The sequence below is a fragment of the Martes martes genome (genome assembly GCF_963455335.1).
Source record: "Martes martes genome assembly, chromosome: 1".
NCBI classification, from domain to species: domain Eukaryota; kingdom Metazoa; phylum Chordata; class Mammalia; order Carnivora; family Mustelidae; genus Martes; species Martes martes.
In genome coordinates this window covers 152,364,101-152,652,458 of record NC_137888.1, presented here as the reverse complement: position 1 = coordinate 152,652,458, position 288,358 = coordinate 152,364,101, and the positions used below count along the sequence as shown (strand labels likewise).

Below are 288,358 nucleotides of genomic sequence, written 5' to 3'. Positions count from 1 at the left end.
CACTTGATTTCCAAAAGCTAGCCTCCTTATTTTTGTTCAGAAAACTGCCATTAGGCTCCTACAACCTTTTTGCCTAAATATGTAGAGTCAGAGGTGCCTGGGGATTTCATCCTCCTGGTGGCCCTCAGCCGATAACTGTTGGTGCAGAACTATGGAAACCTATTTCCCTTGCCTTGGATGAAGATACCTCTGAGTCATAACTTACACCCCTGAATTGACCTATGAAATCAGCCTGCAGCCACTCCCTATGGAATTCTACCTGAGATCACACCCTTGACTGCCTCCCTGTGTTTTCTTGTCCTGCTCCCTTACTCTCTTACATTTTTCTCCAGTAGTATTTAATATATCATGTACATACAAGTCTCAAGAACTGGTTCTCAAGAACTTGACCTGAGAAGTAAACCATTCATTCATTTCATGCTTTACTTTTACATGATAGAGTATACATTAGTTTTAAAATAAAATTGCACACTGCATCAACCTTCTCTGTACCTCAGAGTACTTCTAATGTATGAGTACATGATGCCTAATGAGTTTTAAGGGAAGTTCCTACTGCAAAACTCTAACCTTAAGAAAGGCAACAAAAATACATTGTCAGATATACAAGTGTTCAGAAAATTTGGCACCTGTGTACTATTCTTAGAGAACTTTCCTGAAGTCATAAACTATTATTCTATGAAATCAATAAAAACAAGAATTAAAAACTCTAAAATGAGGATCTTGTAGTAGATATATTTTAAGAATTGATCTTTTGTGCTGACTGAAAGAAACAACAATGACAGATAAAATGTTCTGATGACCAACACATTATAAATGCTACTTCATACCAGGTAGGCACTGCTACATCAGGAATGCAATAGTGAGCAAACCAATGAAAGTCTGTTTTCTGAAGCTTAGACTTTAGTGAAGAGATAAATATTAATCATAACAGTAAATGTCAAGTTGTATGTGTCCCAGTGATGTGGTTTGGAGTGGTGGTGTTCACAACTGATGGTCAAGAAAGAATTCTTGAGATGTCTTTGGGGACAGACCCATGAGCAGAAAAAGTGCATTGTAAGTGTGAGGGGTGACTGATTATATAAGATTTTCTATCCTCTGGAGGTGAGGGTGATATTAGGGTCCTAAGAGACTGAGTCTTTAGGGTTGTGGAACTTTGGCTATTGGTTAAGACTGCTTTCTTCATGTAAATCATCAAGACTTTTGCAAACTGATGGACAGGCATGTCCTACATGACTGTGGTCTCTGTCACTTAACCACTTGTTTTTCCCCTTCCTTTGTCCTTGGGCAGCCAGAAGTGCCAGAGGAATGTCACACATATCCCAGCTGCAGGGGGAGGTAGGGTTGCAGGGTGTAAGCTTGTGTTTTGCCCTCAGCTTGCTTTTTGCTTCTGCATCACTAGATACTATAAGATTTGACCTAAAGAATTCAAGGATGAATATGAATTCCTCACAAATTCCTACAACTTTCAAGTGTCACTCACTTACAGTTGATATTCATAATTCTGTTGAAGAATTCTTCTGATCATCAAAGAGATTGGACTGGTATACTATATAATGTGGTATGAACTGTACATCTGTCCCTAGTAATCCACAGAGACTGATCTTCAGATCACCATAAGCACCAATCACCACATCTAATGATGGCTGTGCATATGTCTTCACTACTTCACACCACACCCTCTACTTAGGAGTCCCTTCTCTCTTACATCTCTTGTGCTGTGCTCTTCCCAGTCATCTGTGGGTTCCCTGTCTAAACCTTCTTCTTCCTCTCTGACTATACCCTAAGAGCTTCCACTCTCCTAAGCTACATTCTTGCTTGCAAGGTTATGACCCCAAGTGGCACCTGCAGGCAAGTAGACTCCCAAGCTGCATCCAGTTCCTATATCTTTCTGGTATCCCACCCAAAACCCTGTCTGTATGGATATTTAACGAAGAGCTCCAAAACTCACATCTTTGAAATTCACTGTTGCTGAAAATCATATTACTCTTCCTGTAGTAACATCTTCTTAAAATTTTTTATCACAATCCTGGATTCTCTTTTTTGTATTTTCATCTTATGTTACCTTATTGTAACTATCTGTTTACATCTTTTATCTTTATCATATATATATGTGGTACATCATATAGTTGTATCACATACATATGATTGTATCATATATACACACATATATATATTTATATATATTACATTATTGTATATATACTTTTTATTACATATTTACTCAACAAAGTATCTAGCACATATCAAGGATGTATATATGTTTGATGAATGGGCAAAAGAATTAAATGTACAGATTGACCAAGCCATTTGCTTATTGTACATCAACATGGTTCCATATTTAAAAAGAACTCACAAGCAATACATTCAAAGTGATTTATAATGCACATACTGTATGTCAGGGATAAAACTCTTTGAGGACACAGACATGAATAAGTCATAGGTCTTGCCCTTGAGGAGCGAACAGTCTAAGAAAAGAGAATAAACCTATAACATACATCTATAGTGGATTTGCTTCAAGAAGAAAATTATTTTCTATTACAAGAGTCACTTGCACTAGCAGTAAAGTCTTGCCTTAATTTAAATCCTCAGCAGAATACCCATCACATAAATGACAACTTGGGGAAGTACTTCACTTTGGAGTATATGCCTGGATTTTGAATTTCAGCTTTCCCTAAGCCCAGTTCAGTGGATGATAGTGGATTGATTCTCACATCAAAAAGAACGCAAAGCTATACATACTTAACCTTTGTAACCAGCTACTGCTGGAAAAATAATAAGCAAGTCTTAGGAAAGGAAAGGAGTTGCTTGAAATTCTGCAGTTCTTTTAATCTTGTGAGAGATGGTTTATAAATCAATAAATAACAATAACATCAAGAGGTGCAATTACATTTTCTATCCACTTAAAAACACTGGGAGGAAGTGGTTGGTTCCAACAACTTTGTTCCTTTAAAAGTAATAACAGACTAAATCTTTACTTCTGGAGCTAGGGCATGTGTCTGGGTCTGGGTCAGTGTCCCTTCACTGTGCTAGAAACATTCTAACAAAAATAAATTGAAAAATAAGTCTATGTCAAGGGATTTTCTCCCCAAAGTTCCTCAAATTAGAAACACATACATCTGTAAAGCTATATGTTAAATAGCTCCATAAAATAGCTATTTATTCAAAAAATTATAAAGATAATTGGAATCTTAGAGATCAGGTGACTTATTCAAGTGAGAAAAACGTGACTTACCTGAAGCAATACAGTTACTTTTTTGATATTATCATATTATAATCCTAACCTAAATACAAAAACTCTGCTAAGAATTTAACTGAACTTGGTGTAATATTCCTCAATGTTTTTTCTTCTTTTGTAGTTAAGCAGTTGCTTCTATGCCAAAGCTATTTCATTTTCTTAATTTAGAATCGTTGAATCCTTTCCCCTGATTGGCTTGATTAAAAAGACAGTGAATTTCACTTTCTAGAAACAGGTAGCTTTATACCTGTTCAATTGTAGGTGTAAAACCATTTGCCTACATATTCAAATAGAAAGTAATTGATAGATTTGTGCTCAATACATGTTTCCTTCTTCATAAAATAAATTGTTCTCTCACTTAGTACTTGGATTTTTCAACTGGGAGTTTTGACGTAGGGTTTTAGAGCAGTACAAATCCTGATAGGAACACAGGCAGAAGGGAGGATTCATCAGCAGATGAAGTGGAATGAGTTGGAATAATAAATAAATACAGGTAAAATTACATCAGTGACTCATAAAAACTTCATTGGAGGGGCGCCTGAGTGGCTCAGTGGGTTAAAGCCTCTGCCTTCAGCTCGGGTCATGATCCCGGGGTCCTGGAATCGAGCCCTGCATCGGGCTCTCCACTCAGCAGGGAGCCTGCTTCCTCCTCTCCCTCTCTGCCGGCCTCTATGCCTACTTGTGATCTCTCTTTATCAAATAAATAAATAAAATCTTTAAAAAAAAAACTTCATTGGAATTTATGGAAGATTAGGTCAGGGCAGATATACTGGAAACATACTATAGTAGCTTGCTTTTACAAAGATATGATATGCAGGTGCCCCTGACCCTCTCTAACTCAAATCATTTTATCTCATGAACTTTTCTCAGCCATGGTGAGCAACCTGACCTAGAATCTCCAAGCTCATTCATCAAGTAGAGAGAATTTTACACAGATATTTACTGGGAAAATAATCCTTTTAAAGAGATATAAACAGATGGTGGCAGTAGCTTCACCCCAGCAGAAAGGTAAATTGAGGATTTGTGTACCTGGGCTTACCTCCTCTTCCATGTTCCATGGATCTGAGGTTTGGGCTGCAATCAAGTATATGACCCAGAAACTTATCTGTCTGTCTGTCTGTCTCTCTCTCTTCTACCTTTTGATTGTAAATACAACTCAGATACAGACTACCAGACAACACAAATGAATAGCTTGGTGAATTCTCATTAAGCAAATTCTGGTATCAAACAATACAGATTAAACAATAGAACATTGCAACCTAACACAGAAAGTCCTGCCATCCCATCAAACATAACCCATCTCTTGATGCTCACTGCAGGCTTGCCTCTGATAGCTTACAATTAAACACATTAAATAATCATGCTAGAAAGGGAAATAATAAAGTAAGGTATAGACATTCAGTGACATGCTATGCAGCAGTTATAAGATTGAAACTAAAGTAGTCAGTAAATCCTTTATTGGTGAATGTGCAGACACAGTCCTAGCTTCTGAACAAAATAAACAGTATTCACATTCTTTTAGAGGTGACATTTGAGTAGGGGAGACAGGCAACAAACAGGCAAACAAATTAATAAGTAGTGCAATTGTAGTAAGTGGAAATACTTGGAAAAGAGACAGGATGAAAGGTGCTGCTCAAGGAAAGGCCTTTGGATCCATGAACATGTGAGCAGGGAGCAAAATAAGCTAGGGAAAAGGATTCCAGCCAATATGACTAGCAAGGAAGACACAATCTTTGAATAAGAGCAAAGTGTTAGGAGATAAATTCCAAGTGAGGAGACTGTAGATCCTGGAGGGGCTCAGAAGTTAAGATAAGGAGTTTAGATTTTACTTTCATTGCATTGGGAAACCATTGGAGAGCTTTGAACAAAGAAACATCATAGTTGTGTTTTTAAAGACCATGTCGTTTGTTGGGAGATTTTTGATTACTGCTTCAATCTCCTTACTGGTTATGGGTCTGTTTACCCTATGATACAAATGTAGTGATCTGAAGGGGCATGTGCACCCGAATGTTTATAGCAGCAATGTCCACAAAAACTAAACCATGGAAGGAGTCTAGATGTCCATCAACAGATGAATGGATAAAGAAGATGCAGTATACACACACACACACACACACACACACACACACACACACACACACACAGTGGAATACTATGCAGCCATTAAAAAACCTGAAATCTTGCCATTTGCAAGATGTGGATGGAACTAGAGAGTATAATGCTAAGTGAAATAAGTCAATCAGAGAAAGACAATTATCGTATGATCTCACTTAGATAAGGAATTTGAGAAATAAGACAGAGGATCATAGGGGAAGGGAGAGAAAAATGAAACAAGATGAGACTAGAGATGGGACAAACCATAAGAGATTCTTAATCTCAGGAAACAAACTGAGGGTTGCTGGAGGGGAGGAGGTGGAAGGGATGGGGTGGCTGGGGGATGGACATTGGGGAGGGTATGTGCTATGGTGAGTGCTGTGAATCATGTAAGACTGATGATTCACAGACCTGTATCCCTGAAACAAATAATACATTATAGGTCAATATAAATAAATAAATAAATAAATAAAATAAAGACCACGTTGGCAGTGAGGAGGGAGGAGTAATATATGTAGGGGTTCTCTTGCTATATTCTAGAGGAAGATGATGGAGAAGGAAGCTCTGCCCAGGATAATATGGAAAGGCCTCCAAGGCATGTTGTTGATTTAGAAAAGAAAAAGCAAAATGTGTCTAATGTGTAATCCTCATTATGTAAAAATAACAAAATTAGTACTTTCAAACCACACAATATCAACTGTATGTATGTGAATATGCGTAAATGCTTATTTAAAAGGCCCTCAGGAGAGACATGGAAGGCAACACCAGACAAGTAAAATAACTCTGGGAACAGAGTGGGTTTGGCTGTGGGTGGGGATGAATGCTTTTGCATGATTTATTTTTATTTTTGCAGCAATTATGTATTCATTTATTGATTGCATATCTAAAATACAAATTATAAGTATTATGAAGCTGAATGAAACTGGTAGGTATTGTCAAAATATGAATTATAAAGATTTTTTAACTGCTACCTTTAAAAAGATAAATATTTTAGAGAATGGGTGATTCTGGAAGTATGAACTAAGTCCGATAATTTTACATTTAGAAATTTACTGTTGAGGGGCACCTGAGTGACTCAGAAGGTTAAGCCTCTGCCTTCACCTCAGGTCATGATCCCAGGGTCCCTGGGATCGAGCCCCACACCAGGCTCTCTGCTCAGCAGGGAGCCTGCTTCCCCGTCTTTCTCTGCCTGCCTCTCTGCCTACTTGTGGTCTTTCTCTCTCTCTGTCAAATAAATAAATAAAATTAAAAAAAAAAAAAAGAAATTTACTGTTGCAAGGAAACTAAATATGATACCCCCAAATATGCCACTTTGGCATGTGGATTACAGAGAGCTGAAGTCAATCAAGACCCAGCAGGCTCAAAAGCAAACAAACAAAAAATATTTACATCTTTCTTAACCAGCTAAAAGAATTTGTATTGGGGGGGGGGGCTGGCCCAGAAAGAGAGCTATTGCCAGAGATAATTTTTATCTGAAAGATCTATCCATAAGGCATGGCAAACATCTAATCACAAAACATCTGCTCCTCTTTTCATCCTGTGAATTACCCTCCTCCCTTTTGAAGTCCCAGGCCCTATCCTATCCCTTAACTCAGGATGGCATATAAACCTCAACTGCCTGATTGCCCTGGAGCCTCATACCTTTGGGACTCCTGTGTGAAATTAATTTTGTTTTTCTCCTGTTAATCTATTTTATAGCAATGTAATTATTAGACCAGCCAAGGAACCTAGAGTGAAGAAGGGAAAAATTTCCCGCCCCTACACTGTCAAATTATTTTACTACAAAGTTAATTTTTAAAAAGATTGGATATACATTTACATAGAAGATGAGTAGGATGTTGTGAAGGTGTGAGAACATGTACAGATTTATGACAGTTCATCCAGAGATTTGGATCAAGAACTGCTGATAGAGAATAAGCAGAGAGGAAAAGCTAGTTTTAAGAGCACAGGATTTGGAAGAAGAAGAATCTTGACAGGAAATGCCGTCTATCTCCATTTTCTAAGGGGACAATGAAGGACAGCTCTCACATAACCGCTCTAAACCCTCATCTCCTCTCTATTAAAATGTGGCTAACCATTTCTACCTGATAGGATTACTAGAAAGATAGCAGAAGGAAAAGAGAGAAAGAGAGAAGGAACGAAGGAAGGAAAGAAAGAAGGAAAGAAAAAGAGAGAGTTGTTATTTAGAACCATAACTGTTACTCATTCTACTCCCTAAGGGAGTGGTTATCTTTCTCCTTGGGGCAAGTGACCTTTTGTTTAGCAAAACAAAATGATGGGACATTTAGCTGTGACAATATTGGCCTCAAGGCATGATAAGAAAGAAATCTTGTGAAAAAAAGGTTAAATTGCCCTCCAGGATAAATAAGAATTTGTGTTTTCAGAACTGAGATAGGCCCTCTAGGATGAGGACAGTGTGGATTTCAACCAAGGAGGGTAGCTCAAGGCCTTCTTAAGAAAGTAGCCTTCGGGGCACCTGGGTGGCTCAGTGGGTTAATCCTCTGCCTTTGGCTCAGATCATGATCTCAGGGTCCTGGGATGGAGCCCCACATTGGGCTCTCTACTCAGCAGGGAGCCTGCTTCCCCCCTCTCTCTCTGCCTGTCTCTCTGCCTACTTGTGATCTGTCAGATAAATAAATAAAATCTTTAAAAAAAAAAAGAAAGAAAGAAAGTAGCCCTCTCTGAGCCTACTTCCCCCTCTCTCTCTGCCTGCCCACTTGGAATCTCTCTCTGTGTCAAGTAAATAAATAAAATCTTAAAAGAAGAAGAAGGAGGAGGAGGAGGAGGAGGAGGAGGAGGAGGAGGAGGAGAAGGAGAAGGAGAAGGAAGGAAGCAGCCCTCTAATAACAACCAATTCTAATCTGTTTCCTGGTTGTATGCAATGTGGCACACTCACACCCATTATCCACAGATCTCAGTAAAAGACTGCTCCAGGAATTTTTGTTGTTGTTGTTTTAATTCTTGGGATTCTAGTGAATTAATATTGGGAAAGTGTCTATTTAAGTATATAGTGTGTAAGATTCCAGAAAAATCATGGTCTTACAGGATATTTTTCCTCACTGGTGCCCATGGTTCTTGGTCACAGTGCTTCAAAGAACGAAGAGGTCAACCAGAGAGAGTGGTGGGCAGCAAAGCAAAGTTTATTGAGCAATAACAAAGTGAATGTGGTACAAAGCTCCTCAGGGAGGGGACACAAGAGGCTTGCCACTGGAATTTCTCTTGCAGTTATTATGGGTTATTTTAATCTGATTAACCCTCCCTGTGCCTGTCATCCAATCAGGTTTTTGTCACCTATCTATCACATGGGAAAGGGAGGAGGGCTCCTGCCAGTGTGCTGTAAAATCCTTTTAAGGGTGGTTTCCTCTTAGGGCAGAGCCCCCCTGTCCCTGCCTACCTGACTTCCAACTATCCTTCATCAGTGGGTTTCTATAAGTGCAATAGAATTTATCACCACTGACAGTGTGCTTCCAGGTATATTTGAGTTGCATAGAAGTAGTTGAAACAATGTGTGTGATAAAGAGTTCACAATACCAGAAACAGAGCAAGTGGTCAATGAATATTACCTTTGACTGACCTACAGACAGTACTTGCTTGAGATAGGTGCTTCATCGAATACGGTCATTATTCTAGTTTAGCCAGCAATGCCAACATTGTATATTGCCTGCCACTAGGCAAAGTACTACTCTGTTGACCTCAGTTTCCTTATTTATAAACTCCACATACAATTTTAACTTATGTATTTCTGTGTTTGCAAGAATTAAGTAAGTTAGCATTCATATGCCCTGAATGTTGAAGTAAATATTGCATATTATTATTATTAGATATGTATTTCTTGTACCTATTATACTGTAAAGTAATCTCATAGCATTTAATTGCAATGGAGGCAGCAAGACATTTTGGAAAGAGCAGTAACCCCAGGAGATGAGGAGCCCAGACTCACAGTGCCATTTACTCACTGAGGGACTCTGAGCCTAATAGTCCCTGAGGTGAAATTGCTTATTTATAAAGCATGGACTTAGAAGCAGATAATGCCAAAGGTGTATTTCTATTTTTACCATCACATTTTGAATCTCTAATTCTAGGTAAATGTGTCTATTACTAAAGTTCACATACATGTTATTTAAGTATCTTATGTACAGACATTTAAACTTGTTTCCCATCCCCTTGGCAGAATTTTTTAAATGTTCATAAAGTTTAAAAAAAAAAAGTGGCTTTTTATCTAAGCCACATATTTTTATGGAAATACGGTTGTCTCCGTGAGGCTTGGGTTGTCCATGTATAAAAATAAAAGGTTGTTTCAGCAGAGTGGGACAGTGTTTTGACACAACATTTAGGTTGTCAGAATGGATGGAGGAAGGAGGCAAGAAGAGGCCAGGGATATGACATATTTTCTGGCTCCGAGGATTTGCCACAGTGAGGAGACGTGGTCATTGGGGAGGATGGAACCTATAGTCTTCTGGGAATCTAAGCGGGTTAAAGGTATTGATGAGAAGAAAGTAGCAACAGAAAGGGAGGGGCCAGAATTTACTTAGGGCAGGAGACAACTTCTGAGTTTTGCCCCAAACCAAATAGTATGAAAGTGACTTGCAGGTGAGGAAAAAAAAATCCTTTTTATACTCAATGTATCAGGCCAGAGATGAGAATATCTCCAACCAAAGTGCTGGCAGTAGAAATAGAGAGAAATTGGTATGTTTGAGGTATCTTTGCAGTAACATCAATGAATTTACTGATTGATATTGTAGGTTGAGGGTTTGGGAAAAAGAAGAATCCGGGATGATGCTAAATTTCTGATTTAAGCAACTGACTGTTGGTTGATGTCATTTAATTAGGTGGGGAAGACTAGAAAAGGAAAAGCATGGGGAAGAAAATTGGAAAATTAGGGTTTCCATTCTGAATGGTTGTGTAATTTCAAAAGGAGAAATCAAATAGCACCATCAAAATAACTCTGGCATACAGAGGACAGGTTTTGGGGATTTTTGTTTTGTTTTGTTTTAAGACTTTATTTATTTACTTGAGAGAGAGAGAATGAGTGCACAAGTTGGGGAGAGGGGTGGAGGGAGAGGGAGAAGCAAACCCCCTACTGAGCAGGATCCTGGAATCATGACCTTAGCCAAAAGCAGACGCTTAACTGACTGAGCCACCCAGATGCCCTGGAGGACTGGTTTGAGGGAGAAATAGTCTCTTTGTTGTAACCCATGAATCAGTGGCATTTTAAAGCATCCAGAATAGATGAAATCACCAACACTAAGGGCCTAGCATCAAACCCAGGGAAACAGCATATAGATTGGAAAAGTAGAAGGAACTGATAGAGGGGAAAGGGAAAGAGGAGATAAGAGGGAGGTGACCTTTAAGGAGGCTGGAGTGTTCAGCTCTGTCAATTGCAGCTAGGAAGGAGGTTGAGCATAGAGAGGAGTCTTTCAGATTTTGAACATGACAGCTACTGTTGACCTTATAAGAGCAGGTTTGGTGGTGTCTTGGGATCAAAAACCCAATTAAAGTTTTTCAGAAGTGAGTTGGAGGTCTGGCTGAAAGGAAGCAAATCTTGAAGTAAATTATTTTGCAAAAATTAGTTTTCAAGAAAAGCTGAAATTGGGAGGGGAGCTTGATCAAGTTGAATTTATTAAAAATTTCTTAAGTGTTTTCAAGTATTTTCCATTCATTGCTTGATATAGCATCTTAATACTACCACAGGCTCTGACTAAAATGAACTAGTAGTGGTGGCCTCTGGTCCTACCATTCCTGCCTTTGCATGAACTCAATTTACTTGGAACTGATGGAGACATTTAGTTCATTATGGGTTTACAAAAGCCCTAAGGCTTGGGGTCCTCCTTGATTTGAAGCCAGAGGCTAAGGATGGTACTAGAGCAATCCAAGTAGAAGCATCCTGTTGGGTATGGAACTGGTCAGGAATGTCGTAGGGACTGGGTTAAGGGACACAGGAAATTGCTCATTCTACTTGGGGCACTGTAGCGGATGAGGAGGAGTCAAGACTGCAGCTAAGAGAAATGCCTTCTGTTAACCTTGAAGAGAGGCTGTGAAGGTAGCAATCATGCAGTGATTAGCTCAAACTATAACTGGTTCTTCCAAGAGCTGACTTACAGATTAAACTTTTTTCTAAATTTATTTTCTTCCTCAATATTCTGGCTTTGGCCAGCTCAGCAGACCCCAGGGACAGTTTACCCATTTAGTAGGCTCAGACACAAGTGCTCTTGTCCTAAGAAGAGACCCATGGCTGGTACTGAGTGAGATGGGATCTGAGAGGTAGAGATAATAAACTTGAGGCCCTTTGAGAGTACACTGCTGGTCCAGTTGACGGGAGCCTACCCAGATCTTTCTAGCACAATTCAGAAACTAGAGGGTCCAAAGTAAGATTACATTCAAGTTAATTGACTTCAAATAGCATCTAATATTCATTATATTATTTCAGACTTCAAGCTATACTATGTTATATCTTTTGGCTACATTTTATTGTTTTGTCATTATAACAATCCTATGATATAGAATATAGAGTATGATGAGAAAAGTCTGAAACTGAGATTATGACAACTCTGAAAAAAAAAAAAAGAAAGAAAGAAAAGCAGTGAGCTGGGCAGACAATGGTGGACAGCAGGCTTGGGAGTAGGTGGGCAGGGCAGGTTGCTGGCAATAAGCCAAGCCATGAAGATGTGCTACACAGTTATTCTCTATAACTCAGCCATCATCAATTTCTCTTTCCAAACAACACCCTGACTCTGTTTTGAAGAAGGAGTTCCTCTGCAGTAGAATAAGTTTGGAAGTCAATGATTTAGGTGCTTGTCCTAGCCAAAAGTTGAGCATACGCCACTTGGGGGTTTCTTCTCTGGGATTTGAAACTTAGAAGAATAAAAAGACTAAAATGCCTGCTATCTACTCTGTCCCCATGAATGTGTGCTGAACATTTGGGACTGTGATTCTGCTTCTTACTTCTGCAACCACCTTGTTTCCTGCCTTGCTCCTCTAGCCTAATCAATTCATATTCTTCTAGGGGATCTCATTTTGTTTAAATGCACTAGGGCTGAATTTTTGTTGCTTGCAGTCAAGGAGCCCTGACTGGTTCTGTGTACAAAATCCTGCAAAAGTTAGATAAAACAGAAGGGGGTATCAACATACACCAGAAACCACAAGGATGGTGAAGGTAAAACATGGAGGAGCCACAAACAAGGTTTCATTTATCCAAATCTCAAGTGCAAGAAATATCTCTGTTTTGGGGTGCCTGGGTGGCTCAGTCAGTTAAGCGTCTGCCTTTGGCTCATGTCATGATGCCAGGGTCCTAGGATCAAGTCCCGCATTGGGGACCTTGCTCGGCGGGAAGCCTGCTTCTTCTTCTCAGTGCTATTCTCCCTGCTTGTACTCTCTCTCTCTCTCTGTGTCAAATAAAATCTTAGGGGGGAAAAAAAAAAAGAAATATCTCTGTTTTAATATCTTCTAATTATACCTAATCTGTTCAAAGAGCCCCCCTTTCCTCTGAATGACAGATTATTTAATCTTAGCTATTGCAGAGTCTTCCTCTTCCTATAGGGAGGTGTACAAGAAACCAGAACTTACCTGCCATCAAAAGAGGGAGGGAGAGCCCTGCTCCTGGTCTGGTGTGGTCTCTACCGTGGGTCCTTTTGTCATCTTTCCTTGGTCCACAGCGCTAACTACAGATGCTACATCACAGCTATCCTTCTGTCACTCCATCATCCAGAGTGGTAGATGGCAGAAGCACACCAGTCTTCAATTTCCTCCTCAGTGTCCAATTCTTGCTCCATGAGAAGCTTGATTTCATTTCCAGCCACCTCAACTTCTCTAACTCAGAAATTCTCGTCCATTGCCTCCCTCTCCCCTGGACAATGAAAATCCAATATAATCCCCTTCAGTTGGCCTTTAGAAACTCAACAATGGCTGCTTTCTAGGAGGAGAGGTGCAGAAAAGAAATGCTAACACCAGTTAGTCTTTTTTTTTCTTAATAGCATTTTCTCTTAAATAACTGATACCACACATACCTCATCATGTCATAATCACTTTGTTTTTAACTTGAAAATCTATGACAACATGAAAAATTTGATCTATCTTTACATGCTTACCCCCTGGTTCCTGGACCTATTGAATACTCAATAAATGCTTGTTAAATAGAACACCACAAAAATGTACTATTTTTTTAAAGACTCATCTTAATGTCTTTGCTCCATTTCTGAGAATAGCTTTTGTGTGAAGTCATAAAAATGCATTGATGAGTAGAGAACATCCCCAAACCAAGATTTTCAAGTGCTTTTCAATAATTAAATTCTGAGGAACAATTTAAAGCTTGCATAGTTTTCTCTCAAATACTCTCTAGAGACAGCTGGTGCTCGCTGGGGTTCATGGGCTTCATTACGAGTTCATTTTCCTCTCTTCAGTGTTGGATGTACCGGCTGAAATGAAGAGGAGGGAACAGGAACACAAATTAAACAGGTGGGATCTGGAAGGCTGCAAAGCCCTCGCATAGACAGTTAAACAGCAGTCTGCGCTCAATCCTGGCAACGCCAGGCTGTTGTGTTCTAAATGAAATCAAGCGAGTGGTTGCATGGACATAAGATGGCACTTGGGGACTTCAGTTCTAAGATCTGTTCAATCAATGAGGTGCCCTCAACAAGTCTGTTACATATTTTTCAGGCTCATTTCTCTCTCTCTCTCTCTCTCTCTCTCTCTCTCTCTGGATAACAGGATTTATACACTGCTGCCCCAATGGAAAAGGGTAAAAATCATCTTCAGACTTTCCACATGCTCAGAAGCTCATAGACCACGCTAGAACTTTAATGTAAAGGGGCACTTGGTTTCCCTAAATTAGAATTTAATAAAAGTACACCTGGAGACCTTTCTATTTCTATCCACTCAGATCCCTGAGGCCTCGCCATCATGTTAGGGCTGCCCAGAACGAACTCTCCCATCTTATCTACAACCCGTTATAGTAACTCCTGTCCATCTCATACTTTCCAGTCGCATCATCTTCTTCTTTCTCCAGGAAATACTTTCTTTCTTAGATTAGTTACCCAGGTTCCATGTTAGGCACCCATTGGCATTACCTATCACTGTGGATTACAGCAGTGATTATTGCTGACTATGTAAGAAAATAGTTTGTTCTCAGATGACAACTTCTGAGCCCTAAAGAGTGATTCCTGGTAAAAGTTTAAGACTGCATATCATGGGCAATGGAGAAAGCATTGACCTATGACCTAACCCTAACCCTAACCCTAACCCTAACCCTAACCTTATCTCCATTGTCCATGTCATGGGCAATGGAGAAAGCATGTGGTGGGAGGTAGTAGCAAGAAGGGTTCAGGTCTATCTAATGAAGCATAGACAGAAGAAAGGCAGGCAGGGACAAGGGGACAACCCCCCACACCCTAAGAGGAAACTACCCTTAAAAGGATTTTACACCATATTGGAAAGAGCCCTCCATGTTTTCCCACAGTAAACAACTACCTGATAGGTAGGAGAGTGTGTGGACAAAAACCTGATAGGGTGATGGGTGCATGGAGGGTTGGTCAGGTTGAAACAGCCCTCCAACAATCTCATAAAAGCCCCTAGACTTAGAACTTTGCTCTGCTGCCCACCACTCTGGTCTATGTCTTCATTCTTTGAAGCTGTGTGACCAAGAACCATGGGAACTAAAGAAAACGAAATCCTGCAACATATCTCTAGAGAGCATTTCTGGGTCTTGCACAGTGACTAGGAAATGCTGAGAATCATACTTTGATTTGAATAAAAGCCACTTCATACTTGTGGAATGGCATAGGATTGAAAGTCTCACAGTTCACTTTTCAGAGGACATTCTATCAATTGTCTAATTTTATCCTCACTAACAAAGCACCTTATAATTAGACAGGATTAATCATTAAGCATAATTTCACAAGGTGAGGAAAATAAGAGGCACTATTTTCAGCTCTGTCTTTATCATATTATGGACTGGCACTGGGTGGGATTAAGGCCTACAAAATGCATGGGAGGATTGCAAGATTAGCATGATCACCATCCCTACTGGGAAGGGATGGGAAGTGAGGCCTGTGGGAAAATTGTGCTATATCTAAACTTAAACATTTTGATATTTAGGGTGTGTCTCTTATAAATGCTTTGTAAATGCCTAGCTTTATGTTACAACATGAGATTCTCACCTTTGTTCAATTCTTTAAGCCGGATTAATTCAGGTAGTAGGTCAGAAATAGAAACTGATAAATAATTCAGAGCCTTGGTTGGTCTTCCCATCTCTGATTTAGAGTGATCAGTTTTCTGTTTTTTTGTTTTGTTTTATTTTGTTTGACAGAGAGAGAGAAAGTGCACACAAGGTGGGAAGGGACAGAGGGAGAGAGAGAGAGAATCTTAAGCAGGCTCCATGCCCAGGGTGGATTCTGGTGGTTTGGGGCTGAATCTTAGGACCTTGTGATCATGTTCTGCGCCAAAATCAAGAGTTGTATGCTTAACCCACTGAGCCACTGAGGTGCCCCTAGAATAATCAGCTTGTAAACCAGTTTTTTATTCAACAAATACTTATTGAGCTGCTTATGTTTCCAGGCATAATTTTAGGTGTTGGTGATTCAGCAATAAAAAAATAGGCAAAATTGAACCCTCTTGACATTTATGTTGTAGGGGAGATTGTTGGGTAATTGAAGATATAAGACATTAATTAGATCCAGATGATCTCAAAAGAAGAAAGAGTGCACAGGAAATCATTGGTCCAGGGATGAAGTTAGTATTCTGTGGTGACATTTAATCCAAATATATGAGCATCAGCTTTGCCCAATTAGGGATGCTTTGACCATGACAGGTGACAGTGGGATAAGTACATTCAAGGACAGGTGTGTGCAAAATGGGAAAGATATGGTTGACTTAATAGCTTGCTTTCAGAAAGGATGTGAGTTTTTATTTGGTGTTATGTTTCAGTTTGGAATCTCAAGTCATTGACTCATGTCATCTTTCAACAGACCCCTTATTTAAACTCTCCTATTTAAGACATCAACAACCAAGCTCAGACTTGCCCATGGAAATTATTTATAACATACTTTGAACAGTGCTTAGCACATATCACGTGCTTAACAAAAATGCATTTCAATTTTTTTTTCAAGAAATGATGGAATCTTACAGGATTATGTTAGTTAAGGGACTGGCACATTATATTTACATTGTGATGACAGGTATGTTGTCCATTTATTAATGAGAACTACTTCCTCATGCTACCATTTTTCTCTGGGAAAGGCGAAGAGAGATCTAGATTCTTGTCTTGCTGTAGAACCTGAACAAATCGTGAAATTCTTAAACACATTGTTCTTATAATTTAAAAGATAATATCTATCCTACCTCCTTTATGTTGACTCAGTGAGGTTGGTGAAGTCATGGATGTAAAAGTTCTTTAAATAAAACATTGTAAAATACTGGACTGATACTAAACTATCTTGCCACTCTACAGATGTAATAAAGAATTGACGGGCACCTGGGTGGCTCAGTGGGTTAAGCCGCTGCCTTCAGCTCAGATCATGATCCCAGGGTCCTGGGATCGAGTCCCGCATCGGGCTCCTTGCTCGGCAGGGAGCCTGCTTCTCTCTCTGCCTCTGCCTGCCTCTCTGTCTACTTGTGTGCACGCGCTCTCTCTATCTCTCTAAAAAAAAAAAAAAAAAAAAAAAAAAGAATTGACGGTTTGTGTTTGGGTCAAACTTCTCCAATACCTTTTTCAGTTACATCCCCTTTGCCTTAGAACATTGTGGTTTTGAGAGGAAAAAGGACAAAACATTAAAATATATGTGGGGAATCCAAGACAGTTGTTGGATTTGACAGCAATTTTGAATGACTTGATTATGACTTTTTTTTTTCAGCAATGCATTGTGAAAGCTATAACACAATATGGTATAAAGATAGAGGGGTCATTCAATATTTCCCTGAAACCTATATATACAGTTTCACATTAATTATTAGGTTGTTGGGTGGGGTTGTTTCCTCCTGGGAATACCAGTTAGATATTGTTTCACAAGATTTTCATTTTCACAAAAGTGGTAATGACATAGTTCAGTCGTCAAGGAAACAAATGTTTCATTGGGTACCTGGGAACTTCTTCTATTTTATCGTTTATTAGGGGTCGCATAAGCCTGCACAGTGTCACTGAACATTCCAGAGACATGTCCAGATCTCTGAAGTCTTGTGCCATTGCTACTCATGTGACAGGAAACTGAAAACTATTTAGACTTTTTTTTTAACCAGCTACATTTGTAAAAACAATTGTTTCACAGGATACCAACCAGTAGTGTTTTTTTTCTCTCGCACTGGATTCCTTAGAGAAAAACAAAAAAGGACAAACAACAACAAAACAAAACAAAACACTATTCTTAGCAGTCATCTTTTTTTTTTAGTATTTATTTTTTAAATTTAAATTCGATTAATTAAATATAATATATTGTTAGTTTCAGAGGTAAAGTTCAGTGATTCATCAGACCTATATAATATCCAGTGCTCATAACATCACACGACCTCCCCAGTGTCCATCACCCAGTTATCCCATCCCCACCCCCAGCAACCCTCAGGTTGTTTTCTATGATTAAAAGACTCATAAAGGGTTTGTCTCCCTCTCTGATTTTGTCTTGTTTTATTTTCTCTCTCTTCGCCTATGATCCAGTTTTGTTTCTTAATTTCACATATGAGAGAGATCATATGATAATTGTCTTTCTCTGATTGACTTATTTCACTTAGCATAATACCCTCTAGTTTCATCAATGTTGTTGTAAATGGCAAGATTTCATTTTTTGATGGCTGAGTAGTAGTCCATTGGAGATATATAATATATAAGATATACAATACAATATAATATAATATATAATATATATTATATAACATATATAATATAATAAAAACCCAAAAGAAAGAAACCAATCTAATGTAATCAGAGAAGTTTGGATGATTCTGGGGGTCAGTTTTTCTATAACTTCTATTGTGAGTTAAAGACCTTTCTTTTATTACCCCATTGCAACACTACTCTGTATGTGGGTCAGCCTCCCTAGTTTGTATCTGCATGATGAGGGCAAGGCCTTATCTTCAGGCTACCTGAGCCCCCACAGAGGGAGAGTTTTCACCAGGTAATGGAAAACAAAATCTATTTGGTTCAATTGAAATATTTATTCTACCCAATTGCTGCAGAAGTGATGATCACTTTATGAACACATATTCCCAGTAGTTGGGGTGAAGGAAAGGAAGACATGACTCAAGGGCAGACTCTGAGCCAAAGGCTCTGGAATTACGAGATGTCAGATTAGACGCCAAGAAACAGCCCTGGGGGGAGCAAAAGCAATTGGGTATTAAAATTCCCTGTTTATATTTCCAAGTTGCACTCAAGTGCAGCTCTGCTTTGTTAAGAACCTACAGTTTAGTTTTTGACCTGATAGGAGTGCTGAGAAAATCTCTGACCTTGGCAGAACTCAACAGACAGGCTTAACATCGGGTCATACGTTCATATCAAACTTTCCAGAGTATAGGGCTTATACTTATAAATAGTAGTCATGTATTCCTTAGTAAGAAATGGTTTATAAATATCAGAAATCTTTTAGGTAACACTAATCATGCTGCACAAGAAGGCTCTAATAATAATGTCTAGAATACTTTAAACAAGAATTTCCAGTTATATAGGATAAATGAGTCTACAGACCTAATATACAGCATGACGACTATACTTAATACTTCTTCATTGAATACTGGAAATTTGCTAAAAGAGTAGATTTCAAATGCTCTACACACACACACACAAATGGTAACTATGTGAGGAGATGAAATGTTAATTAGCTTGACTGTAGTAATCATTTAACTACGTATATGTATATCAAATAATCATGCTGCACACCTTCAATACATATAATTTATATTTAAATAGAATAAAATAAATAATTTAGAGAACAAGAATTTGCTGTTCATGTTGACAGAACAACATTATAGAAAAATTACTGTTCCCATAGTCAACTGCAGTTTTAAATATTTTAATGAAAAAAAGAAATGCATATTTATGAAACATATGAAAATGTGAATAATTCACAAAACACAAATGGCTTAAGCCCTAGTGTCTAATAGAGTCAAGTTTTCCATTTTTCGGGAAAAAGAAGACCCATACTGTTGATAGTAGTAGGGGGTAATTTTTATTTTCCTCTCCATACTCCTTATATTTTCAAAGTTATTAAAAATGTGTATTAATATCTAATATAATTAGGAAAAAATCAATTAAAAACTCCTTTGGCTAGATTTCCAAAAAACTACCTCTCCTTTTGTGTGTGTGTATGTGTGTGTGTGTGTGTGTGTGTGTGTGTGATTCTGCTAATTATTCCAGGAGACCACGTCTTTATATTCATGAAATAACAACAACAAAAATTATTTTTAACATTCAGTTGTACACTCCTGACTGTTATAGTTAATAATTTGATGGGACTGGCTCTCTAGAATCTCCTTTCTGAAGCCTTAGGTAGACTTTTTTATGGACTGAAATGGTATAAATTGATTGCCATGAATCTGAAAATCCCTCTTCATAGCATGATTCATTCTACCTCTGATTAAATTAAAACTAAACCGTATTCCCAGACATGACTTTTTGAAAACTTTTCTAGTTTACCTTTAATTTTGTTGTTGTTTTATTAATACTGTTCATTCCATCACAAGTGACATCTCTGATTATCACATTCATTAGAAAATTTTGTGTCTTCAAAGCACTGCTGTAAGACCAATGCCAGGCAGGGTCAGAGAAAGTTGTTAGTCTGTCAGCCACTTCAGCCATCATTAGAGTTCGTATTACTGCCCTGCTCAAGGCGAAGTCATAAAGTAATGAAATTGGTTATTAGTGGTCCTTTGCTCTTTCATTCAATAATGTCATTGTGCTTCCAGAATCTCAGGACTCCCTTAATCAAGTCACTACCCCTCAGTTTTATTCTTTGAGCAAGGTCTCAAAAACTGTATCTTACCTCCTTCAACTCCTGTCAAACATTATCTGTTCTAGAGTCTCTAGGGAAACCTGTCCCCTGCATTCCCTGCTAACATCATAATCTGGTCTTCTAAAATTTATAGCAGACAATTTGATCATCAGCAAATAGATAGAGACCATCTACATTATATGCCTTTACACATGCTTTTTCTTAATCAGGAAAGTATCACCACTTCACTCCCAAATGCCTGAGAAAGTCTATGTAAACACAGATTGACAAACCGGCTGAAAGGGAACTTAAAATGAAAAAACTAGCTGGAAATGGTCACATGACCTAGTCATTAGTCAGTGGCAGAGCTGCGGTGAACACCCTTGGTTAACTGTTTTTCCCTCCTCTGTTCCATTTTTAAAACCAAGATTTGGTAGAAAGCAATGGGAATATTGGGCTCTATGAGGGAAAGACCGACGTGCTAGAAGAAGCAAGGGTTCTTTGGCCCTGTTCACAGAGCTGACTGAAACAGATCAGGCTTCTTTCTAATTCACTTTCTTTTTAACCACACGTCAGCTTGGAAAATATCTTGTAAGCTGATTCTTATAAGATACCTCGTAAAACAGAGAGAAACAGGGACAGAGACAGCGAGAGACAGAGATAAGAGAGAGACAGATGGGAGAGACAGAGATGCAACGACCATACGTTTGCCTAAACCCAGTCCCTCCCTGTGGTTACTCCGGCATTCTAAATCTCATGAGAATACTAAAAACAGATCCCATGAACTTCAGAGCCTTTCGATTCTGGTCTCTATTCCAAACCAGATGGCCCTTTCATTTTTCAGAGCAGTAACTGAGATAACTAATAAGCAAAAAATAAATACTGGCTCTGCTGGAGGAGCAGAGGTTCCCCAGTTCACCTTTAGTAAAATGTGTTCACACCTGTTAAACAGCATCGTGACATTCCTACAGGCTGATTTCTTAAGGTTTAAGTGATTCTTGAATATTTCATATGATATTTCTTCAAAGACTCCTATAACCTCAGGACACCCGTCAGCAACTTTCAATAATACCAAAAGGAAGCAAAAGGGAAGGTAGCATAGAGAAAGATGCACATATTTTCTGATGTTTGTACCGCTTCCTACCATGTTCCTACCTTTAAAATGCCCTGTGTCTTTTGGTCATCATAGTTCTCTCACACTGAGAACACCGTTCTGATTGGCCTGAGGAATCTGAAAACTTCACAACCTGGTCTTTGTCAACCTTTATAGATCCCCTTCTTGCTACAGTTGCTACCCATGGTGAGCTTCTGCCTCATCAAACTGTCCAGCACCCGCCGGCTTTTTTTTTTTTTTTAATTTTTTTAAAAAGATTTTATTTATTTATTTGACAGACAGAGATCACAAGCAGGCAGAGAGGCAGGCAGAGAGAAAAGGGGAAGCAGGCTCCCTGCTGAGCAGAGAGCCTGATGCGGGGCTCCATCCCAGGACCCTGGGATCATGACCTGAGCCGAAGGCAGAGGCTTTAACCCACTGAGCCACCCAGGCGCCCCCTGCTGGCTTTTATGTTGGTGCTTTGCACACACCATGTCTCTTTGCTTGATAGCATTTATTTATTTTTTTTAAAAGATTTTATTTATTTATTTGACGGAGAGAGAGAGATCGCAAGTAGGCAGAGCAGCAGGCAGAGAGACAGGAGGAAGCAGGCTCCCCGCTGAGCAGAGAGCTCCATGTGGGGCTCCATCCCAGGACCCTGAGATCATGACCTGAGCCGAAGGCAGAGGCTTAACCCACTGAGCCACCCAGTCTCCCCATTTACTTGATAGCATTTAATCACCAACCCCTAACCTCCTTCACTGTTCCCTTTTGGAAGATGCAGAATGGTTGAGGATTAATGACTTAGTTGCACTGCTACAGCTATGAATTTGGAGAACTGTTTTAAAGTTTGTATGAAGAGTAGTTACATCCCTGGCTCTGCTCCAAACCCCACATAACAAGATTTAACCCAGAAGGGCAAGAGGCTAATTTTATAAAGAAACAAAACAACAGGAAATGCAGGGAGGAGATATAGGGTGCTGAGCTATGAATGCTGGTTCCTGAAATTAGGCAGGTGGCTTATATCTCTTCAGTTGGGGACATAACAAATATGTTTCATCCCTACTTTACCGCTACCTGAGGAAGCCCAGAATCAATCCTCCCCTCCTCCACGACAGACACAGAGCTTCCAATAGCCAGGATAGTGCCTCAGTCTTTAACATAAACGGGAAACCAATAACCAAAGATATTTGGCAGATGTCTCAAATATGAGAACTAGAGAATGAAGAAAAGTATAACATAAGATCACAAAGGAAATGAAAGCAGAAGGAGAGAAAATCCAGGAAGCAGAATAAAACATCCAAAATGAGACTTTAATGTTAATATTTCCAGAAAGGTAAGAGAAGGGACTGTATCCATGCAAGTAGAACAGGAAATAAAAACACCAAAGTAAAGAAAACAATTGGAGTACAAAAAGAATTCATAGGAAATGAAAAACATACACAGTAGCAAAATTACAAATAATCAACACAAAAGTTAGAAGAAGACGTTGAAGAAATTTAAAATATTATATAAAAACACAAAGCCAGAAAATAAGAGAGAACCGGAAAGAAAATTCGAGGATCTATGCGTGAGATTTAATATCCACTATATTAGTCCAGCAAAAGAAAACAGAGGACAGAGGAACAAAAGGATAGACAAGTGCTTTAAAATTTTCCAAAATGAATCATCACAGAGGATTAAGAAAGAAAAATGAAGATTCTTTAGTGATACTGATACTATATCTAAGCTAAATGAAGGGAACTAACATTAACTGGGTAAACTCGAGTATGCTAGATGTTTACAAACATAAGTTAACTTTGTTTTCTTAACAACTCCATGGGACAGGCACTATTTCTCTACTCAATGTGCATATGAGTAGATTGAAGTTCGGTAGGTTCAAGCAATTTCATAATTGTTAATAAATGACGAAGCATGAATTAAAACATTTTTTTAAAGTCCTGTCTAAAAATACTACCTTCCCCAGAAGGTACCTTCATATCATTGCATTCAAACTTCTAATACTCTTCCAAATTTTTTTCTCAAAAAGTGTTGCAGTAAAATAACAATAATAATAATAATAATAATAAATATCATTCCTTGTGCTTTTGCAAACCTGATGCTGCTGGAGAAAACTTCAAAAAGGCCTGGCAGAAAAATAATAGTGAGCAAAAGAGATCCTTCCCTGAGTTTTTTCTTTTTTTAATTAATGTGCACCTTATAGGCCTTACACTCTTATAAAAGAAACTAGTAGGTAACTATTTATCCCCCTTTCCTAGATTCTTCTAAAAAGGATCTGTGCACTCTTAGAAGAATTGCTGAAGCAGAGATTTGAAGGTAAATCCGAAAATGGGGAATGTCCAAGAATATCCAGTGGTGGAGAGCCTGTGCTTACGACCTCACCTATTTTGCACTTTTTTTTTTTTTCTGGTCTGCCTTAGGGCTATGTTTATTTTCACTGAGCAAGTCTCATTGTTTATTAGTTCTAATTAGGTATGGACATTTCAGCCATCAAATGAGGACATTTGAGACTATGACCACATAACTTCTTCCCAAAGTCTCCGTGGGGCAACGGGGCTAAGAGTAAGCCATTACACCAACAGCACTTTGGATTTCTCCTTCTCCTTTTTGGACCCAGTGAAAAAATTAGTAAACATGTTTGGAAATGCTCTTGATTATGAAGTACAACAGCAGGAGGAAGGGAATGAGAAAGAGAGAATTAGTCCTGTGATCTCTTGGCAAAGCTTGGTTCAGACGAGACAATGACCATAGCGTAATTCTGATTTGTTGTATTCTCCATTGCTTATAACCTGGTGTGATATTTATGAGTTCAGATTGTTCGATAAATGTAAATACATCTTAAAAATTTTATGTATTTTTTTGAAAGAGAGAGAGCATGTGCACAAGCAGGAGGGAGGGTCACAGGGTGATGGGGAAGCAGACTCCCTGCTGAGCAGGGAGCCCTGAGGACACTGACATGGGGGGCTTGATCCCAGGACCCGGGAATTAGGACCTGAGCAAAAGACAGACACTTAATCCACAGAGACACCCAGGGGCCCCTAAGTACGTATTTGTATACTTTTTGAAAGGAATTGTTGGAACTTACCAAACAATACTTAACACGTGTAAAATTCTTCAGAACAGCTCATTAATCTAAATTAAGGAGAAAATATGAATTAGTATGCCTTTTTATCCCATGTAATAATAATAGCATTAAATAATAGCACTTGTGTGGTACTTATTAGAAGTCAGGCCTTCGTTTAAATGCTTCATATATAGGAACTCACTGAACCTACATAGTAACCTGTGTGGTTTCTAGTATTGCTACCATTTTAACAGAAGAGCAGAGAGAAGTTAAGTGATTTGCCCAGCATCACATATCTAGGAAGTGGAAGGTGAGTGGTATGAAATTCTAGAAATCTGACTTGAATGTCCAGGCTTAGCCACTTAGGTGCACTGCCTTTTATAGACGAATACAGTTTATTGCTTTTAAATCATGCATCAAATTCTATAATCTACAGGAAATGTCCAGTGCATAGTATGCATTGAATGGACATGACTCCACTGGCTTAATCTCAAATGAATCCATTGTTACTTATGTTAATTTAGAAAACTGTTTTGGGACCATTAAAAAATATAGGAAATGATTAAGAATTTTTCTAACAGAAAACTACAGAAAGGTAGAAAAAAGAAAAATTAACCTGCTCAAAAATGGTATGTTAATATCAACTCATCTAATTTTTTTTTCTCTATAGCATTTTCTATAGCTATTTTAACACAATCAGAATTATTTTGGACCCTTTCATAGATTTTTTTCTTACAATACTTCATATATGTACAATACTTCATATATGCATATATATGGGTGTGTCTTTATATATAGTTTGATCTACTTTCTATATCAATAATATTTTAGGCTACTTAACTCCATCTTGCCATATTCCTGCTAGTGGATATATAGGTAGTTACTCATTTTTTTCAGTATTGTTAAAATCAAGACAATGAAAATTCAGCATATAATGACTATTTTTTATTTTTTTAATGTTTTCTGAGGATAGATTACCGAATTCTAAAATTATAATTTTAGACTGAGAAGAGAAGTTTGATTTCCAAAAGCTATATCCCAATTAATGCTGATCTCAGTGTGAAGCTCTTTGTTATTTGCAGTAGAAACCACACCATCCGTTTAAAGTATGATAACTAACCTCCAGTTTTTTTTTTTTTTTAAAGATTTTATTTAATTTGACAGACAGAGATCACAGGTAGGCAGAGACGCAGGCAGAGAGAGAGGAAGGGAAGCAGGCTCGTTGCTGAGCAGAAAGCCCGATGCGGGACTCGATCCCAGGACCCCGGGATCATGACCTGAGCTGAAGGCAGAGGCTTTAACCCACTGAGCCACCCAGGCGCCCCTAACCTCCAGTTTTTAACAGAAGAATAAATATCTGTTGAAGTATTTGAGCTAAACATGCTTGCTTCCTACTGTGGTGACTTCCTACTGGGTCAGTTTAGCTAATTCAGATGATGTCTTCCAGAACTCCTCTGTCTGTGTGGTTATGGATAAGAACTGACCACAAGAGTAATTCAAGATTTGGAAGGTAGAAGTGGAACAGAAGCCATGTTTACACCTGGCATGTCAGTGTGGTGTCTGGCACTGTTGCGATCTGTGCACGTACTGTACACCTGCTGGCTCACATTTACTGGCCAAGTGAGGCTCAACAGTGGGGTCCCCCTGTCTTCCAGTAATCATTATTTTTCCTCCTTTGGCATCTCCACTCCTGTGTCAGGTGTGTGCTTCATTCCATAGTGCAGGCCACCTGCATCATCAGAGTTGGATGTTTCAAGGCAAGGACTGACCTGGGCTCCAGCTTGTGCTCATGGACATCAGCACATCCTCACTCCTTCCAGTGTGTTCTTGCTCTCACCCACTTCATGTCCATATTCCCAGGGGAGTGGTGGCACCAGCTAAGAGTGGTTTAACAAAATTCCTAAATATTTAATAATTTTTATTTGCCTGCCTTGCTCACTTCAGGCCTAGCACCAGGGCAGAAGCCAATTGTGTAAGGTCAAAGCCCTATAACAAATCCCCTATTTGGGACATAAGACACATTAATATAGACATTGATAGAAATACAGATGGAGATGTTATTGGTTCTACTTCTCTGGTTAAGCCTTGATGGGTACACTGCTTAGGAAAGAGATTACATTGAGAACTCCAGTCTTTAGCAGCTGAGGTTGAGTTTCAAAAGGAAATTTGGCAAATTAAGATATCTGTAATTTGATTAAAAGTTCTGAGATAAAATTCACTTGAGTCCATCTCAAAGATGGCCATTATAAGAAATTTGTTAGCAAAGGCCAACAGTTATAAGCATATAACGTCAGAGAAATTTCGATTTAAATAATTCATTAGAAACTTTGTAATGAATGGTGTTAATAGATTCAGGGTGGTAAGTGTTCTAGATTCTCTAAAACTCAGGTCAGTCCCTGACCCACAGAAGAGATATCGTCCACTGGATCGTTAAGAGATTTTTGTGCTTCTACAGGCTCTCTTAGCTGAGCATGGTTAATCTGTCTATATGATTCACCCTGGACAGTAAGTATAAGGACCACCTGGGAAACACACGATGCCTTTATTTTTCTTAGACTCTGGAGAATTTGTTCTAAAGGAACAAGCAAACAGCACGCTTGGCTCCCAAGCATAGTTCAGTGAAGACTCACTTACGCCACATCCTGGATGAACCACTGTTTCGTGGCTCTGTCTTTTGGCTATGTGTGTCTATCTACTCTAGGGATCACACAAAGATTAGCAGGATGAAATTGCATGATGTAGCCATGCTCAGCTGGAATGAGTTTTTGCTTTGTGAACCAGACTTAGGTATTCTGGTTTGGAAAGAGCCAACCAAATATAATTTGGGCCTCTTGACCTTGGACTGAATTCTATTGAGATCACACCTTTCTATGTGAAGGTTTTTTCCCTCCACTCCTTTTCCTGTGTAGTACTTAGCATGCTTAGCTGAGGACTTTGTCATAACTAAGTGGTATTTATGCTGACAAACTATTACTGGGATTATAAATATTTCAGAAAACATTTGTATGCCATGATAGTGATACCTTGAGTTTTAGACCCAGCTAATGTAATGGCTGGTCGAACTGCATAGTTTGGTTTATTTGTTTCAACTAATTTAGCCTGGGCCTAGACAGATGCTGTCTTAATTACTCCAAAACAGTTTTCTGCTGTTTGAATATTTAGTGGAAATTTCTATGAGTACTTAAGATGTTTCTCTGGTGAAATAAATTCTTATAATGGAAAAACAGTTTTGTTTTGTTTTATGTTACACATTTATTTATTTTTGATAACCCCAAGTCAGTATCTCTTGGCTTCTGTGGATATGGGTAGAGTGTGCTATGTGATTTGTGGCTTCAAGCATTGATACATCACCACTTCATCTTTGGCATGAATTTAATATGTAAGAATGCTGGACAGGAGCTGCACGGAAGTGTTCTAATGAGGCTGGCCAACACATACTCAGCTACTGCTGAGGAAGATGGATTGTCAAATAAGCCACCCAGTGCTCTGACAAGCTACCTTGGTGTGATAATCTAGTTTAAGATCTTGTTACATTATTCATTACTTTTCTCTGCCACTAATCTTTGCAGCATGCTTCTGTTATGTCACTGTTTGCATTCTCAGTGCTGTGGAGACTGTTGTTTTATGATAAACATAAAGCCTTTCATTAATTTGCCCATGCTTTGCAGGGAGAGCAAGAGAAAGCAATGATAGTTTGCTGGTAGTGTGCTGTTCACAGACTGCTTCCTGCAACTGGTAATTTCCACTGGCTGTAGAAGAATTAATTGTACGTGAGTAGAGATGATAGCAGGTATCAACTAGGTCTCTGTCAAATATTCATGGAAAGGGGGACTAATTAAAAGACTTCTGAGTGCATACCTCCTTATTACAGCACCAACCTGGTCCTACCATGTTAGCATGTTTGCTTATGAGCACTTGGATACATGGGCATACACATGTATAGTGAGGCCTTTGCAAGCACCCATATTCCATTGTCTTTCAGCATCAGCTCCATTGTTAAGAATAAGAAGAGTTAGCACAAAGATACAGTTAAGGAATCACAGAAAAGAAGTTAAAATTTTTCTCAAGTAGTTACCAGGATAAGTCCTAGAAAAAAAAATTTTAAGTAACTCCAAATAATACTAAAAGAAATTGTTCAAGGAATTGAATGTTACATTAGAATTAATTGCTTAATTGCAAAAGAAAACAATAAAAGAGGAATAGAGAAACAAAAAAGATAGGAAACATGAAACAAAATTTAAAAAGGCAAACATAAATATAATTATATCAATAATAACATTAAGTGTGACTAAATTAAACAGCCAAAATGCAGAGATTGCAAAAATGGATTATAAAAGAAGATCCAACTATTTGAGGACTATAGGACACACACCTTACATTCAAAGATACTAATAGGTTGAACGTAAATAAATGGAAAAAGTTACATAATGCAAATAAAAGCCATAGAAAAGCTGGAGTAACTATGGTAATATCAGACAAAATAGACTTTAAAATAAAATAAAAATGTTGCAAGCAATAAAAAGGAGTATTTTACAATGATAAAAATGTCAATGCCCAGGGAGATATGACAATTATAAACATATATGCACCTAATAACAAAGACCCCCAAATACCTGAAACAAAAACTGATAGAATTGAAGTTAAACAGGAAATTCAAAAATAATAGTTGGATACTTCAATACCTCACTCTCAATAATGAACAGAACAACTTGACAGAAAATCAACAAGGAAATAGAAGACTTGAACAACACTAGAAGTCAGCTTGACCTTTAGAACACATTACCCACCAAAACCAGAACACACATTCTTCTCAAGCAAACATTGAATGTTCTCCAGAATATATCATATTTTACAAAACAAACTTCAATAATTTTAAAAAGTTTGAAAACATGCAATGTATCTCCTTCAACCATAATGAAATAAAATGAGAAATCAATAGCAAAAACCAAGTTAGATTGGAAATAAAATAATAGACTCTGTATAACCATAGATTCAAGAATCAGAGGGGAATTAGAAAATATGTGGAGATTAATGACAACAAAGACAAAATATAACAAAACTTATGGGATGCAGCAATTGATTAGAGGAAAATTTATAGCTTGAAACTTCCATATTTTAAAAAAAGATCACAAGACAATAATCTAACCTTTTACTCTAATCCACTGGAAAAATAGATCAAAATACACCTAATAAAAGCAGAAGAAAGGAAAGTAATGAAATAGAGAATAACAAAATGAAAAACCAGGGTGCCTGGGTGGCTCAGTGGGTTAAAGCCTCTGCCTTCGGCTCAGGTCATGATCCCGGGGTCCTGGGGTTGAGCCCCACGTTGGGCTCTCTGCTCAGCAGGGAGCCTGCTTCCTCCTCTCTCTCTGCCTACTTGTGATCTCTGTCTGTCAAATAAATAAATAAAATCTTTAAAAAAAAAATGAAAAACCAAACCTTGATCGTTTGAAAAAGTCAACAAAATTGACAAAACTTTAGCTATATCCAAGAAAAAAAAGAGGAGATTCAAATTGCTGAAATCAAGAATTAAAGAGGGGATATTAATACTGTCGATATAGAAATGAAAAGGATCCTAAAGAGAAAATTATGAACAATCAGGTGTCAACAAATTAGATAGCGTGGATATAGTGTATAAAATTCTTGAAAGACAAACTATAAAGTGAATCAGTAAAAAATAGAAATATGAATAAACCTATAGCAAGAGATTAAATTAGCAATCAAAAAGATACCCATAGGGGGAAATACAAGAGGTGGTTTCAATCATGTATTCCGTAAAACATTAAAGTATACATATATTTTCATATATAAAATATACATTCTTAAAGTATAAAATATAAAACAAAGTTTAAAATAAAATATGTATTATAAATAAAAGATAAAATATGAAAGAATATATATTATATATCAAAGAACACATATTCTATGTAGTCTGTATATTAAATGTACATTTTTAGTTTAAGATATAATTGACAATTATAGTATATTTAAAGTGTACAACATGATGATATATGTATACATGGAAATGTATTCCCACAATCAAGTTAATTAACACATCTATCACTTCACATATTCACCTTTCCTTTGTTGTTGTTGATGTTGTTTTTGTTTTGGTGAGATCACGTAAGATCTACTTTTTCAGCAAATATCAATTATACAATGTAGTAATATCAACTATAGTCACCATGTAATCCATTACGTTCCCAGACTTTATTCAGCTTATAACTGAAAGTCTGTACCTTTTACCAACTTCTCCTTATTGGTCCCATCTCCCAACCCCTGGCAAGGCAACTATTCTACTCTATGATCTAGACTTTGTGTGTTTTGTTTTGTTTTGTGTTGTGTTGTGTTGTGTTTTTTAGATTCCACATATAAGTGATACCATGTAGGATTTCTCTTTCTCTATCTGGTTTATTTCACTAAGCAAAATACCCTTTAGGTTTATCCAAGTGTTTGCAAATAGCAGGATTTGCCTCTTTTTAAAAACTTTTTAAAAACCCATATATATGTGTGTGTGTGTGTGTGTGTACAGCAATTGATTAGAGGAAAATTTATAGCTTGAAACATCCATATTTTAAAAAAAGATCACAAGACAATAATCTAACCTTTTACTCTAATCCACTGGAAAAAGAGATCAAGATACACCTAATAAAAGCAGAAGAAAGGCATTGGTAAAATTTGAATGGAAATTATATATATATGTATATACATATACATATATATATGTCACATTTTCTTTAACCATTCATCCATTGATGGGTACTTAGGTTGCTTCTATTTCTTGGCTACTGGGAATAATGATCTGGCAAATTGTGAATTATTTTGTCAGTTCTAGGTAAGATTCAGTTATTTTTATTTTATTTAGCAATCTCGCATAACTGGGCAAAGATTCAATGACAAGTTAATTCACTGAGCTTTACCCTCTGTTAAATTAAATGAAAGGTTTTTTCACATAACATTTGATTTTATGCACAATATAAGTGAAAACTTCCTTTGAAGATCATCATCATGAAAGCGACATTAAATACTGTAAATCTGGTGACCTGATCATAAGGCTTATTATTATGTTTTTAATGAGGTATTAAACTTTAAGATATTTATAAAAGAGCTAAAAGACTTCAAGACCTCTATGTCTTTTTTTTTCATCAAGAGAAGTCTTCAGCTTAAAATCTCATAATTTTTAAGACCTCAGAGTTCTCTACTGCATTTTAATATAGGAGTTGTCATTGGATTGTGTATCTCTCTGAAACACTAAGAAAAATCAGAACTGGTTTATGCTAGTATGATATCTAAGTAGCCAAAATAAAAGCTAGGCAATATTCTAGAAAGCTAGGAATCATGTAATTATATTTTAACTACAGAATTAATGTTATTACAAATGGGACTTTGAAACATCAGTCATTGCTTTGGGTAAGCTAATAATAATAAAAAAAAAAAAAAACTTTATTTCAGAAGACTATGTGGGAAAATGGGAGTGGTTGGTCCATGACATGGCCTCTATATTTCCCTAGTTAACAAGAGTGAGTTTATTACAGCAGCAAATTCAACATATTGTAAATTCTCAAGGGTCAGACCTCAAATGTTAGAGAAAGTTAACTTTGCTTGGATATTTGAGCTCTAATAAATATAGGAGAAAGAAAGCAGTGTGGAAAGGCCTTGGGAATTGTGGCTTCTTGAGAGGGGAAAAAGCTTTGATAAACTGGGCCCCAGACTATGTGTAACGAGAGCAGTAACCCAAGCAATGTCTAGTAACCATTTGGGGGAACTTACTTCATGTGTGGCACTGTGCTAAGAACTTTATACACAGAAACTCAAAGGAGATATATTATTCCATTCTACAGATGGGAAAACAGATTAGGTAGCATGCGTAACTTACAAAGATCACAGAGAGCAAGGATTCTATGGCATGTATTCTGACTCCAAAGTTTAGGCCCATTAATGTTACCCTTCACACAGAAATGGGGGATTCAACTGCTCAGTGAGGCCTGGACTGGATGCAAGTGAAGGGATACAAGGTGAGTGTAAGACACCTGGAGTGATGGTGCCTGTGGAGGAGAGACAACCTATGTGTATTCCTTAAAACCGCTTTATTTTAAATCACTCTGCTTTGTTCTTTTAAATTTTAAGCCAAAGAGAGATTCAGCACAGATTGTCCATTGAAAGCCTCCTAAAGAAGGGATCAAATTCAAGGATTTTGAGAAAAGTCAGACCCAGAAAACCAGTCTTTTAATTTTTTTTTTTATTCTGAGAAATAAGTGGGTCATTTCCAATTAACACCTGCATCAACTAAGAAAAAAGAAATGGGTGATAATGCCCACAGAGCTTGGGCCTTCTCTCAGTGTTCTGCTCACACTTTTCCATTTCCAGATGCATTTTACAAAAAAAATTCAAGAATCCACTTTAATTGGTGAGTTGACGGCTCCTTAAGCCTGAGACAGTAAAACTCAAAAACATAGAGATGAACGTTTCATTTCCCCTTTTTACTTACCACAAGCCTCTGAAATAGCTAGTCCTTAATCAAGCTTCACTGCATGGAATGGAACGGGCAGAAGAGAGGAGCTCAGAGGATTGCTTTTTCCTTATAAGTACAAAATCATAAGCTGAAATGTTGTTTCCTTGAACTATGCCTTGTATTTGCTGTCCTGTGCAACTCCGTGCTCACCCTTCTGCCTCGTCGACATGTCACCTCAGAAGGCATCGCAAAGAGGACTGTCTACAAACCAAAGCTCTACAGCCAGACACACCTGGATTTGATTCCTGACTCTCCTTTTAAAGGCTGTTTATGTGCAAGTAATCCATTTCTGAGAACTTTGGCTTCCCTAACTACAAGATGAGGAGAGTTGGATCTATTCAAGATTCTTGTAAAGGTGAAGTGAACTAATGCCTGGTACCTTGCAATTGTTCAGTAAAGGTCTCCTGTTAAAATTATTGTTACTTCCAACTTCCCAACCCTGAACACCCAACTCTACTAGTATTTGTCCACGAAACTTTAAATTATCTTAATAGAAGTTTCCCTTCCTCCTCCCATTTGTGTATAAGTCCCATAATTGTCCTTTTTATGACAACTATTTCAATAGGTGTCATAGAAATAGTTATATGATTTATTTTTTTCTATTTAAGTTATAAGGTAAAGGTTGAAGCCCGATCTTATTCACCATTTATACCCACTGATGTCCTGTGTAGTATCTCGCTGATAGTAATCACTCCAGTTTATTTATTGAATAAACTCAACACTCAAGCATTTTACTTATAAACATTAAATTGCACAAATTGTAATTATACAGGATGATGAAATGATTCAAAGTGGACATATCCATGTAAACCACCGCTAAGGTTAAATACTATGTTAACAGTGTATCACCAGTACCCGGGAAGCCACTTCTCACAGCCTGCAAATCACATCTACCACCGCTCATACTAATGATCACTATCCTGATATTTAACACCCTATAGTATTTTAGTTATGCCTGCGTTTTAACTATATATATCTTTCCATGTATTAATACATACTCATAGGTAAGAGTCTTTTTTTGTTTGTTTTCTGATGTTACAGATATTATTACTGCATGTCTGTCACCTTATATAACAGAAGTTCCTTCAATGTACTTACCAGTAGCATTTCACCCTCTGAATATTCTACAATCTATCCATTCTAGCATTGATGGAAATATGGCTTATTTCTTGTATTTGGGGATTTTAAATACACTTCTAAATAACCCATAGGAAAAAGAAGATATCCTAATGGAAATGAGATGCCATTAAGGTCATGTTTAGATTGGAATTTATAGCCTAAGATGCATATATTAGGAAAGAGGAACACTCAAACATAAATCAATATTCTTAGCATGTATACTATGAATTTAGAAAAAGAATAAGTTTAATTCCAGGAAAGAAAAGAAAGAAAATAATGAGGATAAGTTCAGAATACAATGAAATAGAAAAAACACACAATAAAGGTCAATGACAAAGTCAAAGGTCAGTTCTTTGAAAAGACTATTAAAATTGACAAGTTTTGGGGCGCCTACATGGTGCAGTTGGTTAAGAGCTGGACTCTTGGTTTCAGCTCAGATAGTGATTTCAGAGTTCTGAGATCGAGCCCCAGGTCAGGCTCTGCACTCTGCATCAAATCTGCTTAAGATTCTGTCTTCCTCTGCCCCTTCTGTTTATGCTCTTTCTCTCTTCCTCTCAAATAAACAAGTATATCTTTAAAAAACAAAAACATAAAAAATAAAATTACAAGCTTTGGCAGAAATAATCAGAGAGGAATAAAAGACAAAACTCAATAACAAATCAAAACAAACAAAAAAAGCACACCACTACAGATCCTACATCTATAAGCAAATAATAGTAGGATATTCTGAAGAACTTTATGTCAATAATACATGAAAGTTGAATGGAATGGTCAAATTATAGAAAAAGTAAGAATTGACACAATTTTCAATCCCCTTTTCTAGTGTCTATGAAATAGAGAAGTCAGGAAAGGATACAAAAGTGATTAAAATTTGTCTATGGTTTGAAGGAGCTTGCAATCTAGTATGCTAATTGACAGACCCAAATCTATAATAAGAGATAGATTTCCCAAGAAGTTTTTCTCAGACCAAATGATGATAAACATAAAACGATAAATAAAAATATTCTAAAATTTGAAAGCATCCCAAAACTAATAAAATAATAACATATTGCCATCAGAAAACTTGAAGGGACAATGGGAACACAGAGGTAAAAATTTAGCTTTTCTTTGAGGGCATTTACTGATCCTGAACATTTGAACTTTATTTTGACACCTTACCCTGAGTAACAAAAAAGAAATTAATGATCAGAACTCACACAATGTGGGAAACATAAACCCACAAATATCTTGCCTCTTAAAGCATTACAACCTTGGGATAAGATAGAATCAATTTATCATGGGCATTTCTATAGCCTGATTCATATGGACCATGTAGTTCAAATCACTTCATGATTTGCATTTGGTTTAAGGTGGTCTAAGACAAACAGTGCCTTCAGCTACTTGCAGAAAGCAAGTACATATCCTCTATAGAACAGCACACCTTCATCCACGACTTGATATTCCTAAGAACAGTTTTACAAATATAACAAGCATCCCACTGTGAAGGCAACCAAGCAAACAAAGTAAAAAGATACCACGAGCAAGAACTAAGGCAAGGGAAACAGACCAGCAAAGACCTTATATACTAGAATTACCACCCACATTTTAATACATAGAAAATAACCTAAAAATATTTGCAAATAACAGAGAACTACAAAAAGTGATAGACATTATGTTATGATGGATTATTCAGAAGAGAAAGAAAATTCAGCTCAGGGAATGGCATAGACTTTCTGAATGTGGCAGCATTTAAATTGACCTAGGAGGATTTTTACAGCAAAGATAGGATTGGAAGTGGCTTTCAGATGGGAAAAATCTCCTGAGTAATGACAGGGGGACTGAAATCATTTGCTATCTGTTATAAGTGAAAACGAGTCTGATCTGGTGAATTGGATATATGAGGGGGAGGGTTGGGGATAAGATAGGTGATGTATTTCAGATGTTAAGCTCTGCAATGATTGAATGGACATTATTACTCTTATCACCACTTTTCCTACCCCTAGCCTTAACTACTTCTCCAATTTAAAATTAAATACAACTTGTAACCCAGCCAACTCTTAACTACTTAGTCATCTGGAAGATTATTAACCCAATTACACAGGTGACTAGAGGAAGACCTTGGGGGATAATCTTCTAGAAGCCAGGAAAAAAAAAAGCAAAACTCAATTTACTGTGTAAAAAAAACAACTGAGAATAACAATGGATCATGAATCCTCTTAAAGTATATCTACAAAACCATGGTAGGAGATGACAAAAGATACTCGTGGTAGGAATTTTAAATTCTTTAGCATGCTCATGTAGTCATGCAGTGGACAAGAGAGCAAATCATAACTCAAGGTTTGAAAAGATACCACGGCTATATATTTGTTACTCTGGATGTAACTGCCTGGTTAGGATATTAAAATGTGCTATAATCAGGTAGTCTTTTTGATACACTTATGCAATGTCAATGTTAGGGATGTGATAAATAACAATGATTATATATTTGTAGTCAAAGACTATGTCTTCTTAGGATGAAAGAGTGAAAACAACACTGAGAAGAGAGAAAGGCCGTGTCCTTGTCAGCTCTGAAAATTTAGACAAATTCCTGGATGATAACAAGTAAATGGAAATGGATTGATGGACAAACTTTACAAGAGAGAAACAGCCATGAGTGCCCTTTGGAAGGGGCTGAAGAAGATGAGAAATGCTCTTCTCTGAATGGAGAAATTCAGACTTGGAGAAGTGAGGTTCAGACAGTGGGAATGAGGGACAAAAACAAAAATTGTCGATTTGAAAACAAATTATGGAATAAACGTGTCAGTCACATCTTTTCTTTTTCCTGTCCTTTATAAAGAGTCACTGATACAGCTCCTTCAGCTTCCAGAATGAAACAAAGTGATCCTCTGTGAAGAAATAAAATAATCTTCCTAGAAGAAATGAAGGTTCCTGGTGTAAGTGTCAACAACTGGCCTCGGAGCAAATATACCTAAATTATAGTGACTTAAAATGGTGACTTATGTTTCATTATTTCCATTGAGATGCTCTACTACATGGTAACTGACTTCCCAGAGAGAATATTCCTCAAGGATAAACCCCAGTTGCAAGCCCTGAACAAAGTAAAGTACGAAGGCAAAATAAAGACTTACTCAGAAATGGACTCACAAATCTCATTTCTATTAACTTTCATGGGAAAAAAGTGAACTCTGGCAAAATAAAACAAAACCAAGTAAAACAAAGAAGAGAGAGGAGGGAATATGACAGATTCAACTCAGGGATCCAATAGACCAACTCAAAAGGCATTGGAAAGAGCTCCCATATTGAATTAAGGTGTTGATCATCTGAAATGGTCACGTTCATTCCCAGGGAGTTAACTGGGTCTGGAGGCAATGGGGGCAAAATTTTAATTTTAATTTTTATATAACTGCATTAGCACAGATCAAATTAGTACTTAATGCCTATATTACTTTTACAATGATTTTCAAAGCAAAGTTCAAAAAAATTTACAGTTTTTTTTAATACCAAGTACAAAATTTATTTTAGCATTATTGAACTTTCTACAGTCCTCAGATTCTTCTCATTTATAATTTGGGATTATCTTTGATATCATATGAGTTTGACATCCTTTGGGATTTTCACTGTTTCAGAAAGTGGGTTTGATTTTTTTTTTATATATTTTCCTCTAATTCTTTTGGTCTTTCAAGTTTTTTTGTTTGTTTTGTTTTGTTTTGTTTTTTTCTTTGACCTTCCTCTTACTCAATGTTTCTTTGATTACAAGTAGAATTGCTGATGGGAAGATAGTGTCCATGACTTTAATGTTCTACTTTTCTGTTTATGCACTAATTAAGAGAATTAAGTATCACCGGAAGTGATATTTATTCAAAACAAAGTAGCATGGGTGATCAACAAAGCTGTTCATTTACAACCACCCTGGACGATCTACATCAAAGAGGACTATTTAAAAAAAAAGGGGGGGGGCTCCTGGGTGACTCAGTGGGTTAAAGCCTCTGCCTTCAGCTCAGGTCATGATCCCTGGGTCCTAGGATAGAGCCCCGCACCACATCGGGCTCTCTGCTCAGCAGGGAGCCTGCTTCCCCTTCTCTCTCTGCCTACTTGTGATCTGTCAAATAAATAAATAGAATTCAAAAAAAAAAAAAAAAAAGGGAGGAAAGAAAGGAGGGAGGAAAAAGGGAAGGAAAGAAGGGAGATAATGGGTATGGGGGAACATGAATGTAACCCTCCTTGTGTAAAACGTCTTCTAAAAAGAGAGCCTTTCTCTAGGGAATAAACTATGTTTTGTGGACATTATCTGATTAAACTTGATAGCATTCAATAAGCTGAGAACAATGAACAAGTTTGGGATAGGGTAGAATTGTAATTCACAGAATAACAGGAAGACTTAAGTCATATTTTCCTTACTCTCTAGCTGTTGTTCAACTATCACATATCATAATTAAAAAGTCTCACTTTGCAGCCTTCCAGATCTAGCAACGCAGGTCTCTAGGTCTTTATGGAAAAGTCAAACATGAAGGTGTATTTGTATGCTTGAGGTTGCATTTTTAAGTTGGAGTAAAGTTTGAGTTATGTAGGTATTCAAGCCAAATCTATCTGATTCCTTTTGGCTTTTTCCTACTCATAGGAAAAGTATGACTATCTTACAGTTGGGGGAAATCTAGCTCAATATACATATGATGGTGTCAAACAACATGCCATTAGTTACATTTATGTGGTATAGAAACCCTTATTAAATACCAGACTGGCATATCTCAAAGCCCATGCCCTGTGTATTAGTTAATTATACCCTGTCCCTGTGTATTAGTTAACTATTGCTACATAATAAAGCACTCTTGAACCCAGTGGCTTAAACCAGCAACCATTTATCCAGCTCACCAGTCTGTGTGTTGGCAATTTAGCCTGGACTTAGCAATGTGATCCTTTTGGTCTCAACTGGGCTCGCCCTTGAGTATGTTGTTAGCCTGAGTTCTGCAGAAGAACTGTGTGTCTGAGAGTTGCTGCTATTGGCAGGGTGATACAGAGGCAACAGTGTCATGTGTCTCTGCTCATCCTCTAGCAGTATTGCCATGATACTTCTCATGGTGACGAGGCAGGCTTCTGAAACAGCAAACATCGGCATTAAAACTTTAAGACCAAGGCTTGAAACTGACACTTACTCATATTTGGTGCAGTCCACAGTCTAAAGTACATCACAAGCCCAGTCCAGATTCAAGAACTCCACCACCAGATGGGAGGAAGACCAAAATTATATTACAAAACTTTTCTGATGCCTGAAGCTGAATTATTGAAGTCATTTTTACAAACAATCCATTTTATCATCTTTATTGTTTTCTGATACTTCCTTTAGGGTTCTTCACCACTACATGTCAAATCCAAGACAAATCACAATTTAATTTTGAAAATCAGGATCTACCCCAGAAATGATAAGATGTTTTAACATTAAAACCCCTTATTTATAATTCAGTATAGTAATAATAAAGGATAATTTTTAATATCTAATTAAAAATTTTCTATACTTAGAACGTTTCCTTCATCATCCCTGATACAATGTTGAATACAATGTTTATATCCATTGACTCATTTAAATTGTAACAAAAATACAAAGAGATCAATGCTAGTATCGCATAATTCGCAGATAAGAAACTAAGTCTTAGATGTTAGAAGGAACTTGTCCAGAGTCCCACAGGAATTAGCAAAACAGGGACTAAAATGCTACTTACAAGGTAATATCATCTTAACTCAAAAGCATAGAACCCTCAGTGATGATGGGCCCAATAAAAGGTTTCTCTAAACTTCCCCAGTCTCCCTGTCCCCAATCACAGTTTTGCAATCTTCAAGAGGCAAATCATGTTTTCTAGTGAATATGATGGAGGCTTACTTTGTGAGGTGCTCTATACAGCTAGGGTCCAAAGTCCACATCATCATAGAATTGACAGTCTATGAAGGCCCAAATTCCTTGGGAACATAATAGTTGGAACATTTAGAAAAGGACAGTGTGAAACTGAAGCTTTGTGCTTTAGGTTTTAGAGGACAGAGGATCCTACAGTAGTTCCAGGAAGCAAGAAAGCTCAACTCCAAAATACTGCATCTACACTTAACACTAGTTGGAGATTAGGGAAGCTAATGTGTCTCTCTTGGAGTAAATAAAGATCTGATGAGTTAGTCCAATGGTCAGCCATACCTCAGGGCTTTTTCTTTTCATTAGATCACAGTCTAGCTGAGTCACCGAATCAGGACCAGCAGCCTTGATTTGGAGCCAAGAGAGTTTAAGAGGATTGGGAGAATGAGAATATAGAAGGTATAAAGAAAGCATTCATTCGTTCATTCATTCATCAACCAAAAAGACAGGTAGCCTCAGTCTGATGGTGGAGAAAGACTGATTAAAGTGAAATGACTATTATTATTTGTGTAAAACATAGGCAATTCTTGAGATAAGAAAGAAAGCTTAGTTAAGAAAAGAAATTATATTCATTATTGTTATTTTTATTTACTATCCACATTAGATGCTGAGAAAACTCGGGTTTGGGAATGACTAATTCTTCCCTGAGTGGAGATGTGCAGGATGAGAAGTGGTTTCACTGATGGGATAGCATATGAGCAAGATCTTGAAGAATGAGTAGGAATGTGCAAAATAAGCCGAGCTACCTTCTCTGAACACCGAAGACGTACTATGAGAGGTTATTATGTAGCAACTGTGGTTAGTGCTCTGCCTTGTCGAACAACAGAGGCATAACATGACAAGTAAAGGGTCACAATTATTGAGTTCTAATCATGATTACCAGGCTTGTTTCCTTACTTAGGGAGTTAGTTTCTAATAGCTGTAGAAATCAATGAGAGACCATGCTTTGCTGTAAGTCTTTCAGACAAAGATGCTACTAATTGCTCCATAACTGTGGGTCTGACTGTTTTCAACCTTATTTCTCAAGTGATCCTGTTTTGGTGTAATTCTTTTAATGGCTATTTGTGCAGAACGACAGAACCAGAATGGCCCTTGGAGACATCTTGTCCAGACTTTTATCATTGGAGCCCTCTCTCTAGACACAATCCCATTTAACATTGTAAACAAATCAAAGAGGAGTACTCAGTTTAAGGATCTCTTGTACGGCCTGATCTATTCAACTACTGCTCAGACTCACAGCTGCAGGGACCCTGAAAGAAGCTCCCTGTCACCTGATCAAAGACAGTGATTGCTGTCTTACCTAAAACCTTGTTTTTGATAGGGGAGGATATTGATAGCCAGAAAAGTTAAGTGATTATTTGAGGTCACACAACCAAGACTTGTAATAACGACCGCACACACATGTCACCGTCTACTTTACCACGGTTAATCTCCCAGGTTTTCTAGGTAACAAATATGAGGGGTTGGGCACAAAGACAAGGAAAACAGTTTTGCCACTTAGAATAAAACTCATGCCATTCTTTTATCTCCTCACATGAAACAATTCGACAGACAATGAATCCCGAAACCTTGTTAAGAACACTGAATTGTTGGCCAGATTCTGGAATGAATAAATTAAAATTTCCTGGGTCAGAACACAAGATCAAATATTTTGTAAGGCCATCTGGATGATTCTGATGTCGCTGGCCAGGCAATAGTTTTAGGATTTGCCATTGGACTTTATTGTTCTACGGAACTTGTGCCTTATAAAACTTTGGAGTTTAGAAGTTCAAGTACAGAAGAATATGTGACTGATGTTTAACTTAGGACAGGATAACCTTAGCAATGGAAGAATCATATACAGAATTCATCCACAACTGTAATTTGGGTGAGTATTGGTCATTCCCACCTATCTCATTATGTAGATGTCTACATAAAACAAATGCAGAAAACTAATGCGGCCTGTACATAATCACATGACCACAAAGTCCAATGGGGAAGCCTAGAGCTGCATTAATACTTTTCATCAGTTATCTCTCTATCTGTAACTATGTGACAATAAGAATATGCCTCCAAGATAAAGAGTTTCCCAGACAAACAAAAACTAAAGGAGTTCATGACCACTAAAACAGCCATGCAAAAAGTATTAAAAAGAACTGTTTGAGTGGAGAGGAGAGACCATAAGTAAAATAGAGATGTAAGAAACACAAAAACAGTAAAAGTGAATCATGCTGTAAAAAATCAGTCAAGGAATTCACACAAAAAAAGGATATAAAATAACAAGTGCCTAGAATGTGGAGAGGAGAGCTAGAAAACAATGGCTCAAACTTAAACAACCATCAACTTAATATAGATTATCATATGCAGAATTTATATACAAACCTAATGGTAACCATACGTCAAAACCACCAATAAACATGCAAAGAATAGAGAAGATATCCAAGAATATTATTAATGAAAATCAGCAAAACATGAGAGAAAGAGAAGGAAGGACCAGAGAAAACCTTCAGAAACAACAGCAAAACAAGTAATAAACTGACAGTAAATATGTATCTATCAATAATTACTTTGAACATAAATGGACTAAATGCTCCAATCAAAAGACATAGGGTAACAGAATGGACACAAGAGACCCATTTTAGACCTAAAGACACCTATGGATTGAAAGTGAGAGGACAGAAAGATTTATCATGCAAAAGAAACTCAGAGTAGCAATACCTATACTGGACCAAACAGACTTTAAAACAAAGACTTTAAAACAAAACTTCTTTTCTCTGTAACAAGAGATAAGATGGACACTATATAATAATAAAAGGGACAATCTGACAAGAAGATATAACAATTATAAATATTTGTGCACCCATCATAGGAACAACCAAGTACATTAAAAAGTTAATAATGAACATAGAGGAACTGATTGATAATACAGGGATAGCAGGGGATCTTAACATCCCACTTACAACAATACACACAACATTTAAACAGAAAATAAACAAGAAAGCAATGGCTCTGAATGACACATTGGAACAGATAGACTTGACAGATATATTCAGAACATTCCATCCTGAAACAGCAGACGACACCTTCTTTTCAAGTGCACACAGAATATTCTTCAGAATATATCCTGTATAGCACACAAAACTCACAAATTCAAGAAGATTGAAATCATTCCATGCATCTTTTCTGACCACAAGACTATGAATCTAGAAGTCAACCATGGGAAAAAATATGGAAAGACCACAAATATGTGGAGATAAAATAACATGCAATTAAATAATGGAAATCAACAAGGAAATTTAAAAAAAAAAGAAAAAGAAAAAAGTACATGGAAAGAAATGAAAATGAAAATACACTGGTCCAAAACCTCTGGAATGTAGCAAAAGTGATTCTAAAAGGGAAGTTTATAGCAACCAGGCCTATCTCAAGAAGAAAAATCTGAAATAACCTAACTTTCCACATAAAGGTGCTAGAAAAAGAACAATAAACAAAACCTAAAACCAACAGAAGAAAGGAAATAATAACAAATAAAAATAGAATTTATGTTTAAATTAAAAATTTTAAAAATAGGGGCACCTGTGTGGTTCAGTGGGTTAAGCCTCTGCCTTCGGCTCAGGTCATGGTCTCAGGGTCCTGGGATAGAGCCCTGCATAGGGCTCTCTGCTCAGCAGGGAGCCTGCTCCCTCCTCTCTGCCTGTCTCTGCCTACTTGTGATCTCTGCCTGTCAAATAAATAAATAAAAATCTTTAAAAAATAATAAAAATTAAAAAGAATTAAAAATAATAAATAAATAATGAAGAAATTAAAAACAAAACAAAACAAATGAACAAAAATCCCCAGAACATCAATGAAACCAGGGGCTGGTTCTTCGAAAACATCAATAAAATTGATAAACCTCTAGCCAGACTTATCAAGAAAAAAAGAGGAAGGACTCAAATAAATAAAATCACAAATGAGAGAAGAAAAATAACAACCAACACCAGAGAAATACAATCATAGCAGAATGTTTTGTAAAATTATATGCCAACAAATTGGACAAACTGCAAAGAATGAATACGTTTCTAGAAACATGTAAACTACCAAAACTGAAACAAGAAGAAATAGAAAATTTTAAGTCTGATAACCAGCAAAGAAATTGAGTCCATTAAAAAGAGAGAGAGAGAGAGAAAGAGAGAGACAAAAATCCAAACAAACAAAAATCCAGGACCAGACAGCTTCACAAACAAATTCTACCGAATATTTAAATAAAAGTCTGTACCCACTCTTCTCAAACTATTTCAAAATACACAAATGGAAAGAAAACTTCCAAATTCACTCTGTGAAGCCAACCTTACCAATACCAAAACCAGATAAAGATACCACTAAAAAAAGAGAACTATAGGCCAATATCCCTGATGAACATGGATGCAAAAATTCTCAATAAAATACTAGCAAACTGAATTCAATAGTACATTTTAAAAAACTCATCCACCACGATCCAGTGGGATTTATCCCTGTGTTGCAAGACAACAAAAAGAAATCAAAGGCATCCAAATCAGTAAGGAAGAAGTAAAACATTCACTATTTACAGATGACATAATACTATATATAGAAAACCTGAAAAGCTCCACCAAAAAAAAAAAAAAAAAAACTGCTAAAACTGATGAATGAGTTCAGTAAAGCCACAGGATATGAAATCAATGTATCACAGGATATGAAATCAATACACAGACACTGTTGCATTTCTATACACCAATAAGGAAGCAAGAGAAAGAGAAATTAAGAAATCAATCCCATTTATAATTGCATTCAAAGTAATAAGATACCTAGGAATAAAGCTAACCAAAGAAGTAAAAGATTTGTACTCTGAAAACTATAAAACACTGATGAAAGAAATTTAAGAAGACACAAAACAATGGAAAGACATTCCATCTCATGGATTGAAAGAACAAATAGTGTTAAAATGTCCATACTATCCAAAGCAATCTACACATTTAATGCAATGTCTATCAGAATCAAACAATATTGTTCACAGAACCAGAACAAACAATTCTAAAATATGTATGGAAGCACAAAAGACTGCAGATAACCAAAGCCACCTTGAAAAAGAAAAGCAGCTGGAGGCATCACAACTGCAGACTTCAAGTTATATTAAAAAGCTGTAGTGTTCAGAACAGCATGGTACTGGCACACAAATAAACTATAGAGCAATGGAACAGAATAGAAAATCCATAAATAAACCCACAATTATATGGTTAATCTTCAGCAAAGCTTGAATGAATATTCAATGGGAAAAAGTCTTTTCAACAGAGAGTTTTGGGGAAGCTGGACAGCAACATGAAAAAGAATGAAACTGAATCACTCTCTTACACCATACACAAAAATAAATTCAAGATGGATTAAAAACCTAAATATGAGAGCTGAAACCATTAAAAATCCTAGAAGAGAACATAAGCAGTATCTTCTTGGACATCAGCCATAGCAACATTTTTCTAGATATGTTCTCCAGAGGCAAGGGAAATAAAAGCAAAAATAAACTATTGGGGCTATATCAAAATAAAGAGCTTCTGCACACCAAAGGAAAGAATCAACAAAACTAAAAGGCAATCCACAGAATGGAAGAAGATCTTTGCAAATGACCTATCTGATAAAGGGCTAGTATCTAAGATATATAAAGAACTTATAAAACTCAACACCCCAAAAAAATGAATAATCCAATTTAAAAAATGGGCAGAAGATATAAATAGACATTTTTCTCCAAAGAACACATACAGATGGCCAACAGACACAGGAAAAGATGCTCATCATCACTTATTATCAAACTACAATAAGGTATCACCTCACACCCATCTGAATGATTGAAATCAACAATACCAGAAACAACAGATGTTGGTGAGGATGTGGAGAAAATGAGGACCCTCGTGCACTCTTGGCAGGAATGCAAACTGGTGCAGCCACTCTGGAAAACAGTATGGGGGTTCCTCAAAAAGTTGAAAATAGAGCTATTTTGTGTTCCAGCAATCACACTGCTTGGTATTTACCCTAAGAATACAAACACATTAATTCAAAGGGATATATGCATCTTTGTTTATAGCAGTATTATTTATAATAGTCAAAATATGGAAGCAGCCCAAGTGTTTATCAATAGAAGAATAGGTCAAGAAGTGGTATATATACACAATGGAATAGTACCCAGCCATAAAAAAAGGAATGAAATCTTGCCATTTGCAACAACATGGTTGGAGCTAGAGAGTATAATGTTAAACTAAGTAAGTCAGAGAAAGTCAAATACCATATGATTTTACTCATATGTGGAATTTAATAAACAAAACATATATGCAAAGGGAAGAAAATAAGAGAGAAAATAAGAGAAAGAAAGCAAGAAACAGACTCTTAATTACAGAGAACAAACTGGTGGTTACCAGAGGGAAGTGGGGGAGGGGGGATGGGTCGAAATAGATGATGAGGATTAAGGAGTACACGTGTCCTGATGAGCACAGGGTGATGTATGAAAGTGTTGAATGATTATATTGTATACCTAAAATTAATAAACACTGTATCTTAACTCACTGGAATGAAAATTAAAAATTAAAGGGGCACTGGGTGGCTCAGTTGTTTAAATGTTTGCCTTTGGCTCAGATCTCAGAGTTCCGGGATTGAGCCCTGAGTTGGGCTCCCTGCTACTTGGGGAGTCTCTCCTTCTGTCCCTCCCTCACCTCGCTTTCTCTCTCAAATGAACAAATAATTTTTTTTAATTAAAAAAAAACAAAACTTTAGCCTCCAAAATTAAAACCACTAAATCTCTTAAAGAAACTCAATTTACAAATATATTCCACATTAATGTTTGTAGCATACTTCTAAAATAAGTGAAGTATAGATGTCTTTTTTTTTAACAAATAATGAGTTTTATAGACTTCAGAGGGATCTCAGAAGTCAGTTTGTATTTTTACAGAGATTGATTAGGGCTAAGGGCAGGGGGGCCTATTCATAGGTGGGATCAGGGCTAAGCCTTGAGTAAAATACCAGAAAAGTGAGTAGTTTTTTGTCTTTTTTAGGTGAGTGAATATTTTTGAATAAATTATTAAATAGTGTACAAGATACCATTCCCTCAGAATTATAGATACATGAAATTTGAAATATGTAAGAATAAATTAAAACAAAATGGATAAGGAAGAAATTAATTTCAAATTAGGATATAGATTACTTGGGAACATTGTGAATAAGCTATTATTTTTTTCAACTTGTATTTCCTTTAAATCAAATGTAGACACACAATAGTTTAAAAATAAGGGATTCAATCTTTTTTAGTTTCTCAGCAAGGGTCTCAGTGAGACCGACTTGATTTCTTAAGACACTGTGATTTTAGATGGAAAATTTTCTACAAAGAAGGAGCAAATGACCAGCATACTAATAACAGTGATTCTGGGGGCTATCCTAAAACGTGCTCAGTCATTCACTCTCTAATCATAACTCATACCTCTGAGTAAATGCGTTTTATTCCCTGAAATTCAGCATTTGATAAAATGTACAGCTCTGCCTCGATGCGTCAACGACTGTGGTTTAAGTACTCTCCCTAACTCTTCTCAAGTCCATCAGTTTATGAAAGAGATGAGAAGGGGCCAAGTAGGCCTCCTCATGAGGATGAGGACAGCATCAGGAGGCTGTGTCCACTACCATCACCACCAGCCCCTCCGCCTTCATGACCCCGGCTACCTCTCCTTGCCAGCCTTGGCTGGAGCAGTAGGGAAAGGAAAAGCACAGGAACACAGGAAATGCTGCTTCCTAAGGTGAGGTGGTCTGGATCTGTGTACCAGGAAGTGTGGTGCTTAGACATATATCGTCTTTGGAGCCAAAGAGTCCTATGTTTCAACCTTTCTTTCTCATCTGAGAGCTCAAGCAAATTATTTCCTCAGCCTGATGGTGTACCACCTTTGGGCCTTAGTTTTGGGAGGTCCTTCCTTGTGAGGAAGATAAGAACATCAGATCCTTCTCAGGTCCGCTGAGTTCATTTTTTTTTTTTTTCCCTGTACTTATTGCAAAACAAGTAGTCTTCTCTTCAATCTTCATCATAGATCTGATGGCCAGATGCCTCTCCTTTAACAAGTATACCAGTAAGCTTCCATTGTGTAATGAACCACTCCAAAACATTTGAAACAGCAATAATTTCCTGAGGTCAGAGTTCTGCAGATTGGCGGTTTAGGCTGGACTTAGCTGGATGCTGTGTTATGAATTTGGCTTTTCTTGGCTGGTCTTGTTCAAGCATCTGCATTTAGCTTGCAAGTCGACTGGAGCTGTCTGGAACAATGGGCCTTTATTTGGAGAGCCTGGGTTTGTTCCCATGGAAATAGTGGAAGGACCAAGAAAGCAGAGTGGAATCTCTAAGACCTCTTGAGACCCAGGCTAGCAACAAATACAATGTTGCTTCTGCCACATTCTTTCAGCAAAATCAAATCACAAGCCCAGTCTAGATTTAAAAGGCATAAAAGAAATTCCTTTCCTTGATGAAGGAGCTGAAACAATTGGTGCAATGTTTGCAATCTCCCACAGCAGGTGTTCTGGAGACTATTTTAATTGATGGAAGGAGCGCTATACTGCATGACAATGCTTAGTTCCTAGTGATTTCACTGAGTCTTCTACCATCATCTACAAAGCAGAACATTTGTACCAAAGCTTTGTTATTTTATTTTAACCTTGTGATTGATCCAGAACTAAGACAAGCATGGATGCCATGCATTTATTTATTTGGGGGTTGGGGTCTCCTCCTCTTTTTTTTTTTTTTTTTTTTCCTTTTTGACAGGTGTCCTGGGAAATCCTTCTGGAGTAGCAATCTGGCCCTTCTTCTCATTTTGCCAATCTGATCACCCTAGGGTAGGGTGATTTAACAAGAGTAATTAATCATTGTGTTTTCTGAAATTGGAAGCCAAGGCACATTAGCCTCATACCAGAGAGCATGTATGCAAGTGAGGGGGTTATGAAGGAGTGTGTGTAATGAGAGAGGTGAGAGTCTTATAATTAAGGAGGAGCATAAATAATAATGAAAGTCATTAGTGCCACTCGGTTGAAAGAATGTCATAAATGTAATTGGGGCATTAAAGTGAAATCCATTATGACAAACATTAACACATACAAAGGAGGGAAAAATGTGGTTATCTTGAGTTTGACAGATAGTGTCAGCTTCCAGTAGGGCCCAGATGGCATTCAGGAAAATGTTATGAGCAGTTTTATTTTAATATTTTTGGTTATGTGATATTTGGGAATCGAATGACACAAACACATGAGGAATTTTCACATGCCTGGCCTTGAAGCGGCTGGCAGAGAAGAGAGGTCACCCGAGGCAGCAGCGGCTGGACGACTTCTGTTTTGGATGCATGACTGTTCTCCTAGGTGCTGCGGTAAGTTGAGGCATATGATGCAGCCTGGCATTTGTCCTCTGTGAAATTCCCTGTTGAATCAGACGTGCAGTTCGGATGCTTTCTTTAAAAAATAGCAAAGTGTGGGGAGAGCGACAGGGATGAGAATGAGGACATTTAAACAATTATGCAGGAAATTATATGATGCTAAAATTGAACACGGACAGACTGTTCAATGGCAGGATTCCCACTCGTGCTGAGCTTTGCAAAGGGGAGGATTCTTTTCTTTCTCTCCGAGACTGTAATTTTTGAGCATGAAATAATTCAGAATATAAAACAAAAGAAAAAAATTTAAATATGTCTAGAGACAGAGAGAAGCAGGAAGAAGGCAGTTAAAAAAACATTAAAATGAAGTGTGTGTGTGTGTTCAAAAGGAGGGAATGATGAACGACGGTGGTGGTGGTTTCGGAAGATGAATGTTCTTCTCTGGGGTTTCTTTTCGGGGTTTCTTTTCTTACAGACTCAAGGGGATCAAATCCCTGTCAGAGAAAGGCATGAAGCCTTAACGAGTCTATGTGAAAGGCTTAGCACACTGACTGGAAAATAGTAAACTCTCCATAAAATGCAGGTATAGTAACCATCATTATAAATGTTATCGTATGTCAAGGCTGGTAAAGCAATCCATATATGGGGGCTCTAGATCATTCATGCATTATGGGGCAGAGGGAGGAATAAACTGACATCTGTGATAAGCCCATTCGATGCAGAAATTTAGATAATATGTTAGCTCATTTAATTCCCATTGTAGAGCTGTTCAGCAGACATCACTGCCTATAATCAAGAATACAAAGGATCACACAGATTAATACATGTAACACAGTCACTGGTATATAATAACGATCCAACAAATGTTCACTCTTATGATTGCTATGCTCTAAGTCACACAGCTAACCACCGAAGAGTCGAGATTTAAACCTTTCTCTCTAATTTCACTTGCACCAAGCTGCCTCTAACCTGACTCACTTGGAACAGTCCTCACCGCCACAGAAGAACGTGCTGTAGTGAGAAGACCATAGAGAAAGCTGGGATATAATAGAAAGTCTTCCAATCCTGGAAGCAGAAACTTGGGTCACAATGTCTGCTATCGTCTCTTGGATGTATACAGTAGGGCCTATAGAGTGCACATGTAGACATGGTGCACAGAGTTGCCTTCAAAAGTGGATAACTGCCCCCGTTGCTGGTAGGACTATTAGCAGACAGTCTTATAGCTCTTCAGGGATTGCTTCGGTTGCCAGGATTCACCTTGTACAAAGTCATGGCCCTTCCCGAGCCAGTCCATGCTTGATGACTAAGGGCTGTGGGAGTGTAAGAGTGTAGGCATTCCACTCAGCAGGAGCAGTTTGGAGGGGCTGTTGTAGTTAGGGCTCCTCATGGGTATGTGTCCACGAAGTTTGGCTGAGGCTGTCAGCAGCACTGCATGGCCACTGGATTTCTCTCTCCAATCCCCTGTCCTTTCCATCTCCTTCACAGAAGTGGATCCCAATTATTCTACAGAGGAAATTCTAGCTTAGAATCTGCTTTCTGGGGAACGCAAGTGGAGACAGTTTGAGGTTTGTAAAAGGAGGCAGTATAGAGGTTAAATGAAAGATTTCTGTGAAGATCAGCCTATTCAGCCAGGAGCACAGTTCTGAGCACATAAAGGAGTTTCAGAAACCGTCACTGAATCTAAAGCTGAGTGGATTGAAGAAAGATGACGTGCATACATCTTAACAGCAGCACTGAGCAGTGTCATTCAGAGAGTAGAATTTCAGGTAACATCTCCACCCCACCCCACCTCAAGAAGAGGTCATCCTTCATCCAAGTTCATCCCTAGAGTGTTCGGCAGGCAAAGGACACTGTGCCAGCAACAATGTCTTGCTGAACTTCTTCCACAGATGTGCTCCGATGTAGAAGAAATCTATTTAAAATGGGCATCAATGGCATCAGACAAGGGATGCCTGGCTGGCTCAGTTGGTTAAACATCTGACTCTTGATTTTGGCTGAGGTGATGATGTCAGTGTGGTGAGATCAAGCTCCAAGTGGGACTTTTCACTCAGCAGGGAGTCAGCTAGGGATTCTCTCTCTCCCTCTGTCCCTCCCCCTTCTCGTACACTCTCTATCTAAACAAATAAACAAACAAACAAAATCTTCAAAAAAAAAATAATTCTAAGGCAGCAGAGAAGAAGAGAAAAAGAGTCATAGAGAAGAGATGTAGAGAATAGGCTTGTGTTTGATTTAAGGAGTCTGACTTCTGAGTCTAAATGAAAAAGAGCTGGACATGGGCAGTATGAGAATGAAACTGAGAAGGAGTAGGCAAAAGCTAGAGAATGGCTTCATTTTGCTTATTTGCTTAATTGTTCTCATATTTTTAAAATTTTTAATTCCAGTTGGTTAATATTACTGTACTATTCCAGTGTAATATTCATATTAGATGTACAAGGGTTCATCGCTGCAAGTGTATTCCTTAATCTCCAAGACCTTTGTCAACCATCTCCCAACCATCTCCCCTCTGGTAACCATCAGTTTGTTCTCTATAGTTAGGAGTTTTTTCCTTACTTATGTTTAAATTGCATTTTTATCCACTTTAAATTAAATGAGTAATATATAGATATAATGTAATAATAAAAAACTTGTTAGCCTTTAAAAGTTCTAATGCTAAATGTCCTACTCATGCTATGGGTTTCCTTTTAGGAATAGAGATTTTGGGGCTAGACTTCTTTTCTATTAGTGAACAATTTACTTGCTTTTGAGGTGGAGGGGAATTTTCAGTTACTTTCTGTATTTTTTTCCTTATACTTTAAGATATTCATTTCTTTAAATTTCTAAAAATTATTCGTTGTTTGTAGCTTACTTTAAAATTAAACAAAAGGAACCTTGTATTTATAACACTATTACCTTTTTACTTCCTAAGAGTGTTTATTTATATATTCTTTCTTTTCTTCAAGAATTATCTGATTTTCAAAGAATAAACTAGTCTGAAAAAATTTGTTTTGGTTATAATACAATTACACTAAGTCAATCTTATCCTTTTATATTATTTTAAATTTTGGTTGTACTTGTTTTTCATTTTCAGTTGGATATTTAGATAATCGCTATTCAATTATTCTACCTATCCATCTCTATTACATGTAGGGCTATGAAATACCCTCTGAGAACAGCTTTAGATACTTCCCACTGGCTTGAAGAAAAGTCATCCATTTTAAGTAGTTTCTATATTCTGTTATCACATTTTTAACCAGTTTATCATTCAAAAGTGTGAAATTTAAATTCCCAACATCTGTTGGAGGGCATTAGCCATGAATCTATTATTGCTTTCTAATTTCATTTCATCAGGGTTAGAAAATATGTTGTCTGTTTTGTTTTGTTTTGTTTTGTTTTTATTTTGTTTTGATTTGGAGTTTTGTGTGTATGTGTGTGTGTGTGTGTGTGTGTGTGTTTGTTTTGTTTTGTTTTGTTTAATGAGAGGCCATTCCTTCTTGCCTAGAACATAATCTGTATTTATAATGTTTCATATGTTTGTGAAGAATGTGTATTTTTTCTTTGAAAGTATGAGCTACTCTAGAGAGCTATTTTATCATATTTATTGTGTCATTTAACTCAGATACCTTTGCTATCCTTCTCTTCTTTTATATTTGTCATTTTGTCCTTTGAATTCTCCCATTTTAGCTCTATATATTTTTTGAAGATATTACAAAACCTCTCTTTGCATTTTCAGAATTCTATCATTAGAAATGAATTCCTCTGTATCCAAATAGATTTTTATTTTCAAAAATGTTCTAATAAAATGCCATCAGCCTTGGAAAAGGTGATACTTCCAGCTGGCCTGGCAATCACAAGGTATTTATGCCATCTTTCTTCACTCCTGGGCCTTGCCCAGACTTGGCTAATTGATCAAGGTCTTCCTTCCTGCAGAGTCCAGATGCTACCTTGGAGTATACTGCTGGAGTCAGTTGCTACCAACTGACTAGAGTTTGCCCTTCAGTTAAAACCTATTTGCCCTCCCTGCTTAAAACATTATCAGTCAAGATAAGAAAGAAAGTTGACCAGTGTCTACTAGGTTTGGAGGGGAACATTGAATTAATACTCTATCTGTCAAGATATTATTCAAGGCAATTAACCAACACTGTTAAACTTGGGAAATCTCAAGGTGAAAAGCATCTATGAGAATTTCTTGAAATAAATATTTGACAAAATTCAGACAATCAAGAGATGAATTAAAATAAACCATCCTTATTAAAGACACTGTGATGAATGGAATAAGATTAACTAATTATACTTTTAGGGCAGAATGCACATAATTTATATGTTGACCATGGAAATGAGAAGAATGTATTGAGAAGCAGTAAGTTAGAATAGCCGACCCATGATTATTGGGAAGATGTTGTTGGAGAAGGAAAAAAGCTGTTAATCCTATCTAATGTTCTTTTAAACATATTGGTAACTAAACCTCTTGGTAAGTAAACTAATGGTATTTGTTAGAAGAAAGAGTTCTTATCTATGAAATACTCTTGCCAGAATATTCCTGCTTCAGTTTTCTTATGACGGACAAGACTAGTATAAGTGGATTTATGAAGCATGGTTCCTGAAGAATATCATATGAGCTATATGACTGGAATATCAATTGGAAATATTTTACAACTAAGACATTTTCCATTGTGTAAAGTTCTGGCAAATTTCAATAAGAGGCCTTAAATATTACTCTGGTCCAAAGACATTTTGTCCCATAAAGGAAGAAAGAAGCTGAGGAACCATGGCCTCTGGGGCTTCTCTTTGCATTGCTTGGACATTTTAATTCTTGCATATTTAAATTTTAGCAAAGCTTAAAGACCACTGATTTGTGTGATTCATTTGGATAGCCAATTCTTTTCTTTTGCTGAATAACAAAAATTGGGAGAGGTACAGATAAGCAGAAATACAAAAATGCCTATTTCTTCTTCTTTCTTAGCATAGAGTTTAACAATACTGCTCAAAATTGAAACATGAGGCTAATAAAGTATTTTAATCTCAACCATTTAATGTTTTTCATAGTATTTTTATATACTTATGAGGATGTTTATAGAAAATTCCATCTCTTAAAGGGTGAAAAGTTTTACCAAAGATTTAATAGATCATTTTGTTTTGCTCCTTTTGCTTCTCATTCTATATATCCAGTAATTTATCATCATCATCATCATCATCATCATTATCAAAATTAGCCTTACCATAATCCCATAAATTCCTCTTAAAAATCATAATACCAGGGGTGCCTGGGTGGCTCAGTCAGTTAAGAATCTGCCTTCAGCTCAGGTCATGATCCCAGGGTCCTGGGATTGAGCCCAGCATTGGGCTCCCTGCTCGACAGGAAGCCTGCTTCTCCTTCTCCCACTCCCCCTGCTTGTATTCCCTCTCTCTCTCTCTCTCTCTCTCTGTGTCAAATAAGTAAATACAATCTTTAAAAAGTCATAATATCAATAAATTCCTCTAAAAAACTTCTGTCTACCTGCCTACCTACCTATATATATATTTTAAGGGGAACACACACATTAGAAAGATTAATCTTGAATTCTTTATAATAGGTAAAATGATAAGTGGCTTATTAGTTAACTAAAAATTACTAGCCAGATCCTTAGTAGGAATCAATGTAATGTTAGATCCTTTAGGGAAAAAAATCCTTTGGAAACACGAGAGGATGGGAGAGAAGAGAATTAAAATGTGGTACCCAGAATTCCCAGTTCTAATATTTTATCTCCCATCTGTTGCTTCATACACATTTTTAGACTGTTTAATGCTACCTCTACTTTTTCTATATGTGTATGTCCTTACTATGTCCCAAGCACTATTTCAAGGGCTGATAAAAAGTAAGAAGATAGAGGATTGTCCCTCGAGGAGCTTATAGTCCAATGTAAAATAAGTGTGATGCTTTGTTAATGGGAACAAGCCCTGTGTGGAGTGCTCTGGGAGGTTGGATGGTGGTGGCAGTAACTGCCCGGGGCAGCTGAGAAAAGCTCCCATGAAGAGAAGCCAGTGGACCAATGAAGGTATCCACTTCATCATATATATGGAAGTTTGAAGACTCTGCTATTCCATTATTCAAAATAACTCCTTGACTGGAGAACAAATACAGTATCACACCTGACTAACGCAATCAGGAGGGAGAACCACAGTTTCTAAGGCAGCCCCATAATAAAATTGAAAGAACACTAGCCAACATATGGAGAGATATGAGTTCTAATTCTGACCTTTACACTTAATATCATAAATGATGTGAATTTGTGAAGTGACATAAAATCTCTGGGTTTTTATTTTCTTCATCAGCTAGGAGGTAGAGTTAAATCACATTACCGAATACTTCTTGGATACAGGAATCTAAAGCATAAAGTGGTGTTGCCATACTAATAATAAATTTATACCAGAAGAGAGAAATGACTATAACCAAAACCTAGCTGAGGAGGCTATGGCTTGACAATTAGACATCAGATGGTGAGTAGAAATGAAAGAAAGCAGAGGTTCTAATGTTGAAAAAGCAGACTGCTTTTAGAGTCGAGTTAAGAGGTTTTGAATGGAAAAATACCCAGTAAAGCTGTCCACTCAGTTAAAATGATATAAACAAAAATCAAAACAAAAGTGCAGCCTATAGACCCATTGTTAAAATTTCTCAGTAGTTTGACATGCTTCAAGACAAAGGTTAGACAAAGGATGTAACCATCAAACCTATGATTGTAGATAACCTGTTGCAAGCAGGAGAGAGGAGCAGAAGGGGTCAGAAGAGAAGGAGTAGGAGAAGAAGAAGAAGAAAGAGAAGAAGAAGATGATGATGACAAGGAAGAGGATGATAAGGAGGAAGAGAATAGACAGTATAGTTGTTAGCATGTGGAATTTACTGAAATCAAAATATAAGAAACCTACTAAGTTTTCAAATATAGTTACTACCAAAGAAACCACCAAGAGCTTGAGACTTAAAATGACCCTCTTACCCTCAAATTTTTGCTGGCAGGAGTCACAACAAGAAAGCTGCATGACCTCCCAGAAGGGTCGAAGAAGAAGGAGGAGGAGGAGGAGGAGGAGGAGGAGGAGGAGGAGGAGGAGGAGGAGGAACATCCCAGAGGGCATCACCTAGAGACTTAAGGAGGAAAGACAAGGTTGCTTCTCCCCAAGAGCAGAATCAAGACAAAGAATTCTGTGTACCCAGAGAGTAAAAGGTCTCTAAGAATGTTTACTCAGAAGGATTTCAAAATTGTTACAAACCTGTGACTGGTGTCTCTCTTTTTTATACCTTCCAAATGGGGATGTTTATTGTGGTTATCCGCTCCTTGTCCAACCTCTGCATATTGGGGTGGGATGGAGGAAAGGGCAGCAGGTAACTTCTTTAAGTTCATGAATTTCTGGAACATTGAATGGGGCTCCTTTGGACCTGATATAATAATTACTACATATCACTGAGAGATCTTAGATTCGGAAATAAATGTGTTTGTTTACTTGGTATTTGTGATTGTCTCCCATGACAAATGAGTGTTTTTTTAATATGTGGGAAGCAGGTAACAAAGGGATATATGATGACCACTCATATGGAAAGTTATGGTCTTTATACACTTATATGACTGAAAATTAAAAAATATCAAAGACAGCTGAATTTAATAATTACTGTTCACGTCTAGGTGTTCTACAGATGGCTCAACAGTGTTTGAATGACTAATAATATGAAGATATATATATATACTATATAAATCAATGTATATTTATTCTATAAAATTTGCTTTTTTTGCCTTCTTATGTTGTTACACAAAATTTGTCCCCTAATTTATGTCCAAGTGACAATAGTGATAGGTACAAAAGATTAAAATATAAAGTAGATATATATTCAAAGCACAGACAATTTGAATGTGAAACAAATGTAAATAATCAAAAAACAGTATATGTTTTCAGGAATGTTATTTTTCTTCTAAAGTATTCATCATTTCCTATTAAAAATTTAAAAATCACAAATTTGGACAAAAATGTAATGAAATTTATTTGCATTTATATTTTGAAATTTTTGTAAATCATACTCAGTATGTTTTTAGACAAAACACTATTCACAATTCTAGCCTTAAATATCCATCTAGTTTTCAATGTAAACAATCAATATTGTCCTTCAGGCATATTGCCAATTTTATCAAATAAAAATATAAGACACTCCATTAAATTTGAATTTCAGATGAACAGCCATAGTTTTTAGTACACGTGTGTCCCCAATACTATATAAGATGTACTTATTCTAAAAAAGTTACCCACTTTTTAAATTTAAAATTCAAATGTAACTGGCTGTCCTATATTTTATCTGGCAATCCTGATGTATATATACATTTAAGAATAACAGAAGTTGCTTAATATTGCAACATGTTGTAGAGCCATTAGGTATAATTATTGCAAATAGACAAACAGTGCTACGATTCATAAGTAGAAACCTTAGGAGGAGTTAGTTGAAAACCTCAAGTAGCAACAAAGCAGACACTTGGCAATACTGGGAACGTGTTACTACTATAATATATATATTAGATACATATATATTAGTATATATACACAGCATTAAATTCACACCCAGAGGAAAGATTTGACATGTTAATTAATTTGTCTTTTTTCTTACCTAAGTGCTTCCACTGCTCAAATTCCATCTGCAGTCTGAAGCAGTACCCATCTTCATACTCAGCAATGCAAAACATTTTCATGGTAGTTGGACACAGTTGCCTCTTGTCTCTAGTCCAAGGGCAGAAGTCCTGGAGTAGAGTTCCACTCCTGCCCCTCCCGACCTGAAACCTGAAATTGTGTTAAGTCATGAGCTTGGAGGTTAAGAGTTATGAGTCGTGCTCTAAAGCACAAAGCCCTTCATTTCCAATGACATTGGGGTCCATTATATTCTTCAGTGTGTGGGTGTGTGTGTTCTCATGAAATCCTGGGCTCCTGAAGGTACAGGACCCAGAATAGACATCCTTCATACCCAGGTGTGAACATGAATAAATTAGACTTCAGATGTAGTTCTTTCCCAAGTATCTATGTTCCAACAATTTCTAAGTCCCCTTTGTAGTCCCCCTTTAGGCCACATGTCTAGTTCTGGACAAGGACTGTGAGCAGAACTGTGTGTCCTATTTGTGCCATTTCAGAGCTGGTGTTGCATCCTTCGACTGCCCTCAATTACAGTGACTGTGCTGAGAGAGCAGCACAGCAAGACTACAGAGCTTCCACTTTTGACCAAATGAAAAAAAGCCTTCCCCCAACCACATTAGACATGTAGCAAAAGCATAAATAAATAAATGAATAAATAAACAGCCATATTACATATTAGTTGCTTTCTTGACATCTGGTAAAATAGGAGAGCCTCAAGTGACCTAACCAAACCATAAGATCCCTTCCCCACGGTGCTCCCTGAGTTCCCATGCCCAACAACCCTACTTATCAACCCTACCTTATCAAGGGTGACAGGCAGAGTTCCCACTTACACCTGAGTAATAATGTGTTTCATGAAACAGCAGTGGAATTATTCAAACAGATCAATCATGTCTTCCTGTATAAACTAAGGAGTACTGCACCCACTGAATACTATACCATCTACCTCCTATAGCTTTTGGCTGTTCACTCTTTTTTGAGTGCAACCCCCATGTGGCCCTGTATCGTGCAGCGTTTTTCCCTTCTGAAGACCTATGTGAGCATATGTAACCCATCAATGACATATTTGTCCGGTGCTAAGTATCCTGTGTTCAACTACCCCACAACCTCCATCACCAAAGGAGTGAATAGAAGATGATTAAAACATATTATCTCTGGACTTCTTAGTTTTTTCCATTGTTTTCTTGTCTCAGTGCAATGATGATATAAAGATTTAAAATTGAAAGGATATATTATTTTATAGTCATGAAAATTTATTTTATTAACATATTCCATTTATTAAATTGCTGTGGTAAATCTTTTTTTAAAAAGATTTTATTTATTTATTTGACAGATAGAGATCACAAGTAGGCAGAGAGGCAGGCGGGGGGGGGGGGTGGGGAACAGGCTCCCTGCTGAGCAGAGAGCCCCATGCGGGGCTCAATCTCAGGACCCTGGGATTCTGACCTGAGCTGAAGGCAGAGGCTTTAACCCACTGAGCCACTTAGGCACCCCTGCTGTGGTAAATCTTAAACATTTTTCTTTAGATAAAAATTTAGAATCTTCTTTTTTTTCAATCAAAGGAATCCAGCTGAGATATTAACTAGAATTTCACATACATATAGACTGACTTAGAGAATACTGTTAATCAAAATCTTTTTAGTTTTCCTAAAATTTTTTAATAATTTTAATCATATAAATCTTCAGTATGTATTGTTTGATCTTAAAGTATTATTTTATTGATTTATTTTTAGTTCTGTTGTCATTATATCTTTATGTTTCTTTTTTTATTATATTTGTTTAATGACTAATCACTTCTGTGAGTAGAACCTATTTAATTTTGTCTTTTTATTTGTATGTGAACTGTCTTAGTGAACTGTTTTATTAATTGCATTGGGAGGATATCTATATAAAGATCATTTGCAAATAATTTTCATTTCTGTCTTCTTGTTTCCAGCACTTACACCTATTTTCTAGAGTGTTAGTTTCCTATGGCGACTGTAACAAATTACCACAAACGTGGTGACATAAAAAAACTGAAATTTATTCTCTCACAGTTCTGGAGGCCAGAGGTCTAGAATGAGTATCAATGGGCTGAAATCAAGGTATTAGCCTGGCCTTGCTCCCTTCACAGGCACTAGGGGGAGAATCTGTTCCTTACTTCCTAAAGGTTTTGGTGGCTGCTTTGGGTCTCCATCACACCAATCTGTGACTTTCTTCACACTGCCTTCTCCTCCTCTGCCTGTGTAATCTCCTTGTGCCTTTCTCTTACAAGGACACTCTCATTAGATTTAGAACTCAATCAGATAATCCAGAATGATCTCTTCATTTTAAGATTCTTAATCACATCTAAAAACCTGCTTTTCCAAATAAGGTAGCGTTTACAGGTTTTGCTTTACAGGTTTTACATTTACAGAATTTATAGGACATGGGTATTTTTTCCTTTGTAGGGGAGGCATTTTAGCCATATCCAGTTTGTTCATTTTATTGAAATGAATGAAACTCCAGAATAACGTCAAATAGTAATGGGATAGCAGTTGTTCTTAGTGAGAGAGTTGGTCTACACCTAGTTTGCTATTAAAAGAAGAAAAAAAGTACTTTATTCTTTATGCCTTCTTTTTAATCATTTTCTACACTTTTCCGTAGCCATTATTTTGTCTTTCTTTTAATTAAGATGTTGCATCATATTTTAGTCTTTTATAATTTATCTGCCTACAGATTTATGCACTTGTTTCACACATGAAATTCATGTGGCTCTAATCATATGTTTGAGTGTGTCTCTAATTTTTTTTACAAAACTGCAAAAAAGAATCATATGTGCACATTAATGTTTAATATACTTTTATCTGTTCACATTTTGTGTCTGTTAATCTTCACATGTCAATTTATATTGTTGTATCGCATGATTAGCTCTGTACACTGTTACACACTGCTAAAGCGTTAGAAATGAAATTGTCTTACTTTCACTCTTAAATACTGCTACAATGAACATCTATGTATTTTATCTATCAAGCTAGATTCTACTTACCTACATATTTAAATAATTGATAAAAGTGTAAAGTTAAAAGTGGAAATCAAAAAAAGAAAGTATAATGTTATAAATTTCTTAGCCTATACATAAAGGGATATGATATCATTTGCAGGTAGACTATGATAATTTAAATATGTGTACTATACACACTAAAGCAAGTTCTTAAATTTTTAAAAAGGAGTTTTAGAACATACATCTATAAAAGATAAAATTTTATGTCATGAAAATATTTGATTACTACAGAAATTAAGCAGAAAATGCAGAGAAGAAAGAAAAGATAAACAGAAAAAAATAGAAAGATGACAGTCTTAAACACAGCCATGTCAATAGCCACACTGAATATAAATGGTCTAAGTACTCCATTCAATAGCTAGAGGTTTTAAGATTGAATGAAAAAGCAAGAAGTAATAACACGGATTATAAGAAACATATGCATTTTAAATATAAAGACACAAATAGGTTAAAAATGAAAGAAGAAAAAAGGTATGCCCATCTACCACTAGATTTAGAAACCTGGAATGGCTATATTAAGTTCATACCAAATAGATTCAAACTCAAAAAAAAAAAAAAAAGGACGAAGACAAGGGAAAAATAATGTTACTTCATAATAAAAAGGAATCAATTCAAGAGGACGTAAAAATTCCAAACACATCTGTGTCTAAAAAACAGCTTTTTCCTACATGAATTTAAAACTGATGGAACTATATAAGAAATAAATCCCCAATTACAACAAAATTTCAATTCTCCACTCTTAATAATTGATAGAACAAGTGGAGAAATACCAGTAAGGATATGGAAAACTTGCACAACAAAATCAAGGCACTTGACCTTATTGGCAGTTAGAAAACATTGCACCCAACAATGGCAAAATACACATTCGTTCCAAGCACACATGGAAAATTGACTGAGACAGACAATATTCTGGGTCATAAAACATGTCTCAATAAATAGGAAAAGACTTCCTTCCTTTATATTCTAGGACAGCACTGACCAAACCCTACAAGTGTCTTTTTACCTAAGGATATAGAGATAGAATGCCGAAAATAAAGTAATAAAGACAAAAATAAAAATGGGTTGGGTAAGAAAAGAAATTTGGGGGAAGATCTGAGAGGGACCAAGTAATGAGTAGCTGTTCAGGAATGATAGAAGTGGGTTTGAGGAGAAAAGATTTTAAGTAGTGTTATAATGGATTATCTATTTTGTCAATAAAGATAAACAAGGAATTTGAATTATTTTGACATCAGTTCATTCTTACTGGACTAGATCACATACTTCACTGAAGTTGAACATCTAAGACTTACAAATACTAGAACAAGATACAAAATTAATATGCAATTGAAGGATCATGCAACATATTATTTACCTCTGACTCTTGGAATCAATTTTTGTACATTTCTTCAAAATTAATGAAAGTTTTCATGTGTTTGATAATTTTTCTCTCTTCACTATTTCTTTTCTATGTTGGCCAGAAAGGCCTGACAGAAGGTAGAAGAGTTTGCTATGATTAACTTCATTAAGTTTGTCTTATCACCTGGAGCCTGGCCAGCCTGAACAAAATCAGATTTCTTGTCTGTTTGTTTTAATCCATGAGTATACAGAACAATTAATGCTACAAATTATTTAAATAAAATATTTTTAAAATGTTTAATATAATGTCTGGATTTGGGGTCCAAATATTTAAGTAAGTACATTGATTCATAATCATGGAGTTACATGTAGTATTAATTAAAATATATTTATGTTTTGGGCTACATAGTAGACTTTACTCTTCAAAAGTTACACATGAACATATTCTGTGATCTGACCAATAAACTCTGCACAGTTAGAAATCCTGCACAGTTAGTACACTGAAATATGCACAAATATGCTCAAAACATCATTGCCTAAGTACTTGAAAACCAGAAACAATGCAAATGTTTGTCATAGAAAAATGGTTAATCATGCAATGGAACATTTTATAGGAGTGTGAAGGAATGAACCACTGCTATATCTAAAACATAACCAAACTTAGAAAAATAGTATTGAGTTCAAAAGAGCATGTTCAAGAAAGTGTAGACAATATATGGATATTTTAAATTTTTCTTCATAAAAATCCCAAAAGAAGAAAATATGAACAATATATTGATTTGAAATACATATATATATGGTGTCAAGCCATTTAAAAAGAGACATGACAAAACAAAAACCAAAGTAGTAATGATATTTAGCAGAGAAGCTATGGGATAGTACTTTGGAGGAGCTCATGGACAGGTTTCCACAATACTGAAAATATTCTAGATAACATTCTAGATATAGATGTCCAGTTCATGGATTTAGAGCTGTTTGGTTATCATGCTTTAAAATTTCATCCTTATTTCAAGGTTCTTTAGCATGTATCAAATTTTTTATTTTTTAGAAATTAAAATATAATGAATTATCCTTTGATAAAAATCATACTTCATTATTTTACTGACAGATAATTGTGCCTGACCTCCATGTAAACAAAGAAACAAACAAACAAAAAACTAAACAACAACAACAACAACAAAACCCCAAGAACTTACAAATACTAAGGAGAGAAAGAAAAAGAACTCCATAAAAAGATAATTTAATTTTGCCAGTGCCATATTGGGCCTGATTCAGTGGAAACACAACTGTGTCTCTGCACTAATGTCATGGGAAACATTAAACAATCATCACACACAAAACATCATGGAAGTGCTAAGGCCACAAGGAGGGATATGCAAAGTGACCTTACATAGAAAATTTGAAGGTGTCCATTTTTCTAATGCAAGTTTTTCAGTTAGGAAACTAAACAAGATCCTCTTATTGCCCGCATCAGGAGAGTAGAGCCTGGAAGAAAAGCCACAGTTTCAGAGCCCTCAGTTCAAACATGGAGAGCAGCCTTTTCCTGGTACATAGAAAATATTGGAATACATTTTGCCGTATATTTGAGGGAGCAAACTTGCAGAGCAATCAATTTCTAGAGACTGGGTATCTGAAAGGAACCCTGAGCACCCTGCAAGGCAATGACAATGAGAGCAAAATCATCACTGATGAATATTATTCTAGTGCCACCTTATGACCAACCCCAGAGAATGTTGGGTCCAGGCCACACCAAGCTGAGTACCCTGCAAACAGTATATCCCACACAGCAGCAGTGACAGGCTTTCAATACACTGCCTAAAAACAAACAAACAAAACAAAAACAAACAAACAAAAACCCTCTGTGCTTGCTGCCATTGTCCATGAGCCTCAGGTCCTGTTCTGTTTCATTTCTAACTCATGGTCTTTTAGAATTTGACCCTATTAGAGAGCTGCCTGTGTGGCCACATTAATCTGTACCAAATTTTATTTATCAGTGGAATAACTGAGTGTTTTTTCCTATGGATGAGCCCATACTTCTTTAACAATATTTCTTTAAGACACTCAGGCACAGAGATTGTACCCTCTATATTTCTGAAATTTTACAGGTCTTTCTCTTTGAAGTCCAGGTGATACTTCCGACTCTGCCCCATACACTGTATCCCAAGATAACCGTAACTTCCTTTGGGTCTATTCATTCCCCTCTAGTGCATAGATCTGGACCTAAAATAGTTTTTTTCTGCTACCTAAGGGATGAAGTTGGGAGAAGGCACATCAAGAATTATCAGCGGCACTGCTTTTAGGAAAATGAGAATTTCAAGCAATTGAAAAGGTGTTTGAGGTCCCTCACCACTGCAGTATCTTCCCCTTGTGTCAGTTTTATGATCAACACCCCAGAACCCAGCCTCCATCTACCTGAGTAGTCCTCCCCTCAGTGATCTCACTGTGCTGCCCTCTCTCTTTATTTTAACCTAAATGTTCTCTAGCCTGGTTCAAAAAGCCACTCAGCAGGTGTATATATCTTTCCTACCCATACTATTTTCCCCTCACAATAGACCTGTAGATTCTGGACAAGTTACATACTTACATTTTTTTTTTTTCTTGTCATGACCTTTTTTTTTTTCTGGCATAGCTAAGTGCCATGGGACATCATATTTACTTATGCAGTGTTCTTGTTCGTTATTAGTGTTCATCCATTTTTGTCCTCATTGACATTGGTGCCAATATCTTCCATCCACTCAGAACCTCTTGTTCTGAGTTCCATTTTATTTAACAACTTCTCCATTTAGGATAGGAACTTCTTGTGTTCTCTAATAACCAAGACAGGTCGTTCTGAAAGATTTTTTTTTCTTTCCTGTGACAGGTCAGAAATTTTTCATACGGGTGAGACATCCCCAAGTAAAATTTTAAAATATTAAGATTTCCCTCTTTACTTTCTGTTTAAGAAAGCCCATTAGAATGCAAGAAGTTTGAATGACACTGCTAGAGAAATAACACTGAATTTAATGTAGTTCTAAAGTAACTGGTAAAACTTGATATTTAAGCATTATTAGCAGCAAATCGAGATACGCTTCACAACTTATTGCAATATTCCACTGTGTTACACTAAAGTTAATAACCAATAACCACAAAAAAAGAAGAGCAAAAAGAAACTTTCTTAAACATTTTACCTTAACCAGAGAGACCTTCTTAGATTTTATCCACACTATAGTGGTGAATATATCCAGCAGGAAGATGTGCAAAACACATCTGAGAAATAGTTCCCCTGTTTATAGTGAGAGGATTTAAGTGTCTACTGTCATCAAAGACTGAGAGCTGATGAAATAAGATGCTTCTTTCCTATTCTTGGTGAACTCTATTCCATAAACTCTATCCAAACTAGATTGGTTGAAACAAGTATGCTTGTGTTTGAGAGAGGAAGAGCCAGCCTTCAAACTTTATAAGGAAGATGATGCATGTGATAAGTTTAGAAACCAAAGTGGACACAGTGGCTGGTAATGTACTTCAGGCTACTTAACAGTAATGTCAGCTTCCTTTTCCTGGTCTTCCTCCACTACAGAGGATGACAAGGGAGCCATGGGAATATGTAGGTTCCCTTGCATCTAGACGTGATAATGAGACATAGCTTTTGACAATGGGACACAAACAAGAGAACCTGGGTATGATATCTTTTCCCCATGCTTGGAAGCAAAGTTTTGTGAATTGTATTTTCCTTGTCTTCCAATTTCCCTCTTTCTTTCTTAAGCCATGAAGAATCTCACCACTTAATTAGTTTTCTTACTAAGTTTTTTCTTTCAAGTTTATTTTACTAGAATGACCTATATAAATTTTAATTCCTCTTGCTGTCTTCCAGATGACTGTATTTAAAAAAAAAAAAAAAAAAAAAAAAAAAAAAAAAAAAGCAGCTCATAGAACTCAGGGGAATATTCAGGTCTGCTTTCTGGATGGCTGAAAAAACTCCTAACAGACCAAATGTCCCTGAGATGACAATAATAAACTCTGGGGAATAAAAGAAAGCAAATTTTGGAAGGGAATTGATCCTTAAATTAAAGGATTAGTATGGTTAAGTTAAACATTTTTTATGGCTTGCAGACTGAAGGAACCAAAACTCAGCACTGTATACTGACCAAAATTATGATTTGAAAAAACCTATAGGTACTATAATCTGAAGGACTATTGGAATGTTAAAGGGAGATTTCTGGAAAGGACAAATTCAGAGAAGGAGCTCCAAATTCTGTCTGTAAACTCTTCTAAAATCTCTAGCTGATCCCTGAGCTACACTTGCACTAAGTAAGCAGCTTATTAGAAGTCCAATTAAAAAAAAAAAAACTGAGATTTCAGCTGCTTACTTAACAATTGAGTGTGCAATTGGAGCCCAAGTTAATTATCTGCTAAAGCAAAATATCTACACTCCTTATTGGGCCATAATACAACACAGTATCTCCACAATGTAACATTCATGTGATACATGATACAATCCAAAATTGTTTGGTATTCAAATATGCAGTCAATGTTACTCGTTTTCAAGAGAAAAAAAAAAAAAATCAATGAAGGCTGACTTCCAAATAGTCCTGATTTTGGAATTAGTAAATAACATTAAAGCAGTGATCATAACCAAGCTAAATGAGCTAAGGGAAAATATACATGCAATGAATAAATAGATAAGAAACCTCAGCAAAGAAATACAAACTGTAAAAGAATAAAATGGAAACTCTAGAGCTGAAAATCACAGTATCTGATTTTTGTTGTTGTTGTTGTTGTTTTTTTAGTTTGACAGAGAGAGAGTAGGCAGAGAGAGAGAGGGGGAAGCAGGCTCCCCACTGAGCAGAAAGCCCAATGCAGGGCTGAATCCCAGGACCCTGAGATCATGACCTGAGCAAAAGGCAGAGGCTTAACCCACTGAGCTACCCAGACACCCCTGATTTTTTTAAATTACTGGATAAAATTTGCTCTTAATTAGGCCAAAGAGAATATATTTGGTTTCTGGTGAGTTTAAGGCTATGTCAGGAGTAAGCTTGAACACTACCTTAACAGATAAAATAAGCTACACAAACAAACATCAAAGAAACTTGTCAAAAATATTAATGTATATTTTTGTGTATCTATATGTGTGTGTTAATTATACATAATTTATAATATTTCATATTTATATAATATATATTCCATGTTATACTGTGTTACATATTTAAAGCATTCATTGTGTGAATACATAAATGTGAATATGTATACAAATATTTATATGCACATGTATAATATAAAACACACAGTATATGTAATATATAATATGATACATAGTGTATATTATATATGTTATACATATGTCATGTGATATAGCCAAATACACACACACATACCAATGCATATTTTAAGAAGCAGACTAGCACAACTAAAAAGAAAAATCTTGAAGCTAGATCCAAAGCTATACAACTATCAAAAAACATGCTGGGAGCTTGTATATATAATATATGTGCTATAATATATGCCGTTATATATGTGTGTATGTGTAAATATATATTTATATAAATGTTTATCTTTGACCTGTTTGGCATAGACCAACCAAGCAAATATGTTTGCCAGGGGTAAATTATCAAAAAAGTGATGTGTTTTTTAATGTAAATCTAGGTTATAGTGTCGTAAATCTTTTTGGGAAAGAGTGACTTATGAGCTGCTCTCCTTGCTAATAAAAACCTAAAAAAAAAAAAAATGTGCAGTTAATTTTACCATGGCATGCTAGGTGTACACTGAAGCCTCTTCTCTCTGGCCTGAAGCCATAAAAAGGACAAAATTGCATAGGGAAATTACAAAGGGGGTGTCATTAGTGCATTAACAATTGTGGAAAAGGAACTTTAGATGGAAGAGGGATTAAATTGAGGATGTAATCCTAAACCTTTACTGCACAAGTAAGAAGCTTTGAAGGGGTTTCATTCCCAAAGGTGATAGCTTTTTAAAAGTAACAAAGCTCAGTGACAGTTGCAGAGATGACAGTTCACAGAACCACAGTTGGTGTCCTTGGTTTGATACCGGCATATCCATTCATCCATTCATGCACCCCTTGTTTTGACAAGGTTGTATGAGGAAAGAAAAAGTGCATGACTATAGCAGTAGGTAACTTTTTTAATGTGTGGAAGAATAAAATGTACAACTATATACCAATAATCATGAAAATGTGGGAAAAAAAGTGAAATTTTTCTTGAAAAACATAAAGTTAAAATTTTAGCACAAGAAAAACTAGAAAAGCAGGATATGCCAGCAATCATACTTGAAATTGTAATGTATCCTTAAATTCTACTTTTCATCAAGCCATCAAACTCAGTCTTTAATACAGATAATTCTTTGTATTCATACTTTAGGCCCTTGTTATTTTATTTTGTATCCTGTGTGTGTGTGTGTGTGTGTGTGTGTGTGTGAATTCCTTGACTGATCTTTTACAGCAAAATTCACTTTTACTGTTTTTGTGTTTCCTACATCTCTACTTTCATTTATGGTCTCTCCTCTCCACTCAAAGAGCTCCTTTCAATACTTCTTGCATAACTGGTTTAGTGGTCACGAACTCCTTTAGTTTTTGTTTGTTTGGAAAACTCTTTATCCTGGAGGCTAAAGTCTTACTTGAGCATATTCTTACTGTCAGATAGTTACAGAAAATCATGGAAAGTCAGTTAGTACATTAACTATATGATTCTAATTATTGCTCTGATACTTGCAATAGATAAGGAAAACTTAAGAAGGAAAAACTATAGATCTACCTAATTTAGGCACATGTAATGGACTATTGGAAATAAACAAAATAGAATTTTAGAATAAAATATAACATATATAGTTGTTGCAATAATGATATTAAAAATCAATAGATGGTTAAAGAAGAATACTAAACACACTGTAAAGGAAAATAGCAAAATTAGATATGAGGAAATCATTCAGAAATCTGTGCATAAGGATAAGAGAAGATAAGGAAATTTCATAAAGAGGAAAACTACAGCTCATATCATATATGAGTCTCAGAAAAAGAGAAAATAAAGAAGAGGCAATAAAAAATCTGGGAAATTTGCCAGAACTAAAAAAGGAAGAGTCTTCAGATTAAATGTGTGTATGTATATATATATATACACATATATATGACTATATTATATATATATGAATATATATATGAAGTCCCTAGTAAAATAAATGAAAACAAACTGTAAAACAAACCCTGAGATTATATTTTGTAAAAGACATCAGTTTTATGTTTTTATTTTTATTTTTTTAAAAGATTTAATTTATTTATTTGACAGAGAGATCACAAGTATACAGAGAAGCAGACAGAGAGAGAGGGAGGAAGCAGGCTCCCTGCTGAGCAGAGAGCCTGATGCAGGGCTCCATCCCAGGACCCTGAGATCATGATCCAAGCTGAAAACAGAGGCTTAACCCACTGAGCCACCCAGGCACCCCAGTTTTATGTTTTTAAATGGTACATGACTACAGCATAGAAAATACACATAAATAATACAGAAAATTTGAAGTGAATGAAGTATATATTCGCATATTCTAGCTAAAACTTCTAATGTCTATTAATGGTAGACAAAATAGAATCTAATGTAAAATCATTAATAGATACAAAAAGCATACTTGATATTGAAAAAACGATCTGTCAAGAAAACATTATTTGTACATTTGTATCCATCTAACAAAACGACATAAAAATGTGTAAAGCAAAATTGAAATGATCAAAAAAATTAACAAATCCGTAAGACTATTCGAATATGTTAGCACAGTTCTCTCAGAAACAGATAAATCCAGCCATCAGAATTGAAAGGACAATAGATATTTTAAAAAATACAAAAGAGTTTAATTTTACAAATCCAAATTAATAGATTTATATAGAACCCTGTACTAAATAGAGAGCATGCATTGTTTTCAAGAACACATCGACTAGTAACAAAAATTGTTCATATCCTAGATCTTAAGAGTTCAACAAATTCAAAGTCATTGACTAAAATGAAATAAAATTAAAGCCCAATAATAAAAAGTGAATCTGCCCTAAAAAATAATACCTTTATAAACTAAAATTAAAGAGAATAAAGTCCTTCATATGGTCTGCAGGATGAAAATGACTTATAATGGGAATTATAAAACACAGTCAAATGATAAGAAGGTACAATGGTAAACCTTTTCTTATGCAGCTAAAATCTACTCAGATAAAAAATATATATTATGTATGTGTAAAAGGAAATAAGAAATATTACAATTTAATGAGCTAAGCTTATTCCTTAAGAGGCTATCAAATAATAATAATTGAACAAACCCCCAAGTAATGGAAAGAAAAATGCATATGAAGGACTTGATGAAATAGAAATAAGATATTTATCTCACAGAAGAAATATATTCTTTGGATGCCTAGGTGGCTCAGTTGTTTAAGCATCTACCTTCAGCTCAAGTCATAATCCCAGGCTTATGCCCCACATGACCAACATGACCACATGATCAAGCCCTGCATGGAGCTGTTTGCTCAGACAGGAGCCTGTTTCTCCCTCTCCCTTTCCCTCTGCTCACCACTCTGCCTGTCTGTGCTCTGTAAAATAAATAAATCTTTATTTATATACATATATATGTATAAATATATATAAAACTTGTAAATTTTTTTTAAAGCTGGTTTTTTGGAAGAGGTACTACAAAATTTCTGGCAATATTAACAACAATTAGGTAAGAGATGGTACAATGAAACAACTTTAGAAATTAATGGGGTCATAACAAAATAATATGGATAAATACCAAGGGACACTAAAAAAACAACTGAAAAATGAAATATATGGATCATATTCACACTTGGGAAGACAAAGCAAAGATGCCAGTTTTCCTCTAACCAATCTATAAAATCAATACAAAAAAAAAAATACTGGGAAAATGTGTTATAAAATTTTCTAGGCTATTTTTAGAATTCAAATGAAAGACACAGAGTAAAGTTAAAACATATAGCCAGCATAATTATCAAAAAGAAGAATTCTCAGGGCACCTGGGTGGCTCTGTCATTTGAGCATCTGACTGATTTTGGCTCAGGCCATGGTCTCATGGTTGTGGGTTAGGGCTCCCCACTTAGTGTGTGGTCTGCTCCAGATTCTGCTGCCCCTCCCCTCACTTGCTCCCATCTCTCTCCCAATCTCTCTCTTGCTCTCTCTCTGAATAAAATCTTAAAAAAAAAATAAGAATTCTCAAAGAAAGGGATAAATATGTACGGTAATGGATATGTTAATTAATTAGATGGTGGGAATCCTTTTTCAATGTATACATATATCAAATTACTATGATGTACACTTTAAATATCTTATATCTTATATTGTCACGTATACCTCAGTAAGTCCGAAAAAAAAAAAAAAAGAGAGAGAGAGAGAGAAGAATAGGGTTTTGCCTGGAAGATATCAAGCCTTAATATAACACCATGATTAGAACAGTGTGATATTGGTTAGATCGACACTTAGTGTTATCATCTCATCTTAGAAATTCAGAAATGAAAAGTAAGTGAGGCCTTAAGGTAGAAATGATTTATTCAAGTCTCATGGTGATTTAGTGGCTGAGGTAAGACCAAAATTCTTGTCTCCTGAATCCCAGTCCCGCCTCTGCTCCCTATGATAGATTTTACTCTCTCACATGTTGTTAAACAAGCACAGAGTTTATAAGTCAGGGAGGTGTAGTAACAAACAATCCCCAAAACTCAGCGGCTCAAAATACGATATTTTTTTCTTGTTCAGTTTATGTGTCTGATTATACGACAGTGCGGAATCTGCTCCACATAGTCACTCAGGGACCCAGGCAGATGGAGACTCCGTCATCATGCAGCTAGAATGTCGGGACGTTTGGGGGTCAAGGAGGACCTGGAGAATTTTGGAGGCTTTTCATTGCATCAGCCCGGAGGTGGTGTGTATCAGTTCCGTTCACGTATCGTGGTGAGAACATGTCACCATGCCTCAACCGACCGCTAGAGGGTTGAGGAGTGATGTATCCTTCATGTCTAGGAAGGAAAGTACTGGATATGACGAATCACGGATTATAATGATGTGAAGTAACAGGAAAGTAACTTTGAATGGTTAGGCCGATGAGTCCTCTCTCATCATTTTCTCTCCCACTGAGGTTTCCAGTTTTTAAATGTATTCCTCTATATCTGTGTCTGCGCCCCACTCCTGAGAGTGGAAGGATAAATATATGGTAATGTTAGTCAAATTAGTGATTTTTGGCTCTGTGGAGTCCAAGTGATTAAAATGATAAGCAAGGAAAAAGGATCAAAATAATGGTTTGGAGGTTTGCCCATGGTTCCTAAGGACTGGCTTTATTTCTGGAGCAAAAGAAGACAGATCTGCAGTCCACCAAATTACAGCTTCTTGGTCTGTAGAGGTTCGCACAACTTCCTCAAATATTTATCTTTTTTATAGGAAAAAAAAGTGGTATCTGTGTTAAGAGAAAAGTCTGAAGCCAAAAGATAATTAGTAAGCTTACAGAATTTTTATTCAATTCTCTTTCCATACCAAATATTTTTGCCTTAGTTTAATACAAAATATGCACATAAAACTGTTTTATATGTTTTTAATGTTAGATTTATTTTTAAATCTATAAAGTTTATACCAGGAAGGAAATATCTTTAATACAGATCAATTATCAAAAGATATTTTGAAACTGATATATCATCTTTATATCTAGTGTTATGCCAAAATGTAAAGTATAGGTACTTTTGATGAGCAATCCAAATGTTCAAGATTTCCACAAAAGAGATAATTCTCCAATCTGGAAACCACGCCCACCAGTAGTTTTCACTTATGTATAATGCACACATATTTTGTATTTAATAGGCTGCTATGCTCTCATTAATATGTTTGGGATAGTCAATGTCATGGAAAGAACTCTCATGACTTATTCTAAAGTAAAGAAAGAGCAGGGAGCAGATTATAAAGTAAATCATTTTGCAATGCAACATTTATGTAAACCACTGCTTTATATTTGTGGATATATATGCACAGAGATTGGCTAAGCACCAAAGTGATAGCTGTTTGGGTGGTGGTATTTTGAGATATTTTTATTTTCTTCCTTTTAAATTTTGACCCTCAACTTTTTTTTTTTATACTAAGACTCTATAGATTTTGCAAATGTACATTTATTTTTAAAAGAGAGAGAGAAATTTTCTTCAAAGAGTAGCTTTGGAGAACAAGCTGTACATTCATGCAGAATTACAAATCTCCATAATGTTTTCTTCAGATGCCAGGTATTGGCCTCCAATCCGGTTTCCAGTAAGATCTTAGTACTCTGTTGAAATACGAACATGGTGGATATATTTCACCTTTCACACACACACACACACACACACACACACACTATTTTAAGTTACGAAGCACAGTTTTAAAATGCAAATGTTCTGTGTTTCATTAGAGATGGGTTGTAGCTGCTTTATTCTAGTGGCTAATTCATAGACCTTTTAATATTATCTGTCGAGAAGCCAACTATATTATTCCAAGTTCTGAATAACTTGGTAACCTTTGTCTTCCTTTGAGTGAAAAAGAGAGCGATGTTCATTATGGAGGAAAATGCTGTATCTCAGGAACAGGAATGTGAGAATAGAGGCGGGATGATGCACGGAGCTTTGGCAAATGTGAGGTTATACTCTCGGTAATCATTCCACGCATTTCAGCAGGCTAACATTTACCTCTGTTCTCCTCCTATATACTCCCATTGCTTCTGCTTCATTTCTGGGCTCAGTTTTTAAAAATCAAAACCATTTTGTGTCAGTTCCATAGGAGGCTGAGAACACTGCCTGCTGAAGCGGGTCCCGGAGGGGAGTGCGAACGCTGGCCAGGTAGCCGGGCCTGCTGGTCATCCTGCCTGCACACACCTGCTTTGCAGTCAGAAAGAGCTCCTACATCCTGAGCCCTGCTGCCGGCCGCATATGCCTCAACCCCGCCAAAGCCCTGGGTCCCTCAGAGCAAAGAGTGAAGAGAAGGAAGACAACAGAGTGTTCTGGGGGACAGGAGGACAAAACCCCCAAATACTAAAGGATGTGTCCGAATGCCGGCATTTCTATCCCAAGAGATGTGGAAAAGAAATAACGCGATTTAGGCAACAGCCTTTCTAGTCTTTTGGGGCTCAGATGTTTTCGTGACAGGTTTTCGAAATATCTCTTGACTTGTTTCCTCCTTTTCTTCTTCTTGTCCCTCCTGATTTAGATGCATTGACTTGAAAATACTACACACATTCATTTTTGAGGAATTTTCTTGTTTTGCCTTCCCTGCAAAGCCTCATTGTGTGCGTGTGCAGGACAGTGTTCGTTTGTGGTCTGCCTGGGAGAATGCCGAGGGTTCATGGAGATAATTTTCTTATACAGCGCACAGCAGACTACGGAGGAAACATGGCTGCCCGTCCAGGGATCTGTGCCATCAGAACATTTGGTTTCCAGTCTCCCAATTCCTCTTTGTTTTTGATCGTGACATTTCTTCATGCTCAGATGCATACGTGATGTAACATTCTTTGTTGATGTTCTGAAATGTGTTTTAGAGTTATTTTGGCTTTGCACAAAATAAGAATGGGGAACTAAACTTTTCTGGTCGAAATGCAAATCTCCCCCTCCCCTTCTAATTCCCCTGCTTTTCTGCACCACACATATTTGTACGGCTTTAAACCCAAGGCTGGTATTTAATAGACCCTAGACGGTTTTGTTGAAAACAGGGCAAATGAGAAGTCTCTCCAGGGATTTGTGAGCCTTTACTGTGGTGGGGAGAATGCCCTAAAGGGGCGTTCCTCCCAGCCTAATTGTTGAGGAATGATGGAAGTTCAATAGCATGGAAATTCCACTTCTCGCTTCAGCTGAAAAGGTGCTTATAAAGGTAGCTGGGCTATTTTAGCAATTTGCCTTCTTTTGAAAATCCAATTTGGAAGCTTCATTAAAGGGCACTAATTTAGTGTCTTCAGGGAATATGTGTTTAAAGGAGCTTGTCGACAATCTTAGATGTTTGCCAGTGTGTAGGTGAGCTCAACTCCCCAAGCTGGGGTTACCTGATTACATGTATGTTTTTTCATTTCAATCTGACACAAAATAAATTTAAAAGCATCTAGTCGAAAGCAGTCACAGCACAACTTTCTCTGTCCCCACTACCACTACTTCTGATCCTTAAAGTTGGGATGCTTTCAGTGCATAAACACTTTGACAACTGGCATTGTGAATCTGTTACCCAGAGACCCAATAAGGTACACAGCGGTTTCTGTGAGTTTAGTAGTAGTTAATACGTGACAGGCCAAGGACCAGAAAGAATGGCAACTGTTTCAAAGTGTTTAGGGAAATACGCTATCTGAATATCTAGAAGAATCACCTATTGCTAACTGCCTGTCCTATAATTCCCAGAAGCATATTTCAGTCCCACACCGGGACACAAAATTTAAAATTAGAGAGCCAAATGCTGATTATCTGCCTGGCCTTGGATAAACTTGAACTTTCTCCAGTTCTTAATTTTTAGCAAGGTATTATGAGAACAGGTAGAAATTTTTTAAAAAAGTTTTATTTATTTATTTTTTTAGAGAAAGAGTGAGTACAAGTGGGGGGAGGGGCAGAGAATGAGAGAGAGAGAGAGAGAGAGAGAAAGAACCTCAAGTAGACTCCATAACGATTGCAAAGCCCATAGTAGGGCCCATCTTACTATCTTGAGATCATGACCTGAGCCGAAATCAAGAGTCTAGCACTTAACTGACTGAGCCACCCAGGTGCCCCAGTAGAAAAGTTTAGTTGAAGCAAGTTAACGTTCTTCTTCTTGGGCTTTCTTTCTTTCTTTTCCTTCCTGTCCTTCCTTCCTTTCCTTCTTTCTTTTCTTCCTTTCTTCCTTTCTTTTAAATATTTATTTTAGTTATTTGAAGAGAGAGAGAGCTTGCAAGTGCATGCATGAGCATGAGGGGGGCAAGGGGTGGAGGCAGAAGGACAGGGAGAGAATCCTCAAGCAGACTCCCCACTGGGCAGGGAGCCTGACATGGCACTCCATCCTAGGACCCTGAGATCATGACCCAAGCCGACATCAGGAGTCATAGGCTTAACACACTGAAGTTCTTAAAATATTCCATTTTGTTCTTTTACATAATCATTGCTAATGGTACTGATTGAGTCTCCCCTCACCCTACTCAATTTGTACAATTTCTATATTCAGTCTAGAATAGAGTTTCTTTCTTTTTCTTTTCTTTTCTTTTTTTTTTTTTTTTGGTCAACTCTCAGAATGAGATCTAATTTGTTCTAGGAAAACTTTGTGTTAAAAGCAAGCTGTTAAGGTTTCTTGTTAGTAGATTACCCATCCATCCATTCAAGATGGATGGATCAAGAGATGCTTAGGTGTAGCTCTGCCAGAAGGAAAATCAAGTACATTGACCCTCTTCCCATACAGTCTCAACTGTGTAAATTTATGACACATAACAACTTGGCACAACAGTTTCCCTCAAAAGAAAAGTAGGTTTTTTAAGAACATGACTTAAGATGAAAGAAAGGAAAAGAGAATAGAAATACCTTTTTGTTAACTTTCCCTTGGATTCATATGGCTGGCAGGAGGGGGCTGCGAAATGCCTGTCAAAATGCTTTTGGAGGGCACTGATGAGTAGAAATCCTCAGAAAATAGATCAACATAAGGGTCTTAAATTCTTCCAGCCTCATTTGCAGAAACCTTATACAGCAGATTCATTTTTATTCCAGCAAGAGCTGATCCCTAAGGGAGACAATTTCTAATATTTGGAAAATAATTATCTGTTCATGAAGGACCAGTACAATATTATCCTGTTTTTATAGCATTTTCTAGAACTACACATATCATCTGTGTGATATTTTTGATCAGTATCTTAGTATATGTGAACACGGATACAGCTGTTGAAATTACATTCCTATAAAGAGTAGAAGGCATATCCCTTAATCAATCTGTTTATAATGTCTGTCATTAGAATGGATGCCAATAAACGAAACTAAAAGGACATGGACATTTTCATGGCATGGTTTATGCCAGTTATTTATTTGTTGTCTATTCACGGGGCAACTAATTGCAGCTGGTGAAAGTTGATTTTCTCCTCTTCAATTTATTGTGGGATGGGGCGTTCATTGCACCAGATCCATAGTTATTCAGCGTCTACGTTTTAGAAACTGAAATGCTGGATACTGTCAAAATGAGCTTTGGCAATTCCATGCAGGCGTGTACAACTATAATTTTGCTTCACATTAATAACAACCTAGCAAAGAATCCCAGAAGCAAATGCCTTACTCTCAGCTGGGGGCAGAAAGCCAGAGTGATATATCTTGGCTGGTGACCTATAATGTTGGAAAAGTAGGCTCTACATTCACTCAGGAAGGGTGGGCGGTATTCCGGAAATGTATCCCCGTTCCTCCAGGATTCCTTTTTTTTTTTTTTTTCTTTTGGTAGTGTGTGCCCCGAGACAATGAAAAAAAAAATGAATTACAGATAATAAAAATAGCACATCTCCAGAACAAACGGGAAATGCAGAGCTTTAATTTCTTCGGATGTCAACTCTGTTCCCTGCCCCACGCCCTACCCTTCCCGGGTTTCTGCCGCACCGCTGTGATTCTAAATCGGCGCTCGGGTGGGCAGCGGTCTGGGCAGTCGCCCGCAGGGAGTGCACTTGGCGCTGCACGCCCGGACTTTTGGTCTTGCTCGAAGCCGAGAATCTCTGAGAGCTCGGAGGCTACGGATTCATTTGGGTGGAGTGAGGTGTTATTATTGTGGGATATTCTCTGCAGAGTTGGCCGGGAGAGTGAGCAGCGGAGGAAGGGAGTGAGCTGGGCTTGGGCAAGTGTCCGCAGGAGTCGGAGGTGCCCCCGGGAGAGGTACGCTGGAGGGCTCGGGCATGGGGGCGGGGAGCGGGGAGGCGGCGGAGAGGGGCAGGGGACAGCGTGCCAGTTTTCCCTCTGATTAATGACGCTCACGCTGCCGCGCGTGGCTCCGGCGCTTTGTCTCCAGCCTCGGGGCTGGCGGAGAGAACTGCCGGGGGAATGGATGGCACTGCGCGCGGGGCGCACCGGGCAGGTGCCCGCTCTCCGACTCTGCCAACTCCGGCCGCGCCCAGTGGCAGAGGCCCTGGCTCCCCGCGGGCGCCCGGCCCCGGCAGGCTTCCGGGTGTGGCTGTCCGGGGGGCTGGAGGCTGCAGCCCGGGCGGGGACAGATGCGGCCGGGGCTGCGGGGAGGAGCCGGGCGCGTGGGAGGGCAGGGACTGGCGGAGGGGCAGGCGGCGGAGGCGGGGAGGCAGGGGCGCGGGACAGAGGGACGGACGGAGGCTGACTGGCTCGGGGTGGGACGACAGAGTGACAGAGCAACGGACAGGTGGGAGCAGTTAGACAGCTTGAGTCGGAGAGAGCAGAACGCTGAGAAGGAGAAGCAGAAGGAGAGAGAGAGAGGGAGAGAAAGAGAGACAGGGAGAGAGGAAGAGGGCGCGAAAGGCAGAGAGAGAGAGGAAGAGAGAGCGAGCGAGCAGCACTCGCGTGCACCCTCCCCTCCAGACGCCCTCCGCTGTCCGAAGGAAGCGGCCGGGGCACTGAGTGGGAGCTGGAGAGCGATGCGGGCACAGAAGACGGGAACAGGGACCCTGCATTGCTAGTACGACCGAGACACGCCGAGGAACGGACAGACCGACACACGCGCGGACTGTCAGCCGGCGAGAGTGGCAGCTCCGAGAGCAGAGCGCAGGAGAGCGAGAATCCAGCGCTGAGCTGCCCGGCTGAGCGACAGTCTGGCAGACAGACGTGCAGAGGGACAGACTGGCAGACAGGAGGCGGGGGCTCATTCACTTCCCGAAGCCAGCCGAGCAGAGAAGGCGGCGGCGGCGCCCCCTGAGCTCGTCCGGAGCAGCGACAAGCAGCGGGGGCAGCGGGGTCGCCAGCCAAAGCCACCACGGTCGCCGCAGCTGCGCGTGGATCCCAGCCGCCGACTCTGCAGAAAGCTCCTTTTACTAGCAGTTAAATAAATCGACCAAAAACCAAACCAAAACAAAAAAGCCAAGCCAAACCAAACAAATCCAGCCAATTTAATCATTGAGAAACAATATTAATAAAAACCAAAAACTAAACCAAATTAATCAAGGCACCAAGACGCTGGGGGGATACCCACTGTTCCGTCAAGGTAATAATCAAGGTCTTCCGACGTGAACATTGCACGTCTTTTGTGATTTTTTTTTTCCTCCTCCTTTCTGCCGTGTATCTGTGTTTTTCTTTAGATTTGTTTCTCGTCTGTATTTCTCCTTCATGTTTGTAGAAAACTGTTGATGTTATACATGTATTGTGTTTTTATGTTTCGTCAAAGGAGGGGTAGACTCCCCTCCCCCAGATGAGGCAGACCAAGAAAGCTGGAAGAGAGCTGAGAAGGGCAGTTCTTTTCATCAGAGGAGTCTACAGTGATTTATGCAGGTTTCATGGTAGAAAGTTTGGGACCCTGTTATTTCATTTGAAAGAGACTATGCAAGAGGCAAAAAAAGTTGTAATCAGTTTGTTGTTCTTGCAGGACTCAGGGTCTGGCTCCCAAGGGCTTTTGGGGGGAAAGATGTTACCTTTTCTTTTTACATGTTTGAAATCTGTGTTTCATTGCAAACTCTAAACTTAATGTCTTCTGTCTGGGGTTGTCGATATGGTGGTGAAATTGAGTTCAATTGATCATGTATTTAGAAAGTTTCTTAGGAAGAGAAATGGACTCAGTTAATGTTTATGCATGGAAATAGAGCTGGAGTGGATGTGGTTGCTGACAGCTGCTCAGACTTAGTATTTGATCACCTCCTTAAGATCCAAGATAAGGACAGAATCCAAGCCTACAAGGAAAAGCAAAGGGGGCATTGAAAGTTACAAAGGGGTGGGAAGCTAGTAAGCACAATGCAAGGCTGGTAGAAATCATTTCTTGAGAATGTGTTTAGAGTGCAGATATCCATTTTGATTTTTGATTTTTAAAGGCTATTGGTATGACACTTCAGACTCTCCAAAAAGAATGACATTTCCCAAAGTTGAATGAATCTGTACAAGATTTCGTTCAAAGGCTGAATAATTCCAAATGATTCCCACCTCCGCCTCACTTACTTTGGAGATGAAAATCACTATGATTGTTTTAAGAAAACAGAAATGGAGATGACAGGAAATCATTTTTCTTTTGGTAAAAGTTAGCAAACCTTTGACTTACACTTTAAAATAAATGCACCTACTCCTTTGATCCTCTGTATTTGTGTCACCACGGGACTTGTATGTCTTAATAGGATTTTAGTTAACATCATTTTCACAAAAGACAGCCGTTTGGAAGCCACGAGCTCTAGCTATGTTCTGTTCAAATAGCCAAGTGATCTACTGTTTCGGTAGTAATTGCTTCTGCTGCCTTCCTAACGTGGATCACATGTGAAAAATTATATATGCACTCACTTCAGGTTTATATGGATTTGTATGGTATGTATTTGTGTTTGATCTCGTATTTCCTCTCTTATCACATTCCTTTACTTCTTTTGATCATTTCAACTAAGAGAATATTTTTAAATTTTCTGGGGAATGAGTTTAGGATATTCTTGAAGGAATACACTTCATCAGAAAAGATGCAGAAGGCTAACCTCTTACTGTCCTCGCTTTTCAATACTATTTGTTTGCTTTAAATAATTTGGTTTATAGGCAGTTCGAAAGACATTTAGATGTTATGCATATATGGCTCCATTTCTCTTGACATGATTTATGTTATTTGATAAATAATATAGATCAATTGCTGTAGGTGAACGCCTACTTAACAGAACACTTGGTTGAAGTAAGGCATATTTAAAGAAACTTCTACAGCTTCAGAAATTGACTTTGAGCTTCTCAGTGACTTAATTCCACTACACGCTGCTTTCTCTTTTACAGTATTCAACTCAGACGGAGACAGGTTTGTGTGAGTGGTTAGATTTGCAAATTGCTGATCTCCCAGTGACTTTCCCTCTTAGATCCCAGCTGAGTATGGTTACCTTGAGAACTGTGGCATTAGCCCTGTTAGAGCATGCTCCACTGGGGAGTTCTCTGCTGTCTATTTTTAATGCTATTTAATGAAGGAGCGAGCGCCTCACTCCGCAATAAAAGAAGCATGATGGAAGACAGAGCAGTGCATGGTTTTGGATACTGGAGAAGGATATATGAAAAGGTACAGACTGGCTGTTGGATATGGTAATTTAATTAGTCCTAATGTATTGTACTAACAAATCAGTTGATTTTAGTGAGATAATTACACATGAATAGTCTGCGATGTGTTTTCATAAACCTCTTCAGTAATTCTTAGAAAGAAGACTCAATCGTTAGAATGCCTTAAAACTTAAAGGAGATACTAACCAAGGAGTTGCTGCACACAGACTATTTTTCATACAAGCTGTCAGATTCTTGGATGGTGAGAAGTGCAGAAATAATTTCAGATTCCTAAAATACTGTTCTAGCGGACGGTCTGGAGCTTGTAAAATGTTCTGGGCATAAAATGACTAACATCCTTCTAAGATATTATAACCTGAAGCTCTGCCTTGTGAATTTGGGTTTTTCTTTTATAAACTTGGAGTCTGGTTCCAGAATTGTGGCAACTAAGTGAAGCAGGAAGTTTTGGTTGAACTTGGTAGAAAATTTGAGTTGTTTCCTCTCCTTATTTTGAGATAAGCACAATACATTTATCTTATCGAAGGTTAAGTATTTTTAAAATGTAGGTAGTAGAGGCAGCACTAATAATTTTTGGAACAATATAATGAGTGGGGAATTATCTTAATGTTACAGCATGTAAAATAGAAGAAGCCATCTGCCTGCAATGTTTGTATAATGCAGAACACCTGTCTTGAGGTAGACAGTGAAAACGTTCACTCAGAAAGGTCTCTGTTATTCATTTTCATATTAACAAGATGCTATAATCAGGTTATATCTTTGTTCAAAGCAAAGCTAATTAGACAAATGCCTAAATAGTTTAAAAATTAATAAACATAAGAGAAAGTGAGAAATTTTTATTAAGTGGGGAAGTGAGTTATATAATTATTGTTAAATAAAGCCATTAGAGCAATGTGCAGAGTTTTTCTAGGTTTTGCCCATTTCTATGAAGAATAAGCCCCCCAAAATAAACTACTAAGAGAAATGCATTGTAAGAGTTACTTTAATTTGTTGTTGTTGTGTTTTCTACTTTGTACTTCTAGAGGGGGATAATCATTACACGCTGGCTGTAATATTGCCCTTAGTGGTCATGCTGTTTGGACCACAATGCTGATACCTTTCTCAAGAGTCTCAAGTCAGTGGGCATTCTCATCTGAATTAAATGTAAATTTTGTCCGTAGACCAGATAATGATAACTTACATGAGTAGAGTGTAGAATGAGTCGGCCCCTGAAGACACAAGGTACAGCATAGACAGAAGTGAATGTGACTAAAGATTCTCATTAGGATTGGGAGACAGTTTGAAGTCCATAAGGTTGGAAATTGCAAATGAACCATTTGCATATAAGTTAATGTAATTCAGATCTGCTTTGCGACAAGGTGAGGAGAGAATGTGGGTCTTAAAAATGATATGGACAGTGAAAATCATTTCTTCAAATGGTAAGTACTGACATCATTCTAACTGGTACCACACGGTGGTAGCATGTTTAGAAATTTGTGAATTTCTAATCAGAAAAAGAATTGACTTCCTTAGAAATGCATTATGTCACCTGGAAAGTTCTGGACACATTTTAAGTCAGAGATGAACTTATAAAATACAGGCTTCCTCTCTTTAGACAAAGGATCTTTATTTTTTAGGGAATCTGTGGTTCCAGAGGCTCTATGTTTCTGCTGACTTTGCTTTCTTTGGTTTTTCACCCTAACATTTAAAGTTAAATATGATAAATAATTACAAGCAGTGCTATAAGTAAGTGCTGAAGGACTATTAAAGGTAAAGAATATTAGCAAGATGTATCTGTGACTGGGTTAGTTTTTCTCAGGCTATCTTTGCTTCTGAGTGTTAGTTTCCTTTAAGGTACATTTATGTCAAGTTCTAATAAATTGCTTTTTTTAGTGCCTTATCTAAATTAATTTTGCTCATTTTGGATTAAACGTGGCCCTGCATGGTCACAGGATTTATTACTTGTATTTACATCACAACCATTTCGTGGCCCTAAGTATCAGATATAAGCTGAGATACAAAGTATTTAATTTGTATACATAAGCATAATATTCTTGATAAAAAATAAACTGCTTGGGCTGGAGATTCAAGTTCATTCAGCAGTGTTTAATGTTCAGTAACCTTGCTGCCTTTTTGTCTCAAAATCCTCTGCGGTCTGGTGATCTTTTCTTAAGGTATAGAATGCCCATGTAACATTTTGCATATACCTTTCTCTAATATTACTGGGACATTTCTGCACCCCCAGAAATAGCTGCACAGGTAAACCAAAAAGTGAATTGAAATCATTATACTAGGAAAATGGAGAGCATTTTGAAAAAAAAACAAAAGGATTGGCTTGAATACACCAAATTAACTCTCTACTTTCAGACTGAATCCTTAGTATTATGTTATGTTCTTCTTTATTAGCTGTCGGCATAGAGCTGACTGTTGCCAGGTGGAACAAGTGTTAATCACTATCTATGACCACAGTAGATCAATATTTTGAATTCCTTCACACACTTTTCCCAAGGAAATTTCTTCTGGCAGTTTGTTATACCTCCGCTTAACGTACGGGTCCATGCCAAATGTTATATAAGATTTTTCTGAGTTTTATAATCAGATGATGCCTATTAGGATAAAATTGCAGTTTTGACTTACTAAAATGCTGAAAAATTCGTCTAAAATTGTCTCACTCACAGCACATATTCTTAATAAATGGATGCATTTTTAAAGTAACATACTTTACAATTGCTTCTTCTGTCTAGCACCAGAAAATAATGTCATTTTCTCCAGGTGAAGGGGAGAGGGGACCTGCTGGTAATCACCCTTTTTAAGAACAGGCCTCTTAATCACATTCTAACATTTCACATTACTTCAAAATGACACAACAGTTCGTAAATTAGAAATCCACCATGGAGAACACACAAAGTATTGAGATCTCGCCAACAAAATCCCTTCTGTAAATAATAACATTGGTTTTAAGATAACTGAAAAGAAATATGGTTTTAATTGAGAGGAAAAATTCAGATTTTTAACAAGAAAACAATTACATCACTTTTTATTTCAAATATTTTGGCAAAGTTTGAGATTTATTTGGCATATTGCAGTTGATGTTTCCACCCAGAATCACGTTGTGTAATGTGTAATCTTTTTCTCTGCAGGGCTGAGACATATTCACAAAGCTTATCTACCAAGATAAACCAGTAATCTCTTCCTGAATCCCACACAAGCTAGGAAATAAGTCCTTGTGATAGGGACATCCAAAAGAAGAACTCCGTGAATTCTTAACTAGACTTAGAGCAGGAATGCTTAATAATGAATGAGCATTCCCTTACATTTGTATGATCCTACGGTGATTCTCTATCACGCAGTAAATACTTGAGATAAGAACCAGAACCTTCTCTAGGGAAGTGGAAACCAGATGAGCAGCTTTTCTTCTAATCGCTAAGATACAGTATTCACTTTGGAACATTGTTGTCCCTAGAATCATACTTACAGGGGAAAAAAACTCATGTTGACATATTTTGATCTAGTTGCAATTAGGAAGCAACACCAATAATTGAGGTAAATGTTTCAACATATTTAGAGAACAAAATGGGACAACAACCTCAAAAAGTTTTAAGGTCCTGGCAGTCCAAATATACTATCCCTTGACCTGTAAATAAGAAGGCCTAGCATTCTCCGTTCCATACCTTGAGTTGCTTTCAGGTGATCTCATCACTGTCGCAGAAGCCTGGAAGAATCAAGCTATGGGTCAAAAGAGGATGAAGGAAGGGCATAGAAACTCCCTGGAATTCAGGGCTACCCGTGATTATTTTATTGTTATTTGTTCATGAACTCAATAGGAAAAATAAAGAGCTATTAAATTGCTTTTGTAGCTTTTATTTAAAAAAAAAAGTATAGATTAAAATGCTTCTAGAAACACAAGCTAAAATCCTCACCCAAAGTTCTAATATTTTTTGATACGAAAATATCTATCCTCTGCATTGACATATTTTTCTCAGCATTTTGTTTGTTAAAATGTGACTTTGGTGGAAATCCCAGCATTGCTGGCATTTGACTCAATTTAATCACCAAAGAGCTTTTGGACAGAAAATGAGTAGACTCCATGTGAGTATGTGACAGAATCGAGATTTCTGCAGCATTTGCAAGCTTCAAATATTCACTGGTTCTTCACAAAACTATTTTTAAAAAAGAGAAAGCGTGTGTGTTAAAAAAAAAAAAAAAAGAAGAGGAAGAGGAAGAAGAAGAACCTTCAATTAGAAATATGGAACTTTCTTTTCTTTTTTATTTTAAAGAAAGAAGATTAAGGTTTATGGTTAGATGATGACTCTTTAAGCCAACATAACAGACAGTTGAGTTAAAATTGCTATTGAATTCTGCCAGATTCATTAATTGTCATGAACTTGCCACCATATCTATGATCCTTTTCATTTATCTGGCTTACGGGAATGATCAGGTAACACTTTTAAATTACATAGTTTCATATTTGTTTATTTTAAACTTGCTTAGGTATGTTGGTATTACTGGAATTTTAGAAAACTGCCAAATAACAGGCATAAGCACTAAGATGAATTCATAAATCCCACTGCAGGCAGCCAGCTGGTACTAAAGATTCTTCTTCTTCTTCTCCTTTTTTTTTTTTTCCCCCTACTTAGGTGATGATTTAACTTTGGTCATGGCAGCTAATTCCTTTGTGAAGATTAAAACCTTTCTCCAACCCTGAAATTTCCATATAATCACTCACAGAGTCCTGAAAAGATAAAATAATAGAGCGAGCGATCATGTTGCGTGTACACGTGTTGCTCTCTGCTTAAGTGCAGTTAGACACTCTAACTGGAAGCCTTCATCTTTATAGTAATTATTGTCTTCATCCACAGCAATGGATGACCCAGTTTTTAGATTGTTTTTTTTTTTCAGCATCACGAGATAAGGGCATATATATGCATAGTTAAATGTTAGAGTTTATATATTAAAACGATTACACATATTCTAGAACAAGGATGTCAATATCCCTCCAAGAGAGATTATTGTACTCCACAAAGGACCATAATGTCTGGGTTTTTTTGTTGTTGTTTTTTTGGTTTTTTGTTTGTCAGATATGATGTCATGAACTCCAGACTGAGAGATGTTTTGAATTCAGTGGAGCTTCCGATGGAAAGTGGGGTTCAAAATAACCCAGAGGATGTAGAGCAGATGTGCGCTCGGAGCTTCTCTGGGAGGCAGCAGGTGACTTGCTGTGTGCAGTGAAGGCAGGCTTTACCGGCCGAGCCTCCACGGGGGTCTGCAGGTTACAGATATGTGCAAAACTTGGTCTGGAGTAAAAGGTCTTGGGAAACAAGGCCTAAATATGGTATTGTATCCACATCTGACTACTCCCCCACTTACCTCTGTAAATACATAGTTTAGCACCTGAACATCCAGTCCTAGTGTCTGGCTTCCGGGTCTGCATAAGGAACAGTGTGACGATGGCCATGACTCTAAACCTCTCCATGCGTCATAGTTTCTGCAGGTAAAATTGTGAGTGATGCCCATCCGGTATAAACAAATGACTAGTTAGGCAGCTTTAGCAATTGAGTGAATTCCTCATTACTTTGATTTTCTCATTTGTAAAGTCTGGATCAGGCCTGCCTTGAAGGGTTGAAGCAGAACCAAAGAGCTGAGCACAGACACATAGGTATGATGCACTAAAAAGAAGCTATCCTCTTTTCATATGAAAACCTTTAGAGAGTTAACCTGACAGCATAGTCAAGACAAACTTTAAGATCTTGTGGTGGTGGTGGTGAGTAATTTAGAGTACAGCTCTTTTTTCCTACCCTGTAACATTTTTGGTGGTAAACACTGGAGACTAGCTTACTCTTTTTCTTTGTCTGTGAAATATGGAGAGCCAAGCGAAGGTCAGAGCGACTCCAGGAGTGTGCACTGCAGAAGAACCCTGATGTATCACAAGGCTGGCACCTTGCGTCAGTCTTTAAGGGAAGGGGTGGCCCAGTTCAGGTTTGTCTACAAAATGAACATATAGACATTGTTTCTCTGAAGCAGTTCAGTTGTATCATTGTGACCATCTAAAAGAGGTGGCTAAAAAATGGAATCATTGAACAAGAAAGGCTCGGAAGGGATCCGTGAAGGAATAAACTTCAATTCTATGTTAATGGATGAAAGCTTTTAAGTGGTAGATTTGGACTGTATCTGAGACGTTAAAGCAAGTGATGCCTTGGGTTTGCTGGTGGGCTCCCTGATCCCCCACAGAAGGCTTGGTTTCTAAGCACTGAGTGAGCTGTTTTGGCTGAGTAGCTGATCTGACCTCTGACCCTGAAGCATTCCCTCTTACTGTTGCTGAAATGAATCATTTCTGCACTCGTGTGAAAGTGGCCAGAGGAGGGGAGAAACTCCGCTCATAACTGGGATTTAATCAGTCGGTTCCCTCATCAGGAAATGGGAACCATGAGGAGTGTTCAGTGCAGGAGAAGGTGAGCTGTGCAAAACAATGAGGTTGTTAAATAATTGAGCTTTATTTTCTATTATAATTTGAATATCAGTCGTTCTTCTGAAGGAGAACACACTCAGAAAGTTATGTAATGAAAATTCTCAGAAGACATCTGAGAATAAATTTACAATCCTTTGGTATTCTGATATTTGCTGAGAAACAAACTAAAAACAAGGAAAGAGTAGACAGATTTTATGTATTTTATATATATACATGTATATATATATATATTCCATCATATGTATCTTATTATAAGATGTATCTTATAGATCTTGTCTATCAGATATATGATAAATATCTGCAATTGGCATATATCTGTATCTATACCTATAGCTAGAATCTGCATAATATTCATACTTAGAGTCATCTCACTAACTCACATTAAGCAAAAAAGCAAGTTGGCCCAAAAGCATATTTCCTAATACATTTTTCCACTGTCCTTAGCAGTCCTTGCTTGCATGTGGCAGATATTTAATCAAAATTTGTTGAATTAAAAATTGATCTTTCTATTGTTGAAGGCATCTAATATTCAGGACTTAAAATCATCCCCCAGTTAAGTTTTAATTGTATTTTCCCTGAAAGTTTCAGCTTAGTGGACTTGACATTCATCTTTCTGAAAAAGAGAACAACGGCGTGCCCTTGTATGTGGCACTGTAATGATGCTCGGGATTGTCTGGTCTCTCACAAGGAGGCCCTTCTTCATATCTCAGGCTGGGACTTGGGCTTCTACAGGAATACAAGGTCTCTAAAACTTTAGTCCACTTGAACGGAATACATAGATCACCTTTCCATCTGTGTGGAAGGGAATTAAGGTCAACGCTCCATTAATCTGGTCTTGGGGGAGGGGATGAGGCAAAGGCAGGTTCACAAGAAATTTCCAAATCACTGGTACACAGAGCTAGTGACAACTCATGTTTGCTGGACAGGTGCCCGTGGAGAGATTAACCATAGTGAAGGTGATCCAGGATGGGAGGAGAGAATTCACTCTTCTAAAGGCTGAGGGACCAGGCAGTGCTGGATTCAAAGGCAGGGGTGAGGAAGGGTGGGCGAAGGGAACCTGGCAAATTGGGGGCCTCCAGTCCCCACTTCCTCCTGAAAGCAGAGCAGCTCTTAGCAAATGATAGGAGGGGCTGCCTTCTCTCCCCGCTGCATGGGAAAAGGAGTTTGGCGCACGGATGATTTAGATTTCAACGTGTACCCAAATTCCATGCCGTATTTTATTATTTGCCATCACTGACTCTCCTAGGATAAGATTATGGCTCCAGTGCTATTCACAAAGAAAGTTAACAAGGTCTCCTTCAGGAGAGTTTACTCTTAGCACCCTTCCAGGAGCAATTTGGGACTTTATCTAAGAACTAAAAATGATTTCAAATACAATTGTGGTAGACTTGTGATTTGTACACTTCGCAGATAAAACCAATAGGTACATCCAACAGAAGGCCATTTGTATAATCAGAGATTCGCCTGACAGATCTAGCAAGAGAAGAGAGCTCTAAAATCAATTTTTCTAAAATCACTAGAGAACATTACCTCATTGTTTCGACCTAGCTGTGAAAATAGATTGATTTTGATGTTTTAAGAAAGGCTGAGGGAATATCACTTGTTTTATCATTTATAGATTAGATCCTGGGGCTCAGGCAAGAATCAGATGGGTTGCACTGGTCGTCAAGGAATTCATAGCAGTGAGAAGAACCCAGACCTGCAACTTGAAAGAACTCATCTATTTTACCCCAAGTCTTGGTGAACTTACCTGAGGTACTGAACTGATAGAAAGCCAAGTTTTGCGTACTCTGGACGAAGGACATTGTAAGCATTCAGGAGATCTAAATGAAAGGAATGTGATGTGTTTCTGTACTTTTTAGGGAAGCTACTGAGTGGCCATTTGTGGAGGAAATCTGTACTTATTTCTGTATTGATTAGGTCATTAGTCCCACTTATTCTCTCTACGGGAATTACTTCACTTGGCTCGCTCCTTCTGCTCTCTGAGCTACCTCACTTCTCCAGGCAAAAACTCTTATCAACAGAACGATCCAAGATCTGTAGTTCAACCTGTATCATTTGTGGACACCCCAGGGACAGTGATAAGAAAAATCAATGTTCCTCTATTGATTCTGACTTTACCTTTGGATCTATTTTTGATCGAAAGCTACTTGTGGGGTTTTTGTTTTCGAAAACTTATTTTCTCAATAGTTTTACAGTGTAAATGTTAACTGATATTTACAAGCCACCTCTTGTGTGAAAGGGACTTGTGTGATCGTGTGCTGTCCACACCAGCCCACTCTCGGTTGTGATCACAGCTGTGGCAAAGCTTCTGTTGTAACATACTTGGGAATTCTTGTCTAAGGAAAAAGAAAGACGTACGTTTCATCCTTATTTTGTTTCTTTATTTGTAACCTCGTTTACTCTGTCATATGTAATAGCCATGGGAAACCCAGAGATTTAGAGCTAACCTAGAGATTAGCAACTGAGAACCGGGGGTGGGGGGGAGTATATGTGGCCGGGCCATAGCCTGGAAGGACATGGAAATTAACTTGTAAAGCTGGTACAGAGTGACTAGAAATCTGTCTGTCTGCATCTCTAATCTGTACTTGTGGTTGTCATTTGAGACAAGGATGGATTCTTTGCTTCTGATTTCACCTCTGCTTGGGAAACACTTTGACTTGATACAGGCTTAAAAGGCAGTAGGCTTGAGGTCAAGGTGACCTAACTTTGAATCTCATCTCTGCCTCTCACTGGCCTGGCCAAGTTATCTTCAATTTTCTTATGACAATATTGTGGGCAGCAATGCTCCCTTCATGAGTTATCATATGCAAAACATTTGCCTCAAAATGGAAATGTTATCTCCTTCCCGCTTTCTCTACAGGGACTGTTTATCCATTAGAACATGGAAACCTGTAAGAACATGTGTAATGAAATTTTATATCAATTTTTTTAAAAGAATATAAAGTTTTAGTTTGAGTCATTAAGTATTTTATCTGTCCATGGATTACTGGAAAAAAAAAAGAGAGAGAGGATGATTTTGGGGGGTGGTGGGATTCTTTTGCATTGGCTTTTGTAAGATGTTAACAATACATATCACGTAGTTAAGGAAAATAGTTAAACAAAAAACACAACAGCACATCTAAACATGTATCTTTACCCACTGCCCAAGAGCCTGATACAATGCTATTGATTTAAGGGACCAAGTGGTCCACGCTTACATAAAAATAGATACCCAGGGATAAGTGACTAAGTGAAAATAGTAATTAAAAAATTTTTTTTAAGATTTTATTTTGTTATTTGACAGAGATTGCAAGTAGCCAGAGAGGCAGCAGGAGGGATGTTGGTGGGGAGCAGGCTCCCCACTGAGCAGAGACCCTGATCCGGGGCTCAATCCCAGGACCCTGGGATCATGACCTGAGCCAAAGGCAGAGGCTTTAACCCACTGAGCCACCCAGGCACCCCAGTAATTAAAAACTTTTTGAGTATATAAATGAAAAAATGATTTCGAAGGTACTTGTTAAGTTATAAGCAGAGTTGAAAGAAGAATTATCTTTCTTTTTTTCCCTCTCCCCCCCCCCCCCTTAATGGATTCACATGGTTTGGGCTTTTAAATGTACATTGCTGGTACTATTTTGCTATTCTTTGCAGTGAAGGCATCTCACCTTGCTCTGCATGTGAGTGTTCTACACTATCCCTCTGTCAAGGTAGAGAAAAGTGCCACACTGTTTCTTTATACACTGCCTCTGTCCCGTGAGGAAGAGCCAATGCCAGGTGCATAAACCTTTTGTCAGTCCACCTCCCAACATGTATTTATGCAATTACTGATATCAAGGATGGAATTATCCACTTGTACTAATACGTTCCCCCTGAAATTATCTTCTGGAAAACTTGAGTTAGAATTAGCCAATGTGAGCTTTTCTCATAGACTGTTTGTCCTCAATTTGTTTTCTACCAAGTCAACCCCAGACACCTGGAGCGCCGCACACTTGGTCTTTGCCTGTGTATCTCATGTGTTTGGCACAGAGGGTGACGGTTGCTTTTGGCAGATGTACAGGATCAAAGTGGCCCTTTTATCCTTCTACCCTCAGGGAGTCAGTTTCTCAGATAAAGGAAGTGGTGAGGTTAACAGAAATTTCAGCTTATGCTGAAATAATAGTAAAGTGCAGTATGTATGAGAATCCTATTTATTAATTGTCAAGGGCAATGGCTTTGTTAAATTACTGGACAGAGAAATTTAGGGATAGTGCGTACTGTTTAGTAAGTGAATATTTATACTGTATTTTGTGGTCGGAAGGAAACTAACCACCAGAATTATCTCATTTATATTCCCATTTAGCTAACCTGAAGAAATGGAAAAATCTTAGAAATACTATCTATAGGTAATATAAGGATTTACTTGATAAGCAATATATGTCATTTTATATACAGAGAGGATTGCTCCAAATTTCTTAATCTGTATAATTTATCATCTCCATTAGCTAGGTTTACTTGGATAAATATTGACCTAGGCCTAGGGGGTTACCTGTAATTTTATTTTGGGGAATTTTTTTATGAAGAGAGAACAGAATAACAGAAAATGAGTATATATGCACACTCTTTTGTACATATGTGTGTGTATATGTTAAAAATACATAAATACACACAAACATATAGACGATATATTACATATGGCATAATTTGTATATTTACTCCAGTTGTATTATAAAGAGTACTCTTCTTGGGAGATCAGTGATGGCATGACCTAAGCTTCTTTTCTACTTTCTTTTCCTTCTGAATTCTTATTTTCACTGATAAAGAACAATATCCCATTAAGGATAGGGTCATAGAACAGCATCAACAAAGAGAGGAAACTTGCATTTGCTCCTGTTCTCTGCCCATCTGCACCGATAAAATGGCAAGATGGAACTAGAAGGTGGTGTGATCAATTTATCCTTTCAATTGAAGAGTTAGAGATTTCTCTAGACTTTAGGTTTTGATTCCATAACTCTTCCCCAGTGACCAAAATGAACTATACCATCTGTTTTATAAATGTCTGTTGGTGATCTAGGACCCATGTCTTAACACAAATGAGGCATCCTATTCCTTAGGCCAGTCCTATTATGGAAGGAAGGGAGTGTGAGTGAGTACCAAGTAAGTGCTCTCAAGGGGAAGTCTCAGATGATGGCCTTCTTCCTTCTGTACCACATGGGAAGGGCATCCCTGAAGTAGTGGTTCTCATACCTATGCATGCATCAGAATCAGTTGGGGCTCTATTCAGATACAGTTTACTGGACCCAGCAGCAAGTTTCTGATTCAGTGGACCTGGGGTGAGGCCCAAGTATTTGCATTTCTAGCAGACTTCCAGATGGTGCTAATGTGCTGGTCTATGGACCATAACATGAGAAATACCGATTTAAAACACAAAACTTCTTGTTGGAATATCAATTTTGCCTGATTGATCTGAAATATTAAATTCAGATTCATAACCTGAAATATTAAAAAAATACTCTAAAATTTCAAAACGAATTTTAAAAAACTATTTTCAGTTGACTTTGACATTAAAATTATTATTATTTTTAAAACATAGCATCTTAAGAAAAGAGGTAAGGATTGCAAATTCCACTAGAAGAACAGGTAGGAGCCTGGATGATTATAGGAAGATGTTTGGATGATTATAGGGAGATGCTAGTTTCCCCTGAGGTTGTATTCTAAGGGTCTCCAGTATGGGCCTCTAAAATCAATGGAGATGACATAATCCCTAATCCACAAAACTGACTATTCTGAGCATCAAGAAAATCTTTTAAATAGAAGTTATCACTAGAGATGAAAATTATGAATGCAAAAATTATATGGGCAGTGGTTTATAATTGCCTTATTCATAATTGCCTTAAACCGGAAACAAACCAAATGTCCTTCCAAAGGTGATTGGGCAACCTGTGGTGCATCTATATAGTGGAATATTACTCAGTGATAAAAAGGAGCAGATTACGAATCTGAACAACAATTTGAATGGGTCTCAAGGACATTACATTGAGTGAGAGAAGCCAATCTCCAAATGTCGCAGACTGCATGATCCCATTTATAGAATATCTCAAAATGGCAAAAATATAGCCACAGAGGATGGATTAGTGAATGCCAGGAGATATGTCCAAGGGGAAGTGTGATTGGAAAGGGAGAGCATGAGGAGATTTTGAGGGTGCAGGACCTCTTCTGTAGCCTGATTCTGGTGGTGGTTACACAAACTTATACACGTGTCAAAATCCATAGAACTATATAGCTTCCACCTGCGACAAGCCAAGTTTACTATATGATAATTTTATGATCACATAAAAATGATGATTTAATAATTAAAAAATAAAAATCAGAATAACACTATCTTTCAGTTATACCAATAGCTGGATTTGCACCATTATATGAGGTGAGAGTATCAACTTATTTAAATAAATAAAAATGCTTTATCTAGAGCAAAAGGAAAAAAATGATCTCTATAAGAAGGATTCTTTATAAATATGTTCCTAAGGCCATTTGCTGCAGGGAGTGATCCTAGGAAAAATTTGGGATTTGGAAAAATCTGCCTCATGTAATCTTTATCTGGTCACCTCTAGCACCATCATTCCATTTCCTCCTTTGTTCTTTTTCTTGGAATCTTTTCCTGCAAGTTTTGTCACTTTCAATGTGAATTTCAGGGGCAGGTTTGTTCTTATCATTTATACTAGCTGGAAAAGACAGACAATGCTAGAACCGTCATCCAGTTACCTCCTACATATGTGCGTGAAGCCTCAGGAATTGCCATCCTCCCACAGCTTGAACAGCCCAATGATGGCTCCTTCAGAGTCTTGGATGAAAGCCAATATCATTTTGAAGTAGCTATAATTTTTAGAGACACTGAGGACTTTCAAGAAGAGTCTAGAAGGTCTGGGTCTCTAGAAGTGTTGGCAGCTGAGTTCCAGCCAGAGCTCTAATCGGGTAATAACCATAAATCTCTGTTGAATGGATGCATGTGCCTGTCCCAGTAAGAGGTAGTCAGTTGCTTATACATCTATAATGCTAACTATGTGCGAGGTACTTTTCTGAGTGCTTTACATAAATTCACTTCTTTAATGCTCCCCATCATCTGTGAGGTAGGGGCTCTTCCTATTTCCATTTTCGGATAAGGAAACTGAAGCATGGAGACCCTTAGTAACTGGCTCAGTCTGTAGAGGAAGCTGGCTTCCCCATTGGAAATCTAGCTTCAGAGTCCAAGCAGTTCACAGCTATACAGCACTGTGGTTCTTGCAGGATTTTCTTTGGCTCTAGTTTTTTCCTTCTAGGGCAGACTGATACTTTTGCCCTTGGCACATTTCAGTTTCCACATGACCCACCAACCCTGAGGTTATTCATACTCTTGTACGGACTTGACCTTCTTATACCTACTGGACAGGATGTGCAGATTCTAGTTTGAACCCAGTTCATCAGGATGCTGTGCGATCCTGTGTGACTGGATTCAGCTCACTCCCAGAAGATCACTGTGGATAGAGGCTGCACCACCCTGGGGTCTGGCACATTCCTCAAAGAAATCTCCATACCTGAATCCTAGCATGGTGGTCAAGATGTGATCTCATGGACCTTCGAACCAGCCCTTCTCCAGACAGGGTAACATTCTGGCTCGGACCGGAGGTCATGCATCCCACTTTATGGTATCAAAGTCTTCTGTAGCTCATTTACTTCTCAGTTTTAAGATTTGTAGAAGTATCAAGTACTAAGTATGCTTTTTCTTGTGTTCCAGTGGGATATCCAAGTCAAATTTACTAATAAAGAATAATTGCATGTTTCTGGCTAAGGATAGCAGAAATGATACTTTGTTACGATAAAGAATATACTTATTACATGGTTTGGCAACTTTCTTGAATAATCACTCATGATTGTATGTGAGTGTTGCTTTCACTTCTCAGTGAGCAAATACCAAGTGCACAGATGGAACAACGTGAAGGGAGGCATGGACAGGGCATGGGTATCTGAGACTTACGTTTGAATAATATCAGTGTCATTTGACCTTGGTCAAGGACTCATCTTTTCTAAAACTTCAGGTTTTGTTCTTCCCTGTCTCCCTCCCTCCCTCCCTTCCTTAAATGTGTGTGAATGAGATTAGTGGCAGTGAGGATAAAAGCACTATGTGTAAAGGGTTCCTTGCAGCATTTGGCAAATAATATAATATACAAAAACATGTTGACTATTACTGTTTATAGTAAGAGTTAATGCAACTGTGTTTAAGTGAGTCCAATATGAACAATGAACAAATAGGGGAATTTGTGATTACCATGATTCGGATACCAATTTTGTGTTTCATGTAAAAAAAAAAAAAAAGTGATAGGAAGGATCATTTTCCTTTGGCTACAAAATCTGCTTCCAAAGCTCTCCTCCTGGTGACACCTCAGTAGGTCTTGTGAGGAAATAAAGTAATTTAAATACGAGTTCAATCCCATCACAACCACAGAGGAAAATCTATGTCTATGAAATGAAACACCTGATGGCTTAACTAGCTGTCTTATAAACAGATGTTTTCGGAACTGACCGTCGTTGGCTCCCAGGCCCTGGTGTGTGTGGCTGGGCTTGTGTGTGGCTGAATTTTAAGAGGGAGTGTACAAATGTTATGCACACTTACGCGTGCTGAGACGTGGAGTCCAGGCCAGTCGTCTGCAGCTGGGAAGAGCAATTAGCAGCTTCATGAATTAGGGACTTGTTTACACTGTTGTCCAAGATAATCATTTGTTTGTTTTAACGAAGATGCTCTATCTTTATCAGAGGCATCAATCCTCATATTTAAATGATAAGGTCTTTGCATCTCACAAATAATGTTTGGATTTCACAGCAGGAGCCCTGTCACAGCCAGTATTTTCTCTCGCTGACTTTGGTAATCAAGACAGGGGTTACATATACATTTCAAATTATTCTTCATTTAGGAGAACATTATGTAATCTCTTCCAGAGATTTTTCTGACAGACTTATTTTTAAAAATACTTTTATATGAACTGCCAGCATGGAGACATAGGTACTTGTGTACAGAACACACACACGTGTGTGTGTGTGAGAGAGAAAATTTTCCAAAAGAAATCCTAGCCTTACCAAGGGCCATACGGTTCTCTAATTCTTACCCATTCTAGTCTAGTTCATTTCATTCCACTCTATCCTGTGCTCTGTTTATTTCATTTTAAAAATTGAAGTTAAACCAATGATTGTGACTTCATGATTTCCTCACAGGTCATAACCTAAAGTTTGAAAAACATTGATCTACGCATCAACTCACTTATGATTCTTTGTTTTTTTAAAATATTTTTATTTATTTATTTATTTATTTATTTGTCAGAGAGAGAGAGAGAGAGAGAGAGAGCACAAGCAGATGGAGTGACAGGCAGAGGGAGAAACAAGCAGGCTAGCCTCCCTGCTGAGCAGGAACTCCGCTGCAGGACTCTGGGATGATGACCTGAGCCAAAGACAGACACTTAACTGACTGAGCCACCCAGGCATCCCTAAATTCACTTAGGATTCTATCTTCTGTCCCAGAATTCATAGAAAGGAGTGCATCTGGCATTATTGTGTCTTTTTGATCTTCAGCTATGTGTAATCTTAATATATCGATCTACTGAGTAAATAAACGCCAGTTAGTACCCCTTGAAGTCAATAATATTCTAGTCACTCAATAAGTACTTATGGATGGATCGGATAAAGTATTTCAGAAATCATCACTGAGAGTCATTATTAAACTATGCCCAGTTTTCCCAGAAGATGTGGACTTCTTGAATAAGGTGGCCAGTATATTTTTAGAAAATGCCTACAATCTGAGTTGTGTTCTTCCTAAACCATAGCATACAAGGTCAGTTTTTTCCAAGGCATATGCCTTAAAGGTTTTATAATACTATTGATATACTATGAGCAGTTAATATTTTAAACAATTGCAAAACTAATCCATCTCTCCTGGTTCAGATGATCAGAAGGCATTCACAGAAGACATTCATCTTTTGAGAACCATTTGCTAATTTCCTATTATGTTCCAGATACCTTAGTGGTTCCTAGGGATCCAGAAGTAAGGCACAGTCCCTGTCCTTGACGATCATACAGCCTGAGCTTCCCACAAATTTAGGACCCTGTGTGATGAGCACTGAAATGGAGGTGTTTGCCCTGAATGGCGCTCGGTGTGCACACAGAGGAAGACTAGACTGCGGGTGGTGGCAGTGAGGAGACAGGGATTTGATAAAGGAGGAGGTGACTTCTTAATCTCATCTTGGTTAATATACAGGTTTTGAGTCATAATCTCTCACGTGTTATAAAAATGTCTTTCTCCAAAGAAGGAAACCTTTGGAGGGTGGAGGGGTTGGGCTGTGGCCCCAACTGGTGTAGAGGCTTCCTGTTTTCTATCAAAAACACTCCACTGGTCAGCAGCAGCTAAATCAAGAGACACTCAGGTACACTGGCCCCCAGATGTGTAAATATTCACGTAAATGCTCGTAATAAAAACTGCAGAGAGCTGTTTTGTGACAAGTGTCGCAGGTGTGCATTGCACCATCTGCTGGCACAGGGAGAGCATGAGACACCCTGCCAAGGGCCAGATCCATGCTCTAGCCCCAACAAGCCTTCCTGGCATCCTTCTCAGGGATTCCCGGGTTACTGACCTTGACTTTTTTCTCTTTTTGACCTGGTTCCGTGCAAAAGGTGGTTTCATAAACAATCATAAGGTCTTGTTTCTAAATTACTGAAAATTCTTTCAAATGTTTCCATTTGAATTGTTCTTTCTTTTCAGTTTCCCCAGCGGGGCCCAAGGGGCTGGTCTGTCCTCACACTGAGTAATGAGCAAAATGACATCTATAAAGGGTGGACCTAGCCAGCAGAGGACCACTCGCTGTGCTTGCTCTTGACTTCAGCTACTTATTCTGGTTTGATATTTCCAGATGTGAGCAGTCAAACTCTGCTAGCCCCTTTTCCTGCACACTTGCCCCAAATGCTCATCACTGCTTCAACCTCACTCCTCTACCCCTTAAACCATTCTTGCCACTGGCTGTAGCCTGTGCCCTCCTTTCTGATTTCTACATCCCATTCCTGGAGAAAGGTCTGGAAAAAGAGAGCCGTGCTTGGGAGGGATAGAAGGAGGTTACTCCCACCTCTTCAGTGTGTGTAATAACAGATTGAGATAATGAGGAACTACGGTCCTAAAGTTCACTTCTTCATGAGTAATTGTCAAACTCGGATTCGTAATTCTTCACTGAGGCCTTTGAGTAAATATTTCCTTGCTTACGTGTAGGACAGAACTATCTTCATCCTATTGGAAGAAAAGGAGTTTTCTTCAAATCATGAATTGGTCTAATCTAACATTTTCCCTTGAAAATTAGCGAAATATTTGATAAGGATTCCTTTGGAATTCACTGTTTACATACTTAATGGAGAAAAAGAGAAGATGGGTCTTTGAAAAGCTGAGTTGAGTGAGTCTTCATTTTCAGCACACTATACGTTTCTTCAAGGCAGATGCTGGACCATAAAAATCATTGTACCTCTCACAATTCCCAGCAGAATGCCATGCACCCAGTAGGAGCTGGGTAAATAATTGTTTATTGACTCCGCTATGTAAACAGGCCTGATTACACACATGACCACACACACATGGATTGTCTGTGCGATGAGAGCTGGGTCCTCCAAGAGACCACATGTTTCACTTTGACCAATTTAAATACAAATTTCCTCAGCCTTGTAAAACACCAAATACCTAATACAATTTAATATTCTCTTATTGATTCATCGTCCTTGTATGAAAATCAGTTATTAAGCTGTGCTCATGAGAATAATGATTCATGCTGTTAAAACGTCACCTCCCCGATGCCTATCCAGAAGAAGTGGTAACTGATGGAACGTAAAGACAGAGACAACGGGGCTCTGCGAGTCCTTCCTGGTGAAGTTCAGAATACCACTGAACGTCCAGGAACACGATGCAAATGTTAGCTGTGATTATGATTGTTCAGGATGCTCTGTTATTAGAATTTGGGCACAGAGAAGCCAGAACACTTACAGATTTCTTAGAGCTGGCTTTAAAATTTTAAAAAATCAGCACAGTCAGTTCTAACTGACCCTATTACGTCCTACCTATTCCCTAAAAGAATCCTCTGATAGACAATGATAGTAAATATCTCTTGAGGTTGAAGTGACGGTAGGTCGGTGTGTTTTAATTTGTATAATCTTGGGCAAATTTCTTGGCCTGACTGAGTCTCAGTTATTCCATCCGTAGAGTGGAAACAGTGATAGTTAATTATTTGTGATTGTGGGGAAGCAAATGAAATAATTTATATAAACTGCTTAACATTGTATAGGTGTTAACTCCTGTGTTAACATGATATCCTTCATGTATACTATGTATCAGCATCATGTGAGCTGCTGGTGGTTTTGGAATTACATTTAGGACAGTAACTTTTGGAGTTGCCAACAAGTAGACATATGTTAGATTTGATGTTGGAGGATTATGTAAGTTAGTAGTGGCCTCAGAATTGGAGGTAAAAAATAGGATCCTATTTCATGTGTAAGTGAGAATTCATAACTTTGGGGGGGAGTCACAGATTTTTTTTTCAATTGACCAAAAGTATATAATATGTGGTCATGTTAAGAACTGGTAACTCAGAATTATGTTTTGGCATATAAACACAAATTGTATGTACGTGTTTTAATACCTTTATACAATATTGAAATATTTGAATTAGCAGCAGTGAGGTGTCTGGTGTTGGAGAAGCTAACGAGGGTTTTAAGCCAACCAGTAAGTCAGAAGCTGGATTCTATTATGGTCACAGTCTGATTTCCACCTTCTAAAGGGATGTCCTGAGGTGTCCCAGGTAGGCTTCTGGAAGGCTGACTCTGAGATGGAGTGTGGTATGTGGGATGTTTACTATGGAGAGTTCTTGGGACCAATGCTATGGAGAGGCAGGGAGGGAGAAGGCAAGCCACAGTACAGGCCAAAGGATGAGAACAGATCTGACCAACTCCATGGGATATTCTCCAGCTAGAATGATCTTCAGGTTATGTTGCGACGGTGGAGATAGCCAGGTCTTACACTCCCACCTCCATCAGTTATTGGATATAAGTCATTCTAGAAAAAAGTGTGGCATTGGCTACTCAGCAGTCTGCAGCTGAAATAATCCCCCAAGAGGTCCTTCCTTGAAGAGTGATCTGTGTCAATCCCTGAGGTTGACCAGAAAGGTAAAAAATTAACACCAGGCTGCCCTAGAGCTAGTATGTTTAAAACCATACACCAGGGTTGAAGAAAAATAGTCTCATATCACTCCTAGGGAAAAAAAAAAAAACCTTAACTAGACATGGGTCAGTTTTTCAAAGAAGCCACAGTCTGTAATAGATCTCCAAACATCCGAACCAGATCTCCCTGGAAAGAACAGCTCCCAGAAACCAGAATCTCTCTCATCTGGACTGAAGTCCACTTTGGGGGCATAGTATTTGTACCCAAAGATCATTTAATCCCAAAGAAACTCTTACACTTCAAGCTTTGTATTATGGAAGATTTTCAAACATACAACAAACAGAAGTAATCGAATGAGAGACCCCCACACACGCATCACAGAGTGTCAGCATTTTGTCCTTCTCCAGAAGAATTTTTAATAGCATAAAGTGTAACCTCCTGTGTTGATCTGAGACAGATCCGGACAGGCGTGTCCTCAGAGAAGGGTGAGATTTCACAATGTTTGAAGTCATGGATGTCTCTTAATAGTGCTGACGTGAGTGCAGTTGAAGCTGTCAGAGCCTTGTTCTGGGAAGCGGCATGCCCATCCCCACGGACCTTCACTGTCCCGTGTCTGCATTCGGGGCACCTAAGAGGGCCACACCGTGAGTCACAGGCCAAGGGAGGAGGAGGACATTTAATGCATTTACTTCATTTTCATAATTCTGTTATATTGAGAGGACTCCTGGAAATCGGTGAACTTGAAAATGACTTGCCAGCCTCCTGTGCTCTCCGCAATTTTTCAGCCCACAATTTTTGATTTTCAAAGTCAAAATCAAAATTTTTGTTTAGGAAAGGGGTATCTGAGTGCAATTCTACAGAGAATGTCCAAAGCAATGTCCGGGATCCAATTAGGAGCCTGTGATTTGAACATCCGAACCAGATCTGATTCCCTTGCAAGTTCAGGTCCCCAGGCCGCCTGCCAAAGCGGTCAGGCTAATGCCTCAGCCTGTCAGACCATGCCTTTGCTCGCCTGTCCCAGGCAGAGCAGCTCAGCTCTGGCGTGCTCGGGAGTGATTCAGCAGTCCATCTTACCCTGCAAGAGCCAGCAGGAACGTGGTGGTTGTTTGGCCCCAGAGCAGGTGGTGGTGGGGGTTGTGGCGGTTGCATTTCCTCTTGGAGGTGGGGGCTCAGCTGTTTCCTTGGTCACGCGCCCCTAGTAAGTGCTTGGAGAAGGCAGGGGGCCAAGAATACAGCTGAGACTTGAGCTGCTGCCAGCTCCCAGCAGCTGCTACTCTGTTCTCTGAGCTGGAACCAACCCCAGGCTGCAATGTGGCCTGATCTGGCATTCGGGGAGGGGCCTGAGAGAAGTGTCACTTGCACATTCTGAGTGGCTTAACCCACCTGCTGTGTGTGTGTGTGTGTGTGTGTGTTTGTGCGCGTGGCCTAATTTAGGGGACGATTCTCTGACATATGAAAATCTTAGCTTGGTGAAGAAAGCAAGAATTTTACCCTTTTGAGGTCAGTGGATTTGCAGAACTTCAAGGAATTATTTTAAAAGATAAAGTTGAGGGTACCATCATCCTAAGTCAGAATGTGTGTGTTTAATATAAGCATGTTTGGGTTTATATTTATGTCTTTCTACATATGCACAGAAGCAGCTTGGGAAGGATAGTGAACTAGGAGCATCACTAGAACTGAGTTCCTAGTTGCGTGGCCTTTACAAAGATAGACATGTGATTTGGGGCATCATCATTGCCCTTGGCCTAAGCTTTTTCTTTGTTTATTTGTTTGTTCAATATGTTGATTAAAGATAATCTCCCAGATCAGAGGATGAGAGCTTGTTTTGGGGGGAAGTAAAGAAGCTAAAGTAACTGCAAAGTTTTGAGCAAAATTCTATTCGTGGACACTCTAAAGAAACTACAGAATCAAACCTGGACTTAGATACCCACACACATCTATGTATCTATTTCTACAGAGCTATCGTTGTAGGTCCTTTAAAATGGCTAACTGTAGAGTTGTTTTATCTCATGTAAATACATCCATTTGGAGGTTAAAACATCATATCGAATATTCAGGATCCGTTATTTCTTACATTTGAGAAACGAGAAAAAACTCTCTGGGTAAACATCACATGAGTTCACGACATTATCCTCCTGTTTTTGAAGAGCCGCTTAATGAACTCCACCGAATTTTGTAAACAATACAATTCCGAAGCCTCATGTCCAGGTCCTCCTAAAGAAGGGGGTTATGTTCTAGTTGTCTCTGCTCCCCCCGTTCCTACCCAGGAACTTACTAAGAGTATTAGATTAAATGAAAAGATGTTCAATTCATTCTGTTAGTTATGGTTTTGGAAGGAAAACATGATGTGTGTTGTCGTGGTGTTAAAAATACCTAGATCATTGCTGACAGTATAAGGGTTCAACTGGTCTTTCTCCAAATTCTCAGACATTAGCTCCAGCCTTGTTCCTTGTCCTCAAAGAACAGTGACTACAGGCGGGAGTTGTTTAAAAGTGACAAACCTATATGGGGACTGCTCCATGAAAGGGTCTAATAGAGGAGCATACATGGAGAAAGCTATAGACGATTACAGATGTCACCCATGTACCTTTCTCTGAATCCAAATTGACAAAGGAGAAGGGAATCACATTTCTTTCAGTGAAGTTATAGGGTCTGTCCACGTACTGTTAAATTTTCTTGATGTCTTTTGGTTGACTTCTTGTAGAGGGAGGTCCGTTTAGAACACAATATTCAAGTCAGTGGCTCCATTTAAAACATCCTTGAATTCTTAAGAAATTTAAGGCCAGTCTGACTTGCAATTGTTACTGACTTAGGTTGTTTAATGCAACTGAGTTGTATTGATTTTCATATTTATTCCAAGCACAAAACATATTTTGTCTTAATTTATATCACAGTGTTTATATGACTCGTTTTGAGATTCCTTTGGCATTTTTAAAGTGGATTGAAAAATTTTGTTACATTGGTTTGTGTGTAGGGTCATTTTCTTCAGTTTCATCTTTGGCATCCATTTAAAACATGTTTTCATAGACTTAGTTCCTTTTATTGCACACTGGATTAGATGTAATTATTCTGTACTTTTGATTTTATTAACAATTATCTGCATTGTCTTTACTTCCGTGTTTTCTGACTAAATGGGTAATTACATTGCGACCACAAACATGTTTCACGATTCAATTAACACTGCAAATAGACAATTTGAATTCACTCACTATTTTTTGGTTTCTTCTCAATTTTTATGTTTACTTTTTTGAATATAAGAGTAAAATAGTTTCACTTGAGAACACTTAGAAAGCTGTAAGCATGTGTACACACTCTATCCCGTGAATCACCGTTCATCTCCAAGTATTGTGGTTAAAGTTGAAGTTTTGGGACCTGTCTTGTCAGGATTTGAACTCTAGCCCCACCCTTCCCTAGAGTAAAATCTTGGTTAGGGTACTTCATGTCTCTGTGACTCAGTTTCCTCCACTCCAAAATGAGACATTGAAGGGTTAATCTATTTATACTAAAATTTTTAATCAAAATAATGTCAGGCACAGAGTATTGGAATTGTTTCAAGTTGACTCTGTTCATATTAGCATATATATTTATTTTTATATATTTTTGAAGCTTCTTTTTTTTTTAAGATGCCCCCTATTTATTTGACAGAGAGAGACATAGGGAGAGAGGGAGCACAAGCAGGGGGAACTGTAGGCAGAGGGAGAGGGAGAAACTGGCTTCCCGCTGAGCAGGGAGCCCGATGCAGGACTCGATCCCAGGACCCAGAGATCATGACCTGAGCCGAAGGCAGACACTTAACAGACTGAGCCATCCAGGTGCCCCTTTATTTTTATATAAATCTTAAATTGTATCACAGTAAAAGTAGTTTTATTTACCAATGTGATTTACGGCAATGATAATGATAATGGGGAAATAATTGCTAATTTGAAAGGGAGACAGCCACAGTTTTGCATTATGACAAGGCACTGTAATCTCATGACTTGTTAAAATTATGTATTAATTTATTAAATGAGTGCTTCATCAAGCCATTACTGAATGCCAGGTGTTTCAGGATAGTTACTGTTTTTAAAGAACTTTGGTAAGAGAGAGATAAGTAACTGATGGAGTCTCCCTAAAGAAGCAAGTATTTTTTGCAGTGTTCGCTGAAAGCCCGGCAGCATCTGCAGCCTGGCTTACTTCTTAATGCGTGTTGGAGAGGTGCTGCATTAAAAGAAAAGAAGAGGAGAGAAGCGCTGAAAGATTCTTAGAGTTAATTAAAGGGAAATACAATCTAGTCTGAAATGGGGAGTTAGAGGGCACAATAGCTTAACTTGCGAGGAAATTTTCAATGATATCGATCTACCAGTACTCCCAAGTAACGCGCTCTGAAAGCCAGCAAGGAGGCAGGCATTTTGCCACCATATACATCCTTGAACAGACACAGACCTTAAAAAGGCAGATTTTTATATGCCAGGTTTATAGCATTGTGTACCAGAAATGCTGACTAGAACATCCCTGTATCAGCTCTGACTTTGTTTTTATTTATTTTGGGGGGAGGAGTCATCCTAAATACAGAAGTATTCATTTTTGTGGGAACATATCCTACTAAAATAAGGATAGAAAAAAATAGGAGCCACAAACCTTTTGGGGGAAAGCTATATATGTTATTTCTAAGAAATTTTGTATTTATTGCATTCTATACATACATATATCCCAGATATGTGTGTGTGTGTGTGTGTGTTTAGAGAGAGGTCGTATTAAGAAAGTTAGAGGGGGCACCTGGGTGGCTCATTCTGTTAAGCGTCTCCCTTCGGTTCAGGTCATGATCCCAGAGTCGTGGGATCAAGTCCTGCATCGGGCTCCTTGCTCTGCAGGGAGCCTGCTTCTCCCTCTGCCTTTGTCCTTCTCTGTCTCTCATGAATAAATAAATAAAATCTTAAAAAAAAAAAAAAGGTTAGAGGGTACACCTTAAATAGACCATGGTGAATATAATACCAGTAACTTATTATTGTCAGTCAGAAAAGAAATTTTGCCCCAGTATTTATTTCAAGAAAAGCCTGCAGTTATCTTTCAAAATTCACTAAGAGAACTGCCCAAATAATTCAGCTGTAGTGCTTTAAGGAGAAAAGAAAAAACAACAGAATAAATTTACTCCTGATTTGTTTATACAACTTTTGAAAAAATAAAATATGTGAAAATGCTGCATCATAACACCTTTTAAAAGTAAATCTTCCTAGATTTTCTAACCAGTTTTTAATTATGATACTAGGGCACATAATTGGCAACAAAGCCTAGGTTGTGCCCAGAGAAAGCCAGGTGATGAGGTAGGTTTTACTGATAACCAGAGCACTTTTTTTAGGACAAAAGTCTTTTAAAATATGGCTCACCGAATTCATGTATAAATGCTACAGCCCACAGGGAATATCTAGATAGGCAGTACTTTTTTGAGGTTTGCAGAGTCACCTTAACTTTGGCATCTTGGTGAGCCCAGTGGATTACCAGCAGAGGGAATAGCGTGCATGTTCAGCTCATGAGTTACTGTCCCCTTGCTCATGCTGGGGTCTCTGAGAATTGGAATAATTATGGCCTGACCTGAAACTGGCATCTGTGCACAAGCCTCATAGGAATAGGCAGAATTTCCAACAGAGAGCCAGTATTTCCAGAATTGCAATGGAACCTGCCAGGTTATAAGAATAACTTTAGATCCCAGAGGATTGTTTCAAAGACCTGGGACTGTACAAATTACATATGCACAAGCACACAGGCTTTCTGTCTCTGTCTCCCTCCCTCCCTCCCTCCTTTACTCTCGATAGATAGACAATAGATAGATAGAAGATAGATGGGTAGATAGATAGATACATACATACATACATGCATACATAGACCTTCATCCTTACTTAATATGTAAACCTTGTGAGGCTAGTCATTCATGTTAATATGATTAGAATTCATTGGCACTTACACACTCAAATTACTTTTCTTGTCATCGTGTAACAGGATCCCATTATGCTCTTTACTTTCCTTATATCTACCTCTTTTTTTTTTTCCAGTGGAAATATGTAATCATTGGAGGTGCAGAGAACATTTTCCTATATACCGTGCTTTAGCAAATACAGGGCAATACTCTCCATAACGTATTATTTATCTAATGAACAATCTTGTCTCTGTTTAAATGTCAGTAATAATGGGCGATTGGCTTTTTTTGTCTTTCTAGTTTTAAATCGATTTGTGAAAATTAATTTGTTTTGCAGGCTTCATCATGAATTCCTTCAAACAGCCCATGTGCCCTGTCACAGATTAATTTTGTGTGTTGTTTCTGACAGTGGGGCCGGCCTGCCTGCCTTCTTCACTTCTATCCATCCCGGCCTCCTCCCCCTTGCTTTCTAATTTACCATTATGAGTAAAGAAAAGTTACGATTTTTTCCCCCACTGTACAGTGTTGCCCCATGTTGAGACCTTTTCTTGGACTTGGACTTTTTATTAAGGAGACCATATCCAGCCAAAATAGCTTCTACTTCTGAGCGTGTCTTGCTATGTATTATGAATACAATGCCTGACTTCTTTTTTATTTATGTTTAAAACCTTGAAGTTATCACAAATAAGCTGTAGCTCAAAAGCTGAGTATTGCATATTATATACGACTGGCAGATCTTTTATTTCTGTGATGCATCAAATCACAAATTCGATTCTTTCCCAGACAGTTTCAGCCTGGCATTTCCAATCTGTAGCCTGGATGTACATTCTTGCAAACTTTTAAAAACTGCATTCACATATGTTTTCATTCTTTGGTGCAATAGCAATTTCCACCCTCATTCCAGGGGTCAGGCTGCCCTACTTTGTTGTAGGAATGCTATATCCATTTGATTTTTAATCGCAAGTTTGCATATTGGAGACACTGACATGGCTGGGACAGTCTTATGCCTTATAGAAATGTCAATTTGCACTGGAGTTTTCTTCCATCAAAGTGCCTAGAAAGCAAGTTAAGCCTCAAGACTATTTCATTTTAATGACAACGTACATGGATAACGTGGATAACCTCCTCCATGCCCTTAGCCTAGGCAGTATAGAGAATCCATGAATAAAATGAGCCCTGATCTTCAACCTCACCATCAGAAAGCCTTGGGAATTCCTGCAAACAACTTGACCCTTTTCCTTCAAGAGTCACGGGAATCTTCAGCCCTGGAACCACACGCTAATATCTCTCAACACTTCATTTTGACACTGTCCGTGTGTCTCTTGACTTGCATTAATCATTTCTGCCAGCTCTTTCACACAGAGTTGTCTCAGACAACTCTATGCTTTTTCTCTTTCTTCTTCAATGGCTAACTCTGGCAGGCTGTAATACCGCACAGAGCTTATGCCAGCTCGTATTTTTATAAGATTATCCAACTGTATTAGGTATCTAAGAATATAGAGACTTTAAAAATGCAAAAAACCCATTTCCCTCCATGTGGGTTTCTCAGGGTGGAAGGGTGCTGTCAGAAGGTTTTCCAGGGAACACCCAAGGTGGGAGAGTCCATCAAAGGAGAAGGCCTTCACCAGCAAAGGCCTGCCATCTTGAAAGCAACCAACTCTTTTAACATTTAACCAACCGTCCCTTTAAGCGAAAACATTTTGTTTAAAAAAAAATAACAAAAACTTTACATGAGGTTGGGACAGGGAGAAGGCGGCAACGTTATCCTGTCTGGCCAGCCTTTCGAGGAAGGGAGCAGTCATGTGATTGACATTCAGGCAGGCCAACTTTGAACTGCAGCCTCTCTCCTTCAAATGACCAACCACAGGCTCCCTTTAGATCACTTTCCAAGTGCAGCATCTGGGGTCCAATCAGCATTGCCACAGATGGCTCTGGAGCTGGAGGGCTGCCCACCACAAGCAGGCACACACCAGTCCGTACGTCTCCTGGCTAAGCCCTAGGCACTGCAAAAACATGGACTCTGGGCTGGAAGTTTCCGGAAAACATTCCCCTCCCAGGAAAACACCCATTTCTCCTTTAAGCGAAGTAGTGCGGACCGTGGGTCTGCTGCATGTTAAGTACCATCCAACAGTCCGAAATACACCGGTCCTCTGTCCAGGGACTTACTCTCCAGTGGTTCCGTTAGTCATCTGCCACATTGCTTCTGAATGCTTATATTTAGAGCAGGACCCAAATCAAGCCAAACTCTTGGTAGCTTAGAAATAAAAGCATGGAGACATTGTTTTGCACATTGGCTTTCGTTTCTTGTGCGTTTGTTCTCCCTGAGTCTCTGGGAGTCCTCTCTCTGTAGATAAATAGCTCCTCCCGCTTGCTGACTGCTAGCCCTTCTCCCAGGAAAGGAGGCACCCTGAGAAGCACTTGACTGCCTTTTCTTCAGCGCTTGCTATCCTGAACGCACATGGGCCCTGTGATGGTTTTGCTGTTACTCTCCTACATCTATCTTTGAAATAAGCTTTCGAGACATTTCATTGTGGGGAGGCAGAATTCCAGCACCATGCTGCTCCCCACTGGACCCAAAAACATGTCAAAGGCATTCATTTATGCAGCCGTTCAGGGACATCTTCTTCCGGGAAGTCTGAGGATAGCAGGACTGACCTATCAGACGCTTAAATTCTTCTCTAGCAGGTGTGTTGATCTCGGCCCGGTAGCTTTTTTGTTTCCATGGCAGGGTTTTCAGGGCTTTCACGATGTCATTTTGTGTAGCACTATGTTTGTCGGTGTAGAGGAGAGAAAAACACAGCAGGAAAAATCAAAAGGCTCTCAAATTCAAGAAGGGGCAGAGCTGGCACAAGCCATGGAGGGAGGGCCCCTTCCTCTTGGTGGTGTGAGCACCACTGCACCTGACGTGGGCGCCACTGCCATCTGAGAGGGGTGGTGACAGGTGAGGGAGGGCTTCATAGAGTGCTGTTCCTTGTATCTACTAGTTCCCTTAAGACCGCAGTCAAAATTATCCTTTGAGAACAGAAGACCTTGAGAAGACCTTAAGTCTCTGGTTAGCAGTCCCCTATGTCGTTTGTGTCATATGCTTTAGTCGGCTAGATTGCTTTGCTCTTAAATCTCCTGGTCTGTGGAATTCTCTAGTTAGATTGGCAGCTCCCTCAGGGCCGACACCATGTCTTTCCTTTCTCTAGTATCCTATCCAGAAGGCCATGGAATGTTCCATGCAGTACATGCTCCATAAATAAGCTCCCACTCTCTCTCTGATGGAAAAGCCCACTATCAGAGACTATCTTGAGACCCATGTGTTCAGAAATGTCGTGGTTTTGCCTTTTGACTTTTTAGTGGCTATTGGGGGTTTTCCCTTAGCCCTTACCGCATGGATTTGCAGGTCTCTTGAGTGATTAGAGGCCTTGGCTTTCAGGTGGAAAAAGCAGAAACCAGAACAGTGCCCCCGCCACCACTGATGAGACTGCAGAGAGAGGTTGGGCGCTTCCTTTGCTTCACCGAGTGCCAGGCATCCTTCTCCGCTCTGAAGTTAATACAGGGCTAGACTGAAACCGGCAGAAATCCCTGCCATGGTGCGACTGAGGGAATAGTGGGGGAAGAGTGATTTTTAAGGACTTGATTCAAATACGGGGCCTCCTCAAGGAATGACTCATTTGCATTTTGAAGACCCTGTGGATTCAGTAGTTGAAGGAGTCAACAGCCAGCTGACCACACACTTAAGAGACAGGGCAAGAAGGCAGCTTGCTGTCCTCCCCACTATAGGCGAGCAACGAACGGTGCCGTTGAAGTGTCATAAGCCATGGAAAATAGTCCAAAATTATCCATGTCGAAGTGAACACTCAAGAAAAGCATTTGTTGGTGTGGTGGTTGACTCCTGTTGAAAGAGCTTGCTGTCACTATGCTAATGCACAATCAAAGCCCGGAGAGCTACCCTCCCCATAAGCAGAAATTCCCTTTGTGCCTGTGTCTCCTGAAATTCCCCACGCTGTACTTGGGATGGCAGCATACATCCATTTCTGCCAACATCTCTCCCTCCTGCATCTCTCCCTCCCTTTTGGGAATAGAGCACGCCCCCTGCAGTCAGAGACCCTTAAGCCCCTTAGGACATTTTGGTGTTTTAGTTTGGGGAAGAACACTTTGATTTCTTTTCTCCCTTGGAAAACCTTTTCATTCTTCCATTGTGGGCTGGGAGAGGTGGGGTGCGGGGGAGGCAGAGCTGAGGTCATGGGCGGGTAATTTAAACTCCTATGTTAATTCTTTTGATTAGGCTTGGTAATGATGTTAGCTAATGATAATTCTGAAAAAGGCAACATTAGGCGTGAAATATCCATAATCTATGGCACCAGATACTACACACTGATATAAGGGAAAATAAAGATATCATCGTGATGAAAACCTCTTATTTTTCCTAATTTGCATTTGGGAAAAACATGAATTTTATGGTCATTTCAAACACCCGACAGAGTAACAATTAATCAATTTATCTTTGCTTTTATTCATTTTATCTACATGTCTCTTCCTTTCTTCTCTCCTGCAAGAAAGGTTTTAATAACTCAAACATTTAGCTCCCACTCTGCCACCTATCACTGCGTCACATTTGTTAAGTTTCATTGTTTTTGAAGTGACAGATGCTTCTTTCACTTCTTGTAGGAATGAAGGAGAGGAGTTCATGTCAGATGTGCTGAATAAAATTAATATTTCTCTCCTCCCTTTTTTTGAAATGTCTGTTCTCCTCTTGATAAATTTTTATCATTTTGAATCTTTTAGGCCAGAGTCAAAAATATGTGTTTTGTGACAACAACTTGCTCCATTACAAGGTGTCTCCAATTCAATAACTGAAAACAGATAATGGGTTATTTTCTTAGTATTGAGATCCTCCAAAAGAGGACATTTTTAAACACTGTATTGAACTGAACTGAATTTAGGATCTGGAAGTTTGAATACCTGTGAGTATAATAACACCCAAGCAAAAGTTCCATTTCTGTTGGTCACCCCCCAGTCCCTGAAATAATATTGTCTGTTGTTGATCACAGTACAGTGATATTGAAAGAAATGTTTAGGGTGAGTGTGTAAGTCAGTGGGATTCCTGGAAGTTCTAATTACTTAGGAACATTTTGGTTTTGGCAAAGTTATGTGGTATCATTACCAACAAGATCCCAGCAGTGTTATTTAAGTTTGCAAAAAAGAAAAAAAAAAAAAAAGAATTGTTTTAGTTATACTTGGAATTACAAGGCAACTCCCCAACTCTGAGATCCTGATTTTTTTTTGCCTGAAGATCAGGGAGACATTCATTTCGAAAGGTTACATGTGTTCTGGCACCAGTATAGATTCTAATTAATTGTTCCACATTAAAAATTTATAATGCCTTCCTGCAAACCCCCGGCACACTTTGTCTGGGAATCCTGCAGGCATGTGATTTTCTGTATGGCTTCTGGAAAGATGGGTACTGTGAGTTCTACAAGTAGAAGGAGGAAATTGGGCAGATAGCTAGCAGATAACTTTAGGTCATTCTGATAATTATGGTTTATGGGCTTTTAGGATTTTAAAAGAGAAAGGCTGAGAAAAATGTCTAGAAAACCAAATAGATCCATGTGATACTAAGAATAAAATTTGAGAAGAAACACATACATCATGAGGCAATACATTCGTGCAGTTTCTATGCAGTATTTATGGTTCCTATGAGAGGAGGGAAGACAGTGGTCTAGGGGAAATCGATGTGTTGATCCCTCTTGCATTATCCTGGAAATTAATTTCATAGATTAGGTGAGCCTGGTCTGGATTTCTAAGAAAGTCATCATTAGAGGAACACAGGGTATTAAAAGAAGCTCTGATCCCCAATCAAAATGACAATGTTCTTGACCCCACTCTGTCACTATATGTTTGTGAATCTTGTCCAGTTTACTAGATGTAATGTCAGCTAGATTGGCTCATGCCAAGGGTCTTTGGAGTGCTGTGGCTCTCTGGGTACTTGCACATTTTTTTTCTTTAAAATCATACCTGGCTGGAGGCAGATGATACTACCTTGTAAATGGATAAATCCTTCTTAGACTCTAAGATGAGACAGGGCATAAAGGTGGTGATTAGGTGGTATGGTTCATGAAAGTTGAGACTACTTAAAATTTCCAAGAATAGTTCCAGTCCTAGGAGTCACATCATCAAACCCATATCATCCTCAATACTTTCTTAGAGTCTTGGCTTATTTTCAATTTTGGTAGCAGGTCTATTAGCCCTGTTCTCTGTGGCATTGATTTTGGTCAGAAAATTCTCCTTTTCAACAATAAAAAATATGCAAAAAAAAAAATGAGCCAGTGACATGACAAGCTCCTACTGACCAGCTAGCTGCTTTGTTACTTCCAGCTCTCTCATCCAGATTATTGACACCCTCATGTTTACACTGAGCTAAGAATGTGCTCGGAATTGTCTTTTTCAGTTAGAAACCGTGTCTGTTACCTTGTGTGGGGGAGAACACTTTGACAACACACACATTGATTCTGGTAGAGGTGTAGTGGAAAGTTCTCTGAATGACACACCCTAACTTCTCTATTCTTGAATACGTCCACATTGGATAAAATAAATTGAATAGCAAAGCTTATCTTGCCAAAGACAAGACTGCTAACATGATGATAAGAATGATGATGGTTCCATTTACGGGGTATCTGTGTGAGTTCAGTACAAACCTGGGCAGGTTGTTTCCACAGAACTTGTCTTTACATGTACATGTTGCTGATATAGCAGAGGAAATTTGTAAAGTAGAATGACAGTCCCTCTTCTTATACTACCATTTTTTGCCTTTAATCTCTTTGTATGTATATTAATTTGTTTCCTTGTGGTTTATATCATATTCAGGGAGAAAAAGTTTTTGTAGGTTCTTTTTTATTGTGATAAAATATACATAATATGATATTTCTCCCTTTAGTCTTTCCTTAATGTACAATTCAGTAGCATTAAATACATTTACAGTGTTGCATAACCATCATCACACCTATACCCATAACTTTTTCATCATTCCCAACAAAACCTCTGTCCCAATTAAATAACAACTTCTTTCTTCCTTACCTACAACCCCTGGAAACATCTACTTGGCTTTTATGGGCTGGCCTGTTCTAGGTACTTCAAATAAGTAGAAGCATACAATATTTGTTCTGCATCTGGCTCATAATATTTTCATAGTCTATCCATGTTGTAGCATGTATCTGGATTCTGTTCCCTTCTAAGGCTGAGTAACATACCCCACTCTCCCCCATGTGTGTAGTGCATTCTGTTCATCCATTCACCTGTTGATAGACACTTGGGTTGTTCTCAACCTTTTGGCTATTATGTATAGTTTTGCCATGAAAACAGGTATACAAATATCTGTTCAAGTCCCTGCTTTCAATCCTTTTGGATATACATCTAGGAGTTGAAGTACTGTACAGGATCATATGGTGGTTCTATGTTTAAGAAGAGAGGTTCTTTTTTTTTTTTTTTTTCCCTTAGTTCTAAATTTTGGAGCAAGACCAAGGCTAATTTCTCTTTCTCTGAATTTTTATTCATTTAAGCATTTGAAAATAGCTATGATGTCCTTTCTAAGCATCCTCTTGTCTAAGCTAAAAATTCCAAGTGATGTAACCTGCTTTTTTAGAACCTAAATGTAAGATCTTCTCTCAACCCCAGCAACATTTCATGTCATTACTTTCATCAATTACTTCATGCTATGGGGATATCCAAATAACTCATTCTGGGATCCAGTGTATTAGACACTTTTCCCAAGTTTATGTTTCCTAACTTTGAGATACACTGAGAAAACATCTAAGAATTATAAAAGCAAAAGTCATCTTCCTTTTCCACTTCATGAAAAATCACAAAGGGGACGGTGAAGATAAAATTACATAATCCATCTTTAAAATTTCTCATGTGGATCCATTAGAGGTATTCAACTTTTATTTTGTATTATTAGGAAAAAAAGTGTTTGTTGACATTATATTAGTTGACTTGAATATCATGTCACAAGGTGAACATCCTTGCATATAGAGCAGAGGTTCCATAAGACTTGCTATAAAAACGAGGAATGGAAACTTCGCTTTTTTCTGTTGGCTGTTTTCACTGAGCTCAGAGCGCTCTTGTTTTAAAGGTGCTTGTGATTATTGTGGGGCTGTTTTTATGACCAAAACTGTGACATCAGTTATTTCCATTACTGGGATTCTGCTAAATGTTGATCTAAATTATGTTTGTGTCTAGTTTATTACACTTGCTAAAGAAGAAAAAGTGATATTCTACATATGATATGCTACATGTTTACAAGCTGCCTAGCTCCTAAAACTCAAATAAGAATAATCATGCAAAATGTTTCTGCCCCTGTATGAAAATTCCTTTTCTTAAATATCCCCCTAGGTTCTTCTTTCAAAACAGTTGTCTAGTTATTTTGGCATTTGCTAGGGTAACTCAAGAATCTTACAAAATGCCTGTACATTGGGTTGACCAAAGAGTTTAATTAGAGGGTACAGCACCTGGTTGACCTTTTCTTGTATTGAAGAAGAAAATTTTCTTTGGGAAATTAAACTTATGTGAAAATGTGTTATTGATGTTTTGTTGCCCTTGGAAGATGCTAGTCTGTACAGTCTGTTCATCTCATGATTGATCTCATTTCTGAAAAGATCGTTTTCCAATTACATTTTTTTTTACTCTTTAAACTTAATTTTACATACTCAGAATATTTTTTTAAGCATTAACAGAGTAACTGTTTTGATAATAGGATGTGCCTTTAGTTTCTAAGGTGTCACAGTTTTCAAAAACCCACCCAGTCCATTGACAAATCAGTAATATTCCTACAATTTGTAAGTAGCATACATTTGCAGAACTTTGACTAGTTAGAAAGGAAGAAGGAAAGAAAGAAAGAAAGAGCAATACATTTGGGGAGAAACATTTCAATCATTCAAATAAATGTTGATTGGGTCATTTCTTCATATATTACCTGTGTTGATTTGGGATAAGATTAGTCATTCCGTGTTAGTTTTTAGTAAAAGGATTATGAGGAAAGTGACCAATAAAGCTGTCTTCCCGATTTGCTCATAGAATTCAACTTTAATTTCCCATTTTAGATATCCCCTGAGAGCTAAACCACTCCTGGAATTTGAATCTGATCCTGAGCTTTCTCCAAGTGCCAGCCCAGTGGTTGCGCCTTGCGCCTCTTTCCCTGGCGTTCTCGTCCCACCACCCCACCATCGCTACTGTTTTCAACTGTGAAGTAAGCTCAAGAAGAAACAACCTAAATATAATAAGAAGTGGTAGTGCTTTTCCTCGTGGAAACCAGTTGACAGCCCTGTTGATCAATTTCCTGTAGCTTGTTCTGCTAGCAATTGACTGCCTTTGCTAAACACTATCCCTTAAGTTATGGTTACAATATTGTTACCACTGAAAGAACCTTAGGAATTTTATTTTGTGCCTTTGTATAGGGTCTCCTTTTGCTCCTTCCACCCTTCCCACTCTAACAGTTGAAAGTTGGCCAGCATCTCCATTAATCAAATGCTAGACAAAAGATATTTGTCAAAAATAGTTTTGCTTTTTTTGTGAAAATGGGAAAAATTTGAACAGATAAAGATTAAATAGCAGTGAAAGAGTCTGGTAGTTTGGCGGACAGAAAGCTAGAGTAGTGTTGATTCCCTGGCACCGCTTTCTTAGCAAAGAGAACAATTTTAATCAGTTACAAAAATATTTGTGATCCATATGTTCCTCTCTGCTCATTCCCATATGCCCGTATTCCCTTTTATCTCGGTAGAAGATGACTTTATGATTCAGGCATGCAAGAATAAAATACCTCGCTGACTTTAGAGCTCAGTGCTATTTCAAAACGTGTCCCGGTAATTACGCACACACATGTATCTAGGCTGTTCACGCTTTGGGTTGGTTACGTGAATATCAGTTTGTTCTTCCTTTTTCTTCATGGAAAGAATTATATCTTGCATCCACCTACTGGGGCTGGAATAACACATCGAAGGCTTAGATTTGAAAACTGCGTTTGCTCTTCACCTGCTGGATTAAATGCCACTGTCCAAATATGAGGATCAGAGCAAAGAAGACAAAAGATTGCGGTGATCGTTGATAACTTCATTTTTTTTGGGAAAAGGAAAACAGAACCCAAAAAGCATGTGGTAATTCCATCCATCACTGGTGCCTATTCTGAGACGTATTAGATGATGGGCTGGTTACTTAAATAGATCCTAATTTTAAGACATGCTGACTTCTAGTTAATATCGAGTGTTAGTTGCAGTAGCCGTGGTGAAACTGGTCAAAATTGAAAAATTAAAATGACTGTTGATTAACGATCCATTTTTGTCCTCCATGCATGTTCGCTTGGCTCTCGTAGATAGCTATATAATGTCTAACAACAAAAGAAACGTATTGTAAAGCCAAATTGGCCGTTCTGATAACACATGAATAAGGCTAGAAATTATTGACTGTCTTCATGATCGCATTTTCAACAGTTGTTTCTCCCTTGCACAACAAATGGTGTTGTAATCCAATATGTTGTTAATATAGCCACAGCAAAATCCATCGAGGAGCCGGCTGTGCTCATTTATACTTGGGAGGGGGGCAGCAAGGGTGAGACAGGGAGTGTTTTTCAACTTCAGACAAAATAACTGAGATGCATTTAGCATTTGCAAAGATGGGTGTGTGCTGGGAGAGGTGTGCATGCTGCTGGATTTAGCAGGTGTGCCCCAGAGTTGCAGCAGAAGGGAGAGAGACACCGCTTGGTTTTGGCAAATATTATTAGGAATCCGTCTCTGTGTTTGCATTCAAGCTGTCTTTGCCGCTGCTCCTGTAGGAGTTGTGAGAAAACGAAAGTGCACATTATAGCGTGGATTGTTTTCAACCGGCTCAAAGTTTGCAAATCTGTTGAATCCCTCTGACAGTCTTTCTGTGCTGTCAAGCAGAATGCCCAGCTGGTGGAGGCAATCCTGATGGGGAAGGAGAGGAATGGGGAGACCGTGTTCACTGCCCAAAGAGAATATTAGGAATTCTTTCCAAACTGTAAGCCGGGAGGAGAGAGCTCTTCCAGCTATGCCGTTGTGAAAGTTTCCTTTTTCCCTTTTTCTTTTTCCACTTTTATAGATAATGCCCATTAAATCAAAATCTTTAAGTACGCTTCATTAGGATAACTTTCCTAAAGAAGGGAGTCTCAGAAACAGCATTAAAGTATATTATATTAACCTATAATTAAAACAAAGTCTTTGGTTAAAAAGGAGGCAAGACTTTTAGCTCATAGGTGATCTGGATTCTCATTGAGGCAAACACACAGGCTTGGTTCTTTTTTTTTTTTTCTTCTTTTTTTTTAATATAAAGTGCAAGATTTCACTAAAAAAGGTTAAAATTGAAGTGAGTAATCTTCGGTGCATAATGCAATTGTTAATTTTAGCTCCCTGCGTGGGTGCCGCGCTGACTTGAACAGCCGGGCTGTAGCCTTCATTAGAGAAGAAGCAGGCAGCCCGAGACAGGTGGGGCTGGATCAAGCTGTGAACGTGATTTGCTGGAAGCTGGTCATTAGTGTTAGAAATCTGGTCTTATTTATTTGGTCCTTCACCCTACCATGACTACTGCAATTATTATTATTGACTTTTCATCTTTTTTCAGGTTGACGATGTGTCAAACCGTGTAAGGGAATCGCATGGAGATGGGCATTCCGAACTGTTAATGGGGACATGGGACTCCAGTTGTCTCTGATCACTTGTGTGGATTTTCCTGGTGTAGAACGACAGAAGCCGCTAGTAAGTCGCCAAGACCTACGGCAGGAATTCTGCACGAAAGGTAAAGGCCTTGTTGTCCAGCTGTCATCTCGTCTATATTTTGTTATCCTATAAATGTGCCTGTACGCATAGAAGAGGTCATTCAGTGTAACCAAAAAAGACAGGATCTAGAGCAGGGACTCAATTGGCTTGCAGTTTATAAAATTAGAGCTCAATTTGTTCATTCCATTTTAAATCTAGTCACAATCTGCTTTTCTATTGAAATGCTTTGAAGACCGAGTTAGGGCAACAGAAGTCCATCTCCACCCCCTGCCCAGTATCTTGAGAAACAAGCTGTTTGCCATGAGAAACAGAATCGTTGTTAAGGACACACATAACCCTCCCAGTGTCACTGAATTATGAGGAATCTATCTGAATACACTGGATGGATATCCTCAAATCTCCCCAAACTTAAAAGTAGTGCTCACCAGTAACTCACAGACTCAAGGCACCATTCTTTAGAAAACTCTTCATCTTACATTCCCATAATCCTTTGCCAAGTAAGCTTGTGTTTTTTAAAGATACCATTAGATACCATCTGTTCTGTCATGGTAGATCTTAGCAAATTTGCAACAGAAATCACCGTGGTTTAGATTTTTCTCATGCTTCCCATATCCAGGTTGGAAATAAAGTTACCGAATTAGTAAACGGTAATTAAACACTCCCAAGGAAACTTATCCCTGACTTGTCCAGTAATCTTTACCATTTTAATGACTGGGAAGAGGACAGTCATCGTTTGGGAATTACTGTGGAAGAACTGACTTTCTAGGTCACACTGTGTTTCTTTTTCTTCTTCCTTCCTTCATTTTTTCTGTATTTCTTTCCTTTCTCACCCCCCTCCCTTTTCCCCCTCACATCTTAAAAAAAAAAAAAACTGAGGAGGAAGTAAATGCTAAATTATTCATGAACCTCATTTGACAGCATATCAGAAGGGGAAGTGTCAGGGGTTGTATGGAGGTAGGGAGAAAAAAAATAATAACAGGCTTTAACTTTGAAAAGCCATTTCCAGCGTCTGTGTCGTAGTGTACTGTGGGTCTGGAGTAGCGGGTTTCGGTGGCTATAGCTTCATTAGAGCTGCCTGCCAGAGACTGCCTTCCCAGGGTCTGTGTAACACCAGCAACTGCCAGGAGCTCTGGAGAGCTCTCTTGCTTTTAATAATGTAGCTGTCAGTTTGAAGCCTGGAAATGTTGGCCTGAAAGGTTTATTGCCAAATTTAGATCTTATATTTATACTGAATTATTAGCTCTTAAATTGATTTTTGCCCCTTCTTGTAGAGTACATGGTACTCCTTATGCCTTAGGAGAGCATGTCTGTGGGTTGAAACTTGCAGATAATTTTTGAATCAACTCAGACACGCTGCAGAACACCTATCCCCCCTCTTGCCTCAGCAGTGGAGGGTCATCTCTCCAGGAGTTGGAGCAGTGCTCTCTTTTTCTTCTTCTTCCCCCTTGTGCCAGGGCTTAGGGACTGGTGGACGCGTGGGAGTTCTGTGTCTCCGTTTAAGATTTGTGGATCCATTTCGATGGCAAGGTGTATTCGGGAGAGTGCGTGTATGGGTGCGGAGGGGGTGTGGATAGGGCGACTGAATCTGCCTCCTGCGTTTGCCTCCCGCACGGGATTTGATCTGGCTTTCTTATTCGCCTTTCCTGTAAAATTGGCAGAGATGCCGGAGTTGCTCGTTTGATTTTGAATACAAAGGGAGCAATGAAATACCGTGAGAATAACTGGGAGTGCTTCACCGTGCACTGACTTTATGTTCTGACTTCTTAACCTTGCAGGGCATCACACCTTGTTATTTTAATTTGCGTCTGGGAGAATGTCTGAGCCAGGAGACCTGAATCGGGCAGTAGTGGAGGAGGGCGGGACTGAGCAGGAATCGGCCACTCCAGAAAACGGCATTGTGAAATCTGAGAGTCTGGATGAAGAGGAGAAGCTGGAACTGCAGGTGAGCTTGGAAAGCTTGTCCGCCGCCCTAGCTCGCACCCTTGGGCACAGTCTCTCTCTTTCATATGCAGAATACTGTGAATGTTTGATTGCCCCCCCCCCATTTAAGAGTTTGACTAGTAAATGAATAGGAAATCCATAAAGCCACTCCTCTCCTTTTCTAATTCTTAATCACTTTTTTCCTGACCAAAAGAGGCTCTAAAATCCCTTTGAGATGAAAAAAAAATCACCAGAGATCATGTTTAATGACTGAATGTGTGCACAGCATCTCCAGAGTGATTGCCGGACCACCTCAAGGAGCCTGGGAAGATTTTCTCCCAGAGGCAGCTTTAGGCTAGCTGAGTTTTAAAAACAGATTTGCTATTCCAGGGAAAGCTGAAGACCCAGCTCAGGACAAAGAAAAATCAAAGACCTGAGCTCTGTGGACCTCTGAGGGCAGGCAAAGGTTCAATTCATATTAGAACAGACCTAAGCCCTAGAATTCACAGCCAGAGAGAGAAAGAGAGAAAGACAGAGACAGAGAAAACCCCAGAGAAGGGCAGGGGAGGGGTTTGGGGGTGATTGATGGTACCAAAAAGGTGATATGATTAAATACACCATGATTTATGAGAGCAAGAGATTTGGGAGAGGGAAGACAAACTGTACTTGCAAATAGCCTGTATTGATTTTCTTTGAACCAAACTACAAAAGCGTTAACTCTTTTTATATACCAGCGAACAAAGGCAGATAACCACATAATGGCCAAAAGCCTTCAAGGTCAACTTCCCTGCTTCCCCCCTTACCCCATAGCTGCTATAAGGAAAAGGAGCTAAGAGTTAGAAGGTCAAAAGTTTGGGGGAGAGAGGGAAGGGGAACTTTTCCCCAATGGTTATAATACCTTCTTGTTTCTATGGATTTCTGGACTCTAGTGACACTTCCTCTCTCTCTCTTTCACCCTCTCTCTCCTGGTCCTTGGTTTACCGTTTGTTTGTTTGTTTTGCTTTCTTTCTAACATACAGAGGCGGCTGGCAGCTCAGAATCAAGAAAGAAGAAAATCCAAGGTAGGGTTCTGGAGACTCCACATTGATCTGCTAACATGGATATCAGTAGCATACTTCCCATTGGGGTTAAAAGGTTTGTCACCAATTCCAGGGGTCCTGTGTGGATCTTGGCTCTACTGGCCCTGTCCCCTTTTGATGGGGTCTTGCTGACACTTCTTGTCTTTCTCGCTCTGTATGTTTTCGGCTAGAGCATTTAGGGTTCACATAGCCGCAAATTTATGTCCCTGATCCTGTTTTCAGAACTGCAGATTTGACGGTGCTTTACAAAATGAGTAGCTGCTTGTCTTGCTTTCATTTTAAATAAAATCTGGGGTAGATGTGTTAGTCCCGCCAGTTGATTTCTCCCTTGAAGTAAACAGGTGCTGGTGTTTAGGTCCCTTTCCTCATCCTAAACATCTTTTCAATCGGATCCCTCCCAAACTCAGTTTTGGTAGAAATTAATTTGTGTCATCTTTTTCTCCTTACATTTTCAGAAAATGGCAGCGATCCATTCTTTGCATGTTTCCGACGGGATGGGCAGAGTTTGCTCAAAGTGCCCCTTAACTCCGAGCACTCACACTCTCCTCTGCCTGCGTCCCCACCCACACGGGGCTCTGAATCTCGGAGCCAGTGTAGACAGACGGCACTGAACAGCCAATTTGAAGTTCTGTTCTGGGAGGGATCCGGGTTTGGGAATGTCCTGGGCAGGGGGAGAGGAGTTGACGGCCAGAGAATGTTTTCTGTTTGTTGTCTTTATTTTCCTTGCGTTGCCTTTTCTTTCCCCTCCCCAGTCAGGAGCAGGAAAAGGTAAACTGACTCGCAGTCTTGCTGTCTGTGAAGAATCAGCCAGACCAGGAGGTGAAAGTCTTCAGGATCAGGTACACCCCCTGTCATTTTCTTTAACTGCATGACTGGGATCTGTCTTTGTGTGCATGAGTAGAAATCCGGCATTACACAGTGTTTTGGGGGAGAAAAAAAAAATAAGCAAAGAAAGACATAGTTTTTTGGCTTCATCCCCTGCTTACGAGACATCCTAAACTAGCTTAACAGTTTGTCACAGAGTATTACGTTTGTTTTTTTCCAGACTCTCTGAAAACTGCAAATGGAAAGGAATTCAAAAGAATTTAGATAAAAAAGTTAAAAAGTGAGCACAGTAGTGCTGCATTTCCTCAAAGGCTCTCTCTTGATAAGACTGAACCAAATATAGTTCTAAGTACCCCGTCTCCTTCCTTGTTGGAGACTCTTACCTCTCACTTCCCCAAAATGCACTTGCCTATAAGAAATACAACTCTTGGCTCTTAACGAAACTTTGGAAGTAGTGAATAAGGTGCATTGAGCTTTGCAGACGTATCTTTATGGCCTTTGGTCGAGATTCTGAATACTGAAAAAATTGTCCAGAAATGAATCTGAGGTGATGGTGAATTTCGTATTATTCAATTTATATGAATTTAATATCATTATATATCGCTGTGGATCCTTCCACTTATTTTTGCTCTCAGCAAGACTACTAGGGTCTGAAAAATCCAAATTCTGACAAAATCCTCCCGTGACCAACTGGGGACTTCATATCATATTTATTTTTGTTTGCCTTTTAGGCATCGTATTCGCTTTTATAAAAATAGTCTAGCCGCTGAAATTTTCCTTATTTTATCAGAGGCTGAGAGAAGTCAAGACAAAAGTAAAATGATTTATCTGAGCCCAGGGGAGAGAAAATTGATCAAGATATTATTTTTGTTTGGGCTTGTTTGCTTTCCTCTTTTTACTTTAATTGAAATACTCTAAATTCTCCTCATGGATGCAGAGAGCATTGAGAGCACTTTCTTTAAAAGGACCAAAAATAAATACCTTATAGATTTTGTCCTTTGAGTATTTTTTTTTCCCTAGCCTCATTTTCTTATCGTGCCACTCATGTCGTAAGGCATGGACAGGCTATCTTTCTCTAGCCATCACTATGTTTCATACACAAGCTTTATTTTCCTTGGGCTCTGAGAAATGTGTGGCTTTTCTTCAGCATTTTATTTGTGCTTCTATTTTTAATGGAGACGGAAAAGGGGGACTAATGCGACTCTCATGGCTTGTATTATTAAATGTTGATTGATGGCTTATAATGTACTATACAGGATATATGTTAACTCTGCGGAATGACAGACTCTGGGAGAAGTCATGCCCCAGTTGTCCCCCACTCCTAATACCAGGCAGAGGAGGACAGCCTTTATAGACTTAATCTGCTTTTCATCCCATTTGACAAGGTACCAGGAGGAAATTTTTTAAGAGGTCATCTGTATCATAGTGCCCATCCTGGACCTAAGTAGTTTCTCCATACAATTGGTGCAGAGAAATAAGATGCAGTCGGTGCTTTGTTCCTGCTGCTTTCACGCTCAGTGACCAAGACTAGCTGTGTAGGAGAGGATTAGAACTTGTGCTCCTCTCTTTGAACTGGCTGAGGGGTGGTGGGACCAGGCGGCCGATAGAAAATACCCAGACACACATATTAGCGAGTGGGCATGCGACTTGTTAGAGAATAAAGAAGCAGACCTTTGAGCACATATGCAATGCCTTCATTAGGTACCACCGGCACTTACAAAATGTGGGAACTGAATCCCAGAGAACCCTGGCAGAAGGATACAGTGTATGGATTGTATTGCTTCCCTAATATTTGTATATTCACAGTCTTTGAAAACTGCCTTCATTTTCCTGTGTGGGAAAACTCTTGCTACCTGTATTACTTGATCTCAGACCTATAGCTGATGGTTCAGTCTGTCCTTCAGTTAAAGGAGTTTTGCTTTTCTAATGTTATACTATTTACCTACCAGTGTACTACTGTGACTTGAATCATTCTTTTATTGTTGTTGGAGATAAACTTATCCTGTACCAATGTATTTATTAACACTTGTATTTTATTATTGAGCATATCAATAAAAATATTAAAAAATAACAGATTGTTTTTTACCAACTCTATAGCACTTTTGTGTGTTCTTTCAGCACCATAATGTATATTTATGTATAGAAAAGATAGGTATTTTTCTGAGAATAGTAAATGTCCACACATGGCGTGAGTTTGTGCTTTTTTTTTTTTTTTTCTTTTTTCTGGTGGAAGATGTCTTTTAGCCTCTGCTCTTTTATTTCTGCTTCCAAGCCTCTTTGATTGTAGATTCAAACTGACAGAGGCTGGGTGATTCAAGAGGTTTTGAAGAAGCAATGAGACCACTCCGATGGCCTGGTGCCCTCAGTTTCCCCTCCTGATCAACTGCTGAATTGATTCTACCCCACCCCCACCCCACTGTGTTCTCTGAACCAGAAATGCTGCAGCGGTCTCCTTAGCAAAAGCAGAAACAAATCAAAACCTTAGAATCTGCCCGAACCTTTGCAGACTAAAGACATTTCTGTCCCAAATCACATGACCAAAGAACTGATAGTCAAGTTACACTGTTTTACGTATTTTGCGTAAGTGCATCCCCAGCATAAACACGTGGATGTCAGGAAATCTGGCAAGGATAAATATTTGTCATGAGAACGTGCTTTATTTTGTCCTTTCTATCATGTCTTTCCAGACCTGGTGCCTTTTTATTCTAGCCTGGAATTCACAAGGGAGACCCTCCTAAAAAGCGAACTTGGTTTCAGGGGACCTGTGTGATGCTTGTTAGATTAGCCATGTTTACCAAGAACCCTAAACATCCTGGGATGGCCATATTTGAGGAGGGAGGTTCAGGCATTGCTTTAGTCACATGTATAGGAGACTTAGTTGAGTTTTTAGCGAGAAACACTATTAGTCATTGGGAATTTTTTTTAACATCATAAATTTTAATGTCACTAGTAGAAAAAAAGCTTTCCCATCAAATGATCTCTTACATAAGAGAAAGCAAGCTTAATGTTGGTTCATTTGTCATAGTTTTAATCATAGCATAGGTTTTTTTCATAAAACTTCTTTAAAAATACAATTTGGTTCATTCTTCTTCAAAACAGTGAACATACTATCAACCACATGGCTGATATGTGAGTTAAAACAAAATAATCTATCTCCAGTGCAAAATAAATAAATACAAAAATGGATCCAGTCCCAATACTGAAAATGGTCAGTAGCATACCAAAGCATCAGTTCAAGACAATTTTACATTCTGGAAAGAATTGCCTGATAAAAAATTAAAATAATATTAAATATTTATATGTAATTGATGGGAAATATAGTTCTGCTTTCTGAAAGACAATGCTGATTCTAACCATACATTAAGATGACTTACTAATGGAGTTTGTGAACAAGGTGTGATAATCATCCATACCTGGGATTCCTGCATTTAGATAGCTTGGTTTCTCTTAATAGTAGAAATCATTGTTGATGTGGTTCTAAAACAGACTTTTTATTGTAAATTGGCTATTAAGGCCTTTATGTCTATCTGTAATTACGATTCGTAATACCTGTCTGTCTATGTTTGTGCAGATTTCTCCTTATAAGGAATTATAGAAAAGAACTCAGAAGGCTTTTTTTTTTTTTTCTTTTTTTGAGACATGGCAGTGGCTGTGACGCAAACTTACTGATAAGGAAATGTTTCCTAAGTGTTTAAAAATAAACCTGTAGAGAAAATAAGAGGTATGATCTAGGGGAAAGTAACTTGCTTAATGTTAATATTCATGAAGCCAAGTTTTAGTACTAGATGTTTCTCATGACCTCCCATTGACTTCTGAAGTTTAATTCACCTTAAAGGGCAATTATTTTTCTGACAGGTTTAATTTTTTTTTTAACCATTTAAGAAAAAAAAAATCTGCTCCTGGCTTTCATTTTCCTGTACTTAATAACCTCTATGCAAAATGGAAACCAGACAGAGATTCTTAAATCTGGCCCTAAATTATTATATTTTTTCCCCAACAGGAATCAATTCATTTACAGCTTTCCAGTTTTCCCAGCCTGCAAGAGGATGATAAATCTAGGAAAGATGACTCAGAAAGAGAAAAAGAAAAGGATAAAAACAAAGATAAAACCTCTGAAAAACCCAAGATCAGAATGTTATCAAAAGGTGAATGTAAACATGTTTCCTTAACTTACTGAATTTGGGCAGATAAATAGTCACACAGTACATCCTAGATTTACACACATATTCACCTGACACCAAACTCTGCATATACTTCTATATGTGTACGTGTGTGTGTGTGTGTGTGTGTGTGTAAAAGATGTTAACTCTATTTCCTTTCTGTTCATGCTGTCATTATTTGTGTATCCAGAAAGGTTAATTTTAGGATCACTAATCTCTTTGGATTTTCATTTGGGTCTTCGGTTTTCAATGATAAATTTGTACAAATGACTGAGTATAAATCTGCTCTTAATTCGGGTTTATTAGTCCCATTAACTTGGGCTGATGAACAGTAATGATACCCAGTTTTGTATCTTAACTTCCGTGTTATGTTAAAAGACAGACAGTAGATTAGCAATTCACAGCCGATAAGTGATGTCGTCCCCAAAGCCCAGATGTATATACATCAATGTCAATGGCGTTCATGATTAACATTGTATCTGCCACAAACGGATTTGGTCTCCACAACCCACAGAACCACCACATCATGTCTCACCTGAAAAATATACACTTCTACTTCAATAAAATTTTTCCAAGGGGAAAAAAAGAAGCTATACCTTCTAAAACCCGAAGCCCGTAGTCCAGACTTTTCAAATTGTGGCCATATATACAATTGTACAATTGTACAGTTGTACAAAAATAAAACCAAAAAAAAAAAAAGGAAACAAGTGTTAAAACAAAACTAAGTTAAGTTGAAAGGAGGAATACTACGAATAAATAGCTTTGCAGTAGACATTTTTTTTTAAATATTTGAGAAAGAACAGGGCATCCGACCAGCTGAGGAATGATGACTGCTTCTATAATGCTCTGTAACCATGTATCTGCTTATAATGATTATCTCTGCTACTGAATGTCTAAAACCCAAGGTGTGACGGGAGTAAAGAAGTGCAGGTTCCTAAGATGGCTTTAGAAATGAAGCTTTAGCCAGCATCAGAAGATGTGAAAGACTCAGAACTGTGTAGTGCCCTCCTGTGTTTTGTACTGATGAATATTTAGACAGTCTTGTCACAGAACTTTCATTTTTTGCATTCTCTGTTTTAAGAGAAAAAGGGTTTCCTGGAATCTCAAACTCTTGAGAGCTCTCTCTGTGGGTTGGTAGGACCTGTCACGGGGAAGCCCAGCCCTGCTGACTGACAGCAGGGCACGGACACGTGACATTCCACCCCACCCACCTCCTACCCGACCATGCCCACATCCCCTTCTGTGACAGCTGGATCTTTCCGCACTCAGGATCTACTGGGTTCCTCCATCTCGAATCTGGTTTTCATTCCGGTGTTACACTGCCAGTTCGCTATTTTTGAAACGTGTACCTTCATGCCAATAGTTTTACCTCAGATTTACCCAGCAAGAGGGGAACCTTTTCCACCCCACTTCCCCACCTTCATTCCTGACCGTCCCCTCCTACTATCTGTTTCAGATTGCAGCCAAGAGTACACGGATTCTACTGGCATAGACTTGCATGAGTTTCTGATTAACACATTAAAGAATAATACCAGGTAAATTATTAAATAAACCTCGTATTTTTAGAAGAGTCAAGTAGAATATTGCAAAGTCATCAGTCCGAGCACGTCTAAGTATAGAGATGTACAGTGAAGGCACCTTTTCTAATGTCTTAAACTATCTCTTACGTATATATAGTAGTTTGCATGTTTACTGTGTATAGATAGTCTTAGTTCCTGGGTAGTTACCCAATGAATAAATTATAGTTTGCAGGGCCTTCTTTCCTGGTCACAAAGAGATACTGATTAAGGGGAGAAAGATAGAGAATGAGAGTCAATGTCAAATAAACCGATCATTCTCTACTGCAGTTCTGTATTTACTGGGGCTTGACTTTGCTCCAGTTTCCTATTAAGTTAAAATAAACGATGCATTTGATGTGTCTTATGAGCTTGACACCTATGTATCGTCATTAACATTAAAACTGCAGAAGTTTTAACATTACAAAATACTTAACAAGTGAGATGGGAAGTAATCTTCAGTAGAAAGAAACCACGTGCATATGGACAGCATCCTCTAGAGAAGAGTTAAGTAAAGATGTTTCATCACATACACTTAACCCACCTTTTTCAGGCGTGCAAATGAACTTTTTAGGTCTTTGGGAATGGCAAGTGCCTCAACCCTTTTCATTTTAACATTTATTTTGCAGGGACAGGATGATACTCTTGAAAATGGAGCAGGAAATTATTGATTTCATTGGTGACAACAAGTATGTTATACTGCAGTGCTGATTAATTTATACGATGTGCCTTAGTTTGGTATTTGGGTTTAATTATTCATTCTGGAAAGATTTAGGAATAGATAAAACATTATTTAATATGTTTGCTGATTTGTTAAATGGAGACGCTATTAGGATTAGAAGCTATATATTGATGGGAATTGTTGCTTGGACCATGTGTGCTCCTGCTTGTTAAATTCCTGACAAAATGGCTATAAACAGGGGGCCGCTGATTAGCATAGAGTAGCTGTGACAAGAAGCAACCCTTTTCATTTTTATTATAGTTTTTTAATGGGCTCCAGCTGGCTGCAGTCAGTTATGCCTGGTCATAATTATGCTGCTTTCAGCGTAAACCGTGTAATGACACATCTCCAGATAGACATCTGCAGTCACATACTATGTCATATCATTTGTCCTGAGCCTAGCTCCGTTGATAAGGTATCATGGACTACAACAGGATACTCTCCAACAGACATTAAGTTCTCTTTGCTGCGAGGAATGTGCAACTGGGAAACAAAGATACTTAGTGTAGCTTAATCGATAAATCCATCATAAGTGGAAAATTGTCTAGAAATGAGGACAGGATGTGTGATGGCACAGATGAAATAAGCTTCATGGTTTGGATGACAAAGGAATGGGTTTGTGTGCATACCTATAGACGGTCCTACAGGCCAGAAACGCAAATGCTGATTGCACTGTTTCTTGTATTCCTTTCCAGTAATCATTATAAAAAGTTCCCTCAGATGTCATCCTATCAGAGGATGCTTGTCCATCGGGTGGCGGCTTACTTTGGGCTGGATCACAATGTGGATCAAACAGGGAAATCTGTTATCATCAACAAGACCAGCAACACAAGAATGTAAGCCCATCACCATATTTCTTTCGCATTTTTTCTCTTATGGATTCATTTATGAGAGCATGTTATAAAATTCAAAGTACGTGACATTTAAAATGTGCAGTGTTATTTATCTCTTGCACTTATCAGCTGTGTGTGGCATTTATCTGCAGAAGATTATCTGAAGATCGGAAAAGTTTATAAAATCTGGGCTGTAAAGTGGGTTTATTCCTGGATCTCTTAACATAGCCCCTGAAACATAATTTTCTTTTCTCCATCGATACTCTAGGTGATTACAGAAAAAAAGCATGGGACATTTTATGTCAAAGTATAACTCAAATTAAAAAAACAGACATCTGAAAACAGCAATGACATATACAGGATAATTATCCTTTTCTTTTCTTTTTCTGGTTTGTAGAGCTCTGTCTTACTGTGGTCTCTAGAGGAACAAAGAGCTGTGCACCCAGAGACAGAAATCCTGCTCCTTAAGTCCCAATTCTTTTACTTACTCTCTGTGTGACTTGAAACAAGTCAGTTAAAATCTGCTATTTCGGTTTTGTTTTGTTGTTGTTGTTTTACCTGTAAAAGGAGAATTTTGAGTTAGATATCTAAGTTCTAGCTCTAAAAAGAAGATGTTTATTTGTTTTTGCTCCTTAAAATAATTGTTTGCTTCTATCTTAGTATCTTTTCACGTCCTGATGAGTCACCAAAAGCAATTGAGAAGTCATTTGCTTTGGAAATTTGGACCTGGCTCTTTTAAAGGCACATATGCTTTGATCATAGTGCAAGCCACTTTTATAGCAAATACATGCTAAACCGAAAAACTGTCGCTATGCAAAGCATTCTTTTAAAACATTTGTGCATTGTAATTTCTTTTCCATAGTGGTCTTGGTCAGTTGTGTAAATTGCATGGGGTTTAGGACTGCTGTGCTAGTGAACAGAGCGTTGGTGTCTAGCAGAGCAGTGTGTTTCAAACCCTTTATTTTCTGCTCACCAGCTTGCCATCGAGGCTGGACACGTAGGGCTAGAGATGAAGCTCTTTCTCTACTCAAGGCTCGGTCTGTGTTCACCAAAACCACAGTGAAGGTTGTAGTGGAGAGAACACAGACTGAGGTATCTGGGATGGAGCTGGGCTGTCATCTCAGGGACACTGAGCTCTTCGCTTCTCCGGGCTTCCAATTATTTATTTATCTACAGGAGAGTTTGAAGTGGATGATATTTAAGGGCCCTCGAAGCTTCGGAATTATAGGGTCCCATGGATGCATTCTACTGTGCTGGCAAAAATACGTTTTAAAATTTATCAGCCTCCCACTTTATCTGATTGCTGGCACATGTACTTCCTATTTTCATCTGTCACAGGAATGAAAGGTCACTGTCTTTTAATCCTTTCTATGTTCCCTCTCCATCAAGCATTCCTCACTGTTGCTGTTGTTGGTTTTCATTCTGCATCCTGGTTTCTCTTATGACTTACAGATACTGTAAGTGCGGGGACACACTGATTGCAAAATAGACCAGCAATGGACAATTTTTTTTCTCATTTGTTTTTCTCCTCTTTTTCTCTTTAGGCCATAACAGATATCGAAAAGCCCATAGATCAAGCATGTTGTTTGATATAGGCTCAACTAGTAGAGATAGTGCATGAATTTTAATTCACATTAATTTTGTAATCCCGTGGTCACAATATTAGCGCACATGTTTGATACCTGTTTCTGGGTAGAGTGGTTTTTGAGAAAATTAAGCACCATGTAAAGACTCTCAGGAAACTTTGAGTGATGATTCTAAATTTGCAATGTCCAGGATAGTAGCCACTAGCTGCATATTGCTATTTACATTTGGCTTAAATTAATTAAATTTAAATAAGATTTAAGCTTCAAAATTCAGTTCCTTGGTCAGGCTAGCCACATTTCAAGTGCTCATATGAGACAGAACATACATAGAATATTGCCATTGTTTCAGAAAGTTCTATTGAGCAACTCTTGTTTGAACTTGTGGGATTCTTGCAAGTTTCCAAATACTGCTGAAGGATATAATCTATCCCTTAAAATTTTCATTTTCTGGCTAACAGGTATCCTATTACCTTGTTATTAGACTTCACTTCCAGGAGAACACTAGCTTTTTTTGTTTTTTGTTTTTCGTTTTCCAAATAACCAGTTTTAAATGGACGCTTCCTGTTTATGCCTTCCGGAAGAGCCAGAGAGGGCACGTGCAGAGAACACTTCCAGTGTTGTTGCTACAATGGGAGGGCCTGCACTGGCTCAATCTCTTCCTCATGCCTGTCCCTGCACACACCCTCTGCCCTGCTCCGTAGGTCAGACCACGCCTAAACAAAGAGGCAAATGACTGTAGATCATGGACTTTTGAGGCATTTCCTGAAGAGTTGAGCTTACTAATGTTCAACCCAGAGCTGTCACGTCCTGCTGTTCTGTCCTGGCCACCTTTCTGACCATTGGAGTGGCTGTTCACACCCTCAGAACATGAATCACTGCTGGCAGTTTTAGCAAAGGAGCATGGTTGTTCAGTAGAAAGTTGTACGTTTAAGAGCATTTTACCAGTTAAAAGTTTGTGATCATGTACTTTTGGATTTGAAGTTTGAAATGGAACATTCTGTTCAGAACATGTTGTGTAAGTCTTGGGTGTCTTCATTCTCAATGGCTCTCCGAAAATTTCAAGAGTCACATTCTCAGCAGTTGGCATGTGATGGCCATGGGGACAACAGTAACAGATATATTATAATAGATATATTATCACATGGAACTGTTTCCATTTTTATGAAGGAGGGAGGCGGAGGTGGAAAGTCCTCAGATGGCTCCTCATAGCTTTTGTGTTTTGGAACTACCTTTGCGGGGTATAGAGTTTGATGCCACTTTAGTGCAAAGGCATGAAGGTGCACATTTAAATGGCACCGTAGCTGTGCGAAATGTAGAAAAATGCAGCTGGAGGACACAAAAATGAGCTGAAGGGCTGCCAGAGAGAAAGCATGCTTTAATATAATTTTTAAGTTTTCTTCTTCAGTGACATTCATTCTCTGATGTGGATGTCTCTCAGCAACAAAATGGCCAGAATTTATTTCCCAGAATCCTTGCTTTTCTAGATTATAAACAGTTCAAGTAATTATACAATGTGACTTGAGAATATTAAGTTTTGGCCTGAGAGAGAATAGTTTCACATGAGGTTCAAACATTTACTCATGACAATACCCTGTGAGGATTATATTTGTGTGTGTATAATTTACTTTCCTCTAGTATCTTCTCTAATATCCTTAGATAAAATATATGTGTCCTTCATGATGGAAAAAAATTTGTTCAAGGACTGACTTTTCCATTACTTAAGTGATATAAGAATGTTACCTACTTATTATTCATCACACTGGATACTTTACCTCTTATTTCATGTATATTATTTCATTTAATCCTGAAAGCATATTTACAACCTAAGTAATTAGAGCCTTATTTTACAGAAGCAGAGAATGAGGCACATACTCAGGTTCCATTTTGGGTTTAGAGAGAAGCAATGATTAGCATGGCTGGGATCCAAGTCGGTTTGTTAAATGCCGAGAACAATTTTCTTAAATAACCTAACTCTCTTAGAGCAAAAATACTCAGAACATCTTGAGCAAGCTCCTCAACAAGGTTCCCTGGATTGGTTGGGAATTCCACCTCTTTGAAATCTTTTGCTGTCTGACAAGGAGCAATGAGTGGGCCCAGGGGGAAGGGGAGATATTTTTGAAGATGAACTCCATGGTATTGGTAAATAATGTATACTTCCCACAATCTGATAGATCTTCCTGCATTCTCTGTGTTTATCACTACCCCAAGATGTGATCTTTGGTAGGGGGATGATTTCAGTTCAATTTCTGCCTTGCTTTACTCTACTCCAATCTTTTTTTCCCCTAAAAATGAAAAAGCTACACTTACCAATAATGTCAGTGTAGGATGTAAATCTACCTATTGTGTTATTAGGAAATTACTGCTACAGGCAAGCCAGCGGTCCAAATCTGTAGTTTCATGCCAGAGCTACAAGCACGTTGGGTGGGGTTAAAGGATACAGTGGTCCAGAGGGAGTAGGAAATGCCAGCTGTGCTCCTGTGGGAGACATTCCAGGAAGGAGGCTTCCTCTGAGCAAACCTGGGTACTGTAGAGAGTTGACAAGGAAGTCACCTGACCCTCGGGCACCGCAACCTTGTTGGTTCTCCGAGCTAGCCCGGGTAAGAACAGTCTGTGTCAGCTGGAGCCTCCCAGCACACCTGTTGGTCCACAAATTGGGTCTGAATAGCTGGGGATACCCCTCATTAGAATCACTGCCTATTGCTGAAATGACAAAAGGCGGTTTTTGAGCTGAGACCTACCCTGTTATGTTCTATCACCTTTAGTTTTTCCCTCTTTCCCCCCAGTGTTGCCAGAAATATGTTTCACTCTGTAACACCTTTAAGTTTTCTTCTGTTGGAATTCTGTTAAGTGTCAGATTAGTTGGTAGCACCAAATGAGCCCCTTGGGAATCCGGAAAGGGGTTGTGTTATTTGGTACTGCGAGTGATATTTAAAATGTACTTACTCTCTAGACTGTTGTCTTTTTTCTTTTTTTTTTTAAGGACTGAGGCTAAAAATATGAACAATGATTTTATAAAAAATATTTAAATATTACAAATATATGAATCTATTTTTACATAAGAAGCTTTGCCCTTCTCTTTGTCTGTCTTTCTGATCTCCACTTTGTCTTTTGCTTACTTTTCTAGGTGTTTAGCCCCAAACAGCCCATTATTCTTTTATTAGATGATTTTTTTTCCACCTTTGTCTGCCTTTTTCCATCTTAGAGAAAGGATATATGCTCAGGTGGTATCATCTAGAGGCTTGAAACCATCTCCTTGCATTAGTGTTTTCCAAAGGGCCAAGATCAGTCATAGGCAAAGAGTCCCATATGTATTTGAATGTCTTTGCATATGTCAGAGTAACTGTTTAACTAGTCCCAGATAATTGTCATGTTAGAAGGTTGTCATCTTTTGAATATTTTTTCTTTTGACTTTGGCACCCGCCCACTGTCATTGCCTCAAATCCCCTACTCTTGGTGGAGTGCAGAGCAAAGAAGGAAATGACATCTCCCCTGGGAGAGAGAGCTCCCAGGCCTCAGAAACCATGAAATAAGAATAGTGACCCAAAGGCGGATATTTGGGCCTACACCTTAAGAGACCACAATTGCTTGGATTCTTGAGCAGTGTGGACCTAAGTAGTGATGACCATAGTTTGCTTGTTTCTTTGTTCCAGAAAGGATAATTAATTGAGCTAGCTATTTGGTAAATCACAAGAATGATAAATTTCTCTTTGGTGAACGCAGTTGAACCTAGTTGACTTTATTGGGAATCCTTGGAGTGATGGATAAGTTTTGCACTAAGAGGTAGCACTGTGGGACCTTCCAGCCACCCAGCAGCAGACACAGAGAGGGGGGTTAGAGCCACAATGGATGCCTGTTCTGCTCAGTTTTGACTCTTGAGGATTTCACTCCCTGCAGATGATCCAGGGTATTTAGAACAAAACTAACGAACTAACTAACTAACTAACTAAAACCCCAAGTTTTCCCTCCCACATGGATTCTATTTCTTTTCCTTTGGTGGGGTGTGTGAATAGCACCGTCAGTAAACCCAGCAGCATCCCGACACTGCTTCTTGCTTAATGACCCTCTGAAGAGGATCAGGCATCAATTTATTTAAGTGCCTCTTGGAAATCTATGAGTGGTTGGTTGGCATCTTGTTATTTCTAAACATGGTAAATTTACTCCACACGTTTTGTAGGAATAGACTTGAAAAGCATCCGACTCAAAGCCAAAGATCAGAAACCTAAGAATCACATTGTTCTCAGCAAAGCCGTGAAGCTTTATTTACTGAACAGACAACCTAGTCCTTTAATCAATACTCAGGCTCAAAGTAAGACTGATTTGTTAACATTGGTCGAACTCTGTATCATTTCTCGCAAATGTTGCATTTTCTCATATAATTATTCTCAAATACCTCGGAAGATGCACCCTGTAGATGAGATAGGTAAGTCTCAAAAATACATCATGAGGAGAGAAAAGAAGTTTGCTGTGCTCCGTTCCCTACTTGAATTTATTTATGGCCATGGAGTGTTGCATGGATGATTTCCCACTTAATTTTGGAAATCAAACATGCATGGTCCTTCCAGAACATTAGAATCTGTCATGTAACTTTCTCTTAAAAGAGCTTCCCCATGGAGTGATGATTCTTTTAAATAACTCATACTCTATGTAGCTCACAATGTTTGAGGTAGATAAAGCTAGACCATTTTACAGGAGAAAAACTGAGATTCGTGTCTTGATCTTACTCAGTCCACTCCCACGGAAGATCCAAGACTGTAATTTGCTGCTCCTGCCTCAGCCGTGACCCTTCTCCTCAGGTCAGGGAAACAAGCACTAATGTGAATAGAATCACTACTCCACGAGGATGAAACAGCAGGAAGAAAACCAAACTCTATCCCTTGGTTTCCTTACAAAATCCTAATTTGCATTTCGTTATTTTTTTAAAGTTGAACAGGGAACTCAATGAAACGATGGTAATATCAGGGTAGAGGTTAAAACTGTGATGTGAACAAAACTCCAGAACACACTAGATTAAAAACTGTCCTGGCATATGTAGAAGTAAGACAAAACCCAGTTCTCAGACGGTGCCAAGTGAAAAGGGTATCTTTGATGGTCAGTGTTGTGCTTTGAACAAAAGAACTGTAGGCTATAGAACATGTCCTTCTTCTGTTTATTGTTTACTTAAGGAACCAAGGTATTTTTGATCAGCACTGTGTGTGTGTGTGTGCTCACACACCTGAGTGTGCGTGTGTGTAAATATATGATCTGTGTCATACGGGTTGGGACAGCTGGAGAAGGGTTCACTATACACACATATACCACATATAGTATTATCCCAAATGTGCAATGGTTTGGGAGGAAGCAATGTTGCTAGAACTTGGTTGCTTCCCCTGTAGCTCTGCTTGCTGTAAGCAGCAGAGTGAGACCAAGTTGCAGAGTTCTCCCTTTCTTGCTTCTAGATCCACCTGTAGGGGTGTCAGTCACTTCAGCTCCTTGGGCCTCTTTAGGTATACTTGAAGTTGTGGGTCTGGCTGTATCTAATGAAGTGCTGGTCTTCTTTTTTTTCTTTTTTTTTTTTTTAAGATTTTATTAATTTATTTGACAGACAAGAGATCACAAGTAGGCAGAAAAGCAGGCAGAGAGAGGGAGGGGGAAGCAGGCTCCCCGCTAAGCAGATAGCCAGATGCAGGGCTCGATCCCAGGACCTGGAGACCATGATCTAAGCCAAAGGCAGAGGCTTAACCCACTGAGCCACCCAGGTGCCCTGGAGAGCTGGTCTTCTTGATGTAGTTCTTGTGTCTTGTTGGTCTGAGACTTCTGAGACTAGAGAGGCCATGGGCATGTTATCAGAGCTTTAGGGAAGGTAGAGTTAGTCATACAGTAGAAAGAGAAGTTGTGTTGTACTGGTCGAAGGTGTCTGGTTTCCACTGAATCACATACTTAAATTCTAGATTTTAATAATTGGTACCAATCTTCAAACAATAAACTGGAATCTACAAGAAGTACATGCGCTCCTGCTGCGTTTTACCCCGTAGCTGTACTCCTTCCAACCTCCCAGGCTTTCTAGCTAACACAGCGCTCCCAGGGGAACACAGCCCTTGCTTCCCACCACCCGCCTGCCCTCTAAACCAGGAAAATGAAAAAACAAAACAAAACAGCATTTCTGTACACATACAAAAAACATTTAGTCATTCTCTCTCAGTTAAAGCACACGGATCACTCTGGACCTTCTCAGCAAGTGAGATACTATATTTGCATATGAGCATAAATGGAATGTTTTTATACACAGTGTTGTAACATGTAAGCAAAAAGCTTTTCATGCCAAGAAACAATAATCACATTCAGCAGTTTCCAAAGAAAACATTACTTTCAGACAATTGTTACTGCTTCATTTGGAACTCATGAATCAAACCATTATTTGAATATTATAGTGCAGATTGGATTTATCCTAATTCAACTCAACACTAATGTAAATGTTGGTTCAGTATTCGTTGGGGGTTGCCATCAGATTGTGACCACTCAGAAAGATGCGAACAATGGTAATGATGGCTTATAACATCTGTGGAGTGCTTCACTGACATTGGGCTTGACACTTAACTTGCATTATCTTGTATCTCCTTGATCCTCCCAAGCACTCTAAGAATCATTCTTGCCTTCCAATTTTACAATGAAACAACCAAACAACACCTTTGTTGCAAAAAGTACACATTTAGTAAGGTGCAGAGCTGAGAAGACGCCACAATGCATGTTTTGAAAAGACAAACTTTTTTAGGCCCTCTTTCCAGCGTTTATATGGGAGTTGTTTAAAACTTTGTTTAATTATTAAAACTACTGCTATGTTAAATTTAGTATGCTGGTTCACATCCATTTTATACAAAGCTATTGGATTATTCAAATGCATTGTGCGTTGAGGGGAATGGAGCTTTCGTCATTGCATATATTAATGCTACTGCCTTTTACTGTTCATGTAATATTGAAATGGAATGATGGAGAATTTAAGGAAAGAAAAGGTCAGTGATAATCTAGCCCCCCCTTTTTTTAATCTAGCCCTTTTAAAAAATATATTTTTTTTTCATTTGTAGAAATTCTCGATTTATAAGTAAACTTGTAGAAACGTGTTGGTTTTGTCAGGCTGTGGATCCATCTGATGTGTGTACCTCTTTGGTATTGTTGTCAAAATCATGCTCAGTACTGTTCAAAAATAGCCAAATTCACAAACACAGAATAAAACCTTCTAGGTCTGAATGCATAGGATTTCTTTCTCTTTTTTAAATTTAATAATTTATCCTTCTTTTTCCCCCTCATCCTTCTTATCTTTTTTCTGTATCATTGTTATTTGGAATCTCCCTTTAAGGAGGACAAAAAAGTCTTGAGATTAAACACTATCACTTAGTTATTATCATTAGAGTATCATTAGTAAATGCAAGTCTGTATACATTTTGATCTACAAGGACATAGCGATAAAAAGGATAATTTTTTTGACAAAATGAAACAACCAAATATCCACTTTAGATCATAAAATAATAAAGAACATGAAAGAAAATATTCAAAAGATAAGAATATTTTAGTTGTCCACAATTCAATGATTATATACAAGCCCCTTGTAGGTTGTTCAATTGGTTTCATATATTTCTAAACTAATAGCATTTATTATCTGTTGTTATAAAATGCTATTTATTATGATAATCAAAATATATAAGAAGCTAGAAGTTAAAGTTGCCCATTACTTCACTATTCAGAGAAAACTACTGTCATTTTTCTTATTAAACATGATACTTTCAACATGAATGTGATTATAGTATATCCTTTTAGACCTCACTTTTCTATACTAGTCGGTAGCCTTGGATATCATTTTACAAAGCTGCATATTATATATGGAGCTATTTTAAGCTACTTAATCAGACCACCATGGATTTCCACTGTTTTGCTGTCTTGAAAGATGACACCATATATCCTTTTGTTACTATTTTCTTTGGCTTCAATCTTGGAAATGGAATCTCTTTGTCAAAGTAGACTGACCCTTTCAAGGCTCTTACTGCACATAGCCTGCTTTCCAGGGTGCTGGCACCAGTAAGAGGAGATGCCTTATAGAACTTGTTGTCTTTGAGTATTATGCTTCATTTTGTTGCTGCTCATGAGTAGCCTTAGGTTAAAGGAGGGTCAAGATCAAGTCCCCTGGTAGCTGGCACGTCTCTGTTATGTACGTGGTACAATCAAGACAGAGAAGAATAAGATGAATTTGTCAAAGGTTGGAAAATTAAGAATGTGAGTTTGAAAGCTGCTAACAAAGGAAGTTGGATACATAGCTCTGCATATATGGGGTTTGTAAGATGTGGTCTCATGTAAGAGACAATGAAATGATATAAAATGACCAAATTGTAGGGGAAGTTGCAAAATACTTGAAGAAGAATGTAGGACTTTATTTTTTTTTAAATAAAAGACATCAGTTATAAATATTTTAATTGAAAACTTAAAAGTGCTAAGGGAACAGTGCTTCTTAGGATAGCCTAATATGTTTGACTATTAAAATATTTTTGATAGATGTCTTACACCATCCAAATACTTTATCCTGTTGTGCACAGAAACCTTTCTTTAAGATACTTATGCATATCGAGGACTTTCAGTTATTCGACACGAAATTCAAAGGCTTCCATTTGAGCCTGTCCATATTTAGTAGAATTGAATTTTTCATCTGTGTATATATGGGGAGAAAGGGGATTAGGCTTAACTATTTGGAAGAAAACTAATAAATTTGGTCTCAAGAACCTGGTGGTAATATTTCTAGATGAAAAAAGATTTTTATAATAATAAGGAGTGTTCATTTATTTTAAGCTTCAAGGGGGCAAAAAAACCCTAAGATTGTAACAGATTAACTATAAGAGAGAGTTTGAATGCATTACTCAGGGTTTCACTTAGCCACACTGCCTCTCAGTTCTTTGAGCTGTGTCTAATGAGGAACAATGAGGACTTAATTCTGATTTTTCAGAGGTTTGATTGGAGATACCAAGACACTGACTGGAAATGCCAGTACTGTTCACCACACACGAACGATGAGTTTTACAATAGATACCTACTACAAATTGTGCTTTCAGAAGAAGAAACTATCTTTCATCAAGAAGAAACATTAAAGCTCTTTTCTCTGCTTCTTGATGTTGATAGAGAGAAAGCTAGAAATACTACCTCATGGAATAGAGTCCATCAGGAGAAAGCAATCAGACATGTCATGCATGACTATGAGATACGTATGTAGTCAACTCTAGTTATCGTTAATTGAATAAATACCATGACATTTTGCACCTTGGAGGAGTTTGTCTTAGAGTTACATCCTCATTTTGATACACTGAAAGTTATTCATTGCCATTTTAAATAAAGGTCCATAACATATTACTTCAGCTCCATTCATTTTACGGCTAAGAAATAACATTGCTATGATGTTAAATTTCTGGTGAAAAGGCTTTTTAAAAGCTCTAATATAATGGTGCATTACCAGTAATTTGTAGTTCAATCACACGCAGTACTTCATTTGTATACTTTAGTTTGCATGAGTTAAACTGCAAATTGCCCTTTAGCTCTAGAGTAATAGATAATTCTCGATAAAATCAACCTGGAACAATCTTACTAGTTTTTGTTGTTGTTGTTTTCTCCTTTTACACAAACTTCAAATGGTTATTTTGCATTCACTTAAATATTTTCAGGAAATCATGAGGGGACTGTTACTTTCAACTCTTAGGTTCTAAAGTCTGAAAAAAAATTTAAACAAGATATTTTTGAAAAGCTGTTATGGAGAATGCACTTTGCATAGTATGTATCAGAACAAAAAATACTTTTGCTCTGAATCACATTTACATTATTGATTAGGACAAGCTCCTTTGACTATTCTTTTCTTATGAGATAGATGTATTTTTCCTAAGTATGTCCTGCTATGAAAAACAAATAAGCCAGCACAATGAAGAAATGCAAATGAAATTTCAAAAATAATGTTTGAACAGCTCTTGTAGCTATAACACTTTAAACTGAGAAGTTCCAAAACTAAAAAAAACCCAAAAACAGATTCTCATTTCTACCTCTTTTCCCAAAATGCTCTCAAATTTTAAAAACTTTTTTAAAGTAACATGATTATTTTTTGTCAACTTGAACCAAAGCATTAATTTGATTTTTAAAGACCTTCCTCATGTTCTAAATTTGATTTTCTGATTCTATTAACCAAACTCTTTCTTGTTGTTTTGTAATTTAAATATTTATGACTGCATATCTTATTCAGTGACTCTTCGACCCATCCCTAAAATACAGTGATTCCTAAACAGCTCTATTAAAATTTCATTCATTCATACATTGATTAATTTATTTATTCAACCAAATCCTTCCCATATTCTAGGCACCGTTCTAGGCACTAAGAATTAAGTATTTAAAGGTCTCTACCAATATGGAGCTCACATTCTCACCCTGGTTACTATGTTGAAATCTCAAAGCAGTTTTCTTCTTAAAGAAGAAGTTAGTCTAAAGCAAATTCACCTGCTCGTGAATCAAAAGGTTCACATTTCCAGACCACTTTATGTCCAAATGAACAGTTACAGATGATTAGCAACAATTACAAGAAATTGATCTGTAGACTTAGCAGCAAGCAAAGCATTTTATCTACTAGAATTCACCAGACTGTGGAGTTTCTGTACATTCCAAGAGCCTTACTTAGCATTGATGCAATTACCATTTGTATTTAAGCTGATATCCCCATTTCACCCGCTACATTAACCCAAAAAAAAAAAAAAAAAAAAAGGTAACATCTAAGTATTGGTTGAAAACGTTAGGAGGTTTTAAAAAAATTCCTGGAGAATTGTTATCTTTTACAGTGGCCTGCCAGCACTCGCTAACATTATAAGACTATCCAGTGGAATAAGAAGTGTGCTGTGAGCATGCGACACATGAAACACATTTAGTTTCTCCACTGGAAATGGCCTTTTCGCTGTAAAGTACGAGTTTACTTTGTTCCTATAGTGTTCTGATTTTCAAATGTCATATTTGCACTTGCGGATTGTTTGTTGTATCATATTTTACATTTTAATTTTGGTGGAAAACATCTCCATTGATCTTTCGGATGATGTCTTGCGGGGTTTTTGTTCTTCATTGCGAGGCTGGAGGGCCTCTGGCCTGCTGTGTGCTTTGGAAGCAGAGAGACCGAATCACGTCTCTGCAAGGATGTGAATAGGCTGTTTGATGCCTGTGGCTTGCTGGGAAAATCTATAAACTTGGGAGTCAAAAGGTTCTTGGAGGGATGGTCTCTTGATCTGTAAAAGAGGCATGAAATATTTGCTCCTCCTACATCAGCGTTCTATTGTTAAGGATTGAGTAAGACAATGATACCATTTTGCAAAAATTATACACAGTTCTGGAAGCGGTAACTGGTATTATCCCAATTTTCTGTTAGTGTCTGCTCACCAATATCAGTATAATCTGTGTACATGTATTTGAGAAAAGGATGGTGACGCGTCAGGATTTGAGCTATACACTTAAAGGACTCCTTTGTTTTCAACATGCTGTTTGCTTATTTGGGAGCTCGAAGGAAACTATGAGATTCCCTTAATTACTGGTCACCCATATTAAACAACAGACGCTGTGAAGTAGCTTTCCAATAACAGAATGCATAATGAACCCAGTAGAGATAGAAAACCCACTGGGCTTCAGAAGTAATAAATCAGACATGACAGAGACACTTTAATGAGAGTCATTAATTACAACTTCTTCTAAACCTGGGACAAACATTTTAGCACTTCCTCTGGGGATGAACCCATGCCCAAGCCATTCATTGAGTTCTGTGGCATGCAGTGACGAGTGTGGGAAATTAACAAGAACATGGAGCTCTTTCCAGTAATAATACAAAATGATTAAGAGGACCTAAAAAAATCAATTGACTAATCAATAGTGTGTAACTGCTTGGAGCATTTTCCCCATGCTAATCAGCCATTAAGTTGTTTAAACTAAATGTGTCCAGTTTCCCCAATTACTGAACTGATTTACAAGACGTGGTCAAGGATGTCAGAGTCTACTGGAGCCAGATTCCAGAGCATTTGTCACTGAGAAAGAGGGAAGGAATTTATAGATGACTGTCTCTCACTGTGGATTCTGATGGCTCTTGAGAGACACAATATGACAGGAGCCGTCCTCCTACTCCACAGACACTGGTGCATTAATATGGTCTGCCCAAGTTCTACACATGCGCATTTGTTTGACATGTGAACCTGATTGAATTCAGGAGTGATGGAGTTCAAAATAATGAAAGAAAACATCTATACGCTATTTACGTTCAGGCCTTTAAAATGTTTTTTAAACTTCAGCCATGGTGAGAAGCATTCGGCAAACAGGACTCTGAATTCCAAACAACAAAGGGTATTCTAACAAGACCTGTGAAGTGACATATTATTACCTACCTGTATAATGCCGGCAATTCTAGCGTCAAAACCACATGTAACTTTTTTTTGTTTTGTTTTGTTTTTTTTGAGTTGAATGCCACTGTGGGGGTAAAACAACACTAAGAAAATAACTTTAAACAGGAGCGCAAACTTTTTTATTGATATGTTTTACTTTGCTGGCAGACCAGAGCAAAGGTTTTGTGAACATTTAAAAGATGAAAAAGGTGAAGAATCCCAGAAGCGGTTTATCTTGAAGCGAGATAACTCTAGTATTGATAAAGAAGACAATCAGGTTGGTTCTCAAGTTTGAGAGTGGCTGACGTTGTTGTTTTTGAAGGTGGGCTGACTTATGTTCTTGTCGTTCTGTTGTCCCCTTCTCCCTCCCCCAGCTCCCCCCGGCTTCTGATACTGACTGTCCTCTTTCCAACCTCCTTGCCCCCTCGCCTCCCCCTTTGGCATTCAGTGGGTAGCCAAGAGAACGTGTCCTGATTGCTTCAGCCATGGCTCTGTGTTGGGCTGCATGGGTGGTGCTTGGCGCAGTTTCCGCTGCATGTGTTGGGCGGGTTGGGATGCCACCGGCCGGAGCTGTCGGGAAAAGCTTTGTCATCGCATTTCCAGATGTCTGTGTAACTATGGCAGTCCTTCCACTCCTACAGCTTTGTCCTTCAGTTGTGCACAAATTGAGCTGGATTCTCAATACGGACCGATGACCAACTGGTGTAGCTGTAAAGAACAAACCTTGTTATGGTGAGGACAGGTGGATTTTGCAACTCTCCTAAAATAAGTCTCCACAGAAAAGAATCGAGTTCATGTTTTAGTCTTCCCCCTCCTCCCTCCCATGTTCTACTGTCCATGTAAACTGTGTGCTTGTTTTGCATGAACTGTAGTGGAACTTTCTCTGTTTTGTGTGTTATGCTTGTGACATAACATTTACGTTGTCCTAGAGTAGCCTTATTCATGGTTACTGGGCAAGGGTAGAGAGACCCTGCTCAACCTCTTCTCCAGATTGGGGGTGGGGAGTGGGATCCAGGGTGATGAGGAAGAAAACTTAATGAATGGCAAAAGAAACAAAGGTTCAGCAATAATTAGAACAGCAGGGAGTTATACAATGCCATTACAATTACACTTTGTGTCTCTGACAATCAAAATAGATTTTTTGAAAATAGACTTTACTTTAGAATTCTTAAAGGTAAGACAATAGGCATCTCGCTCAAGTTATTATTTTAATGACTCTCAGTGAGTCACTGGAAGCCAGTACGTGCATCTCTGATGTACTTTTTTTTTTTTTAACCTGTTCATCATCTGTATCTCGTTTCTTCCTACCCCGACTGCCACCACCATCAAGTGACAAGTAGCTCGCGTTGACTCCGAGCCACATGCCTGTGTTGTGTACTTAGTGGGCGCTTGTTGAATGGATGGATGAACGTGGTTAAGGCAGAGAATTTTGTGAGGAACGGCAAGAAGACGGTGGGAGGGTCGTTGAGATGCAGGCAGCGGTGCAGGTGCGAGGCTGAAGAACAGTCCTCATGCTGGGTTCTTTGGATTGTTACTTTAGGTCCCTTGGCATTGACCCTACTCAACCAACAGGCTTTTCAAACTTAGTTTCTACTATCCATGCAAAAACGCAGAGCACAGTATCAAGTCAGTCATGGAGTAAAGAAGAAACACAAATTAGGACGTGGAGACGTGGAGACGCCGTTTCCTTTCTGCCCATTATTTTCTCTGTTCCCTTGTTCTGTGTCTCTAGTGTCCAGGTTTTCAGAGCCGTGTCTTCCCTTAGCCGCTTTGAATTAGCCACTTCCTCAACCTTCTGCCTTTGTCTAAGGACTCCAAAGCACACGGGTTAGCAAAGGAGACAGAGTCCATCACTGTGACCCACGTCATAGCTGAACTGGCGGAACACCTGAGGCACATCCAGGTGCTTTCGTTCTAGAAACAGCTGTACTGCCGGCATCCAGTGGAGAAGGTAGAGGGAGCAGCACACACCTGCTATTGCGTGTCAGGCACAGACACCGCACACCACACACACCCGCACAGCCTCCTTAGGGACCAGAGGGAATGAGACTCTTCATGCTCCATTTATTTAAGTGAACATTTATTATTCTCGGCTGACAGTTGCTTAACTGCAGATTTCCAACAGCTCAACTTGTATAACCGTACTGATTTCTTTTTTCTGTTCAGCAAAACAGAATGCATCCATTTAGAGATGACAGACGAAGTAAATCAATTGAAGAGAGAGAAGAGGAATATCAGAGAGTGAGGGAGAGAATATTTGCACACGATGTGAGTAGTTGTTTTAATTGCCTCTTTAGTGCCGTCCTTCCCCAGACAGCAAGCTGGCAGGACTCAGGAAGCTGGAGCCAGGGACAAATCGAACCGAGCGCACCAGAGGTGTTTCTGGAAGAGGACCTGGTTCAGGGAAGTGATGGACAAGGAGCCAAGGGTTGTGTGCCTTCCTAGGATATGACCTCAGGGGGAATGGAGGTGTGATCCATCAGGGCCCAGTAAAACAGACCCTAAGTCTGCAGCAAGGTCGCCTGATTTGAAAAAAATGCTTTCACATCTATATTAGCCCGCAGACAGCCAAGTGTTGTCTTTGTAACACTAACGTTGTGCAGAAGAAAGACACATAAAAAAGAAGGAGACTCTGTTAATCACATACATAAACATGGAATTTTCTGCATTCTTAGCAAGCACAAGCATTTTATTATATCAAAGTTAAAGGATAATACTCATCTTCCCCCTCAGCTTCAGATCAAATTAGGTCTGTGAGCAGTTTATCACAAGGGGATAATCATGAAATGATTTCTTTTGTTCAAATCCCAGCGAAGAAAATGTGGTGGGGGATTTTTCTGTCCTCTTACCCACTGTGGCCAAAATAAAATGCTATTAAACTGAATAAGACTGAAAAAGTGATTTAAAACAGCTGAATTTAAATGCAAGAAAGCGAAAAGGGCAAGCCAGTGCACAGCTTCTCCATTCCATGAAATCATTTGGAAGCCTTCCCTTTGCAAAGGTCGAGGTGGGAGCTCCTTTGTGCAGATCTTCTGTGGCTTTGCTGGGGTAGGTGGGCCGTCCTCCCTCCCATCGTGATTTGGCCTGGAGGCCATTCCCAGGCCAAACTAGAAACCTAGACTCCACTGCTTAGCATGGACAAGGCCTTCTGACCTTGGAGGTTTCAGGCCCAAGACAGTTTCCCAGGTCCTCCGGCTCCTGCTGGATCCTTCAGTATAAAGCTGCAGAAGAAATTCAAATTCCACCAACAGTGCGTTTCTTTCATGTTGATACAGGTTTCTGTCATCTTTTCTAGATTCTTGTTGCCTTTCTTGGATACAATGAAATAGAACCTAAATGACTGAATGATCTGGCTCAGAGCTCTGGAGTTGGCAGAGTCTGAGAGAGGAAGCTGTTGAAGGATACTGTCCACATGCAGTTCTAGAAAATTCTGTGGCTGTGTGGGCTACATAGGCTTTTCTTATGGTCAGAGTTATTGGTGGTGCAAAGCATAGTCTGACACCTGGTAGGCTTTAATTGTGTTTCCTGGGTAAAAGGATGAAGGAAAGAGAGGCTCTGTTGTACCGTGATAGTTTAGGGGTGCCCTGAGTGGACTGGGAGACAGCATGTAACTGTCCGATGAGCTTCATGGAGAGAGAGTTTTCTGAAGGTCAGTTTATTTTTTATGCTTTTTCTTTCTCTCTCCCCATCTTTCCCTCCCCGTGCCTTACATACACACATACACACACATGATTTCCCTCTGATTTTCATTCTGGCAAGTCAAAAAATATATAAATGAGTTGTGTTGAAAAGCAAATACTAATCACTTAGATAACAGACAAACATTATGCCTCCGCCACCCCCCCCCCCCCAAAGCAGGGCCACATTGTCAGACACTCAAGGGCTAGATGGCAGGAAAAGCATCTTGATGCTTGCCTGTGAGGAGGAGGCCTCCTGTGCTGCTCCCGCCCTTCATGTGCACAGAGAGGTCATCCCAGACAAGGAGGAGTCAGCATGTCTCCCTGTACACATTGCATTTCCCGGCAGCCCTAGGAAGGAGAACAACAGCGAGGAACCTGGGTCCCAGAATAAAGATTAGAGGCAAGTTGCTCTTTCAAGCATCCATAGCTAACTGCTGAATTAACATTTTTTAAGACTGTGAAAGCAGACGAGGGGTGCCTGGGTGGCTCAGTTCGTTGAGCGTTTGGCTCTTGATCTCAACTCAGGTCTTGATCTCAGGGCCCTGAATTTGAGCCCTTAATGTGGTTCCATGCTGGGTGTGGAGCTTACTTAAAAAAAAAAAAACAACAACAACAACAAAAAAAAGTAGACTGAAGCGTGGGAAATCTTAAATGCCAAGCTATTGTCGTGGCCTTTCCAATTGATGGCATCATTTGGCATCCTTCTTCGGAAGGCTGTGGCTTCTTCCCCCTGCAGGAGTAGAATAGTGTGAGCTGCTGTGATGAGCTCTTTGGTGGCCAACACTTCTGGGGTTATTAATTCAAGTGAGACACCTGTCTGTTTTCGGCCCTACTTTTCCCCCTGGTCTCCTGGGGCTGGGTTTTTTTAATTGGCATCCTGTACCCAGAGTACACTCATTGAAAGGCTTCAGAGATTAAACAAATTCCTCAACATCATCTGTAAAATATTATGTGCGTGAGTGTAGGTACACTTTTTAAGGTAAAGATCTTGATTTTTTTATCATAGTTTTACAAGTTTTTGTTGCTTTTGCAAGGCTAAGAGCCACCTTCTCAGAGGGGAAAAAAGATGTCCAGTCCAGAGCACTGCTACTCTGCAGGAACAATGCAGTCATTAGGCTGGTGTTCCCTGGGTTTTGTTATTAATTCCAAATCTCCAGATTTGACAACTTAAAACAGATACACAAGATGCTTGTTACCTCACAGTTTCTGGGGATCAGGAAGCAGAGGGTGGCTTAGCTGGCCAGTTCTGGCTCACAGTCTTTCGTGAGGTTACGGTCAAGCCATCAGCTGGGGCTTCGGTTTTCTGAAGTTTCAACAGAGCGGTTGTCTGCTTCCAAACTCAGCTGCATGGGTTTTGGCAGGCCTCAGTTCCTAGCGGGTGATGGGAGATCTCAGTTCCCACTATGTGGGCCTCTCCTGAGGCTCCTGAGCATCTTTGTCACCCGGCAACTAGCTTTCCCAGAGCAAGTGACCCAAGAGAAAGAAAGAGAGCCCAAGATGGAAGCTACAGGCTTTTGTAACCTCATCTTGGAGCTGACATACCTTCCCTCCTGCTGTGTTCGTTTGGACACACAGATCAAACTGGTACACTGGGGGAGGTACTACAAAACACCTTGGTTGTGGATACTGAGAGGGAGGAATCATTGGGGGCCATGATGTGTTAGCAGGATATTACTGAGTCTTCTATTAATGCAAATGCAGGGACATAACATAGCAATGTGAACTTCCTTGAGTACATAGAGCAACACACCTTGCTTTCCACTTACATAAAGAGAGAACACTTTAGGGAGTCGTCATCTATACAATTCCAGATTCCCAAATGACCATTAGGACTTCCTACGTTGTTGAGGTACATACAGTAAGAAATCAAGTATAGTAAGTCAATTTTAAAACCGATGCAAAGAATCCAGCATAAGGAAACTAAGTTACAGGCATCTAATGTCTTTTTTAGCTGGCCTTTAATTTAGTGTCTTCGTAATTTAAAAACCGAGGTAGTAAAAGCAGCTTCCCTTGCCAATTATTATTTAAGGAGTGGAGTCATTCAAACAGGTTCAAATAGTGACATATTTATGTAGAGGTTTTTTTTTTTATTATTATACATGAAGTTACAGTAGTTATAGAGAAATAATTCCCAGTACTTACACATCAGCAAAATCAAAATTTATTTTAAAATTAGTGGTGCTCTTGGATATTTTACTCATGTATCTTGGTGTCTAAGGTGTGTGTGTATGTGTGCGTGCATGTGTGGTTTTTTACTTAGGTCCACAATCAAAATATGCAGATTATTTGGGGATTTTCTAGGAAAATAATCTAAATACAGTAGCCTTAGATAAGGCACATTTATTATTTGAGAATGAAGTTGTCATTAAGTCAAGGCACACAACAATTTAGTTCTCAAATAAAAAATGAGTCTATTTTTGTAATCAGAAGTATGTGAACTAAAACTCTTGTTTCCTTTAGCAAGAATTTCAGCTTATTTTATGATCAATTCAATGCAATGTTGCTGGCTTTGGCAAGGTTACGTTGCTAAAGCAATATATTTGAGAAAGACATGTTTTGCCTGGAGGATGGTTTCTGAAAGATATTTATGTGTAAATAGGGATTCTGGGAGGTGTTCATGTGTAAATAGGGATTCTGGGAGGAGTTCATCCGTGGTCTCCCCAGCATGCACTGGGATCCATCTTCCGTGACAACCCTTGAGAGGGGCATGTGATGTCACCTGGATTGGGGGTGGGGTGTGGGAGAGAATTCTGTAACCCATTAGGCAAAACCATTTTCTCCTTAAAAGAAAGAAAAAAAAAAAGAGCCCTTTATATCTGAGAATGCATATACCTGACAGCTTTGAATACTGCACTTAATTACTGTGACAATTTTATCTTTCTCTGCTATTAAAATTTGCAAGATATATTAATAACTTTTTTAAAGTTTATTTTCATCAACTACTGAATCACAACCCATAACCATATCTGCCTTATTTATGAAACTGTGTTGGAAAGATCGTGAGATAAATCTTTAGGACCTTGCACAAAAATTGAGAAATACTCTTGAGATATGTTTTTGGGAAAGTTATCTTTGACTTGCAGGTCCCTTATTTTTCATTCAAAGAGTTATGGCAGCTTAGCTTTCCCCAAAATACTGTTGGATTAATGAGTCTGAAGAGGTCAGTCTTTGATCAACTCTTCCAAACAAGTAGTAGAGTTTCAGTAATTCCACTACCCAGCCAGAACATTGTAAGCATAATTGACTTCTTTCCAACTACAAGAGCTGAGCAGTAACAAAGTATTGCGCTCATGACACACACCTGAGACAATTAATTCCATGGCTTGACTCAAACCAAGAGTAAAACCAAACTAAAGGAAATGAAGATAGTGGGATATTTCACTTACTACAAAGATGTCTTCACAGGAATAATATCAGTGGTACATAGAGTGTATTTATTTATAAATATAAATGTCAAATTAAAAGGAGATATTTTCTGAAAAGCGTTTTTCTTAATTGGCTTTTTGTTGTTATTGTTGTTAAATAAGATGTTTGTCCACTTAATACTCAGGATGCGTATTAAATGCACAAAGGTTAAAATAGAAATGGTTCTAGAGATGCCCTCTGAAACGTTCAGATCACTGAGAAAAACACATTATTCCCAAAGCTAACCCTTTGGTTTAGTGGAAGGAAATGATTTCTCCAACAAAATGTATGGAGAAACCAATATCCTGCTTGCCTCTCTGGGTAGCGGTTACATTAGTTAATCTTTTGAAAATTCAATATTGAAAGGTCCTTATTTACTTTGGTTTTATTTTCTCTTAAAATGGACCTGTTAGGACTCAATTTACCATTTAGCAGTTCATTTATTTGTCATTTACAAAATCCACACATATAATATGGCATGTATATTTATGGTTAGAAACTCAGTACTTTGAAAATGGTTTTTGTTAATTCCTAAACACAGTCACTATGTTAGAGGACCATCTCACCATATTTTGTTTAGACATCTCTTTTTCTCCTTATTAAAACTTAATTTGATTTGCCTTTCCCCAGCTCGTAATAGTAATGGAATTTTCTCTTCCCTACATGTGTATTAAACACAAGATAGTGGGGAATTAATAGCTAGGGGAATGGAAGCTAAGAAGAGTCGTTGTTCTTCTGTGTGAAAAACAAAACAAAACATTAGATAGGTTTGACTTTTTTTTCTGATTAGCTTCATTTTGTTCTCACTTGACTTCTGTGTGCCCGCCCTCTGCAAATTGATCGATTCCATCTCTTCAATTTTAAGAGTCTTGCAGTCAATCTGTTTATGTCAAGAGAGTCTATCATTGCCAGGTAATAACTGTAGGGTTGTGGTTCTATGACTCTCCCGTCCTTAGGTGGATCATGCTAAGAGCATATGCTCTGCCTTGATTTGAACCAGTCCTCTGGCTGTTATTGGGAACTGTATCTCTGCAGCTCCAGAAGAAACAGCTAGCTCAGGATCCAATGGTCACACGTTTCTCTGATTCTCAGACAGTTTCATTCACATCTCTCTCCTTCTGACCTTGATGCTGAACAGGCTAAATCTAGCCGTAACCTGGAGATGTCCTGCTGGAAAAGTACTTGTGTACTGATATACTGGTATACACGTCTAACTCTAACCATTTTTTTTTCCTTTTTTATTTCCATTTTTCAAAACATAGTGCATATTTTTCTTAATTCTTTTCCTCTTGGAGGGGAAAAGTAGTTTTAAGCAGGCAAGGATTTGGGATCCCTCACCACATCCAGACCGTCTGATACAATGCCTTTTTTTATTTTTCAGTCAGTTTGCTCCCAGGAAAGCCTTTTTGTGGAAAACAGGTAAAATGCAATTTGCTTTTTCATGTCTGTAGAGGAACAAAGTCTGTCGTGTGTGTCCTGTATACTCATAGGTATATATCCCATATATAAGTGTGTGCTTGAATATATGTATAAATAAATACATATATCTATGCGTACACACTTATATGCATACATATATGTGTTATTTAGCATGCCTAAAAACTATTTAATTTGGGGAAATACTTCTCTTACTTCCAAACATAATTTTTGTACATTTTCCTTATTTAAAAGTCTTGACTTCTGGCCCATCCAGAGGTCTAATTCCTGCTACTTTTACCAGGCATTACAAAGCATAAATGAACTTGCAATTTCATTGGCTTATGGATGAGGCTGTTCATAGTATTTGTATATTGGGTATCACTAGCCACCTCTTGTGCTCCACAATTTTATATAGCTATGCAAACAATAATTGGGATAACGTTGTTTTAAGTTTCTCACTCTAAACAATCCATTAGTCTAACTTGGAGATCTATTTAAACTGATCTAAATTTACTAACTTGGGAGTTAGTAGGGGGGTAGTTGTTGTGTGATGAATGGGTTATACAACTTATACAAAGTCTTGAGCATATGAGCCAAAGGTTTTCAAATTTAACGTATACCTTAAAGAAATAGTTCTAAATTGACATAGATATTCAAATGCTCCCTTGATTTAATTGCAGCTTTTCAAGAGGAATTAAAGAATTCTACATTAGCTGTATTAATCACATTTAAGGTGCATCAGAGTGGGCAACTTGGAATGGAAATATGGTATCCCTTCACAAAGTGGTGCTTAACTTTATTTCAGGTGTCGGCTTAATGGGCGCCCCTGTAAAACTGATTAAAATAGAGGCTGTTTGATTAAATTCCAGTACTTAAAGAAAATTTTAACCGGGCATTAGAGACGATTAGGGGGACAAAAGCTATCTTTAATATTAGCAGTTAGAAATCTTTGAGTAGCTAACCCTCTCATTGAACAGCCTGTTCTAGAAGAATAGATGAAAGTAGAAAATGTGTCTAAAGAAGACATTCAGAAACATCCTCAAAAATCCACACAGATTTAAGTGAATATTCCCTATTTACAGTTTAAGAATTCATGAGCACTAACATCCTAGGGATGATGCTGAAGCATTCCAAAGATCTTCCTTTTTATCTAGTATCAGTGCCTTAATCCTAGGATAGGGGAAAAAATAATGCTGTCATTCATTTAGTATTGCAAAATGCAACATCATGCACATAAAACATAGTACATGGGGTTGATTTGCAAGAGTGGTACTGTTGCAGAAGAGTACACATCCATTTAACATAGGGCATTTAGTGTCATTAGGTTTTATATCATAAAAACCATGTTTTTCATTTCCAGTAGGCTCTTGGAAGACAGTAACATATGCAATGAGACCTATAAGAAAAGACAGCTCTTTCGGTTGGTATGGTTTACTTTTTTAAAACTGTGTTTTCAGATTATGTGGCAGAATCAATGTTAAATATAAGTGTACTAGTGTAAAATATCTGTTCATGAAATAAATATGTTTGGTTATATCTGTAAAGCTGGTTACAGAGCTGGTACTGAAGCCATGTTAGATAATGTGAGATATGGGACCAGGGAATTACTGCTTGGTACATAATCCTTTCAGGTTCCTCCGCTGATTTTCTGTTTTGGGTAGGTTTTTTTTTTGCTTTTATTTTTGTTTTCTCCTCAAAGGTTAACTTTGACAGCACACTGATTTGACATTCCCAAGTCAACTTTGGTGAATTACATCAAGTTAAAATTCCTCTAATAGTTTGCAGTTATATATACATGACTGATATTAGAAAAGACACCGATGATAACTGTATTTGAGTTGTTGATTTTTTTAGCCACTACTGGCCATCATAATACTTCAATTATGTTTTTCAAGCATAAATTTTATTTCAAAGGGAAGGTACAGGCCCCTATAGGCCAATTGCTTCCAATTATAATGAATTACTTAAATCAAGATCTGTGTAAGATAAGGGGAATGGATATATATGTGTTTATTATATATTAATATTGTATATTTTAAGTTCTATACTAAGTTGGAAGAGCCTTGAAAGCAGAGGGACCATAACCATATCACTACCCTATTAAATATACCTCTAATATTCATTATAGGGCAAAAAGGATACACAGCACTATAAAGGTACTCAATATGTAATGCATATGTTTAATATGTTATTGCTTTTATGAATATTAGGATTCATCTCTGCTGTAGGAGAGAGAAAACTTACTCATTTACAAACAAACAAAATATTTTGCCCACCTAGAATGAAGAAGAGACCAAGGAAAGTAAATGGATTGTTGCTCAGAAAGTATCTTTTTGTAGTAAATGTGAACTTAAGACCTCATAATTAGAACAGTTGGATTAATTTGTTCCCTTTACACTTTGGCAGAACTAAAGAGGTTTTTAAAAAATATCTTTCACTTTTCTAGGTTGAACTACATAGTCTACATAGTCTAATCCTTTCCCCTTGTATCGATAGACCATTTATTATCACACTTTACTTTAAAAAAGTAACTGCAAAAAAAAAAAAAAAAAAAAAAAAAAAAAAAAAAAAGTAACTGCATTGTCCCCTTGAAAATTGAAAAACGAACAACAAGAATTTACCAGTACTCATGTACTCACACCACAATCTGGTTCGTTTAAGCCAATAAATTTCTGAAATGTGGGTTCTTCCCCTTTAGGCCAATTGGTTTTACATAGCCCCAAATCTGGTCCCTAGCCAGAGCTAGGATCTGCTCAGATCAGTCACTCCAAATATGAGTGCCATCACCCACCAAGTCATCAGGCACAGAAACTCAGGAAGATGACTTAGCACAAAGGACATCCATACAATAGTTAAAGCAACTCAAAGTATGCATCATATATAACTTGGCAAAAAAAAAAAAAAAAAAAAGTGCAGACATGAAGGAAAATAAATGTTTTCAGTTCTATTAATCAGTACCGAAACAGAACCTAAAGTATGTGCTTTATGACTATTCTGGAATCAAATTCTCATTATATACACAAGAACCAACTCCTCTTGATGACCAGACACCTCATTTCCATTGTCTTCCTGGATTCCAGTAGGAAGGGACCAAGACTGGGCTTAGGATGGACAGGAAGGCACTTGTGGTTATGTTTGTCTATGAGGTCTATGATTTTACACCCAAATAGATACGAAATTCGATTCTGGACCTCACTTTGCCAGTGCTAAGGCAACTAATCAGTAGCTAGAGTTATAAAATATTGTTTCAGTGTATAAATAGAGATCCATAAATCAGTATTAGATGCATTATTATGAATCTCATTAATGCTAACTCTAAAGCAGCATCTTAAGTTCCCTCTTCTGGAGATTTTTTTTTTTTTTTTTTTTTTTTTTTTTTTTTTGAGAGAGAGTGAGAAAGAAGAGAGCATGAGAGGGGAGTGCTCAGAGGGAGAAGCAGACTCCCTGCTGAGCAGGGAGCCAATGTGGCACTTGATCCCGGGACTCCAGGATCATGACCTGAGCCGAAGGCAGTTGCTTAACCAACTGAGCCACTCAGGTGCCCCTTTTTTGGGGATTTTGACAGCTCTTGACTTTGGGATGTTGATTTGAAATGGTAGAGAGTAGAGGTAGAAGAAGTTAAGGAAACCTTAGATTGCCTTATTGGCCAAGGGTGTGGCACAAGTCTAGAGGAGTTACCCAATGCCAGAGTGAAGCCTGCAAAATCCAAGACACTAGTTTGCACGCAGGAAAAGTGGCAGACACTCCTTTGCAGATGGGCTCAGCCACACTGGCCTTTCCTTTCATGGAGGTGCTAGGGAGATGGAAACCATGGGGAGAGGGAAACCCAAGCAGAGCTCATGATCATCACCCGCATATGGAGATCTTCCTTCTGAGGCATCCTGTATACCAAGGTTAAGGACTACCCTAAATTTTTTCCTATATGCAGTATTCCAGATTAGTTCCAAGTGAGACTATTGTCACATCCCTGGTGCATTCACAGTTGCTAAATAATGATTTTGCTAGGCTTTGGCAAAGACAGGTCAAATTAATCAGAATTAAATGTGAATGAAGTTGAATTAGGAACTTGAAAGGAAAACAATCAGGAATGGAGCAGGAGAACCCTCGAAGAAGTTGGTTTTTTCCCATCCACCCCATCTCCTCTGGCTTTCTTGAATTTCAAAGGAGTTTTAAGAACTCAAGCCACCTGACCATCAGTGAGTGTGTGATACTTTCTACTCACAATCTGATCTTTTGTTAGATCCTCCTTCTAAGCCTAGCCATCCCTGAGGTGCTAACAGAGAGAATATAAAAAACAAAAAACAAACAAACAAACAAACAAACAAATAAAAAAACATTGATGCAAGACAGCAGGGCGCTGAGTGCTTTTTGTTTTGTGAGTTTTCTGTCCTCCCTTCATTTTTACAAAGTTCCTATCACAGAGGAGCCATTTCATTTTTATTATCTCTTGAATCTGTTTAACTTCTCAAGTTCTCATAGAACAAAAGAGAAGTTTATTAGGTAAAATGGAAACAAACGCAAAAAGTTTTGTGTGCCTTCTGCACAATTTGGTTGGTAAGTGTCAATCAGATGCACACACTCCTCACATCTTTGCGGTCCTATCATTGTCTTTAGAAGAATATCTATTAACAAAGCCACTGACCACATCCGTGAGATTTGGATCAACACTTGAACATGTCACGTTGCTTTGTGATAATGAAATTAGGGGTTGTATCTATTGCCAACTATTTATGTCCCCTAACTTACTGATAATCCATGAGAATCTTAGAGTATTTTAATCATGTCTTATTTCCAACTTGCAGGAAAAGCTTTGAAAATATTCACTAAGTTCCTCTTTAAGCAGATTGGAAACCAATGAAAATGCAAATTTCATCAACTTTCTTTATAAAACACATGTGATTTTGTGTCCTACTTAGAGATATTCTGGAGTCTTCAGAAATCACGTCTGCCTATTGGATCTCTTCCCATGCATTCACTTTTTCAATTTGGATTTGGAACCAACATGTTCTTTCACCTACGGAGTTTTGTTATTTCCATTGATCCCCTTGGAAAGTTTCATGTCAGTGTAGTGTTTATACTGGTGGTGTTATTATCACAAGTTTTTCTATGTGAAAAGGACTAAAAGACACATTCCTCTGCCCATGAAGGTTAAACTCACCAGGCAAAACTCTCACCCTAGGTCAACAGAGTAATTTCTGTGATTTCTGTGCTGACTGTCAAAGCCTTAATGGATTCAGATAGACATCTCGTCAAGTTAGAAAATAATAAATGGTTTCGCTGCCTCTTTGTGCATTTTCCCATGGTCCATTATTTAATGCTAAAGGGACAGACAAAACCTGTCTTCAGTGGGAGTCGCTTCAGAATCATTCAAGATCATAATGGTTCCCAAACCTCGATTCACTGTTGACTTGGGCTGGGAGAATCTATCCTCTTTTTTCCTCCACAAGAGAAGTTAACAACTATATTTTATACCATGTTTTTTCTACTTGTTTCTCCTTCACCGGCAGAGGGGGGGTGTGACATTTCTAGGTTTGGTTTTTCTGTTTGTAAACATGCACATTATGTGTGGTATGTTATCCGTCTGCCCATCAACGAGCTATCTGTGACACTGTTTGTGAGGCAACAGGCTTAACGGAAAGGGTTGCAAGAAGGGTCTTGTGTAGACAGCTCTTCTGAGAAAGGTCCCATTCTGTGTCCACACCACTCGTGAAATGTAACACTGTCCCTGTGCATCTTTCCTATGGCTGTGCTCCAGGGGCAACAGGGATGGCTCGGGGAGAACATCTGGGAGTCGACAGAGCAGCTCAGAGAATGAGCTCAAGTGGTCGGACCACCAGAGGGCCTGGAGCAGCACAGACTCAGATAGCTCCAACCGCAATCTCAAGCCCACCATGACCAAGACGGCCAGTTTTGGGGGCATCACGGTGCTGACCCGGGGTGACAGCACATCCAGTACCAGGAGTACCGGGAAGCTGTCCAAAACAGGTAGTTAGTACTGAATGGGTTTATGTCCTGTTGTGTTTCCTAGGTTCCACCCAACCCATACAGTCATTATTACCTCTGGCTTCCAGTAAATTGATGATGATGATATTAATTGCTGGGATACCTGGGAAGTCAGAAGGTGCAATGAAAATGTCAACCTTGTCTCTTCAAATTACCAACCTCTCGAATCTTCACTTTCCTTACCTGTTGTCAACCTAAAATTGTCAGGAGGCAATAATTGAGCAAGAGCATTTATTTGGGATCAAAGCATTGTGATTCGGGATACACAGATATGGATAGCAACCCAAATAGTGTCCCACTTGGGAGCAAAAGTCAGGTATGAAGGAAGACACGTGTTGTGATGAGCACTGGGTTTTATACATAACTAATGAATCGTTGAACACTATACCAAAAACTAATGATACACTATGCAGTGGCTAATTGAACATAATAATAATAATAAAAAAGTCATGGGTCTTTAAAGCAAAAAGGGAGTGCTTGTATACATCGTTTACAAAGGATTTTTGATTGGTGTTGGTGGCACAAGGCTGATCTTGATTGACTATAACTGGTTTCAAAGGCTATCACTAAGCCTTCTCTGAACTGTAGCGGGTTGCAGGTGTTCGAGCTGAGTCCTTGCCATATTTGCAGTTTGGCCCAGTTTAAAGGTTCATGGTTCTGCAGGTGAGGATGTGCCAAATACCCATCTCCTTCATGGTCTCCTGACTCCATTTGAAAACCTCTTGACATCAGTGACCCCATGTCATTTCAGCTTTCACACCATGAAACATAGGTTATAATAGAATATGATGCTACCTCCCCACACCCCCACCCCAGCAAACTATTGTATGTTAAAGTTCAATTATTTATATACAAATGGTTACCAAGGTACCTGCACATGGTAACTAGTTAACAAACCTGGCTATTGTTTTTGATTTACGACTATGATCGGTTTCTTAAAACCACACTCTAAGGTAATTATAATGTTAATAGTTTGGGCTGCTACTTTGGTGTGCTGTTAATATGATTGTGGGCAAGTTATCTAACCTGTTTGCCAGTCTTGGTTTCCTCGTCTGAGAAATGGGAATAATTGTAGTCCCCATATTGCGAGGTTGTTTGAAAATTAAAGAGTTAATGTACACAAAGCAATTAGAATAATACCTGGCAGGTAAAAGCCCTCAATAAACACAAGTTCATGTTTCTTTTTATTACCGCCACTTAAGGCTTCCATCCCTGCTTTGCGGATATGGAAAGTGAGCCCCAGGAAGGTGCAGAGTTCCAAGTAGCCAGGTGCAGGCATCTCTTTTTTTAATCTTGTGTTTTCTTCTAAGTGAATAGTGATCTTTTGAGATAAGTAGTTCAGGTTTGCATGGATAGTCTTTGGGAGGTGAGAGCTAATGAGAATCATGACGTGGAAACAACTTTTAACTAAAGGAGGCATCAATACCGGAGGTTCATATGAGTCCAAAAACTCTCCATCGTGGTCTTGCATCCCTAGCTCCTCTGTCTCCAACTTCCTCACCCTTGTTTTTAAATTATTTTCAGATATTTTCAATCAAAATATCTCTTAGAATCCCCGGAAGGTGGCAGATGACCATTCAGTAGTTCTCCATGAACTTCATTTTGGGGTGATAGTTTGTAATGTTTCTGTTTGATTTTGATTTTGCCTCAGAAGTTTGGAGTTAGTGTGGGTGCTGAGAGCTGTGATTCAGTGACATGCCCTGGGTGTCAGATACACTGGGGGTGCATTCACAGACCTGGGGGTGCAGGGCAGGGAGGGGGATGGCGAATGGCCAACACCAACCAGAGACTAGACATGGGGTTGTCCTTATTGTGAATACTTTCCTATCCAAGCTTCACACTCACGCGAGGGGGCACTCTTTGTGAAATCTAGACTCATTATGCTAATGGTTTAACGTAATTATGTTGTTGAAAATGCTCCTAAGAAATTATCTCGTGTTTTCCTACACAGGCAGAAAATTAATAGCATTTAGTCACAACCACTGCTACATATATACACACTTCCTGCTCCTTGGAAAGATTCAGGTGGGCTCACACTGCCTTCTGCCTTCTGTTGTATCACCAATTGGTGAATTCTTGATGTCTTACTCTAATTAATTGCTCTTCTATCCCACTATTGCAGCAACTGAAGTCAAGAAAACCCACTGTGGTGCACTTGAGCTCTTGTAAACTAAGAAAGGTTAAATAGTTTTAAATCTCCTTAAAATGCAGAAACCAAGGACCTTAAATGGTGTACTTAAAAATTCCAGCACACCAAAAGAGCACTTAAGATTTTTAAATTAATCGTCATTCTCCATACACCAACCCCCCAATCACTTCCGAAGAAAAGCTCTTTGGAAACATTTAAAACACTTCAAGAATGCTAAAATGCCATGTTCTTTGAAGAATGATTAGAAATTGTAAGTGCTTCAGACATTTTTTTTCCCCTTTTAATCTAAGTGTCTCCTTTTGAAAGCTTGTCAAGGTGCAGCAACGGAAAGAAAAAAAAAAATTAAAGGCGATCAAGATAGAATGTCAAAACAAGCTTACAATTTCCCAAGATGGTTTTATGAAGCAAAGCTGTCAGTTTTGCTGTCATGGATCTTCAGAACAGCACAAGTTTTCAATTTTTTACCTCATTATTCGCAGTGGAATTGCAAACTTTTTTTTTTTGACCTTTCAGAAACCAAGCCTAGAGTTGTGACATTTAAGTTACTCTTCTCCTCCTCTAATTACATAGGTTTGAGCTTTAAATAGATAATGATGAGACTTTCTCCAGGTGGGAACATGCTTTCCTACATTTTGGAAGAAGCTTATTTCTGAAGTCTGAACCTCTTCAGACTTGCTCTGAAGGCCTGGGCTGTTTTTCTCTTGACGTATCCCTGCCACCGAGCTTAGGGATGGTCACCTACCAGATGTCCAGCGCACAGCTCCAGAGGTAGATGACGTCAATTTGTCTTGACATTCTCCTCGTGGAAGGACAGGAATGGTGCTTGTACCATAACCTCTGCTGCTTCTTGGTGGTAGCTATGAGGATGGGAAATGAGTATGACATCTATCTCTTTCCACCCTGGTCAAAGGACATTGCTTTACCGCCGTCCTCTCTCTTGATCTCCAGAGCAGGGGTTCTCGACAGTAGCGGCGGAGGAAGCCCCTGAAGGATTTGTGAAAGCGTGGGTTGCTTGTTTTCAAACCATGCTTTGAGAACAACCACTCTGGGGAAATAAGATATCCTTATGTTTTGTTTTAGTAATTTTACCTGGTGTGGTATTTTGTTTTCGGGATCCAAACGTATTCTTGTTGTTGTCACCTTCTTGTCTGCCTTCCATCCAGAGTATTTTTGGAGCCAATGCCAGCCACCTCATCTCTCTACCACGTCCTCTTCTTGGTGTTTATTTTCATTACAGCACTAATGCAGCCTGGATGATCTCCCTTTCCTTGTAATTTCAGAAGCTTTAGGTCATTCCATTGAATTTTCTGACCGCTGAATCTGGAAATATTTTGTTGAATTATTAATTCAGGGAAAAATACTTATGTTTCATGGTCCTTATAAAAGAAGAATTGCATCAGGCAAGATAAATAGACAAGGAAGATCCTATTCATAACTATTGCAATAAGGGTCAAGACTATTACAATAGGGGAGAAAGACTGAACTCAACCCTGAGCTAAGGAACTGCAGGGGAGTTTAAAGGGCTGCTGTGAACTACTGGAAAAGCCCTGGGGAAAGGTAGACAAGTGGTTGGTGAATCCAACTAAGTCTATCTTTGCTGATTGGTGCTTATCACAGTCAATCTTCTTTCTACCCTCCCACAGAAACTGGCAGACAAGGGCACTAGTTCTCTTGATTATTACATTTCAAAGAGATACTCCTGAGTCCTCAACAAAGACATACCTGGGTTGTAAAAGAGTTACTAGGCTAATGAGAGGTTGACACCATAAAGGGGCAGAAATGCTCTAAGAAAAAGGAGGTAGAGGAATGATCTTCTGGAAGAAACCAGTCTGAAGGTTGGTCAAGTTGAGAGGAAGTTTAAGGCCACCATCCTCACAGCTACTCACCATTCTGGTGATTTATATTTTGCAAAAGAGGATACTAAGGTCTAAAAAAGTAGTCATTTCAGGGGTGTCTGTGTGGTGCAGTTGGTTAAGCATCCAGTTCTTGGTTTGGGTTCAGATCGTGATCTCAGGGTCATGAGATTGAGCCCCACATTGGGCTCTGGGCTCAACACAGTCTGCTTGAGTTTCTCTCTCCTTCTGCTTCTCCTCTCCACAATCTCTCTCTCTCTCTCAAATAAATACAGAAATCTAAAAAAGAAGAAGATGATGATGAAGTAATCACTTCATGAAGAAAACACAGCTACTCAGTGGCGTCTTCCCACACCCTTCCTCTCTGCTGTCAGTTTTCCATTTTACTTTGTCATATGATGTTTTATACAACATCCCCCTCCATTTTTCCCTCTTCCTTTTTCCTGTCTCTCTCTTGAGTGTTCACCAAAGTCCCCCATCAGTCACCTTGATGTCCCTACACCTTCCGCTGATGCCCCTTAGGGTTCAGCTTCCACTTCTGAGCATTTCCTTGTGGGCAGCATTGACTTCCTGTGCTGTATCTCTTAGAACCTAGGCACTGTCCTGCTTGGGGCCCAGGCCCTACGTATATGTCACTTGAATGACTCTGGGAGTGAGGCATGGTCCACGTGGTCCTGAACGCAGACTCTGCCACACATGAATTATGCTCGGGAAATTTACTTAACATCTCTGAGGATCAGTTCTCATTTTCAAAATGAGGTTGCTGTGAAAATGAGACTAGGTAATTCACATAGTGATTAGCACAGCGCTTGTCATGTAGACCTACTGTTTAAATATTTGCCATTGTTAGCATTCAAGTCCCTGAGAAAAGGAAACTGGACACACTTTAACTCTCAGTACCCAAAGCAGTAAAGTTCTCAAATATCAATTTCTTTTTTTTTTTTTTAATTTTGAACAGTTCTAATCCTTTACGTTGTCTTTGCCCCGCCCTCTCATTGTTCCTGTTGAAGGTGCTGCTTTTCTCCTGTTGCTAGAAGGACATGATATTGCACATCAGTAACTAATAGCCATCTTCTGAAAGCCAAAAAAGGAGAGCACTCTGGATTTTCTTGTAGCACAAAAGCTGTGTGCACCCATCCCCTCTCATGACCCCCTTCCTCTTGCCAGCCCCAACTACACCTCAGGTTCCTTAGGACATGTCTCCTTCACCCCAACCCTTTCCCGCTGTCTGATCCTTCTGCCTGGAGGTGGGCTGAACCTATTTTGTATGAGCTTCAGTGTCTGGGGGCAGGCAGTTTTGTTACTGTTTATTACCTTTGCTGTTGTTCCCTCTGCAGTAGTGTCAAACTTGGACTGTAGCATGAGATCCCATAGGGTAAGTCCACAAACACACCCCATGGTTTGCTCTGGGGTTGCGATGTCCCGGGCACCATGCCAGCGACGCCCTCTCAAAACTACTCTTGGCATTTTCAGATCTCCTTTTAGGGTCTTTATTTTTCCTCATACATTACTCAGAATCCATCAGCATTCGAAACCAGTTAGATGGTGCATCCTGAATTAACCTATAACTTTATCATTATTAATAATCAAGTCGTGGGGGAAAGAAGAGAAGATTCCCAAATGACTGGTGGCAGTCCCTGGCATATGCGTACGCTTGCTTTTAGGAGGCAGTGTTGAGCCACAGGTAAAGCTAGATCAGTCTGCCTACATCACACTCTGCTCCATCATTAGCTTTATGAGTCGACTTTAGCCATTGAACTTCTCTATCCTTCAGCTTCCCTACCTACACAGCCAGTAATAGTACTTATTATTCCAGTGTGCCCAGGTGCTCACACATACTAAGTGCTCAATAAATATCACTGCCTTCCCTCTTGAAAATAACATCCTCCTCTAAACTCTCTCTGATGGCCCTTCCTCTCCCCAATTACATGCTGTATACCTATCACTTATTTTTAGAGGTTTCCAGTTTAACTCAAGGGCACATTTAAAATCTTGAAACAATGTTGACTCTTCCTTATATATGGTTTCCCTTTAACCACCCAGAGGAGTTCATTTTTAAGGACATAAATTGATAGTTGTGGGCTAATAAGTAATTTTTAAAATTCCTTGTACTATGTTCTCGCAACCTATGATGTCATCCAAATCATCTCCTAGTTAGAATTCACTGATATAGAAACAGGGCTTGATGCATTTTGTCTCCAATGTTCTGGTTAATATTCAGTGCCCAGAACAGTGATGGTTAAGGGTGTGAGAGCTTGGCTCTGCTATGGTGAAGGGCAGGTGGTGCCAAGTGGATGTGGGATATAGCAGTGGAGGGGGTGGAAGACGGTTGGGTTAGAGTCTACCTTGGAATCCAGTTACCTACATGTTTGCAAAACACACAGTCCACAAATCTCTCCATGATTTTACCCTTCTGTGCCATCTAAAGGATGATCCGGTGTTCTCAGGAAGGCCAAGCCCTTCTCGGCCTGCCTCTTGGGCATATTAGTATGATTTCTGTCTCTAGTGAAATACACACCTTAAGGACTCTCAGTAGGAGTGATCCAGTTCTTCTACTCACATCTAGAGGGGAAAAGATTATTTCTGGCCATCCCCCTTCAAAATGCAGCTTTATGGATGTTCCTTAGACCCAAGGGCATGATGAGCACATTCTAGGACTCCTTCTTAAACTGCCATCATTTTAATATCCACCTGGCATCTTCTCCTAACTCCAGTAAGACCGCCCTCTGGCTTTAATTACTCAGGGTGACAGGCGTCTCCAGGCATGGAGTCCACAGCTTTAGGGAACCGTTTTCGAATGTACTACCCTAGGGGCTTGTGAGAGGATGAAAGAAAGTGCTCATTCTTAACTTCTCTTTTCCTAGGAAATCGACACATCTGAAAAATATGTAGCAGATATCTCAATAAAATGTGAGCCCCAAATGTTGCTCTAGTCCTGAGGCACTCATTGCATGCTTTAAGGATGGATTATGTAAACTAAGCATTTAGATCCGGAGCTGTCTGTGTTGGATGATTTTCTGATCCTTTTCTCTGTGGCAGGCTCCGAGTCTAACAGCAGCACGGGCTCCTCGGGGTCTCTGCCCCGCACCCACGCACCCCTGCAGAGTGCGCCCCTGGCTGCTGGCGTGGCCGCTGGCTCTCCCAGCTGTGTGCCCTATCCTGAGAGTGGAGCAGGGGGCCAGCCAGCCCCCAGCACCAGCTACATCCTCCTTCCACTCGAGGCTGCAACAGGCATCCCACCCGGAAGCATCCTTCTCAATCCGCATACAGGTTAGTTCCTTACCGCTGCTATGGCGGGGACTCAAGATCAGAGTTCTGTTCTTGTGTTTGCGCTTGTAAATTCCTCAGCAAGTTTTCTTAAAATTCCTGAGCAGAAGAGCTATGTGCATGAACCATTGGGTAGGGTCTTAGTTTAGGAAGAGCAGATCTATAGTTGTAATCTCTTTCTGTATATTGATATCAATGTTGATATGTGGTTATAAATACAGATGCTTCCCAGAAATATCCACTTTTCCCTCTGTCTTTTTTGTGTTGACAATAGTGTGTCTCAGGTATTTCTGGGAGCTAAGATCAGTAACCATGAAATGATGATCTGGGAAATACTGTGTTGTATTTTGCAGAATATTGTGTTTCACAGACTAAATATCAGGATAGCCTCTTATTATGTCAAAAGTGTTTTTGCATCCAAAATACTTCATGAACTTGAGATATCAGTCGGGACACATAGCAGATTCTTACCTCTAGAAGTTGTGCTCTTGTGTTAGAACTTCACACAGTTCCACCTGGGGAATAAGGAATAGCAGTGAAACATAGGACATAGGGGGCTGATTCTTATGGATATTAGTGACCCTACAACTAGACTGGTTTTGGTGAGGTTTGGAAAATTGGTAACTTCATGATGATCATTTTTTTTCCTATGATCAATGGCTCTTTGTTTTTTAACTTCTCTAGTGGTCAGTTAATTTCCACACTATTTCCAAAGAACCCAGAGCATTGGGCAAATAGACTAACAAGCATGTGCCCCATGGGGGAAACTTTTCAACCAGGGGCAATTATGTCCAAGCCTTCAAGGCCATTTCTCAATATCTACCAACATTTTGATTATTATGACTGAAGGAGAAAGGGGCTGCTACTGGCATCTAAGAAGTTAGAGGTCAGAGATGCTGCTAAACATTTAACAATGCATGGGACAGCCCCTTCCAACAGAGAATTATCCAGCGTGAAATATCAGTAGTTCCATGGCTGGGAAATCCTGTGTTAGAAAGCTTGACATTGACTAGTCGCCTCTTTGGAAGCCTTTATAAGTAATTGGAAAAAAAAAATTGAATTGTCTCTGAATATGTCTGAGTTTGGTTTCGATGATTCCAGAGTATTTCCATGATTAGCTAAACTTAAAAAGGAAAAGTGAATGAGAATCTCATAAAAGCAATCTGACTCAATCTTTTCACGTATATAGCACTACTAGTAATTAGGAAATTCAGAGAAACATGAGAATGATAGTAAAATAGTTACTTGAATAATTGCCACATTTTCATGAAAACATATGGCACAATCTCAAGGCATGGTGTTTGATTGAGACATTTTGAAAATGCCATAAGCTTGGGGGAAAAGAAAGCATAATCATTTTATTGAAAACCATTTGAAAGCTTTCAGAATAGATACTTCTAAGGAGAATATTAGATTGCTTTTATTTTATTTGGATCATTGTAAGCACTAAAAGGAAATTAAAAGAAAACCAGGATTATAGTCATTACTCTGGGCACTGATCGAAGTATGGTCTGACTCCGTTGGCTTAAATCCCTTCATTTTTAATTGAGATGGAGAGCTTGCAGACAAGAGCACACACAGGCATTAGTTTTGAGTCATTTGTTTTAAGCAAAATTGCTGTGTTTCAAAAAAGCTCAACAGAGTATTTTTTTAGGGTATAATGAAGAAATATTATTTGTAATGATATAATGGTTGTGCATGTGTTATGTGTATATTATCATGTATAATCTCGCTTGTAGAAAAAGAAAGAAAGTGCTTTCTGGTGCCAAGTCCCAATTCTTATTCATTGGATCCAGTCATTTAGAGCTGTTATCAAAATATCTCCTTTGAAAAAGGATCCGAACTGAGGGAAATAACACTGTAGGGCAGCTTCTCTGTACACACTTCTGTGATCTGACAAATGCCTGCCATTAAAATATCCCAAGACCAAAAGGAAAATGTATTGATATATTCTATACTGTGGTTGAGTGTTGGTATGGAAGGTGAATGATGTTTCTTCTTTCCTAGAATATGTTTATTTTTGTAAAATGAAAATATGCATGTGGGTGTATGTGTGTACAGATCCCATCATGTATCATGTATACATATATGTGTACGTGTCTATCTATGGTGTGCATGTGTGCATGTCTGTCTATCTATCCATCCATTTATCTGTCTAATCTCGTATGACTCTACTACTGAAACTAGAAATTTGCCACCTTTGGACTGGAACTCATCCTTCTCTGTCATGGCTGTGAACTCCTGAAATCCACACCTCTCCCCTTCCCTAAATATGTGGTAGAAATTCTTCGGTGTTAGGAACCAACAGCATATGACTACTCTCCTTCTCGTGTGAATAGCCCTTGGATTCATTTCCCTGTTACCAGCTCATTTATGAGATCACTGTGGGAAGGAGCCATCCTTGGCTAATTTCACTCGAGTGGATAACAAAGTAGTCTTAGACACTGTGCTCAGTAATTACAGAGTACTGAAATAGTGTCTCCTACTCATTATATGTTGATGTGCATAACAGAACAGGTTTTTTTTGTTGTTGTTGTTGTTTTGTTTTGTTTTTATTTAACATATTTGAGAATGTGGTCCAGGTCTGAAACTATGATAAAATACCTGCCTTTTTTTTTTTTTTTTTAATTTGAGCATAGTTGATACACAATGTTACATTAGTTTTAGGTGTGCAACATAGTGATTCAACTTCTCTGTGTGTTACACTCTGCTCACCACCGTGTAGCTGCCATCTGTCACCATACAGCTCTAGTACAGTGTCATTGACTATATTCCCTTTGCTGTGTCTTTTATTCCCATGACTTATTCATTCTGTAGCTGGAAGCCTGTGCCTCCCATTCTTCTCCCATTTTGCCCGTCTCTTCATCCCCCTTCCCTCTGGCAATCACCAGTTTGTTCTCTATATTTATAGGTCTGATTCTGTTTTTTTTCTGTTTTTTCATAAAGTATCTGTCTTAAGCAGGCAGAAGACAAGCCATCAGTTGAGAACACCAAGGTGCCTGCCAGCCATGTCTATCTACCAAATGAAACAAAATGAAACTCCCTTTGTCAGCACAATTGACTTGGCTCTCCCTAGGCACCGAATACTTGGCATCCTGAAACCCACCCATCCACATATATTCTCCCAGTTCCCCAAATTCAGTCACAACTTTTATTTCGTCTGGCCTTAGACTCAGCTCTCAGCCGGTCTGTTTCTAACTCAGGACCTCTGGCCTATCCTTTCTTTGCTTTTCAGGCGTCTGGAGGAGTGAGCCACTGCAGAGGCTCAAAGTTATCCCCGTATAATGTACTCATCCTCACAAGGCAAGCCTGGGTTTGACACTTGAGTTTGATCTTCTTCCTGCTGTCTTGGACTTGGTCTCGTTTTGGAAATTTTTAGCAGAAAGCTCATCTTTGTTTGGCTATTTTCTTTCAATTCAGAGCTCTCCAGAGATGCCAATAGGCATGAACATTCCCCAAGTACTCATTAATCCCCCTATCTGTTGTTTTGCCATTTTGCTTTGCCTTCATCTGGCGCAAATTCACGAGTGTGTGATGTAAGGGCATGCCGTCGGCTGGGACTTTGCTCTGAGCAGCTTTTTTAAGGCTCATCTCTTTCAAATGTTCCTGATGCGTTCTCCTAACACTACACTTGGTATTTCTCAGGGGTCTGCCAGCATCTATTTATCCAAACCGTTTCTACCTCCTTCTTATATGTGCCATAAAGTTTCTGTGTGTGTCGTGTCTGTCAACGTATCTTTGTGAGATCTGAATTAACCTTTGTCTATCTGTAATCAGCAGCATCCTTATGATTTCACTGATCACCTTCTGAGCACAAGGAAAGGAAAACCTCTTTTTCTTCTTGCTCTATCTCTTTAAATAAATTCCCTTCTGCCAAGTTCATGGCAGAAATGTTTTGGTGTTGGAGACCAAGAGCATTTGTTACTTTGCTTTGAATTTGAATTACCCTTGGGTTCATTTCCTCATTACAGGCGTATCATAAGCTCTTTGTGGGGAGGGATCAGACTCAGGTTTTTTGGTTTTGTTTTTGTTTTGCATCCTCAGAATGGATAACCAAGTCTTAGTCCTCTTGCAGGGCTCAGTAATTATAGAATAGTGCAGAAATATCCACTGCATGAGATGCCTGGGTGGTACAGTACCTTAAGCATCCAACTCTTGGTTTCTGCTCAGGTTGTGATCTCAGGGTCCTAAGATCAAACCCCACATCAGGCTCTGCCCTCAGTGGGGAGTCTACTTAAGACCCCCCTCTCCCTCTGCTCCTCCTGCTTGCTCTCTCTCTCTCAAATAAATAAATAAAATCTTTAGAAAATAATATCTACTGCACATTATTGATGTTGATGTGGAGAGTGGGGAAGTATTCCATCTAAGGCCGTGTATTGAGGAGAATGAGCACTTGGCCAGTTCGTGGCAGCCCAGCTTGCCTGCACCCTCTACAGGTGCCAACACACATGCAGCGCCTGCTGGGCAGGCTCTCACAGTTCTGGACACAAAAACCTGTTCTAAGCTGGATGGTCCTAGGGGCCAACAGTCTTTCTTTCCCCTTCGGTCTTCAGCAGCTGTCATTCAAACTAATTACCTGTATCCAGTTGTAATTGAATCTGGATTGGCAGAAATGGCAGCATCCAGAGAGACCATTGTTGCCTGACTTGAAAACCAACAGTCGCCTGTCCTAACTCTCTTGGGAAATGGTGTCTCTTCCCTTCCCTGGCGGCCATCTTACTTGTTTCATTCTCTCGAGTCTTTCCGCTTCTCATTTGTGAGCATAAAAGCAGTCTTCTCTTCTCTCTCTTCTCTTCCAGAAGAACCTGCCATCTCTTTCTACCCAAGGGAGTTCTGAGTACTTTTCATATGCAATTATTTGGAAACGTTTCTTTTGCCTTGTTCATAGCATATTAGTAATATTTCACACAGAGAATCTCAAACTTATCAAAAAGGACATCTGAATAATTTGTGGTTATGTTTTTTACCTTATTTATGGTTCATTTTTCATGCTGTCTTACTTCTTACTGGGGTAAATAGGAAGTCATAGAAAATATAGTAAAGATCATTCTATTTTTTCCATCTGTGTGTGTGAACACAGAATGAGACCGATTTTGAAATGATTTCTTATGAAGTTGCTGTGAAGATTTTTTTAAATGCTAGGTATCTAAAATTTTCCTCTTTTTGTAATACAAAGACAAAGGGGGGGAGGGGGGCTAAGCATTAGAACATTAAATGGGCTGATAGAGTTTTGGAAATTGAACCATTTCTTTTCATTCTTTCCCAAATTGAGGCTTTGGGGAGAAAAAAAATGGGTTGCAGATTTTAAATCCAGAAGAAAGTTATTTTTGAAAAAAGAAAAAAGCATTTAAAACAAATGTAGCTAAAATTAAATGACAGTGATAGGAAAACAAGTGCCTATGAAGAACATTAACATTTTTTTTAAATACCTCTAAATTTAGTCATTGTTCTGTGACTATAATTTTGGCACATTTGCTTTTTCCATCACGGCCCATTGTGATTGGTTATGAAACTGTTGTCAGAACTTCCTTAGTCCATGAATATGCATCATTTAAGGGTTTCACGTTGCACACACACAAGTGTATTTGTGTATGTAGGCACACTAAGCTCCCATTTCAGTTCCTAATGGGGCTGAAATCAAGTCCTGGGAGCCACTGGTTTGGCTTCACTACAACCCCACTGTTTGCCTTCCAAACTGACTCTAAAATATTTTCTCACTCTATTTTGTAAAACCCACGTACCTGGCTTATAGCCTTGGCAGGTATTTGAATGTGTGAACACCTGTGCAAAAACTACCTGGAAGGAGACACAGGACATGACTAGTCTCCCGGGAGCCGCCCTCTTGCCCCCCTGAGTTCCATTACCCCCTGACTTCCATTACCATTAAGTTCTGCCTGACCTTGAATGTATCAGAAATGGAGTTGCACATTTCCCTAATAGCCGCCCTTTGGGGACTGGTTTCTTTCACTCGGTGTATATTAGCTAATTATCCCCCGTTTTATAACAGTCTGTTCTTGTTGGATAGCACATATTTTTTTCCCACTAGAACGCTTTTTCACTTGGGTCAGTTTTTTTTATTTTCACTCTCTGACCAGTTCTGTTTTGTTGCTAATTTTCCTCACATCACTGATGGTCTTCTGTTATTCCTCATATATATTATTAATGAAAAGGGCTGCATTCCTCAGCCATCCCATGCTGCCTATGCTGGATAAGAGTGCTCTTGCGACCCCCACATACCCAAACCATGTAAGGGGAGGCTTTCAACTATGTGCTTGAGAGGAGTTTAGCAAGCAGCCTCTGACATCCCTGGAATGCGAATCAGAACATTCTGATTTTTTGCTTTACCTGCCAGGCCTGGGTGCGATTCCATCTTAAATCATGGCCCCCACCCCTCCTGACTTCTCACGTGTTAATGATTTGTGATTATGATTGGATTTTTTTTTAAAGATTTTATTTATTTATTTGACAGACAGAGATCACAAGTAGGCAGAGAGGCAGACAGAGAGAGAGAGGAGGAAGCAGGCTCCCTGCTGAGCAGAGAGCCCTATGCGGGGCTCGATCCCAGGACCCTGGGATCATGACCTGAGCTGAAGGCAGAGGCTTTAACCCACTGAGCCACCCAGGCGCCCCTATGATTGGATTTTTGTCACCGTCCCCTCAGTGTAGCATGCACACATTATGTAAATTTGGGTACTGCACTGAAGTTACTTGGTGTGATGGGACGTGAACGGACTCATTCTGACCAGGGCCATTTCCTGACTCTCACGTACTGCTTTGGCCTTTCTGAGGGAGTTGCTTGGTCCATGCGGGCCCTAATCCTTTTGTCTCTCAAGTGGAATGAGATTACTTGTTTGTGGGGCCATTGGAAGAGCAGAGACAGTGTGTGTAAGGTGCCTGTCCCCGTGTTTGCCACACTGGACCTTGATTGGTTTTCCCTACTTTTCCCTCCTCTTTCCCTCTCTTCCCTCTGGGCTCCTTCTGCTCCTTTTTTCCTGTAACCTTTCTGGTGGGCCTTCATTGTGTCCCCTACAACACAGGGAGATGATACCGTCCTGCCTCCCAGAGTCATGTTGGGGATCCAATGATACCATTTTGCAAACCATAAAATACTCCTCAAATAATAATAATAATAGTAGTGAGCCATGCCATCATTTCAAAAGGCAAAACAATGTATATCTGCTTCACCATCAGGAGATGATGCTGTGAAGCTTTTATTATGCATCATCTTTAAAACCGGAACCCCTGGGGTGCCTGGGATCCCAGGTCCTGGGATCAAGCCCCACATCAGGCTCTCTGCTCAGCAGGGAGCCTGCTTCCCCCTCTCTCTCTGCCTACTTGTGATCTCTATCTGGTAAATATATAAAATCTTTAAAAAACAAAACAAAACAAAACAAAACAAAAAACGGAACCCCTGCATGCTCCTTGCCGTGTCTGTCTAGAGAAGCGAGGGTGTGTATGTGATCGATTCTGTTGTGTATCTATCGATTGAACTGATCACCATTCTGAGCTAGTGACAAGGCTGATGGAAGCAAAGCAAATGTATTGGTAAATAACGTGTGACCCAGTGTAACCGGAATTCTGTAAAGGGGAAGCAGCCCTATCTCCCAGTGTATGCTAGCTTGCTGATAACAGTGAGATGCGGGCAGCAAACACGTGGCTTCGCGAAGATTGCTTCTCCACAGGCTTCTCCACTGGGCGCCACTGTACACAGATGCACTTGGCTTTAGCAAATCTCTCTGAAGGCGGTGGGTTTATCTGTTGCTTCTTAAACTGCTCCTGGATCACACCGTTAGCTAGCTTAGCTGGATAGGTCATCAACGGGAAAGACTTTATGACAGCGAAGGTTCTGGTGTCCTAGATCTCCACCACCCTGCCCCTTTACCTCAGGTTACTTGTTGCATATCTATCAGTGTGGTTCTTTCTGCTAAAGTAGAGACTGAGAAGCTCACCTGAACCCAGCTGCGATTCCATTGCAGGCCAGCCCTTTGTGAATCCCGATGGAACCCCTGCGATATACAACCCCCCCACCAGCCAGCAGCCCCTGCGAGGGGCGATGATGGCGCCGTCCCAGCAGCCGCCGCCACAACAGCCTTCTCCTCAGCCCCAGCAGCAGGTGCAGCCACCGCAGCCCCATATGGCAGGCCCGCTGGTCACTCAGGTAGGAGCTGGTGGGAAGGCGGGGAGGGGAGGTGTCCCAAGACAGAGGCCGCTAAGTCCTCAGAACAGCAAGTGGCGCCCAAGAAAGAGGTGACACTTTTTCATTGGGGCCACTTCTACCCACTCATAAATAAGACCTGGCAGCCCCAGAGCCCTTGATAGCAGGCTGGTAAGATTTCATCTGGATCCTTCAGTTTAGATAGACACGAAGACCCCACCCAACAACTTGCGTGGTGAGCACACTGCGCTGGGGAAAATGAATGCCCAGTTTTCTCTTAGGTCTAGATGCTATTCTTAGGCATCACGGAGCCTGTCTTGGAGACCGAACCCATAACCTCCAGGCGTTCGTTTCATCTTGATCACTCATTCCCAACACAGACCGAGTGCTCCTGTCCACAAAGAGGTAGTACTGAATCCTTTATCAATCGGATGAACAGAATTCAGTTCCTTCTGAGGTGGCCTGCCTCTTCTTCAAGAGATGTAGAATGATCTTCCCTTCCTAGAGCAACACACGGAAATAGCCACAGAAAGCTGTAGGGTCCCGAGTAGGTTGCCAGACTGAACCTCGTTTGTAATTTTTTCCCTTACTTTCAGTCCCTGGGCAATATCTTTAGATCCAGTGGATTTGACTAACAACAATGACATCGAAAGTATCGCAGTGACTTCTGAAGGCAGTGTTGACTCTGAGCAAACATGCCTCCTGCAAGGCTGGCTGGCTGTGCTTTGCTTGGCATTGACTTTCCGTTGGTGGCTCTGGAGTGCACTGAGCTAAGGGGACCTGTAGGGTGGTGTAGGTGGTTTGCTTCTGATAAGCCGACTTCCTGTGGGATTTCTGCTCCCAGTGCTTCCCTGTTACCTGACCAACTTTTTCTTTCCTCCAGTCAGTGCAGGGGCTGCAAGCTTCCTCCCAGTCAGTGCAATACCCAGCGGTCTCTTTTCCTCCCCAGCATCTCCTGCCTGTGTCTGCAACGCAGCAGTTCCCCATGGTACCGTATTTCATGTGTGTGACCTTTCCCCTGGGAGAGCATGTCCACCAGTTTTATTACCTTCCCGTGCAGGTTGTGTGTTGCTGGATGGGTGCCCTGGGCTGACTGTGAAGGGGCGTGAGTGAGGGTCTCATTCCAGAACACTGCAACCCCTCTCCAAAATAATGGTTTCCATTCTGTCGTCTGTCCCATGTTTGCTGCTTCTGCAATCGGGTACCCTTTTAAGAGTTTACTGACTGAACAGGGATTGAATGCTCTGGGAGTTAGAAGTCAGAAACAGAGAGACACATGAACTTGGTGTGATGGCTTGGGAAACAGCTGGAAGGAAGTCAGTTGAGGTGGTTGTCACTCTGTGCTACTGAGGTGGGGGGTTCCCCAAGCTCCCCGATCCCCTACTCTCCCTTCCTTTTCCCTCAGTGTACTAGGCCCTGTTGGACAACGAGAAGGAACATTGTCCCTAAATTTCAGGCCAGGCCAGTGAAAAATACTCTCCAATATGTGATGACACCGTGATGGTTCCCTCACTGCCACAGCCATGGGTGATGGTCATACAACCCCTTCTGCCTCTCTCCGGAAGGCAGAGACTTCTGGGAAGCCCCACTGACCTTTCAGGACCAAGGGCACCGTGCCTTTCTTGCCTCAGCACCCTCCGTAGGAGCTCGAACCCTTAGTGAAAAATATAATTATTTGTTTCTCTTGAAAGAGGGAGATTTGTCAAATTGTTTACCATCTCCGATCCTCCTGAGGATTAAAATCTGTTTCCCTTGTTATGTTTTCTTATTGTTCTGGACAGAGAATTCCTTTATGTTATTGTTTGCAATCTGTACGCCCTCCTTTGCCCACAGTGATGAGCATGTGGCCTATGCCTGCCTCTGTGTGCCTCTCCCGTGACTAGGCTGCTCTTGCCAATTTCCTCTTTGTTTCTGTGCAGAGAGACGATGTGACGACACAGTTCACCCAGATGAACCTGAGCCGGCAATCCTCAGGAGAGACTCCGGAGCCCCCACCTGGTCCCGTCTACCCGCCGACCCTCATGGCACAGCCAACCCAACAGCCGAGCTACGTCATTGCCTCTACAGGCCAGCAGCTCCCTACAGGGGGGTTCTCAGGCTCTGGACCTCCCATCTCCCAGCAAGTCCTCCAGCCCCCTCCCTCTCCACAGGGATTTGTTCAACAGCCTCCACCTGCTCAGGTAAGTGTGCTTTGTCCTCACACCTGTGACCTACAGCTTATTCGTGGGGCATCCTGACGTCAACATTTCCACCCAGAATTATCACCAGGTCAACCTGGGTGGCTCTTTCTGGTCCATATTGATATTCCCCACCTACAGAACCTGATCTGTCCTACTCAGCCGTTGTGCAAAGCCGTGGGGGCTCAGAAAAGACATGTAATGAAACAGACCCAACTTCCCATGATACAGTGGGGGAGGGTCCCATTTTCCAGGCTCCTGGTATGGGAGCTGCACAGGAGAGCACTCCCTCCCTCCCTGGAGCGCCTAGAAAGGGAAAACAGGAAGGGAGAAGAGAGCTGGCCCCTGGGGGACTTTCAGCTCTCCTCTACTGCTGCTCTGGAAGTGTATTCTTTCCTTAAGCATTTTCTGGAGCTAATCTGGTGCCCCAGGCAGGAGCTCCTCTATGAATATGAAGGAGGAAGCTAAAGCGGACGTCCACTGTCCTTTCCTCTCCCCAGGGGGAAGCAGAGCTTCTGCGTGCTCTCACAGGTAGTCATTAATCATATTTAATTGACTTGAGCATGTAAGACACCACAGATCACTGATTTTTACTGTCTTCTCAAAGACTGATTATCTGTTACTGTTCACCACCAAACATCTCTGGTGCTCTCCTGGGTATCCCTTGCAGAATATTGCAAGTGATTACTGTCAAGATGTAAAATTCACGGAGGCGTTTTCTGGTCCATTTTCAAGGCACACATATCCCAAGCAAATTCCATCCTAATTAAGAAATATTGCATTGGATGAGCTGTTTAAAGTACGGTGTCACCTCTGTATTATTTGTATCACTGCCTTAACATCTTGAATAAATTATTTTCTTTTCAAGCCATGCAAAACCCTTCACCATGAAATGATTTTCATTCAGTTGTTCATTTTGCTTTGAATGATTAATTAATTGTTCATCTTCAGTTGTCTTCCCTGCAATATCACTTCACCAGTAGGATTTAAGGAGATGTGAAAAAATAATTTTAAGTTCCAGAAGAAAGGGCCTCATTAATATATTAATTATTTTGTTAATAAATTAAATACTTTAAGTTTAATTAATGGGAAAAATAGTGTAGCTCTTTTGTCCTAAACTGCATCTCAGAATTCTTACCTGTTTCTGTTATCAAGGAAAAGAGTTGGCAGAATATTTAATTGAAGAATTTTTTTAAAAGACATTAAAAAAAAAATCTTCCTTGATTAATGAATTTCAGTATTAACGCACTGCAGGAGCAAAGACAACTCAGAACCCCTGGCGTGTCTGCAACAGAAACACTTTCATCCCTTCTTCAAAAGACTTAGAAATAGAAGGGGAGGAGAGTAGAAAAACAAAACCAAACCAGATGTTCATGGTTCATGGTCAGTCTGCCCATGCATGAACTTTCTTAGGTACAAGATATATCATATATGTAAAAGTCATTGTGAGTTTCAATTTAGTAAACATTTAAAAACTTGATTACTCAACTACGGGACAATGAAAAGAACTCGAGGTACAGTCCATGGGCATATGGAAATGCATGAAACGTATGCAGAAGGTGAACCTATTTAATAACTGTGAAGTCAATTTTGTCTGCCATGTCATGTATGCCTTCTGAACACCCCCTAGAAGGTGAAGCAAGGAACACATGGACAAGGCAAAGACGGACTTGTAGAAGGTGGTGGGAGAAGAGATTTTTTAATATGGCTTCTTCTTTTTCTCATTAATTTCTTGCCTCTCCTAATCTACTCACTCATATTTTGGTTCTCCGTGTTTTAAAATATACATACTTGGAAGCATACATGTTCTCCTTCTGGGAGTTATGTTCACTCTTTTCTCCCTTCCAACCTTGCATTTGGATCCTTTGAAGACTCCTCTCAGCCCCACTCAGCACCTTCCTCTCTGGGGGAGGATGATGATGAGCCCAGTACCCATGTCCCATTTGCTTCATGATTGGAAGCTGGAATTGCTAAGAGATGGCCAGTGCTCTGCCTGGGAGAGGTACTGGATGAAGGTTACCAAACCTCTAGTACAGCCTGGCAGGGTGTCAAAGAAGTTAGGGTGAGAGAAAAAACAGGAACAAAACAGGACCACTGAGTGCTAAAAATTGAGACTCTCCTTCAAGAGGTTATGCTTTCATCCAAACCATTAGTGTTCATCAGGAAATTTTGAAGTGTTTGAACTCTGTCCCTCATCCCTGAAGGTATTTCGTGTTTCATATTGAATGTGAGAGAAGAGACCAAGGATTGGGTAACATATTTCTGAGCTTCCACTGAATCAAGTCACAGATTTTCCAAAAGGAACAAACTGTTATTCTTCCTAAAGAACATAGAAATAAATAAAAGGCTCATGGATAACTTCCATCATAGTTGTTCTTGTTCTTAATTTTAGGAAGCATCTAATGTGTAATGGTTGTAATCTTTAATAGCTTCATGATTTGCCAGAGTGTAACTAAAACCCGTTATTACACTAGGATTCTTTGGGTTTTTGTTGTTATAAACTCCCTTACAAAGAAAGGGAGAAACAGGAAGAAAAAAAAAATAACCGTAAACAAAAAGTGCAATCAATTAGTTGCCAAATACTGACCTGTGTTCTCTCAAGACTCGTTCAGTCCCTTATCCTTGGATATCCATGTTGCCAGTCAGAAGTAGAATTCATAACAATTCAGGGAATTGCAAAACCGTAGCTCAACACACTCTAAGTTATCTAAGTTCCTATGTTATGCTAAGGCAGAAAAGCATGATAGAAGTGTTTCAATAGCAAGACTGAAATAAAAAAAGTGTTTCTTATTTGACATAATCAAATCAGAAAGTGAAATATCCATGAAAATCACTGTTCTCAAATACAGGTGGCTTGTAATTTTATTCTGTGTATTTGAGAATAGCACTTGTAGGCTGGTCCTAGTGTATCTCCATTTACACTTTCAAGAAGATGATAGAAGAATGGTCAGAAGGCTGGAGATGAAAAATTATTCAAGATCAGTAAGAGAGGAGCCTCAATATAAATGAACTGAGGCAGGCAAGGAAGACTTTTCAAATCAAAAGACATTTGATTGGAATCTTGTTGGAAGTAATTAGAGTATTTTCAATCATCCCTAGTCATTAGAAAATGACAGTAGGTGGCATAAACATTATTTTAAACATATTTCCTTCTGTCAGATGGAACATAAATTCTTTTGGATACTGACGCTGGGCTAATCACTCTGCCAGGTGCTTTGATAGACTTGACCACATTTTGTAATTCCAACCCCTGCTTCTTATAGGCTAGCGATTAGCAGTTTTCACATCTCACTTGTGTTTCCATTAGAAAAACAATTCAAGTTAGATGTAATATTTTAAACTACCAGAAACTTTCTGTTGTTGTAGATGACTATTACATGCCTCCCCTTCTTTAAAAAGATTTTATTTATTTGTTTCTTTGAGAGAGTGAGCGAGGGAGTGAGAGCACAAGGGGGCGAGGTGGAGAGGCAGAAGGAGAAGCTGGTTCCCTGCTGAGCGGGAAGCTCGATGTGGGACTCTGGATCCCAGGACTTTCGATCATGACTTGAGCTGAAGTCAGATGCTTAACCACCTGAGCCTCCCAGGCACCCCTGTTTCATTCACTCTTGTTTCATTTTGAAGACACAAAACCCAGTGTTTTAAGACAACAACCGATGTGTTGCTCAGGACTAGGTCAGCAACTAAAGCAGGACTCAGCTGGGGTGGTTCAGTTCTGCCTCAGATGGTCATGGCTCAGACAGCTTGACTGGAGCTGGAACTTCCAAGATGGCCTCACTCCCATGCCTAGAACGTCAGCATAGCCTGCCCCCCAGGGTGCCTGTCTTCTCTCCATGGCCTCTTTCTCCAGCCGGATGGCAGCTGGCTGTTCCTCCTGTGTGAGCAGAAGTGCAAGTCTTAGGGACCTGACTTGGCCATGGCATTGGTAAAAGCGAGTCACAGAGCCAACCCAGATTCAAGGGCTTGGGGAATAGTTTTCACATCTTCATGAAAACGGTAGCATGAACACACACATAGGCCCAGTTGAAGCATTTGCTGGCCAACTTTACAGTCTACTACGATCATAGTACGTCATGAGATGACCATACCTATTTTGCTTTAAAAAAGGTTGCTTCGTATGCATTTCTCACTCCCTGTGGCTTTTCTCTTTCTTTCACAGATGTCCATGTATTACTATCCATCCGGTCAGTACCCTACCTCAACCACACAGCAGTACCGGCCCCTGGCCTCCGTTCAGTACAGTGCTCAGAGGGCTCAACAGATGTCCCAGGCAGCGCAGCAAGCAGGTACTTGTGGTCTGTTTCCCATGTCCTCCTCTAACCCAGGGATTTTTGCATGTAAATCTCTCTGCTGTCCTCTTTGGATGAATATCCAAGCTTGGATATTTAAATCGCCGCATTTCCCTTACCCAGACAAGATAACGGAGCGTTGGATTAATTCTGTGTGGAAAAGTAACAGGTGCACGAAGGTGAAGCCCACGTCACTCCAGCACCCCAGACATGCATGCTAAATACAGGCTCCATGAATTATTTTTGGATCTTCTTAATTTCTTTTAAAGCAGAGGGCCAACCACATCCTTATCTTCCTAGTTCATACCTTTCTTTTTTTTTTTCTTATTTCTTTTATTCCCCCCCCACCCCGTTTCAACCTGAAGAAAATCCTTCCCCTGTTCCCAAGGCGAAGGGACCAAATTAGGTTGTTTCCATACCATCCTAAAAAGTACTGTCTTTAGAAGAAGGCCCCGGACACTGCAGCCCGTGTCCCCGGTGGAACTCTGACTCCAAGGCTCACTTTCTCAAGGGCCACACGCCTCCCGCCCAGAGCTTGGCAGCCACTGTGCAGTGGGAAGGGGGGCCGATACACTGTACGAGAGTGAGTAGCAGGTCTCACAGTGAACCGGTCTCTTTCCCTACTGTGTCACACTCCTAATGGCATGCCGGTGCCCAGAGAGCAGCAGGAACCCAGCAGGGCTGAGTGACTTGTGCTAGGGAGAGGCTTGTGTCCTTCCTGCTGACCACTCTGCAGGGGAAACGGCTCATTGCCATGCTGAAGACTGCCCGCCTGGGGGACCCCGCCTTCCGTAAGTAGGTTGTGTGCGACAGCGGTGCTCCCACTGCCTCCTGATTGGCTGTTCCGCGATCTGAATTCTATGCTGATTCTATATATATGCATATGTGATATGTACGTGATATGTGGTATATACGGGAGTCGTGCAATTTTTATTAGCAGACAAAAAGCACAATCCTGGCCAAGGGTTTACACGAAGAACAGACACCCTGAGACTAGGGTGTCAGATTGGAGAAATGATTCAGTTCCTCTGTACTGCAGATGGGTATGTAGCCTTTGGTTCCTCTCATGGCCTATTTAAAGTCTGTGGGAGAAGAATTAGAGAAATATGTAACTGCCAGCCAAACCTTCTTTTGTTTCAACACTGTGATAGTTTGGGGGGAAAATATACATTGACCTCTGAACTGATTTTACATTTTTATAGTAATAAGAACATGAAAAGGTTGATTTTTTAAATTTTCTTAAAAATTTCATTTCTTTATTGGAGAGGGGGGGAGAGAGAGGGAAAAAAAGGGGGAAGGGGGGGAAGCAGACTCCCTGCTGAGCAGCCAGCCTGATGGAGAACTAGATCCCAGGACCCTGAGACCATGACCTGAGCCAAAGGCAGGCACTTACCTGACTGAGCCCCCAGGGGCCCCAACACAAAAGGATTTAAAGTGATCAGTTATTTTAACTAAAGAGTTTGATAATATTTTCTCTGATTGTTGGAAAATGTTATTATCTCTATCATGTGGTAGTAGCTGTGCTGTCAGTTTAGATATATACTAAAGGACTGCTTGCATTCCTCCTGCTAATGTTTGTCAGAGTTAATTTATGATGCCCTAGCTACTGGTCCAGAGGCTACTGTGAAGTTTCCCTTTTGGTTGCCTGTAGAAGAAAGATGCAGCTATCGAATGATACTGATCGACCAAATTTTAGTTTACTGCCATTATTTGACAGTTTCCTAAAGAGTTATTTCAGACTTGTGTTGGAGTATATAGTTCCTATGCAGGCGTGTGGTTACAAACATTCTGAAACCTACTAAAACCTGAAAACTCCAGATCTGTGTGAGGGCCGAGACAGTGGGATGAATGCGTTCACTGGGCAACAGATGGAGATTTAGGACAAGCCTCAGTCTCCCCCTAACCCCTCTCCACTATCTTCATTGATGCATTTCAATATTAGCAAGAACACTGTGATATTTTCCTATCTTTTTTAAAACATTGTGGGAGAATTTAGGGATGCAGAACCTCCCCCCATCTCACAGAGACCTAACTGGCCCCAACTACATCCCATGGCAACCTGCAGACATTGACTTGTCTCTGCTCCCACATCACCATGGAAATGCCACCCCCAAGGCAAGGTAATGACACCATCATTAGAAGGGTGCATTTTAAAGTAGTATTATATCCAAAATAGAAGTGCTTCAGGTATCAAAGAGATGAGTGGAGTTGCGGTGGTCTGTGGGGACTGGGGAGATGAGAAAAAGGAAATGATGTGTGAATGATATCCTCCTGGAAGTGACAGCGTAGACATACACATGAGACTTTTGAGCTCCTAGCTTTTGAGACCACCACGCCCGATATGAGCTGAAAAATCTCAGGGCAGTTTCCACCATGGTATTGAATTTACTGAAGGTTTGGGAAGACAGTGTCCCCCGACCTCACTAAGAATCACCTCTGCTAACAAATTCCTGGCCATCCAGCTCATGCCAAGGCTCTGTGACAGTATGTAACTACAGCTAGGAGGACCTTTGCTGAGTTTAGTGACAGTAAGAGAGACTTCCCAAAGGGACACAGTGGTTATTTGGGGGAGCTGCTGTAAAGCGACCTCAGGACCAGGGTGGGCAGCCCCATCCCGCAGTGACATCCTGACTCTCTGGGACCAGACCTTCTCCCACCTTCTCCTGGCCTGCATCACGGGGTTAGACATTAGTGTGGAGCAAATTTGCCTCAGTTATAACCAAATGAGAGTTTAATCCTAGTTTGCTTCTTGGCATTGTTCTGAATCTTTATTTAATGGTCATGAAAATATTTCTTCTTTGCCCCACATTCTTGACCAAATTGAAACCTCTGTAAGTCACGACATCTTTCCTAGGCCTGAAAACTACACACCCTGGGTTTTTATAAAGGAAATTGGATAGTCTGCAATTGGCTAAATAGGCCACTTGAATTACCCTGAGGCCCAATAGGGACATGTAAATTCTTCCTCCTGGTGATTTTTTGTATTCGACACTACCAACAGGTGATAGAGGTGCTAAGCCTCCGGAAGAAGGAGGCTTCACTGGTGGGGATTATAAACAAGGGTCACGAATGTTCAGAAATTTTGGAGAACTTAAGTGGTAGATTTGAACGTGGTATTTGGATTTTGAAGCTACATATCCAAGGGAAGTAAAAGCCATCAATACAGAAGTGTCTCTAATGGGGAAAAACATGTTGTCAATTTAACATCATCAGGTAACCCCAATAGCGAAGGAAGATAATTTTCTTTACGAGAGCGTTGTTGATGACCTGAAGCTGTACAGAAAGGCAGTTATCAGGTTCGAGCTAAAAAGACTGTGGTTTTCAAATCCTTCCAACCCTGGAAGAATTGCAAGTGAGGTCGTCCCACCTCACTTGCAATGGGAATGGGTTTTTCCCCGGGGGTCAAATACTGAAATGGAGTGCCACTGAGCAAGCCTTTCATTTCAGCATCTTTTCGGTTTACTTAGCAGTCAGTTACCATATTGTGTTTTGCTAATACCTATGTTGCTATGGTTTTTTATTCTGGTTTAAGGAACTTTTTTCTGCTTGTTTGTTTTTAAAGATTTTATTTATTGATTTGAGAGAGTGAGCATGAGCAGGACAGAAGGAGAGGGAGAAGCAGACTCCCCGCTGAGCAGGGAGTCCAACATGGGGTTCCATCCCAGGACCCTGACAGCATGACCTGAACCACAGGCAGACGCTTAGCCGACTGAGCCACCCAGGTGCCTCGAAAGACATTTTTAAGGCCACAAACTCGTTAGTAGTAATTATAGCCACCATCAGTTAGGTCTCTAAGGGGCTGGTTGCTATGTTAAGTGTTTACAAACATTGTATCCTTTCATCCCCACCACAAATTTATATGGGAAATAGTAGCTGTGAGTACTCCTGTTCAGAAATAAGTCCCTCAGCGTGCCAGGGCTGATCAGACTGGGAGGAGCTCCCAGACTTGCCTGGTTTTAAACCTTCACATTTAATCAGTTTATCATAATCACATAAACCTGGTTACTAATGTGGCCTTTCCTTACTGTCATGGTTGATCTAGAGAAACGAGCACGTGGAAACTAAGCCTGCAGGCCCGTGTCACAGAGGCTGATAGCATCTAATTAATTATCCAAGTATGCAGGTTGACTAATAGCAGAACAAATGGGGGACTCTGGACTCGGGCTCCCGACCCCCCACAGGCTTTCATATTCCTTTGCAGAGCTTGTCACGAACAGCAAATGACAGAGCTCAGCTGAGACATTTACGTGCGGATCACATATTGAAAAGAGAGAAAGAAAGAAAAAAAAATAAAAGAATTTGTCTTGAATCTTATATCCAACTCCAAATTCCCTTTTCAGTTTAACTAAAAAAGAAATATATGTAGCTTTATTCTCCACTCTCCACAATCTTGCACATGTTCTAAAAGCCACAAAAATGGGCTTGTAAAGTCCTATATGCTTTCATAAGTGGGCATGTGGGGATGAATAAATCCTGGTTTTGGTATCAGCATACTGACGGCCTCATAAAATGAGTTGGAGAGTGTTCCCTCCTCTTCTGTTTTTTGGAAGGAATTGTGTAAAAATGGTGCTGAATTAAATGTTTGATAGAATCCTCCAGTGACCCTGTCTGGCCTGGGGATTTTCAGAAGCATTATTTTTTACTTTTTACATGAATATAATTCCTAGAGCCTTTAATTATGACATTGTTATAGTTACAAAAGCATTCAGATGATGGGTCTCATCTTTGCTGAGTTTTGGTCCTTTGTGGTCCTTGAGGAATTGGCTCATTTCTTCTAAGTTGTTAGACTTGTGAATAAAAAGTTATCAGTGGTATTTCTTTATTATCCTTTGAAAGGCTGCAGGATATGTTGGGATATCCTGTTTTTGTTTTTTTTTTCTTTCTATTGGTGATTTTTAAGTTCTCCCTTCTCAGTTTTGTAAGTCTTGCTAGATTTATCAATTTTATTGATCTTTTCAAGGAACTACCACTTGGTCTCATTTATTTTCTCTATTGTTGTATTGTTTTGATTTCATCGATTTCTGTTCTATTCTTTTTTATTTTCTTCCTTCTGCACACATTAGCTTTATTTTGTTCTACTCTATGTAGTTTCTTGAGGTAGGAAGTGAGATTATTGATGTAGGACTTTTTCTCTTTTCTAATGAGAACATACATAGAGCTATAGGTTTTCTCCATAGTCTTTCTTTAACAAGGTGCCACCTATTTTTATGTGCTCTATTTCCATTTCCATTTTCATTCATGTGTGTGTGTGTGTGTGTGTGTGTGTGATTTTTTGTGAGATTTCATCCTTGATCTATGGATTAGTTAGAGGTGTTCTGTTTAATACCCAAGTGTTTGGAGGTTTCCCTGTTGTATTTCTGTGATTGATTCTAGACTGATTCTGTTGCAGTCAAAGAACATGCTCTGTATGATTTCAACTCTTAGAAGATTGTTGAGGTTGGTTTTATGGACCAGGATATGGTCTAACTTGATGAATGTTCCATAAGCTCTTGAAAACAACTGGGTACTCTGCTGTTATTTGATGGAAATGTTCTAGACATGTCAATTAAAAGCCTGTCAGTTTATTTTGTTGTTCAGATCTTCTACATTTTCGCTGATCTTCTGCTTACTAGTTCTATCTGTGGCTGAGAGGTGATATTCACAACTCCAATTATAAGACTTCCTACAGTCCTGACCTGAATCTTAAGGCCAAGGTTACCTTCAGTTTCCCTGAAGTCCAAGGATGTGGGGGATCCTTTGAAGTTATTCAAAGCATGTTATCATTTGTTGTTTTTCTTTTTTTTCCCCCCTCAAATAATTAATATAGGTTTGATTCCCTAGAAAAAGGTGACAATACTCCATAAAAATAGTCTGGAAGGTAAGGCCCTATGACCAAGGAGGTTTTGGTCAGCTATTCCCAGACACTGTTGCCTACATCCCTCACTTGCCAGGCTTCCAGTACTTTGCTTAATGACAGTGATATCTCTTTAGGTTTAGGTAGAAGAATAATGTAGATTGCTGTTTAAAACAGGCAGCCCAACAGTGCTGCAAGAGAATTCTTAAATGTCGTTGAAGTACAGCAATAGAAAGCTAGAAGGTGGCCCAGCAGAGCAGGAAAGGGGGAGGGGAGGACAATGCTTTGTTTATACTGTATTTATAACTGCAGAACATCCTTTCGTGTATATTCTGAAAACTCTGGAGATGCCGCTTACCTCTGCTTTTTAAATCCTTTTCCTGGCCCCCTCCGCACTCCCAACCATCTGCTGAGTGCTTCAATTGGGGTAAAAACCAGTTTCATAGAGCAATTTCCGTAAAAATGTTTTACTTTTCAAATTACAGCTCAAAAGGAAACCATGAAAAAGAAATCTTAAATAACGCATCATATTGCAAAAGCCCAGGCAGCTTTGGGGGGATTCCTTAAGCCTACTGAGTTTACTTCTGCTCCAGTCCTGTCAGGACTCTGGGTTGGGTAAATGACGAGCCAACCCGCCTGGCAAAGCGGAGTTGGAATCCTTGCAGGAGACAGTGACAGAAGTCTTGAAAATTGTTTGAGTCGCTTGACTCACTCTTTCACTTATATTTAACATCAGCCTCACTTGGATTCTCTTTTACACTCTGCTGAACAGCCATCCTGAGGTATGAACACTAGAGACAGAATTTAAATGCTTAGTTTGGTTAAATGAGGAAACCGAGGAAGGTCAGCCTCCTGCCTGGTGTGGCATCTTTCTTGTCAGAGCCAGAAAGGGTGGGCGAAGGGGGCTTCTAGGACCTCAGTCTTTACAGATTCAGTGACAAACATCGGTTTCAGAAACCCAGCAGGCTTGCTCAGTGAGACCAATTCTGACTTGTGAAATTCTGCCTTTGGATATTTGAACTTAGTACCACGGGCACATTGTATGGAGAGCATGCAAACGAGAGTAAAATAATATCCAGAAAACTTGGGAGACATGTTTTCACCCCTCCCCCTTCCTAAGGCGGAAATTGGAGCTTCCACGCCTCTCCAAGCATCATTTTTCTCTGTCCTGTTAGAGAATCGGGAAACAAGCTCTGCAACAGCCTTCCTGTTGTCCAGTTGATGAGAGAGAAGAATGATGGATACAGATAAAGAACGTTTGCAATGAATTAAAGATATATGTAAACAAAGAGCATAGAGAAGTACACTGAGGGAGGAGAAAAACCAGGTCAGGGAATGTAGATCTTGTTTGTTTTATTTTGCTAATGGATGATAGGATAACAGCCTATTCCAGGAATCTTTAGGGACACTCTGACCTTTAGGATATAGATTGCATTGATTCAAACCTCTTTTCCACATAGGCAGAAAACCTTTGGTGTGCAGAGAGTTCTTCACTGAAGGCTTGTAGAATTGCAGGGTTCGGCCTGTCAGAAATACTAGCTATATAAACAGGCCATTGGATTTTTCCATGCCTCTCTGGATTCCTGAGAAGAGCTTGTAAATGCCATTCTCAGCCCCTCCCCGTTGAGGGTGTTTAAGGGAGCGTTACTGTTGTCAGTGCTCCCGAAACTTTAATGAGCATATATACCAACGAGGATCTTGATCAAATGCATATTTTGACCTCCGTAGTTTTGGAGTGAGTCCTGAGATTCTGCATTCCGAGCACACTCCCAGGGGATGCCAATGTTAATGGCCTGCCGTCTGGAGAGCAATGTCATAGATAGGAAATTTTTAATCATGGCTGGCCTGCATATACGCTGTTGCAAAGGGAAAGAAGCTACCCAAATTCATTCTTTGATTTGACATTTTTTATACTTTAGGCAAGAATTAATACTTCATAGTTAGCATATGACTCTTACAAATTATAGCTAGTATTTAGGATTAGTGCATGAATGTTTACAGATCCACATTTTGAGGTAGAAAATAAATATAACATGATTGCACAACACAGCAGGCACTCAGAAGTTTGAAGGAATGAATAATGTGTGTACTTCTTTTTAAGTTAGCATGAATGTTGAGAGTTAGGTGGCTGTGTGTATGCATCAGGGTGTGTGAATTTGAGAGAGAGAGAAAGAGAGGGAGAAAGAGAGAGAGAGAAGAGAATGTGTGAAGATTGAAAAGGCTAAATGGAAACCTCTCAGTTGTTCATCTCAAACATGAATAAGAACCAAACTGTAGTTAAATGTTTTAAAATCAGATAGAGCGACCGCCCAACAAACCAATCCATAGCAACAAACAAATACACACCTTTTTCAAAGTTCAGACATTTGCCCAAGGAATAGGTCAGAGACCCTTTGGGCTGCTTTCAGGGGGATAGTATGTTTGGATTTGTGTATATGCTTAGCAATTTAGGAGTTTTTATAAATTTAAAGAAATAATGTTCCCATCAACACTCATTTCAACTGATTAGTTTTAAAAGTGTTCCGATGGCAGGGAAGACCCAGTCCCTGAAAACTGCTCATCGGACCCTCTGTTCAAGGCAGCTCCTTCCTTCAATCACTTAGCTCCTTTTTGAGTGTTTAACAAAGGAATGGACTCGGTGGCGTCTCTGGCAGAAAGATGTCATTATCTGTGACACATGTATATTTAAAAATAGACCAAAGCCACAGCTCCTTTCCTGATAGGCCTGCATGGAAGTTCAATAAACAGTGATATGTTTAGCTTCTTGCTTCGTGTAGTAGTACTTTTTTTGTTGTGATAGAATATTGTTCACAATAACATCTCCTAGTAGGAAAAAAGATTATTGTCTCTTTAATGTTGTTCTGAAACACATTTGGGATGGGGCAAAATGTACCTTAATGGAGTCTATAAATTTATTTAACCAGAGCACTTGTGTAAAGTTGACAGTGGAGCCTGCATTTTTAGCTTGACTTATTAAGCAGCGTCAAGGCAACTGAGAGTTTTATCTTTGAAAAAGCACTTCTCTTTCTTTGTTCTTATGGTATTCCTCCCCTTGACTTTCTTCCCCTTGGGTATGGGTGAAGACGGAAAGAAGGACCATCAGAGCTAAAGAAAGAATTTGGGATACCAGTGCGACCAATAAGACACATTAATTTCTAGACAGTGAGATTTTCTTTGTTAATCTCAAACAGCCTTCTCCAAACTTAATGGTTTTAAGAAATATTTATTTGTCTAGTTATCCTATGTATAATTTACATATATTTTAATGCTTAAAGCCTTATTAATCTCTCTCTATATTTTTAAATACATCTTTAAAAATGTATAACCAATAACCACTCAGAGAAGCAATGCAGAAATTGTTACACTTGACCACTTGAGGAAGCCATTCGTACCCTGGGTGTCTGCATTATTATGTTACTAAAAGCAGAGGGGGTCGATAATCAAAGAGTTGCACGAGGACTTAATTGTCTGATTTCTGTTAGCATCAGTAGAAATCACATGGATAAATCCTTACAGAACATGCTGTTCTGAAAAAAATGAGTCTGGAAAAAGATTCTATGGAAATGTTCATGTGTTTCTTTCATTAATTGGTCTAATTATTCCATTTACAGAAATGGGAATGAGAAATATTAAGCTGAGGTTATGAGAAAGGTTAACATTATTAGGAGCAGTAATAGGAATCATGCTATTTTTAGGTTTGGAAGCCGTATAGGTAACCAAAACGGTATAGATGGCCAGGTTCCCTCTGTCCCCTAGGAGGTTATAGTAAAAGGGATTTATTCAGCATGTTTCTAAGAGCTGCTTTGGCACTTTGCATTTTATGTACCTTTTGGTGTTTAAGTACTCATTTGTTATGCAGTTAAGCACTACTGGTGTGCTTAGGATTTCTGCTTTTCTGCAAAGACAGGGAGTAAGATCATAGCATTATCTTTTATTATTATTATTATTTTTTGTATTATGCAGCCAAAAGTAGAAGCAGTAGTTTGTTAGAAAAAAATAAATTTTGGGTTTAGAGATGACAAGGAAAGAAAGGTGGCCAAAAAAAGCACACAAATTGTGTTTTTTCCTCAAAATTCTAACATTCCTGTACAGCTTTCCTAAGAAAGACTATGAACTCTAGAAAAATGGTAAGAACCCAAACTACTAGTTTCAACTGGTCGGGTTTACTTGATAGTTTCACTGAACTAAAGGGAGAGAAGTTAGGATATTTTGTAGCGCATGCAGTCTTGGTTCATCCTTTCAATTTTCTCCTCCTTTACTTTCTTGTTAATTTGTTGCCAGTTTCTTGTTAATTTCTACAGTGAGCTTTGCCTTCATCTACAAATTGCCTTATTTTTTAGCCCCTCCTTTCTTTGGAAGCACTTTGTTGCTTTAGTTCTTCATGGTATTCATTTCTTCCCCATTTCCAAATCTGTCTTCTCATTTATTTACTTTCTATCTTTAATTCTCTGGATCTCTCTCTCTCTCTCTCTCTCTCTCGGTTTTCTTCCTTCTTTCCTTCCTTCCTTTCTTTTCTTTCTCTTTCTTTCTTTCTTTCTTTCTTTCTTTCCTTCTTTCATTCTTCCTCCTTATAATAAACATGCTTTTCACTCTAAACGCTGGGTGATCTTCATACCATGCTTTAGTTGTCTGCATTTCTTCTCATTTTAATTTATTAAACTTACTTCTTTCCATTCCACACACTCTTTTCATTACAAGATAGAACACCTCATCCCTCCGGAGATATTCATGATCTAATGATTGAGAATATGCTGGGTTTCCCCCATCCTTCTGAAAAGAGAGCACCCAGAGCTCTAAACTGTCTCCTCTCCACCTTGCCGTCCTTAGAGCCAGCATAAAGTTACAATCAGCGTTGGTGACTTCAAACTTGGAAATTCATAGTGATAAAAAAGTGAAGAGCATCTTGAAGAATGTTATTTTTATTTTTTGCTTCCCAAATTCAGTGACGCAGTGATGCCCACAGGAAAATTGTCAGGCTTCTGGACGGTGTTTAAATTTGCTCCTTCAGATCATCAGCAAAAGAACAGACTCTAACACCCACTCCAGCCCTGAAATGCCATGGGCCTTCGGGGTCCATGGGAATGGTTCATAAACATCGTAGTTCAGAGCAGTAATCTCTATAACCCAGTAAGGCTATAGGATTTTGTGAGCCTAGGAGAACTAGTAACATTCTAGAAGGAACACAGTGACTCACACACCCTCTTAGTGCCAGGTCGTGGGGGAGGGGTCACATGCTTACAAGTAGGGTCACTAATTGATTCAGCTGTTACAGCATGATTCCATGGTGCAGGCATTTCTGCACATCTGTTCGTTGGAAGAGCATGTCAGCTACACTCCCGCCTTCACACTTCAGCTCTCGTCCAAATCCCTGAAGCTGCCCCGGGCTTGCCTCTGTGGTCTCTCCCAGGTGCTTTTCCCAGTTGCCTTCTACCGTCCCTGGCCACCGTGCTGGTTTTGATGCCTTTCAAGGATTGCCACCAATCCCTAATTGCCTACTGACCTCTTCTTCCTGATTCCCTCCCTGTTTCCTTGTAGGCACCTAGAGAGACTCATTATAATTGAATTTTTAACGTTCTCCCAGATGCTCTTACTCTTGTGTTTTATTTTTATTTTTGTATTAAGTCCAGCACCATTGCACTTCTCATGAGCCATGTGGGTCATAATTGTTTTGAGAATAAGAAATTAGTAGTGGAATGAGGGGCCAGAATAGAGCCCCAAATGCACTTTGCAAGGTAGTGGAGTGGAGCACATGTTCTAAGCTATTGTAAGAGCGTGCAGTGGACTTTGCCCGCCAGCTCCGAGTGGGCATTGCGTGCACCATTTTCCAAGGATAGCAACTTGCCAGTATCACTCTAATTATTCACTTGTGCGCAGAGGGTGTGAAGGAGACTATGTGGTATTGCACTACGGAGATCAGAAAGCAGGAGGCACTCTTTAGTGCCTCTTGATGGATGCCTTGATTTCCCCAATTGAGACTAACTAGATCTATCCGGTCAGAAAGGCTCAGCTCCTACTGCGGAGGTGACTCAAAAAGAACAATCCAAAGTGTGAATCAGAGACAGGAGCTCCTGCCTTGCTGAAAATTGTACTAAGAATTAGGAGGAAGAGAAGATTGCTTTAGTGGGTAATTTTTGTTGTTTCCTTCTGCACATGTAACTTTTACACACTGTCCAAAGAACACAGTACTTCCAGTAAAGGATGTTTTAAAAAAAGACGCAAAAACTCCATGCCAACACAATAATGGGTAATTTTTGCCTCTTCTTTTTCTGCCATTGAGCTTATGTATGCACACATGATCCACACATAGATGTATTGCAATCATTGATCACTCCACTTCCTTATAAACATAGCATTTTTACTCATTCAAAAACTCATTCAAAAACTCACTTTACACTTGCATGTGAACTGATTCTTCCCACATTTCTGTGACATGGACATTTTCAGAAGTAAAACTGTATGTGCAGATGACACGCATATTTACATTAAAAATTCTAAATAGTGTACAAGACAACTACTAGAATTCATTAGGGAATTTAACAGTATTGCAGAATATAAGGACAATATACGTGAATCAATATTTAATATACAATATTGTTATATACTGGCAGAAAACAAATGGAAGATTTAAAAATTCAGTTTGGAATAGTGTGTGACATAATTTGAATAACAATGATGGCAATCACCCTGCTCCCAACTTTGTAGGCACAAGGGGCCCATGGCATTTCCTCAGTCACTGGGAAGTGTTCCCAGTGAGTCCCAAACACCCCACAGAGTCTGATAGAATAATAGCAATTATAACATGAAATGTTCCTCAAAACAGTCCTTGCATTCCTGATTTCTCCTTCAGAGAAAAAGTACATAAGGAATGAAAGGGTGGGGAGGGGACTAAAGCTTTCAAATCTCTCATTTATCTATCTTATTTAACTTCTGTATCCAACAAATATTTCATAATAAAGTGTTATTATCGGCTTGCCGCTGCTCTCCCCTAGCAGGGAGGACTCCACAGCAGTTTCAAGGTATTTTTCCACCTTCTGCCAAGAGCTTTTGTCTTTTTAATTTCCCATTGTTAAAACTGATCCAATTCGAGGAGCTCACACTCTTTGAGTTGGAGTCTACCTCAAGTGGCTCTAGGAATGTGCCACACAAAGGAGACGGTTTCCTTGGCAACAGGAATGTGGCAAGAAAAGAAAAAATCTGTGGAAACCTTTGCTTCCTACCTCCTTCCCTAGCGCCCCTCAGCACTGCTGTTTGCCAGGCACAGAAACTACAACCGAGACAAGAGTCTCAGCTCTTGATCAGCTACCCTCTGACCGCAAGGTACCACTGCCAGCCCCTGGCTCTGATTCCCCATCAGGAAAATGGTTCAGCTGTGAAATGGGCCTTTTCTCATGATTGCCTTTAGCTGGTCTTTTTTAGACATTTAAAAATAGTGAAAGGGGAAACTGGGTTTTAAGATATCCGTGTGCGTGTGTGTGTGTGAGAATGTGATTGTCATAATGAACTGAATTTAAATGACTGGTAGCACTTACTTTTACATTTATTTTCAGTCTCTGAAATTTGCATCAAAGGTGTTTTTAAATCTCTGGTAGGACATAATGGCATGTTTGGTGACTGCTGTGAAAATTAATGTATTAATTTGGCAATACTCATGACATACTTATTGAGTATACTTCTAAATTAGCTCCCATAAACCCAACATGCCTTTCTCCCTGCTATTGAAAACAGTAAGGCATAGAGAGACCTGTGAATCTATAGATAGGTAATCTATGAAGCTTAATTTCAGAGACATCATTCAGTACGTATGGGGATTAACTAATGTGATTTTTAGTTCTGAGTTCTCACTGTGTGCCAGGGTATCAATAAAACCATATCAGGAGCCAAAGCTCTACCTCTTGCCATTTCCACTTTATCCCTCTTCTTTGTATTTTTTTCCTTCTGAGAACAGTGAAAGAGACTATGAACACTGTACAGTTGTTGATTTCTAAATTCTGCTGCTGAGCTGGTCAGTTATTCAAAGATATTCAAGGGACTGTAGGCTTTCACTTACTTTTCTGGGTAATTGAGCCACCTGTTCCGCTTGGAACTTTAGGAATTTAAAAGTTTGCCCATAGTTTAGCCTCTTATTCAAGCACCGGTCTTCAGCCCAAGTTAACAAAGCTCCGAGAATTAGAATCTGCTTTGTTTGTGTAGTGGGGGTTGGAAGGGGGGAGGGTTGTGGTGTAAACAACTGACTTTTTCTGACACTTACGGGGTCTAGAAGTCCAGGGTCAAGTTGTCAGGCAGCTTTGGTTTCTTCTGAGGCCTCTTTCCTCACCTTACAGAAATCTGCCCATTTTTTCCAAAGGGAAGAATTGAGGAGAGATATTAAGGTGGGAACCCTATGTGCTTTGCCAAAGCGTTCTTAACAGTGTTGTCAGTAAATAACACGAGCACGTTGTATTGTTCTACCATCAGCTGGAATTAACCAGAACAGAAACAGCATTTCTGTGTTCCTTCTCATTTGAGCCACTCTAACGTTGCAGGAATTACATTATACCTTCAGGAGCTAGATGGCATACATTAAACCTCACATTGTGTCTGTGTGTGTTTATAAATGGAGATTAAAAACCTAAAAAGGGCATGCTGGCATTTATTCAAGAGGCTGTGAAACACAGAGTAAAAAGACACCAAAAGCTTTCTTTCTTATTCTTTTTTTCTTCCCTTTGTGGTTGTTGTCTTTGTTGTTGGTTTGTGGCGACAGTAACTGACTATAAATTATGTGAATCAGTAATGCCAGCTCTCAGCACCCCAGGAGCTCTCTTCCTGTTCCAGCTCACACTGGTGGCCCTCGGGGTCTGCAGTATTGTCGCGAAGACTGGCTACGCGATTCTGTACAGTTGCCTGGTGGTGACAGCCAGCACTTGTAGGACAACTGCCATCTGGCTCTTTCTGCTAGATTTGCAGCAGAAGTCTCTGTTGGGTTTGGGGAATGTGAGAGTCTCCAGGGAAGCCAGAACCTCTATGAAATCACCACAGATGGCTTTATTTGGGGAGCTAACAGGCATGGAAGAACAAGTAGGATGTAGAAAATAAATCAACTGGGAGTTTCATGTCTGTTAGCCTTCAAGGGACTTGAAATGAATTTCGTTGATTTATTAGAACTTTGTTATGTACCTGGAAGAATTTGGAGGCATTGTGAAACCAAATGGAAACCTTAAAGATTTCAAAATTAAAGACCCTATCATGGAAGAGTAGATGGTAGACTTTTCTTCAAAAAAGGTGGCAATGTGATAGAAATCAGCCATGGGAAAAATGCATTTGCAGAGCTCCTAAGTCATTGTTTTCTAAGAGATGTTCCACCCATATTAGGATGAGGAGAGGAACTTATAAAAAAAATCAGATAACTGGATTTTCCTGATTAGCTGAGGGTTGGTCACCACCTCTCCTCAGGAATCACTCAGTTTTTATGGGTAGGCTATATTTCTCCAGTCTCTGTAAAAGCTTTTTTTTTTTTTTTTTGGATACTAAGTGTAACTAATTCTAATGCTCAGACAGATCAGCGTTTCCAAAATACATGCTCAAGGAATTAACATGCCATTAATATTTAGGTGGACAAGGATGATTTCATTTCTCAGTCCAAACAAATCTACTTTGAGAGTTCTTCTGATTTTTATTTCCTTCCCTATGTTCTGAAGAATTCACAGGCGGGATACTATCAGGTTCAAACTGGGTGCAAATTTCCTTCCACATTTTCCAAGGTGTGTATATTGCCAGGAATACTGTCTGATAAGGCAAATGTTTGTTTTCTCTGGATTTAGGGATATGTTCTAAGAAGATTCTGACTAGAAGGTGGCTGAGTGTTTTGATGGAGGAAAAGTACATGAAAAAAGTGGCATCTGGCCAGCAAGTATGATGACTTATAAGGCAAAGCTCCCTTTTGTGTGTCTTCATAAGTGTTTCTTCTTCATATAGTAACATGATGACATTATAGAGTAACTGCTCATGTGGAGACAGGGACGTTCTGTTGAGAATAGCCTTCCTGTACTACCTTCTCCTCCTCTGTGCTTTGATGCCCACAGAGGTGTCCCATTGAGACTATCCACAAGGTTGGTGTTCTCCTCTGTTTTTAAAAGGAATATTTTAATCTTCTCTGAGGGAAAAATAATCTGAGTGGAACCAATGTGATTCTATTCTTAAATGGTAGAAATGGGAAGCTAGGATATCATGGATTTCCAGAAGGTAGAGACTGGAAAGATAACTATAGCCACCAGTGATTTTAATGCCATGAGCAAAAAGGTTTCATCAGGCTATATTGTGAGTTCTCTTTCTACAGGTTGAATTTCCAAGTGAAAGGTAAACATCAATTTTGTATCCAGACACTTATTCAGCAAGTGTTTATTGAGTCCCTAATAGGATGACCAGGCAGAAATGCAATGGTATCTGGAGACACGGACCTGGTGTCATCTCATGCTGAAGCCATTTGCACTATTCATCACAAGTCCTCTCAAATCTGTGGTGATTTTACAACTTATTTAAATAGCAAAGAGCTTTTTCTAAACACAGAGCCCTCAACACCAAAGTCAAAAACTTTGTAGTAACCACAAACACACTCACACACACATATGGAATATATATCGTTATTCCTACACATTAGGAAAAAAAAAAAAAGTTTCCCCAGAAGTTAGTTGATATTTCTTCATATATTTTTAAACCAAAATTACAGAGATCTTCTGTCATAGAAAATATTCTTATTTTGTGTTGGTAAACAAGTAGACTATACATTGACAACTTAAAAATGATATTTGTGATGCTATAAGGGAAACACTGATATTATTTCTCAGTTTTTATGTATTTGCTTCTCTACATACAATCAATAATGTTGGCAACAGGTGTGATACCATTCAAGTCACTAGTATATTTGACCTCAACCTGAGACTTGCAGATCCTCATGTATTTTCTCTCATTATAATGTCTCCTTATTTATGGTGAGTGTTGGAATCACAGGGGCTAAAAGACAGGGAAAGAAAAACATCCTTGACTACTGACGACCAGTTGATACCAACTGTGTCAATATAAACCTCATATAGCTGGCACACAGGCAGGATTTCTTGAATGAACAAATGGCAGATGCCACAATTTCCTAAAATAATAAGACCAAACGCTGGAAAAGACTCTTCTAGGCTTATGATTGAATCCTAATTCAAAGACTTGTGTATGCTGGGGTTTTGTTAAGGTTTCGTTTAGCATCGTATTGGCCTCCAGAAGTTGAAAACCAGATGGGGCCTTTGGAGCCAAGTAAACTGTAAAGCACCCATCATTTCCAAAATTGTTCAGTCCTCCTGGGGAGGGGTCTCCTATTCACTGTCCCTCCATGATTCATTTTACTAAATGTTACTGATTCTAATGCTCGGGCAGACTGGGTTCTCTGAAATACTTCAAACTTTTGAAATAACCACAGGAGAACTGAATCAGGGGACCTCCATAGGGGACACAAGCATAGAACCAAACAATTAGACCCAGTAAAGGAAAGCCCCTTGGACATAGGGCCAAGATTAGTGATTCTGTGTGTCTTTTTAAGAATATGATTGATTACACAACTAGGGTTGAGGAAACCTATCAAAAGTTGTCTAATAAAATTAAATGACATACTTTGGGTTCATTAAGCTCCCGATCCTTCTCTCTCTCTCTCTCTCTCTCTCTTTTTTTTTTTTTTAAAGATTTTATTTATTTATTCATGTGAAACAGAGAACGAGAAAGGCAGAGAGAGAAGCAGGCTCCCTGCAGAGCAGGAAGCCCGGTACAGGACTTGGTCCCAAGACCCTGGGATCATGACCTGAGTTGAAGGCAGATGCTTAACCAACTGAGCCACCCGAGTGCCCCTAAGCTCCCAGTGCTTCTGATTAAGAGTCCCCTCAGTTGTTTCATTTCTGCCCTGCTTGGATATTTCTCTTCCAGCCTTGTTCTTGGTAGAAAAAGTGGGATTCTCATGCAGCCTTAGGACAACTCTTAGGAGAGTCAACACTGCCTCATGGGCTAACATCTGTGGAGGACAGCCTAGAACGTTGGCTTATGCATTTGATAATGTTTTTTAAGCCTTGGCCTATATGCAACTTCATCTCTCACTGACATGCCTCATGATGGGCAAGGGGTCAGGCGGTGGCTGCCTGTTCCACCTTGCTCCTCACCCTGCAGTTACATCCAGTAGGGAAAAGAGCCATTAATCCCATGAAACCACATGGATCTTGGACAGTCCCCAAAATGGCACCCCAGCAGTTCTCTTTTTGGCAACCAAAAGTTTTAGGGATCACTGTAAAATCTAGTAAATTTTACAGAAAGTTAATATAGTGCATTAATCTTGAGTCTGAAGTCACAACTGACTTGAATGACAAATTAGAGCCCTGGATATGTTATCCCACGGTTCCAGTATAGAGATCAAGTGTTAAGTGGTATCATCTCCAAATTTTCCATCACCCTTTAATATTTGTAGAGATATTCAGAAATTGTTTATCAATAGTAAAATTTTACTAGTGACTATTTTGTATTCCAAATATGATTTTCAGGTGAGGTTGAGTTACTAAGGCTGACAAAAGTTCAAAAAGATTTTTACTTGTTTTAGGCAATTAAGTGTTAGTGTCTCTTCTTGTCCCATAGGAGAGTGTGGTGACAGTTTTAACTTTTGCTGGTAAGCCAAAAAAAAAAAAAAAAAAAAAAGGAAGGTTGATGGAAATAATGGTTTTAGTTCTTGTGAAGGCTCTTAGAAACATACTTGTCAAGAAAAATTACACTGTATCATATGCATACTTTTGAATGATATATAATAGCATTTTTAGTAATATTTAGTTTTAATACTCTGCCTTTAATTTTCAAACCTGACAGCTTGCACTAGAAAGAACACTTGACCAACATAAAGTGGTGTGGCAACAGATTTCAGGGTTTATTTTTTCTTCTGTGAACTCTTTTTAACTTTTTCTCTCTAAGGGCTGGTGTATGACCCTGATCTTCAAGACTAAATCTGGATTGTTATGTGCTTTCCTTCATTAGGGCTATGGGGATAGCAGCTTAGGACATAATGGGTGGAAGACAGGGATTGACCTCATTGTCACACCGACATCCCTAACTCCAGGTGACCAACTCAAGTACAGTTCTCTTTGGTAACAAAAGAGGTCGATGAGAATAGAGAATTACTAGGCAAAAGAGGGAACCCTGGATAATGTTTCATGGGAGTTTTGTTTTTCTGTTTGCTTATATGTGTTTTTTGTTTTTCTACATGGTTGAGGAGAGGCAAATGTAAGTCTGCCATGTTTACCAAAAAATTATAGTTCTGTGCTTATGTATGAAAGATAGAAATACTCATTATTCACACACACACACACACACACACACACACACACACACACAGATATACAGAGTCTATAGAAGATTTTTAACTACTTGTTGAGTTATGGGAAGGAGTTTAACACACATTATTTTCAAAACCTCTTCACTACTAAAGACCTGAAGTAAATCTTTATGTTCTGTTGATTAAATACAAAGTCACAACATCAGAATTAAAATTATGAGAAATACATTTTTTTTCCATGTATGTACTGTTGCTGAAGGATGGGGACAACTCTGCCTAGGTGAATTTAAAAAATTATCCTTTTAAGGAATTGACTTAAATGTAGACGTGCACTTTTCCACTTTACTAAACAGAGTGTATACACTGAACATAACCTTGTTTGTTCTTACACTAAATATCCCAAGCCTATACTTGTTTTTCCTGGTTTACTTCTATCAAAATGGCAAATTCTAAGCAGAATTGCCTTGACCCCCCATTTTTTTCCTTCTGTTCTGATTAGGATTGAGAGTATGATAACAAAACTTGTTAGAAACATGTCTGAGATTGATTCTGAGTGATAGCTAAGCTTCTTAGGTAAGAATGAAAAGCATGGGGTTTAGTACAGAGATACTGACATGTAGTTAACTGGGTCGTCTCTTTTGCCCTGAGTCTTTTAGCTTATTACATAAGTGAAGCATCAGTGTACAGAACATCAGTCAGCAATCCTTCTTGTCAACCAGGCATAGCTGGGATACAATTTTGCATGCTTTCTTGCCAAGGAACAAAGCTCAGCCATCCCAAGAAACAAAGAAGTGACATGAAAGTGTAACGAGGAGAATATTTTGAATGCTTATTAAATTAATTGAACATAAGTAGTTTCTTCCTACTGAGATCAAAACTGAGTAAGATGGAAAAGATAAGAATTGGTCTTTTTAAATAGATAGGCTTCATTAATTATTACACATAAATAATTTGTCCTGTATAATGGAATGGTTAGAAAGAACTACAAAGTTAGATTACCTGGCTTCAGATCCTTGGCAAGTATAGGTGTTTGACTTTGGAGTTCTGACCTGTAAAATGAAGGTAATCCTAGGACTAACTCATCAGCCACCAATGCCGTGATGAGAGTAGATTGTTTTGATTGTTGGCCATTAGTAAGTGCTTGATGCATAGACAGCAATGACTGCCTATTGATGTCGCTTTGGGCACCTCACATAGCCTGCAGAGGACATGAGCACTGATGCTGAAGATTTTCTCTTCTAAGGTGTCTTTTTTTTTCTGCTTAAGGGGGATATCCAATAGCCACTGCAGTAAAATGTTCCGTTCAGTGATCTTCTGTTAGAAATTAAACTTTCTGGGTTTTGCATTCTTGTCCCATAGTTAGAGCCATATTTTATTCCTTTAAGAGGAAACTAGGCATTTTGGATTCTTTGGCAAAATATAGGCACAGGGCTTAGCCAGGCTTTGTTCTGGAGCCTATTTGTAAATCTCCACCAGTTACAGTGTTGATGGCACCCATGCTTGAGGTGGTATTGAACACAGTATGGAGATGCCAAACTCTTTATTGATGAAAACAAGAGAAGCTTTGTTATTAAACAAATAATAAAAACACTGTTGCAAAATAAAACAATCGGGTGCTAATTTGTTTCTTTGCCCACCATAGATGCCACTGCCTATGAGGGATTATCATGGAAAACACATTCTTGCTATAATTTGGAGCCTTTAGGTATTTGATGTGCCAATTGCCTTCACTTGGATCTGGTCTGTAATTTATCATTGGTGTGTCCTACCCTGCTCAAACGCGCCCTTTGTGGGTAGAGGCAAAGCTAATATACTTTCCAAGTGTATTTGAATTGCTTCAATAAATCACAGCTGCCACTGTAAGCAGTTTTATCATTTGCCAGAACAATAAGTTATCTCCATGCTTCATAGACGCAATGCTCTCCAAGACTTTTATTTGTGTAAATTGTAATGCATCATAACCCATTTCCTAAGATGAAATTAGGAAGCTCATAATACATTTTTTAAGATGCAAGGAAATATTCCAAGGAAATCATGTAAGCTCACAGAGAACTGCGGCCATTTTTATCTGACTTATTATTTAGTAGCACTTTATTCCTTTATGATTACTGTAATAATGTGGGCATTAAATGCTGGCAGTTGGGGTTAAACTTCATTTAGCTCTTTACTGCTCCAGTGTCTCCGTGAAACCAGTCCGCAAAGAAATAGGACTCAGCACAAATGGTTCCTGTTAGGTCTGCTACCCTCGAGGTGAAGAAACCCTATAGCAAGTATCTATCTCTACTGACAATTCTAAAGACAGCCATTCCAATTAATCAGGCCGCAGAATTGCATTTTCGCCCATAGTGATCTCTGGGATTCCCGAATTCAAACCTGACTAGAACCCTCCAGACTCCTGAGAGGGAAAATGTATCATATCATGATACTATGTCTGCAGTTCCCAATGAGGAAAACGTAATCTAATTTTAATAGTATTTCAGGACTCTGTTCAGCGTGATGGACAATAAAGTGTGTTCTTCTTTTATTGGCTTGACTGAGAAGCTGCTAAATATTTACAAACTAATTTGCCATCACTTCTTACGTGGTAGGAAAATACTTTTGTCTGTAATCGCCTCAATAGTTCATTCCAAGCAGAGAAAACAGTGTTTATGAAGGAGCCAGGTTTTATAATTAGAAACTAATTTATTTGTTTCAAAGCCAAGTGTTTTCCCATGTGCACTGCAATATTTGAATATGCCTTCATTCTTTCTGTCTTTATTATCGAGAGGGGAGTTCCATGTCCCGTCATGGAATTTCAGATTTTTCCACCCTTCTCTCACACGTTGCCATATTCTTCATCCTTATTTCAAAGTACCCACTTGCTGCTATGGAGAACTTCCGAAACCCCTCCTTCATGCCTGATGACTTCAGCCCAGTGTCCCACACCCTCTGGGTGGTGGTCCCATCCTGCCCATGAAACAGTACTTGGACATCAATGTCCACATCAAGCACCACATCTCCCCCATCAGGCCAGGGGAATCAGAACAGACCCCAGGATTTGCCTCTCCTCATTATCCCTCCTTTTCTGGTTTCTGGCTCTACCAGCCACCTCCGTGCCTCTCTGATGTCAAGCACAGGTAAATCCACCCCCGTTCCAGGCTCATGCCCTCCTCGATGCCCGTGCATTCCTCTGAATGTGTGCATGTGTATGTGTGTATGCTGTGTATGTGTGTGTGTGACTATGTCGGGTGTATGTGAATGTGTGTGTGTGTCTGTGCCTGTGTCTGATGTGCGTATGTGTGTGTATGCGTGTGCAATGGGGGTGAAGGATGGAAAGCCTGGAGATGGAGATGGGCACTCAGATTCTCCATTCAAATTTAAGCAGGTAGAATTCTGCCCCTTTCCTTCCCGTTTCTTTTTCCCAGGTCCTCACCCCATTCCCTTCTCTCTTTGACACTATGGAAAAGTGCTGGTTTCCTGCTCCCCAAAATGGATCCAGATGGCAAATTCTACTCTAAACAGTTTAAGTAAAAGATTATCACTTATTTTGGAAGATTTACTCTTTTTCCCAAAATATGAGACGTTGCCTAACACATACTAGCAATTTCTTTTCTAGAAAACCAATAATTTATGGGACTACCTCTATTGTATAAAGACCCATTCAAAAAAGAAAAGCAACTGATAGTGTATGGTAACATTAATTTTAATATAAGCGTATTTTTAAAGAAAAGAGCTATATAATAATAAAACAACAATCGTTCATGGGTTGTCATTTGCACACTTAATCAACATTTCTATGTGGAATATCGTTCACAGATTTGCTTTTCGCTAAAAGTTCCACTATGGCATGTTGAGTTTTACATTTTTTCAAGTGCTTAACTGAGCATGACTCACTCTCATTTACTTGTCTTTTCACTGAATGGCCACCTGCATTCTTTTCCAAATTATTACAATATGACAATATTATTACTATAATCGTTTTATCATTAAATGCTAGCTATTTATTGTTGTATTATCATTGTGTTCCTTAAATACTGGCGTGATATTTTTCAGTATCCTAAGTTCATTTTAAAGGCACAGTTTACTATGGAATAAGAAATATGGTGGAAATGAGAAAGGGTTCAAAGGAAGGAATTTTGCCTGCAGGGTGTCCACCTGTGTGAAGCCTGGAAAGAAGGTAAAAGGGAAATGAAGATTGATAATCTTTGAAGAAATTACACTTTCTCTCTCTCTCTCCCTCCTCCTATTTCTCCATCTCTTTCTCTAGGAATATGTATCTATATCTTGAGAAAGTGAAAATTAGCTCAGACTGAGAAAGTAGAAATCTGTGCAGCCATTCATCAGGCTGGAACATCAGACACAGACAGCAGCAGGTGCAACGTTCATGGGAAACAGCTCTCCCAAGGACCTGTTGTATGAGCTGCAGTCGCAATAACCCCTCTATCTCAATAATGACTACTGTCCTCTCATTCGCTGAGAAATCTTGTCCCCTAAAAATTTTGTTCTTTGAAGTTATATCCGTTGAGAATAATAATTCTCGCTCTTGCTTGGAAGACCTCAGTCACTGTAACATAAAGAACAGCCTCGATTCACATCCCACACGCAGGGTTTCAGAAAAGAGCTTTTGGATATGACGTTCCAGAATCTCCCTCTACTGTGTGGTTCCCAAGGAGATAGGACCCTGGGTCCTGCAGCCCAGACAGGATATTGACTCCTTGACCCAGTCCTGCTTTGCTTCTGTTAAACTCCCTATAATAACTCTATATTTTCTTCTATCCTTTGTTGGTGAGACTCCCTGTCATCCCTCTGCTCTTTGGCCTTCCTCACTGCAATGAGTAATAATTCGTCAGATCGTGGTTTTATTCTTGGTAGTCAGGCGGACTGTCCTAGGACAATCTTTGTCTAGTTATCCAGCGCCTTTGACAGTAAATTAGGGCAAACATTCTTTGCTACCTGCCTGAGAAAGTATACATTCCTCTAGCCGAAGCACAAATTCCTCACCAAGAAATGGAAAAGGCAATTTGATAGGGAAACATGGTGTGTGAGTCAAGGCCTTGTTTAGAAGGGCATGTAGTCCTTTGGCTTAAAAATTCACAAAAGCTTATCTGTAATGACAAAAATAAAAAGTGTTCAAGTCTGTGGGAGTGTGGGGTATGTAGCTCACAGAGGAGAGATTTCACAATTCAGGTGATTCACTATGATTTGTTGTGTGTGTCACAGTTAAAAGAACCCATTGCATCAGTGAAAATCTGAAGGCAGCTAGAAAGTTTCTCAACCAGAGCAGTTATGAGCAAAATACTCATCTGAAATATTGCTGCTTTTTCATCATCTCTGGGATTAAAACCAAACCTGTTTTATATGATGCCCTTCTTCCCAGCAGAGCCCCAACTGGGCTTCTAAATTCTCTTAAAGAAGGCACTTTGGTGTTTTGGATGTCTAAAATTATTCCTCTGATTCATTTCTTTTCTTTTCACCAGCTTGGCCAAGGAAAGAATAGCTGGGATTTTCCAATGAGAGTTTCTTTAAGGGTATGTGTTAGTAAGGTTGGAAACATGGCTCGTCATCCTTGGTCTTAAGAGCCATTTGAGGCTCGGGGAGCTCAGGCTACTTGGAATTGCAGCTGTTTATCTTGATGATCTGGGGACTGAATATTCTGAAATAGCGTATGATTCTTTTTTATCACAAACTCATTTACTGTTTGTGGTGAAACAGTCACTGCCATGTTTTTGAAGACTCTTGAAGAATGGCCTGGACTACACCCAGCTTTCAGAAGAGTGAACACATTTGAGTATGAGTTTTCACCGGCGGGCAGTGACTCTGCCAACTTGTGTGGATGCCACGTTTCCCTGGGCATTTTTGAGCCTGGTAGATACCCTGCAGCAGAATTAAACATTAAGTGGGACACCTGGGTGGCTAAGTCCATTGAGCATCGGTTTTCTGCTCAGGTCATGGTCCCAGGGTCCTGGGATCAAGCAGGGAGCCTGCTTCTCCCTCTGCCCTTGCTTGCTCTATGTCAAATAAATAAAATCTTAAAAAAAGAATTAAACATAAAGTGTTGAAACTGGGAAGAGTAGCTTGCTGACTATACCTCCATGCCATGATTCTGTATGCCCTAACAGATGTTTTGTGTCACGTATGTGATTTATGAAACAACGGGGAGGACATATGAGAGATGACTGTTTATTATTTTGGTCAGCGGATGGCTATTTGGTGTGACAAATAGAATGAATTAATTGTCAATGAAGACCCAGGGTTTTTAAGTAGAGCTGAAAAATGCCTGTCGATATGGGTGAAACATTAAGGACATGAATTGTTGGCACAGGAGGGGTCATCCAGTTTCCTCATTTTTCACCTGAGAAACAGGTATAGTGAGTTACATGCTTTGCTCAAAGCCACAGCATTCCTCTGTGTGTGACCTGAGGCTCCAGTGGAAGAAAATTCCCGTTCTTTTAATGTTGTTGGAAATGTCTCTCGTTGACAGTTAGAGTTACACCTGCAGGATGGGAAGTCAGTAGAGTTGACCATTAGAGTTCCTCCCAGCTAGACTCTAGATCAGCTCCCTCGGTCCATGTGCAGGACGGGAAGTCAGTAGAGTTGACCATTAGAGTTCCTCCCAGCTAGACTCTAGATCAGTCCCCTCGGCCCAGGTGCCCGTTGCTCTCCTTTGCCTATTTTGCTTGTTCGCCTCTAGGATCTACTCTTTAGAAACAAGATGTTTAGGTGAAATGCTACATAACATCAGGTGACAAAGCCTTTTTTGTTTTTTTTAAATCTACGGACATTTATTCAATAGTAATAATGCATTTATTGAGTACCTGCTGTGTATGCAGGCTTTGCAACTACCTGGAGGGTGTGAGGAAAGTGAAGTGGGAAAAATGAGACAAAGATAAATAACACAAAGCCATCTCTTAGGGGATTACAGTCAAGAGGAAGAAGAAAAGTGACTTAAAATCATTGCATAGTCATATACGTGAACAAAATATTTTTAGAGGCCTTTGAACTATCCTTTCTTCAGATCAAGAGGACTTTTTTGGTCGCATTGTTTGTTTTCTCATGAAGATATAGATTAGACTGACCTTAACAGACTCCATAAAAATCCAATTCACATCAGGCAAGATCTTTTTTTTTTTTTTTTTCCTTAAACAAACTTCATATCAGATTTGGTTCAGGCTCAGCATTCTCTTTTTAAGTAGCAAATGTAGCTGTTCTTTGAAGCCATTTTAGTTCTAATTTTGGTTGCAGCTGGTTTTTGTGCCCAGTCAGAAATGTAACCTTTGACGATTTGGACAGGTTTAAGATTGAAGCATTTGGGGGCATCTGTTGAAGTGGTATTAGTATCAGCTATTCTTGGAAGGAGGATCAAAAGAAAAGATATTTAAATGAGAAACATCTTCCAGAGCTTATAAACTTGGCATCAGAAAATCATTTACTTAATTGTCCTCAGTGAGACAATCCTCCTTAATTTCTAGAATGTCAGACTCGGAGGAAGAGATCTTCAACAGACCCAATGGAGCTCAGGACCCCAGCTTTACAGTCATACTGCACAAAGACTGATGGGAGAAAGCTACTTGCTCGGAGCCAGACGGCAGAGTCAGGTTGTGAGCCGACGTTGGGATTGCCGAGCCGTCATTGAGGGATCAGTAAGGCCATCCTCCTTTCAGAGATTGGGCATGTTTTCTGTACTCAGAGTTGAGGTCCCCTCCTCCTGGGTGGTCCTCAGGCTCTCAGACTCTCCATCTCACCTCCATTATGCTTTTTCAAAGCCAACCTGCTTTCTTTCTGGTCCAGTGAATTTACTTCTGCGGGGTGTAATCCTCCTCTCTTTTTATTCCACTTTATTTTGGGCAATCATCTGTGTGGTGATCATCACAGATTTCTTAGCTGCAGATGAATTAAAGGGTTTGGGATGCCTGGGAACAGCTGCCTGGCTTTACCCAGGTTGATGTATCGATGTCGGCCTCCCAGTGCAGGGTGTGGGCCGGAACCTGGATCAGCTGTTCTTGCAGAACCCAACTTCTGTAACTGAGCCTGGCATTATTAGATTGCAATTATTTTTGCCTACAGCAGGCTGTTCCTCCTAGATATTTTACTTTTTATTGAAGTGAGATCAAAAGGATTTTGTACTTTAAGAACTGGGTTTCTTAGCCGTGGCTTCAGCCTAAGCATTGAGTTCCTTACTATTCATAAGACTCAAAACCGTGTCTTGAAAAATGAATAAAAAGTACATCATCTTGAGGATAAAGCGCATTATTAGAGTGTGATGCCTTTTGGGCCACACTGGGTGTGGTGTGCTCTTAGCAGCAAGTGAATTTCTAACTTCAAATCATTTTTTTAGGCTCTAAATAAAAGCAACTCCTGAAATACCAGGCAGTGTGCTTAGAGGTGTTATGTTACTTAATCCTCACCCAGTCCTGTGAGATAGATATCATCACTGTATCTCCTTCCTCATTACAGATGATGGAGATGGAGGTTTGGCAAGGGGAACTTGTCTCCCAAAGCTGGGTCTTTACTATAATATACCGTCTCTCGTGACTTGACAATCTGTGCCTACAAAACAAAACAAAACAAAACAAAAAAACAGTAACCATCCTTGCTTCCTCCCAGAGAAATGTTTTTACTGATCCTAGGATGAAAGGTGGTGCGTCCGTCGAGACATCATTAGATGTGTGGCTACGGGTATTAGGTATCAAATAGCAGCGCTTTCCACATGTAGGTAAAACAGTTGTAATCATCTATTTTTAGAACGCTCATCTATGTCCTTCATCATGACCTTGTTAATAATGCCAGGCCGCTTAGGACCTGACGGTCGTGAGATTTCATCCTAGAAGCTTTCCTAGGGCCCTCCCCTGCTGAAATACAACTTTCCTTAATTAAAATTGTATTCTCAAAAGAAACAGCTCTATGTGTTTTTCAGTAAGTTAATAACGGAACTAATTACTGTGCAGCCCGGCATCTTTGGCTACATCTCTGTAAATACGGGCATCTGTAGCTCTGTGCTCCCCGACAGCAGGCTGGGACCAGGGTGTCAGCTTGGCTGATGTTTGTATAGGGAGGTTGTGCTGACTCCGTTTTACTCACTTCGGGAAGACGGGCTCTGTGTCCTGTCTTTGCAGTTGTCATACTGATGGCCAGGTCCAAGAGCCTCACAGTTAAGTGTTCTTTGTGAGTATAGAGGAGGTATGGTGGATAACGTCCCCCTAAAACGTACTTATCAATTAATAACAGATTAAAAAGTCTTGCCCATGTGACAAGCAATTAAAAAAAAATGGCTGTAAGTGTAACTGAAGGAGAAGCATATAAGTGATACACTTTATACTCCGGGAGGTCCGTATCGGGACAAATTCCCTTCTCTGTTCAGTTCACAAAGACCACTCAGAGGAGGGTGGTACTTTCATTGGTGGTCTCTCTTGGATCATAGACTCCTGAACTTGTCAAAGTGGCATTAAATTGCTCTTCTTCAATGCAAATGCATTCCTGTGTATTCCTCAAGCCCTGCCTCCCTGCCTTCCACTGCTTTTTAATACTTAGAGTCTTGCTGGAGGAGTGAGAAGTGGACTCCATTTGAATTGTGTTCTATTTGAATGGCAAAGAATGGGAATTGCTCATCTCTGTGGCTAGATCAAGAGTTTTAAATTCTGGATATTGTGGTGGGGTTTCTGGAGTTCCTAAAATCAGGGAGTTTTCTGCAAGTTTTGTTTTGTTTTGTCTTGTTTTGGTATGTGTCTGGATACAGTTGACTAGAAAGAGGGTTCGAGACTTTCATCACGTTCTCAGCATGATCCATACTTCTCTGAGACTGTTAAATGCCTGTGTCCTTGACCAGTGAGCAGTCAGTGGTGTCTACTGGTATAGCGCCCTGTTCTCCTTTCAAAGATTCGCAGAGCTTAGTGAGGAAATAAAACAGCAATTCCAAAGCTGGACTTAAAGGCTTCTGGGAGTCCTTGCTGTCAAAAACAGTAAATATGCCAAATTTAAACAAGATTAATGTATCAAATTAATATAACTACTCCCCGTCCCCGAGAAAAATAACTGAAGATGTACTCTGAGTGGGAGGCCATTAGTAGATGAGAATAGAGAGCATGCCCTCCCTCAGTCACCCGCGCCTCGGGCCCTGTTCTGAACCCAATTGTCTGCCAAACTCTTTCAAATAGTTTTGATCCTAAGTTATACATTGTTTAACTTACATGCGTAATAGCTCATTGGTGAAGAACAGGAAAAGAAGGACAACAGATGTTGCAGTGGGATTTGTGAGCAGCGGGCAGGGTAGCCTCCCCCTGACTTCATTTAAATCAAGTCAACACTGTCTTCATAAAGAGGTATATTTATGTGCACAAAGGTGCAGATACATATGCATGCACACGCACAACACACATGTGTGTGTCTGTATGTAAAAGTACACGTGTGTATTTATCGGTGTGCCTGTGTGTGTATATCCGTACGTATATGTATCATGCAGCTACTGTGCACACACACATACAGAGAACAGTACTCTCTATCATCTGAACCCTTACAACTTTGAGAGTGAAACGGAAGGCTGCTAATAATTGTACTAGAGCAACAGGCAGTAACAGATACTTATGGCCCTCCTAGAAACAACTGCAAAATTTGCCTCCATGATTTAAAAAAAAAGGATGTTAGAAGTGAGAGAGGTCAGTTTTAATCTTCACTTTGTGCTCCTTTAGACAATATATACTAAATAAAAAAACTAGTGATTGAAAGTAAATAAATAAATACATTCCAAAGTCTAAAAAAAGTTTAAAGGATTGACATTTATATCCAGTTCGGCTTTTTGTTTAGGAGGAATTTCTACCATGTGTTTTTTTTTATGGATAAGTGCTTTCAGTGAGCAGCATGAATCCTTTTGTCTTATCAGTTAGAAACAAAGCACAAAATCATCAAAACCAGACAGTTGATTTTTTAATGTATAAAGTATAACAATTTCCAAACGTCAAGTTAAAAAGCATGCTTCAAGACCATTTTGGGACTGGAACATATCTTTAACTGAAGTGCTTATTTCATTATTCATTTGGTTCCCGGGCCCCAAATTTCAAAAGATATTTGTTCACAAATCATGAGTTTTTGCCTTACATAATTAAATAGAAAACAAATGAAACATCGTGTCACTTGTTCAATGGGAAGAAGTAAAACTGTCCCTTATATATCATGAATATTATTAAATATTGCATTTGAAAGAATACCATAATAGAATCAATAATATATTCATGGAAAAGACAGTTTTTTCTCAAAAAAATCCCTTGCTTAATCATCTAGCACAAGAAATAATACAAAATGGTTGGGTTAGAAATAATTTGTGAAGTGGAAGATTCTTTGTCGCTCTGCAGACATTGCAGGGGTTCTCGATGTGGGGAAGCATTGTAATAGGCTAACAAGTTTGGAGATGGCCTTTAGCAAGAGCAGCTGGCCCGGGAGGCGGAGGAGGGGGCCGCTGCTTTGTGTCTTACCTTTGATGCGATGACAGGGTCTCCATTATTAAATGGGCTTATTCAAGTCACCAGAAAAAGATTGAAAGGCGCCTGTCAGAGCCCAGGGTGCCCTCAGCACCCTTTTGCTCCAAGGCAGCTTTAGATGAAGGAGTGTGCTCCATATTCTGAGTACTCTGATCAGGAGGAACACACAAACCCTATGGGAGGGACAAGCATAGCTTTGATTAGGAAACAAGAGGCAGAGGAGAACTGGGTTTGTTTCTCATGTGGGAGCAAATGGAGTCCTCACATTCTGCTGAGTCTATTAGAGCCTGGCCTGAAAGGCTATAGGACCCTGGCCATCCTAAAGTTACAATCGAGAAATGAGTGTTTGAGCCTGGGCCCAAATACCTTTTCAAACAATTCCGCGTCGGCCATCTGCTCCCTGGTTTATGGCCAGCTTGCCCTTTCCATCCCCTGCTCTATGGGGTATGGAGCCCACATTCATATTCGGAACTGCTTCTGCTGTTTTTTTTGCTACTAGAGAGGACATGTTCCATAATCCAAGGGAGAAGAGCGGAGGCATTGCATTCTCCATGGTTACCTCCATGTAAATTGCGCTTAATCATCGTGCCTTGGCTCCTAAGGAACCTTGGGGTACCAAGGCCTCCCCACTGTCAGTTAGAAGGAGCAGGTTCAGATTTTTGTTTTGTTTTGGGTTTTTGGCAGGTGGAGACCATCCTGGTACTATCAACACCCAGTTTGTTTTTCATCTAAGATATAATTCTGGAGGGAATGAGAATCGTTTCATTTCCATAGCATCGTTTGGTGGAAACAAATGTCAGCTACTGTGAGTAAATGCCGTGTGCTGAAGAACATGTTAGTCACATCATCCGATAGCTACTTGACTTTCACAAAAGCCCTAGGAAGTTGGGAATTATCGGCCCCCAGTTAAAAGGCAAGTAAAACACAGCTCAATGACATTAGATAACTTCCCCTGGTCAGAGAGCCAGTGGGTGGAAAAAGTAGACGTTAGCTCCTTGTCTGTGATTACAGAGCCTGTGATTTTTCCATTAGGAAACAGAAACTCCTCAGATTTAACACTAGAAACCTTCTGTATAGTCTCATGTAAGTATTCCCTCATACTACTTCATCTTGACAATAGTTGATTTAAATATCTGAAAAAAATTATGGCTTCATGTGCTAAATTTGAGACCAGTTTATAACAGAGCACTTTCTAAACCAAATATGCTCAGGGAATGCTTGGGTCAGTTCGGGTCACTGTAGAAATAAACTAGATCCTCCTTTTTCCTTTCTCATTTCCCCTGAAATATTCTCTGCCCATTGTTACCCATTTGCTCTCAGCCATCAGGCTCTGCTGCCAGTGAAGGAAAATGTCAGATTCAACAAAATGAGTAGTACTTCCTGGGTTGAATCATAATTTAACTTTTTTTTTTCTTTTGCCCTACAGGATATTTAAACAGTAACATTATTTAATAGTACTTCTAAGTTATCATCAATTCCCTACAAACATTGCCATTTCCTCAAAATGGAAAGGCAAGCATTAGGGCACAGGAGTCAAATACTCTGCCCTAATATCTAATGACATATAACTTTGAGAGTTAACATTTACTTAATTGCCAAAGCGGTCATGCTAAGTGCATAGTCTGACATATTATCAGGTGTTAGGATAATTTCTGAAAGGAAAAAAAAAAAGGAGATCTATAAAACAGCAAGACAGGACTCTGCTAAAATCATTATCCACTCTCTTTAAAATCTTTATTTGAGCAGGTTGGTGCGGTAGCTTGGGAAATGGTGCCTGACAGAGGCATGTACTCCTTGTAACCTTCGGAGGAAAGGGGTGGGGTTATTTTCTGTTTGCCTTCCCCCATCGTGTAGTTGTTCTCTTTCCTTTTCCTCCGACCCGGCAGACTGCATCTCTCAGATTCCTTTGCCCTGGGCCTTCCAGATGGGTTCTGGTAATAGAAGGCATCAGCAGTAAGAGAGCAGGGAGGGCCTAGAGAGAGAGATCAGCCCCTCCCTGCCTGCCCTGGGATGCAGGATGTGGTTGGTTCTCCAGATGGCCCCTTTAGCTCTTAGGGCTTCTGGTAACGCCTGCTCCTCCCCGCTAAGAACTCCAGGCTGAAGAGTGAAGACAGTGCCCCCTGTGTTCTTAGGGTTTGGGTGCTCCCTCATGTGTCGGTCCCTTAACTTGCTCTCCTTATTAATATCTCCTCAGATGGATCGTTTGAGTGGAATTCTGTTGGCTGCCAGGCCCTGAGGTGGGGGGTAGGAGAGAAAGCTTCAGTCCAGTACCTCAGGGCTAAGTGCCCCTAACCCATCCACCCAATTCCTTGAGCTTCATTTCATCCTCTGTAAAATGTGAATAATAATTGTACCCACTTACAAGTGCTTAGCTCAATGAGTACAGAGAGGTGCATCTGTAAGTATTGGTACCATCTTTGATGAGGTAAGGAAAATGCCTGCTTTTCCTGGGTTGAGTTAGTGCCATATCCATGATATGACCTCCTGGGAATGTTGCCTGTTGGAAAATAACTGCTAACATCCATATCTAAACATTGGGATACAGTTGGGTGGTTCAGTTTCAAAAGAGATGGTTTGATTTTGGTTTTTGTAACTCTCAAGTTCCCTGAATCTCCAAAACTCTTCATTTCTTTCTCCCTAAGGCCCTACTGTGTGTTACCTTTGAAAAGTCTGTTGGTAGCTATTGCAGACAGACTAGGTGAGCTTCAGGTCGGGCACATGAGATGCTTTCTCCAAGCTCTTAATAATAAGATGATGACAGCGGTAGAGTTTTCACATGTAGAAAGGAAATGGCATTCTTGTTCAATTATGAAACACATATGGATTATTTCCAATACGACACAACACAATTCCTTAGTGGGAACATTTAGGAAACAAAAACATTCTGAGCAGTCCAGTCTGTCCTGCTTGGAGGAAGCATGATAGTGTGTATGCTCATGCAGTAACTAACGGGAAAATGAGATTTAGTCCCCAGTGTATAAGAAATTCTGTCTGTGATCTTGTGCAAGTGCTTTCTTCACCTGTTAACCTCAGCCTCATCCCTCAGAGCTAGTTGGACCAGGTAATCCCAGACCCATGGCCCACAGTCAAGTTGAATGCCCACAGGCTTAGTGGGGACCAACAAGAGAATTAGAAAAACAAGGAAAATTAGCTTGAACTGTATCAGGGAAAGTTAGTGAGCTCTAGGATTCTTGTTGTCTTTTCTTTGAGGACAAAGAAAATTTGAGGCACAGCCACAAGGCACATGACCCTTGGTTAGCAAACTCACAGTTATATCCAAAGAAATACGAGGCTTCGGACGTCCCGTTTGGTTTCTCAGATGCCTCGCCGAAGGCTAACAGATAGATTGGAGAGTGACAAACGCAATTCATTTCAGATGCACTTTTCCTTCTCTCCTCCACTCCCTTGGTCAGCTCCTTCCCAGATTTTCTCCCCGTTTCCTTTTCTGGACCTATCTCTGCCTCCATTTCAACAGCAAAAGATGAATTTAGAAAACAGGGATGTGCCCTCTTGATTTGCCAGTAGAAGTTAACTTCTTTTTTTTTTTTTTTTTTCCCAGAGGCAAAGGGGATAAGAGCAAGTGGTTGACATCTTATCAGCTTCTTAAGGAAATTCTGCTGTGGAGTTGACAAGTCCTTTGCCTCCTGCCCACCCTTCTGCTTGGCCAGGGCTTTGGGTTCTCTCTTCTGAGTACATCACTTCTTCATTCTTTTCTTTCAAATTTTGGTTTGTTCGCTGATTTTCTATTACGTCACATTGCAGGATTCTTGTAGGGTGAGTGTAAGGGCAGTTTCTTCATCAGCACTGTCAATAAATCGTCTTAAAGTGCCGAATGTAGAATACTGGGCTAGGAAGAAATGCACAATACAGACTTTCTCTTCCTGAGGATTGTAGTCTCCCTGGGAAGCAAGATCTAAATGAGTATGTGATATAATTCAAGTCCATACAAGATGGAAAATGCAAAGAGCAGGAGAAGAGAGTCACACGTGCTGGTCATTGCCAGGTGCCCAGCTATTGTGGCCTGTTGTCCAGGAGGGCTCTTCATCCATCCTAACACTCGATGAGAGGAGGATTGTCCCATTTTTATAGATACAAGGGAATGATATCAAAGAGGGGAGATGGCTTCCCACAGAGTGTGATTTGCCGGATCCCATCATTCACTCTATAAGGGGGAAAATAATGAGTGGTTTAAACAATAGGAATTCAAGACAAAGGTATTTTTGCGAGCCCAGACCCAGCAGTGGTTCTCAAAGTGTGGTCCCCAGACCAGCCATATTAGTATCACCAGAGAACTTGTCAGCAATGCAAATTCTCAAGTCCCAACCCAAACCCACTAAACGGGAGACCAGTGATTTATGTTTTAATTGACCCCCCATGTTATTCGGAGACAAACCAACGCAATGAGAACTGTGAACCCAGGGGAGAGTTCCAGCTGGGTGGGGAAGCAGGCAATCAGAAATGGAGACAGGGTGATGAGGCAGGATTGAGTGAAACAAGGAGAACCCAAAGGTCTGAGATGCCAACATACCAACCTTGCTGGGTAAGGATGGGTCTTGTACAGCACCTTCACAGAGGAGCCTCTAGCATAGCCTGACGTCTGCCAAAGATAAAACCCAGTGTGTTTACATCATCTCATCGCACTGAAGAGAACAGTGGTGCGTTTGGCTTGGAGGATTCCCCCTGCCTCAGGTTTGGAGAGCTGGCCGTGCCAGGAGGGGAGTTCCTCTGAGGCCTAGAAGGGAACTTCAGGCAAGAAAGGTTGGGGCTATTTTAAAATGCTCATGCTCCATTTGGGTGCTTGTAAAGCAGTTAACCGAGTGAGATGTGAATATCACCCTTGAATGTCTTGGAGTGAAGGAAAAAATTCACAAGTGAATGATCTGAATCATTTCTCTTCCTACCCTGGAGCAGACCACTAAAAAATGAAACTGCTCTGTCATGGGGGAGACAGCCTGCCCTAGAGGGATGATTGAAAGAGGCTTCAGGACAGACCATTTGTCCTACAATTTCATTTTCACTTTAATTATTGTGAAATCGGATTTAAGTGTTGACCGTAGCCTCCAATTCCAGTCAGCTGAAAAGATAAGCCCATTTGTATTTGTGTGGACAAGGCTGACGACTTCTGATTACTGTCTCAATCCAGATAAAACAACACTTTTAAATAACAGTTCCCTACATGGTGAGATTAAAGATATTTCTTATTGCTGTCACCAGGATTACCACACTGATTACAGAGATGAGCAGAAAGTGTCTCTTTATTGTTGCTCAGAGTTGTGACATCATTGATACCAGAGACTTTATTTTGGGGTCATCTGTTGAATAATGACAAAGACATGGAGTATTAGGTAATCAGAAGTCATGTTCTTCAAACTCCATCTATAAAGAAACCAGTACAAATGTTTATCTCCAAATTGTTCTTGGAAAACGTCAGGTATAAGTAGATTGCATATATTTATATCAAACTCTGTGGTGGGTTTTCTTTTGTGTTATTTTAGCTGTGCATTACACGATCAAGCATCAGTCAATCACTCTTGGGTTGTAATTAAATGTAAATAAATTGAACTTTTAACTTTTTAGGCATCCTGAAGTTCAAAACCTGACTGATTGTATCTACTCAGACCTTATGGAAAAATCAGAAGAAACTAGATTTTGAAAACATGAGCCCTTGGCATTTTTGCTCACATGCTCAAAGAATGTGTCCAATGTGTAACAGAAAACATCTTACTGATGGTTGTTTGAGCTTTGTGTCGATGGAAATTTTGCTTGATTTTCTACTTCAATAGATAATATAGGACATGTCATCACATCAGTGGATCCTGTTGATGGATTTTGAATGGAGAGTTTGTGGGACCATGGGCTTCTCATTCACCTCTAATCAAGATTTCCTTCCTGCAATCCCATGTGACTCAAACACTATTAAGATTCATAAAATGAAGAAGGACCTCTTTCCTTCAGTTCTTGTCAAAAGTTATGTAGGGTATCTTCTGTTGCCTTCTCAAAATTATGTTACAGCATTTTTTCATGTCTCCTCATAAGCTCTCCAAGTTGTCTTGTGTTTTTAACCAATCTGGCAGAGAGAAAAGACCCAGGATATTTTACTGCTAGGTCAAAGGAGGTATATAATAGTGGAGGTGACATTGAGAATTATCAGATGGGTGGGAAAGAAAATGCAGACTCTCTGTCACTCAGGTCCCAGCCTTCTTGGTTGTGTACCTCCCTTGATGTTTAATGTGCTATGAATCATGACAAGTTCATAGATTTTTCTTATTCACTCTCATATTTTTAATCTTTTTCTCTTTACTTCATTTTCCAAAAGATTAAAAATCCTTACATTCATCCCATGTTAAAACAGCAAACACAAACCCACAAAATCCTTTTTACCCTATGTCCCCCTCTAGCTTTTTGCTGTTTTTTGCCCACGACTTGGTCTCACTGTCAGACTTCTCAGAGGAATCTCCTTTTTTCCATTTCCTTCCTATTCAGCTGCTTTGCCCATCACTGCCTTCGCTTTTGTCAAGAACACCAACGTATTTTTAAACTGAAGGTCTTATTTCTTCTCTTTCTCAGAAATTCTACAGCTATAATCATTGGCATATTTCTCTTTCTTGAAATACTCCTCTCCCTTTTTTTGCTGACACCCTTCCCTTCTGGTTCTTCTAATTTCTCCATCATTCCTCTTTCTTCTGTTCAGGTGTTGGATTCTCAGATCGGTATTCGAATGATACTCTTCCTTAAGGCTCCATCTTGTCTGTCTTCCCAGCCTGCACTCCCTCATAAATATACTGTCTCTAAGAGCAACTATGTCCTGATGACTTCTTGAATATGCCCTCCTAAGACAGGCTGATCGCCTGAGCTCTAGATCCCTTTCGCTCATGTGTTCCCTGCTCATCTCCATTTACTTGTCCCTCTTTTATTGACTGTTAAGGCATTACAGTCAACTCCCCTAACCAAACCAGGACTTGGGATTGATAGTTGGGTTTTTCCTTTCTGTCACTCCTCCCTGCAGCAACTAGATGCCCTAGTTTGATGGTTCACATGCTAAGTATTTCTGTGAAGTGTCCATTCACTCTACTCTTACCAATCCAATGCATGTCTTCATTGTCTCTGCCATGGATGATTGTCGTGGCGTCCCAGGAAGAGATTCCCTACGTCCACGTATGTAACCCCCAAGTGCCTCCTGAAGAATCTTCATGAAATGGCCATCCATCATTTCATCATTCAACTTACATGACATCCTAAATCTTTCAAGGTTAAGTTCCAGTTTTATAAATAATGCTTAAGACCCTAGGATTTGAACACAGCCCCCCTTTCTCCCCGTGTACTGACTCTCCCCATTTCTAAACTCTACGTACTTATAGTCCTTGAACGTATTCCCCACATCTTCGGGCTTTTCACATGCTGCTTCCATATGTTTTACCTCCTTTAACCTGATTTTTCCCACTTCATCCCACCGCATTAGCAAACACCTACTCGTCTTCTCATACTAGGTTCAAAATGATCTCCTGGAAGCCATCTATCGCATGCTCACCCTTTCATCACTCACACTACAAGTAAACCTCCCTGTCAGTGATGCTAGAATCTGAGACCTGCTTCCATCCTAGAGCCATTCTAGTGTACTGCAAGTTTCTGCACCATTTGCCCAAGCTTTGTGAATAGCTCTTATAATCATTCTTATGCCAAATGTCAAAGAGCAAATAGTAAATAAGATTTTAGAAGGAAGGATAAAAAAGATGGAACTGAACTGAACTGAAAATTCCATTGCTTGACATTGAATTTAGGTCAGTGGTGTACCACTCTGCTGAGTTGTCTCATTCTGGCCCATAAGAAAAATTGTTTAAAAATCAGGAATCTTTCCAGCTAATTGTTAAGGTGTTTGTAGCTTAAAATAGGCCACGAGGGGAATATTTACACCTGGGAAATCAGGAAAAACTACAAATTGGGGCTTTTGTTTCTCAGAGAGTCAGTTTTCCAGTGGATGACTGATATTCATGATGGTAGTAGAGTCAGTTAATCCATGTTCATGTCCATCAAGCATGTGATAACACTAAAACTCCTCGACACCACTCTCTGACAATTCACAACCCAAGTATCTCTCAGTATCTGTCCCTTTGCTCAATTCCTACCTCTTCTGCTCTAGTTCAGTCCTTCATTGTCTCTGCCCTAGATCAGGGCTCTTGACTCCCAGAAGACTGCTACTAAAACAGTATTATTGTTAAATGTACCACTAGAATAAGGTTCAGATAAGAATCCTGCCAGTCCGGAATTGAAAAAAGAAGACAATTATTTTTGGTGACTTACGAAAAATCACATATAAAGGGGGCACTTTTGATTCACCATTGGTTGCCTTGAACTAGTTGTTCTAGTTGTACTGATGGGTAGGTTTTTACAGATGGAATCTATGTTCCTAGCACTTAGTTTTACAATGCTCGGCCAGGGCCAAGTTATACCCTGTAGCCCAATGACAGTGATGGTCATTTGATCACAGTGATGTTAACCCCACGGCATTTGACCTCACAATTATCCTGTTTGAGCCAGCCGATCAACAGCATTTCATCAGTGAAGATACCCACCAGGGGTGATCATATTATGCAGACAGCGATTAGAGACCTTTCCAACCTTGACTTTGCCTCCGCCTACTCTAGGGAAAGAGGTCCTCACGTTGTCTCAGCAGCAGCTGGCTGTCGCCCAGCCTGGCTGTCTTACCGCCACCGTTAATTCTGGCAAAGGTGTAGGGATCCAGGAATGCCACTTTATCTTCTGAGCTATGCAGCCGTGCAGCATCTTCACTAGGAAGGTAAAACGTTTGTGGGTCTTTTATGCAGCTTTTCTCCCTCCGGGTTGTTGAAGCTCTCTGGCTGTCAGCAAGCACTCTGGGCCGGGAAGGTTCAGAGAATCACTTCAGTAATATGACAGCCTCTTCCATTTAAAATGGGATTCAGGGCAGCTTCTCTCGGAGGCGTTCATTCAAAGTCCGTGCATGATTCATTCCTCTAGTCATTCAACAATGTCTCTCATGTTTGCCCTGATTTAAAAAAAAAAAAAAAAAAAGAGAGAGAGAGAGAGAGAGAGAGAGAGAAACAGCTTTGTACTTGTGATAACATGGATCAGGATGGTATAATTGCAGTGATGAGGCCCCCAAGCTGCCAGTAATAGGCTGATTCATCTGATGTGTACTGCCATTAGAAAATGACCCATGCGTGGATGTTCTCAGGGGACGGGAAAGAGGCTTTTAAGAATTACACTCTGTGCAGTGTGAAAGCTAATGAGCAAAAGAACAAGTGTGAAGAAAAACTACTGCTTCGGGAAGCATAGTTCCACTTAGAGCCTGTCACAGCCTTCCTCAAATTCATTAGGATGGACTGGTCTTTGCCAGGACACATGCTATGTTAGCTCTGCTCCTGCGCAGACTCCCTGCAGGTCATTCTGCATCATGTGCCTATGAAATTAACACCACAGAATAATAAATGACAAGGAAAGGAAGAGGATCGGTGCAGAAACAGCCAGCAAATAAGGTGGAGGCAGACATTTACACAAAGATCAAAGAAGTCGTGATGGGCTTTAACAAGAAGAAAAAAAAAAGCAGCTCCTTTCACTCCTCTTTTTGAAGTCTTAGGACCGTTTTGTGCTATTTCACTTTATATACAAGAACAGAAGAGTATCTGATTATGATTTCTAGACCAGGTATTTTTATCCCATATCTTAATTTTTCGACATGCTTAAGGATAAAAAATGTCTTCCAATCTAATTTATATTGCTCTCCTGTTTTAAAAGTCTTACTTATGGGGCACCTGGGTGGCTCAGTCATTAGGCGCCCCCTTTGGCTCAGGTCATGATCCTAGGGTCCTGGGATTGTGCCGTGTATCAGGATCCCTGCACAGCAGAGAGCCTGCTTCTCCCTCTGCTCTCCCCACCCTCACTTTCACTCACACTTTCTCTCTCTTGCAAATAAATAAACAAAAATCTTTAAAAAAAAAAAAAGGTCTTACTTAGGGCTTAAGTCACATAAATGGAGAGTGAGTGGTATAGAGGCAAGTGCTTCAAAAGGTGAACACCGTGTTTGTCAAAGTTGAGCCCACTTAGTGACGCTGTCACCCCTGGAATTTGTCACCTGGGTGTTGGATTAGAATAGGCCAGCATCTGCAAAGGCCAGAATCAGGTGTCTTCTTTAGTATCTGAGGACCCTCTGGTTCTGGGAGGCCTGAAGGTAAGATGTTAAGGTGATCTTCTCCCTCACATGAGGGTGGGGTGATAGGCAAGAGGCATCTATTACCCCGAATCCAACTCTTTAAAGCAGAAGACAGTGTTCTTCTTTCAGGAAGAAGTACCATGCTGCATGTCCAAACTCTCTTCCCAAGGCCAGCTTGAACACCAAGGTACTATATAGGTAGATGAAGCTGAAAAGAATTACCTGTCTTAGAGGCAATGTCCTAGTTACAAGTAACACTTGGGAGGAAAGTCATGGTTTCCCAGAACTAGAAAGCGTGACTGCCATCTTTAAATTCCAAGAAGTAAAGCCATCTCCAGGTGGCCTGGGAGATCTTGGTTTCTCCAAGCCTTCATCTGACATCCTAGGTCATTTTGCAGAGTCTCTGTATTTCCTTTCTCTTTCCTATTTCTGTCTCTCAAAACAATGAATACTAGTTTTGTTTCCAAAGGCCAAGGGACTTTCCTAGAGGCAACCAGCTGCCTTAAACAGTCCAGTGATTAACCTTATATTTAATGTAGGCATAAGTTTCTTTTACCTTATATCTTAAGATAATTTTTGAGGGAACAGTCCAGAGTAAGTATACAGGTCTTCAAAGATTGTGAAGAAAGCCATTATTGGAAATGGTCTTAGTAATTTAAAGCTATAGTATCAGTTTATTAGAAAGTAAAGTAAAGGGGTGCCTGGGTGGCTCAGTGGGTTAGGGCCTCTGCCTTCAGCTCAGGTCATGATCTCGGGGTCCTGGGATCAAGCCCCGTGTCGGGCTCTCTGCTCAGCGGGGAGCCTGCTTCCCTTCCTCTCTCGCTCTGCCTGCCTCTCTGCCTACTTGTGATCTCTGTCAAATAAATAAAATCTTAAAAAAAGAAAAAAAAAAAAGAAGAAAGTAAAGTAAATGATGGGACTAGAGTCTGTTTGACTCACTCTGACCCTATTCCAAGCCATCTGCCTGTCTAGTACCCCCTAATCTGAGTAATAAGACTTTAAAGCTGTTATTGAGGGGTATGACTTTGTTTTGACAGGGAAGACTTTGATTTTCTTTCTTTTACACCAGCAAGATCTTCTTCAGCAAACTGTGGATCAAAAGTCTTGTCCTCTTAATTGTTTCAATTATTGAGAAACAATGAATGCAATCAACGACCATTGAGTGAGTAGCTGCCACACTAAAGGAATTGTTAGGGTGTAAGAATTACAAGAATGCCTTCTACAGAGCAACCGATGTAGTGAGAATGGCAGGGTTGCTGAGGTCAGAAAGCCACAACTAAAATTCAAGCTTTCCCTCCCAGGAGCTGTGTGATCTTGACAAAACCCTACACCTCTCTGTGTCAGCTTTCTCTTTTGTAAAAGAAATTTAATAATAGTGACTCTTTTCCAGGATTGTTGTGATAAAAGAGAAAAGAGTTTAATTCACTGTTTGGAATAGGCTATGTGATCAACAGAAAGAGCTAGTTAGCCGGTTTATAATGGAAAATCTTCAAAGAAAATGAAAGTGTAAAGGAATTGATAGGAAACTGAGGAACAGAACTGGGAAGATACTGGGAAATGGCCCAACACACAAGGTAAGAGTTCAGCAGCGGGAGAGGCCAGTTCTGAATTAAGCGTTTTTCTTCGTATTCTTCACCAGCCATGCCACAGCTGAGCTACTGTAATTCCACGTCAAAACTATGTGTAAAGAGCAGAATTTGGATTCATGGACAGCGAGTGTGTTCCCTAGGAACTTAGAGAAATATTTGTATCTTGGTTCAGCCAAGATAAGCAATTGTTGTATTAATAAATCAATTAAAATTAATTTTAATATTTGTAAAGACATCCCAGCACATTAAGGATATTTTGCTTAATAAACACAACATGTAAATTACACCACTTGGCTGGGATGGGGGAGACAGTGAGAACTGGCTAGCTTCTCATTAATTTGTTCTAGAGATATTTGCTCTCTTAACTAGTCATTTCCCCATCTTTACCTCTGTAACCAATAGCAGCTGAGGCAACAAAAACCTGAAAATACAGTTTGTTACTTTGTCATTTCATTCATTTCAGAAGGTTGGATCTGTAACAAAGTATTCAAACACTGGCTAAAATAAGGTCATTCACAATCATGTCAGTTTATATTCCCTAATCAATTTACATTTTGATTTTTCATAATTGTGATATATCAAGAGAACCGTTTCCTTGACAGAATATTAATGAATAAACCTCAAACTACAAAGAGTATTCGATAACTGTTGTATTTTAGTAGAAATACTATTGAATTTTCAGATTGATAAGATCCAGACATTTTATTTCATTTTATTTTTCAGACATTTTAAATCTTATAACCCCTCAATCTTAGGAGAGTGCGTTCTTTTATTTGCGAGGAGACATTTGTCCATTCCTAACCCTTTTACCTTCAGAAAACAAACGATGCATGTGACTTGAAAATTGAATTAATCTTGACTGAAAAAGAAATAAAAATAGCTAATGTCTTTATGATTTCCATAGCAAGCCTACAGGGCAGACAGTGTTGCTGTTTCTGTTTTGTAAGATGCATTCTGTCTTGCTAATCCTCAATAAATATGAAAAACCGATCATTTCACAGCTCAGAATTGACTAACTGGAACACATTTCTCATTTGAATAGACGAGATAAGCAGGTTGCCACACGGCTCTGCCATTTCTGCCTTCGGGTGTGCTGTGTCCTGGGCAGACGCTGCTAGTTCATTCTCAGGTCACCGCTATCGCTTTTCCATTTGTCTATTTTGGGGCCAGGGCTCAGATGCATATTCCAAAAAGCCTCCTGTCTTAAAGGCCATTCTTCTACCCACCATAGTTTAAAGAAATGGGCACCTCCAATTAAACCCTTCCAGGTGTAAATTTCTTGCCTGGGGAGCGAATTGAGAAATGAATGGGATTCATGAATATAAATTGGGTGTTCTTTTCACCTAAGTTTTCCTTTTGAGATTGTAGAGCATTATCCACTCCCCACAGAAATCTTTATGTGCTCTAAGTGCGTTTGCCATGGGAACCCCGGTGCAGACAGAGCTGGTAGCTCTTTGCTGGGCTGTTAGCCAGTATTTACATTCACCAGTCATGGGGCAGAGGAGGGGGTCTTGGGAGGGAGCCACTGCAACGTCTTGCTAACATTAGCACTCCCCGCAAAGCTGCCTCGCACCTTCAGGTCTGCACCTGTAGTGGGATGAGGCCACACAGCCTCCTTAGGCTTTTTCCTCCGCTTGAATATTATTTGACTTGTGCTTCCTTGTCCTATCAAGACAGCCCGTTTCTGTATGTCTAAACAGCTGTTATCCCCCCTACCAATTTTGGTTTAGAGCTGGTGTAATAAATGAATCTCTCATAGGCCACCTCAGTTTAGTTTTGAACATTATGACGATGACTCTTTGAGAGAATGGAAGGATTCAGTAAGGAAATACATATATAATCTCCAGAAGCAAGGCCCCTGCACCTCTCCCTGCCACCCCCCCCCCCATACCTTCCCTCTTTTGTTCCCATCTTAGTTATGTGTGTCCTGCAAAAGATCCCTTGAGACCAATGGGGCTTTCACTCTATGACCAGATATAAGTCAGAATTTTAAAAGACATTCCTCACTTTTTGAACCTGTGCTTTGAATCTCCAGCCAGAAATAAGGCTCTATTGTATTTACCATCACATGGACTACAAAGTGTGTTCAAACATTGCCGATTCTTTGCTGTGGAATTAGATGGTAGGAAAGACTGTTGCTGATGAATTTTCTACATTCGTACCAAGTTATTTTTGTGTGTGTGTAACAATTCTTGCCAGCATAAATTTGATAGGGCTAGGAATCATGTCATAATAAAAGCATAATAGCAATAGAATTTTTTCAGGGCCAATAAATACATGAATGAGAGTGGAATCTCTAGATAATGGAAATAATAGAAAACAATTGTTTGCAGTGACAAGCATAACCTCGGAGATGCTGTGGGTTCATTTCCAGACCACTGCAATAAAGTGGCTATCACAATAAAGCTAGTCAAATGAATTTTTTGGCTTTTCAGTGCATATAAAAGTTATGTTTACACTATACTGTAGTCTATTAAGTATAGCATAGAATCATGTCTAAATCATATCTAAAAATGCAATTGTGTACTTTAATTAAAAAATACTTATTGATGGGGTGCCAGAGTTGCTCAGTCAGCTGAGCATCTGACTCTTGATCTCACCTCACATCTCAATATCAGGGTCATGAGATTGAGGCCCATATTGGGCTCCATGCTGGGCATGGAGCCTACTTAAAATAAATTATATATAGGGAGAGAGAAAGAGAGAGAGAGAGAGAGAGTGCTAAAATATACTAGCCATCATCTGAGCTTTCTGTGACTTATAAACACTGTTCACAGATCACCATAACAAATAATGAAAACATTTGAAATGCTGTGAGAATTACAAAATGTGACACAGAGACCTGAAGTAAGAAAATGCCATTGGAAAAATGGTGCTGATAGACTCGTTTGAAGCAGGATTGCTGCAAACTTTCAATTTGTAAAAACTGCAGTATCTGCAAAGCCTGTTAAATCAAAGCTCAATAAAACGAGGTATATCTGCAACGTTAAAATAATTTTCTGCCAAGTGCCTCTGTATATGAGGCATTCTTGGAGATAGAGTGAACCATGACATGGCCTTTGTCCCAATTTCTTGTTCCTGTCTGGTGGGTTTTCCTGATTATGTAACTGTAAACCTTCTAGGTATTCAGCCCCCTGAGCTAATACTCTTAGTCATACATGGGCATACAGAGCACGTCCAGGGAGGGTTTTGACTGTGTACCATGGGCACAAAGTAGATGGAGGGGAGGTGGTCATTACTCTTGATTATATTCTCGATAAGTTAAAACCACTATGGAACTGAAGGAGGGTGACTACTGTGAACACAAAATAATGGGATATGTAAAGAAGATCAAAGGGTGATTTTCTATTTTCTAAATTCCACACTTGTCCCACCCAGTGGCAGGCACAGGTCAGGCCTCCCAGTTTGGCTTTTCCCCAACCTCCTCTCTTAGGTGTTCCAAAGGATTGAACATTATTTCTACCTAGTTTGACCAACGGAGCTGATCTCCTAACTCAGTGACTCTTTGCAAGCCATTGTCTCCATGACATTCTTACGATGAGTAAAGGTGGTTTTATGTATGCCAAAGGAGAGTAAGATATTTTCCTCTGCAAAGACTATAATATAATTTTACCTGTCTTCAATCTAAAGTTAAAACTCTTACATGCACTCAAAACACAAGTAATTTATTAAGAATTGGGGGGGGTGCCTGAGTGGCTTAGTCAGTTAAACATCTGACTCTTGGTTTCTAATCAGGTCATGATCTCACGGTGGTGAGATCGAGCCCTGTGTTGGGCTCTGTGTTCAGCACAGTCTGCTTCAGATTCTCTATTCCCTGTCTTCTCTCTCTTGCTCACATTCTCTCTCTCTCAAATAAATAAAAATCTTAAAAAAAAAAAAAGTGCACATATTGATTAGGAATTTTTTACACTGGGTTTCAATTTTTAAAATCTGGTTGTAAAACATAGGTTAGTGTTTGTGTTGAAGAAAAGGGGCACCTGGATGACTTAGTCAGTTTAGTGTCTGCCTTCGGCTCAGGTCATAATCCCAGGGTCCTGGGATCACACACTCTCTCTCACTTGAATAAGTAAATAAAATCTTTTTTAAAATCTAGGATTTTAAAATTTTCTCTCAGAGAATTGTATTAACACAGCAGTTCTACTTTCTCTGAAGTAGTCAGTACTGTTAATAATATGAGCTCTGAAACGACTTTATTTTACATCATAAAGTGAATCTGTTTCATTTTTCTACCACCACATCATTTTCACCTAAATCATAACTTTCTTCCCAGAATTTATGACAATAGTTCACTTCCTTTAAGAATGCATTTGAAACCACTTGGGGTGGGGATTAAAATAATTACAACAGATAAATCATGATCCACTTCAAAAAAAAAAGAAAGAAAGAAAGAAAGAAAGAAAGAAAGAAAGAAAGAAAGAAAGAAAGAAAGAGAAAGAAAAGAAACCAGAACAACTGACCTACTCAGAAGGATATGATGGATAAAATTTTTTGAGTGCTATATTCTGTATTATCTATTGTATGTACATGATCACTTATTCGAGTGCTTTACTGGAATGTTCTTCTGGGAGCTGGTGTTGGAGCAGAATAGAAGCATGCCATATTTTTCTCTTGTTGCTGCATTTTGTCTAAGACCATGGACATTGAATTACTCAAGGTAGTGAATCATTCTATTCACTAAAACATGAAAAATAGAAAGTTATTAGGCAGTTTGATGATCTGTGAGTAAAATGAGTTTGTGCAGAAAGGTGAGATAGTAAAAGAATGAGTCAACTTAATTAGGAAAAAAAACTTGATAATTTGTGAATACTCCAAATATCATTGAAATAAAGCACACAATAAATCATGAGAAAATAATTGATAGCTATAAAGTACCAATAGAGGTTATGGTGTTTGTGCCATAAAATTGTCACAACGTGCTCATTGGACCGTTCTGCATAAGGATGCAAATACCAGCGAATTTTGTGACTTCCTACTCTTGTCCACTCTTAGAACAAAAAACCACATTCTTAGGAAATAATCATTTGGATAACACATTGCCAATAGGGAGAGCGAGATGTCTGAAGGTTGCCTTGGGAACAAGTGCTCTTACCCCATGAAGTATCACTTGTGCTCTTCCTGATGCAACCAGTTCAAAAGGTGGTTTTTTCTTTGCAGGTTACCAGCCAGTCTTGTCTGGTCAACAGGGGTTCCAAGGCCTCATAGGAGTGCAGCAGCCGCCCCAGAGTCAGAGCGTGATGAGCAACCAGCCAGGAGCTCCGGTGCAAAGCGTGATGGTCTCCTACCCAGCAATGTCTTCTTATCAGGTGCACATCAGCAGCTTGGAAAATTGTGGTTTAGAAAGTAGCACTGGCCAAAGTGGAGGCTGTGAGTATGTTCCGTGTTGGGTGGTTAGTGGGGTGGTGGGTGCTATGCCCAGCCCCTGTTGATGGTTGACTTTGAATTAAGATTTTAAGTAGAAAATGGGACAGGTATGCTTCTCTAACTACTGTGGCTTTTGAATGTCATGCTAAATGTGGCTCTATATAAACTTCTCTTTATGGAAGAAAAATCTGCAGCCTATAACATTTTATTCATGAAGACCTTTGGCTCTTCCAATGGAATTTTGTTCATTGGGAAAAAGCTCTCATGACAAATTTCCACTCATTTTTGTACGCAGCCTCCGAAATTTCATTTTATCACGATTTTAAGTTAAAAGAGATGTTTAAATGGCATCTCGGATTTGTTCAAAGGGCATGGATAGGTCCTATACCAACCTCATTTTCTAGACTCAACCCATACTGGGTACTTAAAAAAATGCCATGCATCCTTTTGTGATTTACATTCTGAGATACACTGGAAGTGGAAGTGAAGGGTTAGTGAAAAGCTTTGACCGTTAAATTTAGCTGCACCAGCTACTTCTGGCCCTCAAACAGAGAAACAAACAAAACAACACAAAATAAAATCCCAATCCTCTGCCCTCCTCCTCTGCACCCATTGCCTCAGTTTGCACCCATTGCCTCAGTTTCTACCTCCAGGTCCACATTAGATGTTCTTTAAAGCTGCAGGTTGAGACTGAGCCAGGTGCCTGGGACAAAAGCTCCCTTTGCCGTATGGCTCCCGGCTGCTTACTGTGCATGGAACCAGAATGGGAGTGTTGCTTTCCAAACAGGAATTCTGAGCCAGCAATCCACACTGCAGTCCCCAGCGTGTAAGGGGAGAGGAAGGAAGGAAGCCCAGGACTAACACTTTGTGAGCCATCACCACACGTGTCCCAGCACTGTACATCAGGCTTGCAGTCTTTTCAGTGACTCTTGGCATAGGTGTCATTATGCGGACGGTCTAGGCAATCAGAGAGACTGTGTGACTTGCCCAAGGTAAAACAGCCGATACAAGGGAACACTGGGATAGGTGACCAGTTAGGTCTGACCCAAAGGCTTGAGTATTTTTCCTGACCACATAGTAGCTCACAGGACAGGCACACAGAACCTCTTCATGAAGGGCTCTCTCTTGTGTCTTCTGCAGGTGCCAATGACCCAGGGTTCTCAAGGACTGCCCCAGCAGTCATACCAACAGCCAATCATGCTACCTAACCAGGCAGGTCAAGGGTCACTCCCAGCCACTGGAATGCCTGTTTACTGTAATGTCACACCGCCGACCCCTCAGAACAACCTTAGGCTGATTGGTCCACACTGCCCCTCCAGCACTGTCCCCGTGATGTCGGCTAGCTGCAGGACAAACTGTGCAACTATGAGCAACACCGGGTGGCAGGTCAAATTCTGAGTGCTTTGGCTGTGGTACATTTCTTGTGATCTTACTCATGGCCTTTAAGGGAAGAGGAGCGAGGCGGGAGACTGGCTGAGGACTCAAGTATTCACTCAACACTCAAATGATTGCTGCTGGTATTCTGTAAAAAAACAAAAACAGACAAACAAACAAAAAAAAAAACAAAGACTAATACACACATTAGCTGGTTAATGGTGCATATTTCTGTCATGTCTGCTAGGTATGCCTTTATAGCTTAGCTAGTGACATGAATTCATCAAGGTAAGATTTTCTCCTACCACTGAATACCACTGTGTAGATTATAATATCCCTAATTTGGATTATTAGTTTTGTACTTTGTGTTGAGTTTGTGATGCTAAAAGTATTTAAAAATTATATACTGAAATCACATTGTACCAAAGCTGTAATGGAAATGAAAAGAATTGATGAATGGAAGGAATAATTTATATACATTATAGAGTTTTCTTTTTTAATGGATATATACTGTATTGTAGTGTTTAATCTAAATAAAACTATTTGACCTTATGGAGGAAGGTCATGTTTTTACCACCAGTTTGGTTCACTCTCTCTTCCAGTACGTGTTGCTTCTGTGTCACTGTTATCCCCTTCAAACACTAGTCCGTGAGTAATGCACAACAAAGGTGTTCCAGATACTTGTAAATCTGGTATCACGTTGGGAGAGGTGTAGGCAAACACTTATCCAACTATAGTTTCTTGTCCTAATACTACAGGGGCCCTAGGAATAAGATGCCTTCTATTTCCAACATTCATTGACTTCACATTTCTGAAATGTATATCTTGATTTTAGCTCTAGGGGTACTGAATATGTGTAGCTATACTTCCCCAAATCAGAAAACTTGAGTGACTTGTAATAGCAGCCCTAGACCAAACCCTGTTCTGTCTTCTTTGAAGTTCCACCATCTACCTGAAAAACAAGATTTCTTCATTTAGAGGGTAATTGGAAGAGCTGTGGTCTAATTCTATCGAATATATTGGGTCATACAATGTAAAGTTGCCACGAGTTTGGGGTCAGTAACTCAAAGGTGCTAATGTTTATCCTGGCAACTGAAAGGAAGGTAAAACATAACAATAATTTAGTCACAAAGACTCAGAACATTTAGAAAAAAATGGAACTTCTTTTTAAAACATTTTTTAAAAAACATTAAAAAAAAAACCATTTAGAAGAAGCCAATCCTGTCTAATCCTAAAATGTTTATCTAATCCCTTGTAGATTCTGAAGGTAAGATTGGTTTATGACAACCTTTGAAAAATAATAACAGAACTCCAAATGTCAGCGTTGGCCCTTCTGGGAGGTATTTAATGGGGGGGAATAGAACCCCACAGCTTCCAATTTGCTATCACTGTACAATGACTAATAGTTTTCTCTTTTCTACTTTCTGTCTAAAAACCATTATTACCAATGAGAGGGGTTTGGAGAGTATATCTGAATAATTCCCACTGCTCTTCATATTATCACATTTCCCCATATTAGATCATTCCATTTCCATGTTGCTTCGTTGGAGATAGCATGAAACTCCTAGTTCAAAACTCTACCTAGGATTACCACTTCTTAATTTTATACTCTCATTTTCTTTTTCCTTTAAAAGAGAAATTCTACACATACTCTCATTAGCTTCATTCCTTGTGACATCTGTCCTATTGACCCAAATCTCAGTCTCCTGAATTCTTCATTGTAAATAAGCCCTACCCATGAAAAAAAAAAAAAAAAAAAAAAAGGTTATAAAAAGAGGATGTGGTTTTGTTGTTGTTGTTGTTGAGCCATTAAACCAATAGGTTGAGGAGCTATTAAACCAATAGCTGCTCTGAGAAGGAGCAATGTGTTTGCCTAATTAAGACCTTCCCCTAATGGAAGGAGGGAGCTGACCAACAGAGATATTCTTTTGAAATACAGCCTCCATTTAGCTCTCTCACACTGGTAGATCCCAAATGCAAGAATCCTAATTTGAGTCTGAATGTTTATCTTCTCTTCACAGAATTCTGAGAAATTTTTATCTTTTCTCTAATGATTCTTAGCATGACTGAGCCCTCTTTATCTGAAACACACATCATGCTTGTGGAAAAGACAGGCCTTCCCTGTCTTTGGTCCCTTTCCTACAAACGTGCCACACTCTTTCCCACTGAGACATTTGACTTTTGCTTCATAAAGCCCTTTAGATACTGTTTCAGGCCGAGCCTTGTCCGCTTCCACTAAGTATTGATTCCAAACATTATGTTATCCCAAATCTTATGTTATGCTTTTACATTAGAATATTTGAGATGGCTGCATAGAGAGATGGCTTTATCAGTGAAGCATTTCCAGAATTTCATTTATCATCAGAACATTCGGTTTTTTCATGTTGGCTAATAATTTTTTCACAATCACATTTTGCAATTACATATTATTCAGTTCATAAGCTTAGATAGAGAGACATGGATACATATATATGTAACTATATAAATATATAGATACAGTCATCCCTTATGATCCTCTCTGTGAATGTAAATGAGAACAAGAGCGACTTATGCATTCATTTATTTGGCAAACTTTTATTGCATACTTGATTATATCCTAATTATGTGGCACCATTCCAAATGAGTACAAATAAATTTAAAGCACTTAGATTTATTCTTGTAAGTTTTATCATACACTTAGTTATTCTGCAATAGTTGGAACTAAATGTTCTAACCAGGATGCCAATGAATTTCAGCCATAATTATTTTATTGTTTTAATATAGTTTCGCAGGATGTCGAGTGGGATAGGAGAGCATGTTATATAACATTACGGAAATGGCATTATGTAATTAATTATAAGTATGGTTGGAGGATTTAAAATAAAGCTATAAATCATTATAACAAAAATAAGTAGGGTACACATGAGCCAGTGTTGTTTTATAAGAGAAATTCAAAGTACAAAGCAAAAGCAATTGGGAAAGGAAGAACATTGCAACAGAAATGGCTTTGAGGTCCAACAAATGCACTTTTCGACTCTGCTTCCAGTTTAGCCAGAAGCTAGTGTGTGGTGGGATGACTTCAACCCCCATCATCTGCTACCTGTATTCTGTGCACACAGTCTGCACCGTTCACTATGGGCCCACCCCTCACCTCTAGCCTGGCACTTGTCATCGCAGGTGACTTGATCACTTACAGACCAGAAAGAAAGCATTATAAATATCTCATCCTAAGGGCAGAGTTAAAACAAATAGCTTGGGTTTTGTTCCCAACTAATACCTTAGAATAGTAGTTTCTAAAATATTTTCCATGGTAGACCCTTCCCTTAGGCTACAGATAGCTGTTATCTGAAAAAGACCGTTCCAAGGATAATAATGGTTGGGAAACAAGCTTAATGAAGGTTAAGCAATCTTTTTAAAGATTCTGATTTCTGGAAACCTTTACAGTATCACTTTAGACTATGAGTTTCCAAGTGGGTGGCAAATTTTGCAGTTTCTCAAACTTAGTCGAGCACAGTATCTTCACAGACTATATCAAAAGACTAATATTATGAAGAACTTATATTTTAAACCATTGCATTAGGGGCGCCTGGGTGGCTCAGTGGGTTAAGACTCTGCCTTCAGTTCAGGTCATGACCTCAGGATCCTGGGATCCAGCCCCGCATCAGGCTCTCTGCTCAGCAGGGAGCCTGCTTCCCCCTCTCTCTCTGCCTGCTGCTCTGCCTACTTGTGATCTCTCTCTCTCTACCAAATAAATAAATAAAGTCTTTAAAAAAATAAATATAACATTACATTAGAGACTCCTAAGAAAAGAATACAAATACTATTCTTTTATCTGTATAGAAACTACATTGTATGTCAACGTGTAATATCACAACACTCCTTCCAACTATGACATCTTTTGGTAACTACCCTAGTGCATACACTTTCCTCCATGAGTGTAGGAGCCTGGGCTTTTTTTTAATTCTTATTCTGGGTTTTTTTTTTTTTTTTTAAATTCTTAATGTTGAAAGATTTTACACCTAAAATTATTATAGTAATTTTTTGTTTGAAGTTATCTCTTATGATCCTGCATATCTCTCTATGAGTATAAAAGAGAAGAATGATTTATGCATTTTTAAAATTTAACCACCTTTTATTGTGTACTCACTAATTTCCATAGTTCATGCCAGTCTCTGGAGCCCCTGCCATTATGAAGATTATGAGTTTTCAGAATAAATTATACCAGGGTACAAATGACTAAAAACATAGGAAACCAGTCATAGGCCTCACATGAAAAATACACGTAAAAACAGGATTTTAGAGAAGGAGCTGTGGTTTTATGAGGCTTTTGACCTGGGCTCTGCTGGTTAGATGGAATTTGGGCATGCAGACATGATGTGGATGAGTCACAACCCCAGCCTAGAGAAACATCCAAAAGCAGAAGAAAGATACCCAGGAACCAGGGGCACCTGGGTGGCTCAGTGGGTTAAAGCCTCTGCCTTCGGCTCAGGTCATGATCCCAGGGTCCCGGGATCGAGCCCCGCATCGGGCTCTCTGCTTAGCGGGACGCCTGCTTCCCCCTCTCTCTCTGCCTGCCTCTCTGCCTACTTGTGATCTCTGTCTGTCAAATAAATAATAAATAAAATCTTAAAAAAAAAAAAAAAGATACCCAGGAACCCATGAACATTCCTATTCAGGTTGGTTGAAGTGGGGGGTAACTAAACAGAGGAAGAGGAGAGATGGAGTACTTTGAGGTTCCCTATGGGCCTGGTTGGCAGGACCTCCATAGCCAGGCAGTGTTAACTGGCCCCCAGGGACTTCTGAAGAGTTTTCAATCAAAGGTGATAATGATCCAGCCATGGTTCCCAAAGAAGCAAGGGTCTGGAAAATAGGATGGGTTAGACTTGAAAAGGCTTTTCATTCAGAAAGTGGAGATGAACGCAAGTATAGTTCAGGTTTGTCGTTGAGCTACAGGGACCAGAAGCCTAGTTGGGAGAAGTCAGAAATGGGTCCTGGCTCTCAGCTCTTAGCAACTGTGTTGCCCGCACAGCCAAGGTTTATACCGGTGGAGGTCTTGTTCTTCCCTTTTGGACAGAAACTTGTACGTGCAAGTGCCCTACGTTGTATCATATGGTACAGTTCTTATACCCTGTCCAGGTGAAAGAAATAAGTCTGAGTTGAGATTGGAACTAGCATGCGGAGGGCTACCAAGTATTCAGTATGGGTATGGGATACACAGTGAAATCTGATATCAACTTCCTATACCCTCTTGTTTCAATAAATGGTGAGAATCCTTTTCCATTAGAGCTCAGGAAAAAAAAAAAAAAGTGGGGGCACCTGGGTGGCTCAGTGGGTTAAAGCCTCTGCTTTCGGCTCAGGTCATGATCCCAGGGTCCTGGGATTGAGCCCCATATCGGGTTCTCTGCTTGGCGGATAGCCTGCTTCCCTCTCTCTCTCTGCCTGCCTCTCTGCCTACTTGTGATCTCTGTCTGTCAAATAAATAAATAAAATCTTAAAAAAAAAAAAAAAAGTGTTTTCTGTACCCTTATGCGTGACACTTCTACACAAGACCAGACATCGGCTTCTTTCCATATTATTTTACCCCAAACCCTCTTTTCTACGGAAGTTGTTCTCGTTAGGTCTTTGAGATTATTTTCCAGTAGTTCTCAGCTTTCGTGCTCGTTTCAAGCTCAACTCTTTACCATCCACTTTCTGTGGGGTTTTGCCGCCTCCAGTCTTCTCTACAGAAAGATTTGCCACTATTCGATGCCCCCAGGGGCAAGAGCGGCTCACTCTGAGCTGTGTTCCCGGCTGCGGCATTGCGGACACAGTGGGGGTGGCAGGCGTCTGATACTCTTGTGTGGAGGAAAATCATTTCCCGATTGATTCCTCAAAGGACTGATTCCTCTACTGGGCATGAGGCTGCATCCTCTAAGACAATATCAACCAACTCCCTGACTGCGGAAGCTCAGGGAACACTTTGATGTTTGTGTTCATGATTTGATTGGTTTCGTTTTACTGCTTTATTCCATTTCGCTCCCTGTGTTGGCATAGAAGGAGTCAGGAGAGGTCTGATATTGAGCAATCAGGAGGAGACATAAATCTGAATAGGGGTGAACCCTGAAACTGGATTTGATGGACAATCAAGAAGCAAACCCAGCAGGCCATCCTGACGCTCGCTGAGCGTGCAAATGACGCGCAGGCGCAGACGACGGGAGCAGCCCGAGAGCAGCCTGAGAGCAGCCTGTTAGAAGGGAGTCATTTTCTGAATGCTCGAGGCTTCATTCTTTCAGTGTCTGAGGGACACAGGGGATGGGGGTGTCCATGCAGGGGTGGGGAGGGAGAGGGTGAAACCTATAGATATAAGTCCTAGAATGCAAATTCAAAATAGGGGAGCTATTTTTTTTTTCATTTTTTTTTTATTTTAATAAACATATAATGTATTTTTATCCCCAGGGGTACAGGTCTGTGAATCGTCTGGTTTACACATTTCACAGCACTCATCATAGCACATACCCTCCCCAATGTCCATTTCCCCACCACCCTCTCCCATCCCCCTTCCCCCCCGCAACCCTCAGTCTGTTTCTTGAGATTGAGTCTTTTATGGTTTGTCTCCCTCCCAATCCCATCTTTTCATTTTTTCTTTTCCTACCTCCCCCCAAACCCCCCCACCTTGCATCTCCACTTCCTCATATCAAAGAGATCATATGATAGTTATATTTCTCCGATTGACTTATTTCGCTAAGCATGATACCCTCTAGTTCCATCCACGTCGTCGCAAATGGCAAGATTTCATGTCTTTTGATGGCTGCATAGTATTCCATTGTGTATATATACCACATCTTCTTTATCCATTCATCTGTTGATGGACATCTAGGCGCTTTCCACAGTTTGGCTATTGTGGACATTGCTGCTATAAACATTCGGGTGCACGTGCCCCTTCGGAGCACCACGTTTGTATCTTTAGGATATATACCCAGGAGTGCAATTGCTGGGTCGTAGGGTAGCTCTATTTTCAGTTTTTTGAGGAACCTCCACACTGTTTTCCAGAGTGGTTGCACCAGCTTGCATTCCCACCAACAGTGTAGGAGGGTTCCCCTCTCTCCGCATCCTCGCCAGCATCTGTCATTTCTTGACTTGTTAATTTTAGCCATTCTGACTGGTGTGAGGTGGTATCTCATTGTGGTTTTGATTTGTATTTCCCTGATGCCGAGTGATGTGGAGCATTTTTTCATGTGTCTGTTGGCCATCTGGATGTCTTCCTTGCAGAAATGTCTGTTCATGTCCTCTGCCCATTTCTTGACTGGATTATTTGTTCTTTGGGTATTGAGTTTGATAAGCTCTTTATAGATTTTGGATACGAGCCCTTTATCTGATATGTCGTTTGCAAATATCTTCTCCCATTCTGTCAGTTGTCTTTTGGTTTTGTTAACTGTTTCCTTTAGGGGAGCTATTTTTTTTGTGAATTTTTGAATCATGTTTCTTACCTAAACGTCTAGCACCCCCATAAGAATCGGCCCAAGAAAATAAATGGTTCTGAGCACAAGTAAGGGCCACATTGTTCCCTCTGTACCCTAAAAGTTTTTGCCATGCTAGTAGATCTGAAACTATCGATATTTGGCTTGCCAGAGTGCTATCATAAGACTCCCCACTTTCTCGTGGTTCTAGCTCTTTGGCACATGGATTCTCAGCTGATTCTCCTGGGTTCTTGAGCGAGTAAGTCAGTAGGCACCTCTGTGCAAATATGTTCTTTCCCTTTGTGTAAAATGCTTCAGCTAATGTGGGGTTTACATTTCTTTGAAGAAAGGAGTGTGTTTACCTTTCCATTACAGGGATGCTGCAAGAAACACCACCCGTATAGTATCGTCTGGGTCATTGCATCAAACCCATGAATTGTTTCTAAGATGGTGGAAAAACTCAGGAGCAGGAAAATCCCATGTTTTTCCAAGGAATAGGATGCTCACCTGTCTTTTTCAAGTGTTTCAAATTTTGATGTACAAGAATGAGGTCACATTTCTAAATGAAATGTACAAGCCAATTTCATCCTTTTCAAAAGAGAGAGGAGTTACTTACGGTGCTTAATAGTAATGTAATAGAGAGCAATGGCTTGAGACGGAAAAAAAGAAGCAATTTAAATTGGACATTAAGAAAATTTCACTTGAAGCCAGGGCAATTATACAATGAAATAATTTCCTAAGGGAGAAACAGTGAGATGCCATTAAAAGAGTTGTTTAAAAGAGAGTAGATAAACACAGTTGCAGCTGAGTCTGCTGGCAGATCATTTGATGATTTATTGCTTCACTTTGCTTGTATGTCATCCTCACTGGAGATTACCAGGCTCGGTTACCTTCCTTTCCATCAGGGAGGGATCCGCACTGTACCGGAAGATGATGTCTGTATTCTCTTTTTCTTTATGTAAAAATGTAGAGCTCTATGGAATACTGGCACAAGGAGCATGGGAAACATGGTGGCTTCAAGTAGTTCAAAATCTAATCTGTGTCCAATGGTGTCCTAGGATATTTTTTGACACACATGCACGCTCCTCCACACATGTATCTACATCCATGATATATCTATCATCCATCTGTCTGTCTCCGTATGTATCAAATCTTGTGCAAATCTTCAACCAACTAATTGATTTATTCACATTGGTAGCTGTTCATCATTTGGTGTTACTGGGCATGAGTATGCACGACACGATTTCTCCTTTACACCAAATTATTGCCATACCTGTGGTGTTAGATATAAAGAGCATCCTTTACTTGATGTCAGACATCTTGAGTTTGAATCCAGCAATGCCTACCCCCCGCCCCTGCCACTGCAACACACATGCACTTACTGGAATTTGTGCAACCCCTTAGCCTCTCTCATAGCTTCATACTCTACATTTGTAAAATGTGAAATGCCATATTGCCTGAATGGTGTTCATGTACAGAGACTAAGCCAAGTTTTTCTTGTACCTTTGTATATAATTCTAAATGAGTAAGATTCTGCCACATTCACCTGGAAATTCTCACTACTTAAGGTACTTTCTGGAAAACGACACATTTTTGTGGATATTTAAATTTTTCTCTTATGCTTTCTGAGATGCCCTCCTGGAAGAGTCTATCACTGGAGTCTCATTTTCTGATCTTGCTTCCCCCACTCATTCAGGAAAAGGGGTACATCACACCCCCATTTGGCCACCATCAGTGTACCCTACACCGAGACCATGCCTGGTCCTTGTTTATATTGGGTCCTACCTTGGGACAATCCCCAAATAGTGCTTGTATCCAGTCTCATTTACTATGTCTGTGTGCAAACACCATACTACCAGGAGGGACGGACATGCACTGTGGCTGCCTGAATGTGGGCTCAGCTTCATATGGAATGATCAAGTCATAAAGGCAGAGGACCCAGAATGCCTCCAGGCTTTGAGAATATGCACATTTCTTTTCTTTTTCTTTTTATTTCCTTGTTCTCAAACCCTATATCAGTTTCTTATGATCACCATAACAAAATACCACAAAATGGGTAGCTTCAAACAATAAAAAATATATTCCTGCACAGTTTTAGAAGATAGAAGTCCAAAACCAAGTTGCTAGTAAGATCATGTTCCCTCTAAAACTTTTTAGGAAGAATGCTTCCTCACTTCTTTCAGGTTCTGATACCCCCAGGTGTCCCTTGGCATGTGGCGGCATGGCCCCAATCTCTACCTCTGTCTTCTTCACATGGCTATCTGTCATTTGTGTCTCTGTCTCAGACTTTTCTCTTTCCTAAGGACACCCATCGAAGTGGGTTAAGGCCCACTCAATGACCTCATCTTAATTAGATTACATCCACAGAAGACTCTATTTCCAAATAAGGTCACATTCACAGGTTCTGGGAATTAAGACTTGAATGTATCTTTGGGGGACACAGCATAACCCATAACATACCCAAAGCCTACAGGTCTCAAACTATAGCCAAACGTCAGTCTATGTTATCTGCCGTGGTCCATCATTGGCCCTGCAATGGTTGGTTGTGTTTCATTGAGCACAATCAGGCTTTGGATAAAGAAAATCAGATTTAAAGTCCTTATGTTTATTGCATAGGTGACATTGGACAAGTCTTCATTTTCTCAAACATTTCTTCTCGTGGATACTTTTCTTTTAGCTTCCTGATCCTTTAGTAAGACTCAGTAGAGTTCCCTCTCTCCATGCTATCTTCATTAATTTTAATACAACTGCATTGAAACTCCCTCTTCCCGACTGCGGGGTCCATCTTAGGTAAATTATTCAATCGCTGAATCTTTATTTTTTACCAGTCTCCAAAACAGAGACATATGACTTCTCCTTCACTTGACAACTTGAAGAACAAGGAAAGACTTCAGATAAGAAGTCTACCCAAGCCTCAGGCACTGCTGGAAGCACCGTCCACAGGCTCATCACTGCAACGTCTATTATGGTGCCATAGTCCTTGGTTAGTCTGATTGCTTGTGAAGTTTTAGAGACTCATGGCCAATAAGTGGGTTGGGTGGTGGAGAATAGGATTTCAGGATCTCATCTTTTTGGAAAGACCTGACAGTGGCTCTGTTGATCAGTAAAATTTGAACTAGAAGACTTTGAAATCCCTGACTACCTACGTAAAAGGTCTAGGTCTTGATCTTAAGACTTAATTCTATCTAAATTACTCAGAAGTATAAGAGTATTTATGGTAATTCTCTGAGTGTTAAAAAGGATACTTGGGTGGCCAAGGATGGAAAGCAAGGATAGAATTTGGTGGAGGTTGCAAAAGCTTAGTCCCCCTTTGTAATTTATTTTTTAAAAATAATATTACTGAAATAAATTTTTATTGGAATAACCACCTTCAGCGTTCTGCTTCTCCTCTCTTGCTTTTTTGGTTGCGGATATTGTCTGTCTATCTATTGCATTCCAAAATGCCTCCCCAAACTTATCTGCCATTGTATTAACTGACCACTAGCTTATGATAACCTCCTAACACTGTAATTTGAGGATGCCATAATTCCTATGACATTAGTGTGCCTAGCTCTGTGACCATATCTCCTACCATCAGCCTGGTCTTCCGAGCAGGCCACTGCTAATCTTAGTGGTGCTGGTGGTGTTCTTACCAGCACATCTATGATGATCTTGATGAATCATGTGTTCTCCAGCCCTCCTAAGATAAATTTCTAGTAGATCTTCTGACTTCTCAAAACATTAGCCACCCAGCAAGCCCACCTCCTCCACCCTAGTCATTTCTCTCTACATCATCTGTCAGTAAATCTTGGACTTTTCTACTTTTCTCAGGACTGGCATCACTTTCTTCAGGACGCTGAGACCTATCCCCCAGGGTCCTTAACAGAATGTTAAACCCATGTCTTGAGAAAGTCTTGTATTTTAGCTCCTATGATCAAGACCCTCAGAATTTAACCTCTAAAATATTCTGCTGGGTCCTGCTGGTACATGTTCTCTAATTACTGCTGTTCCTTCCTTTATTCACCTCTTTCTTCCCTTACTAGGCCCACAATTGTCCAGTCAATTTATGCAAGGAATTAACACTAGTTACCAGCCTGGAAGCCAGGAGAGAAAGAAAGGGTATCTGCTGAGGGGGAACAGGGCTTCCACGCTGTCTTCCTGGGATCCAGCCCTGCTTTTGTGGGGGGGGGGGTGTCTCTGCTCATTGAGGGGCCTGCTTCTCCTTCTCCCTCTGCCTGCCGCTATGCCTACTTGTGCTTTCTCTGTGTCAAATAAATAAATAGAGTCTTTAAAAAATGGGCCCCCATTCTGTGTTTCAGGGTCCTGAGTTTCTTCAACTATGGGCCTGATTTAGCATTGCAACCTTCCCAGCTGAGCATGTGAAGTCTCTATAGCTCTGAAATTCTATTAGATTTTATGTTTGTTGTTTGCAGCTCAGCTCTGTCCTGTCTTTCACTGCAGAAGTAGAGCAGTTTGTAAGCTCCCGAACAGGAACTCTGGCTCTAGCCCTTAAGACTGCAACTATTTGTTGATGGTCTTTGGTTCTTCGTTAGCCTTCTGCGGAGTGTCAACACCACTTAGCAATAACTTTAACCACCACTCTGCTACCTTTTTGGACATTGTTCCCCTCATATCTCTTACATGCCTGCATCATTTTATCTACAAGGTCATTTTCCTCCATAGCAGTGCTTTCCTCCACCCCACCATTGCCAGGGAACCATGTGTGGTATCTTCTTTACCACACTCATCACCACTTGTGTTAGTTTGGGTCCCCTGAAAAGCAGATGCCAAGATGGGATTAGACTTTTTAGAAATTAAGGAGGAAGGGAAAGTGGGGAGGGAGCTGGAGGAGGCCAGCGGAGTCATCTGACCCTGATGCAAGTCTGACCCCTATGGAGGAGGAAGAAAAGGAGAAAAAGTCTGGGTAGGATAAGTCAGAATGCAGTGAAGTTCAAGAAAGTTTCGTCAAGATCAATAGGGAGTCTTCAAGTCAAAGCAACTGTGTCAGAGGAGACCCACCTGCCTCAGGAATGAGTCCACCTTAGCATTTCTGTTGAGCTCGGTTGCTGTCTTTGGGCAGGTTGTGTGGTAACTGATACTACTGTGAACACGGAGATGGTTTTCAGACCACAGTGACTGGGGCCCCTTACCCAATCTCTCTGCAGTCAGAGGTTTGAGAGGACTATTCCCATGGCTGCCACGGACAGGGACCCAGAGTCATTCCATCTTGAGGATTTATCCTTCTTTATAGTCTTAAAGTCCTCTGCTTTCAGCCTGTGCATAGGAAGGGTGAGAAGTGACACACAGCTCTCTGTTCTCATTGGTGAAGGTCAATCACGTGGATGCACTTCATGGAAAGGAGAGCTTGGGAAATGTGTTCCTAGTCAGGAGGCCACTTAGCAGCAGGAAGTCTTTGATATGAAAAAGAAACACAAACCTTTGTTGGAGAGGTCCTCCCTGCTACTTAGAATAAACAAAAGTGAGTGAAAAGATTAATAAAAATGTCCTTATTCTGTTGAGCTTGATAATGAAAAAAGAAAAAAGTAAATAATATTAGAAAGGGAAAATGGGGCATAACCATAAACACAGTATAAAAAAAATAGTGTGACTACTCTGAACAACTGTATGCCAATAAATTAGACAAATAGATAAAATATTTGCAAAACATTAATTAGCAAAAATGAAAAATAAATACAAAAGCTGAATAATCCATGATAACAGATAAAAAATAATGTATAGTTAAAGATATTCCAATCCCCGAACACCGGTCTCAGAAATGTTTACATTGGCTTGCTCTAAACAATCTCATATATATCCTCCAGAGGACTTTTTTTTTTTTTTAAAGACCATGCCTAAAAAAAAATGTATGAGTCTGCTGGCCTTGAACCAAAATCAAACAAGGGAAGAATAAGAGAGTCAAATTATAGGCCAAACTCATTCATGGAAAATAGATGCAAAAATTTGGAATAAAATATCAAATGAAACCCAACTGATGTCTATATGTATCTGTGATCACATAAGAAGACACAAAACCTACCAACATGTTGATTTTGGACTTTAAGCTTCCAGAACTGCAAGAAATAAATTTTTGTTGTTTAAGCCACCCATTCTGTGGTGTTGTGTTATGGAAGCTCTGTAAAATAATAAATCAGTTTTTCACATGTTACACTGTGAATTGAAATCAATTCTAAACAAAGTCTCTACATATTTTTAAGGAACTTTGAAATTGTATCATAAACTTCCTATGGCATAGACAATAGCTAAGAACATTGTATGAATATTGAGACAAAACATGATGGCATTGCTTTATCAAATATCAAGACATTTTATAAAGGTATACAGTTAAAGTTGCATGGTGTTATAATATATCCATAACAATAAGTAAAGAAGCCAGAAACAGACATATCCACACATGAGAATAATGAAATGTAAACTGTGGGAAAATGGTACTTTAACCAGTAATGGGAATCTTTATCCAGTAATTTGTAATCTTTATGAAAAAATGAAATTAGATGTTGTATCACACAAACTCCACAGAAATAATATAGAAGTGGACAAAAATCCTAAATAAGTGAGGTGATGGATGTGTTGACTCAAAAGGAAATCCTTTCACAATGTGTACCTATATCAAATTATTATAGTGTGTACTTATGCACCTTACAATTTTATTTGTCATTTATATCTCAATAGAGTCGAAAAAAGAAAAATAATACTAAATATGAAATGCAAAAACATACATAATACATGAAGAGAAACTATAAAAGAATATCTTCATTTCCTCAAGTTATGTATTGATTTTTTATAGAAGACACAAAAATCACATAAAGAAAAAATATTACTAAATTTTGTTTACTATAAAAATTAAAACTTTTCTAAAGAAATGTCATCATGGCAGTGTGAAGAGAAAAGCTATTAATTAGAAGATATTGGGACGCCTGGGTGGCTCAGTTGGTTAAGCAGCTGCCTTCGGCTCAGGTCATGATCCCAGCGTCCTGGGATCGAGTCCCACATCGGGCTCCTTGCTCCGCAGGGAGCCTGCTTCTCCCTCTGCCTCTGCCTACCACTCTGTCTGCCTGTGCTCGCTCGCTCTCTCTCTAACAAATAAATAAATTAAAAAAAAAAAAAAATTAGAAGATATTAAATATATTCAAAATATATAACAAACACTTATAAACCAATGAAAAAAGACATAACTCAATAGAAAAATCGAGCAATCAATTCACAGAAGAGTGAACTTGCTTGAATGGTTCATAAACACATTTAAATCTTAAAGGTTCAATATCACTAGTAATCAGGGAAATGAAAAATTTAGTATACCATCCCACTCTCAATCACATTAGTAAAAATTAATGAATTTGACAACAAAAAAATACGAGGTGAGAATGTGAAGCAATGGAAGCTCTTTCTCTCTCTCTTCCTCTCTGTCTCTCTCTTTTTTTTTCTGTGAAGCAATGGGAGCTCTTAGCCACAATAGGGGGTACAGGGTATAAATTGGACAATCACTTTGGAAAGGAAAGTAACATTATCTAGTAACACTGGAAATAAGCAGATCCAGCATCCAACAATTCCACTTGTAGAGAAACACACCAGAGTATCCTTTGAGCAGGGGGATAAGAACATGCTTACAAGAATGATTAATGACAGTGTTTCTAAAAGAGAAAAATTAAAATCAACCTAAATGCCTATAATTATGAGAACATATAAATTAATATACTCATGCAATGAAATACAATGCAGCAGCAATAATGAATGACTGAAGTTGCACCTATCAGCATGGAAAAATCTCCTAAATAGAAATTTCTAATAATCATATAAATAGAGAAATATTTAAAACACAATACTTAAATAAATGTGAAAATATTCACAATAAATATTCACAATAAATCTATGTATGTTTATGGTTATGGATAAAGTGTAATTTAAAAAATGCAATAAAACTACATTGAATAATATTAAATTCAGGCTGGTTGTTAATTCTGGGGAAAAGAGAGGGAAGAATGGAAAGGTATACTTAGCTAAGAAGTTTCAACCAGATCTGAAATATAAAATATGAAATAAACATAAAAACAGTGATTTCAGTGTTTTCACAAAAAAATAGATGGTTAAACATCTGATTGTTTGCAAAATCCATTTGTAAGGGCCTATTCAGCCAGAGTGGCCCCACCCTGGTTGAACTGCCATTTTGTTGTAAAACTTAAATTGAACTTGCCCCCCCCCCCCCCACCTCGGGGAACTTATTTAAAAGCAAGTCCAGGAAACCAGTTCCAGGTAACAAAGTCCAAATACAAGGGTGGGTCAGGCCAGGTGGAGGTATTCAATCAGTGGGGGCGCATACTGTCTCCCAGCTACCAAGGAGTATGGGCCCCGCCCTTTGGGAACCTTTTGGGCGCCAATTCTGAACTAGGTGACAGGCTGGTTCAAATGTCTACTAGGCTAAATTGTAATTCAATTGGTTACCTAGCATCACTGTGGAGTTTCCTGGTTACCTAGCATCAGTTGGTTACCTAGCATCACTGTGGAGTTTCCTGTGTGTGTTACAATCTCATTGGCCACCTGTGCGTGGCCAGGCCCAACCACATGGCCTTTGCTCTACAAAAGCAGGAGGGGTCGTCCTCTCTGTAGGGGTGGCCCTGACCGGTCTGTTTGACGGTCAGTTTGATTCCTGATGCTTGGCGTGAAATAAAGCTTTGCTTGACCTTCGCTTTGTATTAGTCTCGCTCCTTTAATCACAGACCCATTATTCAGGTACCCAATTTTGGGGGGACCCAACACATTCTCTATACTTTACTGAAAGATTGACATTTTTAAAAATAAAAATTATTTCAAGACACACAGGTGATTTCTCACTACTGAGAAATAACCTGTATTGCTTCTTATAAACCCTATGGTGTGTAAGAGAATACATTCTGGAGGTTTGATAGCTCACCTAAGAGTACTACCAGCATTTTGTCTTTTGCCTGTGTCAGAAGTGCTGCTTCACACGGTCATCTGGATACTGGCTGCCCATTTGGATATGGTGTCATTCTCTGCAAAGAAACAGAACACTATGTTAATGGAAGAAAAGAATGTGCGTGTGTGTGAGCGTGCATGTGCGCATGCATTCTTGCTCACACATGTGATCTCAAATTGTGTGGCGTCTCTGCTAGAATGAGTAGAATTCGATATCCCAGAATTTTTTGGGAATTTGGATATTGTTGGTACTTTTGTGCTCAGTTGAATTCAAGTAACATCATCTCTATTTTTATTATAAAATAAATAAATAGCATTTACTAGTCATTCATCGAATACCGACACTAAAGACTAACTGAAAATTGAATTAACCATATTTAAAATAGTCTTAAAATAAATATGCTTCTTCAAGGTCCTGATTACTTTTCTTGGTACACCCATATATCCACGAGTGAAACTGATTTGAAAGTACTAGACAATTTCCACAACTACAGGCAAGTTAACTAATGTTTTGGGCTTGAGTTTCCTCATCTCAGAAAGGTATCATTAAATTTAAACACTGTTTATTCTTCTCCTTTTCACAAGATTTTCTACATCACTATAGCAGTAGGAAATCATTGAATTGTAAACTCTTGCACATAACAAGACTGCAGAGAGCATTTAATGCTAACAGAGGCCCCTCAGGGTGAATTTTGATAGCTCATAGTGAGTATCAGAACTACAACCCAGATGTTCTAGTTTCTATCTTAGTATTTATTCATTTTAAAATGAATTCACTTCATTATTTTGCTTCTTTGGGAAAAAAGTAACATCACATCATCATCAGTCTCAACACTTTTTATTCACAATGCCTAACTTAAATAAAAAAAAAAAAACCAAAAGACATTGTAAGGAAAATAAAAAAGAAAATAATCAGATAATATAAGCAAATCCAAAGATAAATAAGATATAAGAGTAACTGGGGAAGTTTAAAATGGCTACCAGAAATAAGTTAGAGAAAATAGATTTTTTAAAATGAATTTCATTTGAGATTTGGGATTTACAAAAAGAGAATCAAATGGGCATTCTGGAAAAAAAGTATAATGCTTAACTGAGAACTACTGGGTGGGAGGAACGGGGCATTCGGCAGAAGCCAGAATTTGTGCACTCAAAGACAGATAGAATGTATTAAAATTAAAAGGAAAAGGCGCAGGAATGATGGGAAGGGCAGAACAGCACAGGAAATGTGTGGGACACAGATGGTCTAACAAACTTAGGGTGTAGTCCTAAGAAGAAAAGGACAGGGAGATGCAGTAACGAGAGTGAATGACTGAGATGTTCCCTAACATGCTGAAAATGATCGACACACAGATTCAAGAAGCTCAGCAAAACCTAAACAAGATTAATACAAAGAAAATTACACAATATTATGGGTGTTTTTGGCCGAGCTCATGGATCTGCATGGTCAGCGGCTGGGTTGCCTGGGACTGGATGCCAGAGAGCCCTATCTAGGATGGACTGCAAGGGTTCCACGCAGTTTCTCACCCTCCAGGAGGCCAGCCTGCTTCTGCTCAAGGTAGTAAGGGGCTTGCAAAGAAGAAGAAGTAAGGCCCAGAACTGACATGTGGAACTTCCACCACATTCTATGAGCCAAAGCAAAATACAAGGCCAGACTAGACTCAAGGACAGGAGAAATAGTCTCCAGTTCTTGGCGGATGAGTTGCAAAGTCACATCGTATGGAGTATGGTTACAGATGGGGGAGTTTGCAGACAATTTTGAAACAATCTACTGATGCTTATCCAGGAAACCCAGAGCTCTTACGTACACATACCACTTCTCGTAATTTACGACAACAGTTTGAGTTAGGTTTTGTGAATGAGAAAAATCAAAGAAAAAGGATGTCACGTAATCTGGTTAAGGTTACAAGGAGTGGTAGAGATGTCATTCACTCTTGTAGCATATGCTACCTCCCAAATGCTTGCTCAAAACATTACAGGAGTGAGCACCCTGCCAACTAAACAAGTCTTAAAATGTGCTTTATTTGGTCAATTAAAGTGTTTTCACTAGTTGCTGAAGATTTCAAATAAAGTCTAAATTCCGACTTTTTCTTGAGTCGAGATCAGAAGATGCAGGCAGCGGACCCATGCTGCTCCACTACAACAACTCTGTAAGAGAATATTCCCACCCCCACCCCCTCTGCCCCAGCTCCAGCATCCCCACCACCACCTCACCCAGAATAGCTTCCCCACTGCAGTTACCTTCCTGGCCTTCAGATGCATTTGAGTTTGTAACTCCCTTCTCTATGCCGGGAGCCCAATTTTGTTCTTAGTTAATTTATTAGCTACCAATTATTGGGAAGGATAATTGGTTTGTACATTTTTCTTAGTGTAGAAGAGTGAAACATGAGAAGTACTCAAGTTTCCCCTCCTTGCCCTCTAACCCAAGAAGAATTAGCGACACACTAGAGTTGTGTGATCCTGTAAAAATGGTGATTGGCGTGCAGTCCTAGAGTTGTGGATCCTGTAAAAATGGTGATTGGCGTGCAGGAGATCTGCTTGTGGTCTGAGATTCTGCATTGCAAAACAAGCTCCCAGGGGATGACTTCCCTGCTGGACCTCACTTTGAACAGCCTTAGGCAGGGAAGTGCAGCCTCCATAAGCTCCAAGGCAGGGTCTAAGAGGTTTGGTTTTCATGACCTAAAGTCCAAGAGGACAAAGAGCTGCTCTGTCCAGAAGGAGAACAGATTGCTGTTTAAAGAGTGGGGTGGAAGGTTTGTCCAGAAGGAAGGGAAGAGTGAGGATAAGGTCTTGTAGCTCCTGTAATTAACAAGCACCTATTTCCTTAGAGAGCCAGCCTCATCAGGACTCGGGGTGACCCATGACATAAAGAACAGAATAGCAGACCAGGCTTCATGGACATATGATCTTTGTAGTTCCAAAGGCCCATGCTTAGAAGGACCTGCTTTTGGTTTAAAGCTCTGCTCTCACCATCTTGAAACTCTTCTTCTTTTATTTTTATTTTTATTTATTTATTTGAGAGAGACAGCGAGAGCAGGAACACAGTGAGTGGGAGAGGGAAAGCAAGCTTCCTGCCAAGCAGGGAACCTGGGGCTCGATCCCAGGACCGTGGGATCATGACCAGAGCCGAAGACAGATGCTTAACAACTGGTGCCCCACCATCTTGAAATTCTTAATAAATTTGGATGAAAGTCTCTGATTTTTCTTTTTCTTCCCAGTGAATCTCACATCTTAAATAGCTGTTTCTGAGTAATGGTGAGAATTGCTTCAAAAGATGCCCATTTAACAAGAAGCAAAGTGAGCCCCTCTTCTTTGAGGTTAACTCCTGAGTTCAGATAAGGAGCATTTAAGAGAGGATCACAATGACCTTCTCCCTAAGCCCATCTGTCCCATTCCCCTTTTGCATCTGAATGCTACAGAAGACTCAGAAAATGTTTGCAGCCCCAGAAAAAAGGGAGTCCTCAAACATGACTGAGCTTGAATTTCTTGTCACCCGGAGGAGTACAAGCTCAGAATTAAATTTAATTTGATTTAGATAGATAACGAAGCATTTTTTAAAATCTTGGATGGTTTAACAAGGAACATTACCATTGCACATGTTTAGAAAAACAGCTCAATCTGATCGGGAATTTTACAGGCAGTCAAGAACAGTTATAAGTACATAAACACCTAGTCAAAAGGACATCATGTCCGCTAAATTGATTGATTGTTAAATGGAGGGTAGCTTGTGATTACATCTGTTCGACAGACTCTGTTGTATCCACATCATCAAAGCAGTGCTATTGTGGCCGTGAGCCAAGAAAGGGAGAGGGTGGTGTTATGGGGACTGGGTGCTCTGGTTGCATTCATTAAAATCGGATGCTGTCAGGCATCTTGAGTGATGAACTGGAACAGGAAGCAATTGACATTTGCTCAGATCTTTCCAGGGAAGCTGGATTTGTGAACAAGAAGAGTTTGAGGAAGATCTTCATTAGTGATGAAGTGATGCATCAAAGCTTGCAGGGGAGACTTTGATGCCCAGAGGCCCCAGAAAATACATGTGTCAAAATCAGAAGTGAAGCCCATGTTGATTTTTTTCTCCTTTGACATCAATTGCCTTGCTCATGTAAAATTAATCTCACAGGGTCCATCTATCCTGTATGGTTAGAAATTAAGACTCAATTGAGAATGTCTGTTTAATCTAATAGAACTGAACTGTGCTTTTTCCTTTATAAATTGAGCAAGTAATCTCTCAAATACCCACCATATGAGCAGCATTCTGCTTTATGCAAGGGTCTGTGTGAATACAGAGATGAGTCAGCCATGGGTCTGGCAATCAAGATGATACTTTGCAGAGATAGATGAGCCACAGGGGAAAAAAAAAAAGATAAAAAGTCACACCATGTGAAAACTACTATAGAAAATGCTTAAGGTTATTGTGAATCCAAGAGCTTTATTCCCAGTTGGGAAGACTGGATGGATTAGGGACAAATGGACAGAAGATGATGCAAACTTCTTCTTGGGTCTTAAAACACTATGTTTGACTGCTTTCCATGAATGGGGAAGGCCATTTCATGTACAAGAAGCATCCTATAAAGACGGAGGCAGTGGAGAGTAGGCATATATGAAAATTTTTAGGGAAAATGAGCATCTGAGTGTGCTAAAATGTGTGGTTCTGAAACACATCATGGAGGACCTGCAGTAAAGAAAAAGGTTTAATTCCTCGGGGTGCGCTAATGCTTTCCATTGTCACTTTATTGGTTGTCTTGTGTATTTATTTTTGGAGGATTTTTAAAGCTCTTAGTATTCTTATGTTCACACTGATTCTCAAAAGGAAGACATTGAAGAATTCATTATTTCTTCAGTAAAATTTAATTTTGAAACAGTTTTAGGTTTATAAAATTATTGCAAAAATGATACAGAAAGTACTTGTGTATACTACACTCAGTTTCCCTGTTGTTAATGTGTTACATTAATATGGTACATTTTGCATAATTAATAAAGTATATTGATGTATTATTATTATAGTATTATAATGATATATATTTATATTAACTTATTTATTATTGTTAATAACTAAAGCCCATATTTTATTCAGATTTCCTTACTTTTCAACTACCATTTTCTGTTCCAGGATCCCATTAAGGAAACCACAGTAAATTTAGTAGTTTTGTCTCCTGAGGCCCCTCTTGGCTGTGCCAGTCTCTCAGACATTTCTTGCTTCTGATGACCTTAACAGTTTTGAAGATTGATGCTCAGGTAGTATGTAGAATGTCCCTCAAATGAGATTTGTCTGATACTTTCCCCATAATTAGATTGGGGTTATGGGTTTTGGGAGGTGATCACAAGGTAAAATGCCATATTCATCATACCACATCAAGTGCGCATAGTACCAACGTGGCTTATCGCTGCTGATGTTGACTTTGATCCCCGGGCTGAGGTCATGTTTGTCAGGTTTCTCCACAGTAAAGTTGCTTAATTTTTCCCCTGTTTCCACAGTCTTTGAAGGAAGTGGAGACATTTAGCCAACCCTTCAGAAGTGAGGAGCTGTGTTGTACCTCCTTAAGAGCAGAGTGTCTACAGTTGACTATATTTGAGTGCATCTATTATGTTCCAGAGATCTATGTAGATAGAATACAATTCTATCAACAATACCATGACGTCCTGATCACTGTAGTTTTATAGTAAATCTTGATATCAAGGGTGACTTCCACCTTTGTTCTTCTTCAGTGTTTTGATGTTTATTCAAGATCTTTTGCTGTTCCACTAAGCTTGACAATTCATTATCATTACCTACAAAATAGATATTAAACATGTAGACTGGAGAACAAAGAAGATCACTTAAAGTTGTGGATGTAAGTGGTAGTGGTATGTGTAAGGTAGTGACTGGGGGCTAAATTTGCCAGTGTGATTAGGGAAGAGCTCCTTGGGGACTGTCATTTGAGATAACTGAATGAAGGGAGAGAGCAAGTCTTGTCAAATTCAAGAACACTGATCTTCAGGGAAGAGACGGAGGAGTGGTGAAGGGCTCTGAGTAAGGTTCAGTTTGTGTTGTTTTAGCAGCTCCAAGGCGGCCAGTGTGGTTGCTGCCACGCAAGCTGGGGGAAGCTCTAAGAGACGCAGTGGAATGAAATTGGAACCAGGAATCCCTAGGAAGGGATTAGAACATGTAAGTGCTGATGGGCAATTAGAGATGGAGTTTTAGAGAAGAACAGGCACAATTGTTTGACAGAACCCAGGGAGGCACCTTGGGTTGAAATTCACATTCAACAGATAACTCCTTGCACTATGTTAAAAAATTTTGCCATTCTTTTGTACCTTTGTAGCAGTTATAAAGGCCGGCTAGAAAACCTGAAAAGAAATAATTCAGAGATCTGTACTTTCCAAGATGAAACAGAATTTCTGATAACCATATATACCTGCCTCACATGTAGAAGATAGATTAAAATGTAAGCACTAAGTGTCCATGTAATCTGGGATGTTCTTCATGATCTTGGACTTGTGTACAGTCTCCTGTTAAATTTATTACTATTCTTTTATTATCTCTCCTTTACCCTCTGTCTCTCTCTCACTTCCTCCTTCCTTACGTCCTCCCTCTCTGCTTCCCCCTCTTTAAACTGACTCCTGTTGTCTGTCTGTCTATCTATCTACCTATCTATCTATCATCTCAAATCTGATCTAATTCAAGGACCTCCAAAGGTAAATGTTAGCATTGCTGCATTAGCAATGCTAGAGAGATTAGAGAGAATTTATGTTTTAACAAGGTAGAATTATCTCCTATTCCCCAAACTCCTTCTGCCTTCTCTGCTTGCTCACAGTGTTTCCCTTCTCCTGGATTATCTCTGCCACGCCCCACCCCCATAGAAATCCTGCCAATCCTATAGGTACCAGTTCCAGTGCTATCTTCTCTACAAATCACTTCCTGAAAGTCAAAATTCTAGAGATGAGTTTTGGCTTTGGGGAAATTACTCTGCCATTGGAGCGCAGAATCACTGCGAGATAAAGACAGAAAAGGGAGAGTTCAGGTTGGTAAGACTCAGCAACTGTTATTTTCGAAGGTCTGTGAGCCCTACCTTCCCCAATCTCTGCAGTTTTTGCACATTTTCCCTAGTCAAATGTGTCAGTGACACAAGCGGCCAGTAATTTTATTTCTTAATGAGAACAAATGAGTTCTGGATGTTTGACAGAGGGTGACTGAGTCCCCGTGATGATGACAAAATCACTAGCTCGCTAGCTAGGTTGGAAGAATACTATGTAAACATGGCTGTGAGTCACATGTATTCAATTTAGGCAATTGCATTTGGACATGTGATGATTCTATCTGAAAATGGGATCAGTCAGGGAGAAAAATGGACTTTGTGAGGTTGAACAAACAAGTAACTCACCCAAAACTGAAATTTCCATTCTATCCCTGAGCTCTTCGATGAAGCTATCCATGTCTCTGAAGCTCTAGAGAGTTCTTTTTCTTCCCTTGTGTCAAATGAGATATACTGTGTGTGTGTGTGTGTGTGAGAGAGAGAGAGAGAGAGAGAGAGATATTACCAAATGCCTATGACAATTCTGCTGTATTTGGTACAGACAAAGATGCATGGTGATGTAGCTGTTGTTGCTTTTGTAAACCTGCATCCTGCATGGCACAAGCTTCAGGACAGTTTCCTGGTTCTTTCTCTCTCTCACTTCCTTTCACCTCTCTCCTCAATTTCTTCATCTAAATCAAAATAAACAGTAATAATAAAATCTTCCTTGGCAAGCTAATTGCATTTCTTCAAGAGAAAAAGATAACATTAGGGGTCTTTGGGAGCAGGGATTAACTTTACGTTTGTTAAAATATGATTTCTTCTTTGTCTGTTCCTTGAGCTAATCTGAAATGTGCATTATCATTCTTGTTTCTATGGGCATTTAGACTTCATTTCTGGGTCAGACCATCCTCTAATGTACTTTCAACCCCTGAGGCAGCAAGTGCAGGTCAAGATTCTCTATTTGGAATGGGACTCAGGGGGCACCTGGGTGGCTCAGTTGTTAAGCCCCTGCCTTTGGCTGAGGTCATGATCCCAGGGTCCTGGGATCGAGTTCCATGTCAGGCTCCCTGCTCACCGGGAAGCCTGTTTCTTCCTCTCCCACTCCCCCTGCTTGTGTTCCCTCTCTTGCTGTCTCTCTCTCTGTCAAAAAAATAAATAAAATCTTAAAAAAAAAACCCAGAATGGGACTGAGTAGTATAGTAGTAGCAGCAGCAGTAGTGGTAGCAGCAGTAGAAATAATAATAATAATATATATGTCACATTTGGCACTTACTGTGTACCAGCCTTGGCTCTAAGCACTCGACATACAGTATCTAATTTAGCCCATCAAGTCGTCCTCTGCAATAGCAATTCCCATGCTGGCAATGAGGGAGTTCAGGCTCAGTGAGTCTCAGGGCAAACGACTTATAAGTATCAGAGCCTGAATTCAGTGCCAGCTCTACTAAAGTTTTCATCTTAATCCCCCTACCACCATATCACCACTCAGAACCTTAAGGAGAAGCCCTTAAGTTTGAGACTAGAATATATTAATCATTTTTTTGCAGGTAAGGTGAGGTGGTAGTGAGGGTGGGGCTTGTTATAGAAGTTACCACAGCCAGACATTTTCTACACTGAATAGCAGAGAGTGAAGACTTGTAATATGGTAAAGAAAGGACATATTGGCTACCAAATGGAATTCAATGAACATATATTGATTTCCACTAAACACAAGGTGTGTATAAGCACTAAATGAAGGGTGATGCATTATACCCAATCCTCAAGTTCAAGGGTAGTTAGGACAAAAAAAAAAAAAAAAAAAAAAAAAATCTCCTACACATAAAAAGGTCACATTGTTAAAAAGTACTGTAACAAAGACATATAAAAGCAAACACAGCAGTCAAGGAACCACAGACCATTTGCAATAGTTGGAACACTGTATTTTGAACAGTAATATTCTAGGAAGTTACAGATTGACAATTATGTGAAACCACGTCAAGGGGGATAGCAAAGCCTGGAGAGAAGAAAAAAATCACAAATGTGTCTTTAATAGCCTAAGAAATAGGTGTGAAATTAATGACTCTTGACTCATGAGGAGGAATGGTTGTGGGTTTGTAGATTTACCAAATTGTGAAGGACCAACTCCTTCAACTCCCTCAATTGACAATAATGAAAACCCATGAGAGATCACATAATTTATTCAATATCAAACAGCTGCTTGGTAGTGCTGTCAGAACTAGAGCCCAAGTATCCAGGCTACTATTTCTGGGTTCTTAGGGAGAGGTGCTTTCTTGAGTTGCTGCCATACAGGGTTACCACACAGGCTGGTGGCCTTCCAAACAGGGGAGGCACTGGGGGATGGGCCTTCTTCATTATCTCTTGGGCAACTCTCAGAGGACAGGATAATCAGATGCCAATGTATGAGGAAAGCTCCCAAACTATTCTATATTCTGTCAACTCTAAAAAAAATTCCAAATACCCCCAGCCAATGGGAAGGGAAAAATCAGTTGAGACACTTAAGCCTGCTGTATCTCTTCCTCTTAAACAATAATTGCCGGTTACTGAGTTGTGCTGGACTGAAGGGTACGGCGGTTTAGAGCGTGACTGAAGCCAGGCCCATCTTGTGCCATCACTTACCTCAACCAAACCAGTATTCTCATCCTCCAAAACAAGGATAATAAATAATAATAGGATGTTATTCAAAGCTTATGGAATGATTAATGAATCAATAGGAATAAAGTACTGAGCACATTATCTGGCACAAGAGAACATCTCAGTCAATGACTTCTACTACTATAATTTTTCTAGCAATGATATTAATATTAAGTCAATAAATATCGGTTGGGCAGCCGTTCCATGCTTGGGGAAAATGGCCTCAAGAGAGGTAACAGAAGCAAGAATCAAAGGCAGCAGTAGAATTGAGTCTGGCTAGAAGAGAAAGCACTGGGTCCTGTGAGAGAATGCAGATCAGCTGTCCGACTTTGCTGGGGAGCTCCTGTCCTGACTTGAGCTCTCTTCAAAATCAGACCCTGAGACAAAGATTCAAGGGCAAATATTTAAAGCTAGACATTATCCTAGGAGACACAGTTAAGGGAGTGGGGAAATGAGGCAGAAAAGAGAAGGAAACTGATAGTGGATGTGTTATTAAGCAGGGGCTACTATGGACACTGGACCTCGGCCCTACTGGGGGATTCTGAGAGACTGTGCAGAACAGGCCTCAGCATGATCCCACCCAGATCCAGAGTACTTTCCCACATAGTTCTTATCCATTGTTGGTAGAGGGGGCTACCTCCACCAGCATTAACACTGCAGACACTGAGTGTACTCTGCTAGCCAGGAAAGAGCTCTCAGGTGTGAATAATAAACAGCTTCAGAGGGATGAAGTGAGTACAGAAGGGATGGGTGAGTGGCTGGCACAAAGAGAATGTCCAAAAGAGTCAAAATAAAGGCAATATTTATGTTTACTGCCTCAAATACTAGCATTCCAATACTGGTTATGTTGATGACTTTTGGAATTCCAGGCATTGATCGCAGTTCTAATTACAAATAATGAAATACAATTTGGGTCAGCAGTGGGAGACGTAGAAAGATCAGGTCAAGATATCTGGCTGAGATACCAGGATGAAGGAGTCAGGTGGATTTCATGTAAGCCAGGCCAGGGACGATGCCCCACGTAAAGTATTTCCTTTCAGTGGGTCTGGGGCATTGGAAGTGAGAGGAAGGTTCACTCTGGTGTGAAAAAGTATACCTGTGAACCAGGTGGAAAGATGTGTAACTTCTTGAGATCTTGAAAATGCCATGTCTACCATAAGGTAACATGTAGAACTTTCACTGAGCAGTCCTGCATTTTCCACTTGAATGCCACTCCTGCTCAAAAGAATATGTTCCATTTTGTCATTTCTTGCTGTGTTTGAGGAGCTGTAACTTAACCTTACCCACTACAACCTTTGTGCAAAACAGATTGAAGTAGCCCCAATCCAAGTTAGTAGGAGAATCAGACCAAAGTCCGTGTTCTTTCCAGCCACCTCATTTTCCCACCTTTCACGGGGGGCACCCTATACCGTGCATTGAGCTAGGGACTATTGCACAAATGATCTCAGTTAATTTTAGAGAGCTAGCTCCAGCAGTGAACCAAGAACATTACCCTGATTCTATGCTGTTCCTCTGGACTATGGTTTTCCCTGACCTCCCAGTACAGTCTGTCCACCACCACTACATTAGGGCTGGGACCTAAAACCCTCAAAATATGAACCTGTCATTTCCCTCCTTTCTATTTTTAACAAACATACCCAATTTTACATACAAATAAAAATTTAAAATAGAATTTTTTTCACAATGAGAAATAAAAGGAAGTTTTGCTAAGGTCATTGGGATTGAATTGTATTCAGTTATCATTTATTTTATTGAGCCTTTTGAGATATAAATGTCTGCTCTGAATATAGCTGTTCATCCAAACTAAGAGGCTGGCTTTACACTTATTTCAATACATTGTATTAGAAGGAAATGTTTTCAAGGAGACCATCAGGAAATAGCTACATTATTGTAAGCTGCGCACATTTTAAAATGCAGACTCTTCCTTATCTGTTCTATTGGCAGATTAATGGTTTGAATTTCTAAATGCCAGGCTATTCAAATGTCAGATTTGCTCGGACAAAAACAGGATTCCTGAAATACTAATGGTCACTGATCAACACCATTAGCTGGAAAAATATGTTAAACTTCTGATTCTCAGGTTTTGTTCAAGAGATTCATAGTAATAACTCAGGTATGCTATATGATGTGTGTGTGTGCATTTTATGAAATAACTGTTATTATTGTGAAAGTAATTAGATCAATACTAAAATGACTTTAAATGTCCCCTTGAAAAAGAATTTGGCAGTATTAACTAAGAAATTTGACACAACTTCACTTCTGGATATTTAGGTTATAGAAGTGAATTACAGATGGGAGAAGTTCGTGTGTAGTGTAGTCATGATCCTCATTGTCTTCCTGAAATAGTGGTAACCAGAAAAGGAAAATGTCTAAATATAGGAGAATGTGAGTTTATGCAAATTATGTAATCACCATGAACTCCATTTCCCCAAATGTAACAATAAGATAATTCTTGCCTAATAAGGTTGTTAAGATTATAGAACAAATGTCTGCAAAGTGCTCACTCAGTAACTTTTTAACGTAAATATTAATGCTCCCTCTTCCCTTACACCCATCAAGATATTATATAGACAATAGGATCATGCATACCAACTATTGAGTAAAATTCAGAGATGTTTGCAATGCTCAGCACTAAGCTAGGAGCTGTGAAACCCACATGGAGACACCATGATCAGGATTCTCAAGAGTAAGTTTAAAAAGAAAAACTCAGAATGTTGCACATGGTGAGAGCAGCCACTGTTAAGCAGTTGCCAATCAGTTGCCAATGATGTTAACATCCCAGGGCCTCTTCTCTTGGGGATGGGTGTTATGGGTTGGGTCATGTCCCCAAAAAGTTATGTTGAAGTCCTAACTCCCAGTATCTCAAAATATGACCTTATTTGGAAATAGGGTCTTTGCAAATGTAATCAAGTTAAGATGAGGTCATGGAGGGCAGGGGGGAGCACTAATCCAATATGACTGGTCTAAGAAGAGAGAGATTTGAACAGAGACACAGGGAAAATGCATGTGAAAACAGAAACAGAGTTTAGGTGATGTACCCACCGATCAAGCAATGTCAAGGACTGTAGCAACTACCAGAAGCTAGGAGAGAGACATGGAACACATTCTCCCTCAGAGCCCTCAGAAGGAGCCAAGGCTACCAACACCACAACTTTGGACTTCTAGCTTTGAGGCCTGTGAGGGAATAAATGTATGTTGCTTTAAGTCACCCAGTTTGTGGTCCTTTATTATGGCATCCCGAGGAAACTAATGTGCTATAAAAAAATTAACCTCGGATACACAGTAAGAAAAGAGGTTTGTAATTTATTTGGAAGTGCGCCATTTGTGGTCCTTGAGAGTAGTTTTATCAGAGTATATGTGTATATGTGTTCAGTAGATTGTCTCCAGAGAGTTGCCACAGTTCCTCTCAGCCTCATAAAGCAAACAGCATTCCTAATGGCAAGGGGGGGGGAGAGACTACAGTGTTGCCTTTCTTTGATCAATAGAATACAGAAGAGGTTGGCATTCTGGGCCTTCCAAACCCAGGCCTTAAGGGGATGACATCTTCTGCTTGCTTCTTTTTTGGAGCCCAAGCTCCATACCGAAAGCTAAACTACTGAATGATTACAGACATCTGAGGGGAGACCACAAATGAAGACAGTTCATCCTGATGTTCCAGTTCTATCAGAACAATCTAGCTGATTGTAGTCTCTCAAGTGATCCCAGTCAACATTGCAGAGAACAGAATAATTACCTAACTGAGCCTTGCCCCAATTCCAGACCTACAGAATTGTGATAAATTATAGTTTTTGTTATATTTTACCAAGTTTTGGACTTCTTATAACATGACAATGGAGCATTGATACAATGTATGTATTGATGTATGAGTGTTGGGGGCTGGGGGCCTGGGTACAGACATAGAGAGGAGGGCAGTGGGCTAGATTATGATGGATTAGACAGAAATGAGTGGAGGAAGAAGGCAAGACTATTGAGATTAGGAATTCAGCAGTGAAAATGCCTGCTAATAACAAGGAATAGATTGGGTTTGCAGGTTCGATTGTTTCCAGACCAGAGTTAAGTTGCATACTTATAGAAAGGAGCCATTGGGTGAGGAATACTTGGTTATTACCAAATTTAACTTGGAGCTTTTTAAAGGACTTACCTTCACAGTTTTGCCAAAAGGGCAGAAGCCCGAAGTCCAGAGGTCCATCAAAATACTCTGGTTCTGTGCCTCTTAGCACTGAGTTTCCCCAATTCATCTTCTCTTCTTATTCAGGATAAAGTTTTTTGTTTGTTTGTTTTGTTTTTGTTTTTGTTTTCAGCCAAAAGGGTATCATGTATTTTAAAGGTGACCTATCCATGTTTAATCAACTGTCCTATTTATTTGGTGCTCTCATTGCTTAAATGCTTTAAGACTCTGGTCTAGCCCATGTAGCTCAGATAATGCAAATTATAATTGACATAATGCCCAGTTATACAGCCCACTTTGTGATCCAAAGAATGTACAGACATGAGCAAGTGCTATGTCACGACCCTGTGCTTTCTTGCACAAGCTTCCTGAACATTCTAGACACTAGATCCTGCTTTTCTCCTCTCCTTCCCATCCTACGCAAATGTACACAGTCACCATTTGGGCAAATTCACACTCATGCTTTAGAACTAAAGGCAGACATTGCTTTCTGAATCCCATCTTGCAAGCCCCCATGTATCCTCACTACCTGGCTTACATGTCTCTGTCCTCCACTGTAAGTGTATAAGTCTGATTGCCCTATAAGGGAGCAATGTTTTGTCCTGTTTGCTCACATAAACTCAGTATTTAAGTTGGTTCCCAGCACACACAATTGTTCGATAATATGAAATGAATGAGCATATGATCTGGCATCTGAATCTATGACATTATGATCTTGTATGAGTCACCTAACTTCCCAATGCTTCAGTACTTCTTGATCTCTAGCTGAAAGGAAGTCGTTGCTACTTGCTCCTGTCTACTTTATGCTGTTTTTCTGAAGTTGAACCAGTTAAGGCATCATAAAACGCTGAGAAGATAAGGGGTATGGAGCACTGCCAGATGTTAACAAAATCCCAAGGCATCTTGAAGAGACCTGTCAATCAGGGAAAAGCCATGGAATGCAGCTCTAAGTGCCGATATTCTGACAGCTGCAGACTCTTGTCTATATGTCATGCTGGTGTCAGGGATCCTGGAGGCTCAGCTCTGAGTCCTGCTGACTGATGTTCATAGTCTCAGCTCTGCCAGCACCTGTTTGGATGTATCATTAAAGATGAACATGTAACACTGCTGCATTTGGCTCTGATGTTCAATTTCACATGTGTTCTTTATTTATCTACAACAGTTGCAAACCTTTTATAGTTGTGAATTCTAACATCACAGGAATTCAAGGCTGGGATCGTCTAGGCTGATCTTAGCCCTGGAATGTGGTGGACAATTCTGGCCATGCCGTCCCACTCTGAATCAGATGAAAATTTGGATGAAAAGCAAATATTGCTCTTAAATGCAAATAAACAGCACACACATAAATGGGCTTTCTAAAAACTTTCACCCTTTCCAGTATTTCTACCTTCCAATATTTTCTAAAATTTGCCACAACAATAGATTATTCAACCTCATTTAAGCCACACAGCTGATGTTATAAACAGCAGAGCTGTTCCCATCAAGCCCTGCCCAAACTAAAGACCTAAGAGAAAACTAAAAAAAAAAAAAAAATCAAGTGGGTTTTTTTTTTTTAAGCCTTTAAGTATAGGGTGGTTTCTTGTACAACAAATGATTACTTATACATTCCCAAACTTCTCCATTCCTAATTCCTGCTCTTGGAGCCAGCTATTTAAAACTTGTTTTGCTATTTCTTCTGGAAATTGCTTCCATATTTCTAGTAAATGTTATTTCAATACCCATTAAAGGAAGTTATACACACTTTCTGAGACCCAGGCTTACTATCTATAAAATAAGATAGCAATAATAGCTTTGTCACTGGTTCTTCTAAGACATATACTATAGGGAATGGTACATAGTAACTACTAAATAAATTATGTTTATAATTAGGAGAAAATTGTTATTTTCATGTAAATGTAGAATAATGAAGACAGTGGAAATCCCTATCAGAAATACACATGACCAAGTTCTATTTAGATTTAAAATAAGCTTGACCTTGAAAACAGAACTGTGTCAAGCACAATTGATTCCTATACATATCATCTATATTTATATATATATATGGTGTGTATATATATACATACACACACACACACCCACACACACCACATGGTATATACATATGGTGTGTGTGTGTGTGTGTGTGTGTGTGTGTATATATGGTATATATACACCATATATATATGGTGTATATATACCATAGAAGATGCTGCTTACCTTATAGGGATTATAAAGGCAGTCTGTCTTCTTTCTCCCTGCTATTATAGTCACGAATTTTCATTTAATCAATATTTAGTGTTCCTATTACTATAACCATCTAAATATTTTTATATCTGATTATATTCTGCACTGTTTCTTTTCAAAGAGGTAAACTTTACAGCTCTTTTGTTGTTTTGCTTCATTTTCTATGAACCTGCCATTAAGTCACGAATATGCTTTCTGCCCTAAGCTTTCTTCTGATTCTGGGCTGTCCAAGTTTGCAAGTGAGTTACTAAAAATCTGCCTGGAACTGACAGTACAGGAGGAAGCCCAATAGTTGCATGGTTTTGAATATAGAGTGATTAGGAGTAAAATGGGGTTTTTGTTAAGATACCCCTACTATCATTCTCAAGGGACTACTCTAACCTAACCTCCTGTCTGAGGTAAGTAAGCCTGGTAGCCTAAACAGTGAAAGAGACCAGAGGTCCTCATCATTCACCTCTTTTCAGATGGGAACTTCAGTCATCTACTATGTCTAATGACCACACAATCCATAATTGCAGCTTCCCAGAAAGTAAACTTAGTATGTCCTGGGGTTATGGAGGGCTGTTCCTGGGAGTAAGGATTTGGAGAATGATGTAATGGGTCTAACTGTTCCTTGAACAAACTGTCCACTCTTCTTTCTGCCCCTCCACCCAAAGCACCCACCTCAGATCCCACCTCTAGTTTCACTTTCTTTCTGGGGTCCTGTGGCATGAATTGATTTGCTTCCTAAAGACTCCCCCATTACACACTTTCAGCTCTGTCAGGTATATGGAGTCAGGATAAGTCACTTATCCATATCCTTTCCAGTTCCCAAAATTAATGGAGGTAACTTTTTAAATGGGCAGTTGTTTCCTCATTGATTTTCATAATGCATACTTTCCTTCTTTTACTTCCGTTGTAGTGGAGTTGAAGTGGAAGTAAGGTAAATCATTTGTGTACATTAGCATATTTAACTGAAGAATCTATATCTTCAATCTGGAATTCTCAAACATCCTTTGAGATTAGAATCAGAAGCCAAGAGCAGACAGAAGAGAAGTTGAATTCTGGGGAGAATTCCACTTTGCCCACTGGGACTGACTCATTTGTGGGGAACTTTCACGCTCATTGGCTAATGAAACATTCACGAATGTGGTGAGATTTGGGGGATACCTTCTATGGAATCAGGCAGAGACTGACTCCTGATGAATTTCACACCAAATTTAAGCTGAACCAGAAAAGCAAGATAGCAAAGGCTATTCTGGAGTGAACATTATTATCCCTTATAGGGTTTGGAGCCAGGGGCCCATCTTTCAGCCATGGCAATATACGAAAATCGGGAAAATCTCATTTCCCAAGTGGAAAGAAAAAAGCCTTCAATGGTTTTCTGTAAAGCCAAAATACAAACATAATCTTCAGAAAGAACTTTATACCTGACAAAGGACCACAATGAGGCCTCTGACTCACCGCTCACTGACCCTTGTCAATCCATTCTTGCTTGTTGCTTCCTTTCTCCTCAGGACTATTAACTTTAAATTTCTAAAACAGTAACCTGACTGGAAAGGTTAGTTTTATACAGTAAGTGGCTATTGCAGAATTTGTTTTCATGTCCCCAGCTCTGCTGGTTGAGTGAAAATGTTGTCCCAATATTAGACTTTTTTTTGCATTTTGAGAAAAATTTTAATTTTTCCTTTTTTTTTTTCATTTTAAGAAGCAATGAAGGAGTATATTCTCCTTGGTTTGATCTCCTGATATGTAGGATTTTCTAGGACTTGCTATCAAACATTGTATTTCTTCTCTGTAGTCTAAAACAAATTTTTGGAAGTAGAGATTATCATGAAGAATACTAGAACTTGAGACTTTTAAAATCAATTAGAGTTTAGTAAGTCATGAAAACACACACTTTATTTTTTTCTTTCGAATATAGGGACTGTTCTCTTATGCACAGATGATGAAATTAAATCAGACTTCTTTGTTTTACTCTTTTGGTAAATTAGCAAACATTCAATATTCTGAGTAAACCTGAATAGAACAAATTTGCAATCTTAAAAACTGAGACTCAGATCAACAAGCTTTTTAGTGCTTATCTTTGCATTTTATTTCTTAACTGTAGCAAATTTGTCCGTCTCAAAGGATGGTTTTAGAACCCAAACAGTAGCAGTTTCCTAAGTTACAAACAGTGAGGGCTCTTCATCCACTTCTCACCCATCTTTCATGTGAGATTTCACAGACAAAAGCAGTGGGATTGCCATTCTGTTCACATTCTTGTAGTATTACTATTCCTTCCTACTCCATTCTATTTTGCTAATAAGAATAACAAGTCCCAGCATGGTGTAGTCTAGTAGAAAAATCAGCCTGGGCATCTTATTAAAAACAAATCCTTAGGGGCACCTCGGTAGCTCAGTCATTAAGCATCTGCCTTTGGCTCAGGTCATGATCCCGGGGTCCTGGGATGGAGCCCTGCATCAGGCTCCCTGCTCACCAAGAAGCCTGCTTCTCCCTCTTCCACTCCCCCTGCTTGTGTTCCCTCTCTTTCTGTGTCTCTCTCTGTCTAATAAATAAATAAAATCTTCAAAAAAAATAATAATGCAGCACCATCCTGATGAAATGAGGACTCTGGATTATACTATTAAAAAAAAAAAATCTTCAAGAGTAGATGGCTTCCTTTTGACCCTCTTCCTCCTTCCTCCTCCTCCTCCCTCTTCTCCTCCTCCTTCTTCTAACACTGGTGTTTGATTGTAACTGAAATAAGATAGTCCAAAGAAGATACTTAAGTCTACTTAAGAGCTTGAAAAAACCAGAATGAATAGTTTTAAATGTAGTCTTGGTGATAAAAATCAAATAGAGGTTTAACTCTTTTCTCATACAGAGCCTCTTCTCTGTTTTAGAAGTCCCAAACTGATTTGCCAAGAAAGATCAAAGAGGAAAGGATCATTGCTTCTGAGGGTGAACAAAAGACAGACAATGGGTTACAGGCTAGAAAAAAACAATGAAAGAAAACAAAAACATGGTGTTCCAGATTCAGTACTTTTTATAAGGTCAACTAATGATGACCTTCACCATCCTCTTGATAAAGAGAAGGTAACATCTTGCCCTAATTTGTCTGACATTTATTATAGTTTAATATCTTGTCCTCTATTTTGACAGTCAAGATTTCTTATTATTTGCAGTTTTTCCCTCCATGGCATGTAATGGAATGCAGTGAGTGTTGTGATCTCAACACCTCTTAAGCCATTATGGGTAACTCTTTTTGAGCTTCGTTGCTCTCATCAGAAAATCAGGGTAACAGTATTCTAGCCAGACATTAGTTTAGCAGAATTTGGAAAGCAAAGAATTCTATGTCGACCTCACTCTAATCACCTTGTCACATATGTATGTATATTCATTTACATCTGTGTGCATGCCTGTGTGTGTATTGGTGTCCATGGAGAAAGAGAAGAACAGATTCAAGAATAGAAGAGGAAAATAAATAATATACAAGTGAAAGGATTTAGGTGAATAGATACATATGCACATAAACATACACACATATATATAATTTAACTGTGCAATAAAATCAGCTGCGATTATACTAACATGACAGGAAAATATCCTTGAAAACAATATTTTCCTTTGTCTTTATGGGGCACGGGATAAAACACGGGAAATGTAATCCAACCCCACTGTCATTTTGTTTGTTTAAATGTGAGCATTGCATGGAAGCTAGAATGAAGCTTCTCTGAATACATTATGTAAACATTTGCCAGTTTGATCTTTGTTCAGTACAGTTGTGTTTCATGAATTAATGTCACCTTTTGCTCTTTTTCCAGATGCTGTCAAATTCCTATCTCTCTCTCTTTTTTAAAATTCAGCTATTTAATGAAAGGGGGAAAACATGATGAGGATGTAATTTTGGGAAAACAAAACAAAACAAAACAAACAAAAAAACAAAAAAAACCAGCCCTAGTGGTAGCTGTGGTGCGTGGTTGTGAAAGGTCTGTGCGGCCACGTGAGTGAGAGAGATGTAGGAAGCATAAGATATGAGACTGATGATATGAAAGAGTACTTCACATTATGATAGTACACAGATTTTTCTCTTTTTTTGAAGGAATATCTGCCTATTATAAGGCCCAAGAAAGAGATCTATTGGAAAATGTTCCATGATTGCGATGTAACAAAAGGATTAGGTTCTTGGCTTCCCCCTAATGATCATTGAGCTAAGCAGGTCAGCCTTCGGGCACTTGATCCAAAGACTTGAAAGACACTTGACTTTTCTCAGATAATACAAATCTGTAAACAATGGAAAGATAACATTACTAAACGTTTTGTTAATTCAAATGAGATTTCACTTTATGGATCATAACTAGAGCTCACCACTTATTCCATAAACAAAAGGATAATCAATCAAGGTGTTTATGTTTTGTTTTCATTATTATAGTAGGTTGAGCACAATAGGAAGACTCAAGCCCTATCAAATTCCTCCAAACTTTGTAGAAGAGATTTTCACTCCTTAAAACAATATGTTAGGAACCAAAGAAGTCATTTTCAGACCCCAAAATAAAAACAACATTTGAAAGCTTTTGTTTGGTAGGGGAAAGAAATGAAATCTTCAGGTGGGGAGCAAAAGGAGGGTCAAATGCAGCAAGCAAATAATCTTGATGACTTCTCTTAAAGATTGGGAAAGGAAACAATTTAATGCTTTTTCTGTGAAGGGAAACATCCAACAAGCTCCACTGCAGAGTTCCTTCAAGGGATAGGGCTATCTAGAGGGTGAGAGAACCAAAAGGTTGAGAACAGGAGTCAAATGAAAGAAACGACTAAGCCCCTGGAATCTGGAGTCAAAATCTCCTATGGCCGAACTTCAGCTGAAAAAAGCTGAACTTCCTTCCTGAATGAATCCATAAAGACTAGAATTTTGAGCTTACCAGTGATGTCAAGCATGGAATGAAATTCCTTTGTCAGGCATTCTGGAATGCAAAGAGTCCATGAGGTTTGAATATTTCTGAATAGAGAAAGAGCTGCCACAACTCATGACTGAGATTGAATTTGCCACCAGCCAAGTCATTTAGGGACCTTAGAACTGCTTTATATGATTTAATAAAAGGAAAGAATATGACATTTTCACACCTGAGATTTGGGGATAAAATTTTTGACAGTTACAGCATTTATTTTGCATTCAGGCAGATCTATAAAACTATCAATTAGATGCTGTCTTTCAGTAGAGGACCTTCCAATATACTGGGAAATGAATCATCAATTTCAATGTTGGGTTATTTGGTCACTAATAAAACGGTATTCAATCCAAAGAGCAATGAAATAAGCTGGAGACAAGTAGGAAGGGAACAATTCTTAAGTGAAATAACACAAGAACTTTAATGATGAGTAAGATCTTTATCAATGGAAAATAAGCAGAATCCTGTTCTACATAAGACAGAAACATTTTCAATGCACATCATGAATCATGTGTAGATTTTTGGAATTTAAATAAAACTAGTGGGGAGAGCAGGAACCAGATCCTGAAAGTTCTTATCAGCTAAGAGGAATCAGCTACTTTTTTTGTAATTTATTAATTATTTTTTATTTTATTAAAATATAATGTATTATTTGCTTCAGGGTACAGGTCTGTGAGTCATCAGTCTTACACAATTCACAGCACTCACCATAGCACATACTCTGCCTACTTTTGAAAAACATTGATGATATTTTGATAGGGATTGCATTAAATGTGTAGATTACTTAAGGTAGCATAGATATTTTTCACATTATTTTTCCTGCCAATCCATGAGCATGGAACATTTTTCCATTTCTTTGTGTCTTCATCAATTTCTTTCATGAGTACTTCCTAGTTTTCTCTGTACAGATTCTTTGCCTCTTTGGTTAGGTCTATTCCTAGGTATGTTATGGTTTTGGGTGCAATTGTAAATGGGATCGACTCCTTAATTTCTCTTTCTTCTGTCTTGTTGTTGGTATATAAAAATGCAACTGATTTCTGTGCATTGATTTTATATCCTGATACTTTACTGAATTCCTGTATGAGTTTTCGCAGTTTTGGAGTGGAATCTTTGGGTTTTCCACATAAAGTATCATATCATCTGCAAAGAGTGAGAGTTTGACTTCTTCTTTGCTGATTTGGATGTCTTTTATTTCTTTTTTTGTCTGACTGCGGAGGCTAGGACTTCTAGTACTATGTTGAATAGCAGTGGTGATAATGGACATCCCTGCCATGTTCCTGACCTTTGCAGAAAAGCTCTCAGTTTTTCCCCATTGAGAATGATATTTGCTATGCGTTTTTCATAGATGGCTTTGATGATATTGAGGAATGTGCCCTCTATCCCTATACTGTGAAGAATTTTGATCAAGAAAGCATGATATATGTTGTGAAATGCTTTTCAGCATCTATTGAGAATATTATATGGCTCTTGTTCTTTCTTTTATTAATGTACTGTAGCATATTGATTGATTTGCAGATGTTGAACCAAACTTGTAGCCCAGGAATAAATCCCATTTTGTTATGGTGAATAATCCTTTTAATGTACTGTTGGATCCTATTGGCTAATATTTTGATGAGAATTTTTGCATCTGTGTTCATCAAGGATATTGGTCTATAATTCTCCTTTTTGATGGGGCCTTTGTCTGATTTTGGGATCAAGGTGATCCTGGGCTCATAAAATGTGTTTGGAAGTTTTCCTTCCATGTTTATTTTTTAGAACAGTTTCAGGAGAATGGGTATTAATTCTTTAAATGTTTGGTAGAATTCCCCTGGGAAGCCATTTGGCTCTGGGCTTTTGTTTCTTGGGAGATTTTTGATGACTGCTTCAATCTCCTTACTGGTTATGGGTCTGTTCATGTTCTCAGTTTCTTCCTGGTTCAGTTTGGTAGTTTATATGTCTCTAGAAATGCATCCATTTCTTAAAGATCGTCAAATTTTCTGGTGTATACTTGCTTATAATATGTTCTTATAATCATTTGTATTTCCTTGGTGTTGGTTGTGGTCTCTCCTCTTTCATTCAGGGTTTTATTAATTTGGGTCCTTTCTTTTTTCTTTTTGATAAGTCTGGCCAGGGGTTTATCAATCTTACTAATTCTTTCAAAGAATGAGCTACTGTTCTTTTGGTTTCTATTTCATTGATTTCTGCTCTGATCTTTATTATTTTTCATCACCTGCTAGGTTTAGGCTTTCTTTGCTGTTATTTCTCCAGCTCCTTTAGGTGTAGTGTTAGGTTGTGGACTCGAGACCTTTCTTGTTTCTTGAGAAAGGCTTGTATTGCTATATTCTTCCTCTCAGGACTGCCTTTTCTGTGTCCCAAAGATTTTGAACAGTTATGTTTTCATTTTCATTTGTTTCCATGAATTTTTCAATTCTTCTTTAATTTCCTGGTTGACCCATTGATTCTTTAGTAGGATGCTCATTAGCCTCCATGTATTTGAGTTCTTTCCAACTTTCCTCTTGTGGTTGAGTTCTAGTTTCAAAGCATTGTGGTCTGTGAATATGCAGGGAATGATCCCAATCTTTTGGTACAAGTTGGGACCTGATTTGTGACCCATAATATGACCTATTCTGGAGAATATTCCATGTGCACTAGAGAAGAATGTGTATTCTGTTGCTTTGGGATGCAATGTTCTGAATATATCTGTGATGTCCATATGGTCCAGTATGTCATTTAAAACCTTTATTTCCAAGTTGATCTTCTGCTTAGGTGATCTGTCCATTTCAGTGAGGGGGGTGTTAAAGTCCTCTACTATTACTGTATTATTGTTGATGTGTTTCTTTGATTTTGTTATTAATTGGTTTATATAATTGGCTGTGCCCATGGTAGGGGCGTAGATATTTAAAATTGTTAGATCTTCTTGTTGAACAGACTCTTTAAGTATGATATAGTGTCCTTCCTCATCTCTTATTATGTCTTTGGCTTAAAACCTAATTTATCTGATATAAGGATTGCCACCCACCTTTCTTTTGATGTCCATTAGCATGGTAAATTGTTTTCCACCCCCTCACTTTCAATCTAGAGGTGTCTTTGAGTCTAAAATGAGTTTCTTGCAGACAGCATATTAATGGGTCTTGTTTTTTTTTTTTTTTTTCATCCATTTTAATACCCTATGTCTTTTGATTGTGACATTTAGCCCATTTATATTCAGGGTAACTATTGAAAGATATGAATTTAGTGCCATTGCATTGCCTGTAAGGTGATTATTACTGTATATTCTCTCTGTTCCTTTCTGGTCTGTTACTTTCAGGCTCTCTCTTTGCTTAGAGGACCCCTTTCAATATTTCCTATAAGGCTGGTTTGATGTTTGCAAATTCTTTTAGTTTTTGTTTGTCCTGGAAGCTTTTTATCTCTCCTTCTATTTTCAGTTACAGCCTAGCTGGATATAATATTCTTGGCTGCATTTTTTTTTTCTTGTTTAGTGCTCTGAATATATCATGCCAGTCATTTCTGGCCTGCCAGGTCTCTGTGGATAGGTCTTCTGCCAATCTAATATTTCTCCCATTGTATGTTACAGACTTCCTTTCCTGAGCTGCTTTCAGGATTTTCTCTTTATCACTGAGACTTGTGAGTTTTCCTATTAGATGATGGGGTGTTGACCTATTTTTATTGATTTTGAGGGGGATTCTCTGTGCCTCTTGGATTTTGATGCCTGTTCCCTTCACCAAATTAGGGAAATTCTCTGCTATAATTTGCTCCAATATACCTTCTGCCCCTCTCTCTCTTTCTTCTTCTTCTGGGATCCCAAGTATTCTAATATTGTTTTATTTTATGGTATTACTTATCTCTCAAATTCTTCCCTTGTGGTCCAGTAGTTGTTTATCTCCCTTTTTCTCAGCTTCTTTATTTTCCTTTATTTGGTCCTCTATATCACTAGTTCTCTCTTCTGCCTCATTTATCCCAGCAGTAAGAGCCTCCATTTTTTATTGCACCCCATTAATACTTTTTTTTTTTAATTTCAACTTGGTTAGATTTTAGTTCTTTTATTTCTCCAGAAAGGGATTCTCTAGTATCTTCCATGCTTTTTTCGAGCCCAGCTAGCACCTTGATAATCATAATTCTGAACTCTAGATCTGACATCTTACTAATGTCCATATTGATGGGGTCACTAGCCATCAGTACGACCTCTTTTTTGTTTGTTTGTTTGTTTTTTGAGGTGAGTTAGGATATATTTTGATCTGTTAGAAGAAACTGTACCTCAAAATTTTAAAGAAAGAAAAACCTATATGTATACAAAAAATAAGGTTAAATACAATGAAGGAATAGAATATGACTATAACAGGGTGCCTGGGTGGCTCAGTGGGTTAAAGCCTCTGCCTTCAGCCCAGGTCATGATCCCAGGGTCCTGGGATTGAGCCCCACATTGGGCTGTCTTCTCAGCAGGGAGCCTGCTTCCTCGTCTCTCTCTGCCTGCTTCTCTGCCTACTTGTGAACTCTGTCTGTCAAATAAACAAACAAAATCTAAAAAAAAAAAAAAAGAATACGACTATAAGGATGAAAATTTAAAAAGATTTTTAAAAAGGTATTGATAAGATAAAATAGTTAAAAAGGTTAAAAGAGGAAAGAGGAAAAATTTTAAGAAAATAGAAAAAGAGACAAATAAAAATTTTAAAAATTTAACTTTGAAACACTAAATAATCCTGGAAAAAAAGCCATGAATTCTACATGTTGTATTTCTCTAGCTCTGGAGTTCTGCAATTCTCATTGACTGGTGAACTTGGTCTTGGTGGCATGTTCTTGCTAATCTTCTGGGGGAGGGGCCTGTTGCTATGATTCTCAAATGTCTTTGCCTGAGGCAGAATTGTGCTGCCCTTGCCAGGGGTCAGGCAAAGTAATCTGCTCAGTTTTGCTCTTAGGAGCTTTTGTTCCCTGAACACTTTCTATACAGATTTGGAGGATGAGAATGAAAATGGAGGCCTCCAAATCTCAGACCTGGAGGAACTGAGAGCTCAGGGCCCCACTCTTCAGTGAGCCCACAGAGAAAAGCAGCTAATCACTCCCATCTCCCTGGTCTCTGGTTGCACTCCGTGCTCACTCAGCCTGTGACCAGTGTTTATGTCTGGCACATGGCCCCGTTTGGAGTTTCCAAACCCAACAGATTCTGGCAGTGTGCTCCAGTACTGGTCTTCCCAGAGGAGGAAGGAGGGGATTCTCCCCAGATCTGCCAGTTGTGGGGTCCCTGCTCGAAGAGTAGTGGCCTGACTGCCTCAGATCATGGTTTAAGGTGACCCCGAGCTGAAAGCCCACTCCTTAGGTCCATCTCTGTAGCCAGTTTCCCTACTCTGATACCTGGGAGCTCTGCCACACTCAGACACCCCTGGTCTTTCTGTGACCCTGAGCGTCCTGAGACCACACTGTCCCTGCGAGTGCTCCACTCCCTGCTTAGCATCTGGAGCAATGTCCCTCAGTGGAGCAGACTTCTTAAAGTTTGAATTTTGTGCTCTGATGCTCTACTGCTTGCCAGGAGCCAGGCCCTCCCCCCATGGTTTATCTTCCCATGTATTGCCTCAGATTCACTTCTCTGCACATCCTACCTTCCAGAAAGTTTTTGCTTTTCTATTCCTAGAAATGCTACTCTTCTTCCCTTTTATCTCCTATTGAGTTTTAGGTGTTCAGAATGGTTTGATAACTATCTAGCTGAACTCCTGGGACCTGACAATATTTAGGTCCCCTACTCCTCCACCATCTTTCTCCTTCCCCCAGAATCTGCTATTTTTGGTAACCATAGGATTCATGTGCAGTTTTTCTCCTTTTTCTATAATTGAATATAGAATTCAATTATAGAATATAGTAGAATATATTACAATAAAATAGAATAGAATAGAAGTGAATATAATTGGCATACAATATTATATTAGTTTCAGGAATACAACATAGTGATTCAATTCTTATAAATTAGAAAATGATGATAATATATCCTGTTATCAATGGTCACCATAAAAAGTTATTGCATAAAATTGTGTAGCATGAAATATTATCGACTCTGTATTTGCAGGCAACAAAGCAACATGATAAGCTCTGCAAGTGGAAAAAAGCTGTGAGAAAAGGTGGGGGGGGAGGAAGAGAGGTAAGATTAGAGAAAATTTCAGAAGTCCAGATGAGGATTGGCAAGGACCTAAACTAAATGGAGAGGTAGGAATGAATGTGGGAAATCTGGGAGGTAAACTCAATATGGCAGAGAAATGGTACAACTCAGTCATATTCACAGCTCTGTTGCTAGAACCTGGCATCTTGTATGACAAAAGTATAAATTTGATAAATACTTATTGCTTAAAAGGAGGAGAAGAGGGCTCAAGTGTCCCACCTTGATGGTTGAAATATGAAACACAGGAGTGGAGTTGTGGCCAAGATAGTGGGTTTCATTAGTGACCTGTTGAATTTGAGGAGTCTGTAGGTCATCTGGGTGGAGAGACCCAGTATGCAGAATGATGTATGAATCCAGAACTCAGATTGAGATTGGGATAGGAGAATATCATAAAGGAAGTTTTTCTCCTGGAAGACCATATACTCAGAACCAAAGCAGTTTACATTGTTTTTGATAAGGTAATTTTTAAAAGATTTTATTTATTTATTTATTTATTTATTGACAAAGAGAGAAATTACAAGCAGGCAGAGAGGCAGGGGGAAGCATGCTCCGTGCTGAGCAGAGAGCCTGATGTGGGGCTCGATCCCAGGACCCTGAGACCATGACCCAAGCTGTAGGCAGAGGCTTAACCCACTGAGCCACTCAGGCATCCCAAGGTAATTTTAATTAAGGAATTTTTCTAAAAATATCCCAAAGAAGTTTGTATGAGAAATAAAATTTCCTTTTTTAAAGCATATACTGTTCCTAATACATTAAGAAATAAAATGTTACTTATAATGTTGACTGTTTTCCAAAGGAAGGGGGTGTTCCCGTCACATGGTCAGGTTTTTTTTTTTTTTTTTTCTCCTGAGTACATCAACAATATGCTTATGTAAGTGTTTTGTGGTCAGAGGGGAAGATAATTCCTCAGTTAAATAAGAAGAGAAGAATTTTAAAGAAACAAGAATGAGGGGATGTAAGAAGTTAGAGTGTGAAGGGCAGAGGGAAAGAGGAGAGAAGGAATCATTGAGAAAATAAGAGGATATAACTGGATTTCTTGAGGATATTGGTGAAAGGCCCAAGTTTTAAAGTTGCGTGTGTGTTGCGTAAAGGTTTTGGTATCTTGACTTATATGTCAGAGTGTGTATGTATAGGTTTTTGTATGTATGTATTTAAGACTTAAGAGCCCAGAGGTAGAGGGGTTAAGATAAGAGATGCCATGTCCAGCAATCTTCAAGAGGCTTTAGACATTCTTAGATCGTAGAATTGAGTCTTATTGCAGCTTAATCGTGGGGAGACCTAAGTTCATATATGAATTATACTTCAGTAAAGCAATCCTATTCATGAGAAAAAATCTTCCAGTATTTTCAGTAAAATTTATGCATATAGAAAGTTTGGAATTAGAGAATGCTACTTAAAACCAACTTCAGACACTGATCTACTAAATATACAAAAGTATAAATTATGAGTTTTTAACATTTAAATCAATACCTTTTGGATCTCTCCACTGAGCACTGTTGAATTCTCCTACCTTCATGGTCCTTCCAAAAAAAAACGGGGTTGAAAGAATTGCATTGTTTGGGAGGAACAACGAACTCAGAGAGAATCAAGTCAAGGTTTCAAGACAGCACTAATACTTGTGGAATGCATTTATTCATACCTCATAGTTTCTTAATTAACTTTCATGTTAAACCATCAAGTTTTCGGTGCTGAGGATTCAGGTATATGAATAAAATACTACCTTTGCATTGTCTATGTTCTAATGCCCTGAGTGGATCAGGAGGATTGAAAGGGAGAAATAAATAGCAAATATTAATAAGCTTGAGTGCTATACTAAAATATCTAGAATACATGGGGAGTTATTTAAGATTTCAAGTCTAGAAGTGATCAGAATTTAAATTTAGGAAGATCAAATTTGATGAGTTCAGAAATGGGAATTTGGATAGCAGCAATAGTTGAGGTAATACACGATGAGAGCCTGAAGCAAAGCAGTGACAGTAAGACAGAGGGAGAGCTCCATGGAAGCAGCAGGACTAGGCACTGTCAGAATGTGTGTGGGAGATGGGAGGAGTCATTTTCTGACTTGAATGACTAGATGGAGAGCACAGTTATTCATGGGAATATGGAATACAAAGCTGGAACCAGCTCAAGAAAAAAAAAAAAAAAGGATGCAGAATTTTATTCTGGGCATTGCCCTTCAAGTTGCCTGTGGATCATACAGGTAAAGGTCTTCGGCAGGCAGGAGGATGTCTATGCTGGAGGTCAGAATTGAAGCTGTAAACTGTGAGTTGTCAACATGCAGTTGATACCTGAAGTCATGAAAATGCCCTCCAGAGGTTCAGACATAAAAGCTCTACTGAGAAGAGCAGTTTACTTAAGGAACATCAGCATTTAAAGATTCAACCAATGTCTATTTCCATCCTTGACTGACTTTCTCTACATCCTTGCCCACTTCTGTACATACTTTTAGCCTGTGTCTTTATCCTCCTAGACAAACCCTCCATCACTTTCATTTTTCAACATCTTGTTGAAATTTTTCACCCACTGATGTTCCCATTCAGGTTATTTTTAGATGTACATGCTATACCTTTTAAATTCATTTATGTAATAAAGACTCAATTTTTAAGTTTTTCCTGACAGCTTATAAGCCTCAATCTTCCCTCTTTCCCTTTTGCCCTAATCTAGGCAAGTTGGTGAGAAAGCCTGGGTGCTCCTTTCTTTGCCACTGGGGTGAAGTTCAAATCATGTGCAGAAACCTTGACTCAGCCCCACCCCTACACCATAATAAAAACTCAAAGGCTGTCTCCTTTTCCTGCCTCTCAAGCCATTTTCAAATCACTTGGGAGCTACCTTGATCTCCTCAGAATGTATCATTATGTGAGTAAAAAAAAAATCTTTTCATCTCCTCTTGGCGTATGTGTGTGTGTATGTGTGTGCATGTGTGACATCATTAGTGTCAACATCTGAACCAAACTTTGAGTCTCCATCTTTTCTAGCATAGTAGATGTAATCTTTCATTGTCATTTTAGTTGGATCTTGGTATGGAGAGGAGATAAATACAAATGCCCAATCCACCATTTTCAATGGGGTCCTTCTTGATTCCACTGACTCTGGATCTCTGGGTTGTGCTCAGAAAAAATAATGCAAGCGTATTTGTTCACCACCTGACATAATCCTATATAGAAATTCCAGGTGGATGAGAGAAGCTGTAAATGGATAGCTATATTTTGATCAATGAGAACAAGCAGTTTTCTCAATTTGTGGGCTGTGTGGATGAGGTGAGAGAGTTCAAATAAGGATGTGAGAAAGTAGCATATTCATTAATTAGCATAATCCACAGCAGTGTGTGCCACTATTGTTCTTCCAGAGGTTTTTCATATAAAGGAGTTGCAGGCTGATGATCATTACCCTGAAATATGTTCATGCTGAGGTCCTAGAAGTGACATACCCCAGCCTTCATCCCCAACTTGGCATTGTACCCAACAGAAACCATCTTGTCTAGGAGGCAGAAAAATATGTAGCATTAACACATTGAGGAAGACATGCACAGATTTAAATAAAGCACTTCAGAACCTTAATGGGTTCTTTTTGTTTGTGTTGTTGTTTTGTTTTTATATCTCTAGGATGCCAAAATGGTAGACTGAGAGATCTCAGACCTGGCTTTTTAAAGATGTCTAAATTCACTTCATCTGAAAGGTAAAACTCTTGAAAAACTCTTTGCTAGAAGTGCAAAGACACAGATATAGCTGTGGAATGTCTGGAGAGACTGGAAAAGCCCATTGCAGTCTTGGATAGCTGTCTCATTCAATGTAAATAGTGCAAGATTTAGCAATGCTCAGATTTAGCCCATATGTGGAGAGGACAGTAACCTTGCTCTCATAAGCACTGTGTTGTTTAAAGATGGGTAATCTTCTGGATCGCCAGTTCACATATCTTCTGGCTCCTTAGCATCCAGATTCTATACAGAGTGTACAGACCAGGGTAACATCCTGTAATAGTATTGGGTGGGCTTTATGCTGTTCTAATTCACTGCTCTCTAGCATTAGCATTAGGAAGAGACTGGGCTCCAGGGAGCAAGTGACAGCACATGAGAATTACACAGTGTTGGTAACAACTACTTTGTCAGTTCCTGTCAGGGTTTTTTGTTTGTTTGTTTGTTTTTTGTTTCGATGAATTCTGCCTGGGTCCATGATATGTGAACAAGACGACATCCATATTTTAATGTCATCCCTCCACTGCCTTCAAAGTGCACTTTTAATCTCAGCATTAACAAAGTGAGATGATATCAAGCAAAAACACTAAAAGAGATAATGTGATTGAGACGGGGAGAGGGAGATGGAGAGAAAGAGAGAGATCAAAATCCTCCTTAATGGGGAAATAAACTAAATTTGAAACCTGTGACTTTAGGTGCAGATTGGATCAGTCTCTTAGCTTGAATGAACAGTTGGGAGAAGTTCTACATGTGGGGAAAGCACAATGGAAAAACAAAACCTAGTGGAAGTGAATTTCCATCAAATAGAGCTGTACAGGGTATCATCTCAATGCCTCTTGGAGATGTGAGATGCAGACAAGTAGTCTCAAAGAGGTCATTTAGTATAGCCATTGTTTTCATAATGATGTCTATAGACTTTTAAGCTGGACAGTCTTTAGGCTTAAGGTTGGTACAGGGGAGAGCAAAAGGCAAAAAAATTAGTTTAAAAAAATAGGCCAGACTAAGTTGAAATAGACTTGAATGCTAGTTTAAAAAGTCTGCAATTTGTTTTATAGGAAATGGATTGGGGGAGGAGGCAGCTTAAAGACACAAACAAAAGAGTAGTATGGTTAGGGTGGAAGTCAGAAAGATGACTCTGTTGGTCTATGTAACATTTTTGAGGGGTTGATTTGGGTTTGATAAGGAGAGAAACATGGTAATGAATTCTAGATTCTGGCCTTCAACAGTGGGTGCATGATTATACTACGAATAAAGAGGGATGATCTGATTTTTTTAAAAAAAGCTATAAATAAAAGCTACCATATATCAAAGAATATTGGGTACCAGATAATATGTAAAGCATTTTACATACCTACTTTTATTTAATCCTTGAACAACCTTGTGAAGTGTGGTTTATTTCTAATTTTATAGGGAAAGAAACTAGAGCTTAGCAAGACTGATCAACTGTTCTGAAGCCATCTAGTTAATACATCGTGAATACAGAATTCAAACCCAGATTTGCCTGACTTCAAAGCAATTCTGATTTTTGTAATTTGGCCAGAGACAGTGAGCATTATGATGGCCATGTGGCAGAAATACTTGTCCTGCTCACTCATTCACTCAGGCAGCAATAATTACTGAAAACATATATGTTGGTAAGGCCTTTTGGTCAGAGTATTTCAACTAAGGAAGACAAGTTTCTTTTATTATATTTTGCCTAGAGTATCAATGCATTATGTGCTTTCCATTCTGGCCTGAGCAATTATTACAATAAATATATATTAGCTATTATCATTAGTAGTGACAGTGGTAGTTGTATTAATAGTAGACATTCAAACACTAGTATATTCATACACATGTTTAAAATTCCACATACATAGTGAAAATTACAAAATTCTGAAATGTAATCATTTAGTCCATAATTGGACTTCAAAATGAAATTTTGTACCAGCAAAGATAAATGACTTTGCTCTAGCCAGATGCCAGGTCAATGACATGCACAACTCTTAAAATTTATATAAGATTGCTTTCAGGGACATCAGAGACTTAATTCACTTCACAAGGACATCTGGCCAAGAGGGTGAGGAACAGATGAAATCTAGTCCAATCTCCCCTTACCAACCACAGTTCCTTTTTCAAATCTACAAACACTGCCTGTCCTCTCATCCAAGCCATACATCAATGTGGCTGTGTCTCCCTAAGGGGAAAGAGTGTTATTTCAAACTCTCACAGAGGTGCCAAGTGGGCTAGTGGCAATCACAGCTGGTTTGGATGACCCACAGTGGACCACGGTCTGCAGTTCCTGAATGAAGTATAATCAATACTGCAGTCTACCTGAGATTAGCTTTTTGAAAGTAACATTCTACGTAACAATAAAAATACATTTTCAAATATAAGGACTGAAGAATATGATTAGAATTATTTCTAAATAATTTGTTTTTTGGAGGTTTATAAGGTTTTTGGGACACAGTGGAATGGGTAAGGCTGCACAAATATCAGTGGGCAGAGTGATGCTTTTTACTGTAGATGCCATCACATTCCTAATTATTAACAGCAATGTCACACTGTTATGTCCAGTCTCTGTGTACCTACAAAATCTTTGCTACTGTTTTCCAACTAAAAATGAATCGGGGGTTGGAACTTCACAGTGGGGGGATTTTGAGGGTTTTATCCCATGTTCTGAATGGAAAATACTTTCATCTCATTGTAAAAACAAACAAAAAAAAGTCAGTCTGAGTTCATGTTCTCATGGCAACACATTCTGAGATGAAACCTGTACCAAAATAGTGCAAAACATCTGAAGGTGCTATTACAAAGGGTCTGTGTTTGACCACCAGTCAATGGGAGGAAAAATATATATATAGCAAACAAATTCTATGCATCCAATTGGATACCGGATACCTTTGCTCCTTTTACTCATGTCTCTCTGCTGGAGTTACATATTCCTGAATTTCTCATCACTGCCCTTCGTGACCATAACACCTCTGCTCACCCACTATTCAGCATGCTTCCATTTCTTTCAAGTGCCTCTTTGAGGCTTATCAAAGCCGCTTCTCTCACAGTCTTTTTAATTTTACCCCCTTAAATAGCCTCCAAAGCTGAAGGTCCCTGACCTTACTCTTTCTAGTTACTCTAAAGTCGTGCCTGTAGATAATGGATATTCCAATGACTATTTCTAGTTTAATGATTCTCAAATTATTCACATGGCCAGGCAGTCTTATGAATTCACTAGGGACTCATCGTGAAGATGACTGAAACCCTGAGTAAATGGTGAAACTCACAAATTGGATGTTTCAGATGGATATGACCTAAATGTTCTGATCTTGAAAAGTCATGCTTGTGTGGTTAATAGAGAAGTTTCACTTTGATCAGGTGTTCCGAAAACTGTAGCTGGGGGCATTCATGACTTTGGCTTCTGCTGATGGCAGACCAGGCAAAGTAGACCACCCTCCTGCAGGGAACAATTAGAATCACTGCAAATAGAGCCTGCTTGAAGACATTGGATTGATAACAAGGTTGTGAAGAATTACCAGGTAAAGAAATCTAGGGGAAAAATACAAACAGAGAGGTAAGACTGTCATTTGAAGCTGCTTTTCCTCTTTAGTCCTCTGCTGAATTCAGAAGAGACAGAGAAATATTGTTAGAATAGGAGGAGGCAAACTTTCTCAGCAAAGGGATGGCGAACAAAGATTTTTACCTTTGCAGGCCAGACCATTTGTGTTGTAAGCAGTCAGCTTTGTTATGTAGCATTAGACTGGCTGTAGACAATTCTTTTTTTTTTTTTTTTTTTTTTTTAAATATTTTTATTTATTTATTTGACAGAGAGAGAGAGATCACAAGTAGGCAGAGAGGCAGGCAGAGACAGAGAGAGGGAGAAGCAGGCTCCCTGCTGAGCAGAGAGCCCGATGTGGGGCTCGATCCCAGGACCCTGGGATCATGACCTGAGCCGAAAGCAGAGGCTTTAACCCACTGAGCCACCCAGGCACCCCTGGCTGTAGACAATTCTTAAATGAGTGTGCCTGTGTCTCGGTAGAACCTCCTCACAAAACCAGGCCATGGGGCTGCTTGCCAACCCCTGATTAGCACAGCAAAGGGCTATATCCTAGGAAGGGTGAACTAGAAATAGAAGAGTTTTCATGTGGGTTGCATCTCCACCTCAACTGAGATCAATTCCTACATTTAGACTAAGATAATCATGGATTGCCGTGATCCTAGGCATCTGCCAGACACAAAACCATCTCTAGGGAAAGATAACACCGTGCAGGGCTTTAGTATATTTCTATAATATTTTAAACATTCTATATTGAAATAGTTGTATATTCATGTGTAGTGTAAGAAATAATAGATTCTGTTTATAGATCTCCCCTCAGTAACATCTTGCACATTAGATTACAATAAATATCACGCCCAGGAAAAGTGAAATTAGTAGAATCCATTCATCTTATTGATATTTTATCAGGTTTACATGCACTCCTTGTGTGTGTGTGTATTTAGCTCACTGCAATTTTATCACATGTGTGGACACATATGACCACCACTGTAATCAAGACACAGGAAAGTTCCATCACAAGTATCCCTTGGGTTAGCCTTTTGTGGGCAAAACCATCTCACTCCCTCACCCCTCCTTCATCTCTGGAAACCACTAATATGTTCTCAGTTCTACAATTTTGTCATTTCAAAGATGTTATGTTTTTGAAATAAATTTTGAGTGGAATCATATAGCATATAATTATATGAGTATGCTAGTGCTGCCATAACAACACTGTCGACTGAGTGACTAAAACAACAGAAATATATTTGATCACACTTCTGGAGGCTAGAAATTCAAGACCAAATTGTGGGGAGGTTTGGTTCTTCCTGAAGCCTCTCTCATCGGCTTATAGATACCAACTTCTCACTGTGTCCTCATCTCATCATCCCTCTATGCCCACACATTCTTGTTCTCCCTTCCAATTCTTGTAAGGACACCAGTCATGTTGGATGAGAGCCTCACATTAATAGCCTCATTTAAATTAATCGTATCTTTAAAGACCTTATTTCCAAATACAGCTAAATTCTGAAGTAGAGAGTTGAGACTTTAATACATGAATTTTGAGGAAATAATTCAGTCCATAACAGTAATCTTTTGACTTTTTTGTGTACCATAGTGACATTGAGATCCATCCAGGTTGTTTTATGCATCAATAGTCTGTTCCTTTTTTGTTTGTTTTGATGAATAGTGTTTATTAGTATGGATGTACTGTATTTTTCTAACCACCTATTGAAGGATACTATGTTGTTTACTGCTTAAGACTATTACAAATAAAGTTACTATGAACACTTGTGCATGTCTTTGTGTAAGTATAAACTTTTATTTCTCTAGGATAAACACCCAATAGTGTAATTGCTGAGTTTGTGGTAAGCACATGTTTGGCTTTAAGAAACAATTGTTCCATTAATTTTAGTAAGAAATTACCACATCATTTCCAGAGCAATTGTACCATTATACATTCCTACCAGCAATGTCTGAGTGATCCAGTTTCTCCATAAATGCACCAAATTTTTTTACACTCCTTAATTTTGTAATTTTGATAAGCAGGCAGTGATACCTCCTTTTAGATCCTATTTGCATTCCCCTAAAGGCTAATAATACTTAGCATCATTTCAGGTGCTTATTTCTCATTAGTGAAAAGACAGGCTCTTCAGTGAGATATCTGTTCATGTCTTTTGCCAATTTCTAATTGGAATACTTGTTACTTTTGCTGTCAAATTTTTAGGGCTCTTTATATGTTCTAGATATTAGTCCTCTGTTAGGGATATATCCTTAGTATTTTTTTTTTTTTTCCAATCTAATGTTTGTTTTTCCATTCTCCTCATGGAGTCTTTCTCAGAGAAACATTTTAAAAGTTGATACGGTACAATGAATTAGTTTCTCCTCTTACCGAACTTGACTTTCACTTCCAGTATAAGAACTCACCTGAAGCTTTTTCCTGTGCATTTTCCTAAAAGATTTAATGTTAATGTAAAATTGCATTTTACATTCACTCTGTGATCCATTTTGAGTAAATTTTTGTATAAGGTATGAGGTGTAGGTCAAGGTGCTTTTCTTTTTTCCTATTGTGCTAGCATCATTTGTTGAAAAGACTATCTTTCCTCCATTGAATTTCTTTTTGACCTTTATCAAAAATCAGTCCAAGGTGCTTGGGTGGTTCAGTTCATTAAATGTCTTCCATCAGCTTAGGTCATGATCTCAGGGTCCTGGGAACTAGCCCCAGATTGAGCTACCTGCACAGCAGGGATTCTGCTTTTCCCTTCCTCTTTCTTTGTCCCTCCCTTCCCCACTCATGCTCTCTCTCTCTCTCTCAAATGAACAAATAAAATCTTTAAAAAAAAATCAATCCAGCATATTTGTCACCCTTTGTGACCCAAGTATATGTTATAAGAATGAAGGTATGTAAAAAAGTAAACATTTGTCCTTCCCATTGTTATTTTTATTGATTAATTAATGCTTCACATTATTATGTAAATTCTAGTTAATTAACATGTAGTGTAATATTAGTTTCAGGAGTAGAATTCAGTGATTCATCACTTATATACAACATCAGGTATTCATCACAACAAATGCCCTCCTTAGAAATGGAAGCAAACTAGGAGTCCCTCATTAAGATAAAAAATCGATTAAAATGCAGTGGGTAGGGGCGCCTGGGTGGCTCAGTGAGTTAAGGCCTCTGCCTTCCGGCTCAGGTCATGATCCCAGGGTCCTGGGATCAAGCCCACATGGGGCTCTCTGCTCAGCAGAGAGCCTGCTTCCCTTCCTCTCTCTCTGCCTGCCTCTCTCCTTACTTGTGATCTCTATCTGTCAAATAAATAAATTTTTAAAAATGCAGTGGGTAAATTTGTATTCTATATACAGATAGAAATTAAATGCACATTGAGTAAAAAATTAACAGAATACAGTCTATAGAATAGAGTTTTTGTAAGTTAAAACTTATGGCAAAATGCAACCTATTAAACAAAATGCATGTTTATGTAAGGATATATTAAAATGGGTCACCTGTGAGGGGATGATACCAGGAGTGATAGCATATAGGAAAAAAAATTTTAAAGGATAAGAGCTCTGCACAGATCACTGATTATAGTATTTTTTCTGAACTGAGGCATATGTCTAACCCAATTCTTTAAACTTAAATTTTAAAACTTTAAAATGTAAACATAAAACAAAACCAAAACTTGTCTCCTTGAATTCCAAGCTGAAGCTCTTCTCTTGTAATGTTAATTTGGCAAGAAAAATACTGATATTCAACTGAAGTCTTTCTCACAGGGAGATATTTGTCAAGTTTTTGCATTAGTTTCTTTGTTTAACTAGTGTAAAAGCATCTACAAGAAACCCTTCTAACCCAACAAGCTGGGTTCAGGAGGCTCAGTGCCCTGGGTACAACCATTTTCCACTCTTCCAATTGCAACTTACATAGCTTTTCACTAGAAGACAAAGGTTTCATTGAATTCCCTCCAGTGACTCTGGATGTAGAAGGAAGAATCTCAGATCTGCTGATGCTTCTACAGGTTGTGAAGCATAAACAAGTTTCCAGTAGTCTCTAGTTGGTGGGAAGTTCCTTCTGATATGTACTTCTTCCTTCCCTCTAAGAATCACTATGAAAGAAACGAATGCTTTGAATTGGTATAATAATATTTTAATTTGGACATTTGACCTCACCTTACATTCCTTCTCAAAATGAAGCTCTTGCCACAGTCATGCAAGTTTTTTTATTCTATTCTCTTTACTTAGGGAACTCTCTCCAAAAGAAATGTGCTCCCTTCCTTGCCAAATACAACTATCTCCCAACTGTGATTTAATTCTCATCTTCATTTTAAGCTTGGTTTAAGTTTCCACTCCTCCACTAAGCATGCTTGGAAAATATAGATCATATTTTCCTTATGCCCTTCCATGATTCCAATGGTCCTTGTGTACTTTTCTAATCAAAAAATGATTTAAGAAAATAATCCCAATTATAATAACATCAAAAATAATACTTAGGAACAAATTTAATCACTGTAAACTATAAAAGATTGATAAAAGAAGTTGAAATAGACACCAATAAATGGAAAGATAGCCTGTACCCATGAATTACAGGGATATTGTTAAAATGTCCATACTATTTAGAGTAATCTACAGATACAAATGCATTCCCATCAAAATCCCAATGACAAATTTTCACAGAAATAGAAAAAACAATCCTAAAATTCAAAAAGACCCTAAATAGCTAAAGTAATCTTGAGCAAGAAGAGCACATCTGAAGGTATTACACTTCCTGATTTCAAACTATATTGTAACTCTATAGTAATCAAAACAGTGTGGTACTGGCATAATAACAGACACATAGATCAATAGTACATACATATTTGGTCATCTAATTTTCAACAAAGGTACCAAGAATACACAATGGGGATATAATAGTCTTCTCAATAAATGGTGCTGGGAGAATTAGATATCCACATACAAAAGGAATGAACAGGACCCTTATCTCACATCATAGAGAAAAATCAATTTGGTATCAATTTAAAAAGTTAAATGTAATATCAGAAATCATGAAGTTCCTAGAAGAAAACATAGGGAAGTAATCTCCTTGATATTAGTTTTGGCAATGATTGTTTTGGATCTGGCACCAAAAGTGTAGGCAACAAAAAGCAAAGATGCACAAGTGAAACTACATCAGACTAAAGAGTTTCTGCACAGAAAGGAAACAATCAACAAAATGGAAACCAGCTTATAAAATGGGAGGAAGTATTTGCAAACCATGTATCAGATAAGGGTTTAATATAAAAATACAAAGAACTTGTACAATTCAATTAAAAAAAAACTTAAAAATGGGCAAAGGACCTAAATAGATACTTTTCAAAGACAACATACAGCCAGCTAACAGTATGTAAAAAATGCTTAACATCACTAATCATCAGGGAAATATAAATCAAAACCATAATCCCTGTTAGAATGGCTATTGTCAAAAAGACCAAAGATAACAAATGCAGGCATACATGTGGACAAATGGAATTCTTATCACTGCTGGTGGGAATATAAATTGGTGCAGCAATTATGGAAAGCGGAATAGAGTATCATCACAAAATTAAAAGTTAAAAGTACTAGGATCCAGCACTTCTGGATATATCTCCAAAGGAAGTGAAATCAGTATCTCAAAGAGGTTATCTTCAGTCCTTTGTTCATCACAGCATTATTCAGAATAACAAAGACATAGAAACAATGATGCATCTACTGACAGATAAATGAGTAAAGAAAATGTGAAATATGTATTGAAATATTATTCACCCATGAAAAGGAATTCCTACAATTTGTGATCACATGGATGAACACTATGCTCATTGAAATAAGCCAAACAGAGAAAAAAAATTACCATATGATCTTATTTAGATGTAGAATCAAAAAAAAAAGTCAAACTCATAGTAACAAAGGGTACAATAATGGTTATCAGGGTCCAGAGGAGGGATGGGAGAAATAGGGACCTGTTGGGCAAAACATAGTCCCAATTTTCAACTATGAGTTATGCTCTGAGAATGTAATATACAGCATGGCAACTATAGTTACTTGTGTAATCATGTTAACTGACTATAGTTAATTTTATTGTATACTTGAAATTTGCTAAGAGAGATCTTAAATGTTCACACACACAAAAAAGTAACTATCTGAGATGGATGGTAATCATTTTATAATGTATACATATATTGGATTATCACATTTTACACTTTAAATATATCATAATTTTATTTATCAGTTATACCTCAATAAAGCTGCTTCTTGTGGGCATCCACAATGTTCAGACCCCTCCCACTTCCACATTCTCTAGGGAACTCCTCACTCCTACCACATTCCTTCATGACTCCAGTAGGAACATGACACTCCACTTAGACAAACTATATTAATCCACCTGACCCAGACGGACCTAATATAGTAACCCACTAACAGTTGTTCCTGAGCCCCATCTGCACTCCTGCCATTAACACAGCAAAAATATTTGACCATTCTTTTTTTTTTTACATATCACATTTGCACAGCAAATCCCCCCCCTTTTTTTTGCTTAAGTTAAATTAAAATTGGTTTTCTGTATTCTGAACCACAGACAGCCTTGACACAACACCTACAACTTGCTTATAAGATTTTGTAGGAAGACATGGTACTCCACGCTAATTTGTATTGGGATTGGGCTGGGGAACAGAGAGGTCAATTGTATATTTATTATGAATGTGGTACACAAACACTTTCTGTTGAACTCCTTCACCCGGGAAGATAATCATAGGTAAGAATACCTGAAATGAGGGGAGAGGTAACATCTCTACAAAGAATAAGATTTGAAATCCCCACAGTAGGAATCAGCATCCCTACAGTCCCTGTGGACTCTGTTTTGTAAAGATTTACAATTGTGAGATACATGTACATATATTTACATGTATAAGGTATATACATTAATTGCATGTATAATGTATATACATATAATTACAAGTATAATGTATAATTGTATACATGTCTGAACAAGTGTACTTACAATACTTATGGAAGTAAAAAAAGAGCAAACCATATAGCCTCCTAGGTTTTAAGAAAATCAAAAATGTTGTTCCTATGTATTTTTATAGTATAGTCTATATACATAAAAGTATACACAATATATTGTATAATTGAGTAGGTAATCATAAAACACACATACAACACACACACCAAGGACCATCCAGATCAAGAAATAGAGTATTTCCAGTCTTCCATATTTTCATCATTCTTCACTCATATCCAAAGATTAACACTATCAAGATTAAACAGTAACTTAATTTTGTGTTTCCTGAAATTTCATAAATGGAATAGTCAGATATATAATCTTTTATGTTCATTTCCTTTTTTAACTGAGATTATGTTTATAGGATTATTAGTGCTGTAGCAAGTAGTTGTGGTTAATTTACTTTAAGATTATATAGTATCTGATTGACCGTTCTACAATCAGTTACCCATTCTTTTGTTGACAGATATCTGTCTTCCTTCCCTTTCTGTTTTCATTATTTCATTTTTGTTTGCTATTACAAATGAAGTTCCTGTGAACATTTGGTGTATGTGTGAAGATACGCATGCATTTCTGCTGTTTATGTTTGTTGGAAAGGTGGTAGCATAGCCACTCTAGCTCTACAACAGTTAGTACTCTTCATGATGTATCTTCTTCCATCCCTTTTCTTACAACCTATTCATGTTTTTTAAATCTAAGGTGTGTGTGTGTCTTTTGGACAGCATACAGTTGCAACTTGCTTTTTCATCCTCTGTAACAATCCCTTTTGCAGAGGATGTTTACAACATTGACCTTGAATGTATTTGTTATGGTGGTTGGATTTACCATCTTGCCATCTTGCTGTTTGTTTTCTATTGGTCTCATATCTTTCGTGCTCCTCTCTTACAATCCTTTTTTCATGAATTTTTTTAGCGTGCACCACTCTTATTCTTATGTTGAGTTTTACCTTATTATTTTCCTAATGGTTGTTCTAGGTAAAAATGTACATTTTAATTTATTACAATTGACTTCATTTGACAATTAATAGTAACAATCCAGGTAAATACTAGGAATTTTGCCCCAAGGCATCTTTTCTTACCCACATTTTGTCTTTTTTTCACTGCCATGTGTTTTAAATCCATTAAGTTATACAACAACAATGCAATATTATAATTATTGCTTTTTACCAGCTTACATCCTTTAAGTAGAAAAATTGTAAGAAAATATGTAGCATTATAATTATTCACATATATTCAATTTTTCAGCTTTCTTCGTTACTTCCTATAGATACAAATCACCATCTAGTGTTACAGTGAAAGGACTAAAGGACGATTTCTACTTTTTTGGAGGGTAGGATGGGGTACAGTTCTTCTAGCAAAATTATTTCCATTTTTTAAATTTGTCCTTATTTTGTCTTCATTATTGAAGTACAGTTTTTTCTTTCAAAATTTTGAATAACTTTTTACATGACCTTATGAACTCCATTGCCTCTGATTAAAAGTCAGCCCTTAATCATCTGTTTTTCTATCTGTTAAGTCATTTCTCTCTTGCTGCCTTCAAAATGATCTCATCTTTGGTTTTCAACAGCTTGATCTGTCTAGGTATAAATATTTTTTAATTTTATTCTGCT

At 39.1% G+C, this 288,358-nt stretch overlaps 1 protein-coding gene across 2 annotated transcripts; it reads left to right on the top strand.

Moving 5' to 3' along the window:
• The first annotated feature begins 78,429 nt into the window (after positions 1-78,429).
• ARPP21 (cAMP regulated phosphoprotein 21) lies at positions 78,430-230,890 on the top strand. Of its 2 annotated transcripts, XM_080797439.1 has the most exons (21): positions 78,430-79,308; positions 118,428-118,601; positions 120,358-120,524; positions 121,522-121,563; positions 122,334-122,420; positions 126,407-126,551; positions 128,023-128,101; positions 128,752-128,811; positions 129,539-129,679; positions 143,826-143,934; positions 145,824-145,925; positions 152,124-152,161; positions 153,522-153,581; positions 157,917-158,146; positions 165,206-165,436; positions 173,410-173,591; positions 174,472-174,576; positions 175,508-175,768; positions 179,922-180,048; positions 227,579-227,727; positions 228,926-230,890. In XM_080797439.1, the coding sequence occupies exons 3-21, from the start codon at positions 120,396-120,398 to the stop codon at positions 229,181-229,183; spliced, it is 2,535 nt and encodes an 844-aa protein (XP_080653565.1). In that variant the 5' UTR covers positions 78,430-79,308; positions 118,428-118,601; positions 120,358-120,395; the 3' UTR covers positions 229,184-230,890. The 2 variants fall into 2 exon arrangements, with proteins under 2 accessions (XP_080653565.1, XP_080653566.1); XM_080797440.1 differs by lacking the exon at positions 145,824-145,925.
• Positions 230,891-288,358: the final 57,468 nt, after the last annotated feature.

Coding starts and splice junctions, on each gene's coding strand:
- ARPP21 (XM_080797439.1), top strand. CDS start 120,396: ATGTCTGAGCCAGGAGACCTGAATCGGGCAGTAGTGGAGGAGGGCGGG. Junction 174,577..175,507: donor CAACGCAGCAGTTCCCCATG/GTACCGTATTTC, acceptor GTTTCTGTGCAG/AGAGACGATGTGACGACACA. Junction 180,049..227,578: donor CCAGGCAGCGCAGCAAGCAG/GTACTTGTGGTC, acceptor TTTTCTTTGCAG/GTTACCAGCCAGTCTTGTCT.